This window comes from Panthera tigris, chromosome B1, assembly GCF_018350195.1.
Source record: "Panthera tigris isolate Pti1 chromosome B1, P.tigris_Pti1_mat1.1, whole genome shotgun sequence".
NCBI classification, from domain to species: Eukaryota; Metazoa; Chordata; class Mammalia; order Carnivora; family Felidae; genus Panthera; species Panthera tigris.
The window spans coordinates 135,331,007-135,619,364 of NC_056663.1; the positions used below are offsets into that span (position 1 = coordinate 135,331,007).

At 38.1% G+C, this 288,358-nt stretch overlaps 2 long non-coding RNA genes and 1 pseudogene across 2 annotated transcripts; all 3 read left to right on the forward strand.

Moving 5' to 3' along the window:
• The first annotated feature begins 4,007 nt into the window (after positions 1-4,007).
• On the forward strand, positions 4,008-107,833 carry LOC122237712. Its single transcript, XR_006216322.1, has 3 exons — positions 4,008-4,087; positions 4,241-4,270; positions 107,777-107,833. It is a non-coding gene; the product is annotated as an uncharacterized LOC122237712 (long non-coding RNA).
• A 7,832-nt stretch (positions 107,834-115,665) lies between these two features.
• LOC102964291 lies at positions 115,666-116,251 on the forward strand (annotated as a pseudogene).
• A 94,106-nt stretch (positions 116,252-210,357) lies between these two features.
• On the forward strand, positions 210,358-215,827 carry LOC122237713. Its single transcript, XR_006216323.1, has 3 exons — positions 210,358-210,439; positions 211,836-211,949; positions 215,712-215,827. It is a non-coding gene; the product is annotated as an uncharacterized LOC122237713 (long non-coding RNA).
• Positions 215,828-288,358: the final 72,531 nt, after the last annotated feature.

Here is a 288,358-nt window from a genome sequence, read left to right on the forward strand (position 1 = left end):
AGAAATAGAATAAAAATTTAAAACAATAAAAATAAAGTAAAACAAATAAAAATTAAAATTAAATTTTATCTCTGTATCCAAGAATGAGGAAGGAAAGAAAGAAAAAAAAAAGAAGAAAGAAAACAGTAAGCAAAAACAGAAGCAAAGAAAACAAAAATAAATCAGCAAAGAGAATTAAACCTGAATGAAGTTACACCCACATTCCCCTAGAACTGGAATTATGAAGCACTCTATAGTCCACACACTAAGCAGGTGGAAATACTTGTGCTGATCTTCTAGGGGATATGTTAAGAGGGTGCAGTTGGGTGGGCCTTGGTGTAATGGCTCCATTCTCCACTAGGTGGCACTGCTTAGTTTATTGGAGTGGATCAGTGTGGTGTGCATGAGCATGTACCCATGTGGATGAGGGGAGAGGTGGATGTGACTTCACCCAGCTCCCTAGTTTCTGGTACAGGAACTTAATATTCTCATGGACCAGTTATCAAGCACCCCTCCTTTGTCTCAGGCCTCTGTCCCCTCCCCACCTCTACCCTATCCATGTCCAAGCTGTCCTCCTGCCAGGCAGCACCTCCCTCCAGAGTTTTATCTCAGCTGGGGTTGTGTTTCAAAACCCTACACTTCAGAAACCCCTGCGGCTTGGACCTGCACCAACTCTCGAGGGGAGAGTCTTGTTGAGCAATGGCCGGGTGCTGGCTTGCCTCAGAAAATGTCTGTGCAGTTGCTCAGTGGCAGAAGTTCAGAGATCATGGCAAACCACAACACACAGCTGGCACCAGGTTTCACCACACTCTAGTGTCTTTGTCCCAATACCAGCAAACATGGTTGCTCTCGGGTCTGCTGGGAGCTTTGCCTGTGGGAAGGCCCTATGGCCTCTACCAAATGCACTCCAAGCAGGGGAACTGCTTCTCCCAGTGAGGCACACGGACCCCTCAGACCCCGCTGCCTGCTTCTGGGGATTCATCCCACTTCCTCACCAGAGCACCTCCAGGCACAGAGCTCTGAAATTTCACACTCTGCGCCCCACTGTTTATAGAATCCTGGTGGTATGGAAACCCTTGTTTTTCTTCCCATCAATGGTTTTGGGGAACAGATTTCTTGTTCATTTTCCTGAGAGTGTTTTCACTGTTTCTCTCCAGCTACTTTTGGGGGAGTACTTTTCTTCCATGATCCTGGTGCACAGCAGTCTCTCCCTTTCCCTTTCTCTGTCCTCTCTCTGCAAAAAAAGCTCCCTGCCCTCTGCAGCTTTTCTTTTCCCCAGTTCACCTCTCTGCACCTGTACCTATAGAGTTCTGTGGCTCAAGTTATGCAGATTGTTGTGTTAATCTTCAGATCAGTTTCCTAGGTGTTCAAAATGGTTTGATGCTGATCTAGCTGTGTTTCAGGGACAAGACAAGCTCAGGGTCTCCATGCTTTTCCACCATCTTAACTCCCTCCTGTAGATTCACCTTTACATTTATTTATTTTTGAGATTGTCTCTCAAAAATAAATAATTCTGGACTCTAGACCTCCATCCAACACTTGCTGGATGACCTTGATCAAATCACCTCTCAGCCTTAGTTTCCCTCTAGAAGAAAATAAAACGTGAATAATGATAGGTCTCTTGTGCTGAGAGACAGCACAAGCAGGAAAGGGGCAGAGAGAGAATGAGATACAGAATCCAAAGCAGGCTCCAGGCTCTGAGCTGTTAGCATAGAGCCTGGTGAGGGGCTTGAATTCATGAACTGTGAGATCATGACCTGAGTTGAAGTCAGACGCTTAACAGACTGAGCCACCCAGGTGCCCCATAGTTGACTTTTATACTCTCCAGAAAAAAAACCATCTTGAAGAGATGTCTGTATTCCAATGTTTGATGCAGCATTATTCACAATAGGTAAGATATGGAAACAATCTAAGTGTCTTTTGGTGGATGAATAGGAAAAGAAAATGTGATTATATATGTGTATATATATATATATAATGAAATATTATTAAGCCTTAAAAAATCCCATTATTTGTGACAACATGAATGGACCTGAAGGGCATTATGCTAAGTGAAATATGCCAGACAGAAAGACAAATTCTGCGCAGTATTACTTGTATGTGGAATCTTAAAAAAAGAAAAAAAAGTTGAAGTCAGAGTAGAAAAGTGGTTTCCTGGAGCATGAGGATAGGAGAAGTAGAAATTAGTAAAACAGCACAAACTTTCAATTATAATATGAATAAGGTTGAGGTTCCCTTTTTTTTTTAATGTTTATTTTTGAGAGAGAGAGAGACAGAGCATGAGCAGGGGAGGGGCTGAAGCAGGCTCCAGGCTCTAGCTGCCAGCACAGAGTAGATGTAAATGTTATCCCTCCCAATCTCCACTGCCAAAAAAGGGTAATAACTATGTGGAGTGATTGATGTGTTAATTAACTTGATGAGGGGAATCCTTTCACAATGTATATGTATATTAAATAATCACATTGTACACTTTAAACATCTTTCAGATTTGTCAATTATACCCCTATAAAGCTGAAAAAAAAAGAATTGAAAACAAGGATTTAAATAGATATTTGTATATACCCATCTTTATAGCAGCATTATTCATGGTAGCCAAAAGGTGAAAATGACCTAACTGTCCATCAACAAAGAATGGATAATCAAAATATGGTATATGCATACAATGGAATACTATTAAGCCTTAAAAAGGAGGGAAATTCTGACACATGGAACAACATGGATGAGCCATCATGCTATCTAAAAAGGAAAAATATTGAATGATTAGACTAATATGAATTCCCTAGAGGTCAAAAGTAGATGGAGACAAAAGTAAAATTGTGCTTTCCTGGAGATGGGGGTAGAAGGGGAATGAGGAGTTGTTCAGTGGGTATAGACTTTCAGTTTTGAAGAATGAAAAAGTTCTGGAAATGAATGACAGAAATGGTTGCACAACAATATAAATGTACTTAATGCCACTGAATTGTACACTTAAAAATGGTTGAGATGGTAAATTTTATGTTGTGTACATTTCACTAAATTAAAAAAAAAGAAATATTAGAAAAAAAAATAAAAGGAACTGATGTGATAGGGGATGTTTACCTCTCTTTTTTAGGCTCTACATATGATTACCTTCATAGTGACAAGGGACTGGCATACTTACTAGAGGCTAATGATAAGTGTGTAAGAGGAACCACACTTTAAGAACTGGTGTTACTTATTTTTGTTTCTGAAAAGTGATCTTGCTTTGGGTGTTCAGTTGTTATTCATGTTATGGTAAAAATCTCTCCCCAGGGTGCTTAAAATTGATAACACTCAAATCCGTCGTGATATCCATCACCCATGTTCTGACAAAATCTGCCTTTACAGTATCAGAGAAAGTGGTGATTTTTAGATCTTTTGTTTCTTTGTTTCTTTTTTTTCCCTCTTTCATTTGCCAACAAAAGAGTTGTCAAAAGTAATGTTTATAATAATTTAACGGATTATTTGCTTATTAGATATTAATCATTCTGCTGTGCCAAGGGCCCATGCTGGTGCCTTGCTGCTAGAACAGTGATTCTGATCTCAATTAGATTATGTCTCTCTCCTTTACCTCCCCATAAATCATTCCGGCAAACTGAAATTAACAGCTACTGGAGCGCATTAATAATCTGCCTCACACATTGGAAAATGCATTAGCCGGAACCCTCCCATCGCTCTGACTGTTAAGCACATCATTTTGTTTATGAAATATAAACATTTCATGGAAGAGCTCTCCCACATTTCTCTGGGCCTGTGACAGCTAAAATGATTGCACACAATTGCCAGTCAGTCATGCGCCCAAATAAAGTTTGTTTAAAGTCATGGTTCTGTGACTGCCCCATTTTCTCAGGCATTTAAAAACCTACATTTAAAAAGAATCCCTTGTGATCATGAAAATAATAATAAAAATACTTTAAAAATGATACCTCACATGTGTACAGTCCTTTGCATAGTTTACAAAGCGCTTTCACTTTGTTTTGCTCATGATCTGGCAGGATGCTATCATTATTCACGTTTTATTTTCTTCTAGAGGGAAACTAAGGCTGAGAGGTGATTTGATCAAGGTCATCCAGCAAGTGTTGGATGGAGGTCTAGAGTCCAGAATTTGACTGTAAGTCTTTTGTTCTTTTCAATGCTCTACATACTTTACTATAATCCACACTCTTTGTATATCTGTGTTCACTCTGTTTCTGTATGTTAAATATATATAATGCAGCCATGTGTCCTTTCTAGAGAGATAAGTGATCTGCCTCTGTTCTTACAGATTAAAGAGCAGAATCAAGAAAAGGCAGAGGTAAATGGACCATTTTCTTTATTTTAATTTACTGCAATTATTTATTTCTTCAGTTCTATCCTGCTGCACAATTCAGTGATGATGTACACAGGCTGAGTAACATGGAGATTAGACATGTTTTAAACAGTTTTTACACCTATAAATAGCTTCTCTGGGTGATTCAAGCACTCAAACACCCTCTTTACCTCAACAGCAAATATCTTGGTTTTAATTTACTTTGATGGCAGAAAAAGTCAGATGCCAGCAATGTTGTAATGCCCAAGCCGTCTTACTGTGAAGTTAAACTGATTACTTCTCAACCAGTATCTAAGATCATCAGAAATATTGACTGCAGTATGTTTTGGCTGACTTAATTGTGGCAGGTGAATAACAGCCTCAGCTACCGAATGGAAGAAACAAAAACATAAATTTGTTGGAAGGTAAAAAGATTTGTTGACAATCCAAACTTCAGAATGATTTGCATTTAGGCCCCATTATTATTGTTTCTTACTGTCTCTATACTCCTGACCAGTCCCGGAGTTGTCACTTCCTGTGTGGTTAGCCTCCAAACTTCAGTTTCTTTTCTACAAAATAATGATAATACACACCCTCCCTATCTCAGACATAATGTGAAGATGGAAAGGGGAAAAGTATGTGAACATACATTGTAACTAGAAAATTCTTCAGGATTATATACCATTTTTATCCATTATGCTATGGTCAAGCAGTTGAACAGATTCTTACTTGATGTATTTTTTTTCCCCCCAAGGAGTTCAGATAGCCGAGAAAACAGGTTATTGACAGGTTATTGACTGATGCTGCAGCCACCTTTCTCCCTTTATTCAAACCCTCCCAAAGACTCACTAACTTTGTTGAACAAAAACAAGAACTGAAATGTCTCTTGTCTACATTTTGTAGTTTCATGAGTACATGTTATAGGCTAACATGCATATGGTTATGTTTAAATATTAACTTAAAAGAATAAAAATTTATTGATTGTAGGCCATAAAAAGTTTGAGAAGATGACCAGTGTTTTTTGATCCTAGCACTGAGCACAGAATTTGGCCTGCAGTAGGCATGTAATATTTGCTTCATGAGTTGAAAATAGTCATACATTCCCATCATGCTTCCATTCTAAAAAATATTTTTCCATACTCCTTTTTGTGTGTGTGTGTTGCTTTCAGCTTGGGCTTAAGGGTCACAGGAAAAAAGAATAAACTCACAAACCAAACCAGTTTCATTAGTTATGGTCAAACCATAGCTCTTAGGCTAGCCTTGTTCCTGAGTCTTGACTAGTAATGTCTTTGTTTCAAAAGAATTTGTCTAAAATGGCACCTATGCTATGGTAAGCATAGTAATAGCATGATGTATAGAGTTGAATCACTATACTATACACCTGAAACTAATGTAGCATTGTGTGTCAATGATATTCAAATGAAAATTCTTTTAAATACTTTGTAAATTCAGAAAAGATTTAGATTTGTCATGGAGATGGTATTCAAATGACTTTGCAAAAGCTTTTTGATCACTTTTTAAAATATTTTTTTTTGCTTGTTTATTTATTTGAGAGAGAGAAAGAGAGAAGGGAAGGGGTAGAGAGAGAGAGGAAGAGAGTGGAGAGGGAGAGAGAGAATCCTAAGCATGCTCTGCTGTCAGTGCATAGCCTGATGCAAGGCTCCATCTCAGCAAACTGCAAGATCATGACCTGAGCTAAAGTCAAGAGTCAGATGCTTAACCAACTGAGATACCCAGGCACCCCTTGATCACGCCATTTCTCCCAGTGTTATGTAAGTATTTTAATTAAGGGAAAGAAATACCATGCAAGTGAGAGTCAGAATGAATTAAATTTTATTTTTAAAAATGAGACTATTTAGATTTCATTGAAATCTATATATTTTCAAATACATTGCAGAGCATGTGGAATGTAATGTCCTCTTTGAGTAAAACTACAATGGTTCATTCTTTGAATGTTTATTAAACATTATCCCGATCTTACTTATTGTCTTTTATGTCCCTGGACCCTGTAAAGAGCCACTGTTGTAGTTTTCCAAAAGCCTTCAGTGGCAAGATATTTAAGGTTTCCATTTAATATTACTTTGGAAGTAAATAATTACTTTTAGAATCATGCATGAAATTCAGTAATTTTTGCCTAATCTATGCTACTCTTCAAGCAGTCTTTAATGAGTACAATATAATAAAACAGTAATCAAATTGGTAATATATTTGTCATTCCTGTTAAGAGCTGTTTCCTCCTCCCAGCAATAGGAGGAGGTCATTTGGAAAGTGGGCATTAAGTATGCACGATACATACAATATTGCTCAGTACTGCCAAGTATCTTTTGGAGAAGCAGCTTCTATGCATGTGTAATAACCAATCTTTAAATGTCAAAGTTGCAGCCATTTTAAGAAAGAAATCCATATTTTGGACTAAATGTCATTTCAGATAACCAAGCTATTTGAAAGGTCCACGAGGGTTTTTAGAAAAGGCAAAAAAAGCCAGATCCCTGTAAGCTTTGACTTATTTATTTTTGCATTTCCACAACTTGATAATGACCAAACCAAACTTCCCAGAAAACTGAAAGCAAAATTTTGCTTTGAGCTGAGACCTGGTGATTCTTGCTTCACCTTCAAGGAAATCTTTAGTTTAGTTATAAATCCCTGAAAATCAGCTTTTATAATGGAAATGCTGAGAAGCTTTCTGCTGTTTTGACAACCAGAGGCAGGATTGCTTTAAAAGAACGTATGTGCATATAATATGCATATATCAGGTGGTTGTACCTATTCTACCAGTGATAAAACATAATAGTAGTCATAAAAATTAGTTTCATGTACTGCATGTTGAAGAAACGTTACCTGTTTCTCTTTAGACTTATCTACGAACAGGGAGGAAACACACACTATTTTCTTTGGCACCCAGGAATAAACGTCTATGGGCAGAGTCCCTGGCTCTTCTGGCTTAATTTTTGTTTCATAGAGGACTTTATTAGATACTTCGTATCTGTGCAGGCTAAGATCAAGCCTGTTCTTTCTCTTTGTTTTATTGAACAATAATTGCTTGGCATTTTATTAATGAAATCTTAATTTTTTCTTAGTGTACCTTCAGTGCAAACCCGTATACAATATGGCTCATATGTGTGGCAGACTTATGCACACTACATTTAAAGAGGAGGACAATCCAGTGACAGGGGCTATTGACAGTGTGGAAAGGAAATTTCACATAGGGAGAGGATTTGACTTTTAAATGTATCATCTCCCATTGCCCTACAACATGACTACTGTTTGCTTCTATCTCCAAATTTTATTCAGTATTATAGAGAAAGATTCACTGTATTTTGGGACCAAAAATAATTAAGAATCTAGTCAAATAATTTTTTTCTATAAAGATGGGCAATGGGAAACAAAAACCTATTAATTCTTATTTCTAGTGCATCCGTGGTCCTTTTCAGGAGAGGCAATAAATCTTTGCTCCCCAAATGAACACAAAGGGGAAAAAATAATGTAAGGAGTGACTACAACTTGTCAAATCAAGTGTTAGTAAATCAATCATGTCTTTGGATGAAACGATTTGCTGGAGAAGAGTTCCTTCCTTCCTTCCTTCCTTCCTTCCTTCCTTCCTTCCTTCCTTCCTCCCTTCCTCCCTCTCTCCTTCCTTCCTTCCTTCCTTCCTTCCTTCCTTCCTTCCTTCCTTCCTTCCTTCCCTCTCTCACACTCTCTCTTTCTTTCTTTCTTTCTTTCTTTCTTTCTTTCTTTCTTTCTTTCTTTCTTTCTCTATCCTTCTTGTTTCAAGGGACTGCAGAATGACAATCATCATTGTTATGTTGTTTATGAACACTGTATTTCTGCTTCTCCCTCTCTTCCCACACATTGGCAGTGCTTGAGGCTTCTTGGGGGGAGTTAAGAATAGGCACAATGACTATTCCTGTGATACTATGTGCCATGTATCTTTATGACGTTTCCAAAATCTACCAGCTAGAATCTTGCGCCCTCTGAGCAGAATAATGATGGGAATTGGTATTTTTTCCCCTTTATTACTTCATGAGCATTATCTTCATTAACTAAATAACATAACTCATTACTTTGAATGGTCAAGATATGGGGGGCTTATATGCTTTGAAATTCAATTTTTCCATTTCCTTGCAATGCAGACAGCCCATTTTATTTTTTCATAAAGAAAGGGATGCCTGAAGGTGAATGATGGATGAATCTTAAATGGTTGGTGTCCAGTTTGAAAAAGCACCTGGAAGTTGGGCTGTTTCACTGCATTCATACAGATCTTTATTATTACTTAGCATTCATATGGCATTTGGTATTTGCAAAGGGTTTCGCACTCATTTTTATAAGCTATTCTTCATACCAATCCTGAGAGGCAGGTTCATTTTCCTCAATATGTGGCTGAGGAGATTTGGCAGAGGAATAATTAGCCTCTTGTGCTAAGGCATATGCCACCCTAAACATTGCAGGGTTTAGGACTCAGTACTCTGTGCCATTGTAATACTGGGGCATATTGGTGAGTGCTTATTTTCATAACTGAATTTACTCATAAAGAACATTTTAATTTTACTAAGGCACAGCTTCCAGGGAGGGAAAGGTTGATAAATTGGATATTGTACTACAGCAAAGTAAGGCATCATTTACTTGGGATATTCAAGGATCTCAGATATTTAATGCTCTACTTAGGGCTTAAAAAGTACTGGGAAACAATGTAGCTGAAATAGGTTTTAAAAGACATCATCCTTGGGGCGCCTGGGTAGCTCAGTCGGTTGAGTGTTTAGCTCTTAAATTCAGCTCAGGTCGTGATCCCACAGTTCCTGGGATTGAGCCCGAGTTTGTTGGGCTCTGCACTGGCAGTGGGGAGCCTGCTTAGAATTCTCTCTCTCTCTCTCTCTCTCTCTCTCTCTCTCTCTCTCTCTCTCTCTCCCCCCCTCTCCCTCTGCCCCTCCCCCACATGTGTGTGCACTCTCTCAAAAATAAATAAAATATTTTAAAAAATTAAAATTTTCCTGTAAAATCCAGCCTGAGATGACACCAGTAAAACGTCTGGTGGATTTATTGGCACACAGTGAATTGGTATATCTCATTACACTGGAGATATTGTGTGTTCTAGGGTCAGTGTTATTTTCAAATCTCTGGTCCAAACAATATGTACCCAAGATTTACACAGAATAAAGGGGGAGACGGGGTAGCTATCCTGGTAGCTTGGCATATTACTTCCTTTTCAGTTATCTAGTTGATTTAGGCAAAACTCGCTGTTAGAAGTTTTCATGAATTAATTTATTTTGGGGGCAGGGGGTGGTTTGCTAGAGAGAGGGAGGCTGAATTGCCTTTGGCATTATGGAGTAAAGAATGAAGTCTGGATGTTGAAGCAAGCATCTTATAATGCAGCTTCTAATACATCCATTGCTTTTCTGTCCATACATTCAGCATAAATTTTATCAAGTGGCCATTGATCAGTACTTACTTTTCCTTCTCCCAATCCTCACTGTAACAGGAAGCATTTGAGAAATGACCTACAATTTATGATGCTTTATCAATGTTTTTACTCACTATGGAGGAAAGTGTGAGGAACATATTTCATGATGAAGTGGGTTTCTAGTTAACAGGACAAAATGAAAGCAAAGTCATAGATCAGTGTAATATGTCAAGCATGGAAAGGATTCAATTTATTGTAAATAATACCCAAGTTGCAAAAGAAATACAGCAACAGAAATCAGTTTATTCTATATGTGAAAAAGGAAAATTACCAGTAAGAGGTAATAGGCTCCATTTATCCCTTGACAGAAATTCGTATTGTTTGTGCTTATCCCCTCTGGGAGATCAAGGACTCTATCTATCTTTTGGGATTTCAGAAAGGGGACCAACATATTAGACTTCCTGTGGCAAAGTTATAATAACTAGGACCTTTAAATTCAAAACATTTTGCAACTGATACACGAAGGTATATCAGGGAACATTCCACCATTTAAGACATGTTTCTCAAAGAGTGGTTTTCAAGTCTGCCTGCACTGGAATCATCCATAGTATTTACTTAAAAAGTCAGATTTCCTGACACTGTGATAGAACTATCAAATCCAAATCTATGTAGTTTGGGGACTGAGAATCTACATTGTAAACATCCAGATAATTCTTGTTTCTAGGATTGCTATATTTAGCAAACAAAACAAAACACAAAAAACAAGCAAACGAAAACCCCAGGATCCTCAGTCAAATTTGAATTTCAGACAAACAACATTTTAAAGGATAAGTATATCCCATGCAATTTTTGGAACATATTTGTACTAAAAAACTATTGTTGATCTGAAATTCAAATGAGCATCCTTTTATCTGGCAGCCTTATTTTTAGACACATTGAGGTTTCAGAAGCACTGATCTAAGGGGGTTATCCATGTGTTCAGAACTAGTGCAGAGCTCTGGCTTTCTGGCTGAAAACTTTTTGGGAGATAAAGAGTGGCAGGGTTTTTGCTGATCTGACCCTGAATGCCTCAGATGAGCTTTGTAAACTACTAAAGTGTACACATGTGGGGTCAGTGAAACCTTGCTTCCGTCCTGATTTACAAGGTAGTATTTTCCCACAGGAAAAGCAACAACTTTAGAAAATCTGAGTGTTATCAGCACATACCTCATTATCTTTTTAAACCTTGTCCTTTCAGTGTTCGGTTGGGGGAGGAGGGGAGATGGACAGGTGCTTCCTAGATGGACATTTTCACTACGTTCTTTGAGAATCTAGGATGATTTTCTATATATTGGGCTATACAATTTGCTAACTCTTTGTTCAGTTCTTTCCATGTTAAGGAAGTGAAGTTAATTACTTGGTAAAATCGGGGTATATCTTTTTAAGGAAAGCTTTTTGGGATTCTTTGGAATTCTTAGTGCAAATTCTAGAGGAGAATCAGGTTAAATGATTTTTTTTTATATCTGTTAACAATTTAAAGAATCTTTCAGGCAAAGAAGTGTGCAGAGTTACAAAAAAGTGATTTCACTGGGATATTGATGCTTGTGGGATGTGCTCTCTCTCTTCAAAGGCCTGTTGAGATGTGACTGTAGGAGTGAGGCCATCTTTTTACAGTATGTGTTTATATGATATGTGCATAAAAACATACTTGGTGAATGGACCAGAGGAGAGTCCCAATAAAGTCTGCTCCAGGGTGGGTTCAAGAACACTGATAGAACATTTTTTCCTTCAACGTCATTTTACTACAATTTCTTTCTAGTTGAAGGAAAGGGCTTTCATTGATTCTGACTGGCTGGGAGCATATTTCTAATTTACATCTCCTGAGTTTACAATTCACTGCAAAGAAGCTCAGATAAAGTGGAAGCAAACAGAGCCTGCTGGAGAAACCCTCAGCATGAATAATACACTGTTTACCTTAATGAAAGTGCTATCAGAAACAGGAGGGCCAGACTCTTTTGTTGTTGCTAAATACAATCGTTCTGAAACCTGAAGGAGTAATTGCTGCTCCATGTTCTGTCTGAACCTTTCCTAAATAATTTCAATTCTATTGACTTTGTTTTTGGCCTTTTAACCAAGCCATCAGCTTTCTAGACAGCTTTGCCTCCATTTCTAGAAATCTATAGCCTTTGGGAAGAGTGAGTGGCCCAAGACATTTTATAAACCTAACTTCATTAATCCTTTTCATAGCCTTGAGAGGTAAAATGTCTATGAGTCTTAATGGTCCCAATTTTCACATATGGAGAATAAGGTACAGAAAGGCCATTAAGTGACATAGAAGCAGAGAGTCTTCTCGAAAACTAACAGCCTTCATACATTTATCTGTGGTTATGAATTATAAGCACTGAGTGGCTCTAGTACTAGGTGACCTATGAATAAAATAAAACCGCCTCTTTCCTGGAAATTCTGCAGTGTATTATGGGATTTCATTTAGAGTCTATTCTTATGCTAGACTGATGCATAGAAACCAAGGTCTGCTCTCAATATTGTGTAAGTATTTTGACTTTCTCAGACATAGGCGGTGCACCATCATAAGATGTTTTTTCAGGAGCTTTGGTGAGAGGAGTTCATGTATCCAACTGTCCTAATCTTTCTTTGTCTTTCTTCGTCTGATCCAAGGGATTTGATCCAAATGATCAATCACTGTTGAGTCTCTTCTATCATTTGGATCCCTTGGTGGGATGGCAGATCTTTTCCAGGTTAGGATAGATAACATCTGGAACTCAGACAGTGGGTCCAAACCCAGCTCTTGACCCCTTGATTTGAAAGTCACAAGTAAAATAGTGGATTGGATGGTGGTGATGATAGACCATGGAACTGGTGAAACAAATAGAAACAGAGAGGGATGCATGAACCTACTCGAATCAGGTGATGCATGAGCCCCTACCTCTGGAGGTTTGCAGTGCACTAGTCTCACAGCCAGGGATAGTTTAGGGGGGAGATATATGTGTCAACAACTTTTACTCCTTAGTGGTAAAATTAGAGGACTTTTACTACTCAGTGGTAAAATAAGAAGGGTTAACGGTTGAGTTGCAGAGAAGGTCACTAACTATGAGCTGAGTCTTCTGAACTCTGCTGTGTTTATTGTCTAAGGAAGAGACCCGTGTCTATTAGACACCTTTCGGGGAAAAGTGACAGGTCAGATTAGATGGGCTTGAGAGAGAGAGAGGACTGGAGGACTAGATAGAGGGAAATGGAGAAGGCAGGCTGTGTGCAGCCCCAGCTAGATTTATTTTAGCGCTTATAAATAAAAACATGAGCGGAGCCTGTCTGCAGAATTATTTACAGAAGAATTTTAAGCTACGGGGCCCTTTCCAGGGTAAGCACTGAATGCTAAAGTTTATGATGCAGAATGACTTTGGCTACTGTGGCCCCAATTTGGACAAATCTGCCATTAACACCAGCATGGCAGTTATTTTACTGGGGGTGACAGATTGTGAGGTAGGGAGAGTAATTCAGACTATTACCCAGGTGAAGGCATGAAAGCTCAGTGATATATGAAGACCACTTAAATTCATTGTATCTTGTACATCACATCTTTGATAGATTATAGCTGTGGCATTAAAATGGAAATGGTTTCTCTGAGGCCTGACAGGGGCTGGGGTGACCTGTGACCTCCCTCTGAGGAATGTGACTGACCGAATTATCAGTTAAGAGAAAAATCTACGGGGAATAGACTCACAGTGATGGCGAATCCACCATGCATATATATCTATATTTTTTAAACCTTTGGTTTGATTGAAAGCCTCAGTACTCAAACCTTGTTTCCACCTCCTCTCCTTGCCCTCCCCCAGGGTGCCCTCCCCAACCCATGCTAACTTTCTCGGCTCAGATTTCAGACGGCAAGGTAATATTGATTGAAAAATTGTTATTAGAGATAGTAGGCCTCCTGCACACTGCCTACTGATTTAATTTGGAAAACATTTAATTTTATGAAGCGGTAAATGATGGTGCCACGCTCCCCTGTGTTAGGGAGCAGCTGGCTCTTTACCTCCTCACCCGCCCAAGTCCCAGGCGTCCTCTTGGCAATCATGTGCTCCCTTCCCCTTTGCTTAACAAGTTATTTCAATTTCTAAACGAAGGCTGAACAAGAGAAAGACAACATGCAAATTGAGATCCAAGCCGCCATTCACACGTGAAAAAGTTCCCCTGGAATTCCCTCAACTCAGCCCACCCCCCCTCTCTGCATCTGTCATGAAAAAAACAGAGCCCTTGTTCTCCTCAGATTGTTTTCACCAATGACCTGACACCACCATCTATAATTAATTACATCATTTACATTAGACTATTGACTAAACAAATACATAAATCATAGGCAGAGTCAATAGGTGCAGACATATTTAATCATGTTCTAAATAATGATTACTGCTCCCATAATGCAATAATTATTTTCAGCAGCTGACTTGAATTAATCTTCTGTCAGTGTGCCATCTGAAAAAAACAGAGACGAAGATGAAGAAGGCAACACTGATGATGGAGGAGCTGTTCTGTCTCTCTGGGTGTCTCTCCTTTTCATTCCTCCCTGCGGGCACCCTCTGTTCTCCCTCTCTTTCTCCGTGACCCCTTCTCTACTTCTTTTTTTCTTTTCCTCCACTTTTCATTTTCCCCTTTGTCTTTTCCCTTATTCATGCCCATGCCTCAGACTTGTTCTTTTGGCCACCTGTCTCTGTTGCTTTTTCTCTTTATCCCTTGCCGGTAACTTCCCTGCCCCATTCTTCTCCCTCTCCCTTTGCCGTAGGGCTAGATGGTGCTCGTGGTGGCATCCAGCCCCTCTTTCTAGCCTCTGCCCCCTGCCCTCTCATACCTTCATTTCTGAATCTCCAAGGACAGTTTAAATGTTAAAGACTCAAAGAACCAGTTTTCTTAATAACTTACCCAGATTAGATTTTCTTTCTCTTCTTTTTGACAGCTTTTCCTAAATCATTTTTTACTTTGGAATGGCAAATTGATTAAAGAGGTGGGGGTAGTTGTAACACAGGAGTACTTACAAATGCAATACTCATAATTTTTAGACTAATTTAGCTTTTGTCATCAGAGAGAATAAATCAGTGTTTATAGGTATACATGGGTTTTTTTTTTTTTCCTAACTTAACAATGAAATCAACTCTGAAGTATTTTACTTGGGACACAGCCTACCATAGTTAGTGGGTGCTTTGCAAATAAAATAATTCTTCCTTTTCTACTTCATTTTTAGCTTTCAATAAACAGGGCCAATTATTAAGAAGTGACAGCTTGAGGGAAATACAACCATGCCCACAATTTATTTAAATACCAGTAGTTTGAAATACTGACTCTAAGACACAATGCTAGAGATAAGTGCAAAACAAAATTATATATTCCATCTTGTTTTTTAGCATCATCTCTTGGTTTCTTTGGAAGTTTATAGACAATTGTTACAAAGAAGGAAAAAGTCCTTTGGGTCAAATAATATGAAAGAGTTGAAAATGTTTGCTCCCTATAGCTATAGTTAGTTTTAATGTCCTCTTCTGAAAGCTCTTCTGCAATGATCTTTTTAATTAATACTTGTCCTCAGGGATTTGTGGTCAAAAAAGTACTGGATCACTGTCCATGAAATCGAGAATACATTTCCTAATCTCTTTTCTCTCTTCTCATCCCAAAGGATAAGCTGTTTGTGATCCGGAGAATGTTCAAGTGGTGTGTCTGGCTGGCCAGGCTCCTTTTATCCTTTTAAGCAATGACATCCTTTCTGGTTGTTGTACACACGTGCTAATTTAAGGGCTACGTAATAGGACTGTGATTGGAATTTGTTCTTATTAGTGGTATAAGGGAAGACAGAGTTGGCAGGGAATATTTAGATCAGGGGTAATAGAATATTCATTTATTAAAAACATATTTACTGAGTGCCTACCTGTGTCAGGTACTGTGCTAGATACTGGTTATCCAGAATAATCATGAGTATATAGTCATTAAATCTTCTTTCTTAAGCTTCTAGTTAAATTCCATACAGGTGGTTTTAAATAAATGGAATTACATTTAGAATAGCACACTGTACAATTGTAATTACTGAATATGCCAACTCAGATGAACTTTTGTGGTGTGCAGTGAGCCAGGTATGTTCCAAATAGTTCAACAAATGTCTGAGACCAATGTGAAACTCAGCAGAAAAATATCTGAAAAGGATAAATGTTGGGTTTGACTTTTTCCCATTTACTTGCCTGTTCCCTAATGAAAAAGTCAAAGAGGGTCAAGGAGAGAGTTAAACAAGAGACCTGCTAAAGAGACACAGCATTTATAGTAAAAATAAAATAATTCCTTATTGTGCATGGACCAAAACCAAAATGCAGTGTGGAAGTGCTTACCTCGAATAGATGCTGCTCCTGAAATAAGAGTACTATTTTATTATTATTTTTTAATGTTTATTTATTTATTTTGAGAGAGAGCGAGTGTGTGCACAAGCTGGGGAGGGGCAGAGAGAGAGGAAGAGAGAGATTCCCAAGCAGGCTCTGCACTGTCAGTGCAAAACCCAACACGGGGTTTGATGGGGCTCTATCACAAGAACCGTGAGATCATGACCTGAGCCGAAACCAAGAGCTGGATGCTTAACTGACTGAGCCACCTGGGTGCTCCAAGAGTACAATTTTATAATTTCCCCAGGGAACAAGGGGAAAGGGTATACATAACTTACATGAACTGTTTGAAATCTTGTGGTGTCTTTGTATTGTTTATTTAGAACAACAAATGTCTTAGTAAAAAGAGTAAAACTTACAAAGCAAAATGCAGTTTCTTTATGTAAAAATAGGCAAAATCTGTTTCATAGGGACATTGTGAAGTTTAAATGCCAATATATTTATGAAAATATAATGCATTTGCAACAGGCCTTACTCAGTAAGTTCTCATTTAATTGCCACTGACATTGTTATTATAGAATGTTCAAGTGGAGAGTGTTAAGGTACTTGTAATTGAAGGATGGATTGGTTCTTTATAGGTAGTTTTGAGTCGAACAAACTTTTGTATGGTTCTGATTCACTAACAAAGTGTTTTCATACATTATAATCCTACTGGGGCTCCTGGGTGGCTCAGTTGGTTGAGTGTCTGACTCTTGATTTTGGCTCAGGTCATGATCCCAGGGTTGTTGGATGGAGCCCCATGTCGGGTTTTGTGCTGAGCATGGAGCCTGTTTAAGATCCCCTCTCTCTCTCTCTCTCTCTCTCTCCCCCTCCATCCCTCTGCCCTTCCCCCACTTGGGCTCTCTCTCTGTAAAATAAAATAAAAAATCCTACTGTTAGTGACTAGATCTTTGATTAGCTGCCAGACTCATTCATAAACACCTATGCATATTCTCTGTGTTAAAGAAATTCACATTCTATGAGTGGAGACAAATGCACAAACATAATTTTCATTAAATTATAAAATGTAATGTAAATAATGTTCAGTAATCATTGGTTCTTCAAGTGACTGGAATTTTCCATCTCTATAGTGGTCCTGTATAATACTTGGATTGAGTATACTATTAAACCAGATTTAATGTCAACATAGAGATAAATACAAACTAAATTTTCCAAATTGGCATGGCAGTTAACTCCTCTGCTTGGTCTGTGACTCAGTTTTTCTAACATGCACCCTCTAGTTTGCTTGGAGAGGCCTGTTCCTGGTTGGAGTATAATGAGTGAAATAATCTCTATGTATGAGTATCTTCTTAAATGGAGAGACATTTGGGGAACTTCTAATAAGCACTTCTTTTGGAACCCATAGCAAAGAATTTGTAGCACTTCATAACCCAACACGTCAAGGAGCTTATGTAAAAATGGAGGAATTGTGCATTTTGGCTACCCATTTGAAATATTTACAAAGGTAAATGAAACAGGAGTCCACCTTTCCATCAAAACCCGTGTTATAGCCTGATGAATATTGCATGATGAGTGAGCTATAAATAAACAATAAATATAAATAAAAATAGTGAATATAAAAATAATTATTAATATAAATAATAAATGAATAAAGCAAAAGTTTGGGGCTGAGATGGAATGGAAGTAGATGTGAAATTTAATTGAGCTTGATTTTGAGTTTAAGAAGTCTTTCAGAACCAGTATTTCGGTAGGGATTTCAGGATTTTTTTTCCTTTTAATTTTAAATGAATGTGCTCATAGCTCTTTGCTCGTTGGGTCAGTCAACCAAAGATAACTATTACTGTAATTCCAAATAGCTGCGGGGGGAGGGGGGAGTATTTGACCTGAGGATGGGTTTAGATCACAGGGACCTGAAGCTTCTTTTTTCAAAAGGATCATCCCCTGCTCAAACATTTTTAACTGTCTTTTTAGAAGTCTTTTGGGAACAGCACATTACCTCCTTTTCTCAAGGAGAAAGCAATAGGAAATTCTTTTCTTTGAAGTTTAAATTAACCTGGTTGGGTGAAAGACTTCCAAATTATTAACCAAATGGGCTGTCAGAACCAAATTTTCTGGAAAAAGTTGTTCAAGTTAAAAAGAGAAGTTTTGGTGCTCTACCTGCATGGACTCATTTATTTAATTCTCCCAACAGTTCAGTTCAGTGAGGTAGGTTGTGAGGGTTTACATCCCTGATTTAGAGGTGAGATCCCAGAGAGCTTAGACCAGACACTTGCCATAGGTTGTAAGTGATGGAACCAACCTTTAGTTGGGCAGACAGCCTCCAGATGCTACACTGAAAACACGGGACACATGGCTAAAGCAGAAGCCGGATCTTACGGGAAATTCTAAGTTTGACCATTAAGAAACCTGAGATAACCAAAGATAGAACTGTATTCCTTCATTTCCCTAAGTAGCTCACACTTCCCAGCCACCTCCCTCTTATGCTTCTTTTCTGTGCTTTTTGGGGTACACTCTGCCTGCTGCCTAGTGTTCAGTGCCCTTATGTCTGGAGCCTGACGTGGATTCTGGGACGTGGAAGACAATAAATATTTACTTCATCAATGAATGACTAATAGACATGGTGCCTCTAGGTATCGGGACAGAGGTCAGAATTCCTGGCTCCTAGCTCCACCACAGTATTGCTTTGTGTCCTTGGGCAAAGTTTCTTCTTGTGTCCCATTTCCTTACCTGTCCAATGGAAATAAAAGAGTCCTGAGATCACAGGATAGTTGTGAAGACAAATTGACATAACATAGTAATAATGATTAAAATGATGATGGTGATGATGATGATGTTACCCCTAATAGAAGACAACTCAGGGAGAGAGTTCAGTTTAACTCAAAATAATTTTTTTATGGTGGAAGTATAGGAGTCGTGAAATATTTTTTTGGGTAGGAAAATCTACCCAAACTATATAGGACCTACTTCTTATTAGGCTCCTAAAACTATAGCTTATAGTATATTTTCTCTTACTGTAGGACTGCCACTCATATTAATATGTGTTTACTAAGTGCTTATTATGACAGTTAACACCCACTGACTGCTTATCATGCAGCTGAGGTATAGAGAGGTTAATTAACTTATGCAAGGTCACACAGCATCACATGGTAGTCCTGGGACTTAAGCCTAGGCAACCTCCCCCAAAAGGCTTAGGCAACCCATCTCCAAAGCCAGTGCTCTTAGCCCCTACACTACTGAGCAGTGTGGGTTTGAATAAGAACCTCTTGTCTCCAGGGACCCACTGTACTACCAGAAAGAGACATAAGACACTCTAGCTGATGAGACACTCCAACAAGTCACCAAAAGAATGCTATCATTGACTTGTATAAGGCTATTTTCTTTCTTTCTAAAAACCCAAACCCAATAAACCACATTGGGACAGGGTAGTATGAGATGAGGAGGATAGGGGAAACTTTTATATAATTAATGAATTTTTAAAGTATTTTTTAAGGATCTTGTTAAATTTTTTGAAAGAAAGGACATTTCTATACTTTATTTTTTATTTTTAAGTTGGAGGAAGAACTTATCTCTGCTGGATATACTGTACTCTTTACTAAAGGCTCCTAGGAATTATTCATTCAGATTTCAAAATTATGCCTATTAAGTACAGCCACACAGAAAGTTGGAGTCAACATCATGAATATTTAGTGTCTCACTTTCTAGTCCCTGATTTCTCCAAAACCTTTTGGTGTGGCAGTGGCTAAAATAGTCACTTTAACTCAATTTAACAATCATTTATTGAACACCTACAATGTGCCAAGTACTATAAGACTTTGTCCTAACTTTCCAGGAGGATAGGGAAGAAAACAAACATAATAGGTACAGAAGTAGCATAGAGCTTGGATGGATTAACTCCTGTGACTTGAGAGGGGATCAGAGAAAGCTTCTTGGTAGAGATAATGTGTATGTCTTCTTAAAAGTTTACCAGGTAAGCATTCCAGGTGGAAAGAGAAATAAAATGGAAGTAGAGCATTGTCATGAAGATTGAGGATCAGCTGAAGACTGAAAACCAGGTATCGGACACCTGTGCACACAAGCAGTGATTTTCACCATATACTCTGCTGCCTGAGTATAAATCTAGACCGAAGATGGGAGATTATAGAACTAATCTACTGTTGGATATTTGTCACGTAAATTATATGGCAAAATTTTATAGGGGATGTTAGTGAGAAAATGGTTCAAGTGATTGCTCATGGAGTCTAGGATAGAGAATTCCATACACTGGTCATTTTAGAGGTATACAGGTTAATCTTACCTGTTACCTTAGAATCAACCCAGAAAAGATCAATCAAGTCGGAAAGGAACACTACTGGGGCACCTGTATGGATCAGTCAGTTAAGCCTCTGACTTTGGCTCAGGTCATGAATGATCTTGCAGTCTGTGAGTTTGAGCCCCTAGTTGGGCTCTGTGCTGACAGCTCAGAGCCTGGAGACTGCTTTGGATTCTGTGTCTCCCTCTCTCTCTGCCCCTCCCCCGCTCACACTCTCTTTCTCTCTCAAAAATAAACATTAAAAAAAATTTAGAAAAGAATAATGCTATATATGTGTGTGTGTGTGTATGTATTTGTATATATATGTGTTTGTGTGTTTGTATATGTGTGTATATGTACATCCATGCATATATATTTTTTGAGTGACCTCTTTGAGATATGACAAATGATTAACTGCACATATTTAAAAGTTATAATTTGAGAAATGTATGCACCCATGAAACTATCACTATAATCAAGATAGTGAACATATCCATCATGACTAGAAGTTTCCTTGTGCTCTTTTAAATTCCTCCATTGCTGTCTTCACCTTGGAAAATGTTCTATGAACCCTTGGCAAAATGAGTATTTGTTGTTGAGGGGATTGTTTTATAATTGTCAATTAGGTCAAATTGGTTGATAATATTCAGGTGTTCTAGATCCTCACTGATTTTTCTGTAAACTTGTTTTATCAATTATTAAAATAAGGGTATTTGACATCTCCATCTATAATTGTGGATTTGTCCGTTTGTCCTTGTAGTTCCAACAGTTTTTGGTTCATGTTTTTAGAGGCTATGTTATTAGGCGCATAAGCATTTAGGATTGCTGTGTCCTCTTCATGACTTGACCTTTATCATTTTTTTCAAAAATTTTTAATGTTTATTATTTTTGAGAGAGAGAGAGACAGAGTGCAAGGGGGGGGGGCGGAGTGTCAGAGAGAGAGAGGGAGACACAGAAGCAGGCTCCAGGCTCTGAGCTGTCAGCACAGAGCCTGAAGTGGGGCTCAAACTAATGAACTGTGAGATCATGACCTGAGCCAAAGTTTGATGCCCAACTGACTGAGCCACCCAGGTGCCCCATGAATAACCTTCTTAATCCTGCTAATAGTTTTTGTTCTGAAGTCTGCTTTGTATGATATTAATATAGTCACTCTCACTTTTTTGGGGGGCTTAGCTTAAGCGTGGAATATCTTTTTCCATTTTTTTTCTTTTAACCTATTTGTTTCTTTACCTTTAAAGTATGTTTCTTGTAGCAGCATGTAATTAGTCTCCTCTTTTTAATGCAGTTTGATAATCTCTGCAGTGTTTAGACCATTTACATTTTACGTGATTAGTGATATCAGGTTTAAGTCTGTCATTTCACCTTTTATTTTCTGTTTGTCTTATGCTTTGTTTGCTTTTCCCCCTCTCTCTTTCTGATTTATTTTGGCTTAAGCATTTTTTTAAAGATTATGTTTTATCTCCTTTCTTTTGGTTTATTAGGTATAATTCTTTGGTTTGTTATTTTAATACTTGCTTTAGCATTTACAACATACATATTTAACTTACCACCTTCCACCTTCAAGTGATATTATACCACCTAATGTATAGTGTAAGAACCTTACTTCCATTTTCCCCCTTCCTACCTTTATTCTATTGTTGTCAGAAGTTTTACTTTGTAAAAACCGCACATTACACTGTTTTTTATATTTTGTTTAAACAGTTACCCTCTAAGGATATTTATAGCATAAGAAAAAAGTCACATATTTACACCTATATTTACCATTTCTGATGTTCTTTATTCTTTTATGCAGATCCATATTATCAGTGGCTATCGTTTTCTTTTCTGTCTGAAGGAATTTCTTTAGCATCTTTTTTTTTTTTTTTAGTGTGAGTCTGCTAATAATTCTTTCAGCTTTTGTATATGTGAACATGTATTTGTTTGACTTTCATTTTTAAAACATATTTTTGCTGGTATAGAATTCTAGGTTGATTTTTTTTTTCCTTCCAATACTGTAAAGATACTGGTGTCTTCCTGTTTGCATGATTTTTCTATAAGAATCACCATCTTTCTTATTTCTTTTCCTCTGAATGGGAAGTGACTTTTTCCCCCCCTCTGGGTGCTTTTGAAGTTTCTCTTTATGACTGGTCTTGAGCAATTTGATTATGATATGCCTTAGTAGAGTTTTCTTCAAGTTTCTTAGGCTTGTGGTTCTTTGCGGTTCTTGGATCTGTGGATTTATAGGTTTTATAAAATTTGGAAAAAAATATTTGCCATTATTTCTTCAATTTTTTTCTATCCTCTTCCCTTTCCATTGGGCCTCCAAGGACACATATATTAGGCTGCTTGAGATTATTCAAGTTCATGGATAATCTTTTCACTAAAAAAATGCCTTTTCTTTTGGTGTTTTCTTTTGGATAGTTAATATTCCTATGTCTTTAACTTCACTAATATATCCTTTTGTGATAGGTAATCTATCACTAATCCCATCAAGTGTATTTCTCATCTTACACACTATAGTTTTCATAAACCTCTAGAGGCTGAATTTGGATCTTAAAAAAAAAACAACTTCCTGGGGCCCCTGGGTGGCTCGGTTGGGCAACTGACTTCCAGCTCAGGTCATGATCTGGCAGTTTGTGAGTTCGAGCCCCGCATCGGACTCTGCTGACAGCTCAGAGCCTGTAGCCTGCTTTCAGATTCTGTGTCTCCCCCCTCTCTACCCATCCCCTGCTCATGCTCTATGTCTCTCTGTCTCTCAATAATAAATAAACGTTAAAAAAAATAAAAAAAAACCTTTCAGGTCTCTGCTTAAATTTTGGATAATTATAAAAACTGTTTTAATGACCTTACCTGTTAATTTTAACATCTGGGTCAGTTTTAGTTAACTTATTTTTTTCTCTTATTATAGAGAGAATACATAATTATGACATCATTTTTTGTTGTATCAATATACATCATATTTCTGTGCTTTTTTGCATTCCTGGTATTGTTTGATAGGGTGCCAGATAGAAAAATACTGTTGAGCTTTGTTCTGGGACACAGTTAAGATATATTTGGGTCTTGTTTTCAAGATTTGTTTGTAGGACCAGAGCCGTGTCTAGTCCAGGGCTAATTATTCCTCACTACTGAGACAAGACCTTTCTGAGTACTCTGCCTAACATGCCTAACACCCTATGAATGATAAGGTCTTTTTTTTTTTTTTTTTTTTTTGTCTGGCTGGTAGGAGCAAGTGCTGTTCCTGGCTCTGTATGGGCACCAGGCGCTGTTCCATCTGGTAGTAAACAAGATAACAAGGGAAGACACAGTGCATTCCCCATAGTCTATTGGGAGTTAATGCTGAATGATAAGTGCTGAGTAATGAGAGAACTCTGGTGGCATATTGGAGGAAACCATAACCAAACTAGAGGGATCAGGGGAGTTTTTTCACAGGAAGTGATGTCTAAATCAAGTTCTAAATGCCAAGTATGTGTTATCCAGCTAAGAACAGGGAGAAGTACTTACCATTCAAAGGAAATAATATATGTATATGTCTAAAGCAAAATAGAGCAGGGTCTGTTTGATTTGAAGGGCTGAAACAAATCCTAGATAGCTCTAGTGAAGAGTGTGAGGAGTAAGGGCAGGAGGCTGCCAGTTCAATTTGCTCTTAATAAGTAATAAACTGCATTAAGAATAAGAGGCTCCAGGGGTGCCTGGGTGGCTCAGTCGGTTGAGCGTCCGACTTCGGCTCAGGTCATGATCTCACGGTCCATGAGTTTGAGCCCTGTGTCAGGCTCTGTGCTGACAGCTCGGAGCCTGGAGCCTGCTTCCGATTCTGTGTCTCCCTCTCTCTCTGACCCTCCCCTGTTCATGCTCTGTCTCTCTCTGTCTCAAAAATAAATAAACATTAAAAAAAATTAAAAAAAAAGAAAAGAATAGAGGCTCCAGAGTCAGACAACCTTGGCTCAAATTCCAGCTCTGCCACTATGAGCCTCAATTTCCTAATCTCTATAATGGACCTGATAAGAACCTTTACCTCTTATACTAGCATTAGTTTGGGCTACATATAATAGAAAATCCAAAAGATCAGTAGCCTAAAAGAGATGGATCTTTATTTCTCTCCTTGTAAGAGATCTCATTAGAACTACTGAGGCTCCTTTTGTCTTCCTCTTCTAATGTCCTAATGCATGGTCCAGGATGGCTACTGGAGCTTAGCCATTACATCTGTTTTTCAGACAGAAGGAAGGAAAAAATGGAATAAGGGCAAAAGGCGATGATAACTATCTTTAAGAAACTATCTCTGAATCCCAAATAACTCTTCTTCATGAAACTTACTGGTTAGAAATTATTCCCATGGCAATTCCTAGTTATAAAGGAAGCTGAAAATGTCTTTTTTAGCTACCAATATTGTCACCATGAATAAAATTAGTGTTCTATTGCTGAAGACAAAAGGGAGAATGGGTATGGATGAGCAAGAAGCAGTTTTTGCAAACCTATCATACAGGTGTAATGTAAGAATTAAATAAAAATGCACATAAAACATGTGACACGGTGTCTGTATTGTGTTAATTGCTCAGTAGATGTTATCTTCACAAAGCCAATTCAAAACATCCCCTTTTCAGGAGCATTGTGCTGGCAGTAAACTAAAGGGTCTCTTACCTACACTCGAATGAATGGCTTTTTCTCCCTCATTGCTGTGGTGTAGATGGAGTCTTTGACACCATGCATATGACTAACAGCACAGGATCAAATAATAAGTCTCCTTTATACTGTATTGGTATAATGTACCCCACATCTAATTGCCCTTTGTTGACCTGAAGACTTATTAATCATTGTTAGAAAGACATACTAATTGTACCTGATCAACCTGACAAAATAAGCAAATCATAAAGCCAACCAAGTAGAAATCAAACAGAGAGAAAATGAATTTTTTTTGTTCGTAGGGCTACCATATTTATTCATGATGTGAAGTAAACAGTCATTTATTGACTCAGGTTCCTTCATTTACATCTTATCTCAGGCTATTTGCTTTAATAGTTTAGCACCCGTCAGTAAGTAGAGAAAGCTGTCTGTATCCACCTCATATGCTAGCATCAGCATCATCATCATCATCGTCGTCGTCAACATCATTACCTTCCCTGTGGTCATGATTACTCTCATGCAGGGACATTTTCACGAACCTACAATTAGCTTAGTCAGAGATGGTAAACAAAGGGAGCATAGGCCGACTTCCCCTTGGTCTGCCTGACTGGGGGTAGATCTAGCTGGAGTGTTAACTGAGCACTAGGAGATAAGGCTATCATCAGCTGGCGAAGTGAGGCTGGGAGACAAGTCCATTAAAAACACGGGAGGCTTGACTTATCACTGCACGTGACTATGTGCTTTTAAATGTCGACAACTTCTATAAAAATTCCGTCTTCCTCACATGTGGTCAACTCGACTTACTGCAGTGAAAACTGGCAAGGTTCTGACCCTTCACATTTATCTCAGTCAGAGCCAGATAACCTTGTCCTGTAGTCTAAAAATATCCTGCTCTCCCTGGTTTCCTTTTTATCTCTCTAGCAATCATGACAAAAATGAGCCTGGGCCTTGGAAACGACATGTAGACTTGGAAAACTCTGCATTCCCACCCCTGCAACCCAAACACACTAGACCTTTGTTTTCAGGAATTGTGAGCACAGAACCCTGTGCCAAGGGGTGACGTGAGGACACCTGCAGGTTTTCTCAGGGTCCTGCGGCCCTGGATTGTAGCTGCTTCTTAGGTCTGCTGATCGTGCTGCAGCTTGGTGGTGCTTTCAGTAGCTTGTTCTTCCTACATATTGTTCACTGGAGTCAGCATTAGGAGTCAGAAGTCCTTGTTCTATTTCTGTTTTGTCACCAAACCCTGTTGGCCTTGAGAAAGCCACTCAGACTTTGAGTTTTCTACTTCCTCATGTGTAAAAGAAGGTGATTTAACAAATCATTTTTAAAATTCTAACCTCTACATTAATGGTTCTTTTCTGTGGCTATAAACTCCCCAGCTGGTGGCTTTCCTTTTTTAATATCTTCTTGTTTTTTCTCCTCCATCTCTACTTGGGAAGCCAATTGCAGGTATTCTGGGATGGTCAGTAATTCAACGTGGTGAGCATCCTGTATCCCCCATGTTGCACGTAAACTGCCCAGAGTTTCCCTACGCCTAGGGTTAATCTGAGATAAACAAAATGGTGTTTTTGGCATAAAGGTGGTTGGGGCTACTGGTATGTTCCTGGCAGTTTACAAAATTATAGGAGCAGAAAAGCTTTCCAATGTGGTCTTAGTAAACATTCCAGGAAACACAAAGCCAGCAGAAATAAACCTAGGTGCCTGAGTTTAGATGGAATAGTGAGGTTTGGGACTAATCACCCGGACAATCCTTTCAGTCATGTTGAGAAAGGACAGTCCACGCTGTGCTTAGTATAAAAAGAGATCTAGACTTTTGGAGGCATTGTTCTTGTTTGACCAACCCAATTTCAACCCTAATTTCGTTCTCGGGAGTGCGGTATTGACCGGACTGATTTCGAGTGTGTCTCCAGAATTTTGCTCCTGTGATCAGAGCCGATGCAGGCTTGAAGTGAGCTGAATTTGGCTTCAAACTGATAATACAGATGGAGCCCGAATGTTTTAAGTAGTTCACAAGCATATTGTTATTAATGAACTTTGTTAATTATCACCTAAGCTGTATTTAAAAATGACCTTTTAAAGTGATGCTTCAGAAGCATGATCCATACCAATGTGAGCAAGCCTTTGACTTGATTAGATCCCAATACCTTTCTCTTGATGAAATTGCAACTTATTAACATTCTCAAATGAGATGGAGCTATAAATGTAAGTGGGTTTTAATACAATCATTTTTGAGGAAATGTCAAACTTCATTGCACACCTCTCCCTCCCGCCTCCTCCTTTAATGGCAGAGTTCAGTGAAGGACCGAGCCAGATTAATGAGCGAGGGACGGAGGGGATTTTGGAGCCAAGGAAAAGACCACAAGGCAGATCAGTCTTTAATTTAATCATCTCAGTAGCCTATTCAGTGAGTTAGCATTATTGAGCTACCCTGATCGTATTTATGTACCTGTGGAAGGAAAAATGAGGGAGAAAGTAGGGCTGTGTTTATGGACATAAGGGAGACAGGAAAAGAGCAAAATTGTCAGCCTGAGAAGTCTGTGACCTGGAACGAAAAAGCATAATTGGCTAAGTAAATCCACGTAATTGAATTAAATATGAATAGCCACTGATTGAGAATTGCACCATGGACAGAATATGCTTGCTGTTAATGACCCACGATTTATTTACACCTTAAACACCGTGTTTCCTTACTGCTCTAAAGTAGTAAAATTGCCTTCTTCCTGGTGAAATTTATTGCCATTTAAACATGCCAAAAGGCCATTCTGGCAGTCATTACAATAATCTATCATTTCTGCAACTGCTGGTATCCTGTTCTGTGGTCAAATTCAATCTGAGAAGGGTCAACAGAATTTTTCCACCAAATGCTTCCCTCTTGACTATCATCAATTTACTTTTGTCAACAAAAAGGGCATTACTATGGAATGAGATAGAAGATCCCCTTAAGACCTCTGGCAAACACCATGAGCTTTCTGTGTCCAGTATCTTTTCAGGCTGCAGAGCTGTCTTTTTGCATGTGTCTGTGTGCACAGTTGGACCACCTCATGCAGAAGCATGAGCAGGAAGCCTGCCACCTGCCTGTTTTTCTCTACAATGACAAAAAGAAGCATACCTGACAGTAGCTGACACTCTATAATTTCTCGCTTTCCAGTGGGACTGGCATTTTCTCTGAAGGAAAAACTTTTTGGACTTCAGAGATGAATTGTTGCCAGAGTCACACCTCTCTTCCATTCTGCACCCCCTCATGCCTCTTTTTATCTTGTGTGACATTCCTCATTCAAGTTTCAGGTCACATAATTCCAACCACTGTACACACCAGGGGGTTTTGGCTCTGTGGTGTAGAAAGGGAAAAAAAAATCCTTTGGTGTTGAGGTAAGCATTGAGATTTTCTCCACTCAGAAAAAATGAGATGGAAAATTAAAGAAAAAAATGCCAAATTCTGGCCTCCCCCTGTGTTTTCTTTGACAAACTTATTTAGAAAGGGTGTTGTTTCTTTTTATGGGAGCAAGGAGAGAAACCATTTCTGTATAGTCTCTCTTGGTTAATGTTTGAGGACATAGCCTCCATTCTAGCTTCCCTCTCTTGAAGTCAGTTGTTTCCTTTTCTGTGGATGGGAGGAGGCAGTAAGGCAGAACAAGCAACTTCCCGCTACATTATAATTACATAGTGGGGACTGCATCACCCCTCAGCCATTACCTGCCCACATAGGCTGGGAATAGTAATGATTTATTATCACCAGGCTTAATTCTGAGTGGTCAGACTGCAAACTTGAGGATGATGTACTGTTTATACTGGGGTTTTTTTGGAGGGGAGGGGGAATAGAAATTAATTTTGTTGTTAGTAGCAGGTTTTTATTTATTTGATAATATAAAATTTACTTTCACATTTTACCACTTACCTGTATCTTTGTAAGTCTAAGCAGCCTTTTTCCTTCTAGGAAGGTAGATTTTTTCCCCTTAGTTTTATTGAGATACAGTTGACCTTTTAATTAAGTATAAGGACCTTGACAAGCAGAGGGTTGCTCTTCTTTGGCTTTTAACACCTTTTTTTTTTTTTTTTTTTTGTCATGACATTATTTTTTTTGGTTTTAGTTTATGTATCATTTGTCTACTTTTGACTCTGTATGTGTTTGGGCAAATTCAGAAATTGGGTTAGTCTAGATGTGCCCATTACTTTTGGTTAAAGTCTAACTTGAAGTTAAACAAAACAACAATTTCATGAATGTTCTAGAGATTGGATTAAGCTAAACTTAATGAGATAGCGTTATATCAATTTTACAGATATTTGTGCATATTTGACTGTTTTCATTGTATAAAACAATGCCAATCTCCTAGCTTTTTCAACTTAGAAAAAAAAAGTTTATTTATTGATGATCTGTATACCTAACATGGGGCTTGAACTCATGATCCCTGAGATCAAGAGTCACTTGCTCTACTGACTGAGCCAACCAGGCACGCTGATCTTGTAGCTTTTTAGGAAGTATATTTTTTAGCATACAGTGTTATATTAGTTTCAGGTGTACGATATAGTGATTCAACACTTCCTTACATCACCTGGTGCTCATCATGACAGGTGCACTCCTGAATCCCCATCACCTATTTCACCCAATTCCTACACCCCATAACCATCAGTTTCTTCTCTATATATAGATAAGAATCTGTTCTAGGTTTGTCTCTCTCTTTCCAAAAATATTTTTCTTGTTAGAAAAAAAACATGTTTATTGTAGAAAAAATGGAAAATACAAATAAGAACAAGAAGAAAATCATTAAATAATATTACTGAAATAATTAAAGTTCCCACAATATAATCATTGTTAATATCTGGGTGCATACAATTCCATATTTTTCTATTTGCCTATATATATTTGCAGAAAAGAAAGCTGTATATGCACACTATGAGTTTTATATAAGACGTTTATGAGAGTGCTGTTCATAGTAGCAAATGCCTGCAGACCACCTGAATATTGATCAAAATAAATTGTAGTTCATTTGTACCATGGGATAGTATATAGCAGTCAAAATGAATAAACTGAAGCTGGCCTCAAAAACAGATACACATCAGCAATATAATTTGGAGCAAAAAGCATCAGTCCCCAGAGATTATACACAGCATGATGCCCTTTCTATCACAAAGTCAAAAAACCACAAAATAAAAAATATTTTTGCCTCTGCTTTGGAAATACAGAGAGATGTAATAGAAGTTGGAGGATTTACTGCAAAAGTGGGAATAACAATGGAGTAGTTGCCTGCTGTCCAGATCTGGGGAAGAAACCTGGAAACTTTCGAACCAGTTTCTCTCTTTTCAGTTCCAATTCTCGCTTCTGCTTGTAGGCTACTGGTATCTCAGTATTGACACTGTTGACATTCTTGACAAGATAACTCTCTGTTGTGGGGGGGCCACCCCTATGCCCTGCAGGATGTTTAGCAACAGCCCTGGTCGCTGCCCACTAGATTTGATAGTACCTTTTCTCCAGTAATGATAATCAGAAATATCTCTAGACATTGCCATATGTCTCCTGCTGGACAAAATTGCCCCTGGTTGAGTATCACTGTGTTAGGAGAGTACATACCAATTGTTATTGGCTCAAGAACATAAATGGCAAAGTGGATTTTATTTTTAAAATTCTATACTTTTAGAAAGTAGTTAATCACCACTTAGGATTATTCATGCTGCAAGCACTACAAAATTTAGTTTCCCATTTGGTTTATTTTGGTGTTGGTGGAGCCCACTGAAATAATATAGCAAAGGCAATAAAATGACTTGTTACAGGAATGAATTTTATTGTTTTATTAAAAAGTCCTTTGTAAAACCCACTGACATATTTTTGTTGGCTCTTGAGGAGCTGTGTTCTGCAACATCACTGATTCTCTAGGCAGTGTGGAAACTTCTGGTAGGGACCCCATCCTGCTAGGTGACCTCAGGAAAGCCACTGTGCTTCATCAATCCCATATGAGAGAGGAAAAAAAAGAGCAGTCATAACAATTAAACTGGCTAGCCTAGAAGGCCTTGTGAAGAGAGGTCTATGTGAGGACAAACTTGTAATATTTATTGTGATTATCAGCCCCTCAGGGGCCTTTTGAAGAATTCTGTCTGATTTATCAGGCAACTGCCCCGTGGATATACATGAAGTGAGAGGGGAAAGAGTGGAGGAGGGGAGGGGAGAGAGGTGGCGAGCGTGACCAGGTTGATGGCAGTGCTCCAAGGGTGACCTCATATTTACCCCCAGATGTTCAAATCATTTTTAACTATCATAACAATCTTGGTGTGGCGCTATTTTCTGTTCTTGCTAAATTTGGGGAAGCAAGGAAGGCTTCCGAATTTTAATGCTCACTTTAGCCTGTGAAAGACATGGTAACGCTCAAAAAGTAGCCTGACCTTTTCATTGTTCATTGCTGATTGGTTGACTGGCCATTCCTATTCTCTATTCCACCTGCTTCAGCAACTTCCTTGTCTCCTTCCCTTCTTAGCACCAGGTACATAATTCTGTTGAGACCCTGGCCTTTTTCAATATATTTCTTTGCCAAGATCTTGTCCATCTTACTCTAGCCCATGAATTTTCTTCCAAGGTGGGAACTAAATGGTGGAATTAAAGCTTAGCAGAAAAATAAAAACCAAGGAATGCCAGTATCTGAAATTACCCATTCATTGACAAAAAAAAGGAACTATGTGATAAGCTAGCTTGTATTAGAAGCTGAGCATTGTCTTTACCTTCAAATAGGGTAAGTAATTAAAATGGCTTTGAGGAAGAATACTCAGATTCCAACTAATTCCAAACAAGAAGGAGTATGTATAATAAAAATGCCACTTTGAAATGTTTTTTCAAACATCTCTTTTGCTATTATTATGTCTGTTTGTTATTTAAGGTAGTCTTGTTTATCAATATCATTTCCCCATGACTAGATTTCCTATCTATCCTGGCTAAAAATGCCGATCACTGGAGTCATTTTTGCCCATTAAGGTAGGAATACTTACCCTAGAGGCATTGTTTGAATTCACATCTGTTATCTGGAAGGGGTAGAGGAATTGGGGGAAGAAGGGGTGCAACCATCTTCTACGAACACTTCAAAAAAATTAGCTTTAAAGAGTTGACTATATTAACCACTTTGACATCAAAATCAGGGAACAAGTTCTAGGCTGTGGAATAGAGGAAAGACAAACTTTCAGTAAACCTTCCTTTTCTAATATTGACTCCAAGAATGTGATGTTGAATCCTTTGTCTACTGCTGGCTAAATCCATTCTCAAACCGTTCCTATTTCTCTGATATAGAATAAGACATATTTGTGAAAAGAAGCTGGGGTGTTGAATCCATCACCAAAGTAGTGACAACCCTGTCAGCTTTAACTAGACAGAGGAAGCAATCGTTTAGTATGATCTTCACCACTTACAGATAAAGTAATCACTAAACACATGTTAGATGACACAAAGATGTCTCTTCGATGACACTTCCCTGAAAATGAAGAGCTGAGGCTCACCAGGCAATACGAAACACATGAACCAATACAAATCGAGGCTTTTCCTCCCCCATGTTAGACACTGTATCTTGACACTTAACAAGTAGACTTATCCCTAAAGGGATTAACTAAGAAATAATTGCATGCAGCTTGCACCCTGCTGAGCTACCTTATACACCCTTCTCAAAGACCACTTTGAAACGGGCAGAGAACTACTGGGTGCTTTATATGCAATTAGTACCATCAACTAACGGAACTATAGTAAGGAAGTTCATCTGAAGTGACACTAAAAAAATGAAAGATTTAGTCATTTTTTCTCTTCATTTTAGATGGAATAAAGAATGTTTCAGATTGTGAGCTCCAAGAAGGCATGTACTGGGTCTGTCTTCTTCATTCTGTATCCCCAGCATCCAGGATGTACACTTTACAATTTGTAGGATGAATGAATTAATGAACAAATGCTTGCATTATATCAGTTTGCATGTGCAATTTCATTGGTAAAGAGAATGATGGTCAAATTGAGAATTCCTCCATAACATTATGGTTGCTAACATTTATTATTTACGGTGTTCCAGGCACTTTAAAAAATGTTCTACATATATAAACACATATAATCCTTTGACAGTCCTATGCAATAGGCACTATTTTAAACACAGTTTACATAAGAGGAAATTAAAACTTAGAGATAAAGTAACTTGCCCAACATCATGCCATTGGAACCAGAATTTGAACTCAGGTCTAGCAAATTTTGATTATCCAATTGACTAACATTAATTAAAACTAAAAAAAGAAAATTAAAACTAAATTTTAGTTTGCTAAAATTAGTTCCAGATTTTGGGATTCTACTACTCCAGGAAGGTGCAAACCATTCTCAAAATTCTATCCCATCATTTCTCCTCTTTCCTTTCCTTCTCCTTGCTTTATTCTTTTTTTCCTTTCTGTCTCACCTTCTTGCCTTTCTCCACTCCAAGGAGGTAGATGACTTTAAGGAGTAGGTCCAGATTGTCAAAGAGAGTGAAGGAAGAAATCCTTCCATTCCCCACATAGTTTCCCTTTTCTCCTTTTTTATGTTACTGTTTGTGGTAATGGAGCATGTGCCATAAGTAAATAAACCCCAAGAAAACAACTTAATTTTTAATGTCTAGATTTTTATTTTTTATTTTGAGTTGGAATCCTAGCTCCATCACTCACTGTCTTTTCCCACTTCTCTTGGCCTCTGTGTCTTTGTGAGAGGCAGTACTTCTGAGGTTGCAGTGATGAGATGACAGGATATATACGGTGCTGCCATGATGCTTTGCTCAAATTATGAAAATTCAGTCAATGTTTTGTTCTTTTTCCCACTGCATCCCTTTTTGCAAATTAATGATCAAGCCAGGATGTCAGAGAGTAGGGCTACAGAAGGAATTCAAGGATGAAACAAAAAGTTCAGATATAGGTTCACCTGAACAGGCCTTGTGTATTTCATGCCATTATGGCATGTTCTCTCGAAGACTCCAAAACCACTTTTTACCCAGGAAGAAGTGTCTTTCTTAGGTTCCACACGATGGCCCATTTTAATTCCTCAGTAGTCACTAAGTGAACAAATGGTTCACTTCAAGTTCTTTGGGTGGATTTTGAAATAAACTCCTTCAGGTCATTGTTTGAGTCACCTGATCCAGAACTCCCTGGAGCTGTTCCCAGTCTGTGGGTTTTAACATTCCTGGAAGGAGCCATCTACTTTCTGGTACTGCAAAACAGTAACCTGACCCTTTCTCCTTGATCAAGGACTGGTGTCAAGGCACTTGAAAAGCATAAAGGCCAAATGAAGAAGACATCTGCCCACAATTATATCAGCTTTGGCTTTGTTCAGTTTTCAAGGAGTTACAAACAGGTCACCATTGCAGGAAAAAATTCAAGTTTTTGGGGACCTGAAGCTTATGTAACTCAGGAGAACTCTTTAAGAGAAAATATCCAAGTGCTCCTTGAACGTATTGGAGGGCCTCTGCCAAGGATTTGGAAGGAGCCTATGCAATTAAGAGATCGCAAATAAACTTCATTACCTTTGTGTTAAATCTGCTCATGGTCATATGATTCATTAAATCAAGTAAAGCCTTTTTGTTTTTTTTTTTTTTAATTTTTTTTTTCAACGTTTTTTATTTATTTTTGGGACAGAGAGAGACAGAGCATGAACGGGGGAGGGGCACAGAGAGAGGGAGACACAGAATCGGAAACAGGCTCCAGGCTCCGAGCCATCAGCCCAGAGCCTGACGCGGGGCTCGAACTCACGGTCCGCGAGATCGTGACCTGGCTGAAGTCGGACGCTTAACCGACTGCGCCACCCAGGCGCCCCAAGTAAAGCCTTTTTGGATCCTCAGCCAGGACCTCCGCTGGGCCCATTTTATTGGGAGCTTATGCTAACTTACTGTTTGAGAAATCTGTTTTCTTTCCTTTTCCTTTTTACCTGTTTGGAGGCAGTCAATTCTTCCTGTCTTGGAATTATCAGAAGCTTCCAAATAATCACTATTAAGTTACCGTTGCCAGGCAGATTATAATTATTGGTTTGTAACAAAAGCTAATAATTTTAGGCATTTACCACGTGCCAGACTTTGGGATAAACACTTAACATGTAGTCTCCTATTTAATTTTCACGTAATCTCTCCTTGTGAGATACCTATTCTGTTATTTTTCTTACTCTAAAAGTAACTTGTTCATTCTTATGCCCAGTGGATAGATGAAACAAGGCTCAAACTTAGGCCTGTGTGATTAGATTAGAATCCAAGTTGTCACTTATTTTGCTATAGTTTTAGGATTGAATTTATGGTAGATGGATGACACGGATTGTTCTGTATGCAGTGGAAGCTGTGCATTTTTTAAAAAGCAGACAATTTGCGATCTAATTCTCCCCCACCTCATCTTCCTTTCCCCCTATCTTCCTTAACTAAATAACTGTTCATCCATTAACAAATGAACCTACCTTTTCTACACCTCAAGTGTCCCAGCTTAAAATGGGATAATACCTCATCTGCTGAAGCTACTGGCCAGATCATATGTCCCTTGAGGTTCCTTCTTGATTTAAGCTTTATAATTACTCAACCACTGCTCAAGTTCCTAAACACCTGTCTCAGTATTTGCCTGAATTCAGATCTTAAATAAATAACTGACATCCAAATGTTGTCCCAGAGTTGAGGATAGAGTCAGCCATCAAACAGAAGTCTCCAGTGGAATGAGCCAGTGTTGAGACTTTGAAAAACAAAGATCAATCTGAAGTTCAAAGAGGGGAAGAAAAAGGTATGTTCCTAGTTAAATGCACCCATGTTGAACTGAAGACTCAGAAGTTCTTTTCATTTTATTTTATGTTGGACTGACTTTTAAGAAAACAATCTTGGAAGTGTTTATTTTATAACTCTAACAGCGTCCAAGAAATTGTGGACAGCCAAACTCTGAAAGAGCACAGTTGTGAATAGAACTTATTTTCAGTAAGCAGAAAGCCCTTTCCTGTCCCGGACCTACATGACCATAGTGAAACAGTCCCCCTCCCCACCCCACAATAAAAAAGGACAAAAGATACTGTCAACTGGGTAGGGCCTCCTGAGCTAAGAATTCATTTCTCTGATGCCCCTTCTTGAATTGCACCATCTGAAAGCTCATTCTTTATTGCAAAATGGGGGAGAACACATATTTCTTTTCTTTTTGATTAGTATTGCAGCCCAGATTATGATTTGGTGATTTTGGGAAAAGGATGTTATCTTAGACCAGAATAGACAATTTGTGTTTTGCGCCACTGATGATGTGTGTTAGGATGGTGTTTCTACTCTCTGTGTGATTTCTTTGATATTTAAGCAGTTTTAACCAGACAAACATTTCTTAGATCTTTGCTTCTACTATCTAGATTTGTCCAAGATAACTGTAGATACAATAAAGGCCATTGTGTGTTGTGTGTGTATGTGTGTGTTGCTGATATCTAAAAAGCACAGAAAAGATCTGGAAATGAATGAAGTGATAACAGCATTAGTTCTTAATACATAATGCACCCTGAAATTTTTGTTAACTCCTTTTAATACTTTATCAAAATACTATATTGAAGGGTATCCTATTGCTGTTAATCTGTATTTAAATTATATATGTATGTATGTATTTATTTTTAGAGAGGGAGTGTGTGAGAGGGGCAGAGGGAGAGAGAGAGAGAGAATCTCAGTCTCAAGCGTGGAGCCCATCTTGGGGCTCAATCCCACGACCCTGGGACCATGACCTGAGCCAAAATCAAGAGTCGTACCCTGAAATGACTGAGCCACCCAGGTGCCCCAATCTGTATTTAAATTTTTGATGAAATCTAGAGGTGGATATCTAAAAATATTTACCATAGTTCAGGTTGGAATTTTTTTTAGACTTGTGTCCAGCCCGTTAAAAAGTGATAATGCTTTTGACATTATTTAATATGTATATAACATTTACCTCCTTTCAAAAAATACTGCTATGACTGTCTTACATGTATTTAAGTTTGAAATTTTGAAATGTCTTTTCTTTCTTTCCTTTTTTCTTTTTCCCTCTTTTTGTTTTGTTTTTGTTACTGATATTAAATAGCCTAATCTTTGCGAGTATGTATTGGAGATTATTCTGGAGTATTTATTGCCTTACCAAAAATGTAGTAAGAAATGTTCTTTACAGTAGAAGGATAGACTTGAGTTTGTGTACTTAAAAATTTTTTTTCTAATGTTTATTTTTGAGAGAGAGAAACAGACAGAGTGTGAATGGGGGAGGGGCAGAGAGAGAGGGAGACACAGAATCTGAAGCAGGCTCCAGGTTCTGAGCTGTCAGCACAGGGCCAGATGCAGGGCTCAAACCCATGAACTGTGAGATCATGACCTGAGCTGAAGTCGGATGCCCAACCAACTGAGCCACCCAGGCACCCCTCTGTACTTTAAAAAGAGTTCTTGGTTCCTCAGGAGGGGTGATGGGAGTGAATTTTACTTTCATCTCAATTTATTAAAAATCCACAACTGAAATATGTTTTGTTTCAGAGATCAGCAATTTTAGAATTTCAGATAACACTTGCTCAGGAGTACCTGCTACTCAAGATACTAAGAGAATAGCAAGATATGTAGAACCACTGTTGAATCAGAATCTATGTACTTGAACAAATGTGTGAATCTTACATATCTCAAGAAAAAGTACTCTAGGATGTTTTATTTAAAAAAAAAACACTAAAGGTTACACCAAGGTTTATAGTTCTGTTCTAGCAGACATTTAGGTTAATTATGAAGATAAGAAAGGCATTTGGGGTCAAAATCAAACATTTTTCTTATGTTATGCATATTTTTTCCTGTTATATTGGCTTTATTTTCAAAATTGTAGTTGTGGTATTAGTTTCCTTTTATTGGTATCCTCATGTATACTATCCTTTCAATAAATAAGTATGACTTTCCCCCCAGAAGTGGCAAAATGCTTTAACAAAAAAGACTAGATGACTAAGTTCTGAAGAAGGGTTCTAGTTTAAATTCTGTTACTACTTACTTGAACAAGTCTTTCAGTATCACTGAATCTCAGTTTCTCCATCAGCAAATTAGGAATAATAATATCACCTTGACTCTCTTACAGGCTGTAGCAAAGGCCAAATGAATGAATATATCTGTGGAGTTTAAGTGCTATGAAAATGCCAACACAGCATTATTTCCTCAGATTTTAGCTTCAACACATAGGACACTTAAAGAACGCAATCACCTGGCAGGAATATGACAATGTTTATATCCTTGTAGCAAGAATAGAGTATTTCTCTTGGTTTCTGTCTAGGCTATTCACATGCATATGGTTATGATTTCTGTTCTGTAGATAAGAAGAGCCACTTAGAGATACATTGTCTAAGGAAACTTATGATTTAATTGAAACATGGAGTTCTATCAGCTATTAAACCAATTCTTAAAAGTACAGATGGCTGATAGAAAAGTCTAAAAAGCAATACATAGAGGCTTTTAAGTGGGTTATGCCTCAAAATAATGTGGAGTTTTCTAAAACCACACACCTGTGGGTTTTTCTCTTAGATATTTTTGATCTAGAAAATCTAAGTGGGGTCAGAGAATTTGTAGAGTTGAAAACCAATGCAGTATCTTTATATTTATAAGGTGATTACTCTGGAATGAAGTGAGGTTAATGTTTCCATTGGTTCTAGTTGAATTTTGCCAATGATATCACCTACATGGCATGAGTTGTCCTTAACACACAGTCCTCAGTCTTATGCTCTCTTCTGCTTGTGCATCCTCTGGTTAATTTTTCTTTCCTCCATCTCCTGAACTTTAAGCTTCTGCTCTAACCATAAAATCTTCTTACTATTCTTTTTGACCTATCCACTCAAAATTCAAGCCAACACAGGCTCCATCAACCAGAAGGGCTTCCCTTACAAGTGATCTCTTTTAAAACCAGCCTAAATCTCAGCCTTCCATGACATCTTTCCAAACTGAGTAGAAGAGAAATATGGATACCTGACCCTATCTCCTTGGATTTTATGAATAGGGAGTAGGATGATGAAAGCATTATGTTAGAAAGACTAAGCTGGCGTTGTGGTGCAGAATTTGAAGGAGTAAAGAGTAGAGGGGCATCAGCTGGAATTTCATTGCTTTTATCCAGAGGGATGATGAGAAGCCAATGTGATTTTCTAGTCAACTGAAATAGGGATGATTATGGGCATAAGGAAAACAAAGGATGGAACTGGCTGGGAAGAACAATCCTTTGATTTTAAACATTCAAAGAATTTAGTGATAATAATACTCTTTGTGAAATAGTGGACCACAAATGCAGATTTCACTAGGGTGCAGTATAGCAGAAAGAGCCTGAACCAGGGAAGAGAACGTTTTCAGTCTTAATTCTAATCTTCAATAGCTGTGTTTCTTGGACTCCTCATTTGCCATTTCTCTGCTTCCATCTCTTCCTCTGAGGATCATAACACCTGCTGTATCAACTACACATGAGAACAATGTGTAACTTACACATCACATTTCTGGTTTTCTAACGTGATAGGCATTTGAGTAAGTCTCACTTGAGGAAGAAAGAATATCTGCAGATATGGTCCAGGGCATAGGCATTATGAGTACTGCAGGTCATTTCCACTTCTAGCTTTACACATTTGTTCCTGGATTTTAAAAGCCTTGTCCTTGCAGTCGAATTGCACTGGACTTGTTAATAAATGACATTCAGGGAATCACACTGGCACTGGGATCTGTCTATTCAGGCAGGGCTTCCCAGAGTGAGGCAGTATGCTGGCCTCGACAGAGAACTCTGTTTATCACTTTGGAGATGCAATAAAAATAACAAATGTCCAGAGTAAACCTAATTCACTATGCTACTTAGTATTTGAAATACATAAATATGTCAAGCAAAAGACCTCTAATAGACCCTTTTATCCTGGTAATAGTGTACATATAATTTTCCTCTCATTAGTACAAAAACTACCTAGGGAACTCTTGGCCCATCCTTCATCCATTTAATCTGCATTAGCTTACTTTTACCTTGTGTTTAATCTGCTTTCCCTCAAGGTATTTTGAATAAATCAATAGGAATACATGATTGTTTAATGATTTTTAGAAGAGCTCCCTTCGACCACAGCTGCATGATTTAGAATGACTAATTCCACTTTTTACAATTGATCCTTCCCTGTGTGGACCATCCATTTCTGCCAGGCCATTGTGAGAGAATTCTACAGCAGACTGCTCCCTATTCCCGGGGCTCCTGGTGGGCTGGCTGGCTTGCTTGCCTGGCAGGGCCCCTCCCTCATCACCATCTGATTACACATCACATAAAGGCTCACTCTCAGCCCCCTGCTCAGCTGCTGCTCAGAGGCAATTTTCTGGGAGCTCAAATGTGTCCAATTTCAAAATTTCTTTCCTTCCTTTCTCTTTTCACTGTGAATACTTGAGAACTGGACTCCCCTTCAAAGACACTCAGAATTTCCTGAGTATTCTGATAGAATAAAGGATGCAGATGTGACAGAGTAGCAGCAATTCATTTGCTAGAGACAGCTAGAGATAGCTGTCTAGATTTACGTGTGTGTGTGTGTGTGTGTGTGTGTGTGTGTGTGTGTGTGTGTGTATCTTTTGGGATTCCTATTCTATTTGGTTACTTTTGAGAATTTGAATTGGGACTGAGAGTCTCAACCTGAGTCAGAACTTGAATGCTCTGAGTAAGGAGCTGTGGATGGGGATGTGCTTGAAGAAGCAGAGAAAGTTGATCAGCAAAGAAAGATGAAGCAGAGAGAAGCAGACATAGGAGACTGTGTGGGGGCCCATGAAGAGGGAGAGAACCGAGAGTAGTTGCTGCCTTCCTGCCAGCTTTGCAGGTGCTGGTTCTGGTCCCCTGAGAACTGGCTGTCTTCCCTCCCTGGGGTTCTCTCTCCATTTTCTTATAATAAATCTCCTTTCTACCCTCCCCCCCCCACCCCTTAGGCAAGTTTGATGTTTCTGTTACTTTAACTCAAGGAACTTTGATTGAAAGACAATAATGTTGACTGGACTCTGATATGAGACTTAATTAAAATGACCATATTAGCTTATATTCCTATCCCTAGTAGAGTCATGGGGATATTATGGGAGACTTCCACGTTCATAGAAAAATAGCTCAACAAACTTTATTCACAGTTTTCTAAAGTGATGCTCAGTTATTAGAGAATGGAATTAAAATAGCTGTCTATATATTTATAGACAGTCATAAAAATGCAATGTAATATGTATGATTACTCAGTAGATAACACTGCACTTTAGCATGGATTTAGGTGTTGACCATCAGTTTATTCTTCTGAGTCTATTATTATACCTCCCTGAGTCTGTTTTCTTATTTATTGTACAAAATAAGGATAATAATTTCTTCTCAGAGTTGTTAGACAGTTAAATGGATAACATATGTCAAGTGTCTGGCTCAATGCTGGTGTTCATTTCAGCAGAGTGAGTATTTATGGAGAGCCTCTGATGTATCCCAATAATAATAGCAAAAACTTAAGAAGTGCTCACTCTGTGCCAGACATGACTCTACACATGCCCTTTTGGATCCTAGCTCATTTAATTCTCCTATCACCCCCATGAGGAGTTTGGCACAACTGCATGTATCCTGCCTAGTGCTCTCTACACTCACCCTTCCTGCCCACACAGACCTTCCTACTTCCAACCACCAGCTCCTACAACTCTCTGTCAGACCACAGGGGTCTGCTGAGCCTTCAGGTGGTGAGGACAGGAGTGGCAGAACTGAGAGTCATACTGGGCAGCTTGGCTCTGGAGGCCACATGCCTAACCACCACGCTGCACTACCTTTCTTAATATTTAAAAAAAATTTTTTTTTAAATGTTTATTTATTTTTGAGACAGAGAGAGACAGAGTATGAACAGGGGAGGGGTAGAGAGAGAGGGAGACACAGAATCTGAAACGGGCTCCAGGCTCTGAGCTGTCAGCACAGAGCCCGACGCGGGGCTCGAACTCACAGACCGTGAGATCATGACCTGAGCTGAAGTCGGATGCTTAACTGACTGAGCCACCCAGGCGCCCCAATATTTTTTAATGTTTATTTACTTTTGAGAGGCAAAGAGACAGAGCATGAGCGGGGGAGGGGCAGAGAGAGAGAGGGAGATACAGAATCCAAAGCAGGCTCGGGGCTCTGAGCTGTCAGCACAGAGCCCAACGTGGGGCTCAAACTCACAAGCAGTGAGATCATGACCTGAGCTGAAGTCAGATGCTTAACCAACTGAGCCACCCATTGCTCCCACACTACCTTTCTAAGACCAAGTTGGATACACAGAGTTTCAGAGGCAAACCAGAAATGTCTGCCTTCTTTCTTGGCTATAGGGGGTCAAGGAATTGTGCATCATAGTAGTTTAGAACTTAGGTCTAAAAGTTATCCTCATCTTCTCTTTCTCCTCCTCCCCCTCCTCCTCCTCCCCTCCTCCTCCTCCTCCTCCCCCTCCTCCTCCTCCCCTCCTCCTCCTCCTCCCCCTCCTCCTCCTCCCCCTCCTCCTCCTCCCCTCCTCCTCCTCCTCCCCCTCCTCCTCCTCCCCCTCCTCCTCCTCCCCTCCTCCTCCTCCTCCCCCTCCTCCTCCTCCCCCCTCCTCCTCCTCCCCCTCCTCCTCCTCCCCCTCCTCCTCCTCCTCCTCCTCCCTCCCCTCCTCCTCCTCCTCCCCCTCCTCCCCCTCCTCCTCCTCCCCTCCTCCTCCTCCTCCCCCTCCTCCTCCTCCTCCCCCTCCTCCTCCTCTCCTCCTCCTCCTCCTCCCCCCTCCTCCTCCCCTTCTCCTCCCCCTCCACCTCCTCCTCCTCCTCCCCTCCTCCTCCTCCTCTTCCTCCTCCTTCTTTTTGACAGATAAAAGTAGCACTCAAAGAGATGGAAAGACTTGACTAAGGTCACAGTATTCCAATGAAGATTAGAAATGGAATCAGAGATAAACTCATTCTGAGCATTTGGGTGGCAGTTTTAAAACTTCAAAAATACGTGTTACCATTTTGCATCACTCATATGACTTTATAATGAAGTCATTTGTTAAGGTTCTATACAATAGCAAGAATGTGAGACTAGAAGTTAGCTGGGCTTAGGAACTGTAACTGCCTTGGCCACAGAGGGAGGTTGGTGATGGAGAGGATTGGCAAATCAGCTGGACACGTTTTTTTTTCAGAGCTCCCTGCAGTGCCCAGGACTTAGCCACCTCAAGTTGCAGTCAGTATAGGAGTCAGATGGGCTGCTTTAAAATATAAAGATAAGTCTTATTTTCATTTAAGATTATTTTAGAAATATTCTGGGAAGAACAAGTGATAGGAGTGAATATCCATGGGAGAAAACAACAAAGAAAGTCAGTATTTTCTGTACTGCCCCATCTGCATGGGCAGACATCAAGTTATTGATCTAGGGAGCTTGCCTTCTTTAAAAAAATTTTTTTTTAGTTTATTTTTTGAGAGAGAGAGGGAGAGAGAGCAGGGGAGGGGCAGAGAGAGAGGGAAAGCAAGAATCTTAAGCAGACTTCACACTGTCAGTGCAGAGCCTGATCTAGGGCTTGAAATCATGAACCATGAGATAATGACATGAGCCAAAATCAAGTCAGATGCTTAACTGACTGAGCCACCCAGGCACCCCTAGGGAGCTTGCCTTCTAATGGACGTGTGTAACTCTTGGTTGTCTGAGGCCAACAATGCTCCTTTCTCTCCCTCATTCCAATTTTGTTCCTCCTTTCCAGCACCTTCCCATGAGGTTGCAAATACCTTAGTGACCAGCTGTGCTCTGGTTCCTGCTTTCAGTCTGCTTGCCTTAACTAATATCAGTGTTGTAGGTACTTGGCTGAGCATTTTCCGAGCCCTCTCTCATTTCATCCTGTCAACAACTTAATGAGATAGGTACACTTACTAACTCCATTTTAGAGATGAGAAAGATGAGGAAGCAGAGAATCATAGAGGATCTACAGAAAGTAAGTGGTAGAGTTGGGGTTCAAACCCATGCAATCTAACTGAACAACTCTATGTAAACCTTTTACTCTGTACATATTTGTCTACTTGAGGCAGCTGCTGAGCATGAAAGTTTTTCTTCTTTTTTTTTGTCCTGCAATCATGAAAAGGGAAACATGGGCTACATTTTTTTTTAAAGACTTCATTTTTTTTTTTGAGCAGTTTTGGGTTCACAACAAAATTGAGGGAAAGGTACAGAGGTTTCCCATATACTCCCTGCCCCCCATGCATGAATAGTTTCCTCCATTATCCACATCCCCCACCAGAGTGGTATGTTTGGCACAACTGGTGAACCTATATGGACACCTCATAATCACCTAAAGTCCATTAGTTTACCTTAGGGTTCACTCTTAGTGTTGTACATTCTATAGGTTTGGACAAATATATAATGACATTTATCCATCATTATAGTGTCATACAGAGTATTTTCAGTGCCCTAAAAATGCTCTATGCTTCACCTATTTATTCATCTGTGGCCCTGACTCCAGTCCCTGGCAACCACTAATCTTTTTACTGTCTCCATAGATTTGCCTTTTAAAGAATGTCATATACAGTTGACTCTTGAACAACATAGGTTTCAAATGTACCTGTCCACTTATATGCAGATTTTTTGGACAAAATATACGACAGTACTGTAAATATATTTTCTCTTCCTTATGATTTTCTTAATAACATTTTATTTTCTCTAGCTTACTTTATTCATATAATATATAACATATGTGTTAATTGACTGTTTATGTTATTGGCAAGGTTTCTGGTCAGCAGTCGGCTATTAGTAGTTAAGTTTTTGGGGAGTCAAGAGTTATACACAGATTTTCAACTCTGCAGGGGGTTGGCACCCCCAACACTTGTGTCATTCTAGGGTCAACTGTAGATCGGCTTCTTTCACTAATATGCATTTGGGATTTCTCCATGTCGTTTCATGGCTTGATAGAGCATTTATTTTTAGTACTGAATAATATTTCATTGTCTGGATGTGCTACAGTTTATTTATCAGTTCACATACTGAGGGATATCTTGGTTGCTTCCAAGTTTTAGCAGTTATGAAAAGAGCCGCCATAAACATCTGTGTGTAGGTTTTTGTGTGGATGTAAATTCTAGACTCTTTTTTACACACAGCATATAATCTGCCACAATCCCGTGAAGTACTTCCTGTGAGGTAGTTCTATCACATTTTGTACATGAAAACACAGAGCTCAAACAGATGCAGCACTTGCCAGGAGCTGCTTACCTGGTAGGAACTGGGCCTGATTGTAAACCCAAGTTTGCCTGACTCTGGAAGCAGCAACTTTTAACCACTCTATAGCACTGCCTTTTGAAAACAGGTGTTGACTCTGGATTTCTTTGTCTTTAGAATTTTAAGAGGACTTGCATATGTTGCTGATTAAATAGACATACAACACAATACTTCAGTTAAATATAGCAAAAGCTTTGCAAGCACTACAATGAAGGGGGAGGTCGTGCATTCTAATGCTCTCCTGAGCATAGGTAGGAGCATAAGAAGGTAGAGAATTCAAGGAAGGCGGCTTTGAAGAAGTTTTCTCAGCTGGAGAAGGAGAGTGAAAGGAAAGTCATATAGGTGAATCGGGTTAGGAGAACTTGAACTGACAGAGGGGAGACCCTGGCTAAGTCTTTGTTAAGTGTTTGTTAGTCTGGAGGGTACGTCTCTTCCATGTGGGTTTCAGAGGGGGCTTGGCTATTTCTGGAAGCAGTTTATTCAGTAAAGAGCTGGGAAAGGCCTGTGTTATTTGTAGCTCAGAGATGATAATCTTTTAAAATTTCTTGGCATCTCTGTAGCCCTGAACTTCAGTGCAGAACACATGGGCTTAAGATCAATTGGAACTTAAGGGCTGGAAGTCACCGAGATAAAACAGTGTTTGGAACTTCTTTTGAGGACGAAAGAACTGAAATTCTGCTGCCCCTTGCCCTGCCTTCTCAGGCTAGTGCATCACTCTAAATTAGGAAGTTGCTGTCCTGCTGTTTGACTTTCCAGCTGGAGGAAGGCTTAGCTGAAAGTCAGCTGACCACATTTGGTCACTGTTGTGTCCTGTCCTAAGTCAGTTTATTCACAGTGACTTTGTTAGGAAAACTTGGACCAGTAAATAAATGTGTGTGTGTATGTGTGTTTTTTAAGGAGTCGTTTGGACCTAGGGTACTATTATTCTACTAGAATGGATGAAACACGTATTTTTATATGTGTATAAAATAGAACTCTGTAAACTCACCAGGTCCATAAATATAGAGTCCAGATGACTCAAGGCAGACAAATATTATTTAGTAATTTATTTTTTAAAGAAAATATTTATTTATTTATTGAGAGAGAGAGAGAGAGAGAGAGAGAGAGAGAGAGTGAGAGAGAATGCCACGTAGGGTGCATGCTGTCAGCACAAAGTTGGACTCAGGGCTTGATCTCACGACCGCGAGATCACGAGCTGAGCCGATATTAAGAGTTGGACCCTTAACTGACTGAGCCATCCAAGCATCCCAGTAGTTTCTTTAAAGTACAGGAGCCACACCATTAGACCTCCCGGCTGCCTATTTCATAGTTAGAAGTCTTGCCAGATGCTCTTTCCAGCTATCCCTCTGAGTCAATTCTTCAGGTCGAGAAAGACCTCAGGGTCCATGGAGGCTGGCATTTAATATGTGTAGTGGGGCATTATTTCCAGCAGCCATTTTCCTGTAATAATGTACTGGGTATTTATCAGATTGGCAAGCACTGGGACACTCAATAAGAAGTAAAAAGATGGAAATGATCACTTGAATATTGTAAGCCTCTAAAATTATGTGGTGAATTCATATCCTAAAATTCTAGTCTGTGAAAGAATTTACGGTCTGAATAGACCCAGCTACAAATCACCCTTTCACATATGATGGGTGAGTAGAACATGATGTCCATTTTCCCTTTTTGGGTGGGAAAGAGTGTGAGGTTCAGTGAAAGAAGTGTTTAATTTTTTACTTTCGACTTCAGATTTGCAAATAAAGAACATTTCCCTGGATTTGCAGTGAATATGTCTAGTAAGTTCATGGCATTGTTAATAGACTATAAAAATGTTCTTCTTCAGAGAAGCATGCATGAGTAGGCATATATGTATATACATTTCTACATGAGATTGTTAATGGACTGTTTTAAACCCTTACATCAACTGTTTTTTAAACAAGCTTCTTTGGGGCATCGCTTAAAATGTTTGCATTTTGGTAGCTGATCAAAGTCTTTAAGGTTTTGTGTAAATCAATAGAGCTGGCATGACCAGTGTAGGATCTGAGGCCAAGGGAGGTTTTGTTTGAAGAATGGCACTGTTGCGGGCTTGCCAGCCAGACTGTGAAGAATGCACTTCTGTTTTTGCCTCCCTACTGTACCTTCTTTTATCCTCTGCCTGTCCTCTAAGGACATGTGGAATTCTTCCCAGCCCCATTCTGCTTAACCTTGCTTCTGATCTTTCTATTCAGTCCTTTAAGACTCTCACACACATAAACATCTTTCTCTGACAACATGCCTGTATAAACTGATTCCAAGACCCGGCCTGGTTTGCATGCAGTTAGCTTGGCTCATGTATCCTGAAGGGGGCTGCCTTGGATTGGACACATAAAGCCCTTGAAGTCATGCCAAGCAAAAATGCTGGCAGTGTGACAAAACCTAAAAAGCTGAGTTGGCTACCTGTATAGTAAAATGTGAATGCGCCAAGCTGCTTCTCCTCTCTTAGGCTCATTAGCGCCTGACACTTCCCAGAGTGGAGAATTGCTAATATTTATTTCTCACTTTTTAAAAATGAAACTTTTGGGGTTTAAATTCATTTTGGCCACAGTGTCCTCATTTTATTTTATGTATGGAGAGAAGGTTTAAATATGGAAGTCTACCTATCTCCAATTTTGTGAGCAAACAATGGTAAAGAAACACGTTTTAAAACCAACAAAAAAATCCACCCTGATAGCACAATAATTATAATATGTTTTTCTGAAAATAATGTTTAATATTTGCAGAATGATTCTTACTTGTTAAGGAAACATTTTCTTGCTTGTATTTAATAAAGTAAAGATGATAATAAAATGTGGGTTAGAAACTAAATCCTTCATGCAGTTTTTTAAATTTTATTTATTTATTTTGAGAGAGAGAGAGCAAGAGCAAGTGCACAAGTGGGGGAGAAGCAGAGAGAGAGGGAGAGGGAATCCCAAGTAGGCTCCCCACTGTCAGTACTGTTGGTGCAGAGCCCACCGTGGGGCTCAAAGTCACAAACCGTGAGATCATGACCTGAGCCAGAATCAAGAGTCGAACACTTAACTGACTGAACCACCCAGGGGCCCCTCCAATGCAATTTTATACTTGCTTAAAAAAATCATTATAGAGATGGTTCATTTGGATGTGAACTGCAACCTCCATGATCGGAAAATATCACAAAAATGGTAGCAAAAAAATAACAGTTTCCATGAACAACTCACTGCTTTCTCTCTTGACATAGATACCAAGGACCTCTGGATGAATGAAAAGGATCCTTCTTTACCAGAAAAATAGGATACCTCTTTGGTTGTCCCAAGTTCAAGATGCTAAAGTGTGAAAAAATTCATGCATCTTAAGTCCTGGAAAGATGGTTAGTTGATCTTGGTCCTAGGGTAGAATCTTTGAAGGCTTTGAAGGGCTTTGGCAAGCCTTATTCTCCTTATAATGAAGGATTGCTGCCATGTATCCAGGAGTCCTGAGTAGTTGTAGTTAACCCAGAGAGGAAGCAATTTTTTCCAGGGGGGTTTCATGTTGCTGGTGTCTTCAGTGGTTCTATATGGTCAGAAGGTCGTAGGCGGTGATTTTTATCAAGAAAAATAGGAAAGCAATATTTACTTCTTTGTGTTGATGTAGGAATTAATTTAGACAAATCTAAAAGGCCTAGTATAAATTAGGAACTCAATAAATTTTAGTACCTACACCCTCTAACCTGCAAATAGGAAATACACTGAGAAATTTCACATTCTCTAATTACTTATTTACACATCTATCACCCATCTCCATCCTTTGCCTCAAACTGTGACATCCACATCTTTTTATTTTTTCAGTGTCTAGAATATTGCTTAGCATACAACAGATGCTTATAAAATAATTGTTAAATTAATGACTGGGCAGTGGGGAATAACATAGGATATATAAAATGAGATTAAATTATGGAAGACTAGATTAGAAAGCCACAGAGAGATGCTTTTTCATTTCCTGTTTAGTAAATATTTACCTTCTTTTCCCAAAACTTAGTTTGCAGAATCACCCATATTCCGTTCTAGAAGCTTTGAAGCTTTATTGAAATCTATCCTTTTCTCACACCACATCTTGTCATTTGTAACCTCAAATTTGTAGATTCATATTTTATTTTAGATCCTATTTTATTCCCACCTGTCAAGAGTTTTAATACATGATTTATTTCAACAGTATTCTACTTTGAATCCTGGCCTTTCGTTTCTTTCTCTTTCTCTCTCCAACCTCTCCATGTGAGTTGCAAGACTAATCTTTCTAGAATATTGATTTGGTTATTTTTTGACTAGGTTCAAATTTATGACCTTGTCCTTTGACCATGTCTTCCTTCTGCTTAGTTAAACAAGTTCAGATTTTTAATCTGGTGATCAGAACCTTCTATTGCCTGGAGTCTACTGTATTCAGCCTAAATTATTTCTTTCTGTGTATACCATGAATGCTCTACTCCAAACAGACTGCTATGCCTATCTTTTTTCCCCACATCTTTTGACTCTAACTCCTTCTTCTTGCCATTTGGCTGTGGTCATTCTTTACCTTTTTCTGAAATCTTGTTCCTTCTCCCACCACACTTTCCTACATCCTATTCATATGCTTATGTCCATCTCCACCAAAAAGCCTTCTCCACTTTTCTTAACTTATATTGATCTTTTATCCTGTTTAAAAACCTCTGGAGTTATTTTTTTAAATTGCTTCACAGTGTTAGTTTTGCTTTTCCTGCTTAATTGTAAGGCTCTTGAATCCAAGTACCAGAGCATATATATCTTTTGTGTTCTCAACACTGAGCTAGGAGTTAATCATATGAGTTAAAAATTGTTTTTTTTTTAAATTAATTTATTTTTTTAATATATGAAACTTACTGTCAAATTGGTTTCCATACAACACCCAGTGCTCATCCCAAAAGGTGCCCTCCTCAATACCCATCACCCACCCTACCCTCCCTCCCACCCCCCATCAACCCTCAGTTTGTTCTCAGTTTTTAAGAGTCTCTTATGCTTTGGCTCTCTCCCGCTCTAACCTCTTTTTTTTTTTTTTCCTTCCCCTCCCCCATGGGTTTCTGTTACGTTTCTCAGGATCCACATAAGAGTGAAACCATATGGTATCTGTCTTTCTCTGTATGGCTTATTTCACTTAGCATCACACTCTCCAGTTCCATCCACGTTGCTGCAAAAGGCCATATTTCATTCTTTCTCATTGCCACGTAGTATTCCATTGTGTATATAAACCACAATTTCTTTATCCATTCATCAGTTGATGGACATTTAGGCTCTTTCCATAATTTGGCTATTGTTGAGAGTGCTGCTATACACATTGGGGTACAAGTGCCCCTATGCATCAGTACTCCTGTATCCCTTGGATAAATTCCTAGCAGTGCTATGGCTGGGTCATAGGGTAGGTCTATTTTTAATTTTCTGAGGAACCTCCACACTGCTTTCCAGAGCGGCTGCACCAATTTGCATTCCCACCAACAGTGCAAGAGGGTTCCCATTTCTCCACATCCTCTCCAGCATCTATAGTCTCCTGATTTGTTCATTTTGGCCACTCTGACTGGCATGAGGTGATATCTGAGTGTGGTTTTGATTTGTATTTCCCTGATAAGGAGCGACGTTGAACATCTTTTCATGTGCCTGTTGGCCATCCGGATGTCTTCTTTAGAGAAGTGTCTATTCATGTTTTCTGCCCATTTCTTCACTGGGTTATTTGTTTTTCAGGTGTGGAGTTTGGTGAGCTCTTTATAGATTTTGGATACTAGCCCTTTGTCCGATATGTCATTTGCAAATATCTTTTCCCATTCCGTTGGTTGCCTTTTAGTTTTGTTGGTTGTTTCCTTTGCTGTGCAGAAGCTTTTTATCTTCATAAGGTCCCAGTAGTTCACTTTTGCTTTTAATTCCCTTGCCTTTGGGGATGTGCCGAGTAAGAGATTGCTACGGCTGAGGTCAGAGAGGTCTTTTCCTGCTTTCTCCTCTAAGGTTTTGATGGTTTCCTGTCTCACATTCAGGTCCTTTATCCATTTTGAGTTTATTTTTGTGAATGATGTGAGAAAGTGGTCTAGTTTCAATCTTCTGCATGTTGCTGTCCAGTTCTCCCAGCACCATTTGTTAAAGAGATTGTCTTTTTTCCATTGGATGTTCTTTCCTGCTTTGTCAAAGATGAGTTGGTCATACGTTTGTGGGTCTAGTTCTGGGGTTTCTATTCTATTCCATTGGTCTATGGGTCTGTTTTTATGCCAATACCATGCTGTCTTGATGATGACAGCTTTGTAGTAGAGGCTAAAGTCTGGATTGTGATGCCTCCTGCTTTGGTCTTCTTCTTCAAAATTACTTTGGCTATTCAGGGCCTTTTGTGGTTCCATATGAATTTTAGGATTGCTTGTTCTAGTTTCGAGAAGAATGCTGGTGCAATTTTGATTGGGATTGCATTGAATGTGTAGATAGCTTTGTGTAGTATTGACATTTTGACAATATTTATTCTTCCAATCCATGAGCAGGGAATGTCTTTCCATTTCTTTATATCTTCTTCAATTACCTGCATAAGCTTTCTATAGTTTTCAGCATACAGATCTTTTACATCTTTGGTTAGATTTATTCCTAGGTATTTTATGCTTCTTGGTGCAATTGTGAATGGGATCAGTTTCTTTATTTGTCTTTCTGTTGCTTCATTGTTAGTGTATAAGAATGCAACTGATTTCTGTACATTGATTTTGTATCCTGCAACTTTGCTGAATTCATGTATCAGTTCTAGCAGACTTTTGGTGGAGTCTATCGGATTTTCCATGTATAATATCATGTCATCTGCAAAAAGCGAAAGCTTGACTTCATCTTTGCCAATTTTGATGTCTTTGATTTCCTTTTGTTGTCTGATTGCTGATGCTAGAACTTCCAGCACTATGTTAAACAACAGCGGTGAGAGTGGGCATCCCTGTCGTGTTCCTGATCTCAGGGAAAAAGCTCTCAGTTTTTCCCCGTTGAGGATGATGTTAGCTGTGGGCTTTTCATAAATGGCTTTTATGATCTTTGAGTATGTTCCTTCTATCCCGACTTTCTCAAGGGTTTTTATTAAGAAAGGGTGCTGGATTTTGTCAAAGGCCTTTTCTGCATCGATTGACAGGATCATATGGTTCTTATCTTTTTTTTTTTGTTAATGTGATGTATCATGTTGATTGATTTGCGAATGTTGAACCAGCCCTGCATCCCAGGAATGAATCCCACTTGATCATGGTGAATAATTCTTTTTATATGCCGTTGAATTCGATTTGCTAGTATCTTATTGAGAATTTTTGCATCCATATTCATCAGGGATATTGGCCTGTAGTTCTCTTTTTTTACTGGGTCTCTGTCTGGTTTAAGAAAGTAATACTGGCTTCATAGAATGAGTCTGGAAGTTTTCCTTCCCTTTCTATTTCTTGGAATAGCTTGAGAAGGATAGGTATTATCTCTGCTTTAAACGTCTGGTAGAACTCCCCTGGGAAGCCATCTGGTCCTGGACTCTTATTTGTTGGGAGATTTTTGATAACCGATTCAATTTCTTCGCTGGTTATGGGTCTGTTCAAGCTTTCTATTTCCTCCTGATTGAGTTTTGGAAGAGTGTGGGTGTTTAGGAATTTGTCCATTTCTTCCAGGTTGTCCAATTTGTTGGCATATAATTTTTCATAGTATTCCCTGATAATTGCTTGTATCTCTGAGGGATTGGTTGTAATAATTCCATTTTCATTCATGATTTTATTTATTTGGGTCCTCTCCCTTTTCTTTTTGAGAAGCCTGGCTAGAGGTTTGTCAATTTTGTTTATTTTTTCAAAAAACCAACTCTTGGTTTCGTTGATCTGCTCTACTGTTTTTTTAGATTCTATATCGTTTATTTCTGCTCTGATCTTTATTATTTCTCTTCTTCTGCTGGGTTTAGGCTGCCTTTGCTGTTCTGCTTCTATTTCCTTTAGGTGTGCTGTTAGATTTTGTATTTGGGATTTTTCTTGTTTCTTGAGATAGGCCTGGATTGCAATGTATTTTCCTCTCAGGACTGCCTTCGCTGCGTCCCAAAGCGTTTGGATTGTTGTATTTTCATTTTCGTTTGTTTCCATATATTTTTTAATTTCTTCTCTAATTGCCTGGTTGACCCACTCATTCGTTAGTAGGGTGTTCTTTAACCTCCACACTTTTGGAGGTTTTCCAGACTTTTTCCTGTGGTTGATTTCAAGCTTCATAGCATTGTGGTCTGAAAGTATGCATGGTATAATTTCAATTCTTGTAAACTTATGAAGGGCTGTTTTGTGACCCAGTATATGATCTATCTTGGAGAATGTTCCATGTGCACTCGAGAAGAAAGTATATTCTGTTGCTTTGGGATGCAGAATTCTAAATATATCCGTCAAGTCCATCTGATCCAATGTATCATTCAGGGCCCTTGTTTCTTTATTGACCATGTGTCTAGATGATCTATCCATTTCTGTAAGTGGAGTGTTAAAGTCCCCTGCAATTACCACATTCTTATCCATAAGGTTGCTTATGTTTGTGAGTAATTGTTTTATATATTTGGGGGCTCCGGTATTCGGCGCATAGACATTTATAATTGTTAGCTCTTCCTGATGGATAGACCCTGTAATTATTATATAATGCCCTTCTTCATCTCTTGTTACAGCCTTTAATTTAAAGTCTAGTTTGTCTGATATAAGTATGGCTACTCCAGCTTTCTTTTGGCTTCCACTAGCATGATAAATAGTTCTCCATCCCCTCACTCTCAATCTAAAGTGTCCTCAGATCTAAAATGAGTCTCTTGTAGACAGCAAATAGATGGGTCTTGTTTTTTTATCCATTCTGATACCCTGTGTCTTTTGGTTGGCGCATTTAATCCATTTACATTCAGTGTTATTATAGAAAGATACAGGTTTAGAGTCATTGTGATGTCTGTATGTTTTATGCTTATAGTGATGTCTCTGGTACTTTGTCTCACAGGATCCCCCTTAGGATCTCTTGTAGGGCTGGTTTAGTGGTGACAAATTCCTTCAGTTTTTGTTTGTTTGGGAAGACCTTTATCTCTCCTTCTATTCTAAATGACAGACTTGCTGGATAAAGAATTCTCGGCTGCATATTTTTTCTGTTTAGCACACTGAAGATATCGTTCCAAGCCTTTCTGGCCTGCCAAGTTTCAAAAGAGAGATCAGTCACGAGTCTTATAGGTCTCCCTTTATATGTGATGGCACGTTTATCCCTTGCTGCTTTCAGAATTTTCTCTTTATTCTTGTATTTTGCCAGTTTCACTATGATATGTCGTGCAGAAGATCGATTCAAGTTACGTCTGAAGGGAGTTCTCTGTGCCTCTTGGATTTCAATGCCTTTTTCCTTCCCCAGTTCAGGGAAGTTCTCAGCTATAATTTGTTCAAGTACCCCTTCAGCACCTTTCCCTCTCTCTTCCTCCTCTGGGATACCAATTATGCGTATATTATTTCTTTTTAGTGTATCAATTAGTTCTCTAATTTTCCCCTCATACTCCTGGATTTTTTTTAACTCTCTTTCTCTCAGCTTCCTCTTTTTCCATAACTTTATCTTCTAGTTCACCTATTCTCTCCTCTGCCTCTTCAATCCGAGCTGTCGTCGTTTCCATTTTGTTTTGCATTTCGTTTAAAGCGCTTTTCAGCTCCTCGTGACTGTTCCTTAGTCCCTTGATCTCTGTGGCAAGAGATTCTCTGCTGTCCTGTATACTGTTTTCAAGCCCAGCGATTAATTTTATGACTATTATTCTAAATTCACTTTCTGTTATATTATTTAAATCCTTTTTGATCAGTTCATTAGCTGTTGTTATTTCCTGGAGATTCTTCTGAGGGGAATTCTTCTATTTGGTCATTTTGGATAGTCCCTGGAGTGGTGAGGACCTGCAGGGCACTTCCCCTGTGCTGTGGTGTATAACTGGAGTTGGTGGGCGGGGCCGCAGTCCGACCTGATATCTGCCCCCAGCCCACCGCTGGGGCCACAGTCAGACTGGTGTGTGCCTTCTCTTCCCCTCTCCTAGGGGCGGGATTCACTGTGGGGTGGCGTGGCCCGTCTGGGCTACTTGCACACTGCCAGGCTTGTGGTGCTGGGGATCTGGCGTATTAGCTGGGGTGGGTAGGCAAGGTGCACGGGGGCAGGAGGGGCAGGCTTAGCTCGCTTCTCCTTAGGTGATCCACTTCAGGAGGGGCCCTGTGGCAGCGGGAGGGAGTCAGATCCGCTGAGGGAGGTTTGGCTCCGCAGAAGCACAGAGTTGGGTGTTTGCGCGGAGCGAGCAAGTTCCCTGGCAGGAACTGGTTCCCTTTGGGATTTTGGCTGGGGGATGGGCGGGGGGGAGATGGCGCTGGTGAGCGCCTTTGTTCCCTGCCAAGCTGAGCTCTGTCGTTCCGGGGCTCAGCAGCTCTCCCTCCCTTTGTCCTCCAGCCTTCCTGCTTTCCGAGCAGAGCTGTTAACTTCTGACCTCCCAGATGCTAAGTCGCGCTTGCTGTCGGAACACAGTCCGTCAGGCCCCTCCGCTTTTGCCAGCCAGACTCAGGGGCTCTGCTTGGCTGGCGAGCCGCCCCTCCGCCCCGGCTCCCTCCCGCCAGTCCGTGGAGCGCGCACCGCCTCGCCGCCCTTCCTACCCTCTTCCGTGGGCCTCTCGTCTGCGCTTGGCTCCGGAGACTCCGTTCTGCTAATCCTCTGGCGGTTTTCTGGGTTATTTAGGCAGGTGTAGGTGGAATCTAAGTGATCAGCAGGACGCGCGGTGAGCCCAGCGTCCTCCTACGCCGCCATCTTCCCTCCCTCCCCAAAATTGTTTTTTTTTGATGAAGAGAATTATAAGAACATTTAAAATGACTGAGCAAGACCTTCTGTCCAATGAGGGGCACCTGGGTGGCTCAGTTGGTTAAGTGTCCGACTTTGGCTCAGGTTATGATCTTGCTGTTTGTGAGTTCGAGCCCTGTGTCCGGCTCTGCGCTGACAGCTCAGAACCTGGAGCCTGCTTCAGATTCTATGTCTCCCTCTCTCTCTGCCCCTGTCCCACTCATGCTCGTCTTTGTCTCTCTCTCTCTCTCTTTCTCTCTCTCTCACAAAAATAAATAAACATTAAAAAAATCTGGTTAAGAAATTCTGTCCAAAGAGAAAAGTGGTTCTTAAGGACTAGAGCAGGTCCAATGTGGACAATGAAATGGAGTGGAGTGGAAGGGGAAGTTGTATCAGGAATAAACCATTGTAGGTAAATTTGCAGATCATTTGTGAATTGTTGCTGAAAACTATCTGAATTTTATGTAAAAAAATGTGTGTATGCTCAAGGATATAGCACAGAAATACCATTAAAACCTCTTTATTGTCTCCAGATGTGAATCCCTAGTTCATTTATACTTTTTGTTCAGCTTTCCAAAACTGTTACATAAAACACCATATTCTATGAGAAAGCAATATTTAAAAAAAATTTTTTTTAGTTTTTATTTTTTTTAAGTTTATTTATTTTGAGAGAGACAGAGACAGAGACAGTGTGAGCAAGGGAGGGGCAGAGAGAGGGAGAGAGAGAGGATCCCAAGTAGGCTCTGCACTGTCAGCACAGAGCCCAATGTGGGGCTCAAACTCACGAAATTGCAAGATCATGACCTGAGGTGAAACTGAGAGTCAGATGCTTAACCAACTGAGCCACTCAGGCACCCCGGAAAGCAATATTTAAAAAATAAAAAGTGTTTTAGGGTCAGCATATTTGGGAAATGTGATTCATCTAAAAAGTTTTTTAAACAACAGGGGCCCTCAGTCTTTTGTATGCTAATACACATTGTGAATCTCTAGATATATGACTATGAAACTTCCTCCCCCAGCCCCCGCTTAGTATGAGGAATGCGTACTGTATCACAATGAACACTGGTGTTCCACAGAACATACTTTAGGAAATAAAGCAGTAAAAAGTCAAAGACTTTTCAATTGTTTGAATAATGCTAGTCTTTTTATTTTTTTGTAATTTAATCTAAGTAAATTTAACCTGTTGTAATTAGCATATGGTACCTTCAAATTTCCCAAATGTGTATGACATTGAGATGGTTGATGAAAGTCACTTTGCTCAAAGGTAAATTCATAGTAAGCTCTTAAATGGGCAACTCAAACTCTTTTCTACAATTGTGCTATCATCCTGACAGCTCCAATTTACAAGCTTAAAACATTGCCAATTTTGCTGTTCAAATCCCTATCCTACAGCAATTGGATTTGCAAACCGGGAACTGGTAAATGGATGTTGGATAAAGTTCACAATGGAGACATAAATGCTTTTTTGGCATCATGACTTGGCATGGATGGATGTCAAAGCTTATTTGCTCATTTTTCTCTAAATTGGAAGTATTTTAACCTATTTAAAGTTCTAGATTTTCAGAGTAAATGTTCTATGAGTTCATTATAAAATTATACTATAATAGCCTTCTGGAAATCTCAAGTTTTTCCAATTCAGTACTCTAGGTCTATTCTTGTTTACATCTCCATATTTCATTATTCTTTTAGCATACCACCATGACTCAACAGTGATGACCACCATCATTACTTTTACTTATCATTAACACCAGTTAATTACCCTTACTATGACCCAGGCACTGATTAAAAATATTATATGTATTATTTCACTTAATCCTTGCAACAATTCCTTGAGGTAAAGTTTTAAACATGTGAAGAAATTGAGTTTATGAGAGAATGAATAGCATTTGAACTCAGTTCTGTCAGATTTCAAAACATATACACTTAACCACTGTATCCATGAGCTGAGGCACAGTCTCTAGTGGGGGAGTGTGTGTGTGTGTGTGTTTGTGTGTGTGTGTGTGTGTGTGTGTGTGTATGCAATAAAAAGTCACATATGTTCTTTGGTCCTTTGTGTATCTCTTGGCTAAGATGATCATATCTTGTGGTGGTTCTCTTGCCAACTCAGAAGGCATGGATATCAAATATAGATAATAATCACTCTGCAAGGTTCTGATATGAATATATTTTAGTTACTTGGTTTACTTAGTAATGCCCAACAGCATGGTTAAAATTTGTGTTACCATGGTATATTAACTGAATAATTGCATAAAATATAAAATTCAGTGCTAACTCTTTAGTCTACAAATCACTAGGAAAATGACACATGTGTTATGATCAGTAGCCAGTCATCACTGTCTTCAAACTCTGTCACTGATTGGTTATTGAACATCTGTTATTAAGCTCATGCACAGACAGCAAAGTTGTATTGCCTTCTCATTTTTTTCCCCACTATTTATTGCACCTTCATTATGTACCAGGCAACATGCTGGGTGCCAGAGACAAGTGGTGAACAACACACCCTCTTGTTGAAGGGTAGATGCATGGTGGATTTAGGAGACTGACCAAGCCAAGTGGCATTTTATAAAAATGTATAATAGAACAGAGGGAATTGGCCAGCAAAGATAAAATTGCAACAAAGAATGAAAAGTGATGACCCTAGAAGTGAAAGTCAAATCAAACTTAAATGGAATTATAGAAGAAAAAACTGATAGAGAATGATGACACTGTCCTTAATCAAGAGACCTTGAACATGCAATCAGAGGAGCTTAGTGAAGGGAAACTCACCAAAGTAAATGAGGAAAGTGGTTGTAATGAAAAGGATCAATAAGTTCTAGATGAAGTGAAATTGGCAAAAAACTCACATTAAAGGAACTCTCAGAGATAATTCACAACATTGGCATCACAAAGGACAAAAGATTGGAAGCTGATTTGTACTTAGAAAGGAGTATGACAGTTTATCAATTATTTAGAATTTACCATTTATTTAATTTGCATTTTTATTGTTATTTATAATTTAGCAGCTATTTTTATTTGCATAGAAAAGATGCTTACTTGTATATGAAAAGAAGGAAGCAAGTACTGCTAAACCATTCTTAGAGTTTTACAAAGGAATAAAACATTAATATTTCTGATGTTTTGAATTACAGTGTACAGTTGACCCTTGAACAGTGTGGCGGTTAGGGGTATGGACCCCCCCCCCCGCAAACTCGGAAATTTGCCTATAGCTTCTGACTCCCCTCAAACTTAACTACTGACAGCCTACTGTTGACCTGAAGCCTTATCTATAACATAAACAGCTGATTATCACATACTTTGTGCTATATGTATTATATACTTTCTCATGATAAGTAAGCTAGAGAAAAGAAAATGTTATTAAAAAATATCCTAAGAAAGGAAAAATACATTTACAGTTCTGTACTGTTTTTACCAAAATAATCCTTGTATAAGTGGATCTGTATAGTTCAAATCTATGTTGTTCAAGGGTCACCTGTATTAAATAAATACTAGTTTTATTATTTTTTATTTTATTATAATTTATATCTTTTAAAAATATAATTTATTGTCAAATTGGCTTACATACAATACCCGCTTCTCAACCCAACAAGTGCCGTCTTCAATGCCCATTATATAATTTGTATCTTATATTAAGAGTGTTTTTAACACTTAGACAAAGTTTTTATATGTTATGGGACCATCATGATTTTTTTTTGTTTTGTCGGTTATTGAGATTGCTTTACATGCTTTCAGCTAGTAAGGTCTTTTTAATGGTCTCATACTACTGTGAAAAGTGAGAACTAGCTGCATGTAAAATAAAAGTGAACTTCTGGTCCATTGTATTCTCTGGTACCCATATAAATAAGATTTTTAGACACTATCACTTTGATTGGAAGGTCATTATCTATGTGGGAATAAAGAACTTCACTAGCTGGAGAAGACACTGAGAATACCCTGGAAAAAGAAATGTTTTGCAGTTGTTCAGTGGTTGATTAAAGTCAGACACATGACACTGTAGTGGCTTTATAGAGTGGTATATAATATATCAAAGATATTTTCCTATTAATATCCTAATACCAAAATTACTACTCAAGATGTGGCAATTAAAGAAGCAAACTTGCCAAGCAACTAGGGAGGAGACTCAAGGCTAGTGGAAAATATTTGATCCTATCTCCACTAAAATGTGAAAATGGAAATGCTACTGTTATACCCTGGACTATTATTATTATTTTTTAAATATAATTTATTGTCAAGTTAGCTAACATACAGTGTATACAGTGTGATCTGGGCTTCGGGGGTAGACTCCCGTGATTCATCACTTACATACAACACCCAGTGCTCATCCCAACAAGTGCCCTCCTCAATGCCCATCACCCATTTTCCCCTCTCCCCTGCCCCCCACCCAACCCTCAGTTTGTTCTCTGTATTTAAGAGTCTCTTATGGTTTGTCTCCTTCCCTCTGTGTTTGAAACTATTTTTTCCCCATGGTCTTCTGTTAAGTTTCTCAGGATCCACATACGAGTGAAAAACATACATCTGTCTTTCTCTGACTGACTTATTTCACTTAGCATAATACCCTCCAATTCCATCCACATTTTTGCAAATGGCAGGATTTCATTCTTTCTCATTGCCAAGTAGTATTCCCTTGTATATATAAACCACAGCTTCTTTATCCATTCATCATTTGATGGACATTGGGCTCTTTCCATAATTTGGCTATTGTTGAAAGCGCTGCTATAAACATTGGGGTACATGTGCCATTATGAATCAGCACCCCTGTATCCCTTGGGTAAATTCCTAGTAGTGCTGTTGCTAGATTGTAGGGTAATTGTATTTTTAATTTTTTGAGGAACTTCCACACTGTCTTGCAGAGTGGCTGTACCAGTTTGCATTCCCATCAACAGTGCAAGAGGGTTCCTGTTTCTCCACATCCTTGCCAACATCTGTTGTTTCCTGAGTTGTTAATTTTAGCCATTCTGACCAGTGTGAGGTGGTATCTCAGTGTGGTTTTGATTTTTATTTCCCTGATGATGAGTGATGTTGAGCATCTTGTCATGTGTCTGTTGGACATCTGGATGTCTTCTTTGGAAAAGTGTCTATTCATGTCTTCTGCCTATTTCTTCACTGGATTATTTGTTTTTCAGGTGTTTGGTTTAATAAGTTCTTTATAGATTTTGTATACTAACCCTTTATCAGAAATGTCATTTGCAAATATCTTCTCCCATTCTGTTGGTTGCCTTTTAGTTTTGTTGACTGTTTCCTTTGCAGTGCAGAAGCCTTTTATCTTGATGGGGTCCCAGTAGTTCATTTTTGCTTTTATTTCCCTTGCCTTCAGAGACATGTCAAGTAAGAAGTTGCTGCGGCTCAGGCCAACGAAGTTGTTGTCTGCTTTCTCCTCTAGGGTTTTGATGGTTTCCTGTCTCACATTTAGGTCTTTCATCCATTTCGAGTTTATTTTTGTGTATGGTGTAAGAAAGTTTTTTTCTTCTGCATGTTGCTGTCCAGTTCTCCCAGCCCCATTTGCTAAAGAGACTTTTTTCCATTGGATGTTCTTTCCTGCTTTGCCAAAGATTAGTTGGCCATACATTTGTGGGTCCAGTTCTGGGTTCTCTATTGTATTCCATTGGTCTGTGTGTCTTTATTGTGCCAATACCATGCTGTCTTGATGATTACAGCTTTGTAGTAGAGGCTAAAGTCTGGGATTGTGATGCCTGCTGCTTTGGTTTTCTTTTTCAACATTACTTTGGCTATTTGGGGTCTTTTCGTAGTTCCATACAAATTTTATGATTGTTTGTTCTAGCTTTGAGAAGAATGCCAGTGCAGTTTTGATTGGGATTGTGTTAAATGTATAGATGCTTTGGGTAGTATTGGCATTTAACAATATTTGTTCTTCCAATCCATGAGCATGGAATGTTTTATCTCTCCCAGTTCTCAATCACACACCTTTGGCCCGCCAAGTTGTCCCCATGGGCCTCTGGAGATGTTTCTGTCACTCCGTAGCCCAGATTCCTGGAATTACAAGTCTTCTGGCCTCAATACTTTTGTGTTTGAGGGACGAGGGAACTTTGGGTCCCCCTACTTCTCTGCTATGTTGACTCATTTCTCTGGAATATTATTTTTAAAGTGAAGTTACATTTTCAGTGTCTTAGTCATATTCAGTAAACCCAGGCAGAGCTGAAATAAGGATAGGGCTAGACAGGCAGATGCTTTGGACTAACTGGCTGATCATTCACTCTTTCATTCATTCTGCCAATAGTTTCTACCACATTCAATGCCCTGAAGTCATAGATGAATAACTCAGTAATCCCTGTTTTTGTCTTGGGAGGATGTATTTAAATTTTTTTTGATTTGAATATAGTTGACACATATTGTTATATTAATTTCACTTGTGTAACATAGTGATTCAACTTTTCTGTATGTTGTGCTATGCTCACCACAGGTGTAGCTACCATCTTTCACCATACGGTGTTATTACAATATCATTGACTCTTTTTCTTATGCTGTGTCTTCTGTTCTCGTGACTTATTCATTCCATAACTGGAAGCCTATATCTCCCACTCCCCTTTACCCATTTGGCCATTTCTCAGCCTTCCTCCCCTTTGGCAATCATCAGTTTGCTCTCCGTATTTATAGGTTTGTTTCTGCTTTTTGTTTGTTTGTTTATTCATTTGCACCCATGCTGGTGCAAATGGCACAATCTACTCCTTTCTTCTTCTTGCTGAATAATATTCCATTGTGTGTGTGTGTGTGTGTGTGTGTGTGTGTGTGTGTGTATGTGTATACCACATCTTCCTTGTCCATTCATTTGTAGATGACACTTAGAACGTTGCTTCCATATCATGGCTATTGTAAATAATGCTGCAGTAAACATAGAGGTGCTTATATCTTTTCAAATTAGTATTTTTATTTTCTTTAGGTAATTATCCAGTAGTGGAATTATTAGATCATATGGTATTTCTATTTTTAATTTTTTGAGGAAATTCCACATTGTGTTCCACAGTAGCTATACCATTTTACATTTTGGGAGGGTATCTTGACTACATAGATCACATATTTGAAGTGATAGCAGGTAAACTCCAGCTACAATGATGTAAATACTCTATTTAATGCTTAATGTTGTTTAAGAGATGCCATTTTGGAAAGTAAAACAAGTATTTTGACAATTTTTACATTTGGTCAAGACCTGGGGAAGATGCTTGTCTTCATTTTGGAAACAAATCTTCAGAAAGATTTAACTTGCCAGTTGTACAAGTTTATGTACACTCAGTTTATGCATTGCTCCAGTTAAGCTCCGTCCCATCTGCCTGTCCCTATCCCCCCAGTCATTGATTATTTTCCCTGCTTCCCAGCCAAATCAACTCCAGTGACTGCTGACATGTTCCTGGGACTGTAAAGCTCCAGTGCCACAGACTCATCTTCTAATGTCTGTGGATGAGTGTTTGGTCTCCACCATGGTCTTCAATGGGCCCATGGAAAAATGCAGCAGATAAGTCACCATATTTTGATCTAACAAGACCCAGGGGGTCTCTGGATTCCCCAGTGACTTCCTTGAGGTACCAAACAACACAAGTGGGAAGCAACGGGTTGTTAACACTCTAGTGACAGAACTTTGACTAATGAACGGTAGGTGATAGAAAGGAACCAGTGGACATTTGCTTGTCCTTCTTTCTTCTGACAAACTTCTAAGACATAGTGGTTCCCTATATCCTCCCTGTAGCTGGATAAGGAGATATTCAGCATGACTAAGCCATCAGTGATTCTTGGTAACATATTACCTTGTATATGCTTTCCCCCTTTCCCTGACTAGCTTCATTTTTTTTTTCATTTATAAAGGGTTTATACCCTCTATAAAACATTAGCACAAAACTTTACCTTACACTTTATTTATTAGGAACTCAGGCAAAGATACCAGTGTCTGCTAATAATTGTCTGTTCTTAAAATATTCTGGTAGCTTTCTCATGGCTGAGCAGTTTTCTTTTCTTTTCTTTCTTTCTTTCTTTCTTTCTTTCTTTCTTTCTTTCTATCTCACATCTTTTTTATCTATTCTTCCATTGGTAGACACTTATGATAATTATGTGAAGTGATAGAAGTGCTAGCTAATGCTACAATGATAATCATATTCTAATACATAAATGTATTAAGTCATTGTTTTATACTTTAAACTTATATAATATTGTATGTCAAATATAGTTCAATAAAAATATTTTGGTAGTTGATAGACACTGACTTCTTGATCTGTTACAAAAAGAAAACCACCCACACTCCAACAATCAACCAAACAAAACAAACATCTTCACAAAAAAGTAGTATGTATTTAATAAATCTTACTTTGTGTACCCAATGATTTTACTAGTCCCTTTGAGCATTTAAGATGGCACCATTCCAAAAGAAATGTTGAAGTATTAAGCATATGTAAACTATCACCAAAATTGCTTAATATGATATACCTAAGCCTTCAAAATTTTTCAGGCAATGAATTAAATAGTTTGTAAATTTTTTTTATTCTGTTACTAAATCTACCAATAGTGATAATAAGAATTTTAATATAGGATTAGATGGGGAAGATAGGTCACTTCAAAAGTAGAATTTTAGAAAATTGTTGCTAATCTTTACCTCGTTTTCCTGGGCATGAGGCTGTACCGTCAGCTGCCTGAGGAACTTACAGTGGGGGAGGAACATAAATTACCATAGATAAAATTATTCAAAGAAATTTTCATTGGAAAAAGAAATATCATTTTAAAAGACAAGGCAAGGCAATCAACCTATCATTCTGTAGCACACAGCCAGCAAGGTGCACAGCCTTAAAAAGAGGCGGGCACATAGCTGCCAGGCCACCTAGGATAGTTTCCATTCCCTCTTACTGCCTTCTGGTCCTGAAAACGATTAATCCTATTAATTGCATATCAAAAGACTGGTAGCAATTCTACAAATGAGTAAACACAGAGATAAAAGTGTAATCATACTAGTCCAGCAAATTGGATTCATGTCTTCATTGAACAATCCTGTTTCAATTCAGCAATTTTATTATCACTGTTACTGGAACAAATCACTTTATTAAACAGAAAGAGCTTTTGTGGAGAAATTTCTTCTTGTGGCCAACATTATGAAGCTCTCTAACATAAAAACAGCACTTATACTTGTCAAGGGATTTCTTTAGGCAATTCAACTAATGGCTTGTGACAGGTAGGACTTGAAATGTTCATTCAAGCCTTCCATTTTGCTATCCAGCTGTATTTTTTTTTTCATTCTAAGGGAAAAAAAGCTCTTTTGATGCTTTTAGTGGAATTAATATTTTCAGTAAGGAGTTTGCTGACAAGAGGACCCCTCTCTCTCTCCCTCCCTCTTCCTCCCCACCTTCTCTCTTTCTCTCTCCCTCCCTCCCCCTTCTTCCCCACCTTCTCTCTTCCTCTGTCTGTCTCCCTCTCTTTCTTCCTTCTACTCTCCCTAGATCATTCCCTAGAAAATTTCACACAGGGACCCTTCAAATGTTAGAACAGTTCATCTTACTGCTAAGCTAGAAAATGGACACAACGGAAATGATCAATGATGATTTTGCTTTCCAAATTCCCTTCCTACCCAGAAGGGCCCTGGGGAGTTGAAACCAGGGGCAAGAATGGAGTCTAGCTCATTAGCAGCTGTGGGGCATGGAGCTGAAGGAATCAAAGATAGAATCCTAGAGAAAAGATAGGGTCAGGACTTCTTTCAATAATGAAAATGTTCTCTATCTGTGCTGTTCAATATGGTAGCTACTAGCCATATGTGGCTTGATGCTGATCATTGGAATGTAACTTTTATGACTGAAGAACTGAAATTTTAATCTTATTTCATTTTAATTAATTTGAGGTCAGGTAGCAACCTCACATCAAAGGGCACAGATCTTAAGTATTGGAACAATGAAATCTGAGCAGAGAAGGTGAAAACTTTCTCCGAAGAGAAAGGTCTTTAATTAGGTTAGGCAAAATGTGGCAGATATTCAGGAAAGTGAGAAAAAGTTGAAAGAAATCAGTGGAAACTGAAAAAATTTCCATATGAAACATGACATTTGGTCATTGATTAAAGTAGATTTTTCTGAATATTAAATATAGTTCTAAGGAGACAACTCCCATGCCTGAATATGATCTTAGACATTAACAAACTGAATACTCCTTAAAGTGCTATTCTGCAAACAACATAAAAGTTGGTCAGCCAAGACTACTGATCCAATACAAGTTGCTGTAAACTTCATATAAGTAGTCAAAAAGGTTTCTTTCTTTATTTTTTGCAAATCAATAAATCTGATAAATTATTAATTGAATGTTTGACAAAGTGATTTTTTAGTAAATTAGCCATTCCACAAATTGGTCAATATGCAAAAAAGCTTTTAGTTAATCAGGTAGCTGCCCTCATCTTTCTGGTCCTCCACATGCTCCAGTACACTGAAGCTGTATGGAACAGTACCTCAAATATAGGAAAGCCTATCACATCGCATCCTTCTCCTGGGAAACTCCTGCACATCACCAAGATACATGTAAAACTCACCTTCTCTGTAAAGTCCTCTCATATTTCTCTACCCCATGCCAACAGGCAGAGTTAACTGCTAATTTCTGTGAGTTCCCAGAGGGATTGACAACTGTGAGGATGATATGAATGTAGAATTGTTGGTGATATTTCTGCCCAAAAGGTGAGAGTCTGTCTGAGCACACTGTGAATAGACAGGGAAGCCTAGTTGAGAGATGGAGAAAGAGACAGATTGCTCATGATATCATCTTAGTTCCTGAATATAACCATGCCTATTCACCCTTATATTTTCCAGTTACTTTTTAGTTCTAGGAAACTGCTCCAGTTTCTTAGTTTTCTTTCTTTTTTTAAATGGTATTTGGAGACCTGTTTCAGGAGTTTTTAAAAAAAGTTTATTTATTTTGAGAGAGAGAGAGAGAGAGAGAGCGCGCGCACACGCAGGGGATGGGGGTAGCAGAGAGTAGAGGGAGAGAGAGAATTCCAAGCAGGCTCTGTGGTGCCAGTGCAGAGCCCCACGCAGGGCTTGATCCCACAAACCGTGAGATCATGATCTGAGTCAAAATCAAGAGTTGAAAGCTTAATGGACTGAGCCACCCAGGTGCCCCACAGTTTCCTTTTTGATTTGAGCTATTTTGAGCTGAGTTTTTACAGCTGAGGCTGAAAGCATCCCAATCAGGGCTGACATCTGTGTTTAGAAAGTTGAAAGTTATACTTACTTGAAATCTGCTTGTAACTTCTAATGGTTAGCCCCAGTTCTGCATTTAGTACCCTATTCTGTTCAAGCGAAATAAGTTCATTTACCACCATGTCTTAGGTTACCTAGAATAAATGCACCTGGGTTCCTACATCGTGTGATGCAGTTTTTTAAGAGTGCTTAGTTAAGAACCCAGACCCTGGAGCCAGATGCTTGGGTGAAAATCCCTGCTCTGTCATAAGTAGCTGCGTGGGAAAATTACTTAACCTCTGCAGTTTTTGCACTTGAAAATGGGAATATTAATGAAAGTACTACTTCGAGGGCTGTGGAAGACTTTGTGAGACATTAATAAGGGTTCGCTCTTTGGATGACCTTTCCTAGCACTTGCTGTAGGGCACCTTGATGTCCTTAAGGTGTCCCCTGACTCATAAAGAGGGGCACAGGCCAGAGCTGGACATCCTCTAGCCATGGAACCACCAATTATGAGCAGCCTGGTGCTGCTATCAAAGCAAGGCCAGTTGTTTCACCCTGGTCAGTGATGGATAGCTGTGAGACCGTTTAACCCTGGACTGAAGGAGTTGTTAAAATGATCCAGATGAAGGAAGAGGACTTCCCTTAATCTGGAAGACTTAAAAGAAAGTAAAAAGAGGAAGATTAAAGGACTTGTCTACATTTGAAAGCATCCTTAGTTTTCTTATTTCTTGTATCTAGACTTCCATAATTACCTCTGCTACTTCCCAAATTTTGTCATGTAATGGTAGTAGACGCCTTAAAACACAACACAAACATGGATGCCTTTCTCCAAGATATCTCAGGGATATCTTTCCCAGAGATGCCTTGGCATTGTAAAAGATACTTAGCTTTAGGATTTCTCTATCTGGTTTTCAAAGTCCAGATCTCCTTCTTTAGCAAGGTGTTTAATTTCTTTCTCTCATCTATAAAAAAGGGTGGAGATAATACTACCTCAAAGAGTTGTGTGAAAGGTAAATGAAAAAAGAATGTTAAAGAAGCTATAAAAACCTATATAAAATATAGGTTTATATTATTATTCTTAGTTTCCTATGGTTTGGTTTTAATATTCTTTTGTTAAACTCGTTGTGTACAGGGTTTACCCTGTACACACAGTGTCTACACAGATCTGCTTCCTAAGAGTAGCTACTCAGAGCTTATCCATGAGAAACATAAGGGAGGAAGGTATGAAGAAGTTTTGGATAGACATAAAGGAGGAAGGCAATAGGATTTCAGTAATTTGCACCAGAGTTTGAATGATTATAGATTTATCTTATTCTTGCCAGTGATGTTTACTCACTTTTTTATTGAGGTATAATTGACATATAACATTGTATTAGTTTCAAGTATACAACCTAATGATTCAGTATTTTTATATATTGTAAAATGATGACCACAATGTCTACTTAACACTCATTACTGCATATAGTTACAAGTTTTTCTTGTGATGAGAACTTTTAAGATCTATTCTCTTAGCAAATATATAATATAGTATTATTAACTGTAGTCACTATGTTGTACATTGCATCCATGACTTACTTCTTTATAACAGGAAGTTTGTACCTTTTGATGCCCTTCATCCATTTTGCCCACCCTACTCATCCTCTGCCCCTGGCAGCCATCAATCTGTTCTCTGAGTTTGGTTTTGTTGTTGTTGTTATTTGTTTTTAGATTCCACATACAAGGGAGATGATACAGTATTTGTCTTTGTCTGTATGACATATTTCACTTGGCATAATACTCTGAAGGTACATCTATGGCATCACAAATGCCAAGATTTCATTCTTTATTTATGGCTGAATAATATTCCATTTTCCCTATCCATTTATCTATTGATGGACACTTAGATTGCTTCCACATTTTAGCTATTGTAAATAATGCTGTAATTAACATGGAGGTACATATATCTTTTTGAGTTCATGTTTTCATTTCTTGCAGATAAATACCTGGAGGAGGGATTGCTGGATCATATGAAAGTTCTATCTTAATTTTTTTGAGGAATCTCCATAATGTTTTCTATAGTTGTTGCATGAATTTACATTCCCAGCATCAGTGTACAAGTGTACCCTTTTCTCCACGTCCTTGTCAACACTTGTTATTTCTTGTCTTTTTGATAATAGCCATTCTAATAGGTATGAGGTGATATCTCATTGTGGTTTTGATTTGTATTTCCCTGATGACTGGTGATGTCAAGTGCCTTTTCATGTACCTGTTGCCATTTGTATATCTTCTTTAGAAAAAATGTTTATTCAGATCTATGCCCATTTTAATTTTTTAATTTTTTATTTTTTTAATATAATTTATTGTCAAATTGGTTTTCATACACCACCCAGTGCCCATCCCAGCAAGTGCCCTCCTCAATGCCCATCACCCACTTTCCCCCACCCCTCCATCAACCCTCAATTTGTTCTCAGTATCCAAAAGTCTCTTATGGTTTGGCTCCCTCCCTTTCTGTAACTTTTTTTTCCCCCTTCCCCTCCCCCCTGGTCTTCTGTTTCTCAAGATCCACATATGAGTGAAAGCATATGGTATCTGTCTTTCTCTGACTGACTTATTTCACTTAGCAAAATACCCTCCAGTTCCATCCACATTGTTGCAAATGGCAGGATTTCATTCTTTCTCATTGCCAAGTAGTATTCCATTGTATATATAAACCACATCTTCTTTTTTTTGTATGATAATCTGTTTATTGATTTTTATTTCGAAGAAGCAACCCATTGACAAGTCACAGAAGATATCATTTTAATTCTATAATAGAGCATAAATCCTGTGAATCTTGACAATGTTTATATTGTCATTTAATACTGACAGTTTTTTAAAAAATATAATTTATTGTCAAATTGGTTTCTATACAACACCCAGTGCTCATCCCAACAGGTGCCCTCCTCAATGCCCATCACCCACTTTCCCCCACCCCTCCATCAACCCTCAGTTTGTTCTCAGTATCCAAGAGTCTCTTATGGTTTGGCTTCCTCCCTTTCTGTAACTTTTTTTCCCCCCTCTTCCTCCCGCCATGGTCTTCTTTTAAGTTTCTCAAGATCCACATATGAGTGAAAACTTACGGTGTCTGTCTTTCTCTGACTGACTTAATTCACTTAGCACAATACCCTCCAGTTCCATCCACATTGCTGCAAATGGCAGGGTTTCATTCTATCTCCTTGCCAAGTAGTATTCCATTGTATATATAAACCACATCATTTGTCATATTCATCATATATATTCGTCATATATATAAACCATCATTCGTCAGTTGATGGACATTTAGGCTCTTTCCATAATTTGGCTATTGTTGAAAGTGCTGCTATAAACAGTGAGGTACATGTGCCTCTATGCATTAGCACTCCTATAACCCTTGGGTAAATTCCTAGCAGTGCTACTGCTGGGTCATAGGATAGGTCTATTTTTAATTTTTTGAGGAACCTCCACACTGTTTTCCAGAGCGCTGCACCAGTTGCTCTGCCCATTTTTAAATTGGATTTTTTGCTTTTTTGCTGTTGCTTACTTATTAGTGCAAATGCCTCTCTGACTTTTGAACTGAGCCAGGCAATAGGAAAAGATACTTTTTCTTAAATCATCCCACAAGGCTGTGTGTGTGTGTATGTGTGTGTGTGTGTGTGCGTGAAGCTGGTCTTGAGATAGAAAATGGGGACATGAGTAGAACACTTGGGGTTGCCAAAAGTGAAAGGTAACTAGGCAAAAGGGTAATTTGCCTTGAGTTTCTTTGCAATGATTCTGGATCCATTATTAAGAGAGATAAGGAACGGCCTTGGAGATGAGAAGAAAATAAGAGTTATCGCTTCTATTTTTCATAAAGGACTGAGATACTACCATGGCCACCCCATCTTTACCTGTATCCCACAGTGAAGAGGGGACAACACAACCCCAGCATTGTCTGAGAATTTAACCCATCTGGGTTGGGAGCATCTTTGATTCTCTCAGTTGAATTGCTTGGAAGACTTGTGTCTCTGGTGTTTGAAATCTAATGTTCAGGACACTTTTAAGAGTCATATCTTGTTCTGACCAGATCACTTCTCCCCCTACTACAATCTGACTCTAGAAATATTTGGTTGTTAGTTGTGGTCATGATGTGAATTCCATGCGTAGTTGTAATTCATTATATCAACCATTCACTCATTCATTCATTCATTGATTTGTTTGTTCATTTAATCAGTAGTCTGGTAGACAAGAGCATGTGTGTGTGTGTGTGTGCGCGCGCGCATATGTGTGTACAAAGGAAATTAGGGGGTCGTGTGGGAAATAGGGCACCTTGACTTCACTTTCAAATTGTGTAACTTTCAGTTTTGAAAGACTTCCAAGCAGTGTGTAATGCACACATGCTCAACCTATCTCTAAGCCCACTCCATCTAAGAAGATGGGGTCAGGGGTGATATGAGGCTTAAAGGTATCTTTTGCACATATTACTTGGTATTAAAAAGTGAAAGAAGGAAAAGAAAACATGCCTACTTTATTAAATGGCTGTGTTCGATGTTAATGTCCCTGGACAGAAATGCTTCCCAGGAGCTTCTGTGAGTCACATACAGGAAGAACCCCTGACACTGGGATCTACAATTTGAGAAGTCATAGTGGTGGTGAGTCAGGTTGCTACTTGTTCAAGTTGTCCTTGCACCTTCTGGCTTATTCCCTGTGTGCAGCTGAGAGTTTATACCCTGTGGAGTGGCCAAGGACTGCTTTCACAACTAATTGTTCAACATTTGTTAGTACCAGCAGTGTAGTGAATCCACTGCTCAACTGAATTTAGGAACATTACAGCTTAAAATATTAGTATTGACTGAGAGTAAGGTGACATCAAAAGCATTCATTCATTCATTCATTCATTCAGCAAACATTTGCTAAGCACATTCTCCGTGCCAGGCATTGATCTCCAGTTTATTTAAGGTCTCCTAGGTGCATTAAGTGCTTTTCATTTTAATGACACTAACAATTTATTTTTTTCATCCTTAGACTTTTTATGTGATTTGTTCTTTGTCATAAATGCAAACCAAAACCTTTCATTTTTTCCTATCTATCTCCTGCCAAAATTTCCCCAGCAGTCCAAAAACTTAAATTTTCTTCCATCGGTTCTTTTTCCAGAAGTACATTAGGTTCACTGAAGCTCTGCATTCAGTAAAGGGGCAAGAAATTAAACCAATTTGTCTGACTAGAGGAGCTTTTAAAACTCTACTGTTTGGGAATAGTCATATAATTTCCAGGTTTTCACAAAGGGAATGGAATTAAAATGAAGGTCATCATTAAATTGAAACAAAATTTACTCCTTTTGTACCTCATCAGCTACTAATTAATGAGATTCTCACAAGTACTGAACAATACTGTAGATTAGGGGCTCCTGTCAGCACGAACACTGAGACTGGAATCCATAAAAAGCCCCTCTCCCAGGGATGTCTGGGTAGCAGCCCTGGCCCTGCCAAGTCTCTGTTATTGAGGATTTATTTAAAGATAGTTTTTAAAGCATTTCCTCCTACAATGGAGACTTTTCTGGGTGCATTTCAGTAGACATTTAAAACCCCATCCATAATCTTTTTGAAATCTTTCCCTCATTAAAATGACTTGGCTTGAGAGCTAGTTGGCAGTGCAGTCTCTGATTATGGAAGGAAAAGCTGAGAAAAAAACAATTAAACTGAAATGAGTTTCCACTGAGGGTAAACACTTTGTCCTGAGTTGGGGTGAGTATTAGATTTGGGGGTTGGTGAAGATGAGACCTGAGAAAAAGGACAGTTTTTCATTGCCCCTGGCTCTTGTCCCTTCTCTGGAATAGCCCCAAGGACTTGGAAAAGTAGGAGCTTGTCCTGGGACTCCAAAAATTAACATTTCACTCTCCCTCATTTTTTGTTTCTTCCTTCGATGCCCCTATTTCTTTGTGGATTTGTGTGTAATTTTTAACTTTCCCTTGCTTCTGCTCTTTGTTTTGGGATTCTAAAACAACTGTGTAAGTTTATGCTATACAATATGAAGATTTGATATATGTACATATTGTGAAATATTATCACAGTAAGTTTGGTTAACACATCAGTCTCCTTACGTACTTATCTTTTGTGCATGTGTGTAGTGAGAACATTTAAGATTTGCTGTTTTAGCAGATTTCAAGTATACAATATAATATTGTTAACTGTAACCACCATGCTGTGCATTAGATCCCCAGAACCTATTTTTTGCATAACTGGATATCTGTATTCTTTGATCAACATCTCCTTATTTCCCCCATCCCTAGCTCTAGCAGCCACAATTCTACTCTCTGTTTCTGTGTTTTGGCTTTTTTAGATTCTGCATATAAGTGAGATCAAATGGAATTTGTCTTTCTCTACCTGACTTATTTCACTTAGCACAGCACCCTCCAGGTTCATTCCTGTTGTTGCAAATGTCATAATTTCCTTCCTTTTTTATGGCTGAATAATAGTCTATAATATATATGCATATGTGTATAAATATATGTAATGAAGTTTATATGTAAACTTATATAAATATATAAAATTATATGTATTATATGTTTATATATAAACTTATATAAATATAAAATTATATATATTTATATAAGTTCACAAACTTATATAAATATATAAAATTATAATATATAATTATGTATATAAATTTGAATATATATACAATTTTCTCTTCATTCATCTGTTAATGGACACGTAGATTGTTTCCATGTTCTGGCTATTGTAAATAATGTTATAATAAACACGGCGGTGCAGATACATCTTTGAGTTAGGGTTTTCCTTTCCTTCAGATAAATACCCAGAAGTAGGATTGCTGAATCACATGGTAGTTCTATTCTTAATTTTTTGAGGAATCTCCACAGTGGTTGCACAACATTCCCACCAGTAGCATACAAGGATTCTCTTTCCTCTACATCCTTGCCAGCACTTGTTACCTCTTGTCTTTTTGATGATAGCCACTGTAACAGCTATGAGGTGATGTCTCACTTTGGTTTTGATTTGCATTTCCCTGATGACTGGTGATGTTGAGCACCTTTTCATGTACCTGTTGCCCATTTGTATATCTATCTTCTTTGGAAAAATGTGTGTTCAGGTTCTTTGCCCATTTTCAATTGAATTATTTGCTTTTTTTTGCTGAATTGTACATCCATGACCTTAAAACTGCCCCTCTCATGGGCTGAAGTCAGGTATATGCTGGCAAGATAGCTTACCAGTTAGCAAATGTGGTAATAGATATTCCAACTTCAGGAAAAAAAAACTCTGAATCAAAGCACTGTAGATAATATCCTTGTTTCTTTCTTAAACTCTTTCTATCCATGTAACTTTCCTCATGACTTTTAGGGAAGGTCTGGAAGACGAAGACTGGAGAGGCCACAGTATGAATTGCTGGGTGGAGACATAAAAGAATGCGGAATGTTTGACCAGCATGAGTCAGCAGAATGACTGTAAACCAGTAGGGAGTGGTGATGCCGACAGAATGGGAGCACATTCTTTATTTGAAGTCTATTGCTCACCTGGATTAGCTTGGTGACAATATGGAGAGCAGGAGAGCTCATTTTCCCAAGCAAGAAATGACTGGACTGAGTAATGGATTAAATGAAGGATTGATGGAGAAGGAGGGGAAGATAATGCTTATGTGTTTGTTGTTGTTGTTGTTGTTGTCGTCGTCTTTGGAGCAAGTGGTTTCCAATGAAGGAGAAGAAACAGTTAACCAACAAGTCATTTGTTAAGCATCCACTCTGCATCTAATATTGTGCTCACAGCACGGGGGGTGCAAAAGAAATGGAAGACCTATTTTCTGCCATACGACAACCATAATGTTGTCTGAGAGAAGGAAATGGTCCGTACACAGGAAAGTATAAACTGATAATAATAATAGCAATTTCCAATTATTGTGGTTAACTGTGGGGTGCGTCTGTTGCTAAGTATTTTCTATTTCTTTTTGTCATATTCTTCATACAGACCCATGACAGCAAAGATATCCAAAATTAAAAATGGATACAATAATAACTAAGTTTCACTGATTTACTTACTAAAGGGTAGGGAGCTGGGCTAAGAGCTTCCCAGGGATTATCATCCTCTGAGATTGGTGCTACAGTTGCCTGTACATTTCAGAAGAGGAAATGAGGCTTTGAGACATATTGCTTGTTTAAGTCACAAAACTAATGAGCTTCTAGCAAGGGTTGGGACACAAACCTAGATCTGCCTAATTCTAAAGCCTAAATTGTTCACATACAGCACAATGCTAAATTGTCTGGATCAAAAAGAAATTCTGCTTTGCTCCTAAAATATGTTTAAGATTTTTTAAGGTAATGCAAAAACTCCAGCAGAAGCAGCATCCATATAAAATTGCCTCACACTTATAGTCAAACCTTATTCATGAGAGCATCGTACCTTCCATTTCCTGTGTTCATTCTGTTGACTCACAAAGGACTTTATTATTTCTAAATGGGCACAGTTGATTGCTGGGAAGCTTTGCATTTACACATGCAATCTATGAAAATGCTGTAAAGAGTCTCCATTTGCTGTAAAGCGTAGACTGTGCTGTTGAAAGTGAACTATTGTCAAGATAGATCAGGAAAACAAATCCAGAACTGAATGCTATGTTGGAAAGTATCTTTAAAAAGCCTATGCTTAAGAGATATTTCCTTGGAGTGCTTTAAAGAAACACAACTTGTTTAAAAGGATCCAGCCACCCTTCCCACTCTGAAGCAACAAATGCTCACAGCTGGCTAGAAGTGGGTAACAAAGCAGTGCAGTGTGGTCCCATCTCAAATCCATAGGCTCCGTGGGCTTCTGACTTTCCCTTTTGTGTATGGCATGGAGTAAACTTTCAAGAGAGTTAATATAAATCCTTGCATTCTCATTCTGCATCTAGATGGCTGATTTTGGATAAATGGTCCCATATGCAAAAGGCTCTTGTGAGTTCAGTTCAGAGTTCTTCCAACAGCTCCATTCAGTTTTGGGGGTCTCCAATCCATTCTTAAATTGTTTAATTCCAAAGGCAAATCTTTTAAAGTCACTCTCCCTTCTCTCTCCCTCCCTCCAAGCAAACTGTGCCACAAAGGCAGAGGCCTCCCCTGGCCCTGTTTACTTAGAGTGCAAACCGTATTCAAGGCAGCGTTGTCAGATTAGAGGAAGAAAGGGAAGAGAAATCAAAGCGTTAAACCGCACATAAAAGGCAATCGCTGGCAACCAATCTGTTCGACTTCCAACTATTTGCACTTTATGAATAAAGGTCAATCTGTTATTGGCACCCAAATGTTAATGTTCTTATGAGGGTTTAAGCTGCTTTAACAGCTGAATAAGTGAGAGTGGGCTATAGGGCCACACCTAATCATTCAGGCCCAGCTGGGACGTGGGGGAGGTTCTCAAAAAGGCAAGAGATGCAGAGGGTATGGGTCTGGGGGTGAAGTGGGGGTCTGGCTGAAGGGAGAGGGACATGCATTTTGTGAAGGGGTACCGAGGGGTCAAAGATGGAATTACTTCTATATGATACACAGGTCCCTGTGCCTTTTCTCTTTTCCTCCATTTTGCATGCTGCTTGCTATCTATAGCAGCTACCTCTGCCCTACGCTTTTGCAGCTTTATATCATCAGTGATCTTCTAATATGTATTTCATTTTTCTCTTTTAAAATCAATACGTCCAAACATCTTGCAGCCCCTCCTGTCAGAGTATTCTCTGGGTGGATGGTAGAGAATGCGATCACTAGGCAAACCTTTGCCTTGTCCCGTTGTTAGAACTGCCTTCCCCCAATCCAGTCTGCAGCCACCCTCAGATGCATAAGCACACCCAAGATGGGGTGTTTCCAGGTAACAGTAGATATATGACTAGAAAACAAGGCTTGGTAATACTAATGATAGTCATTGCTTCTTTTCTTATACATTTTTAGGTGATAGATATGGACACTTGAAGTGTATATATTTATTTCTGTGTATAGGCGGAAAACAGGTATATACAAGTTAAATGGCACTTTATTGTGCTTGCAAATTATTCCATGCAGCTGTAGGCAGTGTTTGACTAGGAGACAGATTTGTTTTGTTCCCTGTGTGTGTGAGATGAACAACTTCAGAAATTTCTGGCTCTTTTCCTAACTAAATGTCATATAGTCTTGCTATGTCTCAGTTTCCCCATCTGTGAAATGACAGTTTTTTTCAAAATCCCATTCAGCTCTGCTGTCCTCTCATAGCTGTTTTTTTTCAACTATACAGCGGGTATATATTATTGTGAAGTTAAATGGAATAGTTTACTGGAGAAAACCTTTTAAAAATGAAATTGTCATACTCATGTGAAGCATTATTATTACAAATCAGACTTGTGGAAAATGTAGGGAATCCTCATGGCTGGGCATTGGGAGGGATTGGGGATTACTGCCTGTCTGCACCCACTGTAGTATGACCAGAAGCAAGCTGTTTATGTCCTCCTTAATTTCCCCTATTAAGCTTTTGCTGACAGGTCCCCCACTTGGTACATCCTTCCCCAATTTTAACCATCTGTTAAAATGCTACTCAGTTGCACTGAGTTGAAATGACTCTCCTTCCATCCACATTCTGTGACTTCACACATTCCATCCTGGATTATCATTGTTTCTGTACGTTTCTGTCTCTTTCACAGGGCAACAGGCTCTTTGAAGTCTGGAGCTATGCCTGAGTTATCTTTATATCCCCTACACTGCCTAGGATGTTTCATAACATGCAGCAGGTGGGTAATACCTCCTTGCTGAACAGAATTCACATCATCCTTGCTCTCACCTTTGAAGAAGCTGATTTATTTTCCAAATAATAAATTCAAATGTTGTAACTGTCACAAGTCACAAATTAACTCATAAAAAGTAATACTCCTTCCCACTCCTTTCTCCCTGAAGGAAGCAATAGTAACTTCTTGAGTTATTCTTGTGCTGTTCTTTTCAACTTTCTTCCCAGACATGGTACGTAAAATTGAGGCCATATCTCAAAGTGGTTTGAATGCCGAGGGAGGAAGAATCTCACAAAATACAAAGAATCATTCTTAGGAGACAATACTTTTCCAGTGCAAACAACAGTTGCCTCAGTCTGGCAATCCAGGATCTAGGAGAGTGGAAGAATGTTATTAACGAGCTCTATCTTGTTGGGCAAGACCTTTAACTTTGTTGTATGCCCTTTGGCTTCATGTCTACTGAACCTCCCATCTCTACAGTTCTCTGATTCTTATCTAAACAAGAGCAGTTTTGCAAAATCAGAAAATCAGTGTTTGAGAAAATGAATTCCATATTAGCATTTTCAATCAGGAATTTAACTTTTGAGTTGGCGAAGTGGCTTTGCCAAATCAATCTATTTAGGAGATTAAAAATAAAATTAGGCACATTTATTGCAAATTAAAGTGAAATGGAATTGAACATCTCTAACTGGCGCCAGAAGAGAAATGTCCCATTGAGATCTTTGTGCCAATAAGGGAACAGGGCCAATCTTGAGTGCTACGTATTTCTTCTGGAGCTAGGATTTTTATTCTTGTCTCCTTAGGTGGACTTTGGGATGACGACGAGGGCAAGGGCAGGAGCCGTGAAATTTGTAGATTTGTGCCCAATCTCTTATGCATATATGTGTTGAATCAGTTGGGGTCCTTACAGGAAACAGATCTCACCCTCACACTGGCTAATTAGAAGGGAGTTTAATAATGGGCTATTTACAAAGGGCTGGGCAGGGTTTTTGAAAATGAGAACAAGATAATCCAGTATCCTGAGGTTAGCAGTTGGGAAACAGTTATCTCCCACCCTTTGGCCTGAAGGGGTCAGGAGGAGGAATGGTCATGGGGTCTGGAGAAGGCAACTGTATGGAGAGGGCTCCTTCATAGTACCTGCCCCGATTGCATCCAACTGTCTTCTGTTTGGGTACCTGCAGCTCGTCCTTCAGGAATCCCTAGCAATCCCTTCTGCAGGAAGGCCTTCCCTGAGTTCACCAGTTTGGGCTGAATAAACAGCTCAGTTGCCATGTAAGAATCATGTGAATATTTCTATCATAGCACTTATCACACTCCTTTGTAATTTCTTCTTTACTTTTCTGTCTTCCCTGTCGGTGTGCTTCTTGAGGGCATTGATTCTATCTTATTGGGCTTGTTTCCTTGGTATCCAGTCAAGTGTTCGTGGAATGACAGGGAGGAAGTAAATGACAGTTCTGTCTCATCTCAGAGCACTGTCATGGCATTATTGTCTGGGGGCCTGGGCTAAACCTATAGGCAGTTCTCTGAGTGCCCAGGGAGGCAGAAGATTTCTAGATGGGTTTACTTGAAGCAATGATCACAAATTTGGGGACATAATTTGCAACTTGTGAAAACTTTCAAAAACCCCAGCCAACAGCTGTTGAGTTTTTATGATACCCATTAATGAGGCTGTGTGAGAGGGGCAGAGTGAAGGCAAGCCTGTGAAACCAGTAATCAGAAGACCTAAGTCTTGCTCTAAATCTCATATGTAAGAATAACCCTAAGGAGGTTAGCAGCTGAATGTGAAAGAAAGGATTCTCATGACTTCCATCATTGCAGTGTTTACAAAAGAAAAACTAAAAGTAACCTCAAGTGCATCAGTACGGATGTGTTAATTAAATTATGGTACTTAAAGTGGAATGTATGTGGCCATGGAACATGATGAAGCAGGTAAAGGAAGAAGCTGCTTGTGATAGATTGTTGTGTGAAAAAGCAAGTTTTTTGATCAGTATGATAATATTTTTGTTTGGAGCCTTCAGATTTGTATCAGTTTGGCCAAATTACTTAAATCTCTCCAGGCCTTACTTTCCTCATTTATAAGTTACATCTACTTCACAGAGTTGTTTTAAAGAATAAATGCAACTATCCAAGATACCAAGGGTAGTACCTGGCTCATTGTAAGAAGTTAATATATGTTAGTTCCTATTATTATCATTAATATTATCTATCTATATGCAAAGAAATATTTATGAAATGATGTTTGCAAAATAGTTTCAATAATTATTAATATGCATTTTGCTTTCTTCTTTGTACATTTCTGTGTGATTTGAAATTTTTTCCTCAATAATCATCTATTAATTTTGCAACAACACTGAAGTTATTAGAAAAAGAAGGCTTTTGTGTTAATTCCTCCCCTGCCACTCACTCACTGTGTCTTTGGGAAAGTAAATGGACACCTCTGAGTCTTATTTTCCTCCTTTGTATAACAGGAAGAACTATTTATTTCTTTTCTACCTCAGAAGATTTTGTTGTAGATCAAATGAGTAATTGGATTCATCTGTGTTCTTGGACAACATCAAAGTACTATACAAATATTAGATTTTATTATTATTATTATTATTATTATTATTATTATTTGTCTTAACTTCATTGGGATCATTTACTTACAATTTTTTCCTACTTCTTCCCTGGATGTTTTGTAAGAGACAAGTAGCCTGTATGAAACGAGGCCTTGTGAAGCCCATAAATTGTGGGGTTGTTTGTAATACCAGTGATCTGCTACCATCCCCATGATGAACTGAGAACTTCCAGCTACCAAATTATCCACAGTGCAAACTGTTTCATGAGCTTACCTTTGCCCGGGTTTATTTTCACTGCATGTGGAGATCACTCTCTTTTCTTTTGGACATGTGACTCTCTCTGTATTCGTTTGTCTATCGCCTTGCTTGCTGCTGACTTGCAATATTAGCTTCACGAAAGTGAGAGATGAGCCTATTAGCAAACATTTGGTGAATCCGGAAAAGGAACGTATGGATTTGGAAGGTGAATCGCCGCGCAGGCTCGCAAGGTTGAAACTTTGGGGAGTCACTGGGGATTTGGTAATATTTACCGTAGTTTCTGACGCATCATCTCCTTCCTCTTCACTCATGAAAGATGCAGACGCCTTCAGGGAGGAGGTCCAACTGGAGCTTGACAGCATTCTGGGAACACAAGGAGGGACCTGTAGTCAGAATGTGCAAATCTGAAGGAGGTCTTTGTGCACAGAAGCTGTCCTGCCTGTAAACGTCCCCTGGTCCCCAGATTAGTGCCAATTTATTTTCCAGTGAAGACACCAGTGGTTTGGGGGTGGGGTGGAGTTAGCAGGAGGGAACAAAAAGGAAAAGGCACACTTAGCACTAACCAAATGAGCCTCAAATGAGCATCCACTGAGCGAGTGTCTGCTGAGGTGGTGCTGATGCCCTCGGAACATAAGTTCGCGCACATGTACTTGGGTGAATATTTGTGGAACAAATTATGAATATTCCTTTTTCGTGATACCTTTAAAACTGTGACTGATTTTTTTTTTTTTTGAAGGGAAGGAACAGAAGGAATCCTATAACTGAGAGATAGCTTTTTTTTTTTAAGTTGAAGAATACATTTATAGAGGGAAATGATGAATGAATTCGAGTGTATTTCACTGCCTGTTGCCCCCCAGGCCCCGCTGCTGCCACCCGTTTTAGTACGTATTGGGCTCTTGGTGTCTCCAGGATTTAAGGCCTCCCTGAGAACCAGAAGAGGTACAATTTACTCTCCCCTTTCCCACTATTTGGGAGGTTGCAGTCCAAGCTCATAAAAGTCATTTCCATTTTCAAAAGCAGAGTTAGTGAAACACTTTGGAAACTTTCCCTGCACCCTCCACCCTCCCACCCCGCCCCATTCCATCTTCTTGTTCGAGAAATGCAAATCTAAAGCCAATCCTATTTTATGTTAAAAAGTGAAAAACATTTCAATGTATTCTTGTCTTGTATGACTGGCTGAGAGCCTCTAAATCCCCACCATTTACCAAATTAAACTAATTGAAAGTGCTTCCAAAAGCCACATCTGTAGGCTGACGTTTGTCCCTGCCTTTCACTTTCGGCTCGGGAAACTGTTCTCCATTCCATTGATCCCTGAATAGTCATGCCTGTCAGGAAGCCACATCAGCCATTATCATTCTAATTTTACTGCCTTTCTTGGTCCCTAATCTAATTTGCAATGATGCTTAAGCATTTCGCAAGGCCATAGCACTTTCTTCAGAATTTCAACAAGAGCATTAAACCCCCAATTTACATTAATGAAGTGCACATTTAATTAGGGGAGAGGGTAAATGGAGGGCTCTTCAGGAGCAGTTTGTGTGATATGATAAGCACTCGAGAAGGGAAGGAGATAGATCTGATAAAAGACTTGCCATGATTGAGGCAAATCAGACAGTTGGATTTCTTTACCTCACCCCCTATCTTTTTCCTAGCCTCATCTTCCTTCTCCTCATTCCCACCCTTCCATCAACTAACTCTACCTCTCTAAAATTTGCTCCAGAGCCACGACAATAAAATTACGAAGGCAGACCTGTCAACAGGGGAGGACCAGGCAAAGAACTATTTAAGAGGATCATGTGGTTTTCGGTTCCCCTGCTGCCCCCCAAAGGGGAGATTAACTTGTTCTTTTAAATAATGAGAAACATAGGAAACCATCTCCAGTCTCCTGTTTAATGAATGCATTAAGCACACAGGCTGAGCAGCACAGTGATACCACGCAAATTTGGCTTGCTGTTGGGAAAGGGGTGAGCAAGGGGGAGGGCAGGGATGAATTTCTGGTCATAGATCCCATGCAATGAATTCATTACCACATATTACCCTAGATGCAGTGATGTCACATAGTTGAGTCTCTGCCATTGGCTTCTTTGGGCCAAGGCTTCTGACGCAGGGGATTTTGAGTGAGTGTGTATCTATGTCCCCATGCATGTTTATCTTTAGACAGAAAATTTTTCCTTCTTTTAGCTTAGCCTTTGGAATATGAATTTTAGCTACACACACTTTTCTCTTGTTTCAGGATCACACATTTTCTTCTTAATCCATAGTTCATTAGGTCAAGGGTGGGGGCAAGACTTGTATATGAGTTTTATTTTTTGAATCTTGGTGTTCTTCCTTCAAGTTCTCCTTTTCCATTATGTCATAATGATGATGATGTTAATAAGAGCCCTCTCAAATAAAGTGATGTGAATAGAACAAAAGCAACTTAATAATGGAATGCTGTTTTATGCTTAACATTTTTGCAAAGCTTGATATTTTGGAGCTAAAATTAAAAACATTTGTTCATGATAGGATTTTGTTTGCATTTCTCACAAGTATAAAAGTTATATTTCATGGAAAAATTATGTATTTTATGAACTTACCAACACCTGCTAGACACTAATGTATAGTCAAATACAATCAATCCCTCTCTTTCCATTACCTTACTAAGATGATGACAGGTCGCCCTTCTTTGGGGACAAGCATCATTTTCAAGCACAAAGATAAGCATTTATCTAAGGCTTATTAAGTTGTAAATAAGCAGGAACTCATCTTTCTTTGAAATACATAGCCTATAGCCATTGCTACCATGGCTGTGTCTTCACTATCACTCAGTGGCAGGAACAGATGCCCTGAAAAACAATCCCCTACTTGAATTTTGGACCCGAGCTAAATAAATAAATAAATGAATAAATGAATGAATGAATAAATAAATAAAGGTGCCACCTGGGCAGGGGTAAACAATGGAATATTGAGGAGAAGAGGAAGAGGCAAATAATGAGACATTGGATAATGAACAGGAATTTGAAAAAAAACTAATTTGAAAAAAAAAGAAAAATATTAAGGAGTGAGGTAAGAATAACACTATTATAACTTAGTATGTGTTCTCTTAGTGGGCCCTTCTGGGTTAGCTGTGTAACATGGGTCAAGGTATTTTCATCTGTCTAATATCTGACTTTCTCATTTGCAAAATGGAGATAAAAATAGTACTTTATAAATTTTCTCTGAAGATTAAATGAGATACTGCATATAAAGCACTTAAGATGGTGCCTGGCATCTAATAAGCAATAAATGAAGTTAAAGAGGGAGTACAGAAAGCATTCAGTAAATGCTATTAAGGAGGAAGGGAAGGATAGATAAATTAAATGATGGAACCTCATGGAGGATTGAGAAAGTTCCGCAAGGGAGTACATACTGAAAGGAAGGGATGATGAGGGAAAAGGAAGAACAAATCACTTTTGGATAACCAGCATTTTCAGTGTAGAACCTTGTGTCTTTTCAATGGATGTGTCCAACAGAGGAAAAGGAGACTGCCAAAGACCATGTCAGAGAGGGAGAAAACAAAATAGGTTGATAACACACTCAAGAATCTGCATTGTAGACTGACTATTAAAATTAATCTTTCCCGATAGCCACCTCAATGCAGGTTTTTTTTTTTTTAAGATGCAACTGGGGGAGTTTTATCCATGTCTGAAATTAGAAATATCTTTGTTTTCTGTGTAAAATAAAATTGGATCTCTCTGAAAACCACAATACCCACCCGCTTCTCCTCCTCATCTTCTGCCTCTTCCTCCTCTACCACCTATGGTGAACATCAGTGACATCCTTTTCCCCAGCACACATCTCTTCCCAGAGACAACCACTGTTACCGGGTCTTTTAGACCCTTCCAGAGGTACTTTGTGCACATACATGAGGCTCAGTTTTAAATTTTGCTCTTCTTTAGTCTCTTTGATAGTGCCCAAGCCTGGAAAGAATCATGTAAAATGTCAAATATTGGATTCTTTGTCTTTTTTAGAGAAATAATTCCTAATCATTGTTAAGAAGTTAAGAACAATGCAGAACTGTATGAAGCTTTGGGATATTTATAGTTCAGAAACTGACTGAAAATATGATCTATGAGGAAGATACATAGAAATAATTTACTTGCTGTGGACTGATACAGGTGTTGTGTATATCTGGAAGTCACTTCCACTCAGGTCTTCAGTTCTTGCCATCCAAACTCACCTCATAGGGTGGAAAATAGTGTAAGAGAAGGTAGACTAAGAATTGGCATGTATCACCTTTGCACTGGGTATAGAACTTGCTGGGGCACCACTGGCCTGGTGGCTCCTTGGAGCCAAGGCTGACTCCATTCCTTGCGTAGGAAGGGCCTCAGGAGCTTGATCTACAATTACAACATTCATTCCTCATCTGAAAGGTGAAAGGGCTGCTGTATCCTGGTGGGGACTAATTCCTAATGAAACGGGAGATGGTTTTGTATTTGTGTATTTGCACAGCAGATGGACTGTGACTCTTTTTCAAGCAAAAGAAACTTGGTGCAGAGGCTGAGGTATGTGCAGCCAAGACTTGCTCTGAGGACTGTGAGACTGTTCATAGAGTGGCCTGAACCTGGCCCTCATGTGGTCCACCTCATCTCTACCAATGGGCGCCAACAGGGATTGCTATGACCTGGACTTGGAAGTTCACTCTACCTATAGCACATGTGGAAAAAGCATGTGAACATAGAAAAAGTGACTTTTAGTCATAATTTCTAACAATGCACACAAAGCCTGTCAGAATAAGTGAGATTGATTTTTCATGTAATTATGCAATGTTCCCAAGCTTTCTTTAACCCAGTTTAATTAGGCAAGGGTACACTGCAAACAGAATACAGTGCTAAGCAGTTTTCTCTATCGGGTTTAGCTAAGAATATCTAAGGCATATTTGCCTTTTCTCTAAATATACTGCCTGATTGGTTGAGAGAATTAGGAACTTGAGCTCCTCAGTAAAGAACTTAAATTGCTTCTTTTGTGGACATGAACCTGTGTACAAAACAGGCAAGGGGAGGGAATGAAAAGATGACAGAACTTTGAACACACAGGCATCATTTTAAGAAAAAGATGAAGAAGAAAACCCATATCATCCAGCTATCTTAAAGCTCTCAGAAATTGGCTAGATACTAGTCTTCTGAGAAACAATCACAGCAACAGCCCTGCTAACAACTTTTCAGTGTCCCTTGTGGCCTGAGGTGGGTGCCATTTTCCATACTCCATAGATGGAGTAACAGGGGCACACTGAGAGATTCAGCAGTTCTGTGAGAACTCCCAACAAGCTGAAAATAGAGCCCCAGATGGCAGCCAAGTTTCCTGCCCTGAAAGTGAAGAGAGAGACCTAAAAAATAGGATTAGATTTAAAAGAGCATATATACTTTCCAGGGGCTTATCTGAACTGTGTCTCCTCTCTGACCCTCTTTGAGTTTACCCATCATAAGTAATAGCATGACCTCTTCTTCAAGTCATTCAAAAATGCATTTGTTCTCCATAATAGAGAGAGAAGCTCCAGCCAAATTATATTCTAATGTATCATAGCCTTGAACTCGGGGACCATTTTGCATTGCTGACTAGGTGGCTGCTGAATACATTATTGGTCCGCCAACGTTTGTGTCAGCTTTGTGAAGAGGCAGGTTTCCCAGCTTGTCTCCAATATTGCTATTGTTAAGGCTTTTAAGGGGGTGGGCAAAAATAAAAAGGAGAAAAAGAGTGAATACTGGAGTGTAATCTGCTTTTGTGACTAGGTAAGTATAACAGCCTCATAAACCCTTGTTCCTGCGTAAATAGATATAGTCATGTTGAAAATGAGTGTGTCTCTGACAGGATTGCCATATTCCTTGCTGGGGCAGGTGTAGTAGGGTGGAGAAGGGCCAGAGAAACTCAGGAAGGTAAGTATGCTAAAGAAATGATTGAATTTCCAACGTTCCCCCTGGCCTGAGGAAGTTGTTAGTTACTTACCCAGTGACTTGGACATGAAGAGAAGAGTCCATAATTCCTGATACTCCAGGCCCCCTTTTATATGGAGAAAATACTGAAACTCACTCTTCCATTTTAATTTAACAGTTTGGACTCAGATTTATAGAAGAGGCAATCCAAGGAAAGCATGAAATGACTTACTGATGAGAAATATCTTCTTCCACTAGAACTGGCTGGAGCCAGTCAGTAAGTGAAGCCAATGCATAAAGTAATAAATGCAGTATTGTAGTTACCCAGGCTTTGCTAAATCACCTATAACCATAGCATCTGGATCCTTCTCCAGTGAATCTATGTTGGCCAGACCCCTGACACTGCATTACTAATACAGTGCATTAAACAGTCCCCTAGTGGCTGCACAGAGGTGTTTCTTCCCAAATACTCTCTTAGTGCCGTAGAGGAATAAAATGGTGGGGGTGGGAGGAGTGGAGAGGATGGAGTCCAAGGTGCTATTGGAGAGAGGCCTCACATAGTCCCATGCCAACTTGGCATTGCCACCATTTGGGATCCATGAATCCCCTAGGCCTAGGTCCTGGAGCATTTTTCATACACAAGGAGGGAAGTTGGCAGGGTCAGGGAAAATGTTTTTCTTTGCCTGGAGGCCTGAGTGGCTGGATTGGGTATTTACACTGCCTGAGTTTGCCAGATTATCACTCAGTCCTCCCTTCTAGCCCGCTTTGGCTGTGTAGACTCTGCCTGTGTGAAACTAAGAGGAAAAACTGCACCCCCGCTCCCACCACTGCCACTGTTTCTGCCAATTTCTCTCTGTACATGTGATTTTGGCCACATGAAATCTAGTGTATTCATGGCAAGGTGAAAGTCAGTGTCATAAGGAAAACTATACTGTCCAACAATCTTGGAAACATCCACTTGCCACCTTTCCCATGGAAAACAATAATTTATTACAGACTAGTTAGGAAGGATGCATATTATATCTTCATGAGGGATGATAGATGTACTAGAAGAAGTAACCGGAAGGAGAACAAGAATAGGTGTAACCCTTTTCTTTTCTTTTTGTTTCCTATTTGCCAAGCTTAAGGTTCATGTTGCAATGAGAGTGTAGTGAAAATGTCTCCCACCTGGGAGATTGGAGATCTTCATTTAAATCTCTACCCTAACATGAACTAGCTGCCCAACCATTCTGAGTTTCTTCCTAGGGAACATTGGAGGGTTGACCTTGATGCTGTCTAGAAAGTCCCTCCTAGGTCAGATGTTGGATCATCCATCTGAGTCTTTCTATCTCATGGCTCCCCTATACCCACATCTCACAGGACCTGTTCATTTGATTACTTCACTTATTCATTCATTCAGATGACAAACAGGTGTTAAGTCCTTTCCTTTGAGTTCCAGTTTCTTGAAAGAGGCCCACAGTCATTGCCTTAATTTTCTTAAGGCCTTTGGAGATGTTAGCTTTTCACAATGGCCACCCTGACTCCATGAGGCTCCTAAACTTGCTCCCTGCAAGGCCAATGGCTTTTTCTCATCCTTTCTCAGCTTCTTCTGACCCTGGTGTGTTTGACATGGTTGACCACATGCTCCTTCAAGAAATTCCTTTCATGCTTTGTTCCCTCTGGACACTCATGATACCCTTTTCTGTCTTCTCTTGTGCTCTCTTTCTGCCACTATAGTGCTAACCTTGGAGGTTTTCTTTTGTTTTTTTCCTGTTCTGTGTAAGTCACACCTCCCTCAGTGTCTTCAGTTCCTACTTTCCTGCAACTGACTCTCATATCTATGACTTTAGTCCAGAATCTTCTCCTGGGCTCTAGAACCATCCAGTCATCCATAACCTGGGTTCTTATGTTTGGATATTTGACCAAACATCCCCAGTCAGCTGGTCTGAACCACATTCATTCTCTTGCTTCTGAAATCAGTTGCTGTAAATGACATTTGAATCCTAAAAATTGTGTCAGCTTCTCTTAATCTCCTGACTAGAACACTTGGCCTTTCATGTTTCCTTGCTGTTACCCTAGGATATGTAAAAAGTTACTAAATTGTGCCAATTCCACATGCAAATTGACAATCGTATGTCCCTTTCTTTTCCATTTATACTTCCCCCTTGGTTCCTTTTAATTTAGTCAATAATATTAATTGATTCCTGGGTGAAGAAGACTGCATGCCATGCCATGAGAGAGGCAAAATATGAAAGGTATGGTATTTTCCCTTTAAGAGTAACAACTTAAAAGAGGCTATCTTCATGTAAATTAATTATAAAGAAAGGTGGAAAGAGGTGACAGAAGAGAAAAAATACAGTATCTGGGAGTTTGTGATAGCTACAAAATATATTTTTGTTAAATTTGATTAATCTCAAATTCTATTTTTATATTCCCAAATGGCTCTATCTTGTTGGTCTGAATTACATTCATAGTTCTCATTTCTTCCATTTTTCTCTATGTTTCATGCAAGTCAGTTATTTATTTGATGCCCTGCTTTCAATATTTGTAGTCTCCTGAAGCTCTCCAGGTAGTTGAAGTCTCTTCCTATTACTCTGTTTTTTTTTTCTATTTTTAGTAGTCTTCCCATCTTCATTGTAGGGGCATCATACCTTTATCTGCCAGAGAAACTGCAATATGCTCCCAGATCAATATCACTTTATTTCATTCTCCATTTATTCTTACCTAAGTACTCTATTTGATCAACAAACAGTTTACACACCTGTTTATATGCTCTGTGGTATGAGTTGGGTATAGAATGTTGGATGGGACCTGCTTCCATCCTTTGGGTTCTCATATTCTAGTAATAGAGTTAGACAAGCAAATAAATAATTTTAATTCAGTGTGGTAACATGCTACAATAACTCTTATAGTTAACATTTATTGAGAACTAAATATGTCCTAGGTACTGTTTTAGATTTCTTACATATATTAATGCATTTAATCCTCACTGCACTATAGGAGATCAGTATTGTTATTTTCCTCATATTACTCCCCATGAGGAAGCTGAAGCATTTTGTGGAAGAGTAAAGATTTAAAAGTAAGCAGTCTAGGGGCACCTGTGTAGCTCAGTTGGTTAAGCATCTGACTTCAGGTCAGGTCATGATCTTACAGTCTGTGAGTTCGAGCCCCACGTTGGGCTCTGTGCTGACAGCATGGAGCCTGGAACCCACTTCAGATTCTGTGTCTGCCCCTCTCTCTTCCCCTCCCCTACTTGTGCTCTGTCTATCTCAAAAATCAATAAACATTACAAAAAAAATAAAAGTAGGCAGTCTAACTCCTGAGCTCACAATCACTAATGTAAGTGATCCTCTCGTGTTCTGATAACATATAACAAGTGTCTGTACTATTAGACTATGAAGCAGGGTTGGTGATTTCAGTAAGGAAGACTAGCTTCATGGTGTTTTAACTGTCTTGAGAAAACTAAGTAGTATTTAATTGGTAAAGAAAGGAAGAAAGAAAGAAAGAAAGAGAAAGAAAGAAAGAAAAAGAGAAAAGAAAGAAAGAAAAAGGAAGGATGGAACTACTTGCTGGTGAAAAGCTTGAAAGGGCTGCTGTTTAGAAGGTCTGGTAAGTAGTTAAGATGCCTCTGTGGAAGATGAGTCTGGTGGGGGTTAAGGCTAGAACATTGACATTTAAATGATGGAGGAAGTGGTGGGGGTTAAGGCTAGAACATTGACATTTAAATGATGGAGGAAGAAGACAGTCATGAAGAATGAGCAAGAGTAAAGGCAAGTAGAAAAAGAGACTAACAGATGGCTTAGTGTCAAGGTGACTATGAACCAGGAGTTTTAAAAAGGAGATGATCAACAGAGACAAATGCACCAGAAGAGTCAGGAGGATGTGACAGAGAAAAACCTAATAGATTTGCAACTTAGAGAGTTACCAGTGAGATCATAGAGTGAAGAATAGTGGCAGTGCAAGACAAACTCAGAGGATTATTGAAAAAAATGGAAGTAGAAAAGTAGAGTCAGCATGTGTGGACTTCTTGTTGGGTAATTTGTATATACACACCTGTGTTCAAACACATGCCAGTGCACGTCCATGTGTACTGCTAGTGTTCAATAAATGGCAAAGTTAACTTTTAAAAAAGATGAATCCAACAAAAGATAGAAAAACAGACTTGAAAGGATAATGTGCTCTTCCTCATAATGACCTGTGTTTAATAAATAACCTTCAGTAGGTTGTAGCTTGTGATGGCATGATATGGAAAGAGCACCCAGTGGCCCCTTGTGTCTCTTGGGGTACTGCTTGTTCTCTTTGGTGGCACCAAATTGTACTGGACAAGTTACTGTTCTATCTGGACTTGCTTCTTCTCTGTCAAAAATGAAATGATTAAATAAGTCTCTCCTAATTAACGTTTTTAAATTCTCTGATCACCTTTTAATGCACAGAAATCACCATTAGGTAATGGGTGGCCACTCTTTTTAATGTTTTCTCCTCTGTGACATTGGGAAGTGATTTCTGCCCAGTGATCCAAGCATCTGACATTCTGATAATCTAGAAACCCTTTAAAGTCTTGTATTCTAAATTTCCTTCATTTCAACATTGCCTTGGTTCTTTGTTTTTCAGATGCTTATGTTTAAAGTTTCTCAGAGTTCAGTCAAAAGGGTGAATTTGCTCAGCTGGAAGAATTGAACCTTGAAAGTGCTGCCTTTCTTTAACCCTACATTTAAACAAATAGATTAAAACATAAGAATATAACTTTATTCATCTCTAAATATGCAAGCAAGGCAACTGATATTTTAAATAGAAAATTGCCAACCATGAAGGCAGCCACTAGCAATGGAAAGATTGAAAATCGTTTTTCTTTAAATGTTTATTTATTTATTTTGAGGGGGGGTGGGTGAGAGAGAGAGAGAGAGGTAGAGAGAGCATGTGAGCACACTCAGGTGGGGTTGGGACAGAGAGGGAGAGAGAGAGAATCCCAAGCAGCCTCTGTGCTGTTGCTGCAGAGCCCAACATGCGGCTTGATATGATGAACCATGAGATCATGACCTGAGCTGAAATTGAGTTACACACTTAACTGACTGAACCACCCAAGCATCTCGAAAGATTGAAAATTGTAATCAGATGTTTCTAATGATTTGTGAATATGTGAATAGCCGCCTTGAATCATCATCAGGTGTTGAGCATTATGTAAATTAGCCCGAGTCTAGGTTACTCATCCCCTGAAAAGGTTTGGTTAGAATGGACCTGAAGTGTGTCTTGTGAGAAGATCCTTGTGCTAATATCTATGGGCACACTGGGTAGGAAACAGATGTGTCTGTAGGCAAAGAAATATGCTGTACTTGGAGTCATTCATTGATAAGCTATTGAAAGATCTAGAAAGTTTTAAAACGCTCAGCAACATTTTACTCAAAGAAATTTCTTTCCCTGATTGGGAAGCATGCCAAAAAGTCCAAATAGAAGAAAATGAATGAGAAATAGGAAGTCATAAAATAGCAGAAAGCTTTAGCCTCTTTAAGTTTCTTTATAAATTTTTATTTGTGTTTTAATTTGTTCAAAAGTATTTGCTGAAAAATCCACCTTATTTAATAAACTCGTTTTTTGTGCAATTAAAAGCCTAAAACAGGAGAATATTGCTTTCTTGGTCACCATCAATAAGAAGAAAGCTATCTGAAAGAGTGGAATTGGGGCAGCAGGGCTAATGTCACACGTATCTTGTAAATTAGAAATATCTCCTGTTAAAACCATTTATTCTTTTAATTTTGAAAATGTTTTTATTTATTTTTGAGAGAGAGAGAGCGAGCATGAGCAGGGGAGGGGCAGAGAGAGAGGGAGACACAGAATCTGAAGCAGCTCCAGGCTGACGCAGGGCTTAAACTTGTGACGTATGAGATCATGACCTGAGCCAAAGTTGGACGCTTAACCAACTGAGCCACCCAGGTGCCCCCAAACCATTTATTCTATAAGAGGTCTGGAAATAAATTTCAAATTCAGTTTTATCCCCAGTGCTTGGTATACAGCTTGTACATAGGGGTTGTTCAGTAACTATCTGAGGAATAAATAGATTATTAGAAATTTAAAAAAATTTGTTGAGTGCCTCCACTTTGCCCAAATATGTTCTAAGCTCTTAGGTTATATCAGTAGACAAAGCAAACAAACACTATCTGTTCTCATTAGCTTCCTTTAAATTTTTACCATTGTGTAAGGAGAGTGAGTGCAATTTGATTTTTTTGAGCAATATAGTTTTAGAATTGATTTTATTTTTTTAGAACGGTTTTAGATTTACAGCAAAAAAGTTCAGAAAGTTCCCATGTGCCTCATACTCAGTTTCTCCTTTTGTTAATATCATATGCTAGTGCAATACATTTGTTATAATTAATGAACCAATATTAATACATTATTAACTAATGCCAATAGTTTATTTAGATTTCCCTAGTTATTTAGTGTCCTTTTCCTGTTCCAGGAATCAATCCAGGATACCACATTACATTTAATCATCATGTCTCTTAGGGTCCTCTTGGCTGTAACAGTTTTTCAGATTTTCCTTGTTTCTGATGACATTGACAGTTTTGAGGAGTGCTGGTCAAGTATTTTGTAGGATGCTGCACTATTGGAATTTGTCTGATGTTTTCCTCATGATCAGACTGGGGTTATGGGTTATTAGGAGGGAGACCATAGAGGTAAAGTGACATTTTTATCACATCATGTCAAGGGTACATACTATCAACATGATTTATGACTGTTGATGTTGACCCTTGGTCACTTCGCTGATGTAGTATTTGTCAGTTTTCTCCCCTGGAAAGCTGCTCTTTCTACCCCCTTTCCGTACCGTATGCTTTCGAAAGAAACCACTATATGCAGCCCACATAAGCACTGGGTATCATGCCCTCCTCCTTTGAAGGTAGAGCATCTACAAAAATTATTTTGAGTTCTGCAATGAAGATTTGTTTTGTCTCTGATTTATTAATTTATTCAATTGTTATATATATATCACTAGGGACTACTCATGGATATTCATGTTATACTTTATGCTATAATTCAATACTACTTTATTTATTATGTTGTTCAAATTGTTCTAGTTTTGGTCATTGGGAGCTCTTTAAGTTTCTCCTATGGTCCTTTTTTTTTCTTTTGTCAGAAAAATTGTAACCATTTTAATTTTGACTGGCCACATCTTGATGTACTCTTAACAGCACTAAAACTTTAAAAAACATGTCTTTACCAATTTAATAAAAGGAAAATATATGTGTGTTTGTTATTTATTGCTGTAAAACAAATCCAAAACTTAGTGGCTTGAAGCAACATGACTTATTCTTTCTCCTATCTCTGTGGGTTGACTGGACTCGAGTGGACAGTTCATCTACTCGTGGTATGGCATGGGCTCACTCATGTAGGTGCTTCTTTGACATATCTGCATCTGTGTGCATGTGTGTATGTGTGTGTATGTTAGCACTTTCTTACTCTCTGACACTATAAAATGTTCCAAGATCATCTTGTATGTTTCTTGCCCCACTTTTAGAGTTGGCCATTCCTGTAAGGAGCCCTAATTCCTTTCATGGGAGAATGGTATTAGAAACCAAGATCTGAGCACTAGGTATGCTTGTTGCTACAAGGGTGTCATTTCTTTTATGCTTGCTCAGATAGCAGAAAAACCAATTTTATTTCAAACACTGTTAAATAGGTTAAATAGCACCCCTCAAAATTCATGTTCACCCACTGGAAACATCAGAATGCAACCCTATTTGGAAATATGGTCTTTGCAGATGTAATTAAGATAAAGATCAAGATGATTGGACTGTGGTGGGCCCTAAATTCAACAAGAGGGTCCTTATAAGAGATAGAAAAGGACACATGGAGGCACAGGGAAGACCATGTGCAGAGATTAGGGTTATGCTGCCACAAGCCAAAGAAAGCCAGAAGCTGGAAGAGGCAGGAAGAGATTCTCCCCTAAACCCTTTGGAGTGAATGTGGCCCTATGAAAACATCAATTTTGGACTTCCGGACTCCAGAGCTGCAAGAGAAATAAACTTCTGTTTTTTAAGCTACCAAGTTTGTGGTACTTTATTATGACTACCTTAGCCAAGGAACACAGGCAAAGATGGTATTTCTATGTCTCCATCCAAGCTTGCATGCAGCCGAGAACTACATGTGGGGAGGCTAAGAGGAGAAAGAGGAGGCAACTTGTTGGAAGCAGGGATGCAGAATGGAAGTTCTGGTTGGTACTGTACTTCTTCTCTCAACAGTCTGGGTTTCTAGGTTTCCCAGGTGAAGTGAATAATGAGAAACTGTGTCATGATGCTCTCTTTCTGTGCCTTCATACAGACACTGTACTAGGTTCTGACACTGGGTTGTGAGGGAGTAGGAGAGTAATATTTATTGAGTGTCTAACACAAGTTAGGCACTTTGCACAGGCCCTCATCTCATTCTAACAAGAACCCTGTAAAGGAGGCACTATTATTACCATGTTTTATAGATGAGAAAACAGAGTTGGAGAAGTTAAGCACCTGACCCAGAGTTATTTAGTTATGTTGCAAAGTAATCTCACCTTAAATTCCTGTGATGCTTTTCTATTATGCCACCTCAAATTTCAACCTTTTTTTGTTTGTTTTAGCATGATGATCACTTTATCTGAATTACTTCTTATAATTATGTTTTTTCTTTAGGGATGCTCCTGTCTTGACATTGATTGATATATTTAAAAATATTTTATTTTACAATTGATACATCTTTATTGCTGAGAAAAATAAGTCACAAAAGTCCTAAGCAAGCACTTTTTAAAAAGTAAACTCTGCCCCCAAAGTGGGGTTCGAACTCATGACCCCAAGATCTGCTCTACCGACTGAGCCAGTCAGGTGCCCCCTAGGCAGACACTTTTAAACCTACCATACAGAGATGATAAAACTTTATAAATAAAAAAATGTGATTTTATGTGATTAAATTATATATTTTTATTTTTAATCTACTCTTGAAAAAATTTTTTTCACTTGAAAGTCTCATGAGTGTTTGATGTATCTTTTCCCCCCCTCTTTTTTATTACCTTTGGTGACCACTTTGGTTTGGATCTTTACTGCCTTTTAAGGGACAATCTCAAAAATGCCTTCACTGGCTTTCCCAGTCATTTCTTGCTTGATTCCTTTCCTGCTTAGACAAACAAACATACACAAAGACCACAAACCTGAGAAAGACTATTCATGATCCAATCTCATCTGCTTTGTCAGCCCCATCTTTCACTTCCTTCTCTGTGTGTGCCCCTGCATACTGCATTATTTTCTGCTAATTGGATGTGCCATGTGCCCTTTCTTGTCAGAAACTTTGTTTATGCAGTCTCTTTCACTCAGGGTATGTCCTTTCGTCCATCTCTACTCATGAAAACTTTTTAAGGTTCAGCTCAAAAGCCATCTTGTCCTTGAAGTCTCCCGTAGGTCTTTCAGCTCAATCATCTCTTTTCTTCCTCTGCCTTGAGGTCCTTTACCTAGAGGAGATGTTATATGTCCTAAATGAAAAGTTCCTTGAAGGCTGTGTTCTGTCTTCATCACTGTGTATCTCTTGAGCATTACATTATTAGTATCTTGTTTAATGTTTGGTGAATGAATACATGAGATAGATAGGTACATAGATACGTACATGATAGATAGATAGATAGATAGATTGATTGATTGATTGATGAGAGGGGAGACATTGATGATGCATACAAAATTAACTTAATGCTAAAACTTTACACACAAAAAACTAATGATACTGTAATTCTAGGCCTCACTACATTTTCAAGGTGTGGGATAATTAAGCAAATCAAAGAAAATGCAAATACCACTCAGTTAAGTTACCTTGCAATTATTTCTATTTTTGCATTGAAAAGAATCTCACTTGATTATTGAGTTGCCATTAAAATGATTTGGATGTTATTACAATAATGCACAGAGAAAGTGGGGAAATGAAAACATTCATAATGGTTTGAATGGAATTTATATTTATAATGACTACCAATTTGCACTAGGAGATACTAAAGGCATATTATGTCACTTTAATTTGGCTTTTGAGGAAGATTGGGAGGTGGCTGAGGAATTAAATAATGGAACAAACCAAAACAGAATATAACCACGGTAGACTCATGTCCTTCCAGGGGAAAGCTTGTACTCAGCATGGAGCTGCATCAGATCTCAATTCAGAGAAGCTTAGGGCTCCTGTAGTGTTTCCCTCTTCAAAGCCTTGTGCAAACATGAACGAAGTTAATCTAATTAACTTATTAGCTTTTTAAGCTAGTGGTACCAATTAGTCACCTCATCAGACTCTGGCTCGGGTCTCATTGCACAGTGCTTAGCTATAAAGGGGCTTTCATCAAAACCCCCAGGAGTGTAACACATGGCATTTGCGTGTGTTTTCCAGAGAATGGCAAAAAGAGCCATGTGCAAGGCAATTACAGGGAACCCTCTCTGGGAAAACCTTAATCACAAGGACCATTCTCATCACCTCTTTTTAGAAAGGAAATCACATATTAGGTTTCATTCCTAGAAGTATGAACCCTTCCCTTAACCTGAGTCCAGAGAGTGATTATAAATCTTAGACTTAAATTCCTGGATGCTTATTGGGGGAGAAAGCCCCACAGGCAACAGGGAATCATAGAGGGTCTGGCAGTTTGGGTGGTATTTTTTTTTAAAGAGGGAGAAAAGGGGATTCAAGCAGAGTGCAATGAGAATAGTGATCCCAAAATACAGCCCTCAAGGAAGACTTCCAGAGAGACAATGGGGAAGGAATAAATAAAAAGAAAGTTATAAATTCATCTATTTGCTCTTCCCTGACCCTTGCTTTTACTCCTCTTCACTGCAACTACCCTGGGAAAGGCACAATACTTTCCCCTGTCACAATATTGAGAAAAATTGAAACGGGGAAGAAAGACCACCAGATGCTTTATTGTCTTAGACGTTTCCACATAATTAGCTGGGGATAAAGGGCCTCTGCATGGTTTCATTGCATTGAATGAACTTGGATATTGCTACACAGTAGTGTGTTTTATGATTCATGCTCTGTTATCCTGTGGCTTTTTGAAAACTGCCAGCTACTTTATCACTGCCGGCCAAGCCTGGGCCCACCACTTAAAATGCAGCAATGCAAAGTTAACTGTGCATGACAGATGTCCATGAAATTGTTTAACACACACATACACGCTCACACAGAGCACAAAGCTGGCTCCGGCCCTCTTAGGAGTCTTGCTGGCTCAATGTCCCTATTAAACATAAATAAAAAGTATAGGGCTAGGAAAGAAAGAAAAATTCATGAAATGACAAAAAAGAGAGCACATTTTGGACTCGGGTTACATTGGATGTATTTAAAATCTCAAAAGGCCCTTGAAAAATTTAGAAATAATGAAGTCACAAGAGAAACAAAGGCCTGGGGGTATGCAGGGGTTAGGTTAGGAAATTGGTATTTGAAATTATCTTCTTTTTTCTCTGAACTGATATCACCAAGACATTACTGTCTCCTCCCTTTTTCTCTAGTCCTTCGTGCCATGGAAAGCAATCTCTCAGTATGGCCCTCACTTGCTTTCTCTCTTGACACCCATATCCTAACCCTCCCATCCTGTGAGTTCTCTGTATCTTATATTTCAACTCTATTGCACATTCCCCTCTTCCTTCTTATACCAGGTCCTTTTATACTTTCAGCTTTTGAAAAAGGAATGTCCTTTTACAGCAGGAAAGTGCTTTTCCTGGGAAATGACTCACTCTCCATTCTACTTTTTGTAGAACGTTTTTTATATGGTGACACACACTGAAATGTAGCATTTTATGTGAGTGCCTGTCTCCCTCAAGATTTGAAGCTCTTGAGTGCAGGGGTTGTGACCTACTCATCTTTGTCTGTCAGAGCTCATTGTAGCAGCTAAAATAAGGTTGGTACTCAACCAATGTCCAGTGGACAGTGAAGTTACATGGGAGCTAAGTCCAGACTTTGCCAAGGTAGGTGGGTGAGATGGAAGCTTCTAGTAGTTTCCTTGACTGAGGCTTCCTTCACTTTTATTTTGTGGGGGTTACTTTTTGGCAGTGACATGTCGTAATTCTTAGAAAACTCTGAGGAAAAATGTTTCAGGAATGGAGATCACTTAGGGAAGATAAGGAACTCAAAGGTTAGGTTAGTAAAGATTGAGGTAATTCAGGGTAGAGAAAAGTCCCAACTCCACACAATCCTGTTCCAGGGAAGTTTGTGAAAGGACACCCCATTTTTTTTACAGTGGCATGCCATGCTCATATGTTTTACCATTTCTCTCAAACTTTAGTCACCCTTATTACTTCACCCTGGGGTGTGTCTTAGCTCAAGCTGCCCTAACAAAATATCACAGACTGGGTGGCTTAAACAACAGAAATGTATTTCTCACAGTTCTGGAGGCTGCTAGTTCAAGATAAAAATGCCAACAAGGTAGGGATGCTTGGGTGACTCATTCAGTTAACCATCTGACTCTTGAATTTGGCTCAGGTCATGATCTCACAGTTTGTGGGATTGAGCCCTGCATCAAGCTGTGCGGGGTCAGTTGCAGAGCTTGTTTGGTATTCTCTCTCTCTCAAAATAATTAATTAATTAATTAATTAATTAAAAAATTAAAACAAAAAGATGCCAACATGGTAGCTTTCATACCGAGGCATCTTTTCTTGGCTTTTAGGTGGTCGCCATCTTGCAATGTGCTCACATGACCTCTTCTTTGTGTGTATGGGGAGATTGAGCTCATTCTCTGATGTCTCTTCTTTTAAAGACACCAATCTTATTGGATGAGGGAGGGCCCTATCCTTATGACCCCATTTAGCCTTAATTATTTACTTAGAGGTCCCGTTTCCAAATATAGTCACATTGAGGGTTAGGGATTCAACATATGAATTTGAGAGGGACATAAACATTCAATTCATAATAGGGTGAAATCTTTAAATTATGGTTAAAGGTTTTGGCTGATTAAATAAAGCTTCAAGGGGCACCTGGGTGGCTCAGTCAGTTGAGCGTCTGACTTCAGCTCAGGTCATGATCTCATAGTGTGTGAGTTTGAGCCCCACATTGGGCTTTTTGCTGACAGCTCAGAGCCTGGAGCCTGCTTTGGATTCTGTGTCTCCCTCTGTCTCTGCCCCTCCCAGCTCATGTTCTGTCTCTCTCTCTCTCTGTCTCTCTCTCTCTTAAAAATAAATAAATCAAACTTTAAAAAATAAAGCTCCATGTAGAATCTCATGTATTAGCCAAGGGGTTGGGGCATAGAGACTTTCTTCAGTAATTCTCATATCATACCAGGGAAGCTGTATGTAGCTCATCCTGGCTGTCTTGGCATTTCCCACCTTATACCTTCTCTTCTCCCTCATTCCCAGAGCTGGTTTCTCTTGTCACCTTCAGTCCCCTACAGAGAAGCAAAAGCTTCTTGCTTCTGAACACTGGTGCTTCAGGTTTGGGTTTTGCAACTTTCTTTCTTATACTTTATTCTGTTGATCACAGTTTACCCATCCTTTGTTTTATTCAGTTGGGAACATGTATTCCTTACTCATGTGATTATTGGTGGAAGTGAATGCTAAAAACTTCATTGTAATGTACTCCAGGGGTTACAGGTTTGCATTATTTATTTATTTATTTATTTTGGATAATAGCTTATAACTTTTTGTAGAGAAGGGACTCCTATGAGGGAAGTGTTAAGCACCAGAACAGGACTCTACATGAGTTTGTTAGAGATGGGGAGATGAAAAGGAGAATTAAACCAGTAGGCAGCCATTTTTTGTGTCCATGCAGAGGACTCTGCTCTTTTCTAAAACTCTTTGGCATTCACAACCAATCAACAACAACCAAAAAATGCCCTCATAGAAAAAGGCAAGGGGATCTACTCATGGTGTTGGAATAGAAACATGGGATACCATATACTATATCATATACTATAAATAAGCTGCAGTCAGAGTCTCTGGAGTTTTTTGATATAAAACAAAAGGAAAGAACACACTGTAGAAATAAAATGAGAAAAAAAATCAGTGAAATTTCCATTGTGAGGATTTTGAGTTTTCATTCTCCATTTTCCCTCCCTCTTTTCCCTTAACTTATGACATTAAAGAGAAAGGCAACTTCCCCTTAGCTGGCTGATGGCCAGCAGTCAGGCTATGGGGCTCTGGGTGGTAGGACACATAACCTCAGCTCTCCTCCTTCCTGAAAGCTGGATTTCAGCAAAGCTTTGCAATGGAGTTGAGTCTTTTGTGCTCTGGCAGGCTAATCCATACTTTACAAAGAGTCTCTTGATAAGTCGGGTTACTCCTGTATCCAGGAACCACAACTCAGAGAGAAGGGGGCTCATAGACCTCTTTCTCCCAAATCCAAGTGGTTAATTTCTATGTTTTTGTTGACATATCCCTGTGTTTATATATTGTTGTTGTTTATGAGAGTCTAATTAGCCTCAAAAAAAATGAATATGCTTCCCATAATGTTGTCATTTTAATGTGGAGTTGTTTAATTTGCCTCGTAAAATACTTTAGTTTTCTTAAAAACTAATCTGTTTTTAAGATCGTGCACCAAAGGATTGTTAATGTTTCTGTGTAACTAGAAATACCTGAAGAAAAAAGAAAAAATCAAAACTTTTTTTAACTTTTACAACATTCACCACCTCCTCACTTAATATATTCCTTATCATTATTAAAGGAATCAAACTCTGTTTCCTTATAAGGCTGTCTACCCCTCTGGAGAAGCATAACCTATCTCTCACTAGGGTGCCACTTAAATCTTGAGGAGAGTAAAGAAAACGTGTGAGGACCCCAGATCTGCATGTTTTCACATCTCTGTTGTGGATATGTGGGAATCGTGTGTGTGTGTGTGGGGGGGGGGGGTGACTGTGTATTGCATGTGTGAATTGTGCGTGTGGACTGTGCGTATTTTGTGCATGTGTGGAGACTGTGGGTGTGCGTGGGCTGGGTGTGAGTGTGGGGATTGTGTGTGTGTGTGTGTGTGTGTGTGTGTGCATGTGTGGACTGTGGGTGGCCTGCTCAACATTTTGGTGGATGTTTCATTCCCACCCCTTTTACTACGACCCTGGTCAGACCACTTTTATGCCCGTGACAGCTTCATGAAGCACAAAACATGGAGCAATACATGGCATGAAATTGGCAACAAAGCCGAGCAAAAGGAGGAACAATTCTCTGGCAGGATGTGTTCACAATATGGCTGATTGGATCTGGAAGCAGATGCCAGCAGCGGGTATTGTCCTGGTGACTGAAAAGACATGACCCCTGAGAAACCGAAGACAAGGAGGCTCTCCTCCCGAACCAAGGGGGAGGGGAGAAGAGGTGAAACCAATGAATAAATCAGGCAATGAAAACCAGGGAGAAAAGAAAATGCTAACGAGGACTTTTTATGGGGAAAAGGGGGCAGTTCAGTATGCAATCTCTCCCGCTCCCCAGCTAGCTGAACACTTTCTCAGACAATGGCTTTTTAACAGATGGGAGACCCAGTGAAAGAAGCCAACTTTTGCGCAGTGGAGAATCCCTGTTTGTTTAGTCTGCTGCTGGGCAGGTGTCTGGAGAAAGGCGATCCAGCAGGTTAAGTGCCTTGGTGCCAGTTTAATACAGAGCAGCCAAGATGTCAGAGGCGACTGGTTTTATTGGGGGAGGACTGCGCTTCTTATAATGGTTTGTGAAATTCTGAAGAAAGGAAGCGGACTGGAAGTTGCCTCCTGAAGTGCCAGCCCTCTCTCCCTCTCCCCTCCGCCCTGCTTGCTCTCTCACCTCTCTCTCACCAGCCCTGGGGCCAAAAAAACTTGTTGAAGAGCTGTCCATCAAGTGAAGGATGAGGAGGGATGGGAATACCACACAGCCTGCATTCTCAAACCAAATATCATATTTCCAAACACTTTAAACACATAAAGGCAATTAAGTGCATTTAAAAGTGGGATGTAATCTTATTTTCATCAAGTGGGATCTCTGAAATTTTACTGTGCTAGAGAGGCTTTGCATTATCCAGCAGACTCCAGAACCATTTAGGCTCCATCACTGCACTAGAAGTTTTTGTGTTGGCTTCCAGTAGTGTTGGGCTCTGTGGACTGGGTTGCAGATTTTGAGAAGGATACACTGGGGATATGGCTGGGGAGTCTGCAGACCTACTCTTATAGCTCATTGGCCTTGCTCTTCCAGAGATTTTCAAGAAGGTGAATATACTTTTTCAGAGATGAGCTAACTCTTGCAGAAGAAAAGTGTGTGTGTGTGTGTGTGTGAGAGAGAGAGAGAGAAAGAGAGAGAGAGAGAGAGAGAGAGAGAGTGGTTGGGTGGGTGGCAGGGATATTATTCCCTTTGATTTGTGAGACATGGATTGTGTGAGACGGGAACACAATGCCCACCCATCTCCTTACCCCTTGCTACCAGCTAATTCTCATGAATCAGTAGTTTATTCACCATTTTCAATCACTTTATTCCTAATGTAACAAAGGCATTATCATGTGGGCTGGTATTTGCCTCACTCTGAGACATGATTCACCAGGGTTGGAAGCTTATAACTCAAAGCGACTCTGGTCGCAGTCCTCCATAAGGCAGGGCTTGGCCATTCATGAGACAAAGAGCACTTTGAAAAGATCGAGAGAATAGTCATTGGAAGTTGTAAAAGACAGAAAACTTCTCATTACATGTTAATAATAGAGTTTAATACTTTGTTTCTGTGCAATCTCATGAAATTCATTTTATTTTATAAGAATTTTTAAAAGGATTAGCTTCTTTTTGCATAAAGTTATCAGCTTGCTGTTAATAGCTTTAAAATATGCTGAATGTTTTTGACATGAAAATCAAGTATCTTATTATCGCTGTTATCAAAAACATTTAGTGAGCATCTCCTATGTACAAAGAGCTGGGTTGAAGAGTCACAGGACAGAACCCTGTCCCAAGGTATTTTGATAGTCTGTCCCAATGAATCATTTTTTCATGTCTTTGCAGTGGTTTAGCTATCACAAAACAGCATGTCTAAGTTTGAAGGGAGTTGGGGTACCAAAGGGGACAAGAATACTGGGACATTTGGTGCACTATTCTGTGCATCTTTTAATGCCATCCCTAAATAACACTGATGATGACAAAATTACAACTGTCATGTATTGGAAACATACAATATAAAAGGACTGTGCTGAGTGCTTTAAATTATTATTAAATTCCCCTAGCTACTCTATGTGGTTTCTGCTCATATTATTCCCATTTTATACATGGAGTCTGAGCTTAGCGAGTTTAAGAAACCGTAGTCTTTTAAGAAGTGGCACTGCTTGGATTTAAGCACAGTCCTGTCTGACTTCAAAGCCATATTCCTAACCATTTTGTCCTGTTGCTTAGTTCTGCAAATACATAAGAATGTATTTATTTGTGTAAAACTTATTTGTTGGATATCTACTATTTGAAAACAAAGTATATAAAATCTTGGCAAGATTTTATTTAAGAAATAAGTCTTAGGAGGGTCTTGTGGTGAAATACAAAGTGATCAAATCTTTTTTAGAAATTATTTATTTGAAGTCAAGTTAGTTAACATACATTGTTGTATGGGTTTCAGGACACAGTAATTAAATCTTTATGTACCTTGTCAAATATATGAACCTTGGATGATGGGAGACAAAAAACATCAATAACTTTCAATAACTACATTCCATTTCCAGTTATCTGTGTCTAAGAGTTTCGCAGAATTATTCAGAGTGTTGACAATGTGTGCTTTTACTAACTCCATCAATAAAGCAATGACATAGAAGTCTATTTCACTTTGTTTATTATTTTAAAGACTGCATGTTAAGAGGTAGAGTAAGGGTTATTAATGGTTACTATTGAAATGCCAAAATCAAACTAATGCTGAAATCCTCAAGGTTGGCCCTATCATCAAGCACCAGCCTGACTCTGCATTCATAAAGGGGTTTTTAGTAGAAATGAGAGGTTTCAGGTAGTGCTTGTCATTCCCTTGAAGATCTTCAATCAGTGACCTCTCCGTGGTTCCTGTATCTCATCTGACATTCATATTCAGTATAAAAGTAATTCCACCAGAATTAAAAGTTATTTTAGATTTACATTAAAAAAAACGCAGAAATGGAGTCTCCTGCTATCTTTGTTAAGTGTTTGTTGGGCTGTGGTTGTATAGTTCTTAACCAGTATGAAGATGAGGGGGACCCAGAAAGGAAACTAGTGTTCTTGTGTAAACGTCAGTTCAAACAAGTATGCTCAGGTCAAATCTCTGGGTTACGAACCAAAATTTGGAAATCAATGATTTTAAGGTTCCATTCAATTAAGGTCCAGCTTGAGAAAAAAACTTGATCTTTACAATCTTAACTCCATTCTGTTACATAGCAGGGATTTACACAGATGCTTCTATTGGTGCTTTGTAAGTATTTATTAAATATTTGTTGAAAGAAAATGAATATACATCTTTCCTTCCATTAGTCGACTGTATGCTACTTGAAAGCATAGACCAGCTTATTCTCTTTTTTGCTTTCAGCCATCTGCTGCATACTACATGCTCAATACATATTTGTTGAATGAATACATTTATTAACCCATTTTACAGACAAGGAAACCAAGACAGAGAAAGGTTAAATAACTAGTCTTGTCATGCAGCTAGCAAGTGGTGGGGAGAGTCAGGATTGGAATCCTGGTTTTAGAGCAGGAGTTCTTAGCCATAATGATAACGTGTGGCTAATTAAAGATGTCCACAAATTCTTTGAGATTTTTCTCATTTTGAGTTGAGATATTTGCCTTCCTCTCTTTGAATTTGGGTCAGTTATGCAACTGCTTTGATCAACAGAATATGTAGGAGATAATACTATCACAACTTCTAGGCCTAGGCTGGGCCATGTAAAAAGTCTTACTACCCTGAGACAGCCATATTGGAGAGGACTCACATAGGTGCCCCAGCAGTGACCAGCCTTCCAGCTGTCTCCACTAAGGTACTAGACATGCACGTGAAGTTATCTAGTCCAGCTCCTCTGCCAGCTGAGTACCGCTGAGTAACCTCTGTCAGCTTCCAGTTGAGTCCTGAATTCCTGACCCATGAAATTGTGAGATACTAAAAAAACACTTTAACAGTAATGACAGTGACACCACCACCATCATCAAGGATGTTATTGAAGTCACTAAGCTTTTGGTAGTTTGTTATATACGGCAGTAGGTAACTAGTAAGGAAGTCTGTAATTGAATGGAAAGGTATGGAATTCCACAAACCTCAAGATGAAAGAACATCTGTGTGAGGAAAGAAAGAGATAAAGAGAATTACTATTGTTGTTGGAAGTTACTATAAACTGCTTGGTCATATAGGTGACACAGATCATGCTTTCCTGACACAAAGACAAAATAGAGTAAGGATGAATGACTCATTCCATAAAAGTGAAGTATGTGTGTAAAACTGGACTTACTTTGCTAATAATTTAGTCACTTAAGTGGTAGAGGATGTAACAGAAAACTGACCCTTAATTTCAGGTTTCTACTTGGATATCTAACAGGTGTCTCAAATTTAGCATATCCAGCATAGAACTCAAGTTTTCCACTTTATCTTTTCTGGACTACTTCTTCAGCATTACACATCTCAATATATGATAGTTTCTCAGGTTCAAAACTTTGGGGTTTTGACTCTGCCCATATCCAATATTCAATCCACCTGCAGTTTTATCTATATTGCCTTCAAATTTATAGCAACTCTATGGGAAAGCAACAGGTTTTGTGTGAATAAAAACAAAGAGTTCCATGGTCAATTATAGTTGAAAAATTGATGAGATCCTTTGTTGTAAGATTTTTTTAAAAAAAAAAAGAATGTAGAGCTACTACAGTTTAGGATAATGTACTTTATGACTCAGGCAATGTTTCCTCCCCCCAAAATTATTTGACCAGTATTAATGTTACATGGAACAAACTTGGAGAAAAGCTGTTCTGGCATCATATATCCTGTATTCAGTAAAGCATTTAATAGTTTCTGTGATACTGTTGTGGAAATGGAAGAGAAATGTGGGATGCATGAGAATATTGTCAGGTGGGTTTACTTCTAGTCGAAACAAAAACATTCAGGGGGTGCCTGGGTGGCTCAGTCAGTTAAGCGACCGGCTTCAGCTGAGGACAAAAACATTTATGGAAAGTGATAAAGAGACCTCTTCAGTAGAGAGATATTTTTTTTTATGGCAATGGCATCAGTTAATATTTTAATCACCATATTAAATGGCAATATGGAAATTTAGCAAGTTTGTGAATACTCACAAAGTTGGGTGAGCTAGCCAATACATTGGGTAGATTCAAAACCTTTTCTTTAGATTGGAATGTAAAACTTGAAAGCATCAAATGATATTGTACAGGCATAGTAGAAAAAAAAATCTACATACTTAATTTTCAAGAAAGATATATTGATTAACTATAAGATTGAGATAGATTTGGCCTGACAGTGGAAAAGACAAGTTTGTATGGTTGCAAAAAAAATGCTTATGCAATATTAATCTCTATTTATGGAGAAGTCTAGATAAACAGACCTGATAAATAAGTATGCATATATCGTAAACTCGCTCAAGGCAAAATTTTATGTCATCTGTTAATGCAGAAGCCTCATCACTTTTAGACAGTCATGCTATTTTTTTGTTTCTCTCTAGTCAATGACTGCCCCTGTTCTGAAGCCTTGACATTTCCCCTTCCCTCAAGTTCTTTCCTCATACCTTTTTACTTTCTCTTTACTTCCTCTTCTCTCTTACTCAGGGTACATCAACTACTGTAAAAGCCACACACTTGTCTGTATTAATCAGCGTAGGTATTGGCTCTAATATAAAGCCCTCAAATTTCAGTGTATTAAAATAATGAGGTAACTTTTTATCCACACAATAATTTAATGCAAGTGTTCCTTGTTGGGTAGATATCCTACTTCCTTACCTAACTTCTGAGCCCAATATATCTACCAAAATTCTACAATTAATTATTGAGCAGATAGTTCACAGAAGGGGTAAAGTACATTTATTCTAATATTTCTAGCATTCAGCAAAGTGACAGGCATTCATTCATTGATTTAACAAATATTTATTGAGTGCCAACTTTGCATTAGCCAGTGTCCTCAGCCCTGGCAAAGCTGATAAGACAGAAAATGTTACAGTTTTCATGGAGTTTGTATTATTGTGGGGAAAGACAGATAATAAACACATAATCAATGAACAAGATAATAATAGGGCTCTGAAGAAAATACACCTGAGGGATGTGATGGAGCTTGTGCATGTGGGAGCTACTTCAGATTGATAGACCCTTTTGAAAATATGAGACTTTAATTGAAACCTGTCAAGATGAAGCTGCCTCTACAAAGATCTGGTGAGAGGGTGTACCAAGCAGAGCAAGAAGTGGATGCAAAGGATCCAAGCAGGAATCAGCTTGGTGTATTCTAGTAACTGGACAAGGATAGAAGATAGGAGATGAATTTATAGAAGTAATGGGGGTTGGGTTATTATAGAGCCACACTGGAAGTACTGAGGAATTTGGATTTTATTCTGAATGTGAATAGAAGTCAAATGAGGGTTTTCAGCAGGGAGTGATATGACCTAATATACTTTTTTCCAAGTTGGCTCTGGCTCATGCATGGAGACGAGATTCTGAAGAGGACCAGAGCAGAAGGAGGGAAATCAGCAGAAGCAGGAGTTGCAGTAATGCAGGTAAAAGACTATGGACCTGGTTGAGGATGATAACAGTGGAAATGCATAGAAATGGACAGATGTGGGCTATGTTTTAGAGTTAGAATTGGCAGGAATAGATTTAGATTTGCCAGTGACCATCTGGATGAATGGTGGTGACACTTACTGAGATGGTGAAGACCTAATTTGAATAGGCCAACTTTGAGGTACCAATTAAATATGCAAGTGGAATTATCAAACAGGCAGGTGGATGTACTGTCTGAAGTATAGGGGAAAGACTAGAACTGGAGGTATCAGGTTTGGGTCATTCACCTCTTTGTAAGATGGCCACGGCAGTCCGTCACATCCCTGTCAAATGGGTACAAAAGAGTCTCCCATACTTTGTCTGTTTCCAAGAAAGAGGAAAGTTTGTCAGACTTATCCTCATACTCATTGACTAGAGTTGCATCACATGACTGTGCCTAAGCCAGCCATTGACAAAAGGAATGGGCTAACCATAGTGGGCTTGGTTAATCAGAACTAGCCCTTAGACTGAGGGTGGAGCCAGCTTTTCCCAATATCTAAGGCAATATGGAGGTGGGTGGATGTGTGGACAAATCAAGGGAAGGAGAAAAGATGGGACAGATATTAGGGGTCAACCAACATTCTTGTTAAAGTCCAGTTCCGTTTTCTCATTATTAAACAGGACAGTGCATTACCTCACAGAGTATGTGTGATCTTAACTGAGTCAATGGTATGAAAGCTTTGTAAACCATAAAACAGTATAAAATAGTTAAGTTAGTTTGAATCAGACTGTTCCTAACATTGCTCCATTTCTCTGTTTTACTCAAGGGTTGCTGGTGTTCTGGCAGTATTTGTTATTATGTTGCTTAAGTGTTTCTTTCAAAGGCTTAAGAAATGAATTGAGGATGAAACATAAGTTTAGCTGCCCTTAACATGTTTCCTTTCATCAGTAGACATGTGTTTCCATCAGTAGACATATGTTTTTCCCTTACCATGTGTCACTAATGTTTTTGTCCTTTCTTGTATCCAACACATGAAACATGGAATTATTTTCAAACTTATGAGAAGGAAGTTCATCAGTAAGATCCTGCTGAACTCTCTGAGGCATTCATTTGCCCTTTGGTAGAGAGCAACACATAAGAAAGTGACTTACCTGAACTTGGCTGCTGGCAGAGTTGAAATGATCATTTCTCAATTATTAAGAGCCTAAAAGGTAGTAGGTGCTGATCAGAACATATAATAAATGTCACCCCTGATCTAGAATACAGGAATTATCAGTTCCAATTATAGGTTTAATGTACACTGTATTCTACTTGCTTTCAAACATTTTTATATAGATATTAACATATCACAAGTGCTTTTAGGGCAAGGCACACGGCTATATTGTGTACCAACATTTTGTTTTTAGCTATTTGTTCATTTACAAGCATTTGTTGTGTGTCTAACATATGCTAGACCCTGTACTAGGATTTTAAATAAAATAAATATGATCTTTTATTCTTATATTTTATGGGGCATACCCATTAGGAAGGAAGTTAGTAATTACACTAATAATCAGGTATGCATCTGACACTTGTGAGGCCTGGGGCAAAAGGACAAGTGGATGCCATGTATCAAATATTTAAATACTTAATAGTGATGAGCTCTGACATTTGTCCAGTTCATGTTTTCTTCTGGAACCTCAAAGCTCACACCCTGGAGAGTTTCCTTGCAACATGGAGGCTAAAGGAGGCTTGCTCTCTTCCAAGTCAGTCCTGCTACTTGTGACCCTGAGTGGCAACAAGAAGCGTCTGGCAAAGGGCAAGAAAGAAGGTGGTCTGTGTCCTGGTTGGTGGACTGAATCAGACACTGACATAGGAACAGACATTGTCCAGGTGCTGGGAACTGGGCTGGGAGGTCTCATGAGTCACTTTCTCATCCCCTTTTAGGCAGTTGTAGAGGAGAGAGATGGAGTGCAGTCTTCTGGGAAACTCTGTCTGCTTGGGGTGTTCTGGGGCAACAACTTCAAACAAAGGGGACTTCTACTATCTATTTCCCAGAGCAGAGGCTGAGATTTTCTTCTTCCTCAATTGACGCAGGCTCCTTTGTTCTCAACCAGGCATGGTGCAGCTTGCTCAGGACATCCCTCCATAATTCACTCAAAAGTAGACTGAACTCTCAGCCATCTTTTTTGGAGGCTAAAAAAAAATTGTGTTCATTTTGATATCTGTGATATGTGTGGTTCTCTAAAGCAAGGGGCCTACGACAGAATCCCTCTTGCCTGGGTTTAAGTGTAGTTTGCCAGTAATCTTACACATACATATGTAGCTACAAGCCATGATAAGGGCTATGAAGGAAGAAGACAGAGGGCTAGGAGGAAGTGTGTACAGGAATGGCCATTTAGAGGAGTGGTGTGTGTGGTGTAGGTCAGGGAAGGCCTCCTGGAGAAAGTTTTAGGTAAGGCTGAGACTAGAGTGTAGGCTGACATTAACACCTAATCTGAGCAATGTTCTCAAGTTAGCTAATACATTTCATGGAAAGTTAGACTGCAACTCAAGTTCTTACAAAATGTAATCTTCATGTTTACTATTTTTTTATGAAAGTAATAACTCTTCATTACAAATCAAGTAATATAGATCTATAAGGTTAAAAAAATGACTATTTCCTGTAAAACCACCTCTCAGGAGATTTGAAATTAATACTGTGATTTAATTTTCTCCTAGTTTTTTTCTCATACATATACACTAATTTTTTATGTGCATATACAAATAATCACTTATTATTTTGTATCTTTCACTGCTCCAAGGTGGAGCCCTTTGTTCACTTTCATGGTAACCACCAGTTGACCAGTCACCTACTTTCCAGTTCCCGCAGTAGGATCCATAGGGGACTGAACATGTCCAATTTGTATTCCTTTCTATGGGTAAACATAATGTAGATAATTAATTACACCTAAAGCTAAGATCCATATAGTTTCTGTGTCATTTATGCATTAACCTGTCTTCTGGCTGTGGTGTGAAATCTAATAGGTTGGAATGAGTGCAACTCAGTTATTGTTTCTTTCCCTAATTTCCCATCATACCATCATCATCATCATCATCATTTGTTTCCCTTTTATTTTCAAATGATGCCTGAGGTTGCAGTGCTTATTCCTCTTTTAATGCCTGGAGACCATCTTCTTTCTCTTTATATTTGTAAACACACTTGAGGCCAGTTCTGTGAGATACGGTCTACACCAAATCATGAACTCTCTCTTGGTCTTATTAGCTGTTGTTGTCTATGTTGTTTCTAGGACTGAATTTAGAGAGTCCTAAACCTATATTCAGTTTTTGGTTTTGTTGTTTACTGATGGCGTGAACTTGGACAGGCAATTTCACTTCTCAGTGTTCTCCTTGTAACACAGAATATCAGAGTTCACTCTGACCTCCCCTTAGGGCTACTGAAAGATTACACTGAGATGAAGTGTGTGAAAGATCTTTGTGAGCTGTTAAGTTTGTACTAATATTTTCTGGAATAAATTTCTGTTTAACTGAGAAATCACTACTTCTCTCTGCTCTTTTAATGACCATGTCCATAGTCATTCCCTAGAAAGTATGTCCTGAATCAAACAAGACAGAGGATAGAATAGTGTGCCCATTTTATTTCCTTCAACATGAATATACTTTCTTTTAAATATGGAAAAGTTTTACATATGTATAGTTTTATATGTAGCATCCTTTATTTTAGTATATAGCCTAACACTTATAAATAACCACCATACAATTATTTCTCAATTTCAAACATTCCTTCTCTGTGGAAATTCTGATGGTAAGATGAAGGGAACATGCATTTATAATGAGTAGGCAGCTGACTTTTTTTATGGTTGATATAGAATTATGGTCTATTATCTATAGTTTGTTGCAAATAATGCCTAGGAAAGGTTTTAGGTGATTCATTAGGTGGTAATTTAAGTCCCTGCATATTATTATTGTTAATTAATGATAATAAAAACAACCCAAACGTTGGCATAGGGAGAGGTGACATCTAGTTTGATAGACTTTCTTGAGAAGGTTCCAAACACCACATAGATTTGGGGTTTTGTTTGAGCAGCTTTGTTGACCACTTTCATAATCCTGAAGCTGAAGCCAAGATGAGTTATTACTCATTTAATGTGTAGGCTGTTTCCCACCCCCCACCCCTAATTGTAAATTATACAATCTCAACCTCTATAGCCAGCAATATCTGACTTTATTGCTTTCCATTTTATGAAAATTAATTACAGCTCACATTCTGACACTGAAATTAAGGAGTAAGCACTAAATCTTATACACAACAATAGGAAATTAAGAGAACATTCTTTATTATCAGAATAAAGGGGGTGCTTTTTCTTCTCTTAAGGCACTGGACTATGAGATAAAATCAGATTTAAACAAGCATTGCTCCTCCTTAACTTGTGTCACTGCAACATGAAAGACAAAATAGAATTATGATATTTTAATTAAAAAAAAACTACAACTCTTTCTATTTTGTCCTGAGGGACATTGTTTTGTGATAGCATGGTAGGCTATGGAACTCTGTCCCTGTAGGCACTGTCTTAGTAGGGAGCCAGGAGATGTAGGAGGTGAGACAACTCATCTCTGTACCGATAATGGACCAAATTCACTGGATTCTATGAATTCCTCCAAAAGAAAAAATAATTTTGTAGAGAAAACTATAAGTATAAATAGCAAAGAGATTGAGATGTGTATACGAGTAAATGTGCCCCCTTGTGCTGGTATCATCCTTTGGCCACAGTTTTCACAAGAGCAGCAATTATATATACTATCCAACTTTATAAGTATTTCACAGTTAGTAAAGTATTTTCAAATACACATTTTATTTAGTAATCACAGTAATCCACTGAGAAAATTATTTTGTTTACTTATTTATTTTTATTGAAGTTTACACAAAATTACCTTAGGTTCAAGTTTACAACAGTGATTCGACAAATTTATATAGTATGCCATGCTTACCATAAGTGTGGCTACCATCTGTCACCGTACATTGCTATTACAGTACCACTGATTATATTCCCTGTGCTGTAGCTTCTATCCCCGTGACGTATTCATTCCATAACTGGAAGCCTGGATCTCCCACTCCCCTTCACCCATTTTGCCCATCCACCCACCCCCTTTCCCTCTGGCAACCATCAGTTTGTGCTCTGTAATTATGTGCTCTGTATCAGTCTGTTGCTTTTTGTTTGTTTATTCACTTGTTTTGTTTTTTTAGATTCCATGTATAAGTGAAATCATATGTTGTTTGTCTTTCTCTGCCTTACTTCACTTGGCATAATGTACTCTAGGTTCATTCATGTTGTCACAAATAGCAAGATCTCATTCATTTTTATGGCTGAGGAATGTTCCATTATACACACACGCGCGCGCGCACACGCACACACACACACACACACACACACACAATACATTTTCATTCATCAGCAGACACTTAGATTGCTTCCATATCTTGGCTATTGTAAATAATGCTGCAATAAGTATAGGAGTGCATATATCTTTTTGAATTAGTATTTTCATTTTCTTAGGATAAATGCCTAGTGGTGGAATAACTGGATCATATGGTACTTCTATTTTTTATTTTTTGAGGAATCTTCATACTGTTTTCCACAGTGACTGAACCCATTTCCATTTCTACCACTAGTACTAGAGGGTTCATTTTTTTCCATATTCTTGCCAAACACTTGTTATTTCTTGTCTTTTGATTCTAGGCATTCTGACAGGTGTGAGGTGATACCTCAGTGTGGTTTTGATTAGCATTTCCCTGATGATTAGTGATGTTGAGCATCTTTTCATGTGTCATGAGAAAGTTAAAGACAGAAGGGGTCAGAAACCTATTTACTTCTTCTCCCCTGTCCTTAGCTACATTCTTTGAGGCACTTCTGTGGCAATCCATGGAGCATAGTTTGAAAACCGATTGCATAAAATTTAAAGTGTTCAATAAATGTTCAAACAGCATTCACTGAGCCCTCCCTGTATACAACCACATAGTAACTGAGAAAGTTCTGTCCTTTCCTGCCACTGACCTAGTCTCTTTCTGATAATAAACAGAAGCATGTCTTTGAGAGACTCTAAAATAAGCATAGCACTGGCATCTGTTTTTGCTTCCTTAGCTAAAAACTAAATGTGAGACTAAAAATCTTTGATGGGTTTTATTGCCACCATTATGAGGTATGCTGCATTAGATATTTACACAATTTAGGGCGGTGCTTTTGTGTGTGTTGAAATTTATCAGTACTGTATCTTGATACTCTTATTCAGAGATATCTTGATAGTTACTGCCCCCAAAAGTCAATGTTACTATATTTCACCCCTACATTTCAAGTGGTAGTAACTACAGGTTTTCTTGCCATGTGGCTGATCATCCATGTGACCCTCCCACTGGAAAATACCATGTATTATAATGTTTTTGAGCTTCCAAGTTTTGAATAACATATTTCTCCCCCTCATCAACATTCATTGACATACATCCAATATTTTGGATAAATGGTATGAGTCAAAGATTATGCCTAGATACCATCAAATGACCTCAGTTCTGACTCCATATCAGAATTACAGTAGCTACTGTCCTTTATGAGTCTATGGATTTAAATTTCATTTCATTAATCCAAGTAAATCCATTATTTTCATGGAATGTCTACCATGTGTCAAATGCTATGCTAGCTGCTGAGGTAAAGCAGTGAACAGAAGAGACACACACTGTCCTCTGTGAGTTTATAGTCTGGTGAGGTAGCCATATTAATAAACAGAGAGCTACTTGTGGTTAATGTGAGAAATCTTTTGAAACAACACAGGGTCCTAAGTCAAGACTTTGAAGAGGAATTTAATTCAGTCTTAGGAAGTGACATTAAAGGACTTGGTGTTAGATAAAGATAAAAATGGTAGGTATTGGGAAGGAACTTTTGGAATAGCAGAATATGGGGCTAGCTAAGTCCCTTTCTCAAAAATCAATGATAGAAATGGAAGAAACTTTCAAAAAATAACAATTTATTAAGGACTCTAGAAACTTAGAAACATTTGTTCAAGAAAAACAACAAAATCTTAAATAACGGTGGGGTTTTAGCTCTTCAGCTCTATTGGTATAGAAGTTTACCAGAGTAGGGTAAGAGGTAAGAACTACTTGAAGAGGCTGACTTGATTTGGAGCAGGTACATGCCCTGAGGCATTGTAAGCAGTAGCAATCTCAGTGGCAAACAGTCAGAAAATTCCAGCTTCACAGCTAGCTTGGTGTTGTCATTGAGGTGGGGTAAGCAATAGACATGCACACTAGCGAGAAATTCAGCAGGGAGATCTAGGTAAATAAGGTAGCCATAGTGAGCCTTAAACTCTCACATAGCTTGGGTGGTTTTGAAGGGTGTATGCTTGTAAAAGGCTATGCACATTCCCAAGAGAGACTAGAGAGGGCCTAGTTATCTAATGCCCCCTACCTCAACGTGAGGCCTAGAAAATGCACAGGGGAGAATGGGAAAGCCCAGAAAAAGCAAAAGCAGGATAAATGACTGAGCTTTTAAAGTAATTTCTCTTTATTGATGTTTTTTATTTGATGAGTCATTATTGTCATGCCTTCCTGTAAATTTTTTCCCAGCTTCATCAAAGCACAATTGACAAATAAAAATTATACAAAGTATGTTTTCTGATGCAGTGGTACTAAATTAGAAATCGATAACTGAAAGAAATTTTGGGAGGGTAGGAATCTATGAAAAATTAAAAAAGAAACACATTTAGGTGTTCAAAACATAGGCGTGGGCTGCAGGAAGATTGGCAGCCTCACTCACATCAAGCAAAGCTGCTGTGGGGTGACTTTTGCGATGTTGCTAAGAAGGCAACTGTTTTATACAGTTTCTATGGAGTGGGACACACAGGTGGTGAATGGGTCCTTGCTGCTTGACCCTGCGGGCCTGGAGGCAGAGGAGCCAGGATCCTGCCCCATGGCTGTCATCCTGCAGCCCGAGAAGTGCACTGTGTTCCAATGCACATGGTGTGCTGTGCTGTGCTCGCTGATTCTGCACCTCTCCTGGGACCTGTTGCAGTCCCTTGGATCTGTAGTTTTCTATAGAGTCACAAATGACATGGTATGGGAAGCTCCCTTCCTAGTTGGCACTGAGGGTTGGTTCAAAGGGAGCACTTACAACCTTGTATTCTGTATTACCTGTGGGACTCCCATTGGTTTCCATTTGTATTCTACCCATGCTGCCCTGGCTGCTGTCACAGTGACAAAATGATGTGCTCTTAAAAACAAAAGTCACAGTAAATGAATCTGAGGTAGATATTCACAACTTTCTACCAGAAATTGTTGCAGAGCTGAAAGAGAAGATAATGTTAATGCATGCTCATTTAAATTCACTGATAATTCTGAAGGAAGTAACTCCCGACTAGCCCAAGCCAGAAAACTGATCCAGAATCAAAACTTAAGTATGGGGTCAGGCCTAATTGCAATCTTCAACAGCAGGCACTGTTTGATCAATTTTCAAGAAAGATTGGCTTCAAGAATGGATGGGAAATGGGGTTTATTATTATTACCTCTACGTTGATTTTCTAAATGATTTGTGAAGCTGTTTTTAGAAGATGGAAAGCTTAGAAGCCTCTGTCCAGGTTTTATAACTATTTGCCTTAAGAACTTATTTTAGCTTGTCATTTTCATAAATACTTATTTCTGAAAACATCTTTTATTGCAAATTCAGGTTAAGAGGCAATGTCTTGTCAATGCTCTCATTTAAAGATGCACCGTTGTTATGACAATAGAGTTGTATTTAATGTTGAAAAATAAAGGAAATGCATCTACAGAACTCATGGGTCAAAGAAGAAGTCACAAGGGAAATTAGAAAATAATATGAATTGAATGAAAATGGAAACACAATTATGGGATTGCTAAAACAGTGTTCAGAGGAAATTTTTATAGTGTTAAACACCCATATTAGTAATGAAGAAAGATCTCAAAAAAATAACCTAAGGGACTAGAAAAAGAACAGAGCCAACTAAACCTAAAGCAAGTTGAAGGGAGGAAATAAAACATATATCAAAAAATGGAAAACATAAAAACAATAGAAGACATCAGTGAAACCAAAAGTTGGTTTTTTTGGTAAGAAAAAATTTTTAAAAATTGCCAAACTTTTATAGAGACTCGGCAAGCAAAAAAGAAAACTCAAAGTCAGGAATTAAAGAGGGGACACCATTACTGTCCTCACAGAAATGACAGTTTGTGAGTTTCTAAAAATGTGTCCATTTCTTACAGATTGCCCAGTTTGCTGGCATATAGTTTTCTTAGTGTTCTCTTATAATTGTTTGTATTTCTGTGGTGATGGTTGTGATATCCCCTATTTCATTTGTGATTTTTATATGTTTGGATCCTTTCTATTTTCTTTTTGATAAGTCTGGCTAAAGGCTTATCTGTTTTGTTAATTCTTTCAAAGAACCAGCTCTTTGTTTTGTTGATCTGTTCTACTATTTTTTTGTATGTGTTTGTTTCTATATCATTTATTTCTACCCTACTCTTTATGATTTCCTTCTGCTGGCTTTAGGCTTTATTTGCTGTTCCTTTTGTAACTCCTTTACGTGTAAGTTTATGTTGTATATTTGGGACTTTCTTGAGATAGGCCTGAATTGCAATATACTTCCCTTTTAGGACTGCCTTTGCTGCATCCCAAAGGTTTTGGACTGTCATGTTTTCATTTTCTGTGGCTTCCGTGTATTTTTTAAATTTCTTCTTTAATTTCCTGGTTAACCCATTCATTCTTTAGTAGGATGTTCTTTAACTTCCATGTATTTGAGGGCTTTACAAATTTTTTCTTTTGTTTGACTTCAAGTTTTATAGTGCTGTGATCTGAAAATATGTATGATATGATTTTGATATTTTTGTACTTGTTGAGGGCTGATTTGTGACCCAGTATGTGAAATATTTTGGAGAATGTTCTGTGTACACTTGAAAAGAATATATTTTGCCGCTTTAAGATGAAATATTATGAATACATCTGTTAAGTTCATCTGGTACAGTGTGTCATTCAGAGCCATTGTTTTCTTGTGGATTTTCTGCTTAGATGATCTGTCCATTGTTGTAAGTGGGGTATTAAAGTCTCCTACTATTATGGTATTATTATAAATGGGTTTCTTTATGTTTGTGATTAATTGATTTATATATTTGGGTGCTCCTAAATTGGTAGCATAAATATTTATAGTTGTTAGATCTTTTTGATGGATAGACCCCTTAATTGTGATATAACGCCCTTCTTCATCTCTTGTTAGTCTTTGTTTTAAAATCTAGTTTGTCTGAGATAAATATGGCTACGTTAGCTTTCTTTTGATGTCTATTAGCATGATAGATGGTTCTCCATCCCCTGCCTTTCAATCTGAAGGTGTCTTTGGGTCTAAAATGAGGCTCTTATAGGCAGCATATCAATGGATCTTGCTTTTTTGTTTTTTGGTTTTTTTAAATCAATTTTGATACCCTATGTCTTTTGATTGGAGCATTTAGTCCATTTACATTCAGAGTGATTACTGAAAGATATGAATTTAGTGACACTGTGTTACCTGTAGAGTTGGTGTTTCTGTTGATGCTCTCTGGTCCTTTCTAGTCTTCATTGCTTTTCGTTTTCTTTTTCCATCCACTTAAAGAGTCTCCCTTAAAATGTCTTGTAGGACTGAACTCCTTTAGGTTTTATTTGTCTTGGAAACTCTCTTTTTCTCCTTCTATTTTGAATGACAGACTTGCTTGATAGAGTATTCTTGGTTGCTTATTTTTTCCATTCAGCGTATTGAACATATCTTGTCACTCCTTTCTGGCCTGCCGAGTTTCTGTGGACAGATACGCTGTGAATCTGATCTGTCTTCTATTGTAGGTTAAGGACTTTTTTCCCTTGCTGCTTTAATGATTCTTTCCTTGTCTGTGTATTTGGTGAATTTCACTATGATATGTCTTGGTGATGGCCAGCTTTTGTTGAATTTAATAGGAGTTCTCTGTACTCCTTAGAGTTTTATGTCTGTGTCCTTCCCCATATTAGGGAAGTTTTCAGCCAAAATTTACTCACATAAACCTTCTGCCCCTTTTTCTCTCTCTTCATCTTCTGGGACTCCTATGATATGAATGTCATTCCATTTTAATAAATCACTGAGTTCCCTAATTCTGCCTTTGTGATCCTTGACCTTTGTTTCCCTCTTCTTTTCAGCATCATTATTTTCCATACTTTTATTGTCTATATTGTTCCTCTGCTTCATCCATCCTCATTTTTATGGCCTCCATTTGGGTTTGCATTTCAGTTATAGCACTTTTAATTTTGGCCTGACTAGATTTTAGTTCTCTTATCTCTCCAGAAAGGGAAACTCTGGTGTCTTCTATGCTTTTTCAAGCCCAGCTTGTATACTTACAATTTTTGTTTTAAATTCTAGTTCAGACATCTTACTTATATTTGCATTGATTAAATCCCTGGCCACCATTGCTTCCTGTTCTTTCTTTTGAAGTGTACTCCTCTATCTTTTCATTTTGGAGGAAGAAACAACAACAACAATAATACAATGAAATAAAAATTCAAAAATTAAAATAAAGGAAGCTAGATCCTAGGTATGCTTTGGTTTGCTTGTTAAGAGAAGCTGCCATGTTCTCTTCCTCAAATTATGAAGATTGTTCTATTAATCCTCAGATTGATTTTCTAGGTGTTCAAAATGGTTTGGTTTTGCTCTAGCTATGTTCAAGGAATAAGACAAGCCCAGAGTCCCTTACTATTCTGACATCTATACTCCTCCTGCCCTTGCAGAACTGAAAGGGATTAAAATTAATTCCTATGAACAACTTTATATCAATAGATTAGAAGACTTAGATAAAATGATCAAATTCTTAGACACAAAGTACCAAAAATAACATATGAAAAAATAGAAAATTCAAATATATTTATAAAAATATAAGGAAATTGAATAATACTAAAAGTACTTCCACAAAGTAAAGTCCAGGTTCAGATAGCTTCACAGATGAATTTTATCAAACACATAAAGAATAAATAATACCAATCATTCCCAAGCTCTTCCAGAAAGTAGAGGGGAGGAGGAATACTTCCCAACTCATTCTACAAAATGAGAGTTACTCTGATATCAAAGCCAAAGATATTGCAAGAAAACAAAACTATGGACCATCATTCTTTATGAATGTGGATGCAAAAATTCTCAAGAAAATACTCTCAAACTGAATACAGCAACATACATAAAGGATCATATACGATGACCAAGTGGAATTTATTACAGAAACACAAGGCATATTTCATATCCCAAAATTAATTTTAGTGTAATTTACCATACCAATAGAATAAAGGACAAAAGCGACATAATCATTTCAATGGGTGCAGAAAAAGAACTTGACAAAATTGAATACCCATTCATGATAAAAACTCTTAACACACTAGGAATAGAAGGGAACTCTGTCAAGCTGATAAAGGACATTTATAAAGTCTATGGCTGATATAAGATTTAATAATGAACAACTGAGTTCATTCCTCCTAAGATCAGGAACTAGGCAAGCATGTGTGCTCTCACCACTTTTATTCAAAATTATACTGTATATTCTATCCACTAAAGTCGGACAGAAAAAAATACATAAAAGTCATCTATTGGAAAGGAAGAAGTAAAACTTTCTTTATTCAGAATGACATGATTCTATATGTTGAAAATATTATGAATATACAAAGAAACCTATCAAGCAATAAGTGGAGCTCGTATATTAGAACAATTAGACAAACTGAAAGTAACAATCAAGTTTTTATTTACTAAATGTGACCAAGCAAGCAAGAGGCAGAATGAGGCACTTGCTCTCAGTGTTCCATTTTCTTCATGGAATGGTTTTGGACATGGGTCAGGTGGATACAGTACAGATGGGTAACAGTACAGGGGGCTACAGTACAGTTCTGAATGGATGCTGCCTCTTATGGGCTGGAGGAGGGGGTGGGGAACGAAGAAAAGGAGAAGGAAAAAGGCTCAGAGTAGGAAGGTATTATGTCAAAATGGGGCAAAGTGCTTCAGCCAAGGGCCCTGATAAGGAGGTCTCAGAAGAGATACAGGGAAAGTGCCTCATTTCAGGCCTCCAATAAGGACACCTCTGAATGAAGGTACCTTGGTTAAGAACACAGATATGCATATGAGCATGGCTGGCTCAGATTGGGGAACTGAGTTTTTGGCTGCAGGATTAAGAAAACTGCAATGCATTGGTTGTACACCAAGGCTGGTATGAGAATGGAAGCTGCCCTCCATGAGGCCTGCCAGACCAAGTCTATAATTGTTTATAGTTAGGACTGAAGGATCACACATAGGATTTTGACCTGGAGTCAGAATCCTCATAAACTACAACTAAGAAATGAGTTCAGCCAGGTTATTTGATACAAGATCAATATACAAAATTCAATTGTGTTTCTACATAGTAGCATTGAACCCTCCAAAAATGAATCTAAGTAAACAATCACATTAAAAATAACATTAAGAAGAATAAAATACTTAGGGATAAATTTAATTTAAAAAGTGCAGATGTGTACACTAAAAACTATGAAACATTGTTGAGAAATATTTTTAAAAATCTGAATAAATTATGAGATATCCCATGTTCATGGATTGGAAGACTCAATAATGTTAAGATGGCAATTACCCCTACAATGCCATATAAACTTAGTGCAATAGCTATCAAAATTCCAGCGTTCCCCCTTTTCTTTTTTTTGCAGAGATTGATAAGCTAACCCTAAAATTCACATAGAAATGTAAGGACACAGAATAGCCAAAAAATTTTGAAAGAGAAAAAGGTTGGAGGACTTACACTTTCCAGTTTCAAAACTTGCTATAAATAAAGCTCAGTAATCAAAATGTGTGGTACTGGCATAAGGATAGACCTATCAGTGGAACAGATTTGAAAGTCCAGAATAAACCCTTACATTTATGGTCAGTTGATTTTTGACAAAGATACTAAGCCAATTTAGTGGACAAAAGGTTAGTATTTTGGACAAATAACTAAAGCAATTGGATATCTGCATGCAAAAAATGAATTTAGAATCTTATCTCCTATTATATAAAAAAATCAATTCAAACCAGATCATAGATTTAAATACAAAAATAAAATTGCAAAACTGTTAATGAAACCATAGAAGAATACCTTTGTGGTCTTGGTTTTGGCAACAAGTTTCAGATACAGCACCAAAGCATAATTCATAAAATAAAAATATTGATAATTGGACTGACTTTATCACAATTAAAACATTTTGTGCTTCAAAAGGGAGCTGTTAGGAAATTGCAAAGGCAAGACACAGAATGGGGAGAAAATTTTTGCCAAGCATATATTTGATAAAGGACACTCATATCTAGAATGTATAAATAAATTACTCTTATAACTCAATAATCAGGTGACAAAACTACAATACAATCAAAAGAAGCTGAATACTTCAAAAGCTTTTACTGAAAAAGGCATACAAATAGCTAATCAGCACATGAAAAGATGTTCAATATCAATAGTTATAAAAATTCAAATTAAGACTATTATGAGATACACATCTAAGAGATCCGCTAAAATAACTATAGTCAAAAAGAGACAATACCAAGTGTTGGTGAGGATGTGGAGAAATTGGAATCGTCACACACTGCTGGTGGAAATATATGATGATACAGCCACTCTGGAAAATAGTTGGGCAGTTTCTTGAAAAGTTAAACATTAATTTATCATATAACCCATAATTCTACTCATAGGTAACTGCCCAACAGAAATGAAAACATCTATCCACACAAATACTTTTACATGAATATTCATACCAGCACTAATTGTAATCATCTATTTGGAAACAATCCAAATGTACAACTGGTGAATACATGAGTAAAAGTGGTACATACAATGGATATTGTATTTAGTAATAAAAAGGGACCAACTAATGATACATGATACAACATAGATAAGATTCAAAAATATTATGCTGAATGAAAGAAGTCAGACACAAAAGACTACCTATTGTATAATTCTATTTGTATTAAAAGCCCAGAAAAGGCAGAGACATTAAGCAGATTATTAGTTGCCTGGGGCTGGGTGTGGGAATGCGAATTTAGTGCAAAGTGCCACAGGATCTTATTGAGATGATGAAAATGTTCTAAAACTGGATTTTGATGATGGATGCACAATTCTATAAATTAGTAAAAATCATTGAATTATATACTTGAAAGAGAAAAGAAAAAAATAGGTATGGGTCAGGTGAAGATATGAAAGAAGAATAAAGAGCCATAAGGAATAGCACCTGCAAAGGCTAGAAGCCAAGAAAGTACTTCAATATGAGGCACTAAAATAAATTCAGTATTGGTTGTAAATAAAGTACAAGGGACACTGAAAAAGTAAAAGGCCAGATCATGAGCCCTATAAGCCTAGTTAGGAAGAGAGGACTTTATCCCAATAACCACACCAATTCTTCAGTGGATCTGTATACAGTTGACTCTTGAACAATGCAGGGGTTCGGGGCACCAACCCCCTTGCAGTCAAAAATCCACTTATTATAAATTTTGGCTCCCTCAAAATTTTACTAATAGCCTACTGTTGACCAGAAGTCTTTCCAATGACATAAACATTTAATTAACACATATTTCATATATTAAATATATACTGTATTCTTACAATAAAGTAAGCTGGAGAAACTAAAATGTTATTTAAAAAATCATAAGGAAGAGAAAATGCATTTATAGTACTATACTGTATTGAAAAAAAATCTGCATATTAGTGGATCCATTCAATTCAAACCTGTGTTGTTCAAAGGTCAACTGTGGTCAGATTTTATGGTACAACTTAGGGAAATAATGTGATTGTAATAATTATTTAGGTAAATATAGTAAGAACAATTAAATATAAAAGCTCAAGCTCCAGCTTTATTGTGATTTTACAACTTTGAAATGAAAATAAACCATATTTATTTTCATTGAGTATGAATAAAAGAGCTCCAAAGAAGTGAAATTAAAACTTTTAAGTTTCAGTTTATATTTTATTGTTATTAAAGCAAAGTATCTCTATTGGTTGACTGTTAATCTAAAGCATAATTTTCACAAGGAGTAAAGTTAAATCCTTTACCATATTGAAAAACTGAATTCCCAAATTTCAAAAAAGAATAAAATATTTTAAAGAAAGGCCCAATTGAAAATATCTACTTGTTCAGGGCATCTGGGTGGCTCAGTCAGTTAAGTGTCTGACTTTGGCTCACAGTTTGTGGGTTTGAACCCTGCATCAGGCTCTGTGCTGACAACTCAGAGCCTGCCTCAGATTCTGTGTCTCCCTCTCTCTCTCTGCCCCTCCCCAACTTGTGCTCTTTCTTTGTCTCTCAAAAATAAATAAATGTTAAAAAATTAAAAAAAATCTACTTGTTCAACATTCATGGTAGTGGCTGATAACTTTGACAAAAGAAGAGAATTACCATATATATCATATATGTTATATTTTTAAATATGTACATACTACTCAGCACATCAATAACAAAAAAACCAAGTCAGAGAATTTTTGTCACATGAAAACCTGGTTGAATTTGGATTTGGTATATGTTTTAACTTTTTGGTTCTTGAAGACTTAAAATTGTAAATAGCATTTATATAAATCTTCAAAGTTTTTATTTTCAGCACCTAGTTCTACTTTCAGTGTGAATTTTTAAGTGTAAATTTCACTTCAGTTTCAAAAGAGAAAAGGAAATGGGCAGCATATCCAGAATTAGTCAAAGAGAGAAGCTCTATGTAAGATGTGAATCCTGACATCAAGATACAGAATCTATCTATTGTCCTTCCCCCTCCTTCTCATCAAACCCAACTCCCTTCCATAAAGCACTACTGTCACCTGACTGGTGGTTGTCAGATTTCCCCTAAGTCAACTTTCATCCTCAACTCCATCTTGGCTTTTCTCTCACCTATGATCCCTTGTCTCTCTAGAGTAAAGGCAACCAGGCTGAATAAAAGCAACAGGGTGATTGTGTGATGGGGACCAGTGGTTCCCAGACACTGGGTTAAGAGGCCACCAAATTGATTTCACTTGAGAGCAAATTCAGATCTGAACCCAGTTTTTCAGGGGTGAAAGAGATCTATTGATTTTCGTCACAGTCAGTTTAAAACTGAAATGATCACCATTTTAACTGTGTTGGAGTTAACGGATCTATTGGAAATGAGTACATTGCCACTGGAAGCTGTTGTTCTTTCAATTGAATTCTATATTGTACATCGTAGATGAAAAATAAAGTAATAAGACAATGAAAAGCAGCTGGGAAATTCTGTGGTGGCTGTTATTTACCTCTCCAGGTAAATGCAGGAGTGAGGGAGGGAGAACAGTTAATTGCAGACTACATACAATACCTGAGTCCTCCCTCAGTGGAAACAAGTCACCTAAGCCATGAGCAGATCTGTCTATGAGACTGAAATAATTTCTGTAAACACTTGAACCATGTTAGGTTGTTGAGGGTCTGTGAAAAGAAAGAGCCTTCCCAGGGTGTACGGAAGAGGCATCTCGGATAGTTGTAGGTTTTAGGGAGTTTCTTTGCAGAATTTGGTTTGGAGCTCAATACTGAACTTTAAACATAAACCATACCAAGTGAGTATACATAAATATTAGACTGTCTCTGGAAAGTATAAATAGTATTACTATGTTTGTGAATGAATGTAAATTTCAGTTCATAAAAGTTACATTTCTATGTTAGCCCTTCCTCTTAGGAGGTGTCAGCATGAAAACAACTTGAAAGCTTTTCAGTTTATTGGTGTTCACAACTGGCCATCCTTACCCTCACTACTTGAGAAATCTTTTCAGGTTGTTTCCTGGAGATTTACATTTTCATAAAGTCAGTCTTTACCTAGATAAAAAATTTATTGTCTAGGTTTTTTGTAAGTAAACAAATAGAATTCACCACTTTTCTAAAAAACAAAAAACAAAACTGATCTCTGTTTTCTTTAGTATTCCAATATTAAGCCATTCTGGTAACTTTGTAACACACTTTTTATCCAAGCAATGATTCCGTTCGTCAATTACAAACATGATTTTTTTTTTTATTGCTGTAAGCTCCCCTTACTACTCATCTTCTTTCTTTCTCATTTTTAAATCATTGTCATCATGACCATTGCCATTTCTTCATTCTTCATTTTTGAGACTCCACTTTATAAAATATATTTATATATTTGTGTGTACATGAGTGTGTGTGCACATATATGTGAAACATTAAAATATATGTACAATATTACCATCAGTGTGACCATGATATGGGTAGTTGCAGTGGTAGTAGGCAGAAGGAAGGGAAATAAAATCTATTACAGTCCTTTTATCCATCAGACTTTGTTAGGTAATTGATTTATGATGCCTCACTTAATCTTCACAACAAAAATGTGAGGTGCATATTATTATTGCTCTTATTTTACCAATGAACAAATGGAGAGTCAAAGAGTCTAAGTAACTTGTTGGAGGTGACCTCGCTAGTGAGTGGATTGCTGGCAAGACTTTTGGAAGAGTCAACCTCTGTTCTTCCTCAAAACTGTACTGCTCCCAGGAATACCTGCAAAGCAGTTTGACTGCGCATGATGGTCCAGTCCTGAAACTCAAAGGATGTATCTATCTGGCAAGATAAAGATGTTTACAGATCAGCACTGCTTCACATTACAGTGGCTTCATCGCAACAGTGTATACATCACTAGGTTGTGGTTGAGTACTCTCATGGAGAAAGTCTGCAATTGAATTTTGTCAACCAAAAGTTATAGTTTGAGCTGTCTGGTAAATAGATCTGTTACTGAAACTGTATACATTAAGACAGGGCTTAGCAGCTAAATTTATCCAGGAAAGCATTCCCACGAGTAAATTAACAAGCATTAAAAATGTCAACGCCCATCTAAAGTTCTTTATCAATGACTTAAAAGGGATTCCTTGATCATTTGAACAGTACAATATATCTTATTCCTTTATGTACTACTTTCATTTTACACAGTTCACTCTGAGTAAGTACAGAGCATTTTGAAGTAATTTTTCTACATGAATAGAGTGAAGAGGGAAAAGTTCAAATCAGATTTTATAGAGAATAATCAGTCAAGGGGTAGATTGTGCCAAACCAAACATTAAAGCCAGGTGGATAGAAGGCTGTGGTGCCATGGCATGGTGCAAGAAGAGTCCAGGAAAATTCATCTGGTTCTTTCTTGAATAAAGGTCAAGGTGGAATCTATAAAGGTTCCAAATTTCAAAATTGAGTAAGTGGAATTATATTAGCTCTACTAGAATGCGCCACTCTTGCTTAGCCTGGGCATGCATTAGTATCACCTGTGGAATTTTTATCACATCCAGAATCTCACTGCAGCTCTCCTGATTTGGGGTTTTGGAATCTGTGTTTAAAAAGCCCCCCTCCCCAAAATATTATGCAGAGAAGAAAGAAAGAAGAAAAAGGAGGAGGAGGAGAATAAAGCAACAATAACAAATCAAAGAGGGTAAAGTGTTAACAGTGGGTAATACTAAGCAAAGGGTAGCAGTGCTCTGCTGGAGCCAGTGTGAACTTGCTTGTGATTCTGTGCATCTTTTCCCAACCAGTGATTTCACATTGGTAGAGAGTATTTATACCATAGAAGTCAGAAAATGCAACAAATTGGGGCTTTTTTCCTTTTTCCTATAAAGGCCTATTCACCAGAACACCATTGGGTATGTGGCTGCTCTTTGTAAAAATGATAATTTCTCTAAAAACAAAACCAAACAAAAAGACTCTAAACACTCTTCTAGTGATGCTACTGCAGCCTGCCTGACATCTTCCCCAAAATTGGGATTTGGAAAGTATTGCACTTGACAGTAAGTTTCTTGAGGGCATGGGCCATGTCTACCTATATCCCAACTATATGCCAGATGTAGCCTGGTTCAGATATATGATGGGCAATAAATATTTGTTCAGTAAGTGAATGAAGTTCTCATATGAAAACATTTTATCCTACCCATGTGCTACCTTAATTTGGGATGGGTATCAGAGCAAGGGAAGAAGATGAAAATACATAGTTAATATTCTGTACAAAACTTCTGTTCACTCCTGTGGGGAGAAGGTATTTAGCAAATGGAAAGGATAAGGTCCAAAATTAATCCCATCTTAACCTCAGGAAATGCATAAGGGAAGAAAATTCACATTACTGATTACACACTGCTACCTGACAGATAGAAATGAGATAATAAGTAGATATTGACTTCTGTTGAGGTGAACATCAAGATCTATTGACCTGAGAGGTAAATATTGACCGAGGTGAAGTCAAGGTCAATATTTGCCTCAAAGAACAGGAAATCTTAATGCTCACCAATGTATAAAGGTTATATGTGAATTTTTACATACATTTTCTAGGCATAACATCATGAAAGCTCTATATTTTCTCAAGTAATTCACAAAAGTCTGTTTTAAAAGTTAAGTTCTATCAATGATAACTTTAAGAAATAAGAATTTTACTTTCTTCTCTTTTGTTGACTTTTGCTGAAGCCATTAGTTAAGGTGATTTGATGTGGTCTGTTTCTGGTACAGCAAAGGTTAACAGAGTTTAATAGAACTCAAACCATCTCTTTGGAGGGCACAAAGAACATCTTACTGAATCATCATGCTTACCAGTGACATATCCTTACAACTGTCTTTACCAATCATGAGTTAAAAATCTTTCTTTCTGCAACAGCACATCTTAATCGCAGCATCCTGAGCATTTAGGTCTGAAAGGGTATTCATCTAATTGTTATATTCTAATTTCTCTTCTGGCTTCAAGGTGGACTCTGTCAAAAGATGACCGTGGGCTGGTAAATTCTGATCATCACGGATCTCTAAATGAAGTTATGGTATAGGCTTCAGTGGTGGGGAAGAGGGATGAGTTTTTGAAGGACTGGAGCATTTTAGTTGCTCTCCATTTCTGTCTTCCTTGGAGAAGCTTCCATTACTACTGCTAGAAACTTGAAATCATCCAGAACCTAATGCCCAACAACTGTCAGTTCCCCTAGTAATAGAGTGCTCAGTCCAAGCCAGGAGTGAGCTCCTTCTTCATAAACTCAATAACTGCTATCTCCCCCAGGTTACCATTACCTAGTGCTGTCATTACTGGTGTTAAATCATGTACATTATTGAGTCATGTATATGCAATTTAAATGGAAGTATCCTTACCAAGCTTCCTTTGTTACTCTGCTCGTTTCTTCTCAACCTAACTTTCAGACTAAGAAACAAAATTAGAGGTCATTCAAAGCAAATAAAATGTCAGTGCATTGCAACAACACGTATTTGGTGTCTCAGCTCCGTTTGAATTCTGCTAAGCTCCTTGAGGGCAGAGACAATGCCCCATGCGTCTTCATTCCTCTTACAGTACCTAACACTGCACTGAGGATAGTAGACGTTCAGCAAAGACATGCAGAAAGGATCAAGTGACTGAGTAAACATGAAGGCCCTCCTCATTGTCTTGTTACTTATTCTCTCCTACCTCAAGGCATTTGCAGAAATGTCAGGAGCATGGGATTAACAGCATATATAGCCAATGCACGGATTTTTAAATCCCCACCCATGTCCCCTCCTTCACTGGCTGGGCTCTAATATATGCATTGCCTGATTTTCATACATGCTGATTGCATAGCGATTTATTCTACAAGTGCCAGGGAGAAGAGTCACCCCTGGACTAAATGTAAAATCTTTATTCTCACCAATGTCTAAGTCATTGTTTTCTCGCGGCCGAGATCATGTGGCACACATTATTAATAGCTCTGGTCTCTCCACCACTTGACACAGCGCTCCAGCTGTCATTCTGTTCCCTGGCTCGTATGATTCTTGCACTGGTGAAGTGCCAGGCCCGGGCCTAGCCCATCAGTCACTGTCACCCACCACCCAGTGATGAATAGCCCGGCCGTCGCCGTGGCGAGGCCCGGGCTCTGATTCACACACGCCTGACTTTTACCAACTTCAGCACACCAGCTGAGGCCTATCCCAGCTGAGGAAGGCCGCAGTGACCTGGAAATGGCACCGCCTCCACTCCCCAGCGTTCCCCCGGCCCTCCCCCCCTCAGATTAGTTAAAAATGAAACAAATCCTAATGTGATCATGTCACTAATTATGCATTTAATTCAGTTATAAGGAGCTAATGGCTCCCTCAGTGACAGCTTTTACTGCTAAAAGGCAATTCATTCCTGAAACGGAGAAATCTAATTACACAAAATGCTTCATCCTAATCCTTTCAAAGAATAATCTTATTTGTAGACATTAACATCCCAGATGCTGCTGCTGTTTGTCCATTATGACAGTGTTTGTCCTGAATAATGTATAAATAGCTCTTTCTGGACAGTTGCATGTCACTAAATCAATACAATTTGCTGCCTTCTGTTACATTAAGTCGGCCTGGGCAGGCTGGAGAAAATTAACCTTTTGTTTTCCTCCCCTCCCCCTTTCTCAAAGGGCTTTCAGAATTAGAAATGAGAAAAGGATCAAAGGGGACTGGGGTGGAATTGAAAGAGGAGAGTGGGGAGAGAGGGTGTGAGGAGGGACAGGTATGAATGGAGCTGCAGCTAAGAGAGGAAATGTCAGGTATAGAAATGCCATGAGATGAACTACAAATAGTAGGTGGGAGAAAATGGCAAACTTCTATGAAGATTATTTTGAAATGACTCCTCCAGACATGGACCTGGACTGAGGATCTTATGTGTTGATTCTTGGTTTTAGACTTCTCAAGTTGAAGGGATGCTTTCTTTGAAATGGTGCTTTGATAAATATAGAGAACTCATGAAGGTGGGGTGGAGGAGGCAAGGGATGTTAAGGGAAAATTCTAACTACATGAATCAGTCCACCGAGATATACTTGTGCAGAATACCGTGTACATGGAAAGCATTCAGGGCACTGCACAAAAACAACAACTTAACATCTGTGTGATTTACAGCTTAACAAAGGATGTACACACACATAGGTAATTCCATTTGATTTATACAACCTTGGGAGGCAGGCATCAGAGTTCCCACTACGCAAGTGAGGGAAGGGAGGCTAAATGACTTGTCCAAGGCGATATAACCGGGACTCTATCTTCTAGCTCTTGGTTTCAAGTTGAATCTTTCCATGATTACACCATTGATGCTCTGTATATGCTAACCCTCTGAGTATTCAGGAAGCTCTCCTAGCAAACATGTTTTATATATTTCATTTTAGGGCACCCTCCAAAACGTGTGCAGGTACAGTCCCCCCCCCTTCCCATGCATTCTTTCCCTAATATATTAAACATAGATAGGTGAATTTTAATATGTAAAGCTTTCAAAGATTGTAAGAGTATTGAGTGTGCAAATGTAATTTTTAAATACTATATAGGTCATTGGCTGAAGATTAGAGACTAACAAAATTTTTCTGAAAAAATAATAAATATCTTTCTGAAAAGATAATAAATATGTTAGACTCTGTGTACCATACTTTTTCTGTCACAAAGGCCCAGTTCTGCCATTGTAGAACAAAAGCAGCTAGAGACAATGAGTAGACCAATGGATGTGGAAGAGGTGGCAGGCTGGGTTTGGCCCCTGATCCAGTTTGCAGACCGCTGGATCAGGTAATAATATTCCCCCCCCCCCTCCCGCCAAATTAATCTGAGTAGTTCTACTTGAGTTATGAATTTTACCTTTGTTCCCTTCACATTGTTATTCTTGCTCCCAGTCACTACTTTTTTTCCCTAATAATTGTTTCAGAAGAATACCGACATCTGTCTTCCTATGAATTCCAAGAAGTCCGTAAAGAAAGAGTCCTGAAAATAGAGGCGAAACTGGCAAAGTGGACAAGATGAGAATGCTTTATATTCTTGCCCCTTCCTGATTTCTGTTTAGTTGACTCTGATTGCTTTGGAGTATATGGGCCAGCATACCCTCTTATGCTCATAGCTACACTAGTGGCCGTGTTTTGTTTTTGTTTTGTTTTGTTTTTAGTGTGAAGAGTGGATAAGGGAGGCAGGGTACAAATCAGCTTCTGAGGTTATGTTCTACCATTTGAAACATTGCTAAAAGCTTGTTTTGATGCAGTTCTGCAAAGAAAATAAATTGCTAGGAGGCAGGCCTGTTTTAAAGGGGGATTTGGATTAGTGAACTACTAGACTATTATGCTGAGTGGAATGTCATCTTTAACGTGGTTCAAAGGACAATAGCATAGAGAAGTTTCAGGGTAGTAAAAAAATTTCAGGTAAGGAAACAAGAACAAGGTAAAATCAAAGATAGAGACATATAAACTTACTTGCTTCTCAGTCTCACACCGCATAATGAATGACATCGGATCCTTACTACAAATAATTTCTTGAGTATTCAAGGCATGCAGCACAGACTTGCATAGAGGCCTGCAGCTGCAGAGACCTATTTTAGATAACACTTTAAACAACAATCAAAGAGGAAAACAATGTCTAAAGTTGATTCTGACAGCAAAAATCAAGTGAGAGGCCTAGAGAAACGATGGAATAGTAAAGCATTCAAGCCTGACTTTTATGAAATTGAATGGGAGCACTCTTGAGGTGGTGCATGGACTGCACAGCATTAGAGAGATCCTCGTGCAGGAGCTCAGAACACTCTCTGCTTTTTCTTTTAGTATAGCTGCTTGTCTTGTGTTCTGTTTCTTTACTGTTATGCTAAAGTGTGATTTTTCTTGTCTCCTTCCTAATTCCATAAAAATATATGTGGGATAATCTATTTTGAAAGTAAGCCTATACATGGTGCCATAAGGTTCACTCTTGAGAAAGGCTTCAGTGTCAAATTATTATATTAGCTTCTTCCTAGGAAAGTCTTGATTTTATGTATCATCTGAATGTGAGTTGCTGGGTTTCTTTGGAATGAACTCTTTAGCATCTAAGAAGCTTTTATTAAGTCTTTGGTTTTGCAGCTTCTGCTTTTGTCAGACTTTCAAAAATGGTTATTATCAGTCAAACTGTCCATATTAATAATCCCATTTTTACTTGGAATATGAGATTTTACAAGTAAAGTTAAGCAGTCAATAGAGGCAAATGTTAATCCCAGACATAATAATCTATTCTCCAGAAACAGGCAGGGTTTGTCCAGTGGTTTTGGGACTTATTGTGGAAAAGGAAATACTGTAAGATCAGATGCAGAGCAGAAAGTATTATTTCTGGAAAGTAATTTATTTGGGGGTGCCCCTTTAAAGCATCAGGGCCAGTGTCACTGAGGAGGGCTCAGATTAGCTGATCTGGTTGATTGGGCCTTAATCCATCACTGCTTGAGCCCCCTCAAATGTGTTATCACCCGGGATTTGTCTGGCTACATATGATTTCACACATCTGTCATCTAAATCACAGATCCAAATGCAAAGTCCAGCACTAGGAAACGTCACAGGCATTTGTGAAAATCCTTGGAGGAACTTGGGACCATAAATCAATGGATGGATTACAGTTCAATAGTACGACCTTCTCATTTATGATGAAATGATGTTGTCCACATGAATGCTTAGGTATTATGGTGATGAAGCTGTAAAGATGTATTTGAGAGTAAATCTCTTTGGTTCTTCCTTAGACCAGTCTCTGAGTACTATCTCTAAGACAAGAACCTGTTTAATTAAGACCAACTTGAAAAAAAATAATAAGCCATATGAAAGGTTACTTGGGACCAGCTTTGTGAACAGGTTAGATGAGTTTTTTTCTTTTTGTTTTTTCCTTTTTAGACTGTATAGTAGTAGTAATATGATAGTAGAACAAATATTTCTTCATTATTTGCTACAACTATGCACCATGCTAATCACTTTATATGCATTATAATCTCAGGAAACTGAGGCTCAGAAAAAGAAATCACATGCCCAGTGTACAAACTATGCATTCAATGCAAAGAGCCAGAAGTTGAACATAGGTCTTCCTGACTCCTACTTTGTGCCCCACCACAATGTAAAGAAAGCCCAAATCTGACTTTGAGAAATAAAATGAGAGGGTAATAATTTTAAAAAACATGTCTCATAAAGCGAGAGGTTTGTTAAATCAAATATTCTGTTTGTTGACTCTAACCTCTGCAGAAAACACCTGTGGGAAGAGTCACCGAGAGTGCTTTCAGCCATGACCCAGCTCTCTCAGGTGCCCACTGAGCACACCTGATGCCAACATGCCATGAATACTGATATAATGGGTTAAAAGCCAGCAGGCCTATAGCAAGACAGCACATCCTTGGAACCATCTTAGAAGTGATGCTGTGAATGGTAGAGAGTTTTAAAAATTCACAATAAGATCATGTTTGATCTGAATTTTCTACTCACATTGGAAAGCAAAGCAAAATAACAAAACAGAACAAAACTCACTTCCTGAGTCTGCACTTGTTGCATTGCAGGCATTAGTCTACATCACTCTGAGGGCAGGATCTAAAAGTTTAGTCAGCTATTTGGGAAGAGGGGATTTTGTGAAGGAATTTTAATGCTCTTAGTTAACTGACTCAGGAACAGGAAAGTTGATTGCTTTCCACTTCCCATAGTTGGGCATTTACAATTTTTCCTGAGATCGAAGTGAGAGGCAGGCTGAGGAAGCTTTCATTGTCTAATGTTTTCATAGAAGGAATATTTTACAGACCTTCATCTTTCATTCCATGAAGATAGTAACTTTCCATGAGAATCTATTTATGTATTCAATGGTAATTTCTTTGAACATTATTTCTCTTCCCAAGTTAAAATACAAACTTGTGAAACAATATCTGAAGATGATATTTTTTTGCTTTGTTTTTGTCATTTAAAGGCCTTTTTAAATGAAAATACTTAACATTTACTGAGTATTCATTACGCTTCCAGCCCTATGCTGTTTTATCTGTATTATCTCATTTATTTCTCACCCCAATCCTATGATATAGCTATATTATCATCCCATGCTCAAGATGAAAAAACTGAGGCTCTAATAGGCCAAGTAGCTTGCTCAAGGCTATATACCTAATTCGTGACATGTCAGTGTCTGAACTCAGAGCTGTCCGCCTTCAAAGCCCTTTTTCTCTTAATCACCTTCTCTTACTTGTCAATATCTGAGAAAATTAATGTCTGTGAAAAATATGAAGGTTGAAAGTGATTGCAGGCCTCACAAATGTTGTATAGCTGAAAGAAAGCATGGAGATCACTTGTTCTCTTTATTTTCTTAATAAATGAATCAAGATAGCAGATTATGGCTATGTCAGTGTGACATTCAATGCCTGTGTCAGTCTGATCAAATAATCCAGTCATGGTAATTATTGGGCATCAAACAGAAAAAAATGCTGTTTAACCCAAATTTCTACTTTTCTATTGGTTATTCTCGGATAAATGAACTCAAACCTTAGATAAAAAATCAAGATCACAAAACAAATACCATTGTGAAAGTGATGACTCAAACTGTTTTAGATTCCTACTCTGTGCAACAGCATGCTCATTTATGCTAGTGAAAGTGAAAAATGCAATCCTCTCCTCTTTGCCTCTTTATTTAATGCAGAGGCTACACAATGTCAAATAGCGTGATAATTCTGTTTTAACTGGATTGAATATAGAGGCTGCCAAAGTTTGTTTTACCCTTGAAGGCTGCAGGATTTGCTTTGGACATGGGCAAATGTGTCTGCTTCCCCTCTAGTTATTTTGAAGGAGTTATGCTTGGTTACATAGTAAGTTCTCTAACTCCTATGCTTTTGTCAGCTCGAACCTCTGTGTCTTGTCATAGCACCATGAGATGGGGCAGACTGGAAACATCCATCTCCTACAGATCAGTACTAGAATCAACCCTGAAGTGTTCCACTTCTCTGTGAAAGGCCATTATGATCATACAAATTCACAATAAAGTAACATCAGGTCGGTTCCTCCTTCCGTGCACCTCCCACCCCAAGCAGATCATTGTTACGGGGCCTGATGTAAGAGACCAACTATGCACATCTCAGTGTTCAGATCTTGCATTGACTGGACAGTGCTGGCATCTCTGGAAAGCATTGCTTGACCTAGACACTGAGGCAGTTTGATGTAGAGGCTATTGACAGGGAATCAGCCTGAGAGCTCCAACACGCCTTTTCCGGAGTCACTTTTCATACTGCAACTGCAATTCACACGTATTTGTCCTGCGGCACCATCAGGCATTATGAGAGAGCCAGGAAACCTGGAACTTAGACATTATGGGAAAATAAAAGGAAGTTATTTTATGTTGTTCAATAATGTTATGTCATTATCTTTGTGATAGGCTAATTCATATACTCTACATAAGACTGTTTATGAATTAATGGCTTGTGTTTCCAAATCTGACTTTAAAAAATATGGAACTTTAGCTGATGGATTCAATTTGCAATTCAAATGAGTATTTTGTACATTTGCCCAGAGTCTTTAAGTCAATAGGCTAAATAAGTAAACAAAACTTCTCCAATTATTTTAGTAATATTCTCTTGGCTATAATACTCTAAGTCATGACCGGAAGTGGCATTGATAACATAATTATACCCTTCTATTAGCCCAAGGTATTTTTGAGCTAAAATGTGCCATCTCTATTTATCTTTTTGATGTTTTGATGCCATTTGCACCATGTAAAATATTTCCAGGGAAATTCTTTGTTCAGCTTTCTTTTCTCTCTTTAATACTGTTCATTTTTCTTAAATAGAATTTTAGATTGTACTTATTTATTTGCTTAGTTTATGAGAAACTCATTGTTTTTGTTTTTATGAAAGACTAAGAAGGTGAATATCTGGGGAAAACACAGGATTAGACTCAAGATAAAGATAACAGCATCAAATTTTAGTTATCACTATGTTGAGGGGATTGGGATAGCTCAAACTGGCTCTTCAACTTAAAAAAATCTGGAACTCAAAAAATGGCCATGAAACATCTATTTCAACTATCTCTGCCTGGCTCCTTCTAGCAGGCTCAAGATCAGGACACCTGAGACTGACAGTACGTTACATCATCATTTTAAAATTCATCTCCTAGCTCATAGAATGTTAGAACTGGAAATAAAGTGCTGTGTGCACTTACTAAAGATAAGTAAACTCTGGTCCAGGAAGTTTAAACTAGTAACTTGAAGTGTACAGCTTGTAATAGATCTCAGATACGTTCATATATCCTCTGCTTCCATAGCTGGCTTGGCCTTGTGATGTTGACCTTTTGACTGTCCTTGACTTTACCCTCTAAGTTTGTTCATTCATTCATTAATTCATTCAGCACCTAATATGTGCCATACTGTGTGAAAAGCTTCAAGATAAAAAGCAAACAGGCAAAGTCCGTGACTTCATAGAGTTGAAATTTTAAGAGGAGAAGATAGAAAATAAGTAAATGAATAACATAATATTAAGCAGTGATTAATATTCAGAAGGAAAAATAAAGTAGGGTAAGATGTTTGAAAGTGATAAGCTAAAAGGAGGCACCATTTTGATAGTATGGTCAGAGAAAGCCCAACTTGATCAGAGTGCATTTGAACAAAGGCTTGATGGAGGTAGGGACAAGAGCTATCCAGGTATTTAGGGAAGGTTGCTCCAAGCAGAAAGAATAAGTGCAAAGGCCCTGAGGCAGGTGTGGTCACCCCTTGCTTCTTTAGACTCTCTTTTTGAATGGGACTTTGATTTGGTTTCTGTATAGCCACTGTACTACATGTGAGCCAGTGATTTCCCTGGGAGGAGCTGGAATAGGACCAAACTTTGTGCTCAGATCCAATGTGATATTTCCTAAAGCCCTGGATATTTGGGTACACTATGTTAGGCAGATGGGCCAGATTGTGTGTCAGCAGGAGGGGGAGAAAGAGAAAGAAAAATGCCTTTGGGGGATGCATATCTTTTCTGGTTACCATTGATAAGAAGTTCACCTGAACATCTTTCCACTAAATGATATTAAACTTCAGTACTGTGATAAGGGACCTTTATTCAATTAATTTGTTTTCAATTGATCCCCAAATAATGCCTTAGTCTTTTTAAGGGTCCCTTGGGTCCATGAGAACCATGGCACACTGATAATTATCTCCTCTCCCCTGACACCCATTGTGTATCTGAGAAAGTAGGGACAGACCTCCTCTAGGACCAAACCTCCTCAAATAGAAGAGGCATGCCACCAGAACTTGGGGCTTGACCCGTTAAGAAGGATGGAAGGGAAAGAAGGGGAGGGTGAATTCCAAGTTAATTCTGAGGACTGAACATGCTCTTCTGCGTGACATTTAGCAAAATGGGTGACTAGAATTTAAAGAGGTTATCCTAATTTATAATTCTTGAGTGATAGCTTTAAAAATATACTTTCAAATTATGCTATGGACTGAATGGTGTCCCCCTAAAATTTGTGTGTTGAAACCCTACCCACAATGTGACTGTATCTGGAGGTAGACTCTTTAGGAGGTAATTAAGATGAAATGTGCCCCTAAGAGTAGGGCCCTAATCTGCTGGGGACTGCGGCATTCTAAGAAGAGAAAGACATCTATCTCTTTCTCTCTTTCCTTCTCTCTCTCTCTCTCTCTCTCCCTGACATGTGAAGAGAGAAAAAAGGCAAGTCTCTGCAAGTTAGGAAGATAACTCTCCTTAGAACACAGTCTTGCTGGCACTTTGATTTCAGATATCCAACCTCCAGAACTGTGAGAAATAAATTTCTGTTGTTTAAACCACCCATGTATGGTGTTTTGTTATGGCAGCCCAAGCAGACTAAAGAAAATTAATATCTGGATGGCTACCCTGTGATACAAAGTAATATTTATTCCAAATGCTGAAGTGTGCCAATCTGGATTCAAGGGGCAATCTGGCAATTTAGGATTACCTTTCCAAACCTCATGGCCTTCTGGGTCCTCACATCCACAGATTAAGTCAAGTTAGGAAACAGGAACTAAGGATTTGGCTAGGCCTGGCTCTGCCAGTTTAGTTTCTGATCAGCTTTCCCCATGTCTATTTTGAGATCAAGCCTTGTATCGGGCTCTGTGATGACAGTGAGACTACTTGGGATTCTCTCTCTCCCTGTCTCTCTTTGCCCCTCCCCTGCTCATGTGCCCTCTCTTCCCCCCTGCCCCCCCACCCCCAATAAATAAATTAACTTAATAAAAAAACCCTGACCAGTTATATGAACTCAGGCAAGCCCCTTAACCTCGCTGCTTCACGGTTCTCCCATCTGATGAGGGCTTCTGGGGCCAAATGCCCTTAGGTCTGTGAAAGCAGTTTGCAAATTCTGAACTTTTAAATACAGAGAAAAGCATTCAGTGATCAATAGACATGCATTCTATTCACTGCATTTGAAGGGCCCTTGAAATTTGAAACTGGGGCTTCACTGAACTGTTTTTGCTCTGACCAGTATTTGCTCCGTCCAGTCAGCCTTTCCCATACCTTATCTCACTGATTATTGCAGACAGAAAGGCCCTGACAAGGACACTTTGGAGGCCTCAGGAAGTGGGGCTCTCCCATTCAGCAGAGGTGGTCAGAACACGCTTCTAGTTGCCTTGTCCCTGGGCTCTGTGAAAGTTAGAGCCACCTGTGAGGTCAGGCAGCAAGCCTTGCTAGGCATCTGAGACCTGCCACCCCTCCATCATTGTCAATAAGCGAGACAGAGAGACCTGTACATCATTTCATTTACTATTGCAATGATTACATAGCTCATTGCCTTCCCATTGTTTCAGTGATAGATTTAATTAACTTCCAATTAATCATAGAGGGTGATATTTAATGCTCAGCCCAGCACTGAGCACAGTGTCACAGACCAAAGAATATATTCTGAAGGCTTCAGTAATCAAGAGGTCATGGAAGATAGATGTTCTTCACTGAAGGAGAGGGAAGATAAATCTGTGTGTCCAGACCACTCTGGCTAACTGTTTTAGGATAATTGTTTTGCATCCAAATGATAACTTTCCATAAGGCCCAACCATGCACAGCGCAGGAGAGATAGATGGAGGGAGAGAGAGATAATAGGGTTACAATATGGAGAATCCACTTGGCTGTAATTCCCATCTGATGCCAACCAGACTGAGCTCACCAGGGAATTCTGCTTGGATTTGCAAGAGTGCAAGTGCTGTAGAGGTCTAGCTTAGGAACTTATGCTGAAGAGGTGCTCTATAAATCTTTGTCCAGTGAATAAGGAAGGAGGCCCAGCAATCTTGGTCAAGTAGGCTTTTTGTTTTCAGTAATCTTGAGAGCATACTGACATTTTGTCTATGATGTGATACTATGTGTTTCTGTCTTCTGTTTCTAGATAAGAGGCAAGATTTGCATATCTGAGCAATGAAAGGCTCAGGTTCTTAGGACTAGCAGTGTGGTAGTCACTCTCCATGATGTGTCAGCAAAAGGATGTGTTCCATGTGATAGAATGTCCCCGGGTTACAGCCCAGTTACATGAAATGTTTTAAATAAAATGGATCAGAACCTCTGAGGAAAAGGTTCTAGAAGTTTTCTGAACAATATGTGAAAAACTCCATTTTGACTTAGAACACAGAAACACACTTGAGAAATCAATTATAATTCTTATATTTATATTGACATTCTGGCAATGGTTTGGTAACAAATGATACTATAGGTTACAATTACAGCCCTTTATTCATTCTTTCTTTCTTCATCCATCTATTCATCCATTCATAATTATGTGCTCAGCATTTTTATATCAAGAAAGTGGTCATTTCTCTATTTTTTTTTCAAACAGAAAAAAATCTCAGGATAAAAGAAGCAACTGAAATTAAACTGTAAAGTCATTGTTGACAGAATTTGACCAAGAGTGAAATCAAATTTTTGGAAAATATATGGTTACCATTAGAGTACAAATTGTAAAGTAATAAAGCCCTTGATATAATACAGAAAGTTGTCTGGGTATGTTTATAATTTTGGAGAAAGTGTCCATAGCTTTAAAAGTGGTTTTGTGACATGGAAAGGTTAAGAACCCCAGTGCTGCAGCCTTTTATCCCAAAAAATTATATTTGTGCCATTTTGCATGAAATAAGGACCATTAGTCAATTCCATAGACTTATACGATCCTTCATTCTCAGAAAAATATGTGACATTATATCTCATTTCTACAACAAGTTTATTTAAATTTTTCTTCAGTTAACTATTCAGAATAAGATTTCAGATTAGGGTACATATAAACCAGTCTTTGGAGATGCTATTTGCTTTAAGTCCCAGGAGAGTTGCATTTGACAAATAGCATACTTAGTGGCTAAATATGCTTGTGATTGTTATTGGAGAGTGTGTGTGTGTGTGTGTGTGTGTGTGTGTGTGTGCGCGCGCGCGCATGCGCGTGCACGCGTGCACATCACAGGACCTGAAGCTCTAGAAATAACTTGACAGATAGATTAAAGCATGGGAAGGTCAACTCCGTCCACCCTCCTGTCCACACTGGGAGTCAAATGCAAAAAGAGAGGCACATGCCTTGTTTTATGATGGAGACACCCCTCTTCACTTTGCAGTGAACAAATTGGAGGTGGAACAAGAATGAACTCTTGTATCATCTACCTGCCCTTCCAGTCAAGAGGTTGACATCTGAGCAGGGCCATGAGATTACAGTCATGACCCAGTATAAAAGAATGAGAGACATTTGCCACTCTTGTTTCAATTCTGGTCATAAAAATGCATTAAGTTTGGCGTGAGTTTCTGTTCTTGTTGAACGTGTCATCATAGGAAGGCAGAATCAGGAGAAGCCCCCAGAGGATTCTCTGGGATATATCATAACATGTATCTGGTTTGCTCCCTTCAGCTAAGGGCTTGAGTGATTTCTCCCTTTGATCTCAAGAGGCCGCTAGGGTATACCTATTTGGGCATAAAAATGAAGATTCTTTTTCAAGACAAATGACTTCAACAAAGAAACTATGAGATGCTGGCTCAGTGAATATAATCTGACCATTTGAGTAATTCTACCCAATGAAAACAACAGCAGAAACCTATCATGTGATCTATCAGGACAAATAATAAATAATACAGTGTACCAGGTTGGTCTGCTGGCTCCCAGCCTGTCTTCTAGACACTTCCTTGCTCCCTGTAGGAGCCAGTGCTTCCTAATGCTCTGTGCCCTCTTCACACGTTAGCACAGACATTGGAGCACGTATGATATCTTTTTGTCCCAATCTCTTCTTCCTAGCAAAATCATCCAGTTCTCTGTCTCCTTTCCTTAAGGTCCTGATATCTTCTATGCATTCCGATATTTAATCCTGGTGAAGGGACATATGTGTGCTAATGGTTTGAAGTCTCTTAACGTATTTGCATTTTGGCAGTCTTTTCAGAGAAATTCTGTTTTAGCTCAAAGGAATAAATCTAATGGTAGTAAATCTCAGTTTGTCTCAGAGGCCAAGATATCTGAAAGTAGGGTTCAGGAAGAATGGAGAAGCTAAATCATATTGTATATGCCACTGTGTAGTTTATTATAAATATCTCCAATTTTTAACTGGTGATCAAAGAGGTATAATTCTCTCCAAAACTCCCATCTATATTTGTCCATAAATAAAAATGGGCATTTTCAAGGGTACTCATCCTGTAATCACTTTTCACAGACTTTTGATAATGTGGAGTTAGGCTTTGTAATCCTTCCTTGATCTTGCATTAATTCAGAACATATTTATTTAGTGTTTATTATGTGCCAGGCCCAGTGGTTGGTGCTGGGAAACAAAGATGGAGAAGCACAATCTCTGACCTTAGAGACTACAGCTTAGTGTTGGAGACAGACAAGTTTCAATACAAGTGGTGTGCCCTGTGATGGCGTTACTGTGAGAGGCACCTGACCTGTGAAAGGAAACAGAAAACAGTTCCTGGGAGAAGTGACAACTCATTGGAAACCTGAGGAATGAGAAATGTGGGGAAAAAGTTTGCTGTTACTTAGAATTTCGGCTAATATTGGTAACAAATAGGCTTTACAGTACAGTGGCTTAAACAGGATAGACATGGATTTATCTCTTATAAACATCTAGAGGTAGGAAGTTTGAATGATGTAGCTGCTCTCAGCAAGTGCCTTTTGCCTCCAGGTCCAAGAGAGCTGCCCTTGCTGCTACCATATCCCTGCTAGCAGGAGTGTGTAAAGAGCCAAGAGCAAAAGAGAATGGCAAGCTGGGGAGACTCAAAAGTAGTTCTCTATGCTGACACAGGGTGGGAGGGTAGGAATGTAAGAGGCAGGAGTGGAGTGGCCATGTGCACTGTGCTCAGAAATTTGGATTTTTCCACTGAGAGTGGAAGGGAGACCTTTTTAGGGTTTCAAGCAGGGTAACAACTCCATTAGATTTTGATTCTAGAACTTTTACTGGGGCCGAATTGTAGAAAATAGATTGGAGTACACAGTGAATAGTTCTTTAATTATCAATGGCTTTCAACATTTCATGCAGCAGAACTTCTACACTGAAGTACTTCTAGTGGTGAATATAGAGAAGAGCAACAGATGAAATTCCTTTTCTTGTAACCAGAGCCCATCTTGCATGCTTTTCCCCCAACTATGTAAGTTACTGAATATGAAAAGCATGGTCATTACCTATAAATGTGCAGAAAAATATTTTACTTCATTATTTTTAAAAATTTTATTTATTTATTTTGAGAAAGAGAGAGAGAGAGAAAGAGCAAGCAGGGGAGTGTTATAGAGAGAGGGAGAGAGAGAATCCCAAGCAGGCTTTGCTCTGTCAGCGTCCAACTCAGAGATCAAACTCACAAACCAGGAGATATTAACCTGAGCTGAAACCGAAATTCAGATACTTAACCAACTGAGCCACCCGGGCACCCCCAGAAAAATATTTTAAATTTTTCATCATGTAAAGGCTCACATACTACTTAAAAACAACAAATAAATGAATGATAGTTTTTGTGGTCTGATCATACAAGTAATTCATGTACATTGTTGGAAACATAAAAATACAGAAGGTATTATTATTATTATTTTAAATGTTTATTTATTATTTATGACAGAGAGAGGTGGGGAGAGAGAGCGAGAGAGCACACACAAGTGGGGGAAGGGCAGAGAGAGAGAGAGACAGGGAAAAGGAGAATCCCAAGCAGGCTCCACAGGGCTCAATCTCAATCTCAAACTGTGACATCATGACCAGAGAAGAAATCAAGGGTTGGATGCTTAGCCAACTGAGCGACCCAGGAACCCCAAGAAAATATTATTAAAGTATAAATGTAATCATGACCTAGGTAGTATGCACCAACCCTTCCAATGAGGGTGTATAGGAAAGATGGATGAAAATTTTGCTGAAAGGCAATGGAGAGCTGACCAGGTAGTGAGAATTACTAATCTGATATCCAGGAGACCAGTGTCTAAAATAGGAAGCTCAGCTTTTACCTACAGGTGATTGCCCATCTAATAAATGTGGCTGAGAGTACTTTTTGACAACCTTGTGGATTAGGAGCACAAAATTGGAATACATGACTAAGAAGGATGGGGGATCTGGTAAACCCTGGTTTTGGGGTTGGGATTCAAAGGGTTGGATCCTAGAAGTAAGGATAAACCAGAAAGAAACCAAAATTCACATACATTATGAATGAGATCAAATTATCTTGTTGGTCTAGAATAATCTCAGTGCCTGAACTGGATTCCCAGGTTGCTAATGCCTACCTGTATCTTTCAGGAGCAAATGACAATTCTCTCTGTAAAAAGATAGCATTATGCCAGACCTCAAAGATTTGTATGAGAAAATTTTTAAATGCAATAGCTGGCTCATAAGATCTATCTATCTATCTATCTATCTATCTATCTATCTATCTATCATCTATCAAGGCACGTACCTAGTTCAATGTTAAATGCCTCAACTGTATATTTTAAAAATTCAATAATGTGTAGCAACTTTCTAATCAGACTTAGATTGTGTATTATCACAAAAGAAACAGAACATGCTTCTTTAACATGTTTTCCCTGTTCATCAGTGAGTCTAAAATTTACTAACCCACCCAAATAAGAACATATTGAACGAGAGGAGGGGTCACAATTCAGCCTTGGGATAAGGTCAGATTGTTTCTGGAAATATGTTTTTGGAAAATAATCTGAATTTTTTATTATAATATGTGATGTTTTCTCTCTTTTTGACTTCTTTCGTCTTAAAATATATGCTGTGAAGAAAAGTGGCAGTAAAAATTTTTTCAAGAGTTGCAAATTTAAGGGGAGAGCAGAACAGGCAATGCCAAGTAAAACTGGGAGTGGTAGTTGCTAATACAAGTTCATAGGCTTCTCCCTCCTGCTCTGCCTTTGCTTTTTCCCAAGAATTTTTGGTAAAATAATGTGTATTTTATACCTAACTCTAAAATACAGATTTATTTCTCCATTGCCTGCAGTGAATATTTTCCTCTTAATGGAATAGTTCATTTTTAGCCATGGTATTTACATTTCACCATGTAGTGAATTTTATATGTTACTTGAAATCTATTTTTCATAGCATTTAAGTGCAACAAATAGACTGAGGACAGAGTTAAAGAGGTTACTATAGATCAAGACACAAGTGGAAAATATGTTAGCAGCACTAAGTTCCAATGATTGAAAATAAGAGAGAAAGACCCATTTTATTAGTGCCATGTGTCTTGATTTATCATAATAGAGGTGTTTTCACCCTTGTTGGTTAAAAATGAAAGGCTGCACTAAAATAAAAGACAAAAATAGAAGAATCCTGGGTTTTTGGAAGTTTTGTGTATTGGGGAATGTGGAGTGTTGGGATTTTATTTGAGGAAGTGAGTAGAAGCTGTCTTTTGGAATATTAGACATGATATAAGGGTTTCAGGGTTTGAAACTCTAGTGAATAGTTTTTTTCCCTAAAACAGAGTTAGCAGTCAGCACAGGATGGGGGCTTAGAGAGAAGAAATGGAGACATCACAAAACATTGTCTCTTTCATAGGATTATATAAGACAGGGTATTGCCTAGTAGAGTGATTTACTCAATTTTCTAATTGCCTATGATATTAATAGAATTCACAGTGAGAAACATTTAAGGTATGGAAAAAGCATTATGTTCAACTTAGAGAGCCATTGGCTTTCTAGAAAAAAGAGATTTAGGGGCGCCTGGGTGGCGCAGTCGGTTAAGCGTCCGACTTCAGCCAGGTCACGATCTCGCGGTCCGTGAGTTCGAGCCCCGCATCAGGCTCTGGGCTGATGGCTCGGAGCCTGGAGCCTGTTTCCGATTCTGTGTCTCCCTCTCTCTCTGCCCCTCCCCCGTTCATGCTCTGTCTCTCTCTGTCCCAAAAATAAATAAAAAAACGTTGAAAAAAAAAAATTTAAAAATAAAAAAAAATAAAAAAAAAAGAAAAAAGAGATTTAGATGATGCCATGGTCCAAGTGAGTGAATTTATTTCCAACAGCAAGGGTAAAACAGTCAACTTGAAGTAAAGCATGTTCATTTCTACAAAATGTATGTCTTTTCTGATGAACTGTTTCTGTCTCTGATCAAGAGACTGGAATAGTACACTGGGAGGAACCAGGTCATGCTCCCAGGAGCCCAGGCAATAACTCAATCAGAAATAGGTAAGAGCTTAGTTGAGAGGGTGCTGTCAGTCACTGCTCAGTTAGATTGAAATGACAACAGCTTTCAGTGTGGCTTTGCCTGGCAAACCTTTAGAGTTCTAAGGGAAGGAAAAAAATATACATACACATACACCTATTTTCACAATGTCAAATTCATTTTGGCCATTTGTCTCAGACCCCCCCTGGAGAATCCTAACAGGAATGAGACCCTGTTTTGCTACTTGGAAAGATAGACTTCTGCTCCATGTACTAGCAGTTCTGCATGGTTGCTTCTGTCACCAATTTCTTTGATAAAAACTTTACCAAGTGCTGCACATCCTTTCTCTTGCCTGACCCATGGTAAAGTCCAATCGGTTTTCGATTGCTCTTTTGTGACTAAATTTGTTGCAGAAAATATTTTCACCCTTCAGTGAGCAGGAAGCAGAAAATTTTGGGATGAAGGATAGAGAGGAGCTAAAAAGCATGGCAAGAGCAAGTCCAGAGGTGGATGACCAGTTTTTGGGCTCCCACTGTCATTAGCTCCATAGTTGCTGGGGTAAATTGGTTTGTCCAGTTCTGGTTTCAATATGCACAAAATGCATTTTTAGGAAAGCGTTACTTATCCCACGGGCTTGTATACAATCTCAGTATCATAACCCTGGATTCCTCAACTTATCTTATCAACAGGAAGTTTCCTGACCCCTCCTTCTCTTTCAGCTTCTCTATACACACAACTGGGCATTATTTTGACACTCAGATTAGCCCAATTAGACTGAAACTCTGTTATACTTTTTATATTTTTTTTTCTGGTCTTCCTGTTTCTAACCATGTAATCCATGCCCACCCTGCTATTCAGTCAGATCTTCAGTTGTTGAAAATGAGAGTCAGTGGGCTGGGAGCCAGGATCCTGAATTGCCGTTGACCAAGCTGATGTGGCTCTGACAGTAACTGGTGGTGTGATCCTGGGAAAGTCCCTTATTTTGCTTGGTTTAAAAACCTAAATGTTGAACAGGATGGTTTCCATGACTCTACTAGCCATTGATCAAACTGCAGCACACTGTCTCTCTCCAGGCATAGCTTTCAGCTACTACCCCTGCTGCCAACAACATCTCCACTCCTCAACTGCTTCTGGTCGCTAGAAAGATTTCACCAAACCAATTTTGTCCTATTCATTAATTAACAATATAAATATATACGTTTAAATTAACAACTCCTCCAAAAACAGTGAACCATTAATAATAAAATTTTATAATCATCATAAAACCGTCCAGGGCACAGAAGATGGTGTAATAATTCACACCTAATTGCTTTCAACCTTGAGCCCACAAACACACTAGTTGAAGAAATGAATTCAGATACTATAATTCATGCTAGGTCATGTTTTATTATTTAAGTCATCCCTGATACTTTAAAAAAAATAAAGAAGAAGAAGGTTTTGGTGCTCAAATAATCCACAAACTTACAATGCCACAAACTATATGGGAATCTAGAGAAATTTCACATTTGCCTATATTGTGAGCCTTTCAGATGGGAGATCCATCAGAATCTTGGTGTTTTCTATGAGCACAGAGATTGTTTTACTTAATCTTAGAAATAATTTGCATAATATAAACTATAATTTTAACTGAAAGATTAGAGTATTAAGAAATGTTTTTGTTAAAGTAAAAAAAAGTAAAGAGATGAGAAGCCCACAAAGTGGGTAAAAATAACAATTGACAAACTGGGCTGTAGAATGACATCGTAATATTTAAGAACATACATTTTGGAGGCAGACTACCTGGGTTGAAATCTTGGCCCCACCAAAACTTACTACTTCTATTAAATTACTTTCACCTCTCTGAGCTTCAATTTCTTCATCTGTACAAAGAGGGAAGATGATAGTACCAGGTTGTTAGGAGCATTATATAAACTGATACAAGTGTTTGGGGGATGTCTGGTACTTAGTAGGTGAGGCATGTGTGTTATTAGCAGTGTTAGAGACCGTGGCATTCTTCCTTGAAGGCTTATAAAGGCATATGTGTGCTTTGTATGTATATAGCTTGGGTCTCAATTACATATGCATTGCTGTTTAAGATAGATGCATCTACTCTGAAGCCTGTTTGGAAATTTAGCATGGTTAACTAATTCCAGGGCAATTTAAGATATACTGAAGCTGTTAATCTGAGTGAGGAAAATAACAGATTAAAGGAAAAGAGGCAAGACTGGGAGGGTTTTTGTGTATTTTGACAGTAAGTGAGCAGCATTCAAATGGATTTTTATAAGCTCAAAAATTTGGGTATTTCTGCTAAGACCGCTAGTGAGATACCCATTATTTCTGTTTGTGAATCCCTATTAGAGATATAGCGTGATCTATCTATCTATCTATCTATCTATCTATCTATCTATCTATCTATCTTTTACAAAGAATACATTATGCAAGGAAAGAGATGCACTTTCATTGATTTTTCTTGGGCACAACTGCATGGTCTGCTTAGTGAGCATCTAAGAAAGCTTTGCTTTACCTCCTGTGTGTATTTTTCCTTCTAGTCCTCTGGTATGGGAGTTCTGCCTTACAGCTTCCAGGGCTGTCAACGGAACCAACACCAATAGTGACTGAAAGCTTGTCAAAACCAAAAAGATAAATATATTTCTCTATGATTAGGTGACTAATTCCCATAGCAGATCATGAACACTTAGAGAGGGCATCTACTTAGATTTTCTATCACAAACTCTACGTTTCTCTCTTTATCCATCAGTTCTTAGGGCCCAATTAATATGTGTTTGCCTTGCTCAACAGAACTCATTCTTAAACAAAAGATGCTGGCTGCTTTCAACTTGAAATATAAATCAAACTGGGATGAACTACCCAAAGAGAGGAACTCAGTAATACCATTGAATGGGAAGCTCAGAGTTCCAAGTCCATGTCTCCTGTAGGAGAGCATTTAATTGCTCTGATTTCCTCATCTGTAAAATACAGAGATTGGGTTAGATGATCTCTGATATGACTTCCATTCAGATAGTCTATGTGTTTTATTAGCTTTAGGAATCTCAAAGTGGATCTATTGACAAGGGTGTCATGAGGTTATTATGCTTGTGGATTCAGTTGAATCCTCTTCTTTCTTATGTACTAGTGAGGTCTAAATATTTCATACATTAATTAATATTTTGAAGCAACTATAATATTCCAGGTGTTCTATTAGGCAGTGGGAATATAGCAGTTAAAAAAAAAGATACGTATCTCTGCTTTCAAAAAAGGTGATCATTCATTTTCCCAATGAGAATATCACCAATATAACTTGGGGAGCAAATTGAATATGCAAATGTTTAGGCTTATAGAGAAGAGTTGTCTGTATATGGTATCTATTTATTATAACACTCAGAGTCATATTTTATTAATAATGTTAATGTACAAATAGTATTTTGTCTGTTCTCACACTTACAAAACAATATTGTCCAGGCTGTTGAGGAGCATCTTTGCCATCATAGAACCACTTTTAGAGTCATTGCCACAGTTTGCCAGAGTGCATAATCTTTGCTCTCATCTAAATTGTTTGATTTATATACTTTTAAAAATGCATGTATATTATATGTTCTCCTTGGAAATTCTATCCCAAGCCACAGTTTGATTAAAATCATGTACTCTGTGTCTGTGTCCATGTGCATGTGTGTGTGTATATATATTTTAAGTAGTTTTTTAAGGCTTTTTTGCAGCAGTATCTAATAATACTTGCAGTTGGGAGAATATCCCCCAGGAAGAGTGACAAATTGTATTAAATTTCTTTTGACTTTTTAATTTATTTTCTCATTAATTCAATAAGATATCTTTTGTGAACATCCAGAACTAGTATTGATTGAGATAATTATAGGGTAAAGTAAATTTCTTAATAAAAATAAGTTGTTTGAAATAATTGAGAGGGCACCATATATATGACATACTTTTAAAAGATTTCTAAATAAGGTGATTCTTTTCTTGAGAAGAGGAATTTTTAGAAAAACCTCATCCCATGTATGTTGGCATATATGAAGTTTTGAGAAGGCATATATTCTCCAATCTTTTTATGCAGGTGAAAGAAAGTATGGGATAGTAACAGAGAAATCATCCCTATATTCTTTGTAAGTCCTGACATATATGATCATTGGTCACTGGGCATGTTCACTTCATAGTAATATTAGACAATGTAATAATGCATCATGCAACATTTCTAAGTGCTGCATTCTCATAGACAATTTGAAAGAAATGATGATCATATGAAGTTTATGTTTCATCTGTTTGGCTAAAAGCAGCATTTTAAAAAGATGAGACAGAGTATCGGAAATCAGTGGTATAAGAAAAACCGCTAAATGAATAAAGTTGTAGCTTCACACAAGAAATGCCAGGGAAGAAATTAGAACAATGAAGTGAGTGTTTATAATCATTGTGGAGATGAGTCACACCAATATTTCAACTTTTGTTTCCAACCTGTTTTACAAGGTTCATTTCTGCCAGAAGTAGGGTGATTTTCCCAAGGCAAAGGCCTCTAATTGGCTGTAAATTAATCAATGGCCATCAGTTTCACAGGAAAAAGCATCCTAATCAGATTGGTTATCAATGGATTAGGTTTCTATCTTTATGTCTCCTTTACCTTCGGAAGGGAACTAAACATTCTGAGCCCATTGTGTGGTCTAGTCTGGAAGCACTACAATGCCATATTGATCCGGACAGAGGAGAACATTTTTGGAAAAGATACGTTTCCCAGATATCTAAAACAACATTAAAAAGAGAACTGATTTTAATGAAAAACTTCTTAAATATATACATACTTCTTTATTAAACAGAATTCCTTGAGAATAAATAAATCTTTTTGTTAGATTAAAGTCACCATTTTATAGACATCGATTACTATAACACACTTACTGTAATATAGTGTATTATGAACCACTGTTCTTGGTCCCTCTATGACTGGCTGATTTGGGTGGTCTCACTTCAGGTCATGCCACCAGCTGTCCCTTCTCACTATAAAAGCTTCTAGCAAAATTCTTCTACCTTCTTGTTATCTGTTGTCTGCTGGCAATAATTATAACACCAACATGTGCCAGGGAAAGTTCAGTAACCAACCTTGGGAAGCTGTAGTGGGACAGAATTTTTTTTAATTTACATCCAAATTAGTTAGCGTATAGTGCAGCAATGATTTCAGGAGTAGATTCCTTAATGCTCCTTACCCATTTAGCCCACCCCCCCTCCCACAAACCCTCCAGTAACCCTCTGTTTGTTCTCCATATTTAAGAGTCTCTTATGTTTTGTCTCTCTCCCTATTTATATTATTTTTGCTTCCCTTCCCTTATGTTCATCTGTTTTGTCTCTAAAGTCCTCATATGAGTGAAGTCATAGGATATTTGTCTTTCTCTGACTGACTAATTTCACTTAGCATAATACCCTCCAGTTCTACCCACATAGTTGCAAATGGCAAGATTTCATTCTTTTTGATTGCCGAGTAATACTCCATTGTATATATATATATATACCACAACTTTTTTATCCATTCATCCATCGATGGACATTTGGGCTCTTTCCATACTTTGGCTGTTGTTGATAGTGCTGCTATAAACATTGGGGTGCATATGTCCCTTTGGAACAGTGCACCTGTATCCCTTGGGTAAATACCAGTAGTGCAATTGCTGGATCGTAGGGTAGTTCTGTTTTTAATTTTTTGAGGGACCTCCATACTGTTTTCCAGAGTGGCTGCACCAGCTTGCATTCAGTGGGGCAGAATTTTTTATCCTTCCTCTTCTACTTATTAGCTGAGTGATGCTGAGCCAGTTTCTTTACTTCTCTAAACCTTGGCTTCCTCATCTAAAAAACAGAATAATACCTACTCTTCAGGCTTATAGTGAAACTTAAATGGAATAAAATTAAGTTCCAAAGTCAGTGCTTGGATATGAGTTCTAGAAATGATAATCTTCATGTAAATGTCCTAAACCTCCCCTTAACAATAGTAAGTGAATAGACACTGTCTTCTCTCCCTTCCTACAGAGGAAAAAAATTTTGGGTACTTTTTAGTATCTTTGAAATATCAAGCTCTATGTGAGGTTTTGAGAAAAGGATGGTGAAAAAAGCTGACCTCGTTCCTGCCTTCATAAAGCTTAGTGAGTTTAATATAGAAGACAAACAGAACACAATAATTATCCAATAAATTATGTATACCCAATGTTTTTGAATGCTATGAAGGAGAGAACAAAGTACTTACTGTGTGTAAAAAGAAAACCTGTCTTGGTATGGAAGGTCGGGAGAAACTTCTGTGAGACACCACATCCAAATGGAGCCAGAAGGATAACTAGGAGCTCGCTGGAAGAAGGACAGATGAGTGTTCTCAGGAGAGGCATTTATGAAAGCTTTGCAGCTTGGGATTTCAGTGAGTTGGGGAGCAGAGATAAGATGAGGGATTGGAGCTGAGATGAAGCTGGAGAGGTGCATGGTCCAGACCTTGGGAACTACAGCAAAGACTTCACCTGAGAGAATTGAGGAGGCCACTACAGAGATTTAAGTAGGCATGATAATCCAGAGTTTTGCAACCACTGGCAAAATCTTGAAATGTTTTCATACTTCTGGGTAAGTAGCTTATACCCTGGACCTCCTACCACATGTAACCCCTTCTAATACCCTCCCCTGACTCTACCTCCTGGAGTTCAGAAGGAGGCCTTCTGGGACCTTTTAAGCACTTTTTTTTCCAATTGCTTGGTGGCCAGTACCATATAGGTTGCTAAATATGTTAAATATTACATCTGGTTTTAAGCAAGGTTCACCGCCCCCCCCCCCCGCCATTTTCTCCATTCCTTATGAGTTTACAGTTGTGTTTAAGATTGTTAAAGAAGACAAAAAGTATTAAAAATTTATTGTACCTAAAATATTTAAATAGTCTTAGGCTCATTTTTACATTTTATTTTTCCTAACCACCACTGTGAATTGAATTAATACCAAGGTCTGTTGATTTTTACCTCTGAAATGTCTGTTAAACATATCCATTCCTTTCCATTGCTATTGATCTCATTCAGGCCCTTTCACCTCTCGCTGGGTTCCTATAATAACCCAGAAGCTCTCTGTCTGGCCTCCATATTTTCATTATTTACTTGGCACAAACCATTCTCCACATGGCTGTTAGTGTCCAGACAGTGTCAATTATACAGTTGGTGCTCAATACATGTGTTTTGGGTGAATGAATAAAAAACGTATCATGAGACCCTGGACAAATGACACATACACAAATGGATAAAAAAATGGGAAAAAAACAACCACACTTCCCAAGTGTGACTTTGGTTGCAATACTGACATTTTCCCTTTTACTAGTTATGTATATGTATTTAATATGTATAAGAAAATATTCATAGAGTCATATTAAAATTGATTAAAACACAGTAACTTAATAATTTCTCAGTACCATTCAGATATGGTAAAATGGTGTAGATGTTATATAATTAAACTTTGGGAAAAATTGGTCAACACAAGGTCCCAAAGCCAAGTGATTTTATGATTTCTTCCCTGAAGTAGCATTAGTTTGGCTGAGTTATCAGGGTCAAGCAATGCTTTGAACACATGGTCCCCAGATCCTGGTAGGTACCAGGAACTACCCCATGTAAGTCATGTTAAAAAAAAAAAAAGAAGAAAAAAGGAAAAGATAGCATTAAGAATGTGTGCTTCACAAGACTTTTGGGGTGCAGTAAACAGTCTAAGATTATTTTTGAGAACCCTGAAAAACCTTCTCACAGATTGAGAAATACAAAACATACTGAGTTTTATCCCCCAAAGCTGAGGACAGTGTGAAGAAGTCATGGAAAGAAATGGATTTTACAGTTAGCCAGATAGGAGTTCAAACATCAGCCTGTCTGACACTTACTGGCTGTTTGATGTTGAGCAAATACTTATAATGTCTGTGAGTTTCTTTCTAGTGGTACAGGCAAAGTAATTATTACCTTGGAAAGAATATAAGTCTTCATGTAAATATGGGCTAGCACAGTTTGAGGCACATAGCTGGCATTTAATAAACACAGCCTCTCTTTTTAACTCTCTTAAATATAATTGCTTAAAAGTAAAAGTAAAATTAAGTAAAATAAGAACAGACAGTGATTGTACCATATGTTTTTTTCTCTGAAAAAAAAAATAGGGGAAACATGATGAAAGAGAAAGTAATTTTCAATGGCATTGAACTATTCCCTTGAGTCTTTAAAAATCTCTGATTGAAATGAATGAATATGCAAGTGTCACGTATTGATGGCCTCCTCCCATAAGCAGTGAACTCCTTTGAAATCATGTGGAGGTAATTGTAAAAGAAGTTATATGCATAAAATTACTTCTCTGGTGCAATAAGGATCATAAATCAGTTCACAATCAATCCATCTGCAACTCCTTCAGTTGCACTGATTTCATAGATTACAGCAAAAAATGAGGATGAATAACTGAAAGGCAATGAAGAGACTCTGGGGATCTTTCTCACTATTTTCCTTGTGATGGAGACTGGATGCAGGTGAAAGAAGGCAATGGGAGTTTTAGGAGGTTCGTTACGACATTATTATCCTCTTCCTGGCTCTTTTTGGTTTCTTGAGAAGAGAGCTTTGATCTTCTCAGTGGCAGAGGAGATCTCACCACCTACTTGCCACACCTCCCCCTGCATTTCTGCTGGCTCAGGGTGGTCCAGTACTTATAGCCATTGATACTTGGGATGGGTGCTGGACCTAATCATTCTGACCTGTAGAAGCTCCTGTAGCTTTTTTTTTTTTTTTTTTTTTTTTTTTGGTAAAAGCTCCTTTAGCTCAAATGTAAACTGTGAAAACCCCTCAGAGAAATTTGTCGAAGATTTGGTCTATAATGAGAAGTTCTACCAGCTTGTCTCAAAAAGAGTAACTATAGATAGGAAGGTGTCTGCCTTTTTTTTGCCTTGGAATTCTGAAGAGGCAACAAAACACTTTACTTTGTCCTCAGGAGGACCCAACTGCTGGCAAGTCCTCCAAATGCTTCCCTGTTTGTGGTGGTGCCTTAGCCAGTCAGGGCAAGAATATTGATTGAGAATAACCTAATGAAATATGAGTGCCAGGGGATGTGTTGGGGAAAGAACAGATTCACTCTGTGAAAGTTGTATTAGAAAAGAATTGGGCCCATTAGGTGCCTCGTTGAGTATTCAGGGGAGACAATTTTGCTTTATAAAATATGCTTTTCGCCTTATGGAAAATTTATTGTCCATTCATTTGATGTACTCCTTTAAGAGGTCAACTTTGACTTTTCAGTGCTTTCAGAATTTATTCTTTACTCCATTGTTCCTTACAAACCATCTTTATTGAATTTCTTTGTGCATCTGAGTTGTCAAATAGCCAATGTACTCTCTAAACTGCTTTATACAATTAATAGATATTTTGTGATTGAGGAAGGCTGAAAATCAGACTTATTTGTACTAGTACTTATCAGCATAGAGAGGGCAAATTAATTAGCCTCCTCTGTTTTCATAAATAAAATATGCCAAAGCCAATGCTCTCACACCCATATAGGTCAGCTAGCTGGGAAACTGTTGGATCATCAGGATAATAATATTGTGACAATATCTGAGGTCCATGAAAAATGTCTGGGCTTTGCAACTTTTGTGGTGAGACTGAGAACTTTTAATAGGACTTCATTTCAATAGGTAGGAAAACCTATGAGAAGGAAAGAGGTATCTTTAATGCCTTGTCTTAATTAGACTGTATTTGCTTATCATTAACATATCCAGCTGATAATATAAATTTTAATTCTAATTACAGAGCTAGGTTATTTAAGCCACATGGTTTACGTGAAGTAGTCTAGATAACCTTAAAGAAACAGTGTTTAAAGCATCCAAAACTGATTTTAGGACATATTTTTCAATGTTGGTTCCTTCACCATAAAATAATGGTAGCTATTAACACTGTAGTTCAGAATGACTTTTTCAGTTGATTCTGTGTGATAGCCTATGACCATAGTTTTTATTTTCCAGTTAAGGTAACTGCTCCAAATATATTGAGGTGGAGTTGATCAAACTAAGCACTCAACAGAAAATCATTCAGATAACAAGTTTCACTTTCTAGATTTGCAAATCAGGTTCTACAGTCTTGGTCCGGTTACCTTTCCAGCTGCATTGTGTGTTTTTCCCCATTTTTACTCTGAATCTCAGCTGTGTTGAAATCTTTCCATTCTCTCAAATCACTGAGTCGTTTTCCTTAGCTTAGAATATGTTGTCTGTTTTCTCCTTTAGTTTTCTCAAACTAATGTTACAATTCTTGACCTTCTTCCAACCTCATAGAAATGACCATTTTTTCCTTTGTAATCCCATCATAACCTGCTCTGATTTCTCAGCATGATTACAATACTATTCTACATATTATTTGTATGTCTGTCTCCTTCTATAAACTTATACAGTCTTGAGGCCAGGGGTCATATCTGTATTCTGAGCACCTGTACAATGCCTGGCACAACAAATGGATAAATGAATGAGAGTGGATGAATGAAAATAAAATCCAGTGAAGTAAATACTAGCTTGATATAACCCAAAGCAGAGATAGAATAAACATGGCCCAAATGCTACACTTTCCCTTCCCTTGTGCAGAACAGACTTTCTTACTTATGGACCACTGAACCTAAGTATAGCTAAGCGTTCTGAGCTTAGCTTTTTCCTAACATAGTCGTGGAATCTAGTGAAATTATTTAAAGCAGTGGTATCTTAACTCTTTTGATTATACAAATGAATAGCCCTATTTGTAAAAATACCTGGGGACGGACACATCCTCTATGGATAGCTTCTGTATACCTCTCCAGTCCATATGGGGAAGTCCATATGGACCACTACAATGGGCTCTTTTGTCCTGACTTCCAGTGGGTTTGGCAAGAAACCTGGAGAATAGGAGAAAGTGAGGACAGGGTACTATTTCTGACTCACACCTTGTTCAGTGGCTGTGGGTTAGTTTCCTCTCCCAAATGCTACAGCTCTTGTCACATGGTTCTCTTCATACCTCTCCTTTTGTTTCTATTATCCATTCCCTCCTTTTGCCCCTCCCTGCAGTTATTTGTTTGGAATGTATCCTCTGTTGTTGGTTTTACTAAAATGTGGTGCTACAAACATATGCCAGTTATTCCTCTATTAAACTCGTCTCAGTTTATTTAATTTGAAGATACCTTCTGTTTCCTGCTGAGATTCTGACTATATTCCTCCAAGGCATGTAATATTTTTCAATATACACATGTATTAGTCACCAACCATATATTATGTACTAGCAAAAACTAAGGAGATGAAGTTTTAATATTTTCTCTTCATGTGCTGCTTGATCATTTTTGTTTTCACACTTAGGAAACCACAGATTTAGAAACTAAGTTATCCAAGTCTTCCTATCAGGTATCATAGAATAAGGCTCTGTTGAGTGTGGCTTTGAAGATACAAGAGTGGGGACTGGTTTCTGCAGGATTTATGTACTTAGAGAAAAAATGATGCACATGGGATGTGCTTACCGCCGTTGACTTTTCCATTTCCCTCAGGGCCTCAGAGTTAGCACAGCCATTGCTGGCCAGAGTAATAGCATCTTTCAGGCTCACAGGCAGCCAGTAAAGCGAACCTGGAGAATATTAGTTTGGGACCAAATAATGCTTGAATTGCAGTCTTTCATTTTAAAAAGATTTGTTTTTAAATAATGAATGAAGGCATCACAAACCTTTGGCTTTGAGACTTTTAATTCTCCATTCTTAACTATAGAATGCTTGTAGCCCCCTGCCTCCACCCAGATCAAAATCCATGTTCTAGCCTATGGACAGAATCTATAAGCAATCTGATTCTGACTTATGGTTGATTCTAGTTTAGAAAGGAATTCCCTCTACCTCCTGGAAACAATTGAACCCTAGTTTTGTGATTTATGTTTATTTTCATAGTTGTAGACACTTTCAGATAGATGTTTACATCCCCTGTGTATTGGTAAAATCACCATAGTTATATCTTGTGTCATCTACATTTCTTTTCAGGACCGTCATATGCACCACAGGTATTATTTCATTAACTCTCCAACCAATATTACAAGTAGAATTGGTTTCATTAGCAATAGGTCTTATTAACTTTTGCTAACATTAAACATTTCATGAATTTTAATTGTCCATAACCTCTTGATTTCCAGAGCATTGGTAATATTTTCTTCCTTATTATGAAGACTATGTTTTTTCCCATTTTGATTGAAACCTTAAATAAATATGACATCATGATAAATGGAAATATTAAGAGAGACAGCTTCATTGTTTAGGCTGTTATGAATCACTTTGCTCTGACATGGTTTCTAATTTCGGTGGAGGAAAGCTGAGAGTTCATAGTAATGCAACTATTAAGTAATGAATTAGTCAAGTAAACTGAGCTAAATAGGAAGTTGACACCAGGATGGTTGTGAATTTTGGGGAAAAGAAAAAGATCAGGAACCTGATCTTTTGGTGCCTAATATTAGTAATATAGATATTAATAGAATAGAATTTGAAAATGTACTCTTAATGTTCAAAATAATTTCTTTATCAGTGAATAGACTGAGGACCAGATATCTGGGGTGACTTCTCCTAGGAACTGGAGAACCAGAGCTATTGTCCGTATCTGCTGACCCCTGGTTTCATGTAGTTTCCATTAGACCACATGTCTTCAAAATTGTTAAGCATATTTTTTAGACATGGAAGGGATCTGGAAAACTTCTGTTCAAAGTGTTTCATTTTGCAATGAGGAAACACACACAAGTGATGCATGAAGTGAGCCACAGAACAGGAACAAAACCTAAACCTCACAATTCCTAGTCTACTGCTCTGTCCATGACACCGGCATTTATTCACATGCCAGATGCTGTGCCAGGTACCAGAGATACAAAGACAGACACAGTAAGATCTCTGCCTTTTCAAGGGAATTTCAACATATATCCTCAATAGAACACATGTATTTTCCTGTGTTCTCATACGTTATTGAAGCTAAATGGAAGAAGCTGAAAGGGCACAAAGCACATGGTGGTGCATGAATTTTGTAGAAAGTAGTAAAGTGCCTTATGTGTAAAATACAATCCATGCCATTTAGATGTGAGTTCCACATTGAGAAGGATTGTTTCTCTCTTATTTATTGCTGCTGCCCCAACAATTAGCCTGGCACACACTGAGTGCTCAATAAATTTTGTATAAATGAATGAATGAATATCTGCTTGGTATATACTAGATGCTCAATACATTTTGAAGGAATAAATGATGAATGAATGTACATGTGCAATGATCTTAGGGATTATCCCAAATCTGAAATAATGACCCTAGACATCATGATTCATAATGCTTATTTTATGTCTGGAGACCAGTTAATTGCATATTGTAGAGGGCTCTGGAAGATTTGAAGTTCCTGAGTTCGAATCCTGGCCCTATCATCGTGGTAGAGACTGGCAAGTAACCAGTTTCCTTTTCTTCCTGGGCATATAGCCAGACCACATTTTCCCACCTTCCCTCAGAGTTGGACACATCCTTGTGATGAGTTCTGATCAAAGGAATATGGGCAGAAATTATGTATCCCTGAGGTCTGGCTCTTAAAAAACCTCCTATGCAATACTGGATTCCCTGTTATCTCTCTGGTGACCAGATGCAGAAATCCAGCAGAGGCTTCTGAGGTTCTAGAGAGAGTCACAGTATTGAAGAGGCCCGGGTCCCTGAATCACACAGTGAAAGACCATCTACCTAAAACCATCAATGAATTGATATGTGAATGAGCCATAAACCTCTGTGTTAAGCCACTGAAAATTTGAGGTTGTTTCAATAGTTATCCTTCCCTTTTAATTCCTTTCTGACTGTGTAACCTTGGACACAGCTTAGCCTCTCTGACCCTGAGTTTTCCTAGTTGCACAATGGAGATCATAACATATCCTGCTTCTTTGTGTTGTTAGAAATTTATCAATGTGAAGCCCTTATCATAGTCCTAGGAACATGATAAGCACTTGATACATCATAGCTATTCTTATATGATTTTTATCATCTCATCTTTGACAAACAAAGAATAGTAATTTATGAAAATGTTTCAAAAAAACATGGTGCATATTTTTTCTCTGTTTATTTTTTGGCTGCTGAGGTAAACCAGTAATCCTCTAGAACCTTATACTGATGAGTCCCAAATATTTCTTAGAAATAGAATTCTTATTTTTTCCTATATGATCTTGTATATGGATGCCAGATGATAAAAGCAGAGTTGTTCCAGTTGTAGGATATCCCCTAAACCTCATTGCTTTGCCTTCCCCTGGATCTTGCATTGGGCAGCTCTGCAGAATCCCTGGGCTAGAAAGGACACAATTTGAATATCACTGCCTTGGGTAAATACAGTGAGGGAAATGCAGTGTTATACAATTACCTAATGCAATGCTTATCCACTCTCCCCATGACTGCCAACATCCTCAGTCCTCCAGCTTTCTCCATGTGTTTTTCCCGCTGAAGTGCAGAAACTGCACAGCAGTGGGGCTGTGGTAAATATGGACTTCTTCTTTCATTTAAAGTAGATTGGTGGCTCTTTTCAATAGACTATTAGGAGAGTAACTGCTATGTATGATTTAAAGGGGCTCTGAACTTTGACTCTGCTCTATGATATATGAATGGCTTGAAGCTTTGGGGTCAGGGGTTAGAAGTAATGAATTTATGGCTAGATTCTGCTTCCTCTCACTTTTAAAAAAGATGGCATATTTGGAACATTAAATTATAAATATTTTTCTTCCCAAAATGATCTTAGAGAAATGTACTAAATCAATATTTTCCAAACCCAATCAAACTATCTCATTATTTACCATGAGCTTCAGGAGTGATTGAAAGGTGAAGTAAAGACCAAAGCCACAGCCATGGTTGCTGAGTTTAGGATTAGGAGAAGGAAAGGACAGGAGGCAATAAGATTTTTTTTACTTGCTAGGGGCTAGGTGAATAGTAAATACTGCAAATTTTAAAGTATCAGAAGATATGTTAGGTGGAAATATGCTGGATACCAGCATAAGCGAAAGTATTAAAAAAAAAAACATCTGGTCTTTTGGTGATTGTATCATCATGACCTATAAGCACAAAATTATCCTACTTCACCTAGAATCATTCTGTGGTTGACATAAATATCTGGATGTTGAGTGAGCTCTCAAATTATCTTGAAGTGTTAATAGGTTAGTACTAATACCCTTGCTTTTGGAACTGAGGCCAAAGCAAAGAGAGTACCTTTTAAAAATTCATAGATCTCAAGCTAAGTGTTAGATTAAACTTGGAGTCAGAGGCTGTTTGTTTTGTGGATGGTCATGTTCAGATGTTCTAACTCTAGGCAAGCCTTTTGTTCCTTATTAAGTTCTTGGTTGGCCCACTCAATTCTTCCTTGAGATTATCCGGAAAAATCAGACAATTGTCAGTAGTCCACACTGGTTAGAATGCCTTGGTAACCCATTTATCCATTTAAAAATGTTAGTGATAATTTGGTTCTTTGTACTACCCACTTTAATCTCATGAGACCATAATACCCCACCTCACAGATGACTCTCAGACTTAGAAGTGGCCCAGCTAGTAAGAGAGAGAGCCAGGATTTGAACCCAGCTCTGTTGAACTTCAAGGTCACCATTTAATCCTCTCTCTGATAACCACTTTTAGCAATACATAGGAAACCTGTGTTTCCTCCACCTTTCCCCAAATACATAGTCCCGTGAAACTTCATATCACTCTGTTTAACTGCCTGAAATTCTTCTCATCAAAGATAAATATGAAAATGGCATATTTATTAAAATAAGCCTGAACAAAGTAGATCAAATGGAAATAATACATTAGTTAAATAGCATTGCTTTCTTTTTAAGGCTTGGCTGAGATAAAAATACTGAAGGAATGGGAGTTAGAATAAAATATTGTGATTGCAGAAGAGATCATCATGGCACATGGGAAACTTGTGTGAATTATAAGCCTCAGTGAGATGTGGCAGTTGTTTGTGGGGTGAACCCTGGGTGGTAGGAGGGCAGTATAGGAATTCAGGTGGATAACTGTTAAAAGACATGGGAAGATAAACGGGTATGCAGCAGAAAGGGAGTGGATGCAGCACAAAGACAGACTTCATTCATTTTTGCTGTTTTCCCAGTGGCCAACCCCACTTGTATTGGGTACAGAGTGGGGAGTGGGATTGAAATTTTCTCCGGAGGCCATTTTACTGTGTAATTCTCATCCTGTCACACAGATAACCTTGCATAGCTGTATTCTAATTTTTCCCCGTAGCCTACTCATATATCGTTATTCAATGAAGTAATAATGTTAAAAGCAAGACAATCTATAATGCACCTTCAATAAAACTCTGAAAAACAGTCATTGATCTTTCCTTAAGTCGGCTACCTACCCCCAGCTGCCTTATTGCTCTCATTGTAGAGGTGGTTAAATGACCAAAGATACTTAATATGTAAGTTATGAAACATTTCCACTTCCTTATTTACCACTTAATGGTCATTAAAAGAGTAGGAACATCATCCTTTTCCAGGTGATGTAAGATGGATCCTGGCTTGAATAGAGTACTCATTTATCAGTAATCAATTACTCAGTTAACCATTAAAGATAATAATCATTTCCACCACACTTACAATAAAATGCTACAAACGTCAATGAATCATTATTTTACCTTAGGGAAGACCTTAAATCAATTTCTTATTACCAGTCATTTTACTTCTGCAGTTGTGATGGGCATTCAAAGGGCCGGAACATAAGAAAATCTTCAAATGGCTAAATGGTTGGGAGAAGGGAGGCCTGGGAGCTGTGATTTGTGGGAACTCTATGGATTTTATCCAGAAATAACATCCAAGTGGCTTTGATCCACAGAATTTTGCCTTGAGCTTCAGGTTCATTCTTGTGCTTTCCCATTGTCTACAGGAATCTTGATTGGGGATTTGTAATTTAAGCTTGTTCAGATCCCACTAGTTGCTTTCTTACTCTTTCACCAGATTTAGTCCGGTACTATGCTGCATGGAATGCACAAAGTGCTGGCTGGGATGATGGTGGAATTGTGTGGTAGAAGTTCAGTATACTCTTCAAAGGTTTCCTATTGCTCTTAGAATAAAACAAAACTCCAGAACATGATTGACAGAGTCCTGCACAGTCTGGTTCCTCCGTACTCCCCTGCCCATCACACACATCATGTGTGGGGTTCCTCTCTTTTTTCAGTGAACCTAGCCTTCATTCAGTCCCTTATACTCCATGTGACCTCCTTTCCACAGGGCATTTGCACATACTAGTCTTTCAGCCTACAAGATCACCTACTCTCTGCCCCTATTTTCACCCACTTAACAACTATTATTCCTTCAGTTTTAAGATGAAATTTTGCTTGCCCAGGGAAGTCTTCTCTGATCAGCCCAATCCCTATTATATGCTCTTAGAACACCATCTCCTTCTCCTTCATGGCACTAACGCAGCTTCAGTTTTACACGTGATTGGATGGCTGGTTGACAGATGTAGTCTCAGTCTGTCCCACCAGACTGTGAGCTCTGTTTGGGCAAAGTTGTGTCTGTTTGTGTTCACCCCTGTATCCCAAATGATAGGATGGTGCCTGGTCCATAATAGGCTTTCAATAAATGTCTATTAAACAAATTCCAAGTTGATTAAGAAAGGGGCCAGAAAAGCAATAAGCCCAGAGCATAAGAAATGTTGACAACTGCTGTGAGAAGTGCCTCCTGGTTCTTACAGAGTGGCAATAACATTATATATTCATTTGAGGTTATAAAGTTTCACTGATGCAATTATTTCCTAGCTGACTTCTTATTTTCATAACAAGACCTTCTATCATGGTTCCGTTCCTTTCAAGGATCTTATGGTCTGTGTTGTTCCCCACAATTTTCTGTCAATTTCCCTTCTATCAATGGAAACAGCTAGAGTTTCCTTGGGCTTATGACAGCCCCACATTCTTGTATCTTCTGAGAGCCTCTTGAACACACCTATGCAATAAATCCTCTTTACACTGAATCCCCTCTGAATGAAGAGATGACCCTTCAATCAAGTCTATCAGCAAATAAGGTATTTCATAGCATCACTAGAATATGGAGAGGGAATGGTAATGTGATTATTTTGAGTATGGTTATTTGAGAAAACGGATCTATTTTCAACAACAATTTTTATTCCACTCGAGCCCCTGATTTAATCTGGAATTATATCTGCTTGGTCCAACTAACTAAAAAAAGGGCAATTTAGATTTGAAGGCAGCTCAGGGTATATTGAGGGTTTGTCTGCATAAAATATTCACTCACACCTTCTGATAGTCCTGGAGCATTTAGTATGAGCCTGATAACTAGAATTTTTCTTTTTCCTTTCCTTTTTTCTTTTTTTTATTTTTTAAATGTTTATTTGTTTTTGAGAGAGAGAGAGAGAGAGAGAGAGAGAGAGAGAGAGAGAGAGGCAGAGAGAGAGGGAGACAGGATCCGAAGCAGGCTTCAGGTTCTGAGCTATCAGTGATGTGGGGCTCGAACTCAAGAACCGCAAAATCATGACCTGAGGTGATGTTGGGTGCTCAACCGACTGAGCCACCCAGGTGTCCCTTTTCTTTTCTTTTTTTTCCCTTTCTTTTCTTTTCTTTTCTTTTCTTTTCTTTTCTTTTCTTTTCTGTTCTTTTCTTTTCCTTTCTTTTCTCTTCTCTTCTTTTTTCTTTTCCTTTCTTTTCTCTTCTCTTCTTTGTTCCCTTTCCTTTCCTTTCCTTTCCTTTCCTTTCCTTTCCCTTCCCTTCCCTTCCCTTCCCTTCCCTTCCCTTCCTTTCCTTTCCTTTCCTTTCCTTTCCTTTCCTTTCCTTTCCTTTCCTTTCCTTTCCTTTCCTTTCCTTTCCTTTCCTTTCCTTTTTGAGAGAGTATGAGTAGGGGAGAGCAGCAGAGGAAGAGAGAGAGAGAGAGAGAGAGAGAGGAGAGAGAGAGAGAGAGAGAGAGAGAGAGAGAGAGAGAGAGAGAGAGAATCTCAAACAGGCTCCATACTGAATGTGAAGCCTGATGTGGGCTTGATCCCATGACCCTAGGATCATGACCTGAGCAGAAATCAAGAATTAGATGCTCAACTGACCAAGCCACCCAGGCACCCCGAGCTTTTTCTTTTTAAAGGGAAGATAATAGTGGAAATAGTCACGGTACATAGAGAAGTAACTTCCAGAGAAAGTGTGAGAGAGAATGAAGACAGAAAGACTTCCAATGTAGATCCTGAGATGACACAAGTAGTGTGGCATAGATTTGAGTCAACACTCATTATGACAGGAAATGAGGTTATCAGATGGGTAGAGTTTACAGAGCAGAAAATCACTAGGAGAATTTCTCAGCAACTAAAGCAAGGAGGAGTAGAGTTGGTATCCTTTGCTATCATAGATAGTTGACACTTAGTACTTCCTGTGAACTATTGAGTTTGCAATTGCACCTTAAAGCCTGTTGAGTTGGGTTTAAATCTCAAAACTCTAGGGGTGCCTAGGTGGCTCAGTCAGTTAAGTTTATGACTCTTGACTTGGGTTCAAGTCATGATCTCATGGATCGTGAGTTTGAGCCCCACATCGGGCTCTAAACTGACAGCACAGAGCCTTCTTAGGATTCTGTCTCCCTCTCTCTCTGCCCCTGCCCTGTTTGCTCTCTATCTGTCTTTCAAAATAAACAGAAATAAACTTTAAAAAGAAAAAAGAAAAGCTTAAAAAGAGAACTCTAATGTATACTCGTTAATTAATAAAGTATTTATTGAAAGTTTCATGTATGCTCCAGGCACCATTCTCGGTACTGGGTTACCAAAGCAGACAAGTGTTGGGGGGGGCGGGGGGGGGGGGAACAGATACCAAATGAAGAATGAAAGCTCATTTTTATCAAGTGTTCACTATGTGCCTGCCTCCAATATAAAACACTTTACTTTTATTCATTTTTATTAATCAGTGCAGTCCTCCCTCAAATCCTGTGATGTAGGTAATATTATTATCTCAACTTTTAGAGGAAGAAACTGAGGCATAGAGCTTTACCCAGTATTAAGGAGGACTAGAATTCCAATCCAAGTAGCATGACTCAAGATCTGCATTTAAAATGTCTACACTAATCTCACTGTCTAACCAACGAACATGGGCACTATGAAATGATGTTATTTTCTCTGCATAAAACTAATAGAAGATGATGTGATAGAAAGTAGATTGCGTGGTCAAGAATGGCTCCTGCAGGGAGAAACTGCAGGTTGAAACTGAGCTTTGAATACCAAGATACTGCACAAAGCATTCCAGGTTTCTTATCATTTCTTCCATGATGAATATTATTTCTTTAAAATTATTTTAAGACACAAATTAGAACAAAGGCGATAGCATTTTTAAAAATATTATTTAGCCTTCTCCTGCCTCTGTTTACCCAGAGCATAAAAACGGAGATGAGAGGGGAGAAGTATTTCAAACTCTTTTCTAGCTCTTGGTTTACTCAGCCTTGTTGCAATATGGCCAGATCCACAGATGACAGTCTGAGCAACTTTTCTAGGCTTGTCCAACAGTTGGGTGTCCATCACAGAATTACATGGGAGGAGAGCTCTGAAGCTTTCCAAGTTGGGTGGCTTCCTGGATGTTTATAGTCCTTCAGTTGTGTATGGGTATGCTTTCTGAGGTCATAGTTGCAAACCTGGATTATGAACCTGCAAACCTGAACTTGAAGTAAAGCAGTGGGGTGGAGTCACTCCTTCATTTTTGTGTGTATAGAAACTTCCCTCTCATTGTCTGTATTGTACTCTGAGTGTCCTGCATGGACAGTTCATCTTTGAGTGTCAGATAATTTTTCTTTGGGTGCACTTACAGGTCCCAACTTATGATGAACATGCCTAGCACATGTATTTCTGCAACTAATTTAGGCAGTTTATTGAGGTAAATTTCATGTATATATTCCCACTACTATAAATACCTTAATAATAAAGAATAATGAATGATGAAAAAATTTTCATATAGAACAATACTTAAAATGTTTTCATGTAATTTCTGAACCTGAAGTAGAGTTACAGATGGAAAGACTAGGGGAAAGGGTTCTGATGAATTAAAGATTATATATATAAACCCTTTTCTATATCTGTCTAAAGTTTAATGAAAACAGAGTCCAGTGAATATTACTCTCTAAAGAAAACTCCTATAAATGAGAAGGTTCATTACTCCTATGGATTCAGTTGCCATTTTGAAAAACAGGCTCTAATTATAGTACCAAATTAAATCAGTCTTATAATGAGTGAGAACTGGTGTTGAAAATGAATCACTCACTTAGAATTATATCCGTCAAGAAAAATCACATTAACATTTCATTATACACGAGACATGATAAAATTCTCTATGACTTCAGAAGATGTGATTGAAAGGCCATTTCTTTCATGAGGTCTTGATGATATGATGTCTGTAGAAAAGATCTCCAAAAGTTCCCTGTTGGGATTGTAATCTTATCTTATTCCATCTAGTCCCAAGGGCTTTCATTCTTTTTAACCCATAAATTTAAAATTAAAAATTGTATGATTCAGCTTATTATAATGTCTTGCTCTGGGAGAATTAATATAATTTCTTTCTACCTCCTTCTTGCATTATATTTTAACGTTAAGAAATCTAAAATCATTTCCTATTGTATATACATAAAAACTCTTTAATATACTGAATTACACACTCATTTTAAATATCAAACAGTTGTAGAATTAATCCCAAACCTATTTTACATGGTAATAGACCACATGTTTTTAATCATTGCACCTCTTTTAATCAGTGCATAGCCTCCCTGAATAATTATATATTGTAGCTACACAGGAGGAATATATAGTATTTTCAATTTATTGGTTATCTAGAATACCTGTTTGACTTAATTATTAATAAAATAGTGTAATGAAATTTAACATCTATGGATGCATTTAACCTGTATACTTGTCCAAAAATACTTGAACCTGTTTGAATTTTTTAATTTAATAATAAAATTGTATGGCATTTAGTGGTACAGAATTGTTTTAAAGTTGTCTTTAATAGTATCTGAAATTTACCTAAACAATTTCTGTGTAATAACTAGTCTGTGCCAAGAAAGCATTATGATGATTCAATTAATCTATCGTCTCTCAACTTGCATATGTAGACCTGTAATTCAAGACTGGATGGGGAGAATTTGACATTAATGAGTAATATTGGAGCTACACATAGCCTACAGCTTCACAAATTCATTTCCAGATTTATAGCCTGCAAAAGCAATCTGCAAACTTTTCAGTCTCTGAAAGTCCTTACACACTTTTAAAAGTATACATACATTAATTCCAGTATATTTAACATACAGTGTTATATTAGTTTCAGGTGTACAATATGGTGATTCAAAAATTCTGTATATTACTCAGTACTCATCATGATAAGTGTACTCTTAATCTCTTTTATCTATTTCACCCAACTCCCACCCACTTCCCCTCTAGTAACCATCTGTTCTCTGTAGTTAAGAGTCTGGGGCGCCTGGGTGGCTCAGTCAGTTAAGCATCCAACTCTTGGTTTCAGCTCAGGTCGTGATCTTACAGTTTGTGAGTTCAAGCCCCATTTTGAGTAGTTTGGCACTGATAGTGTAAAGCCTGCTTGGGATTCTCTCTCTCTCTCTCTCTCTCTCTCTCTCTCTCTCTCTCTTTCTTTCTCTCTCTCAGGATAAATAAATAAACATTAAAAAAAGTCTGTTTTTTTGGTTTGTCTTTTTTTCTTTGTTCATTTGTTTTGTTTCTTAAATTTCATGTATGAGTTAAATCATGTAGTATTTGTCTTTCTTTGACTGACTTATTTCACTTAGCATTATACTCTCTAGCTTCATCCATGATGTTGCAAATGACAATATTTCATTCCTTCTTAAGGATGAGTAATCTCCCATTGTGTGTGTGTGTGTGTGTGTGTGTGTGTGTGTGTGTGTGTGTGTGTATATATATATATATATATATATATATATATATATATATATCACATCTTCTTTATCCATTCATTGATCAGTGGACACTTCATCTGCTTCCATAATTTGACTATTGTAAATAATGCTGCAATAAACATAAGGGTGCCTATATTTTTTTCAAGTTAGTATTTTCATGTTTTGGGGTAAATACCCAGTAGTGGAATTACTGGACCATATGGTAATTTTATGTTTAATTTTTGGAAGAATCTCCATACTGTTTTCCACAGTGGCTGCACCAGTTTGCATTCCTACCAATAGTGCATGAGGGTTTCCATTTCTTCACATTCTTGCCAACACTTGTTGTTTCTTGTGGTTTTGATTTTAGCCATTTTGATAGAGGTGAGGTGACATCTCATTGTGGTTTTGATTTGTGTTTCCCTGATGATGAGTGATGTTGAACATCTTTTCATGTGTCTGTTGGACATTTGTAGTCTTCTTTGGAGAAATGTCTGTTCATGTCTACTGCCCATTTTTAATTGGATTATGTGGGGGTTTTGGTGTTGATTTGTAGGAGTTCTTTATATAATTTGGATACTAACCCCTTTATTGGATATGCCATTTGCAAATATCTTCTCCCATTAAGTAGTGTGTCTTTCAGTTTTGTTGATTGTTTCTTTCACTGTGCAGAAGCTGTTTATTTTGATGTGGTCCCAATAGTTTATTTTTACATTTGTTTCCCTTGCTTCAACAACATATCTAGAAAAATATTGCTATGGCTGATGTTGGAGAAATTACTGCCTATGCTCTTTTCTAGGATTTTTATGGTTTTGGGTCTCACATTTAGGTCTTAATCTATTTTGAGTTTATTTTTGTGTATGGTGTAAAAAAACTGGTTCAGATACTTTTTTTTTTCTCATGTAACTGTCCAGTTTCTCCAACACCATTTGTTGAGGAGACTGTATTTTTCCCATTGTATATTCTTGTCTCTTTTGTAGAAGATTAATTGACCATATAATTCTAGGTTTATTTCTGGACTCTCTATTCTGTTCTCTTGGTCTGTGTGCCTATTTTTTCCCCCAGTTTTATACTATTTTGATTATGACAGCTTTGTAGTATATCTTGAACTCTGGGATTGTGATACCTTTGGTTTTGTTCTTTTTCAAGATTGCTTTGGCTATTTTGGATCTTTTGTGGTCCATACACATTTTAGGTTTATTTGTTCCAGTTCTGTGAAAAATACTGTTGGTATTTTGACAAGATTGCATTAAATCTGTGGATTGCTTTGGGCATTATGGACATTTTAACAATATTTATTCTTCCAATCCATGAGCATAGAGTATCTTTCCATTTCTTCCTGTCATCTTCAATTTCTATCATCAGTGTTTTATAATTTTCAGAGTATAGATCTTTCACCTACTTGATTACATTTATTTTCAGAATTTTATTATTTTTGGTGCAATTGTAAATGTAAATTGTTTTCTTAATATCTCATTCTGCTACTTTGTTATTAGTGCATAGAAATGCAGTGGATTTCTGTATACTGATTTTGTGTCTGTGACCTTAACTGAATTCATTTATCAGTTCTAGTAGTTTGTTGGTGGAGTCTTTAGGGTTTTCTATGTATATTATGTCATCTGAAAATAATGAGAGTTTTACTTCTTCCTTAATAATTTGGCTGCCTTTTGTTTTTCTCTTTCTCTTGTCTGAATACTGTGGCTAGAGTTTCCAGTTCTATGTTGAATAAGAATCGTAAGAGTGGACATCCTTGTCTTGCTCCTGATCTTAATGGAATAGCTCTCAGTTTTCCACCATGTTGGCTGTGGGTTTTTCATGTATGGTCCTTATTATGTTGAGGTATGTTCCCTCTACACCTACTTTGTTGAAGATTTTTATCATGAATGGATACTGTACTTTGTTAAATGTTTTTCCTGCATGTATTGAAATGATCATACAGTTTTTATCCTTTCTCTTGTGGACATGATGTATCCTGTTGATTGAGTTGCAAATATCAAATCACCCTTGCAAGCCAGGAATAAATTCCACTTGATTGTGGTGAATGACTTTTTTAAATGTATTGTTGGATTCAATTTGCTGATATTTTGTTGAGAAGTTTTACATCATGTTCATCAGAGATACTGGCCTGTAGTTCTCATTTTTGTAGTATCTGTATCTGGTTTTGGTATCAGGGTAATGCTAGCCTCATAGAATGAATTTGGAAGTTTTCCTTCCTCTTCTATTTTTTGAAATAGTGTGAGAAGAATAGGTATTAACTCTTCTTTAAATGTTCGGTAGAACTCACCTATTAAGCTGTCTGGTTGTTCCTGGACTTTTGTTTGTTGGGAGGGTTTTGATTACTGATTCCATTTCATTCTGGTAATCTGTCTGCTCAGGTTTTCTATATTTTCCTTATTTAGTTTTTTATTTCAATTTTTAATGTTTATTTTTGAGAAGGAGGGTGGGAAACAGAGTGTGAGAGGGGGAGGGGCAGAGAGAGAGTGGAGTCAGAATCCAAAGCAGGCTCCAGGCTCCACACTGTCAACGCAGAGTCCAATGCGGGGCTTGAACCCACAAACCACAAGATCATGACCTGAGCCGAAGTCGGACCCTTAACCAACTGAGCCACTCAGATGCCCCTTTCCTGATTTAGTTTTGAGAGGTTATATGTTTTTGGGAATTTATCCATTTCTTGTAGGCTGTCCAGTTTGTTGGCATGTAATTTTTCATAATATTCCCTTCTAAGCCTTTGTATTTCTGTGGTATCTATTATTATTTCTCCTCTTTCATTTCTGATTTTGTTTATTTGAGTCCTCTCTCTCTCTCTCTCTCTCTCTTTAGATGAGTCTGGCTAAAGGTTTATCAATTTGTTGATCTTTTCAGAGAACTAGCCCTGAGTTTCATTGATCTGTTATTTTGTTTTCTTCAGGTTTTCATTTATTTCTCCTCTAGTCTTTATTATTTCCTTCCTTCTACTAGCTTTGAATTTTGTTTGTTCTTTTCTAGCTCCTTTAGATGTAAGGATAGGCTTTTTATTTGAGATTTTTCTTGCTTCTTGAGGTAAACCTGTGTTGCTATAAACTTCCTTCTTAGAACTGCTTTTGATGTATCTCAAAGATTTTGGATCATTGTGTTTTCATTTTAATTTGTCTCCATGCATTTTTTGATTTCCTCTTTGATTTCTTGGTTGACCTATTTATTCATTGTTTAATATCATATTATTTAATTTCCATGTATTTGGGTTCTCCCTAGATTTTTTTTCTTATGGTTGATTTCTGGTTTCATAGCATTGTCATCAGAAAAGATGTATGGTATGACCTCAGTCTTTTGAGTTTGTTGAGACTTGTTTTGTGGCTTAACGTGATCTATTCTGGATAATATTTCATGTATACTTGAAATAGATGTATATTCTGCTGTTTTATGATGAAATATTCTGAATATACCTGTTAGATCCATCTGCTCCACTGTGTCCTTAAAAGCCACTATTTCCTTGTTAATTTTCTGTCCATTGATATCAGTGGGGAGTTAAAGTACTCTACTATTATTGTATTACTATCAGTTATTTCCTTTATGTTTGTTATTAGCTGATTTATGTATTCGAGTACTCCCGTGTTGGGTGCATAAAATTTACAGTTGTTACATTTTCCTGTTGGATTATTCCCTTTATTATTATATATTGTCCTTCTTTTTCTGTTATTACAGTCTTTATTTTAAAGCCTATTTCATCTGATGTAAGTATTGATACCTCAGCTGTCATTTCCACTTGTACGATACATGCTTTTCTGTCCTTGACTTTCAATCTCCGTGTGTTTTCAAGTCTGAAATGAGTCTTTTGTAGGTAGCATATAGATGGGTCATGCTTTTTTTTTTAATGTTTATTTATTTATTTTTGGGAGAGAGAGATAGAGAGTGAGCAGGGTAAGGTAGAGGGACAGGGAGACACAATCCCAAGCAGGCTCCATGCTGTCAGCACAGAGCCCCATGTGGGGCTTGAACTCAAGAGCCATGAGATCATGACCTGAGCTGAAACCAAGAGTCAGATGCTTAACTGACTAAACCACCCAGGCACCCTGGGTCCTGCTTTTTTATTAATTCTGTCACACTATGTATTTTGATTGGAGTGTTTAGTCCATTTATATTCAAAGTAATTATTGATATGTATGTACTTATTGCCATTTTGTTTTATGGTTGTTTTTGCAGTTCTCTGTTCCTTTCTTACTTTCTTCTTTTACGGTTTGTTGACTTTCTTTAGTGATATACTTGGATTCCTTTCTCTTTAGTTTTTGTATATCTATTACTGGCTTTTGATTTGTAGTTACCATTAGGCTTGTATATATAACATTTTATGCATATAGAAGTCTGTCTTTAATTGATGGTCACTTAAATTTGAACCCATTCTTTACTCTTCTCCTCTCCACATTTTAGGTATATGGTGTCATAATTCACTTTTTTTTTGAATTTTAGGAAACCCTTGACTGATTTTTATAGATATACTTATTTTTACTGCTTTTGTGTTTCCTACTTTCCTAAAGGCCCCTTTAACATTTCTTGTAAGACTGGTTTAATGTTCATGAATTCCTTTAACTTTTGTTCGTCTGAGAAACTATCCATCTATTTGAAATGATAGTCTTACTAAATAGAGTATTCTTGGCTGGAGGGTTTTTTCATGTTTTTTTGTTTTGTTTTGTTTTGTTTTATCAGTCTTTGGACATATCATGCCACTCCCTTCTGGCCTGCAATGTTTCTGCTGAAAAATCAGCTTGATAACCTTATGGGGTTTCCCTTGTATGTAACTGTTTTCTTTTGTTTTTATACTTTTAAAATCCTCTCTTTATCACTACTTTTTGCCATCTTAATTATTATGTGTCTTGGTGTGGACCTCCTTGGATTGATTTTATTGGAGGCTCTCTGTGCCTCCTGCATCTGGATTTGTTTTCTTTTCCAGATTCAGGAAGACTTCAGCTATCATTTCTTCAAATAAATTTTCTGCCCCCTTTTCTTTCTCTCTTATTCTGGGATCCCTATAATGCAAATGTTATTACACTTGATGTTGTCACTGAATTTCCTACGTGTTTTTTCATTTATTATTATTATTTATTTATTTCTCTTGTTCAACTTGATTGCTTTCCATTACTCTGCCCTCTAGGTCACTAATCTATTCTTCTGTTTCCCCTAGTCTACCTTTTATTCCATCTAGTGTATTTTTAATTTAGTTATTGAGTTCTGCATTTCTATTTTTTTCTATCTGTTTGTTAAGGGTCTTATTGAGATCTTCACTCTTTTCTCAAGTCCAGTGAGTACATTATGACCATTACTTTAAATTCTCTATCCAGCATATTACTTATCATTGTTTCATTTAGCTCTCTTGCTCTCTTGTTCTTTCATTTGGGACATATTTCTCTGTCTCCTCATTTTGTCTAACTCTCTGTGTCTGTTTCTATGTATTAAGAAAGTCAGCTACACCTCCTGCTCTTGAAAGTAGTGGTCTTATGAAGAGGTCCTTTAGTGCCCTGTACTGCAGTGTCCCCTCTTCACCAGAGCCTGGCACTTCAGGGGTGTCTCCTATGTGTGTTCTGTGCACTCTAGTGTTGTGGCTAAGCCATGTTTGCCTTCAGTCTAGTCATCTGAAATGGCTCTCCTTGCCTGTTGGCAGATTTTGGTGCCTGTGCTGTGAGTGGGCCAGTCTGGGGCCATCTTGAGCTTAAATCGAGTCAGACCAGGTGTTTACCACAGATACAATAGCACCAAATTGTAAGAGATTTCAGGGGTGGGGCACATGGTTCCCATAAGTCCTGTGTCCTTCTCCTATGAAAAGGGACCTGCAGCTACCAGAGACCAAGACAGGTAGGGTTGGAGGAGGGTGGATCTGCAGAAGTGCACAGAGAATATTGCAGTGTTAGCAAGGTTTGAGCAGGTCTGCTGTGTGAGAGTACCTGGAGCTGAGCACTGGCAGGTGGAGGTGTGTCTACAGGAGAACATGGGGTTGGGCATGCTGTTAGCCTGTTAGGTGGTAAGTGTTGGTGCCATGCCTCGGCTGGGGCAGGGAGGGAAATGGTGCCTGCTAGCTCCCTTTTTCCTAGAGAAGTCTCCCAACAATCCTTGCCACTCCAGCATATACTCTGAGATTAGTAAACAAATGTCCCTCCCATATAGTCTAGACCTTTTTCAAATGGCTGCTTCTATGCTGTATCTCTGTGGGGCTGTTTGTTGTGCTATCTCTTTCAGGGAAGAAACTCAGATTACTCTTACCCTCTTGGCTCTTCTAGGACCCCAGTGATTTTTTTAAAGTTCCAGGTTTCTCTTCCTGACTTATTTCACTTAGCGCAGTACTCTCCAGTTCCATCCACATTGCTACAAATGGCCAGATTTCATTGAAAATCAATTATATTTAATATAAAAAAAATAAGAACACATACTTTTGTGATAAATATGAGCAGACAAGAATTTGATAAGGAGAAAAGAACCAAATGAAAACAAAATAAAGTTCCAAGTTTCAAGCCCTGCTGATTGTTAAGAGCCAGAGGGAAGTTTGGTTCCCCTGGTTTTCAAAGCCACATATTATGGGGAATCTTCTTCCTCCATACAGTTTCCCTATGCCTGGAGTGTCTGGTATGAGGGTCTGTTTTCCTTCTCTGCACCTGTGGAATATTCCTCCCTCCCATGGACAGGCTTCCAGATTCGTTTATCTCCTGAGCACATCTCCACCTTTTTTACCCTCTTCAGTGCGGCCTCTTCTCTACATTTAACTGTGGAGAGTCTGTTCTACCAGTCTTTGGGTCATGTTCTGGGTTATTTACACTAATGTGCAAGTTATCCAGTTGTATCTATGGGATGAGGTGAGCTTAGGGTCCTCCTACTCCATCATCTTCCCCACAAGTCTTATCCTTACACTCTTAAAAATTGTAGAGAATTCCAAACAGCTCTTGTTGATGTGAGTTATATTTATCATATTAGAATTTAAATCTGAAAGATTACAAAGACAGGTTTATTTATTTATTTAGAAACAAGAAGGTCACCTGGGTGGGTCATTGGTTAAGTGTCTGACTTCAGCTCAGGTCATGATCTCATGGTTCATGGGTTTGAGCCCTGTGTCTGGCTCTGTGCTGAGAGGCCAGAGCCTGGAGCCTGCTTCAGATTCTGTGTCTCCCTCTCTTTCTGCCCCTACCCCACTTGTGCTCTTTCTCTCTCTGTCTCAAATATAAACATTAAGAAAATTTAAAAAAAGGAACAAGAATAATAAATCATGTTAACGTAAATAATATTTTTAAATAACTGTATTTCCTACACACACACACACACACACACACACACACAAGTGGCGTAGAGGTGCCTAGGTGGCTTAGTCAGTTAAGTGTCCAACTTCAGCTCAGGTCATGATCTCACAGTTTGTTTGAGTCTGAGTTTGGCTCAGGTCATGATCTCACGGTTTGTGAGTTCAAGCCCTGTGTCTGGTTCTGTGCTGACAGCTCAGAGCCTGGAGCCTGCTTTAGATCCCATGTCTCCCTCTCTCTCTGTCCTTCCCCACTCACACTTTGTCTCTGTCTCTCTCTCTTTCACACAAAAATAAATAAATGTTAAAAAAATTTAAAAAAGAATAAGAGTAAGAGTGGCATTGTTTTACTTATTTACAAATAACTTTCAGATTTGGCTTAACAGAAGATAACTGGATTCTCATGTCTCCTTCTGCATTCAGTCTATTGCAATATGTTGTTTTGTTTAACTCAAATGAAGAAAATTTAGCTTCCCACAAATATGTAGTAGGAGATGAGAGTATTATTTTAAGAGCTATTTCAGATAATTGTGTATATTCTTTTTGTTGTCACATCAAAACTTAACATGTATTAATCTCTTAAAGGTTAGCGTCAATGTGAAAATTTGTCATCTGTTGCATTAAACTACATTGATCTATCTTACAATTTCAGAGGCTCTTTAACTCATAGATGATTGTGTAACATCATGTATTAGTCACTTGGAAAATACTCATTCACTTAGTTTTGTAGATATTCCAAATATTAGCACATTTGTTATACCATATGAAATATTACAGTCATTAATGTCATCACATATCTTATCAGAAAATTCTTTAGGCATTGTTAAGCTGCTAAGGTCATGGTGGCAGATACAGGTCTCCAAAATTCTAAATTTCAGTTGAAATTTAAGTTTCAGTAGGGGCAACAAATACTGTCAACTGTTTTCCCCAAAGTCACAAACTCTATTCAAATATCAAAGTTTGTCAAATATCAGAGTCTGAATTAGTTATTCTTTCAAGTGAAAATGGTGTTCCTTGAAAAGAGCACCTAGCTTAGCTCTTCTGTCAATCACATAACACTTTATCTTGAGGTAAACACCTTACTTCATATGCAGCAGAAATGCTTCATGCTTCCTTCTGACACACACAGAATATTAAAAAATGTGAACTCAGAGGTTGAGATCTAATAAATTAATTAATAATAAATAAAATGATAATTAAAAATAAAATGGAAGATTTAGCAAGACATTTTAAAGAGAAACCAGCACTCAAAAAAGCTGCAACCGCATGGTGGTGAAGAATATAATGACAGCTAGTACTTTTTGTTGTCAGTGCTTTGATAAATCACTAGCAAATGTTATCCACCATTGTTTTTGTACTTTCAGTAAAAATATCAACACTGCGACAAAAGGAAATAATATCTTTGTATTATTATGAGAATAATTTTGACTTCGTGAACACTTGGAGACCCCCAGAGGTCTGTGAACTACATTTTGAGAAATGCTGACTGGGTGAAACTCTTGTACATGTATAAAAAGGAGACATGTAAGAATGGTGGTGTTGCAATATTATGTAATAGCCAAGAAGAAGAGAAAATGCTTGAAATACTTACTGACAGGAGAGTGAAAAAATCTGTATTAATGAATCAATAAATGAAAAAAATATATACATGGAATAATGTTTTATGTGTGGTATAATGCTAACAATTTGGTAATCTGAGTGGAGGAATTTAGGAGTTCTTTTGCACAGTTCTTAGAAGTTTTCTGTAAGTTTGATCTATAGCAAAATAAAAAAAAAAGATATCAATTAAAAAACAAAACCAAACAATCTAGGGATATGTATTTCACAGCAACATGAGGAAGAAGGCATGGGGCAGTTGGTGTATCTGCATCATTTGCATGGTTTTCTGCATTAATGAACAGAGCATTAAATACCTAGAGCGGCATACAGTTCATAAAATTGAAGTTTCAAGGGCAACTGTTAAGAAATTACCATCTCAGAGATTAAGGATGTACTTCAGCTAACATAGCCCAGACACATGAAGGTGGTTAGCCTAACAGGAATTTTTAAGGATGTCAGTGTCAAGCAGTAGAAAGCATAACATCATAATAATGGCAAAAGAAAAATGACAGTATGTAAAGATTTTACAGAAACCAAAGGCCCCAAGGTTTCAGGGACAGAGTAGTTAAATGAGACTGGGACCATTTTGTGGCTATGTGAATATATTATTTGCAGCTGTAGCTTGCATCTGTACTTAGATTTAGGATTTCTGTTAAATGAATTGTTTATAATTTGTTTCTGGCTATGATTTCAGTAATTCTGAACTGGAGCCATTCTGATGAATTTATTAATTCTTATGCTAAAAATAATCCTGTCAGATACTGCTACAAAATATCTGACCAACATGAGCTCAACCAACGTATTCAATACCCTAGTTCTCAGAGTGGGCAGACCAAATAAACAGTGTGCATCACAGAACGTTGTCTGGACGTGCCTATTTTCTTTGAGTATATTTACTAGATACATTTTTCATGCCTACTTGCTTGCTCTCCTTCTAGTGAAAGCTACTCTACCCATTGAACCAATACATGGAGTAGCAGTGGGGATGGTGGTTTGAATAGGGAAGATAGTAAGATTTGAACCAAACGGTGAATTCAGAGATGCTATAAGTAAGATAAAACTCATAGCGGCTTAAGTATAAGTAAAAGTTATAAGGGAATGGAAACTATCAGAAGATGGAAGTCAGGTGATAATAAAAAGAAAAGATCAGATGTGTAGAGAGAAACAGAGGCATCATGAGACAGAGAAAAACCATGTGGTCCTTGAAAGAGACTGTGTAAAATAGTCTGTCTCCAGAGCTATCCACATTCCTCATGATTTCTAAACCTGTTCCAGTTCTGATATCTTTAGTGAAATGGGTTTCTGTCCATATAAGCAAATAAGTCTAATAGTGCACTACTGACCCCAAATAGACTATTGGGTTAATTTGTGGTTTAAAGTTATATACAAACAACAGCATATTACTTAACATTCATCTATTATTTAAAGAGCATACTGTGTTTGCCTGTAACCATTTTTATTGGCCTAAAATAGCAAAAATCTAGAAAAAGCAACTTTTAAAATAGAAATACAGACTGAAGTGATGATTAGGAGAGATGTGTACCTTCTTACTTTAAAAAAAGACACTAAAAAGGAAGTGGCTGTTTATCTAGTTTCTGGGAAAATAACTAAATCCTGGGTTTTGTTTGTTCAGCTGAATGATTAGAGCAGAGCTGGCTACTGCCGTTGGACGGGGATGGTCTTCCTTGTACATTAGTAGTCGCTGCAACCCAGGTGTTGTCTTGAGCCTGTTAGGGACTTTACGCTGGAAGGAGCTTTCCTTCCTTCACCGACAAACTAAACCAATATTTCATGTTAAAAGGCTAGGAGTAATGCTAGTGGCAATGATGTTTTATCTCTAGGCAGTTTGAAAACAACTTCAAACTGGAAAGACATTTGGAAAAGAGAATTTATACAGTGTCACTATTAGTAAGTAATGCCTATAACTTTTTCTTCAAGGCTGTCATCACTGCTTACATAATACAGTCCCAAACGCTTACCTGCCATATGTGCTACCCCTTTCACTGATTGAATCCTCCAGCAACCCTATGATATAGAAAACTATTGTTTTCCCCCATTTGAAAGATGAGAGAAAAGTTACGTAGCTTCCAAAGGTTGCACTGCTAGTAGGGGATGGAATAGGAATTGAACCCAGGCAGTCGGATTCCATAGTCTGTATGCTACAATTATTATTACTGTGTTAGACTTTGTTTACAGGTTTATTCAACCCACCCATGTATTCACTAAAATTTATGTAATTCATTTCCTTATTTTTCTACATGCATGTTGGTCTTTAAGGTTACTTGAGACTATCCATTGCATCAGTTATTTTGTAGAACCATAAACATACATAGCTGCTTAATAATTTTTTCCTAATGACTCCTAAGGAGACAAAGTTAAGAATCAAAAAAATTATAAATAGTTATTATTTTCTTTAAACATTTTTCTTTAAAATATTTTTTAATGTTTATTTTTTAGAGAGAGAGAGAGAGAGAGAGAGAGAGCAGGGGAGGGGCAGAAGGAGAGAGGGAGACAAAGAATCTGAAGCAGGCTCCAGGCTCTGAGCTGTCAGCACAGAGCCCACCCAATGTGAGGCTCAAACTCACGAACTGTAAGATGATGACCTGAGCTGAAGTCGGATGCCCAACAGACTGAGCCACCCAGGTGCCCCTAAATAGTTATTTTTTGACAGCAATCAGGAGGCACAATGAAAGGCCAAAATTTACTTAATAGTCAGAAATATGGTGAGATTTTTATTACAAACCAACAAGATTGGATTTTTCGTCTCAAAGTGGAGAATCTTCCCCTTCTCACCTATGAACTGTTCTTTGTAACTTGTATCACAGTATCTTGTCTCTTCTCAGTTTCCTACACCTCAAAGCACCAATAATACTAAAATATTTAACTACCTCCCTGTTTCCAAAATACATTACAAAGCTTAATTACCATCAAGCAGTCTTTCTTTTTTTTTATTTAAAAAAAAATTTTTAATGTTTATTTATTTTTGAGACAGAGAGAGACAGAGCATGAACAGGGGAGGGGCAGAGAGAGAGGGAGACACAGAATCTGAAACAGGCTCCAGGCTCTGAGCAGTCAGCACAGAGCCCGACGCGGGGCTCGAACTCACGGACCGTGAGATCATGACCTGAGGCGAAGTCGTACGCTTAACCGACCGAGCCACCCAGGCGCTCCATCTCTTTTTTTTAAGTATATGCTGTTCTGTGCAAAAGTATTCATCAAGAGTTATTAAGTCATCTCTTGGCATATTTAATAGATACTAACAAAACACTAATAAGCTGTGATTTGTTGAGTGCTTAGGATGTTCCAGTCACTGTGCTGAGCGTTTTGACTACCTTATTTCACTAAATGTTGTAATACCTTTGTGATGCAGATGTAACTATCCACATTTTACACATGAGGAAACAAATACTCTATAAGTAGCAGTCAGGATTCTGAATCCTGTGATCATCATACAGGCTATACTGCTCTTCTCTCCCACTTTTTAAAAAATGTTTTCATTTGGAATTATTTTCCTTCAGCCTAAAAATGTTTCTTCAGTATTTCTTGTAATTTGGAGGCAGTTCAAATTCTTGTAATTCAATTCTCTCAGCTTTCTCCTAGTTGTTCAAAATGACTGTGTTTTACTTTCATTTTTGCAAGGTATTTTGCTGGATATAAAATTCTAGGCTGACAGCTTTCCTCCCACCCCCTTTCAGAACTTTAATAATGCTATTCCAATATCTTCTGGCTTATGTTATTTCTGAGAAGTCTGTGATCATGCTTATCTTTGCTCCCCTGTGTATAGGGTGGCTTAAATATTTTTCTCATTATTTGATTATGAAGTGCCTCAGTGTGGTTTTCTTTGTGAAATCCTGCTTAGGAGACATTGAACTTTTGATCTATGGATTTGTTGTTTTCATCCTACTTGGAAAAAGCTTCCCCTTATTTCTTCAAAAATTTCTCCCCCAATCTTTTTTTCCTTCTCTTTCTGGGGCTCCAGCTATATGTGTGATTCCTTTTTATTGCCCCTTGGGTCCTGAGGTTCGGTTAACTTCTTGTCAGTCTCTTTTTCCCTCTGAACTTCAATTTGCATAACTTCTATTTCTGTGTCTACAAATTCATTGACATTTCCTTCTACAGTGCCTAAATGTCTGTTAATCCCACCTAATGAATCTTTATTACACAAAAAATTTTGCATTTTGTATATTTTAATTTTTCTTTTTTAAATCATGTTTATGTTTTCCTTTGACCATATTTACATATACCTGTCAAAAATTTTTTGTCTTTATTTTATCCACTTCTGGCTCCATGTTTATTGACTAATTTTTCTTTTGGTTTTAGATCCCATGTTCCTGCTTCTGATGGAATACCTAGTAGTTTTTGATTGGGTGCTGAAGGTCATAAATTTTATGTTGCTGAGTATCTGGCTTTTATTGTTTTCTTCTAAAGGTTGCTGGGCCTTGTTCTCATAGGCAATTAAGTCACTTGCTGTTCAGTTTGATCCATTTGAAGATTGTTTAAAATTTTGATAGGGCAAATCTAGAGTAGCTTAAGTTCTAGAGTTGGTTTAGTCCTACTTCTAAAGCATGGCTCTTCTGAGTGTGTACTTAATGCTCCAGATATTCAGTGAGGACTTTCCATTTAGCTTGCTACAATTCAGTCATCTCCCAGACATACATGAATTCTGGCAATTGTTTGGCTTCTGACAGTACCCTGGTGGTTGTCAGCCTAGGCTCCTGGGGTTTATCTTGTGTAAGCATAGCCTAAGCATAGCAACAGACGTGAGAGAATCATTATATACAAGTCTAGGAAAAAAAATGTTTTCTTTTTTCTGGATAGTTTCTATTTTTCTAGTGCTGTGCCCCACACAACTTACCTGCTTCAACCTCCGTGAATTCTAGTCTCTATTTCTTCAACTCAGAGAGGCCGTGATGATCTACTCATCTTCTGCCTCCCTGTACTTTATAGTCTGAAAGTGACTCCAGGAAGAAATCCAGGGTTCTTACAAGAATCAGTTGAGTTACTTCCTTTCTTTCAAGATCACAGTCAAATGCTGAGTCTTGTCCAGCATCTGAAAGAGCTCTTTCATATATTTTATTCTGCTTTATAGTTGTTTATAGCAGGAAAGAAAATACAATATTAGTTATTCTAATATGGTTAGAGATTTCTAAGATTATATATATAAGTATACACTCATTTTAGAAATAAATCTGTTGATAAAATTAGTTATTTAATATAAATGTGTATTCTATAATTAAAAAGAATGCAAAAAAATGAGATATATCTAATCTTTTCGTTGTTAATAAATAATAATGGTTGAAACAAAAATAAACTCTCCTAAAGACTTTGTCAGGAATCAGAATTTTTCAGGCATTAACATAGTTTTCCTTGGGATTTAAATCATTCTATTTTCAAGAAAAGAAACAAGCTATCTAAATTCTTTTATATACTAGCAAACATGGCATTCTTGCCCATGGGAATCTAACGATGGCTGGGTTTAACAGTGTGAGAAAAATTTTCTGTTTTAGACATTCTGTTAGAAAGGGGAACAAGTCAGTTTTAGCTTTGTTTTGTTTTTCACATAGAATGAAGGTTTAGAGTTTTGTTTATTTATTCAGGTTTTATTTTAATTCTCTTTGCTACTAGCTAGATCTTGGGCAGCAGGATAGTGTGGGAGTTGAACTACCATATTTTAAAAACACATAGTAAAAACAATGGAGCCTATTTAAAGAATTTCAGACTAAAACATATTTGTCCTCCAATCCAACAGCTATTAACTTTACTTTCTCTACAACAGGTCCAAGGCTTCTTTTTTTACTAAAGAGTTATTGATTTCAGTAGACAGTGGGCTCTTTTCCTGAATTACCTCTTGAAATGGGAAGGAGAACACATCTTTAAATTATATATTTTAAAATTTTCCCTAATCCATCCATTTAAATGAATCAAAACAATTTTTATCCTTGATGCATAAAAAAAGTGTTGCTGATGCTACATCATTAGGATATGTTCTTGGGCCTGTTTTCCTGGATGTGTCATGGGTTTGTGCTTACCTCTCCATGTAGTTTCCTGGAGTTCCTAGAGGCCAATACCATATCTTGGGGACACCTCCAATGTCTGACAGAATATACTGAGGGCATCTCAGAATTCGGTTTCTCAAATGGGCAACAAGGTCTCATTTTTCCAAAGTATTTTATTTGTGTGTGTGTGTGTGTGTGTGTGTGTGTATGTATATGTGTGTGTGTACCTGAAAAAAAGATTTTGTAAGGTACATACCAAGGTGCTAATGCTTACCACTGGGCAGGTGGGAGAGCCAATGTTTATTTTCATTTTTTTGATTGTCTTTTTTTTAACACTTCCATATGGATGCATAAAAAAGGTGAATTATTTTTAAGAGATTTAAGTAGTAACATTAAAGTGATAACCTCCCCATGATAAGACACAAACATAGAATAAAATGCTGAGAGCATTTACTGAATTATTGACTTTCTCACCAGTTACGTTAACTTTACTTAGTATTTATTTAAGGCAGAGGCATTTGATGCAGGGGTGAATGAATGGTACTTTTGTAGGCTTGCTCTAAGATTGCCAAAAATGAAGAGGTAGAGAAGTGACGGGGCACTCATTATGGAGCTCATAGGGAGGATGCTTCCTCCCAGCATAAATTACTCATTTAAAAAAGTACAGAAGATTCATGACATTGCTCCTGACAGCATTGAAATTCGTTTTAATGGGGGTATGACCTAAAACAAACCTTTGATACCTGATCATGATGATGGGCTGTTTATTTCTTTCTCCTCTTTCATTTCCAGCAGGGGAGATGATTAATGTACCTACCTTTCCCACAATGGCCTCTGTGGACAAGGTGCGTCCTTGAAGGACATTCAACATTTTTAAGTGCTGATCCGTCTCATTTCTTCTTTCCAGCCTGTCTTGGGGAGGACACCAGCAGGAACCCATGAGGCTAGCCCTTCAACTTGTTCAGGAGGAAAACTGTCGAATTGAGAGCTCAGAGAGAATCATTGTTTAAATCTCAGGTAGGGATTTTCCAGGCTATTTATACATTGGTGGAGAACAGCTGCAGCCATGTCTGAGCAAAATGGTGCCATATAAAGGAGGGCAGCCATCTGCCATGTGGAGGCCTTTCACAAAGACAACAAGCCAAACCAAACAGCAATTGAATTTTCTGTTTTGTTATTATTAATTTCTGTTGATAATATCCACCTAACACAAAGTTTACTTACAGTATATTCACATTGTTGTACAACCAATCTCCAGAACTTTTTCCCCTTGCAAAACTAGAACTCTATATCTAGTAAACAGCTCCCCATTTCCCCTCTCCCTAGCATCTGGCAACCACTTTTCTACTTTCTGTTTCTATTAATTTAACTACTCTAGATAAGTGGAATTATACAACATTTTACAATACAGTCTTTTTGTGACTAGTTTATTTCACTTAGCATAATGTCCTCAAGGTGCATCCATGTTGTGGCATATGTCAGAATTCCCTTCCTTTTAAAAGCTGAATAATATTCCATTGTATGTATATGCCACATTTTGTTTACCCATTCATCTATCGATGGATACTTTGGTTGCTTTTACCTTTTGGCGATTGTGAATAATGTTGCTATGAACATGGCTGTGTAAATATCTCTTCAAGACCCTTCTTTCAATTTTTTGGGGGTATATACAAAAAGTGGGATTGCCAGATCACATGGTAATTTTACTTTCAATTTTTTGAGGAAATGGCATATTATTTTTCATAGAACTTGCACAATTTTAGATTCCCACCAACTTCTTTTGTTCTTTTTGTAATTTATTTGCTTCTACTTTAGTATGCATTTGTACTAACTCAGACTAGTATTAGACTATTGGTAGATTTTAACTAACTTGAGAGCAGAAATGATTTCTTAGAATTTAGGATATATTACAAAATTGTATATCCTTGTAGTATAGTGCTCAGGACATGGTAAGTGCTGAATACTTAACTGATACGCCAAGTCTGAGGGCCAGTAGTTCCATGTATAATAAATTGCTAATAGCCCATCAGTGGGAGGTAAATGTCAGATATTTGGGAGTAGAGATTTTGGCACAGGAACATTAAGATATAGAGACCATTTTGCAATCCTTTAGGCCAGTTACCCATTTTGAGGAGGCCTCCTTTGGCAGAATGTGAATCAGTGGCAACAACAGAGAAAGAATGGAAAAACTGAATGATCTGGCAGATGTTAGGTATCTGGCCATAAGAAGTGAGATTGACAGTGGGTGTATAAAAAAGCACCTCATATTATGGGAATAAAGAGGAAATAATGGTAGTTTTCAAACTTAAATTATTTTGGGAATTTTTGAGTTGCCTTTTGGAATCAAGATTCCTGGACCCCATTCTCAGAAATTCCCAATCAGTTAAATCCTGTTCAAGTCTCAAAAATCTGCATTTTAGGGGCGCCTGGGTGGCTTAGTCAGTGAAGTGTCTGACTCTTGATATCAGCTCACGTCATGATCTCATGTCCAAGAGATGGATCCCCGTGTTGGGCTTTGCAGTGACAGCATGGAGCCTGCTTGGGAGTCTCTCTCTCTCTCCTTCTCTCTTTGCCCCTTCCCTGCTTGCTCTCTCTCTCTCTCTCTCTCTCTCTCAAAATAAATAAATGAACATTTTAAAAATCTGCATTGTAATAAACATCAGAGAAAAATAATTGGAGACAGATGATTGCCAATAAACTTAGATGCTGTCAGATGATAAAACCAACTCTTGTTTACCAGTGTTGAGTAATGGAGAAAAGTATTGTGTCCTAAATCAATGACTTTCAGTGCTGGACTGCACTGTTGTAACCAGTGTTGACCTGGCTACTTCATCACTTGGAGGACTTACTACTTTAAGCGAGTTGTGGGCCTTAGCTGAGTCACTCTTTACAGTGACAGGTGTGCTAATTCACTTTCTACCTCCAGAGTTTGGCCGTTTTGGAGAAAGGCCACTCTTCCCAGTTCTACGGATGATGATTAAGTCCAAGATACAGCTTAGTGCTTTGGATGCAAAAACCAGGTGTGTGCCCTGTTGATTGACCTAAACATCTTCTGAGCTTCCCTGAAGGTAAACTTGACTCAAACCCAATATCACAGCCTGTACAATCTGGCCCCTTTGATTTGATTAGTGCAAATTTTACAGTGTAGTTCCTGCAGGTGCTTCTGTAACTGGGCTGCTTCCATGTGAGTCCTCTTGTTTGAGCTCTATCTAAGCAAGTTATAAAAATTTACCCTTCTAAGATTTTTTTTATTTAAAAATTTTTAAATTTATTTTTATTTTTTTATTTTATTGAAATCCAAGTTAGTTAGCATATAGTGTAATAATGATTTCAGGAGTAGAATTTAGTGATTCATCACTTACATATAACACCCAGTCCTCATCCCAACAAGTGCCCTCCTTAATGCCCATCGCCCATTTTTTCCTAATTTATTATTATTTCTAATTTTTTAAAAAATTTAATTTATTTTTTTAAATTTACATCCAAGTTAGCATATAATGCAACACTGATTTCAGGAGTAGATTCCTTAATGCCCCTTACCCATTTAGCCCATCCCCCCTTCCACAACCCCTCCAGTAACCCTCTGTTTGTTCTCCATATTTAAGAGTCTCTTCTGTTCTGTCCCCCTCCCTGTTTCTATATTATTTTTGCTTCCCTTCCCTTAAGTTTATCTGTTCTGTGTCTTAAAGTCCTCATATGCGTGAAGTCATAGGATATTTGTCTTTCTCTGACTGACTAATTTCACTTAGCATAATACCCTTTAGTTCCATCCACATAGTTGCAAATAGCAAGATTTCATTCTTTGTGATTGCTGAGTAATACTCCATTGTATATGGGTACCACATCTTCTTTATCCATTCATCTGTCAAATACCCATCACCCATTTTAACCCATCCCACCAACTCATGAACTTTTTGAGGTTAACAACTTTACCAATCTGTGGTGTTACTGAGAGATAACTGTATTGCTGCATGGCAGTCCACCATTTTTAATTTCTCCACATCATCTTCTGTTGCATTTCAAAAGAATCCATGATCCCAACATGTGTCCTCTTTGGGCATGCAGCTTCTTGGGAATTGTAATAGAGCTTGCCATTCTGTCTGTAACTGTTGCCATATACAGATCGTCTCCCTCATCAGAATTTTAATAAACTTAATTTTTTCTATTTGATCTCCAACAAATCACTGGGACAGGGGAGGAATCCTGTGTTAATGGTTGTTTAAGATATTTTCTCAGGACCCAGGATCCTGATTCCGAACTATGGAATAACCACCAAAGCCATATAAAGAGCCTGAGGATGATATGGAGAGGTTATGTCCCCATGAAACTCTGTCAGTTTGCCTCAAACTCCCTCTCTTTTGCCTTAAACCAGGAATAATTTCTAGTGGTACAGGCTTTGGTGCACAGAATCATGTGACTCCTTTAGCCTGGAATAGGCAGCCCTGAAACTGGGATCAAGATGTTTGGGCAACCTCTTTGATTTGTTTCTCTTTAGGCCTATGTCCAAATTTTGGTCACCTATGTTATTAACATTCAGATAACATATCACACTAAGAAATAAAGAGGAAAAAGAGTGTTTGCCCCAATAGTGATTTGTTCATGTTATTTTTGCTGATACTTCAGGCACTGTAAGTATGCTGATTAATATCTTTGGACTTGACCCACTTATATCATCACTTGAATTCTTTTTTTTTTAAGTTGAACTGTAGTTGACATACAACATTACATCAGTTTCAGGTATACAACACAGTGATTTGACATGTCTGTACGTTATGGTGTGCTCATAATTGTAGCTATGATCTGTCACCACACAGTGCTATCACAATACCAGTGATTATATTCTGCCATGCCTCTGATTCCCATGACTTAGTCATTCCACAACTGGAATCCTGTATCTTCCAGTCTCCTTCACTCATTTTGCCCGTCCTTCACCCACTTCTTTCTGGGAACCATCAGTTTATTCTCTGTATTTATGAGTCTGTTTTTGCTTCATCATTTGAATTCTTGAGGTGAGGGGTGGGTTGGTGATGGAAGAGTAGACTGGAAATTAATTGGAATTAATTCCATCAAATTGCCATAACAGCCAATTCATAATTTCAAAGCAAAACAGAAGCACTATTTTTCTAAAAGTTAACTTTGATCTTTCTCTGCATTCCAACATGTGGAGCTCTGAATTTGCAGAAAATAGGAATTTATAACCAAGATTTTAACTCAATTTCTGTTAAGTTGAGGTAGAGCCAGCACTGGTCAATTTGGGTCATTCATTCAGGGCAATACATTTTATTAAACAACAGTTGTTTAATAAAAATTAATTAGCAAAATGCTAATTTTATTGAGTAACTATATTTCCTCGCTGTGTTAAGCACAGAATATATAATTGTGGACAAGATTGACAGAGTACCTGTTATGCAAGCCTCTAAATAAACAAATAAGGAATCTACTCCTGAAATCATTGTTGGACTATATGCTAACTAATTTGGTTGTAAATTTTAAAAAATAAAAAATGAAATAAAATAAACAAAGATAATAAAAAAATAAACAAATAAAATAAGTATAAATTGTAAATAAATATTGAGAAGAAAACAACAAAAAAGGAACTGAGATAGGGAATAAAAGGGTGTGTATGCAAGCTAAAGCAATCTTGAGATAGAAGAATAAACCTGGAAGTATTATAATCCCAGATTTCAACAAGATATACTAGAAAGCTATAGTGACCAAAACAGTATGGTATGGGCACAAAAATAGACACAGATCAATGGAACAGGATAGAGAGCCCAGAAATAAACTCATGCTATGTGGCCAATTAATTTACATAAAGGACCAAGGATATACAGTAAGATAAGGACAGTTTCTTCAATAAGTAGTGTTGGGAAAACCGGACAACTATATGCAAAAGAATGAAACTGGTGTACATGGTGTACAAAAGTAGTAAAAGAATGGATTAACACCTAAATGTGAGACTGAAATCATAAAATTCCCAAAAGAAAACATAGGAGTAATCTCTTGGACATCAGTTTTAGGAACATATTTATTGATGCATCTCCTCAGGCAAGGGAAACTAAAGCAAATAAACTATTGGGACTACATCAAAATAAAAAGCTTTTGCACAGCAAAAGAAACTATCAACAAAACAAAATGGCAACCGAGTGAATGGAAGAAGATATTTGCAAATATATATCTGATAAGGGGTTAATATCCAAAATATATAAAGAACTCATACAACTCAACACCAACAAACAAACAAACAAACAAACAAACAAACCAATATGATTAAAGAAAGGACAGAGCACCTTAATAGGTATTTTTTTTCCAAAGAAGGCATGCAAATAGCCAACAGGTACATGAAAATATACTCAACATCACTATCACCAGGGAAATGCAAGTCAAAACCACAATGAGATATCACCTCACACCACTCAGAATGGCTGGTATCAAAAAGACAAGAAATAAGAAGTGTTGGTGAGGATGTGGAGAAAAGGGAACCGCAGTGCACTGTGGGTGGGAAAGTAAATTGGTGCAGCCACTGTGGAGAACGGTATAGAGGTTCCTGAAAAAATTAAAAATAAAAACACCATACAACCCAGTAATTCTTTTACTATTGAGCAGAGAAAGTAAAAACATGAATTTGAAAAGATATATGTACTTTTATGTTTATTGCAGAATTATTTTCAATAGCCAAGGTATGGAAACAACCCAAGTGTCCATCAATAGATAAATGGATAAAGAAAATGTAGTATTACTCAGTTACAAAAAAGAACAAGATTGTGTCATGTGCAACAACATGGATGGACCTAGAGGGTATTTTGCTAAGAGAAAGACAAATACCATATGATTTCCCCTGTACATAGAATCTAAAATACCTAACAAATGAACAAACAAATAAACAAAACACAGACTCTTAAACACAGAGAACAAACTGATATATGCCAGAGGGGAGATATGTGGAAGGGAGGAAAAGCATGAAGTAGATAAGGGAGATTAAAAATAAAGGGTGTGAGGGTGTGTATACTTTGTAGACAGCATCCTGGAAGGCCTATTTAAGGAGATGATATTGAAGCTAAGACCCAAAGGGTAGGAAGAACCAAGCTGTGTAAAGAGATGTGGGGTGGCTTTAAAGGTAGAGGCCTTGAAGGTGAGGAATTGGAGGTCAAGAATTTGACTATAGCAGTGTGAGCTGGGAAGGAGTGGCAGGAGATAAGGGCGGCAGAATAAAGTTCTCAACACCAGGACCTCTGGAAGTGATGAGGAGGGGTTCTGATCTGTGTAGAGTGGGAACAAGAGAGGAACATGACTGGAAGAAAAGGCCTGTCAGAAGCTCATTAGCTCCTTGCACCTAACAGTTTAGGGTTAAATAAATATTTGTTGAATATATGGATGTCTCACATGCTCAATTAGCTTGAGAGGCAGCCGCTCTGTCCCCCTAGTACCTAGCAGAGTGCTATGCACAAGGTACATGTGCAGGATTAATTTAGAGGATTGGCAGAAGGACCACAGAGCAAAGAAAATTTTATCTGGTGTTTTCTCTTACTTTACTGTATAATCTTACCTGAATAGAGTTAGGAGCATTTTTCTATGAATTATTCATTTTGGCACATACCCTGTAAAACATCTAATGTCTCTAACCTTTTGGGACCATGGGGCTTCCCCAACCAGTATTTAGAGTAAAATCTCTGTGGTAGCACTTTACCAGTTTACCCCCTCAGCTCTTTTTCAGTTCTTGGCTCATGTGAATAAGGAGGCCAGAATGCTCTTCTGGGAATGCACAGCATGGATATATATTTTTTACTATCGCAGCAGAATTGTTTTGAATACACTTCGGCCATGAGGTTAAAGCTCTCCGCAAGGAATACTTCAGCAATAATTCTGCCGCCCTCTAGCCGGGCGCTGAAATCCCTCTGGAATGCTGGCATTACCCTTCAAGAATGGTTCTGAAATGACTTTACGCACTTGCTCAGCCTTTCTGTTCCTTTTGAAATTCATCCAGAGTGCTCACGGTAACCTTCAGTCAGATGCCAGAATAACTTCTATGTTGTAGAAGAGTTTCTGTAACACTTTATTACGCAATGCGACACAAACTTACTTTTTGGAGAAGACGCCTGATAGGAGCAGCTAGTCCAGACTGTCCTGGTGCATATCCTGTGGTGAAGTTATTTCAGCTTCACTGAAAACGGCTGAGAAATTATGTAAAGGGATTGTTAAAGGACGAGTGTAATGTGCAGACGAAAGGGTTGGGTTTCCTTATTAGATTCTCCTGCCACCACCACCACAACCACTACTGCTACTGCTATTATTCCCACCCCCACCTCAGCCCCAGTTATTATATATGGAGAGACTGGGCCCTGAGTCTTGATCTGGCACTTACATCAAATGAAAGCCAGTGAGCTTGGTCAGAAACAAAATGTATTCTTGTGACTTGCCCCAAACTTGAACAACACATATAAATCAAATTATTTTCAAAAATCAAATGCATGGACTATGTATATTTTTAATTAATCTATTACTTCATTTATTCTTCATGCATTTATTAAGTACCTACTATGTGCCAGTGCTGTACCGGGTACTAGAGATACATGGGTGGACAAGATAGGCATGGAATTTATAATGTAGCAGGAGCTGTGTTATTTGTAAAGTCACCTGGAGATAGAATCAGGATCAATGGTTTTCACGTGACCAAACATATAAAATCTATGCTCCATAGTTGTCTTAGTTTTCTGGTTATGCTGTGACAAATTACTACAAACCGGGTGGCTTAAAAGAACACATTTTTTCTCTTGTGGTTCTGGAGGCCAGAAGTCCAAAATAAAAGTGTCAGCATAGCCACACTCCCTCCACAGGCCTAGAGGAGAGTCCTTTTTTCCTTCCTCCAGCTTCTGGTGGCTCCTGGCACTCCTTGGTTCATGGTAGCATGATTCCAATCTCTGCCTCTGTCTTCACATGACCTTCTTCCTCTGTGTCTTTACATGGTCTTCCTATAAAAACACTAGTCACCAAATTTAGGTCACATTCTAATCCAGTATTACCTCTTCTTAATGATTGCATCTGCAAACGCTTTATTTCCAAATAAGGTCACATTCTGAAGTTCTGAGAAGATGTGAATTTTTGAGGAACACTATTAAACCCCGAACAACAAAGTGTTCATTTTATTAAAACAATTAATTGAAAGGTTTTCCCCCATGCGTTTGTTTATATGTACATTCACATAAATATATGAATGTGATACGTTTGTATGTAAAATGTACATCAATATATATATGTATATATGTATGTGTGTATATATACATATATATACACACATACATAAATATGTAAATGTGATTTCTTTATATTTATATTATTCTTTTTAGTGTATGTTTTTCTTCTTTTTCCTTTTTGGTTCCTTCTTCCTTCTGTTCCTTGAATTATTTTATACCCCCTTGTCTTGAAGTAACCTGCTGTAATAAGCCAGCATATTTCCTTGCATTTTATTTCATTTCCATGTGATAATATACAAATGCACTGACATATATCAACATGTGAATATATATGTTTAGTGTTTTGGAACATTTTTAAAGTGAGATCATATTATTTGCACATTTCTATTTCTGACAATTGTCTCTCACTGATAAAGTATTATATCCAAGTATATTTCTAATTCATTCTTTTGATATGTCATAGAAAAAATGCATGGCAACATAGTCCACCACTTCTCTGTTGATGGACATTCCCTGTTTGTCCAATTTATGTTTGTTGTTGCTTTTCTTGCCACTAACAAAAATGCCATAATGTAATAAATATCCTTCTGTATTGATGCTTATCTTTCTGAAAGAATCCCACTATTCTGAGTAGGATTTCTGTGTGTGTCTGTGTGTGTGTGTGTGTAATTTTAATGGCTTTTAGAAAGGTTGCTTTCCAAAAAACTTCAATGATTTACATTTTTATCAGCCATCTTTGTGGGTACCTTGACCTTTTCCTTCATCTTAACGGTGAAATCTTTTTTTCCTACCAGTGGAAGTCAACAGTGCTCTGTCACTCTTACTTTAACTTGCATTGTTCTGACCAGCTTTAAGATTGTTTTCTGTGTTATGTGGACATTTGAACTGGCTCTTCTGTGAATTGCCTCTGTATGTTCTTTGCCTGTTTTTCTATTGGGTTCCTTATTTCCTTCCTGGTGACTTGTACAAACTTTTTGTATCTCATAAACATCACACCTCTGTTTGCGTTTCACTTGGCTCCAAACAGTGTTCACGGTTTTGTTCACTGACTGTGTTCATGGTTTCTTTGATACACAAAAATTTTGAATTTTTATATAGTCAAATATATATCTATTTTCTTTTATAGCCTCTGGATTTCTAGTTTTCATTAAGGTCTCTCCTACCTCTCTCTAAATTGTATATGTAATGTCTTAGATTTCCTCACTAAAAATATTTTTTTTGGAACTTCAGGCAAACACACATGTATCCACCACCTAGAACAACAAATGTCAGCACTCTTTCTCTTTTATTTCATATATTTTCCTTTCCTTTTAAATCCCTACCTAATCCAATTCCCTGCCTTGAGTCCTATATCAGTTAGCGCCCTTTTAATTGGTTAGATTTTGCTGAATACTAACTCCTCCAAGAACCTAGTTGGTTAAAACAAGTATTTATATAGCTCACAATTCTGCAAGCCAAGAATTGGTGCTGAGTTCAGCTGCATTGTTCTTTTGGTCTTGGCTGGGTTCATTCATGGGTTAAAGTCAGCTGCCAAGTTGACTGAGCACTAGTGAATTTAAGATTGCCTCAGCTGGGTTGGCTGAGCCCTACCCCACATGGCTTTCATATTCGAGTAGGTTAGCACAAACTTGGTTATATAGGTGTCTGGGCAGGGTTCCAAAAGAGAGGACCAAAGCATGCAAGGCCTCTGGAATCCTAGGCTCAGAAGTGGAACACTGTCCCTCCTATTACATTTTATTCCTCATGGTAATTTCAATGTTTATTTGTAAATTATACCTTGATAAACCTGGGAAAAATAGTCATTTCTTATATTTACTTTATGTATTCTATCCTATCACCTCAAGTTGGGGTAACAAATTCTTATTCTTTTTCTTTTTCTTTTGATGCAGCCATTCTAATTTTAATAAGTCAACACATAGTATAATTCCAGTGAATCATTATCCAAAGGATAGCCAGCTCTTTGGTTTGAGGTTCTGTATATATGCAGTTCAGTAAATTCAACATAGAATATTGTAGAGGAGCTTAGTTTTATATTTTGAAGTACAAAGTGTATTCATAGTGCTGACCTTGCTAAAAGTTGTGCAAAAGTGGCCTTTTCTTGAAAAATGCATTATAAAGTCTACCAAAATACAGTAACCCAAAAGGAATTGTTAATGTGTCAATTAAAAGAATCATTGTTAAATTCTGAGGACTGAGAATTTTAAAGCATAATTTTGTATTATTATTATTATTAATCATTGCCAGGATGCAACATTTTCCACATGTGGGGACAACGGAACATATAGATTTGATCAATATTTAGACCCCTTTCACCTTTTCAATGCAAATTTCTTCTTAATGGTAAAAGACAATGCACTTAATTGAAATAATGTATATGGCTTCTTATTCTCTTATATTGAAAAAGTCACAGATGGTGGTTGAATTAATAAGGAGGCATGTCATATATTTGTGACAACAAGATGTGTTGGAGAATCCTCAATTCAAATATTTTGACCAGTTGTTAAACGACATATTAAAACAAAACTTATGGATTTGGAAATATGATCTGAAACAATAATAGAGAAATCACTGGTTCAAGACGCATGGGTTCAGGTACTAGCTTTCAGTTTTGATTGCTGAACATTTTGAAATGATTATGTGTATCATATCAGAAAAGCATATGTTTTATGGTCAGATGGGGCTGGTTTCAAAAGTTTAGATTTTCTGCCTGCCTGTCCTTAGAAAAGTAAGTTTTAACATTTCCAGAATGACTATTTTCTTACCTGTAAATTCTGAAAAATTACCCTGACCTCATTAAAGCCAAAATGAAATAATATGGGTAAACCTCTGGCTCAAAGCCTGGTATATAGGAAATATTTAATGCTTCAGTGTTCTGTGCTTCAATTTTTCTTTTTCAAAGTGAAGACATGATACTCATGGTGGGGCTGCTACAGACTAGTGCTTAAGAACATGGGGTTTGAGTCTGAAGAATCTGGGTTAAAACTCCAGCTACGCCACTCCAAAGCTATACAACTTTGTGCATGTTAGGGTAGATGAACTGAGGTTTTAGCTTTGGCCTTAGATTTTGGACAGCCAGTTAACTATATACCAATTTCAATGTCACTTCTGGTATCTTGGACTCTGTCCATGATCAAATAAGTTACGAGTCAGTGTTATTTACATAAGCAAGGTATGTCTTTCAGGTGCATTGCCAGTTTACATTTGGATTATTATTCAGGAAAATTTACTCTCTCCCCTCCCATATGTATGGGATATACTCTTCTTCCTATCAGTGTTGGGCTTGGCCTTGTGATGTGCTTGGGCAATGGGACGTTAGTGGTTGTGATACAGGCAAAAGTTTGGAATGTGCTTGTGCAGTTGGCCTTCTATCTTCCACCTCTGCCACCACCATGAGAATAGCTCCTGAGCAGCTGCTGCTCCATCAGCCTGGGATCCAGAATGCCCACCTGCAGAGTAGACCTGAGCCCAAGCTGCAGGGAGGAGCCGAGTCCAGCTGGTCCTGCAGCTTGCATCAGTCACCCAGCCTACATCAGCTGGTTTTCAGGTGACTTACAGATATAAGAGGAAGACTACACAATTGTGGTTTTAAGCCACTGAATCTTGGAGGTGGTTGCTTACATAGCGTATCTGTCTAATACAGCCTATGACTATGCAATTTCATATAAGGTAAACATTCAAGATTTGACTTAAAGTGAAATATTTCTCAACAGCTTTATCTCATAAAGTTCTATTATTCAGTTGATGCATTGAAATAAGAGCACTAGAATAATTAACAATGATTATGAAAGCGTTGATTTTTTGTACAGAAATATTTTTTTAGAACTTTCAAGTTTAAATAGGGAAAATTTTGCAATATGAATATTAGTAGAGAGTTTCTTAGTGAGACAATTTTGTGGAAAATATATTCCTTGATCCAACAAACACTTATAACAGTTAAAACAATATTAGGCCAAATAATAGACATCAGACTGTATCATAAATCCAATCTTCACAGAATAATAGACATCAGACTGTATTATAAATCCAATCTTCATAGTATTTTGTATGTTAAACAAGTAACCACTGAGAACTGATTTAAGTTTGAACCACTGGATTCCAGAGAAGTTATCAGAATGACTGAGTGTCATACTTTTAGAATGACTTGAGCTTTGGTAAAGAACATTACTTTACCATGAGGTATTTATTTTCATCATTATCATCTTAATTGTTACATCTTCATATTATGAAGCATATATCAGCATAATTTTTTTTTTTATTTTTTATTTTTTATTTTATTTTTTTATTTTTTAATATATGAAATTTACTGTCAAATTGGTTTCCATACAACACCCAGTGCTCATCCCAAAAGGTGCCCTCCTCAATACCCATCACCCACCCTGCCCTCCCTCCCACCCTGCCCTCCCTCCCACCCCCCATCAACCCTCAGTTTGTTCTCAGTTTTTAACAGTCTCTAATGCTTTGGCTCTCTCCCACTCTAACCTCTTTTTTTTTTTTTTTTTCCTTCCCCTCCCCCATGGGTTTCTGTTATGTTTCTCAGGATCCACATAAGAGTGAAACCATATGGTATCTGTCTTTCTCTGTATGGCTTATTTCACTTAGCATCACACTCTCCAGTTCCATCCATGTTGCTACAAAAGGCCATATTTCATTTTTTCTCATTGCCACGTAGTATTCCATTGTGTATATAAACCACAATTTCTTTATCCATTCATCAGTTGATGGACATTTAGGCTCTTTCCATAATTTGGCTATTGTTGAGAGTGCCGCTATAAACATTGGGGTACAGGTGCCCCTATGCATCAGTACTCCTGTATCCCTTGGATAAATTCCTAGCAGTGCTATTGCTGGGTCATAGGGTAGGTCTATTTTTAATTTTCTGAGGAACCTCCACACTGCTTTCCAGAGCGGCTGCACCAATTTGCATTCCCACCAACAGTGCAAGAGGGTTCCTGTTTCTCCACATCCTCTCCAGCATCTATAGTCTCCTGATTTCTTCATTTTGGCCACTCTGACTGGTGTATATCAGCATAATTTGATTAAAACTAATGGGAACAGACTCTGGCTGCTTAAGTAAAAAAAATCTGTCTATCTATCTCCCTCTCTCTCTCTCTAGACATTGAACAGCTGGAAGGCAAAACAGAAGATTTTAATCCAAGAATGGAAGGAGCTCTGGCAGTTCAAGAAGGAATTCCCCAATACTATTTCCAGGGTGCTTCTCTTATGTTGGCTGAGCTCAAACCATTTTCTAATTGTTATTTTTAAGATTCAAATTATAGGGAGCAAAGAGCTGAGTAACCTAGCGAAGAGAAGGTAGAGAACCACTGGAATTATTGGGTAATTATCATTCCTACCTAAGATATCAGGAAATTACTGCCAGAGAAGGTAGAATGGATACTGGTCAGCCAAAACCACCTCACCATTACATGTATTATTGTTGTTATGAATATTACTATCATCATTTTTATTCTCAATTGCTACAAGTTGAAGGAGAAGATCTATGCCTGAGACCTATCTCTAATATATGATGTGAGAACTCAGAGCTAAGATGGAATTTATGGCTGTGCATGAGTCAAATAGTGAGAAGTCCCTGGAGAGAAGAAGAGATGTTTCAAGTATGGACTAATTTGGGACACCTGTTCATGTGTGACAAGACATTGATATCTATGACTGTCTTTCCTAATAGAGAACTGTTGGTCAGTATATAAACCTGGGTTTTTCCAAGAGCATTTTATAGATTCCTCTGAGGTCTCTGCCAACAGGATGGGAATATTCTCCTTCCTTCCTTGTTGAGTGAGAGGTGTTTTACCAAACATTTTACCTTGCTTCTAGCCAATGTCTCCATACTACTACCTTATTTTTCCCCCAATACTTGTGAAAATCACTTCAATTTTCTTGTCTTTATTATAGTTTGCTTAGGCAGTCAATTACTGTGTCCTGTGTGTTTTGGATATGGCTTTAGAAAAGATAGGGCAAAAGAGATGCCCATGCTTTGAAGCTTAACAGGAAAGCCAGTTAAATAAATATTATGAGACTAATCAAAGTTTTGATAAAAGTGCCTTGAAGGAGACATGAAGGGTGTGATGGTGATGGAGGCCTGACTTAAATATGGGGGGCCAAGGAAGCCTTCCATCAGGACTATAGTTTAGAATAAGACACAGAGGTTGAGTAGGACTTAAGGAGCTTAAGAAGGGTGGGACAAAGGTGGTAGGCATTGGGAGCAACAGCAAGTGTGAGGGCCAAGAGGTGGGAAGTTGCTCAGCCCCTGGAGAATTCTTAGTAAGACCAGTGCTCCTGGATTACAGTGAGTGGAGAAAATTGGTGAGAGAAAAGATTTCCCTTTCTTTCTCTAATGGTAAGGGCAACAACTTTCAGTATTTGAAGATGTTTCATCTTATCAGGTGTGCCAATCTTGATAACCTTTTAAAGAGGGAGTGGAGAGAGAAGATGGAAATATGAAAGAAGATGATACTGGCTAATTTTCACGCATGCTCCATAAAAGCATTGGAAAACCACAACTCTGCCTGTCTCATTTCAACTCAATCTTCCACCTCTTAAGCTGCAGTGACTAATGAGAGATGCAAATAACAGCTAATGTTTTGAGTGGTCCTTGCCCTTTTGAAACCCGTTTGAAGACTGGTCATTTTTTCTCTGTTGGATGCTTAGAAAATTTTCAGAAAAACAAGTCAGGCAGAGTGGTGAAACCTATGTGTGCACACATTCCCTCTGGCCCGGTGTTTCCAGTTCAGTGGGCCAACTCTCACTTGTCATATTGAATCCTTTATTACAACAAAATATTATTTTAAAGCTGCACTAACAGTAATTAGAAGCAATTGAGTTTTATCAACTAACACAAACTGTGGGATTTCGAACTTGGATCTTAGCTGGTATTTTAATGAAGTGTGTGTTAACAACCCCAAATCTTCTGTCAGTCCAGCAGCTGAGTTGCATATACAGACCTTTGATGGAGGGACCATGTGTTAACGCTCAGAGGCGTCAGGCTCATGTGTTGGCTCTGCACATCCACACTTTACAAATCTGTCTCCCAGGCCTGTTTTATTTTTCTCCTTCTCCTAATGAATATTCTGATAGTCCCCACATTTGTTCTTATAAAATTTTGGAATTAAACATGATTGTTCCCATGTGCACATTTTAATCATAGATATTTAGATGTGAGTAATGATGACTTAAATGTTCTCTTTGCTTGACTCTTTCATTTCAGCCTGAGATGCTAAAAGGACACATGGTCTGGAGTGTTAGAACTTACTTAGTGAGAAGTAGAAGGTTGAGATAGGAAAAGAATGAAAGAAAGAAGGAGAAGGATGCTCCCTAATTTGAAATGAGCACTTTTAGTGAAATAAATATCTGGAGGAAGCAGAGTGGCTTCCCTTTCTTAAAGAGAACTTTCTAACCTTGGCAAAAGGCCTTTTCAGAAGAAAATTTTCAAAGAATAACCTGAGATTTACTAAAAGTCTCACATAACAAAAGCCAGGGTTGTATGAATCATCATGGCAGAGCTGAGCCTTTTAAAAGATACAAGGAATGCTCCTATCAGGACACAACCTAGAACAGGGAAAAATGGATCATAAACTTTGCAGACAGATTATACCTAATGTGCATACAATACAAAATAAAACCTAGTACTTTTAACTTTCTTTCAACCATTCCTATCCTGGCCAATGCCAGAAAATGTATGGAGATAGGAGATGCCATTTACCTAAAGAAGATAATGCAGTTGTCCATTTTCCGATGGGTTTGATACAAGCAAGGGCTTCCTGGATGCTCACAGGAACCTGCTCAGCACTTATGCTTACATGACCTGTAAGTCTGAGGGAGTTAATACCTGTGAGGCCTCCTTTGACCAACAAGAGATGGGAGCTGATGGATACATGCTTCCTCATCTGGGCTGACAGATTGGACACACATCTTATTAGAGTCCTCAGATGGGGGCGCCCAAGTGGCTCAGTTGGTTGAGCATCCAACTTCGGCTCACGTCATGATCTCGCGGTTCATGGGTTGAAACCCCACATTGGGCTCACTGCTGTCAGTGCAGAGCTCACTTCGGATCATCTGTCCCACTCTCTCTGCCTCTCCTCTGCTTGCACTCTCTCAAAAATAAACATAAAAAAGAATCCTCAGATGGTCCCATGGAATTGAGAATCAGTAGGCTATAGCAGTGGCCAATACAAAAACCACATCCCTGTGTGGACTTTTCTTCCTTCCCTGTCCCTTCATCCTAATATACCTGACTCTGGAATCACATTCTTAATAAATTGCCTGTCTCAGGCATGACTTTCAGAGAACCTCAGGCTTAGACAGTTGGTACTGGGAGAGTTCCCAGAATGTAGATTCTTTGGATGGGATTTTTACGCTGGATCCCTCACTAGTCAGACTGTAGAAAAACCCATTGCTAATTTTGAGTGAGTGATGATAACATGTTGTAGCATCATAATTGCTCAGATTATGATGCTACCTATAGTGGATTGAGATGAGGTGCTGGTTTATTTAAGGCTGTGGCACCTGAGTGTTATGGAGGCTATGGTAACAATAAGAGTTGTGTAATTTTATGGTTGCCATTTGTTAACTCCTTTAAAAGCTTCAAAAAGAGAAAAGATCAGGTATGATATGAAAATCAGAAGGCCTCTATGGCTAGTGATTAAGGAGGCCCTTGTCCCCTTTAGCCACTGAAAATCAGATCCAGGATCTACTTGTAAGGGTAGCTGAACAGCAAAGGATACTGAATGCACAGCCTTGACAGATCTTACATGACAAAGTCAGGGCCTTATAATAGAAGAGTGGGATCTTGAGCCCTGATCTGGGGATATTTGTGTAGATAAGCCTGAATATCTTAACTCCCCAGGTTCCTTATCTCCTTTAGTCTGGCAGAAACAGCCTGCTCTCCTCTCACAAGAAGATACCAGCCTCCCCCTGCCTGGAGACCCTGCAAAGACCTCATCTGAGGCAGGTGTCTCACAAGATGCCATTGCCCTGCTCATGATCTGCCCTTGTCTTCCTTCATTGCCTCTAGACCAAGAAAGAATGTTCTGTTTTTGCATAGCTCCAACAGTAAAGTACTGTTCATAGTCTATGAGGAAATGGTTGAAACACCAAAGACCTTCCCATTCTGGCTAATATTCATGAACTTGAATAACATCTGTGGAGCAGTTATCATGTTGGATGGGGGTGGTGGGAAATAGAGTCTGTAGCTAGAAAGAGGAAAATGTATTGACATGGGAGCACTCACCCATGACTTGAGGTTCAGGGTACTGACAAGAACACCTAGAATTGGTCCTACTATGACCCTTGATGCTTGGACATGCTGATGAGGTAGGACCGCAGACCACATTGGCGAGGTGTTACAGGAAAAGTAAGAGGCCCAGGGAGGTGGGAGTATTGGAATGGATTGATGTGTGGAACAGAGACTCTACCACCCCATTTTGGTTTCTGGGAGGCCATGGAAGACACTACTTTCACTGAAGTAGTATGGAATTCACTGGTGAGAGACCTCTAGTATCTTTGAGAGGCTCAGTGGTAGCTTCATTTGCAGCCTGCATGAACCATGAAATGGAGCTCCCTGGAACACAGAAGGCACGTGATAACATTTAATCACCTAGGCATAGCTAATTATTATAATGGGTAGTAAGGCCAGAGTGGCTAGCAGGATACCAGAGCCCAGAGATCTGTGATGATAGCTAGTTGATCTGGCAGATAAACAGATGCCAGGGTATCAATGGGCTTATAAATCAAAACTAATTGATAACTGGTGATCAAAATCCTGACATCAGTCATTACAATGGAAAATTTCAGACCTTACCATTTCTAGACCATGGACCATGCATATTTACACTCTGGGAGGTCTTTTGGCAGCTAGCTGTCTTCTCTTGGTGTTATCCATCTGCAGCTTTTTCCCTTTAAAAATGGAAAATAGAGGAGGGGTTCCGGAAGATGGCGGCGTAGGAGGACGCGGGGCTCACAGCGCGTCCTGCCGATCACTTAGATTCCACCTACACCTGCCTAAAGAACCCAGAAAACCGCCAGAGGATTAGCAGAAGGGAGTCTCCGGAGTCAAGCGCAGACCAGAGGCCCACGGAAGAGGGTAGGAAGGGCGGCGAGGCGGTGCGCGCTCCACGGACTGGCGGGAGGGAGCCGGGGCGGAGGGGCGGCTCGCCGGCCAAGCAGAGCCCCCGAGTCGGGCTGGCAAAAGCAGAGGGGCCGGACAGACTGTGTTCCGACAGCAAGCGCGACTTAGCGTCTGGGAGGTCAGAAGTTAACAGCTCTGCTCGGAAAGCGGGAAGGCTGGAGGACAAAGGGAGGGAGAGCTGCTGAGCCCCCGGACGGCAGAGCTCAGCTTGGCGGGGAACAAAGGCGCCAGCGCCATCTCCCCCGCCCATCCCCCAGCCAAAATCCCAAAGGGAACCAGTTCCTGCCAGGGAACTTGCTCGCTCCGCGCAAACACCCAACTCTGTGCTTCTGCGGAGCCAAACCTCCGGCAGCGGATCTGACTCCCTCCCGCTGCCACAGGGCCCCTCCTGAAGTGGATCACCTAAGGAGAAGCGAGCTAAGCCTGCCCCTCCAGCCCCCGTGCACCTTGCCTACCCACCCCAGCTAATACGCCAGATCCCCAGCAACACAAGCCTGGCAGTGTGCAAGTAGCCCAGACGGGACACGCCACCCCACAGTGAATCCCGCCCCTAGGAGAGGGGAAGAGAAGGCACACACCAGTCTGACTGTGGCCCCAGCGGTGGGCTGGGGGCAGACATCGGGTCGGACTGCGGCCCCGCCCACTAACTCCAGTTATACACCACAGCACAGGGGAAGTGCACTGCAGGTCCTCACCACGCCAGGGACTCTCCAAAATGACCAAACGGAAGAATTCCCCTCAGAAGAATCTCCAGGAAATAACAACAGCTAATGAACTGATCAAAAAGGATTTAAATAATATAACAGAAAGTGAATTTAGAATAATAGTCATAAAATTAATCGCTGGGCTTGAAAACAGTATACAGGACAGCAGAGAATCTCTTGCCACAAAGATCGAGGGACTAAGGAACAGTCACGAGGAGTTGAAAAACGCTTTAAATGAATTGCAAAACAAAATGGAATCCACGATGGCTCGGCTTGAAGAGGCAGAGGAGAGAATAGGTGAACTAGAAGATAAAGTTATGGAGAAAGAGGAAGCTGAAAGAAAGAGAGATAAAAAAATCCAGGAGTATGAGGGGAAAATTAGAGAACTAAGTGATACACTAAAAAAAAATAATATACGCATAATTGGTATCCCAGAGGAGGAAGAGAGAGGGAAGGGTGCTGAAGGGGTACTTGAACAAATTATAGCTGAGAACTTCCCTGAACTGGGGAAGGAAAAAGGCATTGAAATCCAAGAGGCACAGAGAACTCCCTTCAGACGTAACTTGAATCGATCTTCTGCACGACATATCATAGTGAAACTGGCAAAATACAAGGATAAAGAGAAAATTCTGAAAGCAGCAAGGGATAAACGTGCCCTCACATATAAAGGGAGACCTATAAGACTCGTGACTGATCTCTCCTTTGAAACTTGGCAGGCCAGAAAGGCTTGGCACGATATCTACAGTGTGCTAAACAGAAAAAATATGCAGCCGAGAATCCTTTATCCAGCAAGTCTGTCATTTAGAATAGAAGGAGAGATAAAGGTCTTCCCAAACAAACAAAAACTGAAGGAATTTGTCACCACGAAACCAGCCCTACAAGAGATCCTAAGGGGGATCCTGTGAGACAAAGTACCAGAGACATCACTACAAGCATAAAACATACAGACATCACAATGACTCTAAACCCATATCTTTCTATAATAACACTGAATGTAAATGGATTAAATGCGCCAACTAAAAGACATAGGGTATCAGAATGGATAAAAAAACAAGACCCATCTATTTGCTGTCTACAAGAGACTCATTTTAGATCTGAGGACACCTTTAGATTGAGAGTGAGGGGATGGAGAACTATTTATCATGCTCCTGGAAGCCAAAAGAAAGCTGGAGTAGCCATACTTATATCAGACAAACTAGACTTTAAATTAAAGGCTGTAACAAGAGATGAAGAAGGGCATTATATAATAATCACAGGGTCTATCCACCAGGAAGAGCTAACTATTATAAATGTCTATGCGCCAAATACCCGAGCCCCCAGATATATAAAACAATTACTCATAAACATAAGCAACCTTATTGATAAGAATGTGGTCATTGCAGGGGACTTTAACACCCCACTTACAGAAATGGATAGATCATCTAGACACACAGTCAATAAAGAAACAAGGGCCCTGAATGATACATTGGATCAGATGGACTTGACAGATATATTTAGAACTCTGCATCCCAAAGCAACAGAATATACTTTCTTCTCGAGTGCACATGGAACATTCTCCAAGATAGATCATATACTGGGTCACAAAACAGCCCTTCATAAGTTTACAAGAATTGAAATTATACCATGCATACTTTCAGACCACAATGCTATGAAGCTTGAAATCAACCACAGGAAAAAGTCTGGAAAACCTCCAAAAGCGTGGAGGTTAAAGAACACCCTACTAACGAATGAGTGGGTCAACCAGGCAATTAGAGAAGAAATTAAAACATATATGGAAACAAACGAAAATGAAAATACAACAATCCAAACGCTTTGGGATGCAGCGAAGGCAGTCCTGAGAGGAAAATACATTGCAATCCAGGCCTATCTCAAGAAACAAGAAAAATCCCAAATACAAAATCTAACAGCACACCTAAAGGAAATAGAAGCAGAACAGCAAAGGCAGCCTAAACCCAGCAGAAGAAGAGAAATAATAAAGATCAGAGCAGAAATAAACAATATAGAATCTAAAAAAACGGTAGAGCAGATCAACGAAACCAAGAGTTGGTTTTTTGAAAAAATAAACAAAATTGACAAACCTCTAGCCAGGCTTCTCAAAAAGAAAAGGGAGATGACCCAAATAGATAAAATCATGAATGAAAATGGAATGATTACAACCAATCCCTCAGAGATACAAACAATTATCAGGGAATACTATGAAAAATTATATGCCAGCAAATTGGACAACCTGGAAGAAATGGACAAATTTCTAAACACCCACACTCTTCCAAAACTCAATCAGGAGGAAATAGAAAGCTTGAACAGACCCATAACCAGTGAAGAAATTGAATCGGTTATCAAAAATCTCCCAACAAATAAGAGTCCAGGACCAGATGGCTTCCCAGGGGAGTTCTACCAGACATTTAAAGCAGAGATAATACCTATCCTTCTCAAGCTATTCCAAGAAATAGAAAGGGAAGGAAAACTTCCAGACTCATTCTATGAAGCCAGTATTACTTTGATTCCTAAACCAGACAGAGACCCAGTAAAAAAAGAGAACTACAGGCCAATATCCCTGATGAATATGGATGCAAAAATTCTTAATAAGATACTAGCAAATCGAATTCAACAGCATATAAAAAGAATTATTCACCATGATCAAGTGGGATTCATTCCTGGGATGCAGGGCTGGTTCAACATTCGCAAATCGATCAACGTGATACATCACATTAACAAAAAAAAAGAGAAGAACCATATGATCCTGTCAATCGATGCAGAAAAGGCCTTTGACAAAATCCAGCACCCTTTCTTAATAAAAACCCTTGAGAAAGTCGGGATAGAAGGAACATACTTAAAGATCATAAAGGCCATTTATGAAAAGCCCACAGCTAACATCATCCTCAACGGGGAAAAACTGAGAGCTTTTTCCCTGAGATCAGGAACACGACAGGGATGCCCACTGTCACCGCTGCTGTTTAATATAGTGCTGGAAGTTCTAGCATCAGCAATCAGACAACAAAAGGAAATCAAAGGCATCAAAATTGGCAAAGATGAAGTCAAGCTTTCGCTTTTTGCAGATGACATGATATTATACATGGAAAATCCGATAGACTCCACCAAAAGTCTGCTAGAACTGATACATGAATTCAGCAAAGTTGCAGGATACAAAATCAACGTGCAGAAATCAGTTGCATTCTTATACACTAACAATGAAGCAACAGAAAGACAAATGAAGAAACTGATCCCATTCACAATTGCACCAAGAAGCATAAAATACCTAGGAATAAATCTAACCAAAGATGTAAAAGATCTGTATGCTGAAAACTATAGAAAGCTTATGCAGGTAATTGAAGAAGATATAAAGAAATGGAAAGACATTCCCTGCTCATGGATTGGAAGAATAAATATTGTCAAAATGTCAATACTACCCAAAGCTATCTACACATTCAATGCAATCCCAATCAAAATTGCACCAGCATTCTTCTCGAAACTAGAACAAGCAATCCTAAAATTCATATGGAACCACAAAAGGCCCCGAATAGCCAAAGTAATTTTGAAGAAGAAGACCAAAGCAGGAGGCATCACAATCCCAGACTTTAGCCTCTACTACAAAGCTGTCATCATCAAGACAGCATGGTATTGGCATAAAAACAGACACATAGACCAATGGAATAGAATAGAAACCCCAGAACTAGACCCACAAACGTATGGCCAACTCATCTTTGACAAAGCAGGAAAGAACATCCAATGGAAAAAAGACAGTCTCTTTAACAAATGGTGCTGGGAGAACTGGACAGCAACATGCAGAAGGTTGAAACTAGACCACTTTCTCACACCATTCACAAAAATAAATTCAAAATGGATAAAGGACCTGAATGTGAGACAGGAAACCATCAAAACCTTAGAGGAGAAAGCAGGAAAAGACCTCTCTGACCTCAGCCGTAGCAATCTCTTACTCGGCACATCCCCAAAGGCAAGGGAATTAAAAGCAAAAGTGAATTACTGGGACCTTATGAAGATAAAAAGCTTCTGCACAGCAAAGGAAACAACCAACAAAACTAAAAGGCAACCAACGGAATGGGAAAAGATATTTGCAAATGACACATCGGACAAAGGGCTAGTATCCAAAATCTATAAAGAGCTCATCAAACTCCACACCAGAAAAACAAATAACCCAGTGAAGAAATGGGCAGAAAACATGAATAGACACTTCTCTAAAGAAGACATCCGGATGGCCAACAGGCACATGAAAAGATGTTCAACGTCGCTCCTTATCAGGGAAATACAAATCAAAACCACACTCAGATACCACCTCACGCCAGTCAGAGTGGCCAAAATGAAGAAATCAGGAGACTATAGATGCTGGAGAGGATGTGGAGAAACAGGAACCCTCTTGCACTGTTGGTGGGAATGCAAATTGGTGCAGCCGCTCTGGAAAACAGTATGGAGGTTCCTCAGAAAATTAAAAATAGACCTACCCTATGACCCAGCAATAGCACTGCTAGGAATTTATCCAAGGGATACATGAGTACTGATGCATAGGGGCACCTGTACCCCAATGTTTATAGCGGCACTCTCAACAATAGCCAAATTATGGAAAGAGCCTAAATGTCCATCAACTGATGAATGGATAAAGAAATTGTGGTTTATATACACAATGGAATACTACGTGGCAATGAGAAAAAATGAAATATGGCCTTTTGTAGCAACATGGATGGAACTGGAGAGTGTGATGCTAAGTGAAATAAGCCATACAGAGAAAGACAGATACCATATGGTTTCACTCTTATGTGGATCCTGAGAAACATAACAGAAACCCATGGGGGAGGGGAAGGGAAAAAAAAAAAAAAAAGAGGTTAGAGTGGGAGAGAGCCAAAGCATTAGAGACTGTTAAAAACTGAGAACAAACTGAGGGTTGATGGGGGGTGGGAGGGAGGGCAGGGTGGGTGATGGGTATTGAGGAGGGCACCTTTTGGGATGAGCACTGGGTGTTGTATGGAAACCAATTTGACAGTAAATTTCATATATTAAAAAAAAAAAATAAAAAATAAAATAAAATAAAAAAAAAAAAAAAAAGGAAAATAATGAAGGGGAGATGCTTTTCTTGGGCTCTAATAGCTTGGGTCAAATACAGGATACCCCTAGTACCTGAGTAGATTGAAAAGTAAACCAGCATCAATATCAACTGGGAGTTTATTAGAAATACAAACTCTGCATTTTAACAAGGAACCCCAAATTTAGCAAGTAATGATATAATATTTTAACTTATATAAGCAAAGTTTTAAAAGAATGATTCCCATTATAGGTAAGGCCTTGGTAAGATGGCTACTTATGTATTGCCAGTGGGGCATGGAAGAATTTTATGGTATATATTAAGATCATATGTACATTCAAATCTTTTGTCCTTAATTTCATATCTAGGAATCTTTCTTAAGGCAATTCTTTGAAATGTGAACAATAATTCTTATGCCCAAGACATCATCATTGATAACTTTTATTGAGTGCTTACTGTGTATCAGGCAGTGTGCTAAACTCTTACAATGGATTATTTAAGTCAATGTTCACAACAATATAATTTTGTAGATATTTTTATTATATCTATTTACAAATGAGAAAACTGAGGCTCAGAAGATTATATTTGTTTCCCAAATTTACAAAACTAGCACACACACACAGGTTACCACACGTTTCCTTAAGATGTTAAAAAGATTATCCAATGTTTATAGCAGCACTTTCAACAATAGCCAAATTATGGAAAGAGCCTAAATGTCCATCAACTGATGAATGGATAAAGAAATTGTGGTTTATATACACAATGGAATACTATGTGGCAATGAGAAAGAATGAAATATGGCCTTTTGTAGCAACGTGGATGGAACGGGAGAGTGTTATGCTAAGTGAAATAAGTCATACAGAGAAAGACAGATACCATATGTTTTCACTCTTAAGTGGATCCTGAGAAACTTAACAGAAGACTATGGGAGAGGGGAAGGGAAAGAAAAGTTAGAGAGGGATGGAGGCAAACCATAAGAGACTAGAAAACTGAGAACAAACTGAGGGTTGATGGAGGGTGCGAGGGAGGGGGTGTGTGTGTGATGGGTATTGAGGAAGGCATCTGTTGGGATGAGCCCTGGGTGTTGTATGAAAACCAATTTGGCAATAAATTTCATATTAAAAAAAAGATGTTAAAAAGATTGTCTCCTACATAAACAGTGAAATATTATGCAGCCATTTAAAATAATATTTATAAAGAGCTTTGATATAAGTCTAAGTAAAAAAGAACGCAAAATGAAATGTTTTCAAATGTGTAACAAGTGCAAAGAAAAAAATACTGGGAGAATATATTACATGCTATTAAGAGTTATTCCAGGTGGTGGGATTTAAGTGACTTTTTTCTGTACTTTTAATTTTTTTACTTCAAGCTTGCATCTTTTTATAAGAAAAAAACCACTTTTTATATGTCAGCTAGACATAGTTGTGTTTTTTTTTTTCAGGGATACTGGTCTAGAGATTACAGAAAGCAGGCATGCCACCACTTACAAGGAAGACGTGTGGGTTATTGAATTCATATCCTGAACTACTGTTGACCAGACAAACCAAAGCTCATGCCCTGAGAATGGTGGGCAGTCCAGAACATGGAGCTAGTTACCTGCTCACTATGACTAACCATTAAAGGTTATTATATACCTTCTTTCTCTATTATATATATATATATATATATATATATATATATATATATATACACATACATATATATGTACATATACATGTATATGTACATATATACATATATATATTTAATTCATGCACAAGTCATCTTCATTGAGAACTTACTGAGAGCTGACTATATAACAAGCAATGTACTATACTGTCTAGATAGAAAGATATATATATTATATATTACATATATAATATATATAAATCCTTCATAACTTTGAAATTACTCATACCAGTTTCTGACCTCACTCATTTTTCAAAAGCTTCTAAAAGTCTCTTCCTTCCTCCCCTCCTTTCCTTCCTTCCTTCTTTCCTTCCTTCCTCCCAGTGAAATTCTCTCATAACAAAAACTTTTACTCACCAAATTGCATCATTCAGCTAAGACAAAACCTAAAAAAATTGTGTCAGATAAAGGGCCCTTTGGAGAAAATAACTCTGACTAAAATAAAGAGAACAGAAGTATCATGTGAATGTGATCTATTGGATTTCAGCACCATTTCAAGCTGATATTATTTAAGATGCCTTTTTTTCCCTGTTCCCAGTAAAATTATCATAGCCTTTCATGGAGCACTTCAGAGGCCGTTAACTTCTCCCTCATTTACACACAGCTTCTCTCTTTCTGTCTTATTTTGCATCACTTAACCCAGTGGAGTGTTTTCAGACAAAGGCTGCCTAAAAAGCTGAGACCCGCATTGTGGCTCTGTGGCATTCATGGTCAGTATTGTTTTTGAAGACCATCTGCCTGTCATTTGTTTGCTGATTGAGTTAGTGCACCTAATAATATTTTTTTTATTGGGCTCTGCTAGCCAATGAAAAGGAAATTATACACTCAACAGATGGGTCACAAACCTTTCTACCTTAGTGCAGCTACTCCTTGAGTTAGTTAAAAGCAATCATGAAAGCAGATTATAAATGGAATAATAGGCTTTTTATAAATGGTTTCACAGTGGTTATGGTTGTGGTGCCAAACATGATGGTATTGGGGTTTCCCCTCTTTGTTGTATAGGTTCTCCTTGTAAGAATACTCTAAGCAATGAGGGATAGGGAAATGAAAAGAAGGAAACCAGCTGAGGGTCCATAAGGACCAGAATGCAGATTATATATAAAGGGAGTACGCAGCATCATATTAGTTTGATATGTGTTATCCAGAACAAACTGCAGTCTTTGCCAGAAAGGCTTGGTGCTGTCACTCTGCTTTTACCTTGTGGCTAAAGGTAGGGGCAGAAAAGTTTATCCCCAAAGAACCCCCAAATACTATACAGGTGGAATAATGGAGGTAGAGGGTCGTTAGCACTGGACCTCATGTAAATAAATAACAAAACCCAAATCTCCTTTCCATATTTTTTTTTTGAAGACTGATAACTTGCTGTCCTTGGAAACTCTTTCTCGTGACCTTACATCATGAAAATTCACCTTGCCTTAAAGAGGAAGTGAACCCCCCTGACCAGGATGCTTAAATCAATTGGAGGTATGTTCAAAGAACATGAGAGCAAATCTCTTCTGAAAGAATCATCATGCAAAGGGTTATTCCGTTTGCCTCTAAACAATGGAATTGCATCTCCTACCGGGGAACATAAACTACAGTGACAGACTTTTCAGTTTTTCAGGCATAGACTTAATTTTTGAACATTTGTCATATGTGAGAAAGCATGCATCATAAAGATCTGGCTTATCTTGCTTTGGAAACAGATTTTGCTTTCATGAGTCAAAAACCCCGGAGAGCACAGTACCCACTTTGTGAATCACTCTTATAATTGTGCATGTGAATTACTAGCTCATTTTTCCCCCCATAGTATTTGGACCCTTGCCTCATCCTAACTTCATACTTCGGATGGATTTTTAGCAACATGCTTGCTTTGATTTTAGTATAAGGACACTATGTGTATTAGTGAGGGCGGTGGAGTGGAAGTGATGGCAGTGTGGATGTGGATGAGGGAACACTTGGGAGAGGTGGGATTCCTGGTAACATGGATGGGAAGGAGGAGGGCCAGGAGTTGCTGTGAACCTCCCATCATTCAAAATCAATGGTTTTTTACATTTTTGCCAATTGATGAACATCAACAAAATACTTTAATACTACTCCGTCTTCCTTCAGCATTCTGAACCTGAATGTTAGTGATTTTCCAGAGTTTATCTGATAGTAAAGCTTTTCAAGGAGTTTGTTTCTTTCTTGGTGGATTGCTGGGGAGTTCTGGAAGATGCCACCATAATGGCAACCTGGGGGGGTAGGGGAGGAGTGAGGCCAGGGGGCCAGTTTCCTGTGATTCTTGGTCACTCTCATTCTCTGTGTCTAGTAGGTTCTAGTGTAGCTAGATGTTTGCTCAGATGCTACCTCACTGGAAGAGGTGCAGTCCCTCACATTAACCTCAAGAGGATCCCTCCCCACTTCTTTCTGCAGCTCACAGATGCTTGAACCCTTATAATAAGAGAGCAATTCTCTTGTCAGTTTTGTCTTATGTTAAAATGCATGATTCTAGGAGTGTTTTCACCTGTAACCTCATCAGTCATTTGTGCTTAGATGTGAGTGACTTTTTGGACATATCAGAATTTTATGAGAGGTACATATGATTTCACTAGTACACTGGAAACCTAAGACAATGGGAGATAGCCTTCAGAAGTGGAGCAAGCAATGAACTAGGAGTGAGAAAGTGCTAAGAGTGAGCAGACAACTTTAAAGCCTGCTTTCCCCTTCTCATTATGACCTGACAGGGATTTTAACTACAATCCATCACTTTTTAGGGCCTATTGGCAAGTCAGCCCAGAGGAACATTTTGACCATGATCACTTAAAATCCCTGAAGCCTTACTGAATTGGTTATGACTTTCTTCACAAAATCTGCATCCTGACCTATTTACACAGGCTGGTGATTCAAAGACAGATGTGTTCAGAAAGACAACCAAACACAATAAATCCCTGCCTTTTTTGGCTTCTCCCCCAGGTGCCTGCAACCCATCAGATCTGCCCCCTGCCACCTCCCTTTCCAGGCACTTAGCAGTCGCCCCATGCATGCCATTTCATTAGGACGCATTGGTCTAGGAAGCCTCTTCTCTCTCCATCTCACACCCAGCTCTCCTTTCAGTTTGATGTTGCAGGGATTTAATTCTGAGCAGGATTTAAATAAAATCAGAATCTTCCTGTGCTGGAGGAGATGTGTTTGCTCGGAAATGGAATTTGTCGGCTGGGTCACTTGGTAGTTAGCCCCATTTCCCTCCAATGTTGGGACCCAGGGAAATGATATGCTAACCCCCTCTTCCAAACCATTCATGCACTTTCTAGGGTGAGAAGTTGGGGGACCATGTCAGTAGTAGGAAAGAAGAACAAAGCTGAATTTGATTACTAACCTTAATGCTTTTGGCCTTAAAACATCTCTACTTTTTAGATCATATATTTTTTTTAAGTGTTTCAAGTTTACATTAAAAATTAACAATGCCACCTCTCTTAGTCAGGGTGCTTCGCTTGTAAGGAACCAAGCCCCACACAGAAAGCTTAAGCAAAGATGGGTTTTTTTAAAAGGATGTCAGGGAATGTTACAGAAGCTAAGAGCAGGAAATGCAGATAGGACTCTGGAAAGGTGGAAATTGTCAGGCAGCTGCTCAGCAGGTCTTTCCCTCTGCTTTTGTCTGCCATGTCAGTTCTGCCTTCAGGTCTGCAAATCTGCTCTGTAGTAGTCTCTTAATGCTTGCTCCCCATAATTTTGCGTTATGCATGATCTTTGGTTTTCTTGCCATACATTCTGGCTCATTTGGACTCTATCCTTGACTCAACCCAGTGCCTGATTTCTGTCAGGTAATTAGTGTCTGCTTTGGAAATGAATAAGTGACTGAATGACTCTCTATGCCCTTTTAGTGCAAGTGCCCATCATCACTTAACGAGATTTTGAGTGTTGTAGTTCAAAATCTTATGAGAGAGGATCTGATGAGCTCAGTTTGTCCTATGAGACAGGTGTCCACTCCTGGTCCAATAATCTGTGGGCAAGGAGGGAGACTACCTAGTACAAACATGACTGCTCTTTAACACATGTGATTTTATTTCCTTTTTTATAACAACCATGAGGTAAGTAAGCCTGGAAGCAATTATTTTCCTCCATTTTGAAGAAGATAAAACTGAGGTTCAGATAAATGAGGCCAGTGGTTCCCAACCTTGGGCTTTGGATTCATGTGGAGTATGAGAATATAGAAATAGAAAATCAGAACTTATTTTAAATATTTCAAGAAGCCTAATGGAAATCATACAGTTACCTTCAGTCAAGAATCAAGCTACCTAAGATAATTATAACATCAAATTTGTTGCTTTTTGGCTGCTTAGAATGGTAACATGGTCATCTTGGGCTGTGTGGAATATTCATTTGATTGGGTATATACTCAGTATAGATTGTTTATTACAGAAAAATGAGATAAATATTTAATTTTGCTTTGCAAATACCATGTATTTGGCAGACTTAATTTTTTCCAAAGATGTGGTCAAGGAATTAAAAAGAATAACAAAAGAGATTCTTGGTGGAGAAGAGATGGTCTTAAATGGCAGCATATGGCTTAATCAGAAGGTTTTCTAATGCCTGGTTGGTTTTCTACTCTATCGCACCATCCCATCAAGGTAGGAACAATTCCTCTGTCTGCTAAAGGGGAAAAGCATCTCTTACCACATATGTTTCTCTTGATAGGAAGAAGGGGTCACCAAAATACATTCTGTAAATCCAGATCCAATTATTATTGCAGAGATTTTGGTTTACTCTGACATTTTTTTGAAGCTAGTGTTGTAGTCTAAGGATGTGGATAATAACCACATTCTTTTAGGAACAAATGACTAGGTTTACTTCACTCAACAACCAGGTAGTGGTAAAGTAAACCACACCCAAACAAAAGAAAAAAAATTTAAATGTCCGTAGAGACATAGTCACAAAGTTATCCTCAGCTAACAGCTTCAGACCCAAGAAACCTGGTACCTTTCCCAGTCATGATTCAGTTTAAATGTGGGTTTCAAGAGAAAGGCTAAAATAAACAATTAAAAACACACATTAATTTAAGTGACTCTATTTTTCCTCTATATTAGTAGGAGGTACAAAAGTCATAATGAGATGGAAGTCAAAGTATATTAACAAAAATACAAAGATAAATATGAAAAAGAAGGAATGTTGTTGTTTTTGTCAAAGCATGGCAACAGAGAACGAAGAAAAGATCTCTCTTGGCCTGAAGCCCTAAAACTAAAAATGAAATTTTTCTTCCTTTTGCAGAAAAAGAATTCCTCATTAACAAGTAAAAATGTCACCTGAATCTGAAGAGCAGCCCACCCATGTTCATCTTTAGTTTGTGACGCTGACGTCAACAGCGGCAGTTGCATGTTAACCCAGTGCCTTTATCAAAATAGAGAAGTATTTATTTATTTATTTATTTATTTATTTATTTATTTATATATTTATTTAAGTAGGCTCCATGACCAACATGGGACTTGAACTCATGAAATCAAGAGTCAGATGCTCTCCTGACTGAACCAGCCAGGTGCCCCAAAATAGAGGAACACTTCAATCACTCTGTTCCTCCTTTTATCTTGGATTAGCCCCCATTTCTTAGCTTTTGTGAACTTGAAAAAGCAAGCAGAAATTGAACAAGAGTTGTGAGTACCTTTTACAAGATCAAAATGTATTATGTAAATCCTGATTTGGGTTCCCTGTCAAAAAATATCTTTAGGACCCTAAAATTACTCCAATGACATCTACATAGTGTACTTTAACACTAAATGTTTTAAGAGGTTATTGGGGATTTTTGAAAAATCTCAAAACAGTTGTTTGTTTATAATATTGGTATCAACTATTAACAAAATAAACATGGTTATTGCCTATCCAGAAAATAGAACATAAACAAGGTTAGTGAATGCATCTTTTGGATGTATGATTATGTTTTTAGGTCCAGCTTAAAATGTATTCAGTATTTTCATTCCCACAAAAGTGAATAGGGTTGCAATAAAACCTAAAAACAATTGATGTTTTAAGAAATGAGGCATTGCTGCTAAACTTCCTATTACTAATTTAGCACAGATTTCAAGCTGAAATCAAGACAATATGTTTTCTTCAGCTGTGTTTATGTGACTTCCAGCATCCCTGCTAATTCTTTTTTGGCTTTCATTTAGAAGCCAAAGCTGGCTCAGGGCTAAGTAACTTCATTTACCCACCCTATAAAAGTCAGGTGTTTCAGAATGCATCAAAAAGAACCATAACTGCCTGCATTTATTCAATAAGTATCATTGTATGAATAAACAGATGCTAGATAATAGGATCTTTAGTAATTTAAACCAATTAGCTCTGTTTGCTACACATATCTTAATAAGTTTCAGAATTCTCCTTTGCAGAAGACAGTTCTTTCTTTACATTTCATATAAGGCAGAGTATGTTCAGGTGGCCTGATCAAAAGCATTGAGAGATACTGCAGAAAAAAGTTTTGATTTCTGGATTCTATCTTTATGCAGCTTTTGTAATACACCGTCTTCCTCCAGCAAATAAATGGAAATCTCTTAGTTCCTGGCAACAGTACCTCATGAATGTGATTCAGCATTAGGCAGCATAAACATGAATTCAGAATCTGTCCCCACCCCCACCACTTTATTGTCCTGTGGGAGGCACAGAGGTTTTTTGGAATAGCCAGGTGGTTATTTTCAAGTTTGTATGACCTAACAGAAAGAACTCTAATTTATTAGTGATGAGTTGAGTCCATTAGCTATTCTTTTTGAGACTGTATGTATTATTTTGCACACTTGTGTCATGTTTCCTTCAGGTGCAAAACAGGGCTGACAAATATACTTGTCTTATCTCCATCAGATGGAGAGGAGGGGTAAAGCCAGTTTGCCAACAGTTTTCAGTTCAAAACTTCTGTGCATACTCCAGCAATATTAGTGCTTATGATCTGTGTCTGCCTTTGCTTTGACACCTCGAGTTTGGCCTTAGCCTGGAAGGAGAAGGAAACTTAAGTGGAGGCTGGTATTGTTTCATGCAGCTGGTTTGCCATTGCCCAGGATCCTCTACTCTCTAATTACTGAAACCGAGGACATATTAATACCTTTAGAGCACAGCAGGGCTTGCAAGGCCAAAACAGTACCCTCTCCAGAACTCACATCTATGCTCAATTTCTTTTTTTTTCTCTCTACAGAGGAAGGAGATCTATTTACTCATGCCTTGCTTTGAATTGTGCCCTAAAGTAAAAGAAGCTTAGCAGCTTAACAAATCACTAGCCATATTTATGGTTAGAGCTATCCAAATAGGGGGAAGGTTTCAGTGAGGAAAAGCATCAAGAATTAATGGTCACAAGACAACAGCAGCTATAAAGCCCCCAAATGGATATCCCTTTGGCATGGAGGAGCAGGGGAGTTAGCTGGGGCCGGTCCTACCTGAAAAAAAACCAAAAAAAACAAAACTCTCAGCGATTCCTAAAAGTGAACATGTGGGGCACAAATCCATCTATGTTTTCAGTTAGTGCAGCCAGCGCCTTAGAAGTCAGGCAACGGGCGGCAACAGATGGAGGGGTTTCTACGGCAGCCAGCCTTTATTTACGTATGAAGGCTCCCTCTTGTGTGAATGTCCACTAGCCATCTCCACTTAAACAATCCCTTTGCAGTGAATGGTTGTACTACACATAACACCTCCTTTGTCTACAAGTCTCCCAAAAGCTATCTGCCTGTCTGCCCTCTGCCTGTGCATTTTTATGGTGACGATCAGCACAATTCCTTGCTCCAGAGACACCCCAACTTGGTTGAAAGGGTGGCCTTTATCCATTGAAAACTAGGTTTTCTTGGGTAAGTGAAAACTAAAGGCAGTCAGAGTGAATTGTTTCAGGCTTTAACAATTAATTCTGTCTCTTTTTGACTTTAGAAAGTTAGAAATTTTATTTTTAGGACTTGGAAAGTTAAAGTAAGAAAATGAAAAAGAAAATATAAAGGATGAAAGAAGAGAGAAAAGAGAATTTGGATAAAACTCAAGAGGCTCTTTAGGTGTGCAATTATTTTTTGCATCTGAATTTTTTGCATTATTTTTTGCATTGAATAGTTTTATTGCCATTTTCTTTCACTTTTCTCTGGAGAGGTTGGAACATTTCTCATTTGATTCTGTCCCTTCACATGGATGTGATCTCAGACATGTTCTGGATGAAGATGGGTGTGCTGAGCCCCTGAGTAGTAATGTTTCTGCCATATTGGGATGGGGCAGGCAACAAGTTAAGGTAGAGATGATACCTCCTCAAGGTCCAGTGGTACCTATCCCCCACTGCTTCAGCTCTGCCCACCCTTAGGGCCCTGCCACAGAGGTACCCCACAGCCAGAACAATACCTACAGTCATATATCACCTCTCCTGGAAGCAGATTTTATCAGAAAAACTTAGCAATGTGCTTGCCTGTTAGATACCAAAAAGAATGGTGGTGAAGGAGGACCTACTATATATCCATTGGAGCTGACATCTTCCAAGGAGATTAAATGAGATAATTCATTCAACAACCTGGTATGAGAAATGTTTTTCTCCTAATTTTTGCAGATGAGGAAAGAGGCTCAGAAGTTCAAGTGCCTTAATCCCAGAAGTGAAAATATAAATATCAAATGGCTCTTAGAATCCTAAATCTGCCCCTTCCAACTAAAATCTTTTTTTCATTTTTATTTTTTTTATTTCTTTTAAATGTTTATTTATTTTTGAGAGGTGAGGGAGGGGCAGAGAGAGAGGGAGACACAGAATCCAAAGCAGGCTCTAGGCTCTGAGCTGTCAGCACAGAGCCTGACATCAGGCTGAGCCAAAGTTGGACATTTAACTGACTGAGCGACCCAGGTGCCCCTAAAATCTTTTTTTTAATATATGAGCCATGAACAAATAAACAAGTAACTAAATTCTGAAACAAAGGCATTTAATTTAGTTGTTCTGTGTGTTTCTCTGCTTTGTTTTCATATTGGATTAAGTCAGGTTAATACTAACCTTAAATTGAGACTTGAAAAGAAAATGACTTGAAAAGCTTATTGTCCCCCCACCCCCAAGCATTAATGAGGAATAACTTATATGCAATACAATTCAATGAATTTTGATGACTGCATATAGTCATGTAACCATCACTGCAATTAACATATAGAACATTTCCATTTCTCTAAAACATTCTCCAAATGCCTCTTTGCAGCTGAATTCCTCCTCTGGCCCCAGCCCCAGGCAACCACCATTCTTCATTTTATTGCTCTTGTTTTGTCACCAGCCTTTTTCAGTTTCCTTTCCTGCCTCAGGGCTTTTGCACATGCTGTTCTTTCTGCAAGAAGACCCCCTCTTATATCATATACTTCTGTTCTCCTGGCTAATGTCTGTTCACTTTTCATATTTTAGCTTAAATGTCACTTCTGCAGAGAAATTTGCTTGATCCTCTTTTATTACCATGTCCACACTAAAATATTTATAGCTCTTCTTTCTTCTCCTCCACGTCAACATGGTATACATTATGTATTATGGAGGCATGTATTTGATTACCATATGTCCCCTCACTATACTTTAAGCTCCATGAATGAAAGGAACATTATATTCATCATTATATTCTCAGTTCATTGTTCATCATCATTCATATATCGTCTATGTTCTTGGAACATAGTTGGTGGACCGCACAAAGTTCTTAAATGAGTTAATTGAACAAGTGGTTTAATCTACATAAAAATTCTGTCAAGTCTTTCATAGTGCCAGTGGAACCTCTACCTCCTTGTCACCTTCACCTGTTTATCTCAGTACTGTCTACTCTGCACCTGAGGTGTCCAACGCACATTTCACAGTGAAAAAACTCTAGGGTTCAGTTTACCTGAAACTTTTAGCAACACAATTAAAAAGAAAAATTAGGTAGCACATATGAGCCATAGGTCGATACAGAATAACCATTTTACAAAATGGTAGGAGATGGGGCAGGAAGGTAAAGGATAAGCAAAGTATGGAAGCTAGGACTGTCTTCTCCTTGATTTTGGTTGCCCGCACTATGGTTCTGGTTGCCCATTTAGACTAGAAGTCTTGAGTTTGACTGTGGAGAGGGAGGAAGAGATGGGGAAGTGTGACTCAGGATTCTGGGTGTGCTGCATAAAACCACTGTTTGATGATGATGACCATGATAATGATGTTGGTGGAGAGATAGGAGCAGTACAGGTAGTGGAAGGAAAAGTTATGCTAAGTGCACGTATGCACTTGACATGTTAAAATCCCTTCTCCATTCATTACATCCATGGGTTTTACTGTCTTCCACTCCCCATAAAATGGGTGCTCTGATTTCCATTTTCATGATCCAGGTCAGAAACCCATAGAAACCAAGCTGACATTAAAATAGGGGTGAGAAGTAGTTGACCTTGGTGGATCAGGACTACCATCTCCTCAACCCTGGAACTGGATGCACAGAGGTTCCCTCTTGGGTTTATAACAGTTTGCCCTTTGGCCATGGTTGGAGAATTGGGGTCATCATGGTCATCATTGGAATAATTATGATCTAGGAGCTTTAACAGATTGCTGGAGAGAAGTATAAAAGCAAAAGTGATGTGTTTGGAGGAAGCATACCCATAAAATTGTTCCCAGGACAATAAATCAGTTCAGGGGTGACCTCAGTACCGGAACTCATATAAAGGCTTTGGTCCTGAAGGAGACTTGAGTCATTTATTTCAGATAGCTGGGCCCAGGGAGCTAATTTGGCCACACATTTCTCTGCGAGGTTAATTATGGCATTGGTAGTTCAGACCCCTGGAACAACCATGTACCCACATTACTCCCATTTCCTTCACCTGCCCATTGAGGGTCCCTTGTCACTGAGTGGGTTATAGCCCAGAATCATCACTTTGTCAGTATGTTACAACTGTGAAGCTACTCCTTTTCTTTCCCACTTTATAGAGGATTCCTTTAGTTGCTAGCAGCTGCCTTTCCCTTGGTGACCTCACTCAAGCTTATGACTGAAAATACCATCTCTACACTGATGCCTCCCAAATTTGTATCTCTGGCCCTCTCCCATGAGTACCTCGAACTGCCTCTTTAACATCTCTATTTGGATGTCAAAGGTCATTCAAAGCCAACATCCAAAAACTCAGCTGCTGATAACTATTCCCAAACCTGTAGTTTTCCTCATCCCTGTTAATGACCACTCCATTTTCCAGCTGCTCAGACCCCAAGTCTCTTTCTCTTACACAACACATATGTTCTTTCAGCAAATCCTGACAGGTCTACCTTCAAAACATATCCAGAATCTGAACACTTGTCACCACTGCTACAAGCTTTGTCTAAGCTGCCATCATTTCTTATCTGGTTGTTATGATCGCTTCATAACTAAACTCCCTGCTTCTGCGCTTGTCCTCTTTAAGTGAAATTTCAATACAGCATCCAGAAGACACCTGTTAAAATATGTCAGGTCGCACCACATCTCTACTCTGCATCCTTCAATGACTTCTCATTTCAGAGTGAAAGCAATGTCCTCACGATGATGTGCATGCAAGTACTATGTGAGCTTGTCATTTCTACCTCAAGTATGGCCTCCCCTTCTACCAACATGCTTCCAGCCTGGCTCTTCCTTGTTCTTCCCTGAACTCCTGTCTTAGGAGTTTTGTTCTTGCTATTTCCACAGCCTGGAATGCTTTCCTTCGAAGTATCTCTGTGTTTTGCTCTCTCACCTTCTTTGGTATAAGATATGGAGTTATAGTTTTAGATAATGAAACTAAATGATAAAGGGCTAAATGGAGATATATATGATGAGTTTTAGATGAAGAACCATGAGTCTTTAAGAAAAGAGTATTCCAGGCAGAGGGTGCGGCAGGTGCTGAGGTCTTGAGTTAGGATGATATGTGGCTCGCTTAAAGAAGAGCAAGCTGACCATTGTGGCAAAAGGGAGAGTGGTAGGAGATGAGGTCAGATTTGGTAAGGGGCCAGATCATGAAACACTTTGAAGCACTTGGGCTTTTATGGTGAGTGAGATGGGAAGCCACTGGGGGCAGGGCGTGTTGAGCTGGTGAATGACGTGGTTTGACTTACCTTTAAAGGTAAGCCTTTAAGGGGAAGCCTTTGGCTTCCACGTGTGGAAGAATAAACCACAGGGTCAATGTTGGAAGCAGAGACCAGGCACGATAGTTGGTGGGGTTCAGAGGAGAAATTATGGTGGCTTGGATCAGAGTTTAACACTAGAAATGATAAAAGGATTCACTTGGATTCAGCCAACAGCATTTCCTAATGGATTAAATGTGAAATATGAAAGAAAAGGGGGATTCAAGGATGACTCCATATTTTACACGATGCCATTATCTCCTGCCTATAGTAGCCCCCTCACTGTTCCACCTGTATATGTTTTTGTCCCCTCCACAATCTAAGTCTTACCCTTGTCCCCTCAACAATCTGTTCTTCATACCCTAGCACAGTGATCTTTCCAACGCACAAAAGCTTCCAGTAGATTACTATTTACTTTAGGAAAAAGACAAACTCTCTTACATGGTCATATCATGGTCCTTCCTCCCTCTCTGGTCTCATCTTGCGCCTGGTCCCCCTGCTCATTCTCTGCACTCCACACATCTTGCCTTTTGTCCATCATCTCATCATTATTCCTTCCGCAGAAAGGACTTTGTGCATGCGATTCCCTTGCCTGCAATGTCTTTCTCTCCTCTTCACTGAATTAATTCTTACTTATGCTTCATATCTTAGCTTAATCATCATTTCCTCAAGGAAACCTTCCCTGACCCCCCTGACAAGGTCAAAATCCCTTTCAGAGAACCACATTCTGCTACTTGGTAGAAAAGACCTCAGTTGCAGTTTTCCCATTTAATTTATTTTTGCCTCCTCTCTAGACTCTAAACTTCAAGGGGGAAAGGACTATATATTTTTTTTCCTCACCATTAAGCACTGCATTCCCAGCACCTGGCATTGAGCCTGGGATAGTACATTTGTTGAATGGGTGAATGAATGAATCTTTTCTGTGCTGAAATGGGGACATTTATTTTTAATGTTTCTTTAAACATTGATCCTATTTTCCTCATATTTCTTTATCCATGACCAGCTGTACTCCTTAGGCTCCCAGCTCTAGTCTGTAGAGTGGCCTGTTCCTTCATTTTTGCTATTTTGTTATAGGTCTCAGTTATGCCAAGTGTATGAGTGTGAATGACTATGAGATACTGAGCAGAAAACTTTGGCAATAAATTTGGGTGGCTCTGGAAAGGACAGTTTTCCAGAGAGTTATCATAATTTAATCTGCACAGCAATACTGTGAGGCAAAAATATAAGAATTATACCCAGGGTGATAAAAAAAACTGAATGGGGACAACTTTATTGAGGAAATTGGTAGAATCTTCTTTGCTTCTGAGCAAAGAAAGAAAATTGTTTGATAAGAAAATTAAGGCAATCCTAACTACACTATCCAACATGGTACCACATGTAGCTGTACAGCACTTGAGATATGGCTAATTCTAATTGAGGTGTATTGAAAATTTTATATAAATATGATATTTTATGTTCTGTATTGTATATATTATATATAGTTTTTTTAACATTTTACATAACACATTATATATATATATATATATATATATATATATATATCACTAGATTTGGAAGACTTAGCATGAGATATTGATTACTCATTGGGATGATATTATTTTAAATATATTGGGTCAAATAAAATGTTGAATAATGGCCTCTAACATATCAGACCCTAATTGGGGGAACTTGTAAATGTTACCTTACTTGGAAAAAGAATCTTTGTAGATATGATTAAGTTAAGGATCTTGAGATGGGGAGATTATCTTGGATCGTCCAGGAGTGCCCTAAATGCAATCACGTGTGTCTTTATGAGGTGAAGGTGGAGAGTTAGACATACACACAAAGAAGGTGATGTGGAGATAGAGGCAGAAATTGGAGTGATGTGGCATAAGCCAGGAACACCAGCAACCATTAGAAGCTGGAAGAGCAAAGCAGTAATTTTTCCCTAGAGTCCCCAGAGGGAGTGCAGCACTACTGACATTTTGGTTTTGACCCAGTGATACTTATTTTGGACTTCTGGCCTTCAGAACTTGAAGAGAATAAATGTGTTGTTTTAAGTCATCAAATTTGTGGTGATTTGTCATAGCAGTCACAGGAAACAAATACAGTATTAAAATTAATTTTACCTACTTCATTTTACTATTTTTTAAAAAGTGGCTATTAGTTAATTTAAAATTATGTATGTGGCTCACATTATTTTCTCCTGGACAGTGCTGCCTTAGACCATATGAAGGATAATTATAAAGATGGCAATGGACAGCTGTTCTCTAAATCTGTAGTGGGCAGAATAAAAGCTAATGGGTTTAGCATGCAAAGAGGGTTTAAATATATGAAAAAGGATAAAGTACGTTTAATAGCTATTAAATATTGAAACTGGCAAACAGGGGCCCTGGAATGTCCATGCCTACCAATCTCAGAAAATCAGGTCCATAGCCATATGTCAGTCAACCTTGCTATAGTAGTGTCTGAAAGATGGGCGTGGTATCAGGAGTCTTGTAACCTTGTTTACACCTTGAATCAACTAAATTATTGAAGTTATAAGCCAAAGTGTTTTCAATGATAAAATATAAATCCAACCATTTTTACTTCTGTCTGGAAATTTTGGCTTTCTCAGTGGTGCTGAATAAGCAGATTGAGGGTAATGTAGCCAAGAGCAAACTAAAACTAATTCGAGCCATACTGTAAAGAGTAAAAGGATTGCAGTTGACGTGGAGCTAGAGTGTGTCCAACTACTTGCAGTAGTGAGACGTCTCCATGAAGAACTTTTTGATCTCTCTGAGCCTCAGTTTTATCATCTATAGAATCGATCTAACAATATCTACCTTGCATATGGTTCTAAGGATTGGAAATAACGTATGTTAAGTACATGACACATAATAGGAACATAGTGTCAATTTTTACTTATTATTTCTATTGAGGCTTTCCACATTGATATCAGTCAATGAATAGAGGTAATAATTTCAAATGAGACTTTCTTAAGATGGCATTATATTTTCTAGTGTGGTCAGAAAAGATAACAGTATGGCCTGTAAAAGTTATAAATCAGTAGTTTCTGGATTTGTAAGAGACTCGCGTTGCAGCTAGACTTGGCAAGAAGTAAAAAAAAAACCAAAAACTATGTTTTATATCTGGAATTCAAAGTTTTGCTCTTCCTGCAGCAGTCTGTGTTCTACAGGGGTGGAGGTCTCTAAGTCTGTTTAGGAAGAGGAGAAGATAGTTAATGTTTATTAGAAGCTACAATTACGGTACTTTTCTAAGTACTTTTAATGAATAGATTAATTAATTTAATCTTTATAACAACCCTATGTGGTAGATACTGTTTTTATCACTTCCATTTAACAGACAAAGAAATTGAGACACAGGCTGATGAAGTACTTTGCCTAATCTAGGCATTTGAACTCAGGCTATCTGGCTTTAATACCCTTATTCTTACAACAGTGTACTATAAATGTTGCCTTTCACAGAATATAGATCTTTTAAGACCGACCAAATCATTTGCAAGTGCTGATTGCTGATGGCTTCAGTTCATCCACATATTGATAATACATTCAGAACATATTTATTGGGTACCTACTATTTGCAGCATATTGTGCAAGACGTTAAAGGAATACAAAGACAAATAAGACAGCATCTGGCTTCAAGGAGTTTGCAATGTAACAGGGAAGCTGGTTCTGTTAGCAATAAACTATGAGGCGAAGAAAATCAAAGTGACTGTGAGGCAGAGATATAAGCAACTGCTTTTGGAGAAGAGTCTCTCCCATGGGCTCCCAAGTGCCTTGTGCACACCTTTAATGCATGTATCACACTTGAATGCAATTATCTGTTCAACTCTCAGTCTTCCTCACTAGACTGTAACAATGGGGACTGTGTCTTATTCATTTTTGTTTCCTAGGCATCTACAAAATTCCCTGACATCTAACAGGTCAACAATAACTTTTTATGGAATGCATGAATAAATGGAGAAATGGGTGCAGAGGAAAAAGAGATCAAATCTGAGTGGGAGTATCCCGCAAAGCTTAACTGAAATACTGGCTTCTGAAAGGCAGCGTGTAGGATAGATGCAACAGAAGCAACAGTACAAACAGAAGCTTGAAGATGTGATTTATTGGACTTAGTGTATTGTTCAGTGACAAGAGCACAGTGGTTTGATGACCAAAGTCAAGGTTTAGGGCAGTGCTGATATAGTTTTTTAGATAATTCAGGCAAATCTCCAGACAATTTGATATGAAGAAAAAGAGCTTGATGGGTACTTGGATTGTTCTAAATAATAAACACAATATCATTCATTGAGCACTTATTAAATATCTGATATTTAACAGATATTAGTTGATCCTCACAGCACCTCGTGTCTGCTTATTTTACAGATGAAGAGGGTCAGTGCCAAGTCAGTGACTTCCCACATAGTTGCAAGAGGTGGAGCCAGGATTTGAAACTCAAGTTCTGATTCCAGGGCCCTTGCCGTTTTATCATGTGGCCCCACTGCAGTTTGTGTATATTTGTCCAACCTATGTTGAGTATTTTATTGATCTTTCATTTCTTCTATCACTTGTTCCTAGAATTTGCATTGGTTAGTAAAGGCTCAAAAATGCTTGAGGCTGAACTTGAATCAGGGAAGCAAGATTTCTGTTTGCATCCCTTCAGCAAAGCAGGAGGCTGCAGCTCATTGGAACTCATCTTCCTATATACTCAAGTGCCTCCAGAGAATTCTGAAAGCTGGGCATGAATATGTAGACATGCGAGAAATGAGCAAGGCAGATGTTACGCTGATCTCTACTGGGCCATTTTAGATCATAGTAGCTAATATACAGCACCTTTTTTGGCTGCCAACATTTTTTTTTGTCCCTGTTTATCAATCTCCTTTCTTCCCCCTCCCCACTGCCAGACCCCTGCATTTACATCTTTCTGTCCCCAGAAAAAGCATACTTTTGATTTTTTTTCAGGGAAAATTAATTCAAGCCTATTCAAAAAATGAATCTAGTTGGCAGAAGAATTCATTGATTTCAAACCGATATGAAATGTGAATGCTCAGATGCCCTGCCCCCTATCCCATCACTACCTCTCCTGGGATATTTCCTTGGTAGCCTGTGCACTGTGGGTAACTTGATGGTAATTTCTTTTAGAAAGTCACAGTTGGTCAGTGCATTCTCTTTGCTTATTTGAAATCAGTGCCAGGAAGTGTCAATGTAGGGTGGCTTAGTCTTTTTATTTTTCCTTCTTGATACAGAGGGTACTACTAAGGTCATGCCAGAGGGTCAGGTTCTGATATGTAATGATGTAGTAGCCTATTCATCAGTAATGATGAAGTAGCCCATTCAAGGTATGTGTTTGGATTTGACTGGATCCATCTGGTTATCCATCCATTAATAAATAAATAAATGGTTGAATAAACAAACAAAATCCTATTGATTGCTAACTATGTGCTAGGCATTTATAAAGCAATAGGTTTATGATGGTGAATAAGACTGATATGGTCCCTGCATTCAAGGAACCTGTGTTCAAGTGGAGAGACAAATAGTAAACGAGCAAACCACTAAACAACATCACTACAGATTGACACAGCTGCTATGACAAAATTACAAGGGAGGGAATAGAAAGGATCCCCATTAGAGAGCTGGCCAGTGAATACCCTTCTGAAGAGGTGACCACTGGGCTTAAGCTTGAAGGGAGAGAATAAATCAGCCATGAGGAAAGTTGGGGAGAAAGCATTCTAGAATAACATAGGGAAGTTCTGGTAGAGGGAATGGGGCATTTAAATAATTTAAAAGAGTCTCTGTGGTCAGAGCAGGGGGAGCAAAGGGGAGGAATGTAGTTTTTAAGGTTAGAGAGGTTAGAAGGAGGTAGAACCCATAGGCTATTGTAGGTCATAATAAGCAGTTTGCATTTTATTCTAAGAGCAATGGAATTTATTAAATGATTTAAGTGAGCAAATGACATATTTACATGTGCATCTTATGTCTCAAAGCAAAATTTGATTCTGTGAAGATACAACAGGAGGGAAGGTGATTTTGTGTTCAAAATAGTTTATTTTGTAAAGATTCTAGTAACATGTTCTCAGTTGGAGATAAATGGCTGGGCCTTGTTTTGGTGAGGTCAACAGTCCAAAAAAATTGATAACGCCCTTTCCCTAGTGTGGAGCTATCAGTGGAAGACAGCTGCTCAACCAGGGACTACATTGCTTTTGTATCCATGTCTTGCCATGTGACCACTTTTCACTAATAGGATGTAAATGAAAGTGATCTTTGATTTATAGGGTAGAACTTTCAAGAAATGGATGGAGTTTCTTTGTATTCTTCCCTCATCTATGGATAAATGCAGAGGACTCAGGAGCCCTAAGAAATGGTGAATCTCAAGGTAGGAGAAAGCTGCCTTGTAATTTGGAATAATAAAATACTTCTTGTCCTAAGACATGTGGGGGATTTGGGTTTTCAGGAGCTAGTATTTCCTAACTAAATCGAAATCTTATTTGATGTCCCATTTTTCTTCCAAGATAGGCAAAGTATGCATCAAGTACATAGATTTGTTGTTCAAAAGGCAGAGACTACTAGCTGTCCAACAAAAATCAGACCCCCTTTTTTAGGCACAGAGCTAGATTTTATTTCCCAGCCTCCTTTGCAGTTACATGTGAGCCAGGTTTTCCCCAATAGAATGTGGGTAGAAGTGATGTGTGCTACTTCCAGGCCTAGTCCATGAAAACCTCTCCCCTGTGATCCTCCTCCTTTTGGAGTGATTAGGCCATCCCCCACCCCCCACCCCCAGGGTGACTCTAAAACTCACACATTGAAGATAAAAGAGCAGCCATCAGCCTGGGTTCCTGGATGACCCCTTGCAGGAGCAGCCGTTCTGTTGAGGATACCACCAAGCTAGGACAATCATAGGAATAAGAAAGTAATGATCCATGATAGACAGTGACTGGGCTGCTACTTTGGAATAGGTACTCAAAGAAGGCCTTTATGGCAAATGACAACAAGAAGCCAACTATGCAAAGAGCTAGGAGAGAAACCATCCCAGTCAGAAAAAAGTATTTATGCAAAGGCTCTATAGATTTTAAGTGTTTTAAGAGTTTTGTTGGCTAGTTTATTTATTTACTTCACACAATGTGAAAAAGCTCTCTGGCTCCTTGGGCAATGGATTGTGGTGGTGTGAGACTGGAAGCTAGTAGGCTTAGCAGAGATTGTTCTTTTGTCCAGGTGACTTGATGGTGGCTTGTAGCTGGCAGTTGTCAAGATGGAAAGACATGGACAGATTTACAACATATTTTAGAGAAGATATCAACAGAACCGGTAGCTTAGGAAGCATCAGGTGAAGGAACCTGATATGGGCATGTGCATTGTGTGGTCTACAGTACCATGCACAGTGTGGAGTATCTACATAATTTGGAATTTGGAATTCTTCTGCATGTGAGACTTAACTATTCTCTTCCATCTGTGTATTCATTCATTCAGTTATTTATATCAATATACACCCATGGGTATTTATTTTCCACTTTGGGTTATATCGTATATTACATTACTCCAGGTTTGGCTCTTGGGAACTCTTTGGGTCCTGTGTCCATTCAGTATACACCCACCCATGTAGTTGTTTTTGTTTGTTTGATTGATTTGTTGTTGTTGTTGTTGTTTGTTTTTTTGTTTGTTTGTTGTTGTTTTTTTTTAGCAGTTCTTAACTTTCTGTCAGCCTCCAGTCTCATTTTCAGTATTTCCTGCCTCAGCCTTGGAATCAGCTATTTCTCCAAGGAGCCTTGGTTTCTTTTACTGAAGATTCATATTAGAAATCAACATCTGGGTTCAGGGAGTGCTTTTTGCTACTGGAGTGTCATTGGTTTTAATGCTTGCAACATCCTTTTATCTAGCTGACAGTTCTACACAGTATCCATGGGCTGGGTTCATCAAGGTGATTCTTTTGGTCTGGACTGAATTCAGCCTGTTTCAGCTGGGCTGGTTCATTTATCTATGGTCATTGGATGGGTTGTTACAAGTCTTTATGATAGACTTGACTGGAACAGCTGGTATGGCTGTGACCTCTTTCTACATGGTCTTGTATCTTTCAGCATGAACTTGTTCATATGGTGGCAGGATTCAATAGCAGCAAGAAGAAAAAATGCACAATTTTCTTGAGATCTAAGATGGAAACTCACCCAATAATGCTTATGCTACATTATGTTCACCAAAAAAAGTCAGAAGTCTGCCCAGATTCAAGGAGTAGAGCTATAGACTCCATCCTTGATAGGAGTATCTACAAACAATTGTAGCTATTTTTGCATTTTCCATATACAGGTTATATATACATGGAAAACATCCTACGAACTAGTCTTGAAAGCAAAGAAAGAAACACGATCAGAATGGGAATAAGCCTTGAAAAGATAAAGCAGGACTTCTGCCAAGAGAGGAGTATTGTACCTATGACAAGAATAAAAATGAGATTGGCTTTTTGTTAAGATTCCCAACTTTGGGCTGAAAATGTAAAGTTACAGGTAAGAAGAAGAGAAACAAGGATAGCAGGTGGGGTCTGACTCTTCAAGATTCCTAGATCCTAAAAAGGACAGCATGCAGCCATAGCTCTGCACAAAGCACAGCCATGGTCAAAATTGCTAAAGTGAAGGAGGAAAAAGGGACAAAGAAATGATGTATCTCACTGATTCAGGAGAGGTTGAAATATTTTCACGACTTCTTTTTTGCAGAATCATCTTTTTCTTTCATCTCACTTTGAATATTTTGTGAAGTCATTCATGATCTACTTGATAATATTTATGTTACTAAGAAAGCAGTGAGAGACATAAGTAGACTGGCCACCTGCTGTCTCCCTACCTTGACATGAATTATCATTTAATATTCAGAGTGTATAACATTTGCTTAATGAATACCAGACTTGCTTCTAAACCAATGACCTGGGACCCCCAAATCCTTATTATGCCTTCCTATCCTTATTGTATTTTCATAAAGAAACTGTATTTCAAGGAGAATTTATCCTTGAGATGTCATTAAATCTACCATTATGTGATTACTCCTAAGATAGTGAATATATTATAGGCAGTTGTATCTAGTACATAGTATTCATATGGAAAACCAGTTGTGCACAGCAGTAGAAGATTTTACCGGGGGTGTTCTAAAGTTAGCATTGAGGATATGTTAAAAATTGGAGTTATAAGTACATGTATCCATTAGCCATCAGAAATCCTTAACTGCCAAAATGTTAGAGCTTTTCTTGGAAGAGACATGGACTCTTCCTTTGTGTAGAAAGTTTTCCTTCCTTTGTATAAAGTTCCCTTTGTGTGACTATACCAACCACCTGGATGTTTCAGAGCTGTTAACCATGTAGCAATAATGAACCCCTAAAAGGACAGTGTCTCTTTTCTATGAGCAACTATTTTGGATCACTGCATACTTATTTGAAAAACTGGGTGATCAGGAATCAACCACACCAGGACCAGCCCAGAAACCCTCTAATTGTTCTATATTGCCTTAATCTTTCCTACTACTCACTTAAAAAAAAAAAAAGAAAAAAATATATATATATGATTATAGTAGAATTTATCTTTGAGGGTCTTAAATTTAAAATGAAACAACCAAAATTTTTTTCAATATATGAAGTTTATTGTCAAATTGGTTTCCATACAACACCCAGTGCTCATCCCAAAAGGTGCCCTCCACAATACCCATCACCCACCCTCCCCTCCCTCCCACCCCCCATCAACCCTCAGTTTGTTCTCAGTTTTTAAGAGTCTCTTATGCTTTAGCTGTCTCCCACTCTAACCTCCTTTTTTTTTTCCCTTCCCCTCCCCCATGGGTTTCTGTTAAGTTTCTCAGGATCCACATAAGAGTGAAAACATATGGTATCTGTCTTTCTCTGTATGGCTTATTTCACTTAGCATCACACTCTCCAGTTCCATCCATGTTGCTACAAAAGGCCATATTTCATTCTTTCTCATTGCCACGTAGTACTCCATTGTGTATATAAACCACAATTTCTTTATCCATTCATCAGTTGATGGACATTTAGGCTCTTTCCATAATTTGGCTATTGTTGAGAGTGCTGCTATAAACATTGGGGTACAAGTGCCCCTATGCATCAGTACTCCTGTATCCCTTGGGTAAATTCCTAGCAGTGTTATTGCTGGGTCATAGGGTAGGTCTATTTTTAATTTTTTGAGGAACCTCCACACTGTTTTCCAGAGTGGCTGCACCAATTTGCATTCCCACCAACAGTGCAAGAGGGTTCCTGTTTCTCCACATCCTCTCCAGCATCTATAGTCTCCTGATTTGTTCATTTTGGCCACTCTGACTGGCGTGAGGTGATATCTGAGTGTGGTTTTGATTTGTATTTCCCTATCTGAGTGTGGTTTTGATTTGTATTTCCCTGATGAGTAGCGATGTTGAGCATCTTTTCATGTGCCTATTGGCCATCTGGATGTCTTCTTTAGAGAAATGTCTATTCACGTTTTCTGCCCTTTTCTTGAAACAACCAAATTTTTGAATAAATAATTTTGGAGGGGAAAAAGAAATAGAAATTTACATTGTTAGATTTCTGGCTTATCCTGACATTGAACAGTATGGATTTAACTCTATTGTCTACCCAAACCTACTAAATGATAGCTGAAAAATGAATTAGAGGAGATGAGAAAACGAGAGCTGAAAACAAAATTTTGAAAGATGGAAAATCAGTGGGCACGTGAAAATTAAATTATTTTGCTCAGTTCTTTTGTTCAGTTATATGTTTTAGCTTCACTGACTGTAAGTCAACAGACTAGAAAACGATTATGATTTCCTTAGAAACCCCTCAAAATCTGCAATATTTCTCATATAATAAATGGGAAAATTGAACTACAAACAGATTAAGGATTTATAATTACAGAATGTCAAAGTACTTAAGTCTTATTACCATTACAAAAATTATAATTTTGACTATTTTTAATGTAGACATTGAGAAGGTATAGACATGGTTATAACCAGGGTTCAAATTTAGGTATCAGAGGCAGTAAAGAGAATACCAGGGTAAGTTATGGTGTGGTTGAGAGGTTAAGCTTGGTGTATGTAGTTGCACTGAATATTGATTCAATATTAAGAACTTTTTAACAGTTGGAGATTTCCAAAAACAGAGTGGCTGTCTTCTGGGATAATGAGTATCTAGTCACTGGATTTAGTAGAGGGTATTTTGATCAATGAGAAGCAGGACTATGTGTCCTTTTCATATCTGTTGTATAATTCTAATAGAAGTGGCAAAACAAATACTTGAACTTAGAGTTTCTAATTCCTCTTGCAGAGCATTTCTCTTATATCATCCTATCTCTTACTTGACCATGTGATTCAGTTTAGAGTCTTAAGTATTGTGGTGTAGAACACTTTCTGCCAGCCTTCTGTACATGACTCATGGTGTGGTACTCCTGATTGTATACTCCCACACCTGTTTTTCTTCTTCCACTCATTTCCCATCTCAGTAACCAGGGAAAAGGCTTAAGAGACCTCCTTGGTTCTTCCATTGCCTCATTCCAACATCAGTTCATAAGCAAATCCAATTTTTATTACCTCAAAATTAGTCTCATGTCCATTTACTTCATTTCATTTCTATTCAAACTGCCATCAGGTCTTGCCAGAATTACTGAAATAGACTAACAGTCTACCAGGACTCCTTATTTCAACTCTTCTCCCATATAGTCCACCTCCATGTAGAAGTAAGGGTGACCTATTAGAAAAATATATATGATCATCCTTTCCAACTTGTGGGTTCCAATTAATCTTACAGTAAAAATCCAACTTAAAAGCTTCTGCATGAACTGGCTCTTCCCTTCCTCATCAGCCTCCTCCCAAGTTGCTCTCCTCCTTGACCACTCTGCTTTAGCCACACTGGCCTCCTTTCAGTTCTTCTAATCCTAGCCTATCTCTTGGCCATTGCACTTACTCTTCCCTCTATGTCTAGAGCATTCACTGCTCCCCCGTCCTTCCAGCATCCCCATCTTTTTGTTTGACTTACTCATTCTCATCCCTTAGGTCTCAGCTCACTATAGACTTAGTGAAGTTCCCTTTTTTACTCATAGATTTTTTTCCCTATAGGGATGCACATAATATCTGTCCAGTGGAACAGATAACCCTAGATAGTGATGGCCTATTGAACATTAGCCGCTTTTATAACTAATTCAGCAATCATGCTAAAATTTCTTTGCAAAAGTGCCATAAATGTCCTAGATCTTTTCTCCAAATTCAGTGAGATAGTATTGATATCTTCTGAGAGGCCTTCTCTGATCGCCTATCTATCATAACCTCTCTCAGTCACTGTAGTTCACCATTTTATTTCCTTCATAAGGAAATGTATGTGCATATTTGTTAATTTGCTTGTCCATTTATTTGACTAATTTTTTCTATTTTAACCACTTGAATGTGAACTTTAGGAAAACAATGATTTTGTGTATCTTGTTTAATTCTAGATTTAGTAAGGTGCCTGGCATGTAATAAGCACAATATGCACATATATGTCATTTATGTTTACTCACAGGTCATTTCACAAACCTAATTTCATACTCCACTCCTGGCTTTTAACTCTCTATTGTGACATATTCTAAAGCATTCTCTACTGTCTTCTAAAAGATAAGACTTTACCAAATGCAGCCTGGAATGATTTTAGGTTCATTGGGGCTGAGTAAGAGAATAGAGAACAAGAGATAAAGGAAAAGCACTTGGCTGGTAATAACCATACATCTAAAATGTTAGTCATTTTGAAGATGTCAGATGCATAGGAGTCTCCCCATCTGTATTTTATTTTCAGTATTCTTTGTAACCTGATTAATTTCACCCTCCTTGCTTAATTTTCATCATTATCATTACTTGTCGTCTTTGGACAGAGAATGGTATCAGCACAGCAGTTTGTACAAGCTGCTGTCTACTGTCAAATTCGTTAATGTTCTTATTACAGGCATATAAAAACTTTGTCCTCTGCTGAGCTATCTATCTGTCAACATGTCACCCAGAACGAAGTGACAAAGTCTTCATTCTTGTCTTGCAACTTGAAAAGCCATTTAATATTGAATAATTCACTCAGCCTGTGTGCTTTGTTTAAAACCTTATTCTTTCACTCTGTTTTTTTCATGTAACCCCTTTTGTGCCTCTAGATATTTGGAAATCTCAGTGTGTTCTCCAAAGATGAGATTGAGAGAGAATGAATGCCAATCAATCCTTCCCTTGATTTGCTTAAGCATCCCCCTGGAGATTTTGATTTACTAATAATTTTCGTAATTATACATAGATAATGCAAATGCAAACTTCAGTCCAGTCCCTGTGCAAATAATTTAACACTGCATTTTACTGGCTTACTATTTAATAAAGTTTCACTGTATTTTTATAGGCAGACTTGGGAGAAATAAACATTCTAAACATCAGCCTTCACAATTCTTTAACTTTTTAAAAAAAGAAATGCCTCTCATATGTGAGCAACCGCCTGATGCAAGGAAATCTTGAGACCTTTAATCTTGTTAAGGAGTGAGTTATTTTATTTTGTTGGAATTTTTAGGTTGTTGAGGGCCAGTTTATTTGTGCTAGCTTTAATATTTTAATGTTGAATATAATAATAATAAATTACAAAACATTAATTTTTGTAAAATAAAGTATAATTAATATAAACTGATCTTTATTTGTGATTGCAATCATTATTAACATTAATTATTTAAAATTTTTTTTAAATATTTATTTATTTTTGAGAGAGAGAGAGAGTGGGTGTATGTGTATGTGAGCAAGGGAGGGGCAGGAAAAGAGCAAGACACAGAACCCGAAGCAGGTTCCAGGCTCTGAGCTGTCAGCACAGAGGCCAATGCGCGGCTCAAACTCTTGAGCTGTGAGATCGTGACCTGAGCTGACGTCTGACACTTAACTGACTGAGCCACCCAGGCGCCCCTAACATTAATTCTTAAATGTTTTTATTATGCAATAATGCTCTCAGGAACTACTGAGGAATTTAGGGCTGTTCGCCTTAACATTAAATGGGTGTCAGGGTGTTTTTGAGTTTCTTTGCCTTTTGTAATTTCTTTGCATTCATTTTGGTTAAGTTGGATCCTCCATTGGTATCTTTATGACTTTTAGTAACTTTCTCCTTCCCCTTATTATTTAGCTGCTTCTATCTTGTAGGGGTTTAGATACTTGTTAGGAGTCAAACTAAATGTACAGAGGTAGTTGAGGCAGAGCTCCAGAACCTTAATTAAAATGTTAGTGCATAGGGGCGCCTGGGTGGCTCAGTCGGTTAAGCGTCTGACTTCAGCTCAGGTCATGATCTTGTGGTCCGTGAGTTCGAGCCCCACGTCGGGCTCTGGGCTGATGGCTCAGAGCCTGGAGCCTGCTTCTGATTCTGTGTCTCCCTCTCTCTCTGCCCCTCCCCCGTTCATGCTCTGTCTCTCTCTGTCTCAAAAATAAATAAACATTAAAAAAATTTTTTTAAATGTCAGTGCATAAACTCTGGTACGGTGATTGTAAGAATAAGGGAAATCTAAATGCGAAATGCTCAGCCCATCAGGGGTGCTCAATAACTGTAGGGTTCTTCTCTTCCTACCCCATCTCTGTTCCCTTGACTTCTTTGCATCAAGTTGAGATCTCTCCTACCTTGAGCTCTTAGTCTGGTCACTGATCAAAACAGAGAGGCTCTTTCCTCAGAGGTGGTAAGAATTATCTCCATCAAATGGGCATCAGAATATGTTGACAATACGTCAGCCTTGAAGTATGATGTGTTTGAAGTCAGGGAGATGTAGCGTGTTATGTATGGAAAGCCAAAGGAGTACTTGGATCAGAGTTCACAATGATGAGGTGTGTGTGTGTGTGTGTGTGTGTGTGTGTGTGTGTGTCTGCACATGCGTGTCTTGGGGCATGACTCTTGACCTGAATCCTAAAGAATGAGTAGGAGGTATCTAGGAAAAGAGAACTGGAAGAAATAGGCTTAAGAATTGAACACATGATCTTTTTGAACACATGTGTTCTCAAATTGAACACATGATCTTTCAATACACTTTGTATTTTGTTTGTTTAGGTCATGGTATTGCCTTTTCTTTTCTTGTGTTTTACCTTTGCTTATTTTATTTTAGTAGTATTCCTTCAGAAAGTTCTAAACTTTCTTAGTTCTGCAGAAGAAAATTAAATTAAAAATAAAGGAGATTAATCCACCTTCAGGCTACACACTGATAATTTATGGTATAGTGGTGCTAGAGTGCAACCCAAGAGAGGCTCCAATCTGTGAAGTGGGGGAAAAACCCATTTTACAGGACTTATTGTAAGGGTTGGAGGAGTTGATATTTGTAAATATTTGTCTAGCACTCAAAAAATAAGAGCAGTAAAAATTATTAGATGTTTTTATTATTGTAATTAACATGATCTTATAAAAAACAGCTTCTGTATGTAAAGAACATAGCCTAGTGCCTAACACATAACAAAAACTGATTGTCTTCCTCCTCTTTCCCTTTCTTCACTTTCTCTTCCACTTTCTCATTATTATCATCCCTTTTCAAATGGATATTGTCAGCCAGTATCTTGTCCCTTTTCTCCTAAAATAACCAAAACATGGCTCAACATTATAGCTTAATGCTGAATTGCTCTCTGATTCTTTGCTGAGTTTCTCTCTTATCTGACTAACTATGAGTTACTTGAGGAGAGGAACCATGCTTAGTACCTATAGTAAAGTGCTGAGTATGTATCAGATACTCTGTAAATATTTGTTGAATGGATTATCAAATAGTTGGTAGTAATCAAATACTCTTAATTGTTTACAAATGGGAAAGTAACCTGTCACTGATGAAAGTCTTTTAATTTTTTATGTGCTGAGTATTCATCCAAGAGTTAAGAATGTTTCAGGACCTGCTGGAAGATTTCCAGGTTGATAGCTTTAGTTTTTATCTACACCTGATAGAAACATTGGTCCTATCTTTAAAATGCAGTGTTTTTATCATTCTTAGTATTTTTCTTTAAAACATAGATATTTACCTTCTTCACTCTAGTCTTTCATTATGTACTCAGAAAATAAGGTTTTTGGAAACACTGTAATTTTACCGGTAGTGTACATGTTTCAATGAGTTCTTATTTTATTTTGTGGTTTGGTAATTAAGTCAGCATCAATCATTCCTATTTCTGATTTCCATATGAAAAGCAGAATGTATGATTGACATGGAAAACCTACAGAGTTAGGAGCTGAATGTTTCCTTGTTCTTATCCTTGTTTTTTACTAGAGTTTTGAAACTCAGTCTTGTGCTTTTACATTTTCATTATTTCCAGGTAATCATTCTGATTCAACTTGGTTTGGTAGTTGGTCTTCCATTCCACCAGCTTCTGTGTATTGGTAGGATGGGAATGATTCCTTCCAGGTGTTTCATGCATCATATCCCTCAGATCTTGCTCAACGATTGCCCATATATTGCCCAGTGTAATTACCCAGGTGCGGTCTTTGTTTCTTCTCATCCTGATCCTAATCACCCTTGTTGGTTTTGTGGCTGTTAGTGTGGACTTCGTGGTGTCTTTTATTCTTAAAATCTGCTCTGGTGGACCTATTTAGACTATTCTCTCTGTTTTGGTCTTGGATTCCTTTATGTCTCCCACTTGGCTCTTGACGCTGTGCAATTTTGATTGCCTGCAACTTTAGGTGAAAGATACACTTGCTCGGTGCTGCTCAGAGAAGCCCACTAGCATAGTCTACCACTGATTATCTTCTCCTTTTCCCATCAGAGGAGGATTTAGAATGTATGTTATTCTTCTTAGTGAGTTTCTTTGCAGTTAAGTGGTCATTACCATTTCTTAACTAGTCATAACCCCTTGAGACATAGCTGAAAAATTTATTATAATTTCTTTTCTAATTTTTTTCTTTTGTATACAAGCTAAAAATTATGTCCACATATACAAATAACTTAAATGGTTCAATGAATTAATAAAATCAGATAAATCAGTAAAAAGATAACCATACTTGTTCTATGAAATTAAAGTGATAAAACAATTGGTGCCTTACTGATTAAAAAAAAAGCTTTCAGTTAGCTGTATCTGAAGTCTAATCATGTGGTCAGATAGTAATAAGCATATATAAATGAGCTCATAATTTAATAATACAACTTTCCCAGGGATATCTTACCAATCCCTGATTGAGATAAGTTTAGTATTCACATGTTTTATATTGGTTTTTAATTTTGATAGGGGAGAGCTTAATACTTCCATGGAATTTATTGCAGCATGCAAAATGATAAGTAGTTCAAATATATGGTGGCGTTTTCTATAATAATATTTATATCGACAAAAATCAACTTCACAGTTGAAAGGCTGTGAAGACATTTAAGAACTACAAAGCTATATTCTAAGGCTTTTTTCCAATAACATTACAACACAGTTTTTTTGTACTTATTGAAATAACATTGTGTCTTTTATATATAGATTATGGACAGACAGATAATAGGATTTTTTCCATATTTGGGCTAATTCAAATCAGATAGTAATTTCAGAAGCCAGCATTTTGTAACTCACTTAACCTATCCAAGGAAAACATAAACTATGTGCTAATGCAGATGTTTGAACGGGAAAATGTTGTATTTTTTTCTGAGTGAGAAGGAGAAAGTGACATCCATTGAGATTTAAATGATAGTATGTGACAGTAGATACTATAATTAAAAGTCATTATGGGCTTCTTAGTAACAAATTATCATCGACAGACACTCTTAGGAAAACATTAACAAAGCAGTAGTTGGATGAGTGACTCACTCATGGGGTGAAGGACTGCGGAGAGGCTTGGTAACAGGAGGTACAGCCCCTTACTCCGAGAGCTAGGAAAAACAGCTTAAAATAGTTGGTTCAGACATAGGTGGCAGGCATCTTTTATTAAAGGAAATCAAATGATGTCTTTTGAACCCTAGAGTTAGAAGTACTTTCATTTTACTTTTTAGCTTAGGAATTTGTAAACTATACTCAAATTCACTTTGCTTTTACTGTCTTTGAATTCATACAAAATACTTGAGAAGTATTTAGGAGTATGGTCAATGGTGGACTAGTCTTATAGCTGTAAATTGAAATGAGATGCAAGAGCCAACATAACTAATTGAAAAAATAAAAATTTTAGTCAAACAGTACCCTTGAGTGGCTACAGTTTTGGAGATGTAGTAAGGTAGTCTTAAGGTATCAATTAACTAAATACCAAATTCCATCAGGCATAATTTGACAGGTTTTTTTGTGTTTTGTTTGTTTTTTTTTTTTTTGGAACTGGTCTCCTTTCTTTGAGTCTGGAGGGAGTTGACTAAAAGAAGAAAACTTTGCTTGAGTGTAGTGCTGAGGACATGCCTTTGAGATTGTCTTGGTATCAATGCATTTTATTGATTTCCATTCTTATTATGGTTGTCATTGGAGTATTATTGCTTTATTATCTTGTATTAATACAAATATTCATCATTGATGAGAAAGAAGTGCTTAAATGTGTCACTCTTAGACTATTCATAAAGATATAACTTATCGCCTTGTCCACCAGATGCCTAAGTATTGTTTGTGAAACCACATATCTTGGCAGTGGTTGAAGTATGACTATTTTTTCTTGGACATTCCCTAGTTTCTTCATCTGCCAAAATTCTTCTGCCAAGGGAACAGTATGATAATCAATCTTTTTGCCAGTAAGTTTTGGTTGCTATAGTTCCATACAGTTTCCTAAGACTTACTGTTTAAGTACTGTATACCTATCTATTATTTAATGACAACAACAATTATTATTGATTCTGGTTATCTGATATAAGAAAGAGAGCCTAAGGTGAATAACCCTTTTTGTTATCTTGGCTTCTTATTCTTAACCATTTTTTGCCTCAGAGACCACTTGGACCATTTGGACGAAATCCGGAATTCCCTCATAGAAAAATATACACATGTTCACATATGTGGAATTTGAAAAATAGTTTCCAAAAGTTGGTAGACCATTGTAAATCCAATCATGGCTCAATGGATGTCAGTTTAAAAACTCCTGCTCAGCAGATTTGAGGCTCTTTTTATATCCCCCTCTGCACTCATCATTCCAAGTTCACAACTTTTTCCTTTAAGTTCCTGTGAATTTTCTGCAGGAGAGTGCTCAGCCCATGTGTAAGGCAGGTCAGATGCCTGGATTTTAACACCCTAGAACACTTCTCAACCAATGGTGAATGAATGTTGATGGATAAATACCCCAGTTTCCTTACACATCAGGTAGGACAACTTAGAAGCGTTTTCTACACCATCTTCCAGAGGTCCCTAGCAGCAAGGGATCCCATCTGAGCACAGCTGTGACTTACTCACTGACATACTTATATTGACTTTCTTCCTTCTCTATTCTACTTTTCCTCCTCCCAAAGTGTTGTTTCCTGGGATGAGCTCCCAAATAATCTACTTGCAATCAAATCCTAATCCAGGGTCTGCTTTGGGGAGAAACAAACTCTTCCAGTTTTTACTACCATTACAGTAAACCCCCCAAAACTTAGTGGCATAAAGAATTGATTATTTTGGTTAGGAATTCAAATAGGGCACAATGGGGTTGGCTTGTCTCCACTCTATAATGTCTGGGACCTCAGGTGGCAATACTCAAAGGCTGAAGATGGCAGCTACTGTCCGAAATCACCTGAAAGCTCCTCATGCACAAATCTGAAGCCTGGGTTGAAATAACTCAATTGCTGAGCTCAGCTGAAAGTAGGGACCTGGGATCCCACAGGTAGCCTCTGCAGCATGGAAGTCTCAAGGTGGTGACTCTTCTTATATGTTTGCTGGCTTCCTCCAAAGTGTTTCCCAAAAGAATCAGGTAGAAACTATATGGTTCTTTTGGACCTAACCTTTGCACTTGTGTAGGATCACTTTTGTTACATTCTTTTGGTTATAAGCCAGTTACTAAATTGGCTCAGATTTGATGGGAAGCATGTCAGAAAACTTGCAGACATATTTTAAAACTTCCACACAAACTAAGAGAGAATTATTGCAAATAGGAGGATTTGGTTCCTAACAAAGAGCAGTCTCCTTGATAAAGCTTTTGTAAAAGATATGAAAAACTAGATTTATAAGTTTTGTTATTTTATCATTCTGCCAGGTTGATGATTTTTATTTGCAGAGGTGTAGCTATAAATCAGCTGAGGAGTGACATATCAAATTCATTTTTGTTAATTTAATCTAATTTGGAATGCACTGAGAGGGTGTATTATTTAAATAAATATTTCAGTAAATTATTTTTTAATGGGAATAATAGAGTGAGTTTACTTATATGGATTTTCTTGAAGCTAATCATACATGTAATTGCATTTTTGAACATCAGTTACAACTTGGTACTTTAATATATTTTAGTCTGGTCATGAATTCTAAGTTTAAATTAGAGAAAACAAGAAGGAAATATGAGACATTATTTTATGATGGATAAGAGATAACATACAGAGGTCTGTGTGTATTCAGCAGTTGTAAGTTCATGTCAACAGAAGCTTAGAGAATTGCTTCCACTCTTGATAGGGAAATAGCAGGACAAATCATAATATCTTATAGTATCTGAGATGAAATAGGATCTAGAAGTTCTTTTAGTTCAAACTTTTAACTTTTTAGATGTCTTGAGAGATTATGTTTGTACACTTCGAATATACATAATCTAGGTACAGAAATTTTGCACAGTTTCCTTGTCTATAATGATCAAAATAGCTAGATAAAGTAAAATTATAGAAAGAGTAAAATGATCGGTGGTTGTCAAGGGTTCAGTGGGAGGAGTAAAGGATGAATAATGAAACACAGGGGATTTTTAGGACAGTGAAATTATTCTGTATAATAGTGTAGTTGTGAATATGAGATGTCACACATCTGTCAAAATCATAAAAGTATATAGCGCAAAGAATGAGCTGTAATGTGTACTACTATGAACTGAATTGTGTCTTCCCACCTCAAATTCATATGTTGAGGCCCAAGCCACCAATGTGATCACAAGGGTGGGCTATATTCCAATAGGATTGGTAACATTATAAGAAGAGGAAAAGGGAGATATCTCTCTGTGCACACACCAAAGAGAATCACATGAGGACACAGCAAGTTGATGATGGCCATTTGCAAGATAGGAAGAGAGCTCTTACCAGAACCTGAACTCTGCAAGAAGCTTGATCTTTGACCGTCCACTGTACAAAACTGTGAGAAAATAAATTTCTGTTATTTGAGCCATGCAGTCTGTGGTATTTTGTTATGGCAGCCCAAGCAGATCAATACAAGATTTGGTACCAAGAAGTGGGCTACTTCTATAAAAAATAACTAAAAATATGGAGGCAGCATTGAAACTGGGTAATGGGTGGAGACTGGAGGAGTTTTGAGGTGCATACTAAAAAAAGCATAGATTAGCTCACGAAGGGAATATTGGTAGAAATATGGAAGTTAAGTGGTGAGAACTTAGAAAGAAGATGAGAGTTAAAGAGAAAACCTGTATGGTCTTAGGGAATACATCTATCATCACGAACAGAAAGTTCTCAGGAATATGAATGTTAAAGGCCACTCTGGTGGAATGAGGAACATATCATTGGAAACTGGAGGAAAGGTAGTATTTGTTATAAAATGGCAAAGAATTTTTTTGAGTTGTGTTGGTGTTTTAGTATTTAGTGCAGGTGATTTCTAAGCAAAGTGTTGAAGGAGTGACTTGGTTTCTTCTTATTACTTACAGAAAATTTGAGAAGAGAGAGATAAATTGAAGGAATTGTTAAGCAAAAAAACCAGAATTGAGGGATCTGGAAAATGCTCAGCCTATGTCTATTGCAAAAAATGAAGGGCACCTGGGTGGCTCAGTTGTTGAGTGTCCAACTTTGGCTCAGGTCATGATCTCATGGTTCGTGAGTACGAGCCCCATGTCGGGGTGTGTGCAGATAGCTCAGAGCCTGGAGCTTACTTCGGATTCTGTGTCTCCCTCTCTCTCTGTCTTCCCCTACTCGTTCTCTGTCTCTCTCTCAAACATAAATAAACATTAAAAAATTTTAGTGAGAAAATATACTCTGAAGAGAACACTGAAGGTATGGCTGGACAACCATTTGATAAGGGGATTACTATAAGTGTGAACCACAGATCTAATCAGACATCTCCACAGAAGCCAGGAATAAAGAAGGGATTATACCAACAAACACTGCCAGTTTGGACCAAAGGGAACAGGATGGAAATAGAACTATTCAGCTGCATTATTCTTCGAGAAAAGGGAAGACTGAACCCAAAGGTGATTCAGAGATCATCAGGGCTGCCTCCTTGGTCAAAAGGTGGGGCAACCACTGCCTTGAGCCTTGGGAATAGCTTTTTAAAGTCATTTAGAAGGTTAGGGGAGCTCAGGAAAGAATGCAGACCCTGACAAGAACATCTAACTATATTACAGATGTATGATACAAACTCACTGAAGGGGAGTTCTCACTGGGGAAAAGGGGCTGAACTAAGTATCTTTGGAGAAAAGTGATGTATGTAAGACTGAAGACAAAGAGATAGTATATAACACTATACTGACGTTGATGAAGTTGTTTCTCAAAGGAGTTCAGATTAGCAATTCTGATACTGCTATACATGTATACTGGATTAAGAAAATTGATGGCAGGGTCAAGTTTCTCACTGTTGGAGTAGGAGTTTGCACATAAACAAGAAGATGTGAGAAGGATCCATGTGGAAGTGGATTAGAGCTGAAAATACCAGTTCAATATGTGTTTCACTTAATATAGCTACAGATGGTTACATATAGAAAGACTTATGCATTTATGTATATACATGGGTTAGTATAAGAACATATATTTTTGCTCTGTCAGATGAGATGGCCTAAAAGAAATGACATTATAGGAGCAAGGACCACACTTGGCACCCAGATCTTGGTTTGTAATACTATTCTCTGATAAAAGGGGTAAAGGTTTCTTGGGGGAAATGACTGATTCTAGGATTGCAACAAGAGATATAAAAGGTGAGCCTAGAGCATCTTGTAGTGTGAGAAAATAAGGAAATGTTCAAAAGAATAAAAAAGAAAGAAGGAAGGAAAGAAAGCAGGAAAGAAAGACCCCACACATTGATCAGAAACCAACTGAAAGAATACCCAAGGGCCAAATCTGGAACAATTTGAGCAACAAAATAAATAATGTAGCATTGGATTACACTTCATTATATAATATTATATACTTCAGGTTATATGAAGTATATACTTTATATATATAAAGTGTATATGTGTGTATATATTGAAGTATAAATGAAATATCAATGTGTTTATGCTGATATAAATAAATGATTTGATAAATTAATAAATGAAGAAGAGAAAAATCTCTGAAGGATGAAGAAGGATTCAAAATAAACTAAAGATACTCAACCCTCATGAAGGGGGAGCAAAACTCCCCACTCCTTGAGTTTAGGCTGTACATAGTGACTTACTTCCAAAAGTATATACTATGAAAAGTCAGGGAAAGAGTAACTTTACAGTGGAGAAATCTGACAAACACACCCTTAACCAGGTGACCAAGGCTAGCATCAGTAACTATAAATCACGTTGATAGCATGTACCCTTGATATAATATGAGAATGGAACTTTATCTCTGTGGTTTTCCTTTGAATAACCCATAACTCCAGATTTTATTAAGACCTCTGATTTTATCGAGATATAATTGATATGTAACACTGTATCGGTTTAAGGTATATAATGTAATGATTATATTTATAATATAATCTGGAGTTATATAAGTGTGTGTGTGTGTGTGTGTGTGTGTGTGTGTAGTGAGTGATTACTACAGTAAGTTTAGTTAACATTTATCACCTCATATAGTTACAAATATCTTTTTATTGGGGTGAGAACTTTATGATCTCCTTAAACTCCCATAACTCCAGTCTTATCACAAGGCAAACATGAGGCAATTCCAATAGTGAGGCATCCTACAAAATACATGACTGGTATTCTTCAAAAATGTCAAATCATCAAAAACAAGGAAAATCCTGAGAAACTATCACAGATGAGAGGAGCCTAAGGAGGGCATGATGACTAAATGTAATGTGGTATCCTGAATGGGCTCCTAGAACACACACAAAAAAGGACATTAGGTAAAAACTAAGTAAACTATGGACTTTAATTAATAATATACCAATATTGGCTCACTAACTATAACAAATATATCAGAAGGGAACCAGATAATTGATGGATTTATTTTTCATTTTGGACATTCTAGACAGACTTCATATTAAGCTAAAAAATCTGATGAAACCTGGAATGTTTAGTCAAATTTCATGTTTCCTAAATTATGTGGTGATGAAGATATTTGCAAATATTTAGATGAGTAAGTTTTTCTATTTTAATCAGCTTTTTGGCAAGGCAGAGTCATAGCTTGTGTATATTGTAGGGATTGTGCCTTTTCTATTATACCTTTGTGTTCTCTTTTCCTTTTCTGGCATCCACAGAATTCTTTTATTAGCCCAAATTCTAAGGCCTTCCTCTAGTTGAGCCTCTGAAAATATTCTCAAATTTCAGTTCTGGCTAATCCAGACTGGGACAGATGCTCTCATTGGATAGGATGAATCAGGGTTGGGCACAGATCCTGCAGTGCCCTTTCTTTCTGCCAGGAGATCAACAGAGAATCTCTGAACTCTCATTTGCTATACTCAGAACTGAAACCTTGTGATACTATTAACACCTTAAAAATGGTGTAACCTGGGAAGAAAACAAACAACCAAAACTAACTAATGATAGCTTGAGGGAAAACTAAAGGGGAAATGTGTTTTTTTTTTATACTTGTTTCCATTCAGGCGGGAGAGATGCTGGGCAAGTCTACTTACATTCTCTGTTCCTCAGGCTACACATCTGTGAAGTAGAGTCACCCATAAATATCAGAGGTAATATTGTGAAATAATGTGTCAGCAGCTACATTATAGGATAACACTTATGAGCTAGTATTTACAAGAAAATAAACTAATTTAAGATAGTGTGGGTGAAAATATTGAGAAATGCCTGTAGTTTTGAAAGAGAAAAACAGTATGTATTTTGTTAGGAGTCCTCTGATTATATGATTGATAGCAATACAGACATTCCCCATCTGAAAGGAGACCTGCTGGACCTGATGACATTCTGTTAGGTTCCTTGGACAGGATTTGACAGTTTTGCAACATTAAAATATGCTCATTTGCATCTTCCTTAGGAACATCTGGAGAGGGAAAAAAAGTGGCTTTGGAAAGCTGTTCAACTCGCAAAACACTGAGGCTGAGCAAACATTCCAGCTTTCCCTCGCTGGCCATCACTCACACCCAATGTATTTATTCTTTTTCTCCGACAAGAGAGCAACATTTGGAATAGCTCAAGCTGCTGAGTTAATCATCGAGACGCCGTGGGGATGTTTTAAGCCATGGGACTACTCTTCTCGTATGATTTGGAATCAACACAACCACCAGGCTGAGTAAGGCAAAAACTGTGGCTGGTCCAATGCTGAGGAATCAAATTTGCTACCTTTCAAATGTCCCATCTCTGTTTAAAGCATCAATGCCAATGGCAGGAACTTGCCAGTATTTCAATGAGTCATTGGATTTAATTCAGCATTGACCCCAAAAGATTTTGGGGTGCATGCTTTTCCTCTTTTATTATGAAATTCTATTCTTTTACCATCTACATTGGGACTCAGAAGCTGGATTTTATCTTGTCATTCTTGAGTAGTGGTAGAACCTTCTGAAGTCATTCTCTATATGCGCCACTCCATCCCTCTTTCTCAATACCTACCTCAGTGCTCTAAAACCAGTAACACTTTAGTACCAAAGAACTATTACCTCCCACCCCCTTCTTTTTGTTCCTGGGTGAAGCCAGGCTTTGAGGTCTGATATTCTAATGGTTTCTTACCTTGTTTTTAGTAGACAAATGTATATCTTTGCTTTGCTCCATGGCAGCAGTTATTTAGAACTTAGTACATATTTATATTCAGCTAGGAAGTAAAATTCAAATATAAGGCATGAATGAGTAGGCAGATAAAATGTTGCCCAGAATATGACTTCAAAGTCCTGAAATACCATCTATCTGGGGAACATCAGTAAGATGCTGATTGCCCTAAGTTGGCTTGTGAGTTATTGGAACTCTACCAAGAAGTTAAGAAATACATTGAAATCAAGATATGTCCAGGAAAAAATACTCCACATGCTGTGCTTGAAGGGTATGTAAATATAACCCCTTCCATTTTAGCTTGTAAAGCAGAATAATAATAATAATAATAATAATAATAATAATAATGTCAACAAGAATAATGATAGGGGCCTATGGCTTAGGAAAACTGCCATTTATCATAGTGAAGCCAATGGAGAAGTATTCGTGGAAATTGATACCAAAATTTTAAAAATTCTCTATAGACTGCCCACAGCATAGCTGAAGCCAGAGTTTTGGGGGCTTTAGTTATCCAGGTAGTTGCTTTGGGCTTTCACTCTATTTCATAAGGACCAAAGAGTCAATGTGTATTTCCACCAACAGGTGATGGTCAGGAAAACCAAGATACCTGGAGCGCCAACTGGAAAAAGATAATTTCTACCTTTTCTTTCCAGGTAACAATGATATGGCTAAGAGTTCTTTGAAGTGCTTTAAGAAAATCTCAAAAAGCATTTTTTTTTCATATTTCTCTGATGCTTTATCTTAAATTTCCCCAATTGAAGCACTGTTGTTTAATACACAGGAATTAATTAAGGCATTAGAACAAATAATGCCCTTGCCAGTTTTTTGCTGTTAAACAATGGTTTCCTTGTTTTGGTTCATCTCAGTTAACTGAAAAGGTCCTCACCTAATCATGTCCTCTTGTCATTGAAAGGCAGGAAAAGAACTAACACAGCAGAGAAGACTATTTTCAAAATCAATCCTTCATATTTAAAAGAGAGATCCATCCTCTCCAGGAGGTGCAAACACAGTCATTAGAACCGAGACCTCCGTCTTCTCAAGTGCCCTTCCATTTTTTCATACTGAGAGGAGCTTTCAGGTGCCTGCTGGGCTAACTAAAATAGATGGCTTTTTTCCTTTAATGGGGCTCAGTTTGATTTTCTGTCATTGTGGTCAATGACACAAGACCTGTTCCACTGTCTGAATGCTAGAAGAACATCATTTTCCCTCCCATCATTTGAGCTGCATTATTTCCACTCACCTGTCAGCTCAATGTCCTTTTTTGGGGGTATTCTTTGATTCCAGCCCTAACATTTCACAGTTTCCCAAGAATGTAATGTAAATGGGATCCACGGGTTAAAGGTACCTCTCACTTCTGAAATTCTTCTAGGCTGTAAAGGAAAGCAGTGAGTCTTTGAGCCATCTTTTCTGCTTTATATTTGATCTCTGAAGCAAAGCAGCAACATCATTCTCCTTCAATTTCCTTCCATTGCAATTTGCACAAGGCCTATCTGTAAAATGGTATAAGGGACCCTCCATGTTACATTAAATATTGGAATTGGTTGTTTATTCTTCCATCTCAAGAGGAAACCTCTGCTTGAACCCCAGATCTCAGGCAGAACACAATCATCATAAAAACAATCCTTAAAATATCCTTGGTACCAGGGGCACTGGGTGACTCAGTTAAGTGTCCGACTTCGGCTCAGGTCATGATCTCTCGGTTTGTGGTCTCAAGCCCCACATCAGGCTCTCTGCTATCAGTGCAGAACCTGCTTCAGTTCCTCTGTCCCCTTATGTCTCTCCCCCCCACTCACGTGCTATTTCTCTCAAAAATAAACATTAAAAAAATATCCTTGGTACCAGCTGTGTATCAGACTCAACCCCTGGGCTAACCAAGTCATATATATCAAGACAGCCTGTACCCTAAACAACTAAAATTACGCTCACAAAATCATGGCTTTTAAGTCACAGCATGCTGAGTAACATGTATTGAGCACTGAGGATGTACTAGGTGTGGAGCTGAGTGCTTTACATTCTGATTCCATTGAACTCTAACAATGATGCCAGTAACAGGCACGGTTTAACCTTGTTTTGCAGACGTGAAGACTAAGGGCCAAGATGGAGAAATAACATTTTCCTGAAGACACCAGTAGTGGCAGAACCAGCTTTTAAACTGAGATTTTCTGTCTGGAAAGCAAAAGCCCTGAATTTCTACCCCATGCCACACCGCTTCCTCCTCTACCCATCCTGTAGATATTAATGAGGCCAGACTGGCAGGGAGTTGGAGATGGAATGGTTGAAAGAAGTATGCTGTTTGGATTTTGATGATTTTAGACCTCATGTTTGGTTTTAGAAAGGGGCAAAGAAGATAAAATAGAGCAGTAGACCCTTTCTCAAGAACTTCTAGAAAGCACAGAAAAATCATTCTTCCCACAAAGGTAACTGAGCAAATGTTCAAATATTCTCTGAGGTTATTTGACCTTGACTCCTAGAAAGAGAGAGGATCTCTTTATGAAGTAAGTCTTTGGTACTCTCAACGTTTGGGATAAAGTTTACAATCTTTGTGTCACAATAGTGTCAAGGGTGTGGCAATATCATCGCTGTGTGTCTCTTTCATGTCTCTTTTGTGGGTGCACACTCCTGGTGGTTAGGTGCAGCAGAGATATCTGCTCTTTAAATGGCTCTGAGTAATGTTGCCAAGAAGTACACTTACATTATTTAAAGACCTTTTAAAAGAGAGAACCCTCCCCCCTTCTAGCACACTCTTGGCTGATAATCCCTATTGAACAATCTGCTGCTATATTTCTTGGAGACATTATTTAAAATCCTTTTAAAGCGCAGTTCTTCCTACTTCCCTACGATTGATACCTGTGAAGGGCTTAATAGTATCAGGGAGGAGGGTGATAGGGAGGGGAGAGGAGGATGACTGCTACTTAAAAGGATTTAAAAGAATGTTGCAGCCATATTTCATAACCGTGATGCCTAAAAGCCTACAGTAAGGAGGCAAAAAGGCTGCTGCTTCTTTTTCTGGGCATTTTTTTAAAAAAATGGAAGATATCCTTCTGAGTTTGCTTTACCTGCTCAAAGAACCACTAGGATTACTGACCAGTCTATAGTAGTTTCACATTCGAAGCCCAGTGCTCACCTGGAGAAACTGGAGGAGATCTTAGAATTTTCTGGAGTAGAGATTGAAGGTGCAGATATCTATAGAGCCCAGAAAGAGTGAAGTGGGCTGGATGTAAGACAAGAGGGACTCATGGAGACTTTTACATTTAAATGCATACGTGTATGTACTATACACACACTATATACACACATATGCTATATACACATGTAATGCATATATATAAACATGCATATACTTCGCTTTCAGGTAGCTTAAATAATACATATAGCTGATACTTATTGAGCACTGTTTTCCAGGTACTCTTCCTGCACTTTATGTGCAATTTCACTTAATACATCAATATTATGATGCATATATTCCATTTGAAGTTTTTATTTATTTATTTTTGACAGAGAGAGAGTGTGTGTGTGCCAAAGAGGGGAGGGACAAAGAGAGGGGGATACAAAGGATCCGAAGCAGGCTCTGCATGGACAACAGAGAGCCTGATGTGGGGCTCAAACCCTCATGACCTGAGCCAAAGGCAGACGCTTAGCCAACTGAGCCATCCAGGCGCCCCTGACATATATATTCTTATTGTTATCTTATGAAAAATGAGAAACCGAGGCACTGCAAGATAGATCACTCAGATCGTGAATGAGACAGTCAAACAATCCCACCCGAGCCTCTGTGTACTCACTCCAGGACCCAAATTCTTAAACATTACACTTTTCTGAGTGCACAACCATCCTCTTGTAAGTGTTGAAAAATAGTCCATGTACGGGTGTGTAAATGAACTGTGATCCTCTTGATTTCCTATTCTCATTGTTGTTCTCTTTTTTCCATTGTTATCTTTACTACTCAGCAATATCATTAAGGTCAACACACTGTTTTTTGAACTATTGATAAGAGCTGATGATAGATTTTAGTTCTTTTCATAACAGATTTGAGTATTTGTGCAGTTGCTCTAAGTGCTGTCTAGCCTTCCAAAATTAAAAGATCTTAAGAAATTTAGAGCTTGAAAGGAATCTAGAAATTATTTAGTCAAGTAGCTGAATCTTACACATGAGGATACTAACACCCAGAGAGAGCAAGTGACATGCCTAAAATGATACACTTGGTGGTAAATGCAATACTAGAATCCAGGTATGTCATTTGATACTGTAGCAAAAATTTACTCCCATTTCTGTTTCCATGGTTTAAGGTATGCAACTTTGTCCTGTCCTCCCACCTTGTTCCTGGGCTTGGCCATGTGACTTACTTTGGCCAATGAGATAGTAGCAGATGTGTTGCAAATAGAGTTATTAAAAGCACTTGCACCAATGCGGCTTGCTTGTTTTTATATCTTTGTCATTTCTATGGGAAGAAGAGGATGAGAAAAGCATGGAGTCAACCCTCTCCAGCTAAGCCAAGCCTAGATCATTTAACCCTTTGCTGACCCACAAACTCATGAGAAGTAAGTCATTGCTATTTTAAGGCACTGGGTTGAGTTGGCTTATTATGGAGCAGTAGGTAATTTTAGATTTTGTTGTTGTTGTTGTTGTTGTTGTTGTTGTTGTTGTTGTTGTTGAGGTTCTCAGAATATTCTCTGAAATAAGTGCAGGAACTTTAAATGATGGAGACTCATTTTTTTTTTCTCTGAAATGTTCTACACCAACACCCAACTAAAGCAAAAAACCAAAAACTGATATTGAAAGACACTCTTATTATTTGGGTCTCAGCTCAAATAGTAACCCTAGAAGAAGCTTTCCCTTGACAGCCAATATAAAATTGTGCCTTACCTGCCCCCCCTCCCCAACCCCAGTTACACTAGCACATTACTCTGCTCATGTTTCTGGATTTATTTTTTTGACTGACTGATTGATTGATTGATATCTATTTGCTTACTTTCTCCACTAAAATTGAAATTCCATGAAACTAATCTTAACCTGTCTTGCTCACTTCTGTATTCCTAGCACCTATTACAATGCCTGGTACATTGTTGCCCCTCACTAAATGTTTTGGAAGGAAAAAAGTTATAAAGATATAAAGCATTTTCCTATGAGACCTTTTGAGGTCTATGCTGTAAGAGCTGTTTAATGAGTAACTGGTCTGAGGAATTAGGGAAGTCTTCAGAAAGGAGGTCACATTGAGCAAGCCTAGAGAAAAGATACCTCACCATGTTGAAGTGTATGAGATAGATCACATGAGTGCTTTGGTGCTCCAGCATAAATAAAGACATTGAAGTATAAGAGTTCTCAGAATAACTGGATCAATCCAGCTTGGCCGGAGCTTAGACTCACATGTTCACAGTGAAAATGGGAGAAGATGAGTCTAAAATTCTCCTTGGTTCTAAACTGGAAAATGGCTTCAATACCACCCTAAGGATTTCATACTCTATCTTTTAGATCATAAGATTTTTAAGCAACTGTATGTTTGGGAAGTGAATGCTGCTGGTAGTGTGAAGGGTAAAAGTGGTAGAAGAGAATGTTGGAGGCAAGAGACCGTTTAGGGTACCATTGCCAATAGTCCAGACGAGAGGTGACAACTAGTACAACTGAGATAGTGGCAGCAATGGAAAAAGAAGTGGGGGAAAGTGTTTAAAGATGTTGGAAAGAGGAAAGCGATGGGTTTTTTTTTTTTTTGACCAATGTGAGAAAATATGTGTGGAAAGAAGTCAAAGTAAAACTAATATTCTCGTTTCTATGACCAAGTGGAATGTGATACTAAGCTGGAAAGAACAAGAAGAGAAACAAGTTCAAAAGAAGAGAATGGGTCTTAGTTATATTGGGTTTGCAACATTGGAGGTTTCACTTCAAAATCATGACATTCAAGGCTTCTGTCTAGAATAATTCCTCCAAATATGCCTTGTGAAACAGTCATTCGTTACCTTTATTTTTAATTTTTTTAATGTTTATTTTTGAGACAGAGATAGAGTGTGAGTGGGGGAGGGGCAGAGAGAAGGACACACACACACAGAATCTGGAGCAGGTTCCAGGCTCTGAGCTGTCAGTACAGAGCCCGATGCAGGGCTCGAACTCATGAACCACGAAATCATGACCTGAGCCGAAGTTGGATGCTTAACCAACTGAGCCACCCAGGCACCTCCCATTACCTTTATTTTTAAACATTCTCCTATACCTGTGCACTACCCACAAATAGACATCACGGTAAGCTGAAATAAGCACTTGGTTTTTTGTTTTGTTTTTGCCTCTGCTTACACTGTAATAGTGTAACAGTGTAAAAAACTGGCTGGTGGCAATATTCAAGATATTTTACACTCAAGTTTTTGAAAAAGAGGGGAGATGAAAAGAAATAATCTATTCTCCAGTTATTTTACCACTCAACATTCCTGAACCAAATCATTTATAGTCATGAGAAATGAGCTGATTTGTGATGAACTCAAGATGTGAAGGTAAACTTTGGTAAAATGCTGAGGGACCTCTGAGAAGACACAGAAGGGTGTTGATGTTTGCAGAAACTAGATGAGCTGAGCGGTGGAGCAGGGAACACATCTTCTGTGCCAGACAGCAAAAGGTCACAGTGAAAGGTCAGAGTTACCAAGTTGGTGTGGTGTTCCTAGACCCAACTCTCTTGGAAGCTTCAGATGAACTTGATACACACACACACATATAATTAAAGCCATATGCATTCTAAAATTTTATTCCCAAAAATACCACAAACTTGCAATCCCTCTTGATACCTAAACTGTATATTATAATCCTCACCATTGAAGTTTTTCTTTGGGACTAAACTTTTTTTAGACTCTGACTGCTTCCAGTCTAAGTTGTATGTGCCCATTGAGCCTGTGAATATTTCTATCTTGGTTAGACTTAAGCACTTTTTCCCTCAATAAGCTGTACGTTTCTTGAGAACAAGGGAAATACCTTAGGCATGTTTATATCAGTGTTTGGCACTCAACAGGTCCTCAACAAATGTCTGCTAAATTTAAGAACAAATGAATGTAACCCCTTTTGATTGCTGTTTTCACTCTTCATATGTGCAAAGTTGCCATCAAATCATTCCTCTGACCTGACATCTCACACATCTTAGAATCCCATTCTTCTTTATGGAAGACTAGAGACATGCTTCTGAACACAGTGCAGAATAGAGAAGGGCTGGTGAGGGGAAAATTCTGGTATCAACAATTTATTGTGAAAAAGACTATAGGGAAAATGCCATCAGTTTTGCTTTTGTCCCACAAAATTCTAAAGACGTCTCAATATAAAACAATTGAGAAGTGCACGTAATGGGATGGAAGTTTCCAGCAGAGTGGAGATGCTTGAACCTCTACTGAGTGTAGCTTTCTCAGAGTAACATGAAGGGATTGCTGATGACAACAAATCATCTCCATTCTGTACTAACAGTGATTCATTGAGGGCTGCTGTCCATGCTAAGATGAGATCCCTATAGGACAAATCCAAGATGAGCAAAATTGGCAAAAGTTTCTTCTAAATGATGGGACATGAAAAGGGTAGCTTAACCTTTCTGTTCTTAGATCTTTATTCATCATCTTCTTGTAACATAAGTTTTTGTACAAAATACAGTGAGAGTTTATTATATCCTGTAGTTTTGATAAAAAGGTAAGCCACAGGGGGCGGCTGGGTGGCTCAGCTGGTTAAAGCGTCCGACTTCGGCTCAGGTCATGATCTTGCGGTCTGTGACTTTGAGCCCAAGTTGGGCTCTGTGCTGACAGCTCAGAGCCTGGAGTCTGCTTTGGATTCTGTGTCTCCCTCTCTCTCTGCCCCTCCCCCTCTCGTGCCATTTCTCTCTCTCTCTCTCTCTCTCTTTCTGAAAAATAAACATTAAAAAAATTTTTTTAAAAGGTAAGCCACAGTAAATGTTTTCACAAAATTGTAATTATATATGCAACTCTAAGCCTTCATCTTCCTAAACATTCGGTTTACTGTAACTTGAAAAAACAAACTAATAATTACTACTTATGTGATATTAATAAGGCAAGACTTTCCTAATTGATAATTATCAAATACATTCAGAATTTGTGGCTAAACATGATTATTGTTAGTTAAAATTTAGAGTTCATTGATGAAAATGTCTAAAATAAATAGCCTCATAGATCAAGATATTAATAGCTCCTTATATGAGTATTTAGAGTTTTGATTATGAAATAGTTCTCTTCTCAAAATTAGATTATCTAAAATTATTTGTAAGTAGCCATTTTAGCTTAATTGTGGTATGTGCTGTTCTATTTTAATGGACTATAGTAGTTTTTTTAAAACAAGGTTAATAAAACTACAACCTTTCATATTTTAGAAATTTTACTAATAAAGGGCAGTCTTTCCTTCAAGTACTTTGACTTTAGTATTTATCAGGGTCAGAAAATAATTTTTTAGAAATTACTACCAGTCATGTTCCATATAGCTGGTGACCTGAAAGGGCATTATTAAGCTTATTTTTATAGAACAGATACAGAAGTTCCACTCAAAATATGAGTTTCCATAGATTACTCTAAAGTAGTAAAGTTTTAAATGAGAATATTTTCACTGGGGCTCTCTTATGTCATCATAAACATTTTAGTAAATGCTCCATACAACAACCTGCATCTGGTGGTGCCACATGTGAGGAAGATCCTTCTCTTTCTCCTTCTACCGCAACCACCCTACCCAGAGTGAGTCATAAGTTCAGAAACTGAAGAGGCTTCTTTTTGCTTCTACTCTGATCCCTGGAGGGTGGGGAGGAGGGGGCACTGGCCATAAAGTGCTTAGCTGGAATAGCTGAGAAAGGGCATAAGGAAGAACAATTCAAGGTGATAGTGGAGTCAGTCTCCTGAGTTCTGTAAGCTGCTTGGCTCACCCCTGCAGCCTGCTGCATCAGTTGGCAAGACTCCCCACTATGGGGTTTCTGTGGGGAGAAGAGCCTGAACTTTTCAGATTTAAAGGCCTAGACTGCTGCATGATGGATTCTCCCCTAATATCATTAGCTGCACATGCTGCTAATTGTAGTGGCTGCTAATCCATCTGAGCAGCCAAAATGATATTAGCTTTCAATAGGATTTACATATATCCAGGCTTGTTTCTGCATCAGCTAGCAATTAAAGTTTAAACTGTTGAACATGCAGCTTGCTGTAGGCTAAGTAATATTTAATAGCATTAACAATGCATTTCCCTATTCGCCTTCGAATCTCTTTACAGGCTCATCAATTCGCCATCACCTTTGTGTGGCACAGCCGACATTAGTAGCTCTTATCCTAACAGCTTCCAGAGGAGGGCACTGTCAGAAGAGACAGGACAGTAGAAATGCCAGCTGCACATATAAGTATTAGCAGCATAATTTATGTTTCTATTCCTAGTCCCTCCCTGTCTCTCTCTCTCTCTCTCTCTCTCTCTCTCTCTCTCTCGCACACACACACACACACACACACACACACACACACACACACATTCACATTTATTGAAGGAGGTATATTAGCTTACTCTTTCAGGGCAGGCTTTGAGAAGCTGTAAAGTAGCTTATTTAAACTATAGTGTCCATAGAAAATAAATATTAACTGAAAGGCAGTTTCAAATTATTCCAAACCATGTGAGGAATCCAGCTTTTTCAAAGCATGATGTAAGCAGGACTAAACTCTCTTGATTAACTTGTTTAATAAACATTTATTTGTATGAGATTGAGTGAAATCAGGTTACAACATCAACTCCATGAGGGTAGTTTCTTTGTCTTATTCACAGCTATTTCCTTAATCATCTAGCACAATGACTAGCACATAAAAAGTGCTTAGTATATATATGCTGAAGTAATGAGTGTATGAGATAAGTGATGGACAACTAAACTTCCGGATCCCAATTCCAAGTCCCGGATGCTTCTTCCCTTGTTCACTGTTTTATGCACACCCACCCCCCGCCCCCTTGTTTCTAGACCATTTACCAGTGGGTGGACAAGTCAAAGGTGGGGAGGAAGGTCTGACTTAAAAGACATTCTGCAAGCATTCTCCAAAGAAGGTGTCCCTATCAGGACCAGGCCGTGGGCAGCTCGATACAATGAGATCTTTCTGGTCTGTAAATCTTCCTGTCTGGGGATCATGTTGGTGGATGTCAAGTGGTTGTCACTATGGTGCAACTTCAGGATAAGGAGTGTATTTTGTTTCCGAGGTTTGCAAAACCGGGTGTCTTAAAACAGTAGAACTTTATTGTCTCACAGTCCTGGAGGCTAGAAGGCCAAAATCAAGTTGTGGGCATGATCATACACTCTCTCTGATGGCTGTAGGGGAGAATCCTTTCTTGTGTGTTCCAGCTTCTGGTGTTTACCAGCCATCCTTGGCATTCCTTGGCTTGTAGATTCCTCTCCCTTCTCATGTGGCTGTCTTTCCCCTGTACCTTTACATCGTCTTCCCTCTGTGAGTTGTCTGTCTCTGTCTTCAAATTTCTCTGTTTTATAAAGATACCAGCATATTTGATTTGGGCCCACCCCAGTGACCTCATTTTAGCTTGACTACCTCTGCAAGGCCCTCTTTCCAAATAAGGTCACATTCTGAGGTACTGGGGGTTAGGACTTAAACATATCTTTTAAATAAATAATGTAAGAGGGTTATGTACAATCTGGAAGATGGTAATGGGATGCTCTCAGGCCTGAAAACCTCTCTTCTTGGGAACCAGGATAATCCATATTCTCAGGGCTTAGAGGTCAATAATAATTGAATTATTCTTATCATTTCTTGGACTCTGTCATCTTGTAAGTCCCACCTCAATTGGCTTTTATTACATAATAGTCTCCAACTATTTCTCTGATCATTCCTCGTAGTTTAATAATTTCTCTTTCTCATCTGTCCCTTAAATATGGCATTCTGTCTAAACTGTCAGTTGTCCCCTAGTTTTTTTTTTTTTTTTTTTTTTTTTTTCTGTGTCTGGTCAATAGGCAACTGGTTTAAATTACACTTGCTTTTTGATCCTACCACACACGGATGATTGAGTCCACTTATGTAAAATTGGTCTTGTGAGTCAGTCAGACCAATTCATTCTAAGAGTTAGCTATTTTATTAGGAACAATGCTATCTAAAGGTCATACTTTTTTATTATCTTATTTCAGAGTAATCTATTGTTTTGGCATTCACATAGAATAAGGAATAAAGGTAACCATAGTTCATTCTTACGTAGGCATTATCTATTTTATTTTGAAACACAAAATGCTAAAAAATTCAGTACTCTTAAGTTAGGTTTATCTCTAGGCTACCCAGGATGTACTAGTCTGAGATAAATGAAACACATTTGCCTGTTATAACTCATTTTTCCTTCACTGGAAATTATTTATTGTAAATGTTATGTTTGGTAATTTTGATGGCTCGCAACGTATTGAAGTCTCATCTTAAAAGAAAAAATGTCCCTCCTAAGGACATGGAGCAAGTCCCCATGATCTACTCTACACTCATAATTTAACCAAACAAATAAAGGTAGAAATAAAGATATTGCTGATGCTTATTAGTTAAAATTTTTAATTAAAAAATCTCTCATTTCTGTTGAGTTTTGATAGCTCCAACTCGAGAAGAGCTCCACGTAGATGTCCTCAGCCAGAAGGGACAGGAACAGATGAATGGCTTTCTTCACACTTCTTGTTGGGTGAATCAGTCATGCTCCAGGGTCACGTTAAGTTTGCCATTTTTGTACAAAATCACTTAATAAATTGATTGGCACCTTATCTTGGTGTCAATGTCAGTCCACTTTTAGAGATGTCCAAACTGTTTAAATATCAAAAACAAACCACAGAGGACAACTTAGTGAGAAAGCACTTGTGCTAGCTGAAGATCAAAGGGAGACAGCTGACCGCTGTATATATTTGATATTACCAGAGACGAAGTATAGTGATTTAGCCAGTGCATGTGGTCAGAGCTTCTCTGCTGGGCTCAGTGAATAGTGAAAACATTTGGAGAGTATGCCAGGGCTCTATAGAAAATCGCAGATCATGTTCTAAGGAGAACAAGATTTTCAGCATTAGGAAGGTGACTATTAGAATGTGAATTCATGTAAACTGTTGTTTTAGAAAATTAATAAACCCAATCTGGGCATGTTATAAGAAAAAAGGAATCCTTATAAATGGGCAAATGTTACAAATTCTAAGGCAAAATATCATCACATTCACAATATGATACTTTATGATAGACAGGAATTTTAAGAGCGTTATCAATAAATTGCCAGTCAATCCTGAAAAAAAAAAGTCCTTGGCCAAATTTTAATTTGTGGGTATTTTATTAACTTGGGCTCAGTGTCTGAGTTTTCCACACGTGGTCAGTTACTGAATGTGTGATGTATTTGGTTACATAATTTATTGCAGATATGCTGGGGAAGATTTGGGTAAAACATTAAAAAGATGTTGCATTTTCCTTTAACCTTATATAGGTTATTCTCTTGAATGATGTAATCATAAACTATAGTGTATACAGAGGAACATTTGGGTACATGTAAGTTCCATTCAGACTGAAAAGCAGGATTTAACTTTCAGAAGTTTCACAGTTTGAGATTCTTTTTTTGTCTCACACTCTTATTGATAAGGCTGTAAGATGATACTTTACACTCTCACTTTTCTTTCTTCGAAGGGGCCACTTTAAAGAGAAGCCTAGCCATGGCAGCAGAGATTGGGTATGATGACTTCAGACCATGTTCCAGCCATGCTTGTCAAGGAGGATAATTGAGGCTGAGGTTAAAAGACATTAAGAGCCATAATGAAAGCAAACTGTGAGCAGCTGTTCCCAAAGTTATTATGTGTTTGGTTTGGACTTCTGCTTCCATGGATTCCTAGGATTCATTTGCAAAATAGTAAGTAAATTTCGTATTTCAAATCCGAACAAAGGATCCAAAGAAAAGAAATCTTTAAAGTAGTGTGACATTGCATTCTATAAAATCTCCAGCCACAGAGTCTGCATGCCTGCACACCATCTTGTAAGCCATCTGATTTTTAAAAAATGTTTAAAGACATTGGTATTCTTCTCCAGATGGTATGAGCTATAAGGGCAGGGATTCTGTCTATCTGATTTACTTTAGCATCTAATGTAGTGTCCGGCATAACAGGTGTTCAAAAACATGCATCAAGTATTTGTCACATGGATAATTATAGTGTAAGATGACTTTAAAGTTTGAACTAATGGGTTTTTTTTCCCTTCAAACCTTTTCTTCTGATCTTTCCTATCTTGGTAAATGGCAACACTGATTGCCTGATTGCCCAGAAACCTGGGCACTGACCTTGATTCTTTTCTTTCCTTCATGCCTCATGTTTAACAAGCTCTGTGGTTGCTGTGTTAGATGTCCTTCACCCCACACCAGCATGCTGCTGTGCAAGCTTAAGTCACATCATTTCTTGCTTGGACCCCTGCGATGGTCCCCCTTCCAGTTTCTTTGCTTTTATCTTTCTTTAATCTTTTGTCTTCACAGTTACCAGAATGGTCTAAAGGCAAAAATAGATCACAGTATTCTACCCATATAATGTCTTGCCACAGAAAATCCACTTCCTTAGCAGGGTCTGCAAAACCTGTGTGGTCTGGTCCTCGCCTCCCTCTCCAACCCAGTTTTGGCCTACCCTCTCCATTCATTCATTATAATCCAGCTGGGTTGGTTTTCTTTCAGTTCCCAAAACATGTTCTGCTTTTGCCCACCTCTTGGCTTTATTCCTGCAGTTTCCTCTATCTGGAATAAACTTCCTCCTGGCCTTTGAATGGCACTTTCTTCTCACCCTCCAGTCTCATTTATCTCCTGAGAAACTGTCCTTAAACTCCAGCCTAGGTTTCCTTTATAGCCCCTCCTTGAGCCCTGCACCTGCTTTGCATGTTTTTATAGTCTCATCACTATCTTCAAGAATTACTAGTTTGTTTATCATCTATCTTCCCTAGTGCTTTGGAACATGTCTGTTTTGTTTACTATAGTACCCAGTACTGTGCCTGACATATATTATGCAATTAGTAAATATGAAAAATTAATTTATCGAGTGATAGAAAATCCAACTAAATATTACATGATATTATGTGTATAGTATAGCGGAGGCAAATGGGAAAGTTTGGCTTATCCACAACCCATTCTTCATTAATCCACTTACTTACTAAACACCAAATATGTGAAAGCTGTTCTAGGGCTGCTGTGAATTCAAAGAAAGAGACCTGGTCCCTGCCCTCCTGCACTTATACCCTGGGAGAGAAGATTAATATGTATACCAGTAACTATAATTCAAGAGACGATTGATGAGAGGTGCTTTGGAAGTTTTTTCATTTATGTACTGTTTATACTTAGTCTATTTTTAAAAGAATTTGCATTGGACTGTGGATAGGAGTTTGATGAAGAAAAATTGCTTGTCTCTGTGTGAATCAGGGAAGGCCTCTTGAAAGACCCCATGTTTGACTTAGATTCTGATGAATACTGATTTTGGAGGTGCAAGCATAGTGAGAAAGGGCAAAGCAAAAAGTACACCACTTTATGTGGACAGCTAGAAGGGGCAAAGCTTGAGTGAGAGAAAACAGAAGGGCTACATTTGGAAAGTGAAGTAAAGTCAGATTTTGTGGTGTTTGTTAACTGCATGCAGAAGACAGTTTGCATATTGTTTACAAAAGCCAAGGGGAGCCCCTGAAAATTTGAAGCTGGGCACTGATTTAATTCAAGCGCAGTTTAGAATGGTTAATCTGGAAGTGCTATGCAGGATGAATTAGAACAGGGAAGATATGGATATAAGGACATGTGTTTGGAAAATCCCAGTTCTAGGAAAAGAGACAACATCCATGGTGATCATAATGGGAATTGGGAGAACAGGTAGATTGGGGAAATATTAAAAAAGAGATAGCCACCTATTTTGAAAACTCATTGACAGGGTCAAGGTGTAGGTAAGGAAGAAGAAACTAACCATGGGAATGAGGATAACAGAATGGAGAATAAGAGCAAAAGTCTGGTTTCATAGAATAGTTGGAGAAGGAAAGCAGAAGGAGATTGTTTGAATACTTGGGTGTGAGGTGGGAGATTACACTTGGGATAGGGATTATGATGTTTTCAAACCTTATATCTTGTTTTCTATGCTGGACAAAGGAAAGATAATATCTCTTAATTCACTCCCTTTTAAGGATTTTAGGAGAAGCGGTCTGGGAAACCGCTAATTTCTGATACCTATGAAAATCTGAGAAGGGTAAAGTGAATGACCTTTGACATAGAGTCAGACAACAGAGACTGAAGTCCTGACTCACTGCTCGCCAGTTTACTGCTCCCTGGTCACTGTGTGATGTCCTTAAGCCACACAAAATCTCTAAGCTCAGTTTCCTTCCTTATGAAATGGAAACAAATCCATGGTTCTTATAATCTCAAGGACTAGTGGAAGAAGTCAGTGAGATTATGTATTTTAAAGTGCTTTTGTAAATCCTTTTAGGAGGGCAGGATCATCAAGGGAACTCTAGGTACGTGTCTGTGATGCATATTGGGTGTTGAATATTGGATATATTATGTATTATAAGACTGCTTTAAATAATTGCCACTTTTAATAGCTTTTATAAAGTGTCATTGTCCCTGAACACACCATCATTCAAAAAAATTGGTGGGGCGGGGGTTGTTTCACTGGTCAGGTAACCTGACCTTTTTCTTTAAAATTTCTTAGCTCTATGAAAGTTAAACCAGCAATTGAGGAGACTTTAGGACTTTAACCGTGGAAAAGGTAAGGACGCTTTGCAGCAGTGGTCTCTGTCCTCCTGGCTTGCAGAAGCCAAGCTTTCCCGCACTGCCTCCCTGTGTCTGCCGAGAGAGAAGCACTGGGTGTGAGCTTCTAACTCGTAGAAGTGCTGGCTGTGTCTGACTCAGGCATAGACCTTCCGAGACACTGACAACTGTCGGGCTCTGGATGCCAGCAGCACAGCTCGGTGCCAGGCTCAAAAAGCCCACAGTGCTCCGTAGAGGAAAATGAAATGCTGCTGACAAAACATCCTTAAAGCTTGGGCAGAACTTGGGGGTTACATTTACTGGGGAAACAAACAAACAAAAAAAGCATTTAGAGAATAGCCTGTTTCTAAACCTTCCTCACTATAGCAAGAAATTTAGTTTCTTTTGAAGTGCAAACGTTCGAAAGTGAGGGATGTGAGGAGCTATTGCAACCACTGAATATGGGGCAGACCCCTTAAAATAAATAAGCACCATGTCCGCTCCCAAATAAATGGCTTTTGTGTGAGTATCGGGTGGGTTTGATAAGGATGGTGTTACAACATTTAATGAGGTGCAAGGGAAAAATGACTTTCATAAGTTCACATGGCTGTCATTATTTTCTCTCCTGTGTTCCCTTTCCCCCAAATTTCACTTTTATAGACCCACTTCTGGATCCTTTGGCATCCACTACAGTAAAAGTCAAGGTGTATGTTGATAATAGTGTTCACTGCATTTGCTGTGGGTATATATACATCTATTTTATGTACGGAGAAAGGCTACAAACAAGGGAGAGGAACAAGAAAGCTGTGTGTAGACTGTTCTTATTGGTATATAGGAGCTGCTGGAGTCACACACACAGAATCTTTTGAATGAACTAAATGTTCAGACAGACAGACACACATTTTCTAGGGCCGTATATTTCTCTTTTTGGTTGTTACTTTATGTGGATTTTATATCTTGGTCATTTTTAAAAAATCAATGATCATTGTGTTGATCGCTTTCTCATTTTTAAGTCATTTCCTTCAGCAGCAACATTAGCTAAACACATTCCCAATTCTGTTCCACTCATTAGTATTAATGTAGTAATCATCATTCCCTTCCTTGGCTCCTTAGACTTGCTTCAATATTTACACATTGGCCGAAGCTGATTGAGCGGGAATAATGAGCCTTCGATATCTGCACTGCACAAGGTGGGTGAAGACTTGTTTCCACTGGGTAGAGTGTATGGCAGAATAAACGGTATGTCATAATTATCAATGAAAATGACAGGCAGGGTCCCTGGTGCTTGTAACACTTGCCCAGCATTGCAGTGGCTGTGGCATCACCCACTCTGGGCTGCTTCTGTGCATCGCAAGTGACCATGAAAAATAGAATTGCCCTTTAGCCTTCTCCAGCCTCCACTCAAATTATTATTTCATTCTTTCTAAGGGAAAGGTCCCTCATCGGTCAGAGGGCTTTTATATGGCCTCATCAGATGGGGAGGGCTTTTACCTCAGGCTCACTGAAGGTACAGTTTTATACGTAAAGAGTTTCTGTTGGAGTTTTTCTTATTTATTTTCTGGTAAAATAAACAAGTCAACTTTCCTGCCTTCATAAGACACTTAATTCAATGGACATTTAGAAGCACTTGCTACTTGGGAGACACTGTGCTAAGAGCTAGAGACCCTTCTAGCTTAATCTTTCTTCTCAGCATGAAGTTAAAAATAATATGAAGACAAGAGTTTTTGAAACATGGAGACATTCTAGAAGCATGCACTTAAGAGTTTGCTTGACCTAATTTCAGAGAAAGAGGAAAAATTCAAATCTCTTTTCACTTCTAATAATATCCTTGTCTTCTCAACCAAATCACCAAAGTTTTCTAGAGACACATAATATTTTTCAAGAGAAGGAGAGCTCCTTTTGACTAGCATTTGCCCCCTAAGAGTAGGATGTTTGTATATTTAGACATCTGTGCTTCCTGTCACAGGACAGATGAAGACTTTTTCTCATTGCTTTAGGTTTTGAAGATTTGTTTTTATCGTTGGCAGTTCCCCTCTTTAGCACTAAAGCTGCAGGGTTGCCTCCCTGCTGAGAGTTCAGAATGTTTCCCTACCACACAGACAGCACTCTCTCCCCACACAGCATTCAGCTTCCACCGAATACTCTAGAATACATCTATATTCAGGGCTAATTGTTAATCCCTCATTCATTACCCAGCCCTCGCTAGGGCTCTTGCCCATTTTTGTTTCTGTCAGCAGCTAAGAAAAGAAAAACACATCTAGGGGACATTATAAATCCCACCATCAGGCTGGAGATCTGAACCCAGAGGGAATTGTGAGGCAGTTTTAATTCACAAAACTGAGTAAGAACTGGTACAGAGGAGAGAGAAAAAATTGGAGGGAGAGTGTAAAGAAGAGGCAGAGTGAGTAGGAGGATGAGAAACCAATCAAAAGAGCTCTCGGGTTCGCACAGCTGGAGCGAGGCAACCTAGAACCCAGAGCAGTCCAGAGCGCAGGGGTGTACCCCCACTGTCTGGGGACTCCCGACCTGCAGACCCAGCCTTTCCACACAGGGTGCCAGGCAGCTCCACTCAGCTTTTCTGAGTTTTCTATTGTTGTCACTTCCCCAGATTAACCAGTTTGTGGGATAACCTTCTAATTTTAGAATCAGAAGAGATGTTAATAATTGTCAATTCTAACCATCTGTTTCCAAAGGTAAGAATACAAAGAATCTAAGAAGTTCATAAAATATACAATTTTGCAAAGCTGGCTCATGGCAGAGCCAGGCCTTTTGACTCTCAAGGCAGGGCAATTTAGCTGTTGGAACCAAAGAAATAGCAGCTTCTGTGAGGTAGATGGAGTCATAAGGAGGTAATTCCCAAATGAGCAAAATAATTCATAGAGTAAAAATTCCAACTGCAATCCAAATTCTTTGGCTGCTGATTAGACCAAGATCATAATAAACCAGAATCATAAATATAAACTGAAAAGAACTGTCTTGAGTGTCTTCCTCAACTTTCTGTACCTTCTAACAGTATCTTGAGCTGGGACACTGGGAGTGTTTATATTTTCCTGTGGAAAAAACCCTTCTCTACTCTCCAGGAATTGTCGTTAGCCACACTGATTGATTGACTGATCAAGTCTTTTATTCATTCAGTCATCCATTGCGTATTTATGGAGTCCGCTTTGTTCGAGTTCCTGAATTACAGAAATCCCTTTCTAAAGAAAGCCATAGATAGTCTCAACATAAGACATTTTCTTTAAAAAAAATTTTTTTTAATGTTTATTTTTGAGAGAGAGACAGAGCTTGAGCAGAGAGAGGGAGACAGAATCCAAAGCAGGCTCCAGGCTCTGAGCTATTAACACAGAGTCTGATGCGGGGCTCGAACTCACAGACTGTGAGATCATGACCTGAGCCAAAGTCGGATGCTTAACTGACTGCGCCACCCAGGTGCCCGAAGACATTTTCTAAACAATTAAAATCTGGTTTAGTACATCAATTATAAAAGAAATAAAACTTAAAAGGGATAAAAAAGTAGCTGGCATATCAGCATTCATTCTTCATTTCAAATAGCCTAGCCCACAAAGCTATATTAGTTATTTTTTAAAAGGAGGGGGGGATTTGTTAGGAATCTTCCCCCAGCCCCAGAATTTCTTAGTAGAGAAGGTTGCTGCTTATAGAAGATAGAATCTTTGCTGAGCTCCTGCTGTGAACTAGGTGACATGACTTTATAATTTCATCTAATTACACTTATCTCCAAGATACTCTAGCCCAATTTACAGGTAAGTATATGAAGGCTCAAACAATTAAGTGACTTTCTCATGGCACTAATTTAAAGTAGCAGAGTCAGAATTCAGGTCTAATGAGCCCCATTTTCCTCTCTGCCCAACACTATGTCTTGGGGTAACCAAGGTTGACTGGTGATCACTTGGCTCCATGAGTTGGTGATTGTTGTCTCCTCCAGATGATAGACTGGGAATATTTGTAGAGATTCGGGTAGAAGACTTGCCTAAAGTAAATGGTTTCTCTATATTAAAGTTACTTATTTGGGGGTACGTGGGTGGCTCAGTCGGTTAAGTGTTAGACTTCTGCTCTGGTCATGATCTCATGGTTTGTGACTTCCGGCCCCGCGTCAGGCTCTGTGTTGACAGCTCAGAGCCTGGAGCCTGCTTCAGATTCTGTGTCTCCTGCTTTCTCTGCCCCTCCCCTGTTCATGGTCTGTCTGTCTCTGTCTCTGTCTCTCTCTCTCTCCCTCTCTCTCTCAAAAATAAACATTAAAAAAGTTAAAAAAATAAAATTATTTGTTCAACATCAAATGCCTCAGTTGTACCAGCCCTGTACTATGTGTTAATTCAAGGACAAATTAAGACATTTCTGTCTCTTAAGAAGCTCATGGTCTACTAGGGGTGGCAGTGACATGGGTGTGTATGCAAATAAGTGCAACACAGTGTTCTGTGACTCCATAATTAATTGGCATGTATGTTACTGTGCGTGGACAAAGAATGGAGTGGTCAATTTTCCTTGGGAGCAAGGGCAGGTGTGAGGACATTTTCCATTAAAATGAGACCATGGATTTTAAATTACCTTCACAGTGTTTAGTCTATACGTTGCCAGCCATATTTGTTGTTGTAAGAACCAGAAAGACTGAAATGGATATATTACATTTATTTTGTTCTGCTGCTTTATTTTCACGAATTCTACTCCCTTATGTTTTTTCTTGGTCCATACTTGTTTTTATTTGAAGCCATGGGGGATTGTGAGCTAGATTTTTTTGTTGGGGCAGCTTTACCTGCTTCTAGCTTCTTAGAAAACAAGAACAGAAACACAGGGAGCACCAGCTTCTCCGGAGTAAATCGTTAACTTGGGATTTAAAAACTCTTCTACTGTTTCGCTAATCAACCTTTTACACTTCTGTTATAACCTCTTCTTCAACCAAATTCGTCTAGTAGAAGGATGAAACTCTTGGGAGAAGAGAACAACCAGTTTACAAAGATAAGAGAAAGCAGCAACATGGTGGATTTGTTCTTGTGATGAGCTTCAAGTGAGTGTATGTGTGTGGTTTCCTTAAGCCACTGGGAAAGTTTTTAATGCTCATAGAAACTGAAAAGTCCTGGAGAGTTACAGAAAGCCCCAGCAGTCACCAGATGACACTTGAAAGAAACTGAAGCCATATATCCACCCCAGAAAGAGATGGGGAAAGGACAGCAGTAGGGGTCCAGCTGCACTGGGGATTTTTTGTTTTTGTTGTTTTTTCCCTTACAAAAGTACATGTTGCAGACATATCTTCATCAATCATCCTCCAAACACAATTAGACAATCATGTTGGTAGCTTATGTCCTTATTTTCACATACATTCTTATATGGTAGCCTACTCTCTCTCTCTCTCTCTCTCTCTCTCTCTCTCTTCTCTCTCTCTCTCTCTCTCTGTTTCTTTCTGTAGTCAGTCTTGCTAACTCTCCTTGTAACACTCCTTGTCCTTTACCAAATTACTCAAAGCCACAGCCGCATAAAAGTTGAAGAGTTGTCATCTTTAGGTGTTGGGGGTGTCTTGAGTTGCAACTTGAGACTGAGTCCACTCTGAGAAACACACATCTCTGCTGTTGTTTTTACTCATGTTGAAGCCACTTGCCATTAAGACTTTTTCAGGGGAAAAAGAGGTGATAGTGACAAACTTACTAGTTAAGAACAAATGAACCCAGTTCTAAAAGGTGTGTGGTAATATCCACTTTTGTTGTCTTTCTTATTTAGTGTGTGCCAGCTTAATAAAATAATCCCATTTACAGACATGGTGCCCAAAGATGTCTACCATCCACATCTGAGCTTTCTTCTTCTCATTAAACAGACTATCTTAGAGTAGGAGAAAGTAGTGTCTTTGGGTCTCAACTCCAAATGCCTATGGGAGAGAATTTTGGGGCCCAGGTTGGATTTGATAAACTAGCTTGCTCCAGTCAGCTATAACAGGGATTGGGCTCAGAAGTGGAAGCAGAGATAATGAGTCTAGTCCTGTGCACTGTGGATAAAGCCAGTTACTAGTGGGTGGCAGTTCTTTGAGACACAGCTAAAAAGCATTTGCTAAAGGTGCATATAAAGAGGGTCCTGACTTTGCTTCTAATAACCCAGATATCTCCAGTAGTTCATTCACATTATCTGTGACTTACTTTCCCTCTACTTAAAGCAATAATTTGAAATAGATAATATTTAAACCCTTTTCCAGCTGTAAAAAAACTATGAAAATTGTACCTACAATCTAAGTGCTCTTTTTTTTCAGTTGTAACTGTAACTTCTGGTTGAACATATCAAATAGAAACCAAGCATTTATCTCAGGTCCCTTCTAAACTCCAACTAAAATAGTAATGAAGAAAAGAAGTGGCATAAACTTACAAAAATTAAAAACAACATGGTTGGAAAGGACAACAAGTGAGAAATGACAGTAAAACTCCAGAAGCTATAAAGCTAATGGGCGGATGATGATTGACTTGGTAGAGTGGGAGACAAAATCTTAGCCCAACAAGGCCAGCAAGAAGGTAGCCAGTCTATCCATTGAACACCTGAAAGTCTCAAGAAAAGAGACACTAGTTACCTCTGATGAAGAGGGTGCATAAGAAGGTTGAAAACATGAGTATTGCTTGAAAGTCTTTATAAGGAACTATGAGAACCTCAGAAGGACCTCCCCGCCCTGCGTATATATCAGAGATACTCAAATCCCCCTTCCTAAGGGGCCAGATGACCTGAAATTTACTCTGAAGAAACTCAACCAGAGAGGCCCTGGATCCAGACCTTGAAAAGGCAGGGGTGAGGTGCTATAATGAAACTGAGGAGATCTACTAGGAAAATCCTCTTTCTGATACAGACCCTTTCCCCTTGGCTTCCAGAATACCAGCAACCAGGCAGAAGATTGAAGAGATACTTTCTGGGGAAATATAATGACTTGTGAAAAACACTTATACTGACCATTTGGAGTGTCCTAGAAAAATAGCCAGGTTTTTAACTCCCTAACCATCATTGATAGACTGCACCATGTCTGCCATTATCTACATGAACAGATAGACAATGATCTCAGGACATGTGAAAAAAGCCTCTAATACAAAAACCAGAGACCAAAACCAGTAAACAGAAAAAAGCAGTGAGGGGATTTGGAAACAATACAGAAAACAGAAGAAAACATAAAAAAAAAAATCTGTATTATTTCCCAAGAGATGAGAGAAGGTATTACATAGTAAAGCAGTAAGAAAGATAGAAATAAACATTCACAGAATACAAAGTAGCTCCAGGAAATACTAGCAGGTATAGCCCAAACAACACATTCAGGGAAAGGATTGAAAGTTAAAATTAAGAGTTGAGAAGGGAGAAAAAAAATACAGATGGAAAGTAGAATAGAATAAATAAGAAAATTAGGAGCCATCTAAGATATCAAACGTGTGATTGATAACTAATTATTGACTCCAGGAAAAATGGAAATTTATATAAGAAAGGAAATGTAATCAGAAAATACTAGATGGTTCTGGAGTGAACAATACTGGTATAGTTGTCGTAATCATCATCGCCATCATAAACCACTTAATATCGACTTAATGAAGGTTGTAGTGTACCTGCTTTTTGTTGTATTGTAGTGAGGCTGGATGTACGAAAATGTATTGCTTATCATTTTTTATTATAAGTTCTTACTCATGCCTTTGCTTATTTTCATTGGTTTATTTACCTTTTATTATCATTTTGTAAGTATTCTTGATACAATAAAAATATGCGTCCTTGACTATGATATGATGCAATGCAAATTTTGTTTTTAGTTTGCCTTTGATCTTGTTATTTTACTCATGGTATCTTTGTAATACATAGAATATATACAATTTAAGTTTCAGATCTATCAAATTTTTTATTATTTTCTTATTTTCACATTGCTCAGAAAGTTCTTCACTGAAATAAGTATACCATTAACTTTTGTTTTCTTCTTTGATTGTTAGGTTTTCATTTACACATGGGGCTTTTTAAATACATTTATATGCATGAGTGTAGCTAGAACTATATTATTCTTTTTCTGCAATTAAAGTTAACTCATTATCCTATCATGATTTATGGTATTGTCCAACCGTTTTTTTCCCTTGGTTCAAAATGCCATTATTTCCATGTACAAAATTCTTACATATGCTTAGATAATTTCTGGACTTTAAATTCATAGCTTTATTCACACAGGTACAAAACATTTCCCAGTGAATTAATTCTTATATAACAGGTGTTTTATCATTGTGAGTGGGATTTTTTATTTTTATTTATTTATTTTTTTAATATTTTTTTTCTTTTTTTTTTAACTTTTTTTTTTATTTATTTTTGAGACAGAGAGAGACAGAGCATGAACAGGGGAGGGGCAGAAAGAGAGGGAGACACAGAATCGGAAGCAGGCTCCAGGCTCTGAGCCGTCAGCCCAGAGCCCGACGCGGGGCTCGAACTCACGGACCGCGAGATCGTGACCTGAGCTGAAGTCGGCCGCCTAACCGACTGAGCCACCCAGGCGCCCCGTGATTTTTTAAAATCCATGATATTCTCTAACAAATTATTAGTATTAAATGGGATAGTTATTGCTATATGTATATTTATCCTGTAACATACCATCTTGCTGAACATTATTTCTAATAACACTTGAATTGGCCTAGCCAGATACATGATTACACGACTTCCAAATTATTGCAAATGTGTTTTCTGCTTTCAAATATTCATGCTTTAGATTTTGTTTTCATGTCTTGGTTCAAGCTTTCAGAATAATGTTGAATAGTAATGGTGACTGTGGACATTCTAACTCCTGACTTTCATGGAACTGCCTTTAGAGAACTGATATGAACTCAAATGCCTGGCAGGGAAGAAACAAGTGACGTGGACCGATGTAAGGAAAATAACAAGGCAAGTGGCATGAAACAAGTCACTGCCACCTGTTCTCTGTGCAGAGGAAAGAGTGCAAAATGCTGGTAACTGCGGCAAACTGAAGCATCCATGAGTAGCTAGACTGCTGTGGGAAGCCACTATTAAGCTATAGTTAATTTTTCTCACGTGGGCCTAAGTTGCTAGAAGCCAAAAATCTGGACGTTTATGTAAAATATTGTGACTTTTAAATTCTGGCGACGAAGCAGGGTGTTTATTTTCCATCCCTATTCTATATTGCAAGGGGGCAGATTTTTAAAGTTTCCAAAAAATCTATAGGTTAGGAGCCTGTAATTGCCATGACAAAATTCATGTGACAGTTTATTTATATGCTTATATTGCAACTCATATTGCAACATCTAATTACAATGGATTCTTATATATCAGTCTCTTCTGCTGGATGATGAGACCCTTGGTAATGGGGACTATGACTTACTCTTCCTTGTATCTGTGATGTCTTACAGAAGGCCATGTGGCACAGCAAACTTACTCAAAAGTGTTGAATTGAATAGTGCTGCTAAAAATATGAAATAATTTTTGTATATACTTAGAAATTTACATATTTAAAAATTATGTTTGTACACATTATTTCATTTGATTATACATTCTACTAATTTCAAGAGGAAAAACAGCTGTAATCAAAGTAGCTAAGTGATCTTAGAAGATAAATTTCAACCTAAGACTAATAAAGTAAGGCACAGTCTTTCTTTGGTAACAGTTGAGAGGTTTTTTTTGTTTTTTGTTTTTTGTTTTTGCAGAAAATATGATTTATATAGGAAGAATAAGATATATTGGGTAAATATTGAGGGATAGCTCACAATTTGAATGACAAAAACTGGTTTTTGGAATTATGTTAAGCTTCCTGGTCTTATTTTTTCTGATGTAGGTCAACTTGCCAAAGCCTTGAACACAGTGCTTGCAAAGACATTAATGATGTTTACTAAACTGAAAGAAAATCCTTTATGCTGCTTTAACTACATATATATAAGGCTGGGTTTTTTTTCCCAAGTGGAAATAGTCATAACCCAGGCCAAAGCCTGAAAACTCCCAAGAGCATTGCTGGTCAGCTGCACAGCAAGACCATGTTACTACTTGCATGGCAAGTGCAGGTAATTCATTCTCATGACAATGTCAAGACAGAAGGGCTAAAATGAAAACAGTAGTGAGTGATGTGTCACTGCTTGACCTTTTTCACTGGGGAAATGTGAATATAAGAGAAAGTAATTTAAACAGAAGTAAAATAGGGCTACCTTTACTTTGTGAAAATCCCTGAAGCTCCTTGTCATTCTTCTAGTACCACACAACTCTCATCTGTGCCCTAGACCAAAGTTATTTGGGATGGCTAAACTAGGGCCAAATTTTTAAAAAAACGAAACAAAACCTAGAAAACAGGAAAACAGTGAAGGAACCGTGGCCTCAATATTACAGGGTAATAAGTCATACAAAGTAGAAGTCAAATGATAACGTCATGTTGAAAGTGATATTTCAGGAAGATTAATTTAGTGGCTCTTTTCATCATCACTGATTGAAAGGGAGAAAGAGGAGATCAATAGTTTAAAAAGTCTACTTCCAAGATGTAGGTGTACCTTTGTAGCATACGAACTACAGGAAGGGTGACATGAACAAAAGGGTGGCAGCAAGGACACTGCAAAGGAGCAGGAATAGGGCTCAGGGATCATATGGATATAGGTGTGGGGGGTGAGAGAAATAAAATATCTCCTCCACCCCATACCATGGCTTGATGTTCATGATCAAATGGTCATTTAGTGTTAGACAAATTACTCTAAAGTAGACTGGTTTTAAAAAGGAAATTTGAAAACATTCTGTGTATTTTTTTCCTGACTTGGTAGCGATTCCCCTTTTACCACATTCTTTCATCACTAAGAATATATAATTAAGAGTCAGCACAATGCAGTGAATACAACAGTAAAGTAAGCTGGCAGTGCTAAGTTCAAGTTCCTCTTCTGCCCTCAAATAACTCTGTGACTTACCTTTTTGAAGCCTCAGCTGTAAAATGAGTTTGGGCTGGACATTCTGTAAGGCCTGTTTCATTTCTAAATTTCTATATTGCAATATTTTCTCTAATGTAAAAGATGAAAATATGGCATTTCTATGAAGGGTGTTGCCTCCTTAAGGTGTAGAATTTTCCTTTGACCTTTGACATTTTATTGGCATCTATCTTTATCAGAAAACCCTTTATGTTTAAAGACTTCCATAAATTCCAGTTTGTGAACTCAGGAAAATGGAAAGATCAGAAGAATAATTTAATGCTGTTACAGGCAGTCGAGCAGGCCAGAAAAACAGAAAACGAAACTAAGTCAACAAGCAAAATGATGGATGCCACACAAGCTAAAGGGTGTTTTAGAAGGGAGAGAAATGCCACTGCACCAAACCATATGGCTCATTAAAACCGGAGAGGACATCAGCACATGCCTTGAATATGGGTGGATTTGTCAGCTCATTCCTTCTTTAACCCGCTGACAAAATTCCTGTTTTGGGGAATTGAACCAAGATTAAAGTGGCAACAAGGTGAACAATGGGAGATGGAAAAATAACACTTGCCCTGATGATTTAAGCTGAAACTATAGTAAGTCACAAACAGCTTGGAGTAATTTCATTTGTGCCAACCTAGGAGCAGATAGATTTCTGAGACTGCACTAAGGTTCCCATCTGTCTAGCTTGTGTCCACTTCTTTTAGGATCATCAATAGCTAAAGGCTCTTAATCTTGGAAAAATATCACCTATTTCCCAATTAGGACTAAGGTTCAAAATACAGATATTCCTGGAGGCAATATTATGTTGGCTTAAACTCGTACTAGACTGTGAGTGACTGGTAGAAGATTTTGCCTAAAAGTAGGTTTTGATTGAGAGCACAGAACTAGAAAGAGATATGTTTCTAAAATCCATCCTAAGAAGGATGCTATAGAGAGAAAAGAAAAGGTCACTAAAGAACAGTAACTGACTTGCTTGCTTTGCACTTTGCAAAAGCTAACGTATTTGATCCTCAGAATTAGTCATTGTAAGCTGTCCTTGGGAGCCACATTTGTGTTGATGGTTTCTGTTAGTGATTAAAGAGATTTCTGGATCTTTCTCTACTCCTTGAATCCTTCTGCCCAAGGCATCAGCCTTGTTGCTTCTCTATTGGTAGAAGCAGAATGGCTAAGATGATTGCTGGAAGGAAACAAGGAGAAACCAAGATGCATTTCCTACTTAGTAAACCCGTTTCTCTTGGCATGGGTGGAGCTTCTCTAGGAACAAATACTCCCATGTACGAAGAGATGCCTCAGAGTCAAGATTATTGAAAAATGGACTGGCAGACTAACTTTCTGAAGGAATAAATATGTGCCTTTCATAAGAAACAACTTGCTCGTTGGACTTCAAGATTAGCTTTGAAAGCAGCAGTTAAGTCTTGTGAGCACCTACTCTCTATTATTATAGCTAATCGAAAATCCATAATGTGAACTAAGCACATTTTTTAGTAAAGGGAAAAAAGATGAGTTCAGCTAGAGCGGTTTGCAAAGTAGCCCGGATGCTGCTCTCTAATGATGTCTTAATGTAAAATTATCAATAGAAGAGAGAAAGGAACATATTGGGTCATGCATTTAAAGAAATGATGACTCAAGAGTATAGGGCTTGAATGAATGGGGTCTTCATTTCTGAACTTTAGCAGACCTTGCTGATATTTTTAGCTGCCTTTAAACAGTCATGAGAATTAGCTCAGCATGTGAAAGAAATTAGGTCAAAGTTTTAAGGAAAACAGGATGAGGGAAAAATTGTTTACATGGAAAGCCTGAGCAATGGCACAAGTCCTGCCCTTCTTCTGATTGCCAATGTCCTCAGCAGAACCATTGCAGTGACGATGTGGAGGTGGAGAGTGGAGAAAAAAGGTCAACAGGACGCAAGATGTTGCCTTAGCCCATCTGCAAAATGTTCATCTGCAAAACTCAGTTTTAGGGCTTATGCAGAACAGGCTTGGAATTACCAATTTATTTTCAAAAATTCACCAGTTTGGGGAGTGGGAATCTAACTGGATTTTTTTTTCAACTTTCACTTTGAAATAATTTGAGATTTGCAGAAGAATTGCAAAGATGGTATAAAAGACTTCCATATAATTTTCACTCAGTTTCTGCTATTGTTAACATTTTACATTCCCATGCAGCATTTATCAAAACTAAGAAAGTAACATTGATGTGATACTATTAATTAAACAACAGCTTTACTCTTCCTCTCCAGAATTATTTTTGCCTCTTTTAGTTCCTTTGCATTTCCATGTAAATTTCAGAATCATTTTGTCAATATCTACAAAATACTTTGTTGAGATTTTGATTAAAAATGCATTGATTCTAAAGATCTACAGACTAAACAATATTGAATCTTAAAATCCATGGGCAGGTTTTATTTCTCTAGCTACTTAGTTCTTCTTCAACTTTTTAAATCATGTTTTGTACTTAACATATGGAAATTGCACACATTTTCTTTCACTTATACCTGCATACTTTATTGTTCTGGCCCCATTATAAGTAGTATTTTTTTAATTTCAATTTTCAATTTGTCATTGCTGGTATATGGGAAAATAAATGACTTTTTTTATATTGACTTCATAGCCTGTGTTCTCGCTGAACTCGGCATTTCTAGAAACATTTTCTATAGATTCTTTAAAATTTTCAATGTAGACAATCATGTGTGATGGTAGGAGGTGTGGAACAGAAAGCGTTCTCTGATGTTATGATTAAACTTGAGTCTAAGGCAGATATTCAGCATCTGGGGTCCTTCTAAATGCTCCGGCTCTTCCTGTAGCTCTAATGTTGGGCTTAGCATGTATTGCTGTTTTTCCCAAAAAGGCAGCACATTTTTATATTTCATGTTCCTTTACTCCAGATGCAGTGGGCTTCAACCAGTGTACTAAAGTACACTGAAGTAAAGTTGTTTTTTCCTCTGTAGATTAAGACTTTTTCACCAGGGAGATAGGAGATATGGGTCTGGGGATAGTTTTACTAGGGCCACCGTCTCCTCCATCAAGCTGGCATTACAAGGGAAGCTTTTTTGGGATTCTTCCTGATCTTCCCTGTGAGCATCTTGAAGAGTTTGTGGACAAAAAGGTTGTTTGAGGGTGAAAGACCCCTATCACTGCATTCTCCAGAAAACTTGATTAACTGAATTTTGATGTGCTTTTCAGCTGCTAAATTCTATGGCTTCTGAATTACAGGTTTCCACGTCTGTTTCTTTCTTTCATCTTATCTCTTAGGCACATTTTGTGAAAGACATTTACTAACGTTTCAAGATTTTCAAAGAAAGACTATAATAATATGTTTTTAATTAGCATCCTTCTATTGGGTGCTTTAAATACATTGAATAGTGAGACTCTTATTTATGTATAATAATTTTAATACTCCTCACAAAAATTATTCCTCTGTAGTGTACATGATTATAATTATTACTTAACTTCTTATGATAACTAAGCAGGGCTGTTTATTTCTCATCTTCAGTCTAGCATCTAGCACAAGGACTTGAATGTTGTAGATTCTCAATCTATATTGATTTTATGGGTATCAATGAATGAAAATTTGAATGTACCCCCCAGAACAGTTACAGTGTCAAAATTAATTACAAATGGTCAAATAGACTGTGTGAGTGACTTATCACATTCCAGGCCATTGTGCTATTAATGAGTATGGACAGAAAAATGCTGATTGTGTACTATGTACATTTAAAGTGGATCCAGGAAGCCCAACCCAGCCCAGAAACAGTATAGACAAAGGAGGGAACTGTTTCCCCATCAAAAAAAAAAATGTCCTCATGTGTCTGCTAATGCCCTAAATGATTAAAAAAAAATTTTTAAGCTTTTAATACCATAATTGATTTAATCTCAGACTAAGGGGAATAAGACTAAGTAATATTCTTTTCCTGTAGCCGATATTGATAGGGTAAAGAAGTAATTGGAACAGAAAGGAGAAAAGTCAGGAAAACGAACCCTGCCAGGTATTGAAAACAGCTTTGTCAACTTCATATTTCTAAATGGGACTTGCCCCAGCCAGTGATGGTGGGTTGCTGATCTAAGCTGCCACATGTAGTGGCTTCGAGCTTTCTGGGTTGTACGGGGAGCAGAACAGTATTGGATTCTCTAAGATGGCTTTCTTTCTTTCTTTCTTTCTTTCTTTCTTTCTTTCTTTCTTTTTTCTTTTCTTTTCTTTTCTTTTCTTTTCTTTTCTTTTCTTTTCTTTTCTTTTCTTTTCTTTTCTTTTCTTTTCTTTTCTTTTCTTTTCTTTTCTTTTCTTTCTCTAGGATGGCTTTAATGACCGAGCCTGTATGGTAGTACACCTGGAGAAGTTCCTGAATAGACACACACCTCTGGGTTTTACTCAGATATCACTTAGCCTATCCTGAAGCAGAAAAAGGGTGATTTCCTTGAGTTGAATACAAGTTCTAGAATTTTCTAAGAATACTGGGGGTGAGAGCAGCAGGAAATAGCATCCACGCTACACAGAAAGTTGGCCCATTACTACTGTTCTGCCCACATGAACTGGCAGCTCCTACTTACCTGCTTTGCAGATCTAATATTTTTAAAACATCAACTATGAGTTCAAAGTGAGAGCAGCCATTATAACCATGTTAAGGGTAGATGCAGAGTAAACCATGGTTGGGGTTTTATCGAGAAAGTTTGAAGGGGAGACCAAAGCCACTGAAGGTTTACGCAGAGGAATGATTTTATTTATAGACCATTATAGACCATTCCTGAGCCTTTAAAGAAGGAGTTGTGCATATAAGCAGATAGTACAGTTAAGGGTTAGAGATGTTAATACATCAAACTGTTTGAATAGAAGCACTTAAATGTAAACTGGGAAGAAAGGAATTGGGATAATTGAGATTATAGAGGGAATGTGATTATTGGTAATGATAAGGTTGAAATAATGGAGTAGTTGGGTTAGTGGAGTCCATTACTGGAAGTAAGGAAACCAAGAAGTTGAGAAGTCTTGGAAAAATTATTGATGTGGATGTTGAAATTACCACGAATTATTAAGATAGCAGTGTTTGAGAGAGACCAGTTACTAAAATCTGCAGGAAATGAGGTCTTATAGAGATCTGGGGATGGTTGCTTCAAGGAGGGGTTGAGTGTGGTATAGTCTGTAGCAAGACCTCCAAAAGAAGTGTGAAGTTTAAAAGAGAGAGAAGAAACAATGCATGGTGAGCAGCCCATTGGCAGAAGGTGTATAGGAGGGAAGCAGCCACTGTTCCACAGGGGTGTTGGTAAAGAGAGAGTAAACTTGTGATAAAGCAAGAAAGTGAAGAGAAACATTAGGGAAGAGATTGAAGCTCTAGAAATTTTTCTCATAACAGACTCTAAAAGGTTCAGAAATTTGGAATGCACTGTGAAATTGAGTCCAATTTGGGGATGTATAAAGCTACATGGTATGAGAATCCAGGTAATGAATGATAACCTGAAAATTTTTGATTTCTTGTGCTCATAAATTTGCCTAGAGTTTCTTAGAAAGCATGTGGTCATGATGTGAGTGTTTGGGTCTTGCCAGGATCTAAATGAACCTTAGTGAGTCTCTACATCAGTCACACTGATGGTTGTGTCCAAGTTGGTAGAGGTGGTCCTATGAAGTAAGCATTGTCACATTTCACAGAAGGAAAAATGAGTTCAAAGAAGTTAAATGATTTGGCAAAGGATAAAGTGTGGCAGGGCCTGGACTGAAGACCAGATTTGTCAGATCTCAAAGTCTGCATTATGGAAGGTCTGATGGCTGCCTTCTCTTAACTATAAGGCTCAATCTTTCCTTTGGGCTACTGTTTTTATCAAGTTTTTAGTGATTAATCCTTCATTAGTCAATTGAAACAGTGACATTTTTGAAATCATGTTTGTATACAAATAACACATGACAATTGCAAATTTCTTTTTACTTTTCTTATTATCATCACAACCTGATTACATTACTATTCCACACAATCATTCAGATGTTCATGTCATTAAAATGTACCAAAATGCTTTCACTTTTTAAGCAATAGACCAAAATACCCTTTTAATTTCTTATACATATTGTGGAAAAGAATACGTGCTCCTAGTCAATTTACAGGAAGATTGGAGGTAAACAAAATAGAATATAGCATTTGTTATATACACTGACACACAAACCAAAATAATAGTATTTGGAATTCTTGAATCATGGAGTATAAGAGATTTTGTTTCACTTTGTTTTTTTTTTTTCCTTCTGTATTCAAAGTGCCTAGAACAGTAAATGAATAGGCAGTTAGTTTGTTCCCATTTTATTACTGCTACAAAAAAATGTGATAAACCTCCCCATCAATGTCTTTTTGAGCATATGAATAAGAATTTCCATAGGATGCAAAAGTAGAATTAGAGTTACTAGAACCTCAGATATATATATCTCATACTTTTTAGATGCTACTAAATTATTTGTTAAACAGGTTGTACTGATTTACATTCTTAACAGTGTAGAACACTTTCTATTTGTTCTCATTCTCACCAGATTTAAAAATCTACCCACCTGTTAGAATGTTGTTTCAATTTGCAATTTCTAGGTTATTAAGGTTATATTTTCTTATGTTTTATTAGCTAGTTAGGTTTCCTCTTCTATTGCCTGTTCATACCACTAGCAACTTTTCTCTTCCTTCCTCCCTCCCTCCCTTCTTTCCTTCCTTCCTTCCTTCCTTCCTTCCTTCCTTCCTTCCTTCCTTCCTTCCTGTTTCTTTCTTCCTTCCTCCCTTCTTTACTCTCTCTTGCTCTCTTTCTCTTTTAAAAAAACTCTTTGCCTTTTATAGATTCTTCATATATTTTTGATCCAGCTTTTGTCTGTTACTTGCATTGTGAGTATCTTCTGCAAATTGAAGAGGATTGAAAAGAAGTGAAGCTTTGAATATTAATGCACTCACATTTATCAGTTTTCTAAGGTTTATGCCTTTTCATGTCTTCTTTAAGAAATTTTTTTTCTTCTAGTAGGTCATAAAAGATACTATCACTTTATGTTCTAAAGTTTTACTTTTTAAGCACTTTGGAATTTTGTACACTGTATGAAAGACACTTTTTGGGGCACCTGGGTGGCTCAGTTTGTTAAGTGACTTCAGCTCAGGTCACGATCTTGCAGTTGGTGAGTTCAAGCCCCACGTTGAGCTCTGTGCTGACCACTCAGAGCCCGGAGCCTGTTTTCAGATTCTGTCTCCCTCTCTTTCTCTCTGCCCCTCCCCCACTCATGCTCTGTCTCTCTCAAAAATAAAAATAAACATTAAAAAGTTAAAAAAAAGAAAGAAAGACACTTTTTCCCCATAGGGATGACCAATTTTTTCATTATTTCTTATCAAATAGTCTTTTTTATTCTCCATTTGTAATGTAAAAGTCCAATATATCCATGCATTTTCTTATAGGTGCTATTCTCTGTTCCATTAGTCTACTTGTCTATCCTTACACTGCCACACTATTTTGATTATTTGCTACTAACCATTACCAGATTTTAGATATCTGGTAGGGTAATCCTCCTGCTTTATCCTTCATAGATTTTTTAAAAACAGTTCTTGGCCACTTATTTTCCTATTTTAATTGTAAGTTCAGTTTATTAAGTTATTTGAAAAATGACTTTGAAGGTTTTGAAGATGCAATAAGTGTATAGGTTTATTTTGAGATGATCGACCTGTTTGTGATATTGACTTTTTCATTTCAGGCATATTATAAACCTTTTTATTATTTAAGCTATCTTTCATCTCCTTCAACAATAATTAATATTTTTCTTCATAAAAATCTCATACAGGTTTTATTTCTTTTCTTGCTTTATTACACTAGCTACAATAATTAATACAAGGTTAAATAGATGGGGCGCCTGGGTGGCTCAGTTGGTGGAGTTTCTGACTCTTGATTTCAGTTCAGGTCATGATCTCATGGTTCGTGGGTTCAAGCCGCATGTGGGCTCTGTGCTGAGTGCTGAGGGTGGATTCTGCTTTGGATTCTTGCTCTTCTCTCTCTGCCCCTCCCTTGCACTCTGTCTCTGAAAACAAATAAATACAAATATTTTAAAAAAGAAGTAAATGGGGGCACCTGGGTGGCTCAGTCGGTTAAGCGTCCGACTTCAGCTCAGGTCATGATCTCGCGGTCCATGAGTTCGAGCCCCGTGTCGGGTTCTGTGCTGACCGCTCAGATTCTGTGTCTCCCTCTCTCTCTGACCCTTCCCCGTTCATGCTCTGTCTCAAAAATAAACCTTAAAAAAAATTTAAAAAAAAAGAAGTAAATGTAATGGGTTTATTTCCTTTATTTTAACTTTAAAGGACACATTCTTTACATGTTGCCAGTGAGAGAGATTTGTTGTTATAGGGTTTTCTTAGTTGTCTTTTATCAGGTTTGAGAAGCTCCCTTCAGTTTCTTGTGGGTATAAGGTATTTTTACAATTATTAATAGTTGTTGAATTTTATATAATATTTTTCCATACTTATTGAGACAATAAATTCACTTTTAAAGAAATAATGTATTAAATTGCTTAATAGATTCTTTTCTTTCTTTCTTTCTTTCTTTCTTTCTTTCTTTCTTTCTTTCTTTCTTTCTGAAAGAGAGAGAGCAAGTGGGGGAGAAAGGCAGAGGGAGAGAGAGAGAATCTTAATCAGGCTCCACTCTCAGCATAGAGCCTGTCGCAGGGCTTGATTGCATGACCTGGGATCATGAGGAGCAGAAATCCAAGAGTCGGATACTCAACCGACCGAGCCACATAGGCACTGCTCTTGATAGAATTCTTAATGTTAAATCATTCTTTCAGTTCCAATATAAATTTTCTTTAGTCATTGTTAATTAAAAAGTACATTACCGAAATAATTAGTACATTAAAATTTTTGCTTCTATAGTTGAGAATACCTTATAAATTTTTCTTCTTGTACTTTCCTACTCCAGTTTATTTATGACGTACATATTAGCATTTACAAAATAACTTTCACAAATATTTATTTACAACATTAGGAGAGCTTTTCTTCTTTTTGTAGTCCACAAACTAATCTATATAAGTGTGGGGGGGGGTGGTTTCTCCCTGGAAGTTTGGTGTAAAACTCACCTATAAATTTGTAAAATTGTATGGGCCCTTTTCTTCTACTTGGGATCAAGTTTGATGAGACTGATTTCTTTAATGGGGATAGGTCTATTCAGTGTTTTAATTGCTTACTGAATAAATATTGTCATTTATGCTTTGTTTTTCACAGATTTATCCATATTGCACACATTTTCAAATTTAGTAGCATAAAATTATTCCTAATTACCTTTTATATTATAATTTTTATTTTTACCTGTAGGTATGTCCATTTTTCCATTTCTAATATTGATTCCTTTTCTTGACACTCTGTCCCTTCCAACCACCCTGAGTTCGGTCACATTTGGCAGAGTTTTGCCTTTTGTCTTTCCAAATAACTGGCTTTTGTTTACTTGATTCTACTATATTAGTTTCTGCTTTTATCTTAACCAGTTCCTCCTACATACATTCTTTAGGTTTAGTTTGCTATGAATATTCTTACATTGAAATTGTACTTAGCTCATTAATTTTTAATTTTTCTTTTCTAATGTTTTCTAAAGTTATAAATTTATCCTTTAAATATAATTTTAGCTGCATCACAAAAATTTTGATATAAAGTATTTTTATTATGCCTTAATTGTTAATATTATTTATAGTTTGAATTATCCTTTGACACATGAATTTTTTAGCATTTTTTTAAATTAATTTTCAGTTTTACTGTATTGTACTAAAAGTATTTTGTTCAGAATTATAATAATTATTTGGTAATTTTTGAGACTTCCTTGGTGACTTAGAAAGATTTTTTTAGGTCAATTTCACATATGTAGGTTTATGTATGCTTTAAGATATAATCCTTCTAGAGAAATTAGAGTAACTTCTTCCCTTGCATGTTACTTGAATCTTCTATATTTTTCCTACTTCTTGGCTGCTTTATTTCTAATTTTTGAGACAGATATGTTCAAATCTCTTAATATCATTATGTATTTGTTTCTATTTGTGATCATAGTAATTTTTTGCTTCATACAGTTCAAGATTATAGTGTTGGGTGCATACAGGCTCAGGAGTTTTAAATCTCCCTGGTAACTTTCTGTTTTATCATGAAATTCAGACTCTTTACATTTCTCATAATTTGTAATAACCTTTATAATTTTCTAGTGTTAATATGGCTACATTATTTTTCTTTTAAATTTTTCTGATAATTTTATTTATATAACTATTATGTATATAACTATTTTCAAACTTTAAGTGTCCACATAATATAAACATCATATATGTAGATTTCTTTTTGAAACCCAGTGTCACTTATACATAGCACATTACAGGATTTTAAAAATCCAGTCTGAGTGTCTTTCCTTAATATTGAGCTTAATTTGTTACATGTATTGTGATTGTTGATTTATCATGTCTTATTGGTATTATTTTATTTTGTGTTTCCTAGATATCATGCTTTATATTTTAAATTCCATTGTTCATTAGATTGATTGATTAATTGATTGATTGAAGTATACAGTCAGTGTTATACACTGATACACAGGCATACAGTGTTATAACAGTTTCATGTGTACAACATACTGATTTGACAATTCTATACATTACTCAAAGCTTACCAAGATAAGTATAGTCACCATCTATCTGTAATAAATGTTATTACAATATTATTGACTATATTCCCCATGGTATACTTTTCATCTCTGTGACTTATGTGTTTTGTTTTGTTTTGTTTTATTTGTTTTGTTTTTCTTAATTACATGCTTCCACTGTATTTATTTTTATTTTTTTCTCCTTTTTAAAAAATTTAAAACCAAGTTAACATACAGTGCAATAATGGTTTCAGGAGTAGAATTTAGTGATTCATCACTTACATAGAACACCCAGTACTCATCCCAACAAGTGTCTTTCTTAATGCCCATCACTCATTTAGCCCATCCCCACACCCAATACCCCTCCAGCAACCCTCAGTTTGTTCTCTGTATTTAAGAGTCTCTTATGGTTTGCCTCCCTCTCTGTTTTTATCTTATTTTTCCTCCCTTCCCCTATGTTCATTTGTTTTGTTTCTTAAATTCTACATGAGTGGAATCACATGATGTTTGTCTTTCTCTGACTGACTTATTCTGCATAGCATATGATAGATACATTGCAGTTCTATCCACATTGTTGCAAATGCCAAGATTTCATTCTTTTCTATCACCAACTAATATTCCATTGTACATCTTCTTTATCCATTCATCTGTCTATGGACATTTGAGTTCTTTCCATAATTTGGCTATTGTTGATAGTGCGGTGAACATTGGGGTGCATGTGCCCTTCGAATCAGTATTTTTGTATATTTTGGATAAATACCTAGTAGTGCAGTTGCTGGGTCATAGGATAGTTCTATTTTTAATTTTTTGAAGAAACTCCATACTGTTTTCCAGAGTGGCTGCACCAGTTTGCATTCTCACCAGCAGTGCAAAAGTCTTCCCCTTCCTCTGCATCTTCACCAACATCTGTTGTTTCCTCATTTGTTAATTTTAGCCATTCTGATGTGTGTGAGGTGGTATCTCATTGTGGTTTCGATTTGTATTTCCCTGATGATGAGTGTTGTTGAGCATTTTTTCATGTGTCTGTAAGCCATCTGGATGTCTTCTTTGGAAAAGCGTCTGTTCATGTCTTTTGCCCATTTTGTCACTGGATTATTTGGTTTTTCTGGGTGTTGAGTTTGATAAGTTCTTTATAGATTTTGGATACTAACCGTTTATCTGATATGTCATTTGCAAATAATCTTCTGCCATTCTGTTGGTTGCGTTTCAGTTTTGTTGACCGTTTTCTTCTCTGTGTAGAAGATTCTTATCTCGATGAGGGCCTAATAGTTCGTTTTTACTTTTGTTTCCCTTGCTCCCAGAGACATGTCTAGTAAGAAGTTGTTTTACCCAAGGTCAAAGAGGTTGCTACCTGTTTTCTCCTCTAGTATTTTGATGGTTTCTTGTCTTATATTTAGGTATTTCATCCACTTTTAGTTTATTTTTGTGTATGGTGTAAGAAAGTGGTCCAGCTTCATTCTTCTACATGTTACTGTCTAGTTTTCCTAACACCATTTGCTGAAGAGACTTTTTTCCATTTGATATTCTTTCACGCCTTGTCAAAGATTAGTTGGCCAAACATTTGTGGGTTAATTTTTGGGTTCTCCATTCTGTTCCACTGATCTATGTATCTGTTTTTGTGCCAATACCATATTGTATTAATGATTACAGCTTTGTCATACAACTTAAAGTCCAGAATTGTGATGCCTCCAGCTTATGTGTTTTGTGACTGGAAGTTAGTACCTCTCAATGCCCTTTATCTATTTTGCCCATCCTCCCCCCCCACCTTCCCTCAGGCAACCACCCATTTATTCTCTGTATTTAAGAGTCATCTCGGTTTTTGTTTGTTCCTTTGTTTTGTAATTTAGATTCACATATTAGTGAAATCACACAGTATCTCTCTTTCTCTGTCTTATTTCACTTAATATACCCTCTAAGTCCATCCATGTTGTCAAGATTCATTTATTTTTTAAATCTCTTTTTCCCATCCTCTACTGATTTGGAAGTTATATCTTATCATTCTCATTTTCATGGCTTCCCTCAAAATTTGAACATACATATTTGTGCTAATAAAGTCTAATATCTCTATACTCCTTTCAAACAATAGAAGACTCTTAAATTCCTTTAAATCTGATAACCAACTCCCATTTCCATGTGTTCTAGAATTTTTATCTTTTCTTGTTTTAAACACCATCCAATTTGTCTTTATTTTTTTAGTGCTTGTTTTAAATATTTTTAATTATATTTACCAATTTGTGTATATTGCTTCACACAAACCACTCTTTTCCTCTTAGATTTAATTATTCTTATTAAAGTATATCCTTTAGTAGTACTTACAGTGGATGTTTGTGTGGTCAGTTCTCTCAGTGTGTTTTAAATATCATTATTTTCCCCTCCCTCCTACTTAATAGTTTAACACTTATGAGATAGTATTCCATTGTCCTTTGGTCTCTGATGTTGCTGATGAGTAGTTTATTGTTTCTTGAAGGAATCTGTCTTTTCTCTCTGAGTTATGTTTTTTTTTTTCTGTCTGACTTTAATGTTTTACAGTTTCTCTGCTCTTTGGATTTAGTTTTATTAATTTTTCTCTGAGCTCACTCTGCTTCTACAATCTAGGAGTTCATGTCTTTCATTAATTATTGAACATTCTCAGTTATTATCTCTTATTGAATGTGGAAAAACATGGTAGGAGCCAAATTATGACTACAGAATGTAGCATATTTCCATTTAGCCTTCAAGAATATGATTCACTAACATTTAACAGAATCCAGGCTCTAACAATTTGGAGATAAAGGGCAAGAGAAAACATGGGTTTTCTATTGCAATTCTATTTTCAGTATTATGCTGTAGAAAATCAAGGCATAAAGATTGTATCACGTGGCATCGAAGATTCCAGTTGAAGGGTAAGGAAGAAGGTTAGAGGGCAAATAATGTATTCATTGATTGATTCATTTATTCTTTAGATAGTGATTAAATATGTTCTGAGTGCCAGGTAAT